Here is a 288358-nt window from a genome sequence, read left to right on the forward strand (position 1 = left end):
GTTATAGGGGCGTCTGTGATTGTATAGTGTTATAGGGGCATCTGTGACTGTATAGTGTTATAGGGGCGTCTGTGATTGTATAGTGTTATAGGGGCGTCTGTGCCTGTATAGTGTTATAGGGGCGTCTGTGATTGTATAGTGTCATAGGGGCGTCTATGACTGTACAGTGTTATAGGGGCGTCTATGACTGTACAGTGCTATAGAGGCATCTGTGACTGTACAGTGTTATAGGGCAGTCTGTTGAAGCGATGGCCGGGGGCCACCCCGGTGCAGGAAGACTACTGTACACAAGATGAGGTGCAAACAACAAAGGGTAGATTTATTGGGAGGCAAGGAATGAAGGGAAATAAACTTTATCTTTTCCGTAAAATAGCACGGTGCTCCCACTAATACAGACTCAAAATATGTCTAACAAGCAAATGTAAACAATAAATGAGTGATGATGCTACTCTACGTATAACCTCCCTGGCCTTTACTAAGCAGGCCACACGGCTCCCGTGTACTGACTATTGAAGCTTACACCAGGCCCTAACAGGTGCACTAAACAGGAACAGACTCACAGTGATGTTGGGGACTCAGGTCCAGTCCCAGGGGGCCCCCAGAAGTCCAATATGGTGGTGCGCACGGCTTTCTGTCAGCTCTGTGAAATGTGGTATTCTCCTTGCTTCTGGATCCTAGGGATGCTCCTGGAAACTGTAAATCCCTTTCTCTGTATCTTCGTGGCTCTCTTGCAGCTATATCAGGACACAGTTCTTCTCTCTTTCAGCTATCAGCACAAAAAGTCCTCTCTCCAGCAGCCTCGGCGCCACGGCAAATTTTAGGCCACACCTCTGGCCACACCCATTTCCCAACTACTCACGCCCCAACCACACACATTTAGCACTACTGATCACAATGTTTCGTAAACAATAATTATAAACAAAAAAAATATGGCCACACAGTGCTCCATGCTGTATAATGGCCACACATGATGCTCCATACTGTATAATGGCCCCACATGATGCTCCGTACTGTATAATGGCCCCAAATGATGCTGCGTACAGTGTACTGGCCCCACGTGATGCTCCATACTGTATAATGGGCCCACATGATGCTGCATACTGTATAATGGCCACACATGATGCTTCATACTGTATAATGGCCACATGATGCTCCATACTGTATAATGGCTACACATGATGCTCCATACTGTATAATGGCTACACATGATGCTCCATACTGTATAATGGCCACATTATGCTCCATACTGTATAATAACCCCACATGATGCTTCGTACTGTATAATGGCCACACATGATGCTCCATACTGTATAATGTGCTGTGAATTCCGCTCTTGGGCTCCCTCCGGTGGTTGTAAGTGGCACTTTTGTGAGTTCTGCTCTTGGGCTCCCTCCGGTGGTTTTAAGTGGTATGGCTGCTCCTTGGATTTAGCTGTCAGCAGCTGCTTCCACTGATTGTCTATTCTGCTCGGCTATTTAGCCTGGCTCTTTCCTTCAGCTTGTGCCACTTGTCAATGGTTCCTGGTTGGATTAACATCTCTTTGGATTTCCCTGTTATCCTAACCAGTTCAGCAAAGCTAAGTCCTTGCTTGCTCTTTTCTGTCCACAGGTTGTGGACTTATCCGTTCTGTGCTTTCTATGTTTGTCCAGCTTGTCAGTATGAATTAATTCAGTGTTGCTGGAAGCTCTGGGAAGCAGATTTACCCTCCACACCTTTAGTCAGGTGTGGAGATTTTTGTAAACTCTGTGTGGATTTTTTGTAGTGTTTTATACTGACCGCACAGTATTCCATCCTGTCCTATCTATCTAGCTAGACTGGCCTCCTGTGCTCATCCTGGTTTCATTCTGTGTATGTCTTTTCCCTCTCCACTCACAGTCATTACTTGTGGGGGACTATCTATCCTTTGGGGATTTTCTCTGAGGCAAGATAGTTTTCCTGTTTCTATCTTTAGGGGTAGTTAGTTCTCAGGCTGTGACGAGGTGCCTAGGGAGTGTTAGGAGCATCCCACGGCTACTTCTAGTGTTGTGTTGAGCTTAGGGACTGCGGTCAGTACAGGTACCACTTCCTTCAGAGCTCGTCCCATGTTGCTCCTAAACCAACAGATCATAACAATAATGGCCACATTATGCTCCATACTGTATAATAGCCCCACATGATGCTTCGTACTGTATAATGGCCACACATGATGCTTCATACTGTATAATGGCCACGCATGATGCTCCTTACTGTATAATGGCTCCACATGATGCTCCATACTGTATAATGGCCACACAGTGCCCCATACTGTATAATGGCCACACATAATGCTCCATACTGTATAATGGCCACATTATGCTCCATACTGTATAATGGCCCCACATGATGCTGCGTACAGTATACTTGCCCCACGTGATGGTCCATACAGTATAATGGCCCCACATGATGCTTTGTACAGTATAATGGCCCTACACGATGCTGGGTACAATATAATGGCCACACATAATGCTGGGTACAGTATAATAGCTCCACACGATGCTCCATACAGTATAATGGCCCCACACAATGCTGGGTACAGCATAATGGCCACACATGGTTACCCCACCCCCATCATTACCTTCTCCATCACTACACACACACACCTTTCCCCGAGCACCCTCGCAGCAGCTGGCAGCTTCCAATCCCACGGTGCTGATTGGTGTCATCCAGCTGCACCGCTGACTGCTCACGTTGCTGCAGCTGTCATACGCCACTGATAAAGACCTCTCCATGTCTCCTGTCCAAGTCAGTGTCTGAGCAAGGAGCAATATCTGCTCCGATCCGACACAGCCAGCGTCCGCTCCGTACACCTCGTACACATGCGACTCTGCTCCATACACCTTGTACACACATGACTCCGCTCCATACACCTTGCACATGCGGCTCCGCTCCGTACACCTCGTACACACACGGCTCTGCTCCATACACCTCATACACACACAGCTCCACTCTGTACACCTCGTACACACACCGCTCCGATACATACACCATTGCACACGCTGCTCTGCTCCGTATACCTTGCACACACACGGCTCTGCTCTGTACACCTCATACACACACAGCTCCTCTCCATACATCTCGTACACACATGGCTCCGCTCCTTACACACTGCACACGCTGCTCCACTCTGTACACCTTGTACACACACGGCTCCGCTACATACACCATTGCACACGCTGCTCCGCCCCGTATACCTTGCACACACACGGCTCTGCTCTGTACACCTCATACACACACGGCTCCTCTCCATACATCTCGTACACACACGGCTCCGCTCCTTACACACTGCACACGCTGCTCCGCTCCATATACCTTGTACACACATGGCTCTGCTCCGCACACCTCGTACACACGTGGCTCTGCTCTGTACACCTCGTACATATGTGGCTCCGCTCCGTACACCTCGTACACACACGACTCTGCTACATACACCTTTCACACTCTGCTCCGATCCGCACACCTCTTACACACATGGCTCCGCTCCGTGCACGTCTTACACACATGACTCCGCTCCATACACTTTTCACACGCTGCTCCGATCCATACACCTCGTACACACAAGGCTCTGCTACATCCACACTGTAAACACCTCCTGACCTCACACATACGCTTACCCTCCTCCAGCGCCATGACAACCAGCAGAGTCCTGTACACCGAGGTCCTCCCGATCATGTGACCCCTGACTCTTCCCATCCTGTGACTTCATCACAGGTCCTGTGCGCACAGAGCAGCCAATATGCGGTGTGCTGCTCTGCGGGTGCAGGGACTCAGGGAGCTGACCAGGTGATATTACACACCTCCCAACCAGTGCGGGACAACTAATGTCCCGCCCAAGATCGTGAGGCTGTCAAAATCGGGACAGTCCCGCTGGATCGGGACGGTTGGGAGGTATGTATAGTGTTATAGAGGCGTCTGTAACTGTACAGTGTTATAGGGGCGTCTGGGACTATATAATATTATGTGCAAATGTGACTGTACAGTGTTATAGGGGTGTCTGTGACTGTACAATGTTATAGGGATGTCTGTATCTGTACAGTGTTATAGAGGTGTCTGTGACTGTACATTGTTATAGGGGCATCTGTGACTTTACAGTGTTATAGGGGCATCTGTGACTTTACAGTGTTATGGGGTCGTCTGTGACTGCACAGTGTTATGGGGGCGTCTGTGAATTTACAGTGTTATAGGGGCATCTGTGACTGTACAGTGTTATAGAGGCGTCTGTGACTGTACAGTGTTATGGGGTCGTCTGTGACTGTACAGTGTTATGGGGTCGTCTGTGACTGTACAGTGTTATGGGGGCATCTGTGACTGTACATTGTTATAGGGGCTTCTGTGACTGTACAGTGTTATAGGGGCATCTGTGACTTTACAGTGTTATGGGGTCGTCTGTGACTGTACATTGTTATAGGGTCGTCTGTGACTGTACAGTGTTATAGGGGCGTCTGTGACTGTACACTGTTATAGGGGCGTCTGTGACTTTACAGTGTTATGGGGTCGTTCGTGACTGTACAGTGTTATGGGGCGTCTGTGAATTTACAGTGTTATGGGGGCGTCTGTGACTGTACATAGTTATAGGGTCTTCTGTGACTGTACAGTGTTATAGGGGCATCTGTGACTGTACAGTGTTATACAGGCATCTGTGACTTTACAGTGTTATGGAGTCGTCTGTGAATTTACAGTGTTATAGGGGCATCTGTGACTGTACAGTGTTATAGGGGCATCTGTGACTGTACAGTGTTATACAGGCATCTGTGACTGTACAGTGTTATGGGGGCATCTGTGACTGTACAGTGTTATGGGGCGTCTGTGAATTTACAGTGTTATAGGGGCATCTGTGACTGTACAGTGTTATAGAGGCGTCTGTGACTGTACAGTGTTATGGGGTCGTCTGTGACTGCACAGTGTTATGGGGGCGTCTGTGACTGTACAGTGTTATGGGGGCGTCTGTGAATTTACAGTGTTATGGGGGCGTCTGTGACTGTACATTGTTATAGGGGTGACTGTACAGTGTTATAGGGGCATCTGTGACTGTACAGTGTTATAGAGGCGTCTGTGACTGTACAGTGTTATGGGGTCGTCTGTGACTGCACAGTGTTATGGGGGCGTCTGTGACTGTACAGTGTTATGGGGGTATCTGTGACTGTACATTGTTATAGGGGTGTCTGTGACTGAACAGTGTTATAGGGGCATCTGTGACTTTACAGTGTTATGAGGTCGTCTGTGACTGTACATTGTTATAGGGTCGTCTGTGACTGTACAGTGTTATAGTGGCGTCTGACTGTGCACTGTTATAGGGGCGTCTGTGACTGTACAGTGTTATGGGGTCGTCTGTGACTGCACAGTGTTATGGGGGCGTCTGTGACTGTACAGTGTTATGGGGGCATCTGTGACTGTACAGTGTTATAGGGGCATCTGTGACTGCACAGTGTTATAGGGGCATCTGTGACTGTCCAGTGTTATGGTGGCGTCTGTGACTGTACAGTGTTATAGGGGCATCTGTGACTTTACAGTGTTATGGGGGTGTCTGACTGTACAGTGTTATGGGGGCGTCTGTGACTGTACAGTGTTATAGGGGCGTCTGTGAATTTACAGTGTTATGGGGGCGTCTGTGATTGTACATTGTTATAGGGTCGTCTGTGACTGTACAGTGTTATAGGGGCATCTGTGACTGTACAGTGTTATATGGGCGTCTGTGACTTTACAGTGTTATGGGGGCATCTGTGAATTTACAGTGTTATGGGGTCATCTGTGACTGTACATTGTTATAGGGTCGTCTGTGACTGTACAGTGTTATAGGGGCGTCTGTGACTGTACACTGTTATAGGGGCGTCTGTGACTTTACAGTGTTATGGGGTCGTCCGTGACTGTACAGTGTTATGGGGCGTCTGTGAATTTACAGTGTTATGGGGGCGTCTGTGACTGTACATAGTTATAGGGTCTTCTGTGACTGTACAGTGTTATAGGGGCATCTGTGACTGTACAGTGTTATACAGGCATCTGTGACTTTACAGTGTTATGGGGGCATCTGTGACTTTACAGTGTTATGGGGTTGTCTGTGACTGTACAGTGTTATGGGGGCGTCTGTGAATTTACAATGTTATAGGGGCATCTGTGACTGTACAGTGTTATAGAGGCGTCTGTGACTGTACAGTGTTATGGGGTCGTCTGTGACTGCACAGTGTTATGGGGGCGTCTGTGACTGTACAGTGTTATGGGGGCGTCTGTGAATTTACAGTGTTATGGGGGCGTCTGTGACTGTACATTGTTATAGGGGTGACTGTACAGTGTTATAGGGGCATCTGTGACTGTACAGTGTTATAGAGGCGTCTGTGACTGTACAGTGTTATGGGGGCGTCTGTGACTGTACAGTGTTATGGGGGCGTCTGTGAATTTACAGTGTTATGGGGGCGTCTGTGACTGTACATTGTTATAGGGGTGACTGTACAGTGTTATAGGGGCATCTGTGACTGTACAGTGTTATAGAGGCGTCTGTGACTGTACAGTGTTATGGGGTCGTCTGTGACTGCACAGTGTTATGGGGGCGTCTGTGACTGTACAGTGTTATGGGGGCATCTGTGACTGTACAGTGTTACAGGGGCATCTGTGACTGCACAGTGTTATAGGGGCATCTGTGACTGTCCAGTGTTATGGTGGCGTCTGTGACTGTACAGTGTTATAGGGGCGTCTGTGACTGTACAGTGTTATAGAGGCGTCTGTGACTGTATATTGTTATAGGGGCGTCTGTGACTGTACAGTGTTATAGAGGCGTCTGTAACTGTATAGTGTTATAGAGGCGTCTGTGACTGTACAGTGTTATAGGGGCGTCTGTGACTGTATATTGTTATAGGGGCGTCTGTGACCGTACAGTGTTATAGGGGCGTCTGTGACTGTACAGTGTTATAGGGCCATGTGTGACTGTATATTGTTATAGGGGCGTCTGTGACCGTACAGTGTTATAGGGGCGTCTGTGACTGTACAGTGTTATAGGGCCATGTGTGACTGTATATTGTTATAGGGGCGTCTGTGACCGTACAGTGTTATGGGGGCGTCTGTGACTGTACAGTGTTATGGGGGCGTTTGTGACTGTACAGTGTTATAGGGGCATCTGTGACTTTACAGTGTTATGGGGGTGTCTGACTGTACAGTGTTATGGGGGCGTCTGTGACTGTACAGTGTTATAGGGGCATCTGTGACTGTATATTGTTATAGGGGCGTCTGTGACCGTACAGTGTTATAGGGGCGTCTGTGACTGTACAGTGTTATGGGGGCGTCTGTGACTGTACAGTGTTATGGGGGCGTCTGTGACTGTACAGTGTTATAGGGGCATCTGTGACTTTACAGTGTTATGGGGGCGTCTGTGACTGTACAGTGTTATAGGGGCATCTGTGACTGTATATTGTTATAGGGGCGTCTGTGACCGTACAGTGTTATAGGGGCGTCTGTGACTGTACAGTGTTATGGGGGCGTCTGTGACTGTACAGTGTTATGGGGGCGTCTGTGACTGTACAGTGTTATAGGGGCATCTGTGACTTTACAGTGTTATGGGGGCGTCTGTGACTGTACAGTGTTTTAGGGGCGTCTGTGACTGTACAGTGTTATGGGGGCGTCTATGCTCGGGGGCGTCTGTCCCAGGCTCACTATTATGGGTGGCCCCTGCATATGACATTCAGGTCAGTGACGTGTACCCTCAGGTTATGGCCTATGTCTCCTTTTGCCCTTTGCCTCCCTTTCTTCCTCCTTATGGCATCTGCACCCTCCTTCTCCTCCTCTGTGCCTCCTGCGCCCCTTCCCTCCATGCAGCAGTCACACTAATAATAACACACAATTTGTCAGGTTCAGCTACTTCAGTGCATTTCAATGAGGGCTAGGGGGCACAGCGAGGCCCGCACCTGCCTGCAGGTGGTACAGCTGCGGTGTCCTGCCCTCCTCCCACCCTGACCCGATTGAGTGTGGAGGACAGCTCAGATGGCATGCCCTGCCGCCTGCTGAGAGGCTGAGAGGGAGGGTATCATTTACTCCTCTTCGCTCTCCCCCCTATTTGACGGTGCAGAGTGGTTTAACCCGATGCTCTGTTGTAAGAGCAGCTCTCAATCTGGTACCCAGAGCCTCAGCATCCCCATCCCTCCTGTGTCCTCCCACAGAGGCACTGGCACCCACACCCACCGCCACAGCCTGGCACGCTGGACACAAGGTAAAGACAACTGTGCATTTTAACCGTATATTTAAACCCTTGCCATTGGTGGTGCCATTTTGCCCTTGCCCCCCTCCCACTCATCTAAATATGTACATCTATGTAACGGCATTTGGTGGTCGGCATAGTGGGCAGCACATATGCCTTTGGCATGGCCCAGGGTGCAGGGGCTGGCATCGTCCTGGTGCATTAGCTCCTCCGCTATACACAACACTATGACCTTGGAACGTAAAGCTGCCAACATCTAATATAACCCCGACCGAACCCCAGGAATGGAGGATGGTGGGGGGCGAATTGCTCCAAAGGGAGGATGAAGGGGGGCTGCCCTGAAGGGAGGATGGGGGAAGCTGCCCTAAAGAGAGGGTGTCGGGGGTGAAGCTGCCCAGAAAGGAGGATGGGGGGAAGCTACCCTAATGGGGAGGTGAGCTACCATAAATGGAGGATGGGAGCTACCCCAAAAGGAGGATGGTGGGGGTGAGCTACTACAAATGGAGGATGGTGGGGGAAAGCTGCCCTGAAGGGATGATGGTGGTGTAATCTGCCCCCAACAGAGGATGAAAGGAGGACGGTGGTGGTGGTGGTGGGGGGCAGCGTGAGCTACTTCAAAGGGAGGATGGTGGTGGATAGTTGGTCCGAATTGAGGGAAATCTGCCCCAAGGGAGGATGGGGGAGAAGCTGCCCCAAATGGAGGATGGGATAAAGTTGCCACAGAGCGAAGATGGGGGGAAATCTGCCCCGAAGGGAGGATGAGATAAGGTTGCCTCAGAGTGAGGATGGAGGATGGGGAGAAAGCTGCCAGGGGGCACAACTGAGTAATACTGGAGGGCACGAGGCTGACCGTCCTGATGACATTCACTGTCCATGTATAGGGTGGACTGAGGTGGTCACGTAACCTTGGGTGAATGGCTGCTGAATAATCTACATCACTGATGTGTAGCGGTAGCAGGATAGGAAAGGGTTAACTCAGTGTGAATAGTCATTATCTATCCTCTAATCCTGGGAGCACATATTATTACTGATGTGTAATATCTATGATGTGTGTGTTTGTGTATATATACTGTATATATTTATTTATCATCTATGTAGAAAGAAACAAAAAGAGGCAGTGATTCCTTATATTGGGAGTAGAAGAATTGGTTTTTAATCGGCCCATGTGCCATTTGTGCTAAGAAAAAATATCTATCCCACATCTCTCTGTCACTCTTGTCAGCCCTGTATAATCCAGGATGACCTTGGCTTTGTCGGACCCAGTAGTGCAGGTACACCGCGGCTGTTAATGGCTTGTCTTGTAGCAACGAGCCGCCTCCGTCGCTGGCTTTGGGAATTTCCTTCCCCTTGATGCTCGGGGTGAGGACGCCGCAGCATGCTGTAATGCTCTGTGTTTCCACTGCCCGGGGTGTGATATAAGTTACTGTAAGATCTTTATAAATAAAACCGCGACAGATGTGAGAATCTAATCAGCCTCCTGTCGCGCCATTGACAGAAACATCATTCGCATGATTGAGAAAAACACCCATGTGATATATAGTGCATGCGTATGGCCAGCATTTATAGGGTCTGACCCGGCACATCCTGTGAGGCAGGTGTATAGACCCACCATTTATGGGATGTCATCTGTGCTGGGAGGTTTTCTTGCAATGTTCTGTCTTGTCAGCCACGTATAACAATTTGTGATTTTAATTTCCTTCCTAAAATAAATCCCACCCGGGGTCATGGCTTCATATATGTACAATAGTTGGCTCTGAAGGCTGCAGACATATCTGTGCCCCATAGCACTGGTTTGTCAGCAAGGTCTGCATTCCCTAATATCCAGTCAGAAGCCTATTATGCCGTCGGGGGCCCCAGATGCCGTCATACACTTGGTCTCCAGTCAGAGCCCGAGATGCCTTCATACGTTGTCTCTGGTCAGAGCCCAAGATGCCGTCATACGTTGTCTCCAGTCAGAGCCCAAGATGCCTTCATACGTTGTCTCTGATCAGAGCCCAAGATGCCATCATACACACTGTCTCCGGTCAGAGCCCGAGATGCCGTCATACATTGTCTCTGGTCAGAGCCCGAGATGCCATCATACGTTGTCTCTGGTCAGAGCCTGAGATGCCATCATACGTTGTCTCCAGTTAGAGCCCAAGATGCCTTCATAAGTTGTCTCTGATCAGAGCCCAAGATGCCATCATACACACTGTCTCCGGTCAGAGCCCGAGATGCCGTCATATGTTCGCTCTCCAGTCAGAGCCCGAGATGATGTCACATGCACTGTCTCCGGTCAGAGCCCGAGATGCCATCATACGTTGTCTCTGGTCAGAGCCCGAGATGCCGTCATACGCTCGGTCTCCAGTCAGAGCCCGAGATGCCTTCATATGTTGTCTCTGGTCAGAGCCCAAGATGCCGTCATACGTTGTCTCCAGTCAGAGCCCAAGATGCCTTCATACGTTGTCTCTGATCAGAGCCCAAGATGCCATCATACACACTGTCTCCGGTCAGAGCCCGAGATGCCGTCATACATTGTCTCTGGTCAGAGCCCGAGATGCCATCATACGTTGTCTCTGGTCAGAGCCTGAGATGCCATCATACGTTGTCTCCAGTTAGAGCCCAAGATGCCTTCATAAGTTGTCTCTGATCAGAGCCCAAGATGCCATCATACACACTGTCTCCGGTCAGAGCCCGAGATGCCGTCATACGTTCGCTCTCCAGTCAGAGCCCGAGATGATGTCACATGCACTGTCTCCGGTCAGAGCCCGAGATGCCATCATACGTTGTCTCTGGTCAGAGCCCGAGATGCCGTCATACGCTCGGTCTACGGTCAGGGCCCGAGATGCCGTCATACACACTGTCTCCGGTCAGAGCCCGAGATGCCGTCATACACACTGTCTCCGGGCAGAGCCCGAGATGGCGTCATACACACTGTCTCCAGTCAGAGCCCGAGATGCCATCATACACACTGTCTCCGGTCAGAGCCCGAGATGCCGTCATACGTTCGCTCTCCAGTCAGAGCCCGAGATGATGTCACATGCACTGTCTCCGGTCAGAGCCCGAGATGCCATCATACGTTGTCTCTGGTCAGAGCCCGAGATGCCGTCATACGCTCGGTCTACGGTCAGGGCCCGAGATGCCGTCATACACACTGTCTCCGGTCAGAGCCCGAGATGCCGTCATACACACTGTCTCCGGGCAGAGCCCGAGATGGCGTCATACACACTGTCTCCAGTCAGAGCCCGAGATGCCATCATACACACTGTCTCCGGTCAGAGCCCGAGATGCCGTCATACACACTGTCTCCGGGCAGAGCCCGAGATGGCGTCATACACACTGTCTCCGGTCAGAGCCCGAGATGCCGTCATACACACTGTCTCCGGGCAGAGCCCAAGATGACGTCATACGCTCTGTCTCCGGTCAGAGCCTGAGTTGCCATCATACGTAATCAGCAAATAATACAAAACCCGGCACTCAACTTTGTGGTGTGAAGAAACGAAAGATTTATTATTCCAAATCCACCGCTGAACAGCGGTGGACGCTGCGATGACAGCACCTATATAGGCTGTAACTTCTATTTCTGGGTATCCAATACTATATTGGTAGTAACCTCCGGGCAGGCCATATGGCCACTTGAATCTATGCATTGTCCCAGTAAACGTTACTGATGAAGGTCCAGCTGTGGGACCGAAACGTTTTCTGATTTGGGATAATAAATCTTTCGTTTCTTCATATCCAGTCAGAGTCCTGGTCACCTGTCACAGGCCCAGGCTAAATAGGCTTGTACTCCTTCCCAAGAACTTACACTCATGGCACCTTTCCCCTTAAAGTCCGCCATCTCACCCTGCTTTTTACCCTTCATTATATCATAGTGATTTCAATGTTGTCGTATTTTCGCCATATTTGTTTCTCAGAGTCGTCGCTCTTCCTCAGATGTTTCTGCACCCTTATGCAAAGCCTGTATCAGGCCCCTCACCCGCCATGGTGTCACTATAGGTATCAGATGGGCATACAGTCCTCAGAGACTGTGTTTGGGTATGCCGCTGTAAACAACCTATGCGCCGTATGTAGTTGGTGATGGGGTGTTAGTAAGACTGATCCGCCGCCCATTACATATGGCGTAAGTCACGTGGGCAATCCAGAAATAACGGTGCCTGTAAACTATGCTAAACACGCTAATCCCTACCCCCTCCTCAGTAGTCATATGCATATATTAGTGAGCATCTCACCTGCTGCCGGAGTGAGAAATACATCGGGAGCGCTTGTCAGGGTGTAAAGATGTTTGATATAACATTATTGGCACAGTCAGATGTATGGAGCTTCCAGTACTACTGCCAGTAGTGCAACTGTGGGCCTCTCTCTGTCAACAGTGAACCGAACCCCCAATAGACAAGAGGGATACACTAGGAAATCCAACCGGCCTAGCAGTAGCATTTGGGAATTGTATGGTAGCAGTGTTCGGGAGCCATTTGGTAGCATTATGTATGCACTGAATGACCGTATTCTTTGGCCGCTGTACAGTTTTGGGAATGGTAGTAACATTTGCAAACTATGTGGCAGTATAATATAGTCACTGTATGACAATATTGTCTAGAATTTGTGTCACTGTATTATTTTGGGCTTGTATGGCACATTATATTACAGTATTATTTAGGAACTCTAAGGCAGCAATATGTGGGCAATGTATAGCAGTATTATTTGCAATTTGTATGGTGGTACTATTTGAGGACTGTACAACAGCATTATTTGGGTACTGTGTTACAATGCTATTTGTGAGCTGGAGGGATATATTATATGGGCACTATGTCAGTATTTTTTGTGATCTCTATTATGTGGTCACTTTATGGCAGAATTTTGAGCTGCATGGCTGTATCATGTGGTCACTGTATGGCAGTACTATTTGGGAGCTGAAGGGCTTTATTATATGGGCACTGTATGGCAGTATTATTTGTGAGCTGTAGGGCTTTATTATGCGGCTACTGTATGGCAGTATTATTTGTGAGCTGTAGGGGTGTATCATGTGGTCACTGTACAGCAGAATTATTTGTGAGCTGTAGGGATATATTATATGGTCACTGTATGGCAGAATTATTTGTGAGCTGTAGGGATTTATTATATGGTCATTGTATGGCAGTATTATTTGTGAGCTGTAGGGCTGTACTACCTGGGCACTGCATGAAAGTATTATTTGTGAGCTGTAGGGTTGCATTAAGTGGTCACTGTATCTGGCAAAAATATTTGTGAGCTGAAGGGCTGTATCATGTGGGCACTGTATGGCAGTATAATTTGGGAGCTGTGGGGCTGTATCATGTAATCACTGTGTGGTAGCATTATTTTTGTGCTGTATGGCTCTATTATGGCTTTATTATGTAGGCACTATTTGTGAGCTGTAGGGCGTATCATGTGGGAGCCGTAGAACTGTATTATATGAGCACTGTATGGCAGTATTATTTGGAAGCTATGGGTCTGCATTATGTGGGCATTGTATAGCAGTATTATTTGGAAGCTGTAGGCATTGTATAGCAGTATTATTTGGAAGCTTTAGGGTTGTATAATGTGGGCACTGTACAGCAGTACTATTTGGAAGCTGTAGGTCTGTATTATGTGGGCACTATATGGAAGTATTATTTGGAAGCTGCAGATCTATATTATGTGGGCACTCTATGGTAATATTATTTGGGAACTGTATTATGTGGGGACTGTATGGCAGTATTATTTGGGAGCTGTAGGGCTTTATTATGTGGGCACTGTGTGGCAGTATTATTTGAGAGTGCTAGGGCTGTATTATTTTGTCACTGTATGGCAGTATTATTTAGGAGCTGTAGGTATGTTTCATGTAATTACTGTACGGCAGCATTAATTATGTGCTGTATGGCAGTATTATGTGAACACTATATGGCAGCATTATTTTGTGCTGTATGGCTTTATTATCTAGGTACTATCATTTGAGAGCTGTAGGGCAGTTTTATTTGGGCACTACAGGTCTGTATTATGTGGGCACTGTATGGCAATATTTAAAAGTTCTAGGGCTGTACTTTTTGGGAGCTGTAGAGCTGTATTATATGGGCACTGTATGGCAATATTTAGAAGCTCTAGGGCTGTACTTTTTGGGAGCTGTATTATATAGGCACTGTATGGTAGTAATGCTTGTTAGCTATAGGGCTGTATTATGTTGGCACTATATGACAGTATTGTTTTTGAGCTGTAGAGCTATTTTATGTGGGCACTGTATGGCAGTATTATTTGGGAACTGTAGGTCTGTACTATATGGACGCTGTATGGCAGTATTTGGAGGCTGCATGTTTATATTATGTGGGCACAGTATGGCAGTATTATTTGGGAGCTATAGGTTTGTATTATGTAGGAACTGTATGGCAGTAATTGTAATCTGTAGGGCTGTGTCAAATAAGCACTTGCAGTATTATTTGGGAGCTATTGGACTATGTTAATCAGGCACTGTATGGAAGTATTTGTGAGTTATAGAGCTCTATCAAGTGGGCACACTATAGCAGTATTATTTTGGAGGGAGCTGCAGGTCTGTATTATGTGGGCACTATATGGCAATCTTATTTGGAAGCTGTTGGGCTCTATTATTTGGGAGCTGTAGGGCTGTATTTATTATTATTATTTATTTATTTGTATATTATTTGTATAGCACCATTGATTCCATGGTGCTGTACATGAAAAGAGGTTACATACAAATTACAGATATCACTTATGTGATTATGAGTGTATTATGTGATCACTGTATGTAGTATTATTTGGAACTGTAGGGCAGTATCTTGTGGGCACCGTGTGGCAGTATTATTTGGGAGCTGTAGGGCTGTATTACCTAGGGCAGTGTTATATGTGAGCTGCAGGGCATTTTATATGGGCACTGTTTGACAGTATTTGGGATCTGTATGGCAGTATTATTTGGGTGCTATAGGGCCACATTATGTGTATGGCAGTATTATTTGGGAGCTGTAGGGCTGTACTATTTGGGCACTCTACGGCAGTATTATTTGGGAGCTGTAGAGCTGTATTGTTTGGAAGCTACAGGGCTGTATCATTTAGGAACTGTATGACAGTATTTGGGAGTTGTAGGTCTGTATTAGGTGGGCATTGTTTGTCACTATTATGTGGAAGCTGTAGGGCTGTATTATTTGGGCTCTATATGGCAGTATTAGGAAGGTATTGTATGGCAGCATTTGTGTTTATTCTATGGTAATATTATTTGGAAGCTGCATGCATGTACACCTACAGTATATACCGTAAGTATGTATCATATGTACTATTTGTACTATGTGGTTCTGTAATGGGGGAACGGCAGGATGGCAGAACAACCAGTGCCCTTTGTGTCTGTGCTTTATGTACTGTTTATATAATACAAATATTCCTCTTCTCGTTTTTCTGATCACATCATGCTATGCGCTCATGTATTTTTGTAACGCACAATATGTGTTGTGTTAGCAAGATACACAAGTGTTATCGCAGGGCAGGCCGCATGCTGTTCCTCCTTGAATCATTTTGCTGTCAGGATTGTGCTAGTGATCTATTCTTAGAGGCACAGCAGCGAGTGAGGCGAGAGGTCTGCGTGTAACAGTGCGTACGACGCACGGGAATCAGATATTTATAGAGACTGCTGCGCCAAAGCCTAACCATTATGGTACCCGATGGATGGACATTTATCTGAGTCCAATTGCAGAGTTGTCCCACAAAAATAACATTTCTGGGGATTAGCTGCTGGGGAATAGAGCAGTAGTGAGCATGTGCGACCATCATTCTTGTAGAAAGTGAATGCAGCAGTGGTCGCACATGCTCACTACCGCACCATTCACGCTGGGGATTTTTTTATTGCTTCCATTCACTTAGAGCAAGCAGAGCTCTTGTAAAGTATATTCATATTGTGCCTAATAGGCTTTATTTCTTTAAAACCGCAGCTTCCCGCTGTTGGTCACTTTCTCTATAACAAGCGTTTTCTGTCAAGGGTCCTTTGAATATTTATTCCATTCTTCAGGGCCCGCACAAATAGTGTGCTAACTCCACCCACAAAGTACATCCTGACTCTGGCACTGGCGTTGGGACGTAATCTTTCATTGCATGCTCTTCAGTATTCAGTAGTGAGCACTGCGTGCGTGTGCAAACAGAGCAAGAAGAGATAAAGGGTCGGCGGCTGGCAAAACACAGCTGCCGGCCCAAGCACTGCGGTCCCGGCAATCTGCTCGGGGGCCAGAGAAAAGGTAATTGAGGGCTGTGAATGGTCCACGTGCCTGAGCTTCCCCACAATATAATGCCGCTCCGGGCGGATGACGTAAGATCGGCTGCGCGGCATTTATACAGCGGGCCGGCGCGGGGACGTGACATGCATCTTAATGGTAGAGCGCCTCTTGTCTTGCAGTCATGCCTGGGTCACCATGATGGGGGACATTAATCAGGGAGCCGCACCTTCAGGACAAGCCCGCGATGTTCCCGCTACCATTGTATATCAGAGCTGGGCTGCTGTAACCTTGCGAGGCCATTACAGCGTCTTCAGGGAGCGGTGGGAGAAGTGAAGCGTTCGCTCCTTCCTTATACTGACGCATTTTGGAAGACTTTGGATGTCATGTGCCATTTAATATCAGCCTGGGAGATGAAGTCAGCAAATTGCACCGCTCCGGGCTTCTGAATGTGGCTTATATTCTTCTTGACAGTACAAGGATGCTAACAGGGTTTTCAAGAAGACTTGATAAAATCACTGGTACAGACAAGTAACTAAATTATCATGTTGTCCTGGACTTCAGAATGATGAGTTCTCCATTCATGTTTCTTTTTCCACTTATGAGACACTTCGCCTCTTCCCTACCTCCTAAGCTCACCATTCACTCTGAAAAATGACTAAAATCCATTTTGGTCAAAGCAAGACAGATGGACAGTTTGCTGAGGGATCAGATTACAGCTACTTATTGAAGTCTATGGAGAAGGGAGGGGGAGCAGAGTGAGAAAGAGACACAGACACACACACACAGTCTGTGCTGCTGCCTTCTGATAAGTGCTTTTATCTCATCCAGAGCTGGTTGAACAGCTACACTGCTTAGTACTGCTGTATAATGTCGTCCTGCTTCTGAACATGTACTAAATAGAGACAGGAGAGCAAGAATCCCTCATGTCTGTGTGCACCTTATAGCAGCTCTTCTCCACCCACTACCTCAGAGACAATTGAAAAAAAAAATCGTTCCTGCAGAGGAGAAAACTGCTGACATTGCAGGAGACAAGTCATAATGACCAGAAATAGCGTTATTCGGAAAGTCACCTGAAATTACACTACCATTTAAACCTACAGAATTTTTATTAGAATTTAATTAATGTGTATATTTATATTTATTTTCCTTTGTATATATTTTGATCACACTTTAATGTATATTTTATTTTCATATTTAAATTAAAAATTAAGAGACCACCACATCAAAACCCTGTCATGGGCAGCCCAATCTCCAGACCTGAACCCCACTGAAAACCTCTGGAATGTAATCAAGAGGATGAAGGATAGTCACAAGTCATCAAACAATGAAGAACTGCTTACATTTGTGCCCCACAAGCAGTGTGAAAGACTGGTGGTAACCATGCCAAGACGCATGAAAGCTGTGATTTAAAATCATGGTTATTCCACAAAATATTGATTTCTGAACTCTTCCTGAGTTAAAACATTAGTATTGTTGTTTCTAAATGATTATAAACTTGTTTTATCTCCATTACTTGGGGTCTGAAAGCACTGGGGGGGGGGGGGGTGCGGTTAATTTTGACCATTTTTCTTTGTCAGAAAAAAAATACCGTATATACTCGAGCATAAGTCGCGAATTTCAGCCCATTTTTTTTAGGCTGAAATTGCCCCTCTCGGCTTATACTCGAGTCATTCCCAGGGGTCGGCAGGGGAGGGGGAGCGGAGCTGTCTAATAATACTCACCTGCTCCTGGCGCGGTCCCTGCACGTCCCTGGTTCTCCGGGCATCAGTAGCTTCTTCCTCTGTTGAGCGGTCACATGGTACCGCTCATTACAGTAATGAATATAGACCCGACTCCACTCCCATAGGGGTGGAGCTGCATATTCATTACTGTAATGAGCGGTAACGGTGACCGCTCAATACAGGAAGAAGCAGTCAGCGCCCGGAGAACCAGGGACGTCCAGGGACCGCGCCAGGAGCAGGTGAGTATGACGGGGGCAGTGCGCGATATTCACCTGTCCCCTGTTCCACCGTCGGCGCCGCTGTGTCTTCAGCGTCCTCTGCAGTGACGCTCAGGTCAGAGGGCGCGATGACGCGATTAGTGAGCGGAAGATCTAGCGGCGCTCGGTGGTGGAACGGAGGACAGGTGAATATAGCAAGTGCCGGGGGCCTGAGTGACAAGAGGTGAGTATGTCATTTTTTTATTTTTATTTTAATCGCAGCAACAGCATATGGGGCAAATATCTCTATTTAGCATCTTATGGGGCCGTGTGCAGCATTATATGGGGCAAATATCTGTATGGAACATCTTATGGGGCCATGTGCAGCATTATATGGGGCAAATATCTGTATGGAACATCTTATGGCGCCATGTGCAGCGTTAAATGGGGCAAATATCTCTATGGAACATCTTATGGGGCCATGTGCAACGTTAGCAACGTTATATGGGGCAAATATTTCTATGGAGCTTCTTATGGGGCCATGTTCAGCATTATATGGGGCAAATATCTGTATGGAGCATCTTATGGGGCCATGTGCAGCATTATATGGGGCAAATATCTCTATGGAGCATCTTATGGGGCCATGTTCAGCATTATATGGGGCAAATATCTCTATGGAGCATCTTTTGGGGCCATGTTCAGCATTATATGGGGCAAATATCTCTATGGAGCATCTTGTGGGGCCATGTGCAGCATTATATGGGGAAAATATTTCTATGGAGCATCTTATGGGGTCATGTGCAGCATTTTATGGGGGGCAAATATCTCTATGGAGCTTCTTATGGGGCCATAATCAGCATTTGTGCAGCATTATATGGGGCAAATGTCTGTATGGAGCATCTTATGGGGCCCATCATAAACTGTATGGAGCATTATATGGGGCTCCTGATTCAATATGGATATTCAAAAACACTTAAACTACTGATGTCTCAATTAATTTTACTTTTATTGGTATCTATTTTTAATTTTGACATTTACCGGTAGCTGCTGCATTTACCACCCTTATATTCGAGTCAATAAGATTTCCCAGTTTTTTTGTGGCAAAATTAGGGGGGTTGGCTTACACTCAAGTATATACGGTACAAAATGTATTGCTTGGAAATTCTGAAACATGTCAGTAGTTTATAGAATAAAAGAACAATTTACATTTTACTAAAAAAAATATGCCTATAAAGAGAAAAATCAGACAAACTGAAAATTTTGCAGTGGTCTCTTATTTTCAGCCAGAGCTATATATACATACACACAAAGGTGGTTCTCACAAAATTAGAATATCATCAAAATGTTAATTTATTTCAGTTCTTCAATTCAAAAAGTGAAACTCCTATATTATATAGAGTCATTACAAACAGAGTGATGTATTTCAAGTGTTTCTTTCTGTTAATGTTGATGATTATGGCTTACAGCCGATGAAAACCCAAAAGTCATTATCTCAGTAAATTAGAATACTTTGTAACACCAGCTTGAAAAGGGATTTTAAAATCCAAAATGTTGGCCAGCGGAAATGTACAGTATGTTCAGTAAATGCACTCAATACTTGGTCGGGGCTTCTTTTCCATCAGTTACTGAATCAATGCGGTGTGACATGGAGGCGATCAGCTTGTGGCACTCCTGAGGTGTTATGGAAGCCCAGGTTGCTTTGATAGCAGCCTTCAGCTCGTCTGCATTGTTGGGTCTGGTGTCTCTCATCTTCTTCTTGACAATACCCCATAGATTCTTTATGGGGTTAAGGTCAGGCGAGTTTGCTGGCCAATCAAGCACAGTGATACTGTTGTTTATAAACCAGGTATTGGTACTTTTGGCAGTGTGGACAGGTGCCAAGTCCTGCTGGAGAATGAAATTTCCATTCCCAAAAAGCTTGTCGGCAGAGGGAAGCATGAAGTGCTCTAAAATTTCCTAGTACACGGCTGCACTGACTTTGGTCTTGATAAAACACAGTGGACCTACACCAGCAGATGACATGGCTCCACAAACCATCACTGATTGTGGAAACTTCACACAGACCTCAAGCAGCTTGGATTGTGGCCTCTCCACTCTTCCTCCAGACTCTGGGACCTTCATTTCCAAATGAAGTGCAAAATTTACTTTCATCTGAAAACAACACCTTGACCACTGATCAACAGTCCAGTTCTTTTTCTCCTTGGCCCAGGTAAGACGCTTCTGGCATTGTCTATTGGTCGTGAGTGGCCTTACACAAGGAATGCGACACTTGTAACCCATGTCCTGGATACATCTGTGTGTGGTGGCTCTTGAAGCAGTGACTCCAGGAGCAGTTCACTCCTTGTGAATCTCCCCCACATTTTTGAATGGCCTTTTCTTAACAATCCTTTCAAGGCGGTGGTTATCCCGTTTGCTTGTGCACCTTTTTCTACCACATTTTTTCCTTCCACTCAACTTTCCATTAATATTCTTGGATACAGCACTCAGAGAACAGCCATCTTCTTTAGCAATGACCTTTTGTGGCTTACCTTCCTTGTGGAATGTGTCAATGACTGCCTTCTGGACATCTGTCAAGTAAGCAGTCTTCCCCATGATTGTGGAGCTACTGACACAGACTAAGGGACCTTTTTAAAGGCTTAGGAAGCCTTTGCAGGTGGTTTTTGTTAAATATTCTAATCTACTGAGATAATGACTTTTGGGTTTTCATTGATTGTAAGCCATAATAATCAACATTAACATAAATAAACACGTGATATTCTAGTTTTGTGAGAACCACCTGTATATATATCACACTTATTCATATATATTTTCATTTGTATATTAAACGTTTTATTTATATTTTTATATATCTTTGTTATACTTTTATTAATTTACATTATTTTACTTATTTTCTTTTTATATACATTTATATTAAACTTTAATTTATATTTAAATTTTTTTTTACCAATTCTATGTTTTGTTAATATATATTTTCCTTTATATATTGAGCTTTAAGTTAGATTATTTATTTCTTTTAGTTTATATTTATTATATATCTTTGTCATACTTTAATTTATGTCATTTTAATTATTTTCTTTTTTATATATATTTATACTAGCTGTTTCCAGCCAGCTAACGCTCGGCACGCTCATTGCTATCTAATTAACGCTGCTGGTGATTAAACTAAAGTAAATAATGACAACATTCAATAGCGCTTATGCAGGTGGTAAATTAACTGAAAATGAAGTTAATAACAATAATAATCAATAAAAATCTGAATAATACTAATAATACATTTTATTTACAGTGTAAAATAAAAAACAAACTGGATTCAGTAAGATGTGCATTTTTTTATTCATTCCAGCATCTAAACAAATTTCATAACGAAACATAAATTAAGTTAAAATTTATCTGTAAACACAATTAAATGTAAAGTCATTTTCGTCATTTTCAAAGATCTTTCCTTGACTTCTACCAGGTACAATTTAATATGTGGGGACGGGATTATGTGTGGTAATGTGGTGGGGAGGTGGGATTATGTGTGGTAATGTGGTGGGGGGCAGGATTATGTGTGGTAATGTGGTGGGGGCGGGATTATGTGTGGTAATGTGGTGGGGATGGGATTATGTGTGGTAATGTGGTGGGGGGCAGGATTATGTGTGGTGATGTGGTGGGGGGCGGGATTATGTGTGGTAATGTGGTGGGGGGGCGGGATTATGTTTGGTAATGTGGTGGGGGGCGGGATTCTGTGTGGTAATGTGGTGGGGGGCGGGATTATGTGTGGTAATGTGGTGGGGGGCGAGATTATGTGTGGTAATGTGGTGGGGATGGGATTATGTGTGGTAATGTGGTGGGGGCGGGATTATGTGTGGTAATGTGGTGGGGATGGGATTATGTGTGGTAATGTGGTGGGGGGCAGGATTATGTGTGGTGATGTGGTGGGGGGCGGGATTATGTGTGGTAATGTGGTGGGGGGGCGGGATTATGTTTGGTAATGTGGTGGGGGGCGGGATTCTGTGTGGTAATGTGGTGGGGGGCGGGATTATGTGTGGTAATGTGGTGGGGGGCGGGATTATGTGTGGTAATGTGGTGGGGGGCGAGATTATGTGTGGTGATGTGGGGGGGCGGGATTGTGTGTGGTGATGTGGGGGGCGGAGCTATGGTGCAGGGGGTGGGATTAGCGAGTAATCACGATGCCTCATATATATAGATTAAACTTTAATTTACAATATTTTCCTGTTTAGTCAATTTTACATATTTTTATATATTTTTTAAATTATATTATGTTTTCTACATGTATTTATTTGATGCTTTTTTATACTTTATATTATTATGTACTCTGGGTTGTTCAGGGCAGTCTCCGTACTATATATCTGAGCTTAAGGAAATTCGAGTCCCCTGCAGTTTTTAGATACAACTCCCCAGCTACATCTATATTCCCAGCAGTTACGGTTCGGTGGCTGACTGCTCACATGAGGATGGATAACGCTATGGATCATAGCCAGGATCATTTCACAGGAAGGAAAGATGTAGTGGTCCATAACCAGGAACAGATTGAGAGATTATGGAGCTCAGACTCCTTATTTATTATTTTATTATTATACATTTTTATAGCGCCATTTATTCCATGGCGCTTTACATGTGAAAAGGGGGGCAAATATAGACAAATACAATAAACATAAGCAAAAAACAAGGCACACAGGTACATAAGGAGGGAGGACCCTGGCCGCGAGGGCTCACAGTCTGCAGGGGATGGGTGACAATACACTAGGAGAGGGTAGGTATTATGGTTACTTGGTCTGTTGGTGACGGCAGGGTTATAAACTGTGGTCATTATGGGCTGGGGTTCACTTATTTGCACTGCAGACTTATTACACAAATGTTTTGAAGATACATTTGTGGAGTATATATACCTAGGTCATCCCATTTCTTCTATCTTCTGCTGAAATACTCTGTGCTGCCTTATGGACTTCCACCATCTACACAATGCTGGCACTGAAACACACTAGCGCTAAATTTGATTGATGATGCTGGGGTATACAGTGGGGGAAATAAGTATTTGATCCCTTGCTGATTTTGTAAGTTTGCCCACTGACAAAGACATGAACAGTCTATAATTTTAAGGGTAGGTTCATTTTAACATTGAGACATAGAATATCAAAAATAAAATCCAGAAAATCACATTGTATTTCCCCCACTGTACATTATATATAAACTGGGGGCAAAAAAATCCAGTATTTCACATGGTGCAGATCTCGTCAGAGGTCATCACTGGGATGTGTTCAGGCTTGAGGTCCCTCAAAAACCACTATGTCGGCTTTCCACATGATCACACAGCGCTAAATGGTGCTGAATAATACACCCATGTATTAAAACACTGCCATAAAGTGCTCTTATAATATTGCTATATGGTTTAGTAATACTAATGTCATAGAGTGAATATGTTATAGTGCCGAAATAATATAGCACTATCGTGCTCATACAATACTGTCTTATAATAATGCTGCCAGATAGTGAATGAAAAAAAAATGCCATACAGTGCTTAAATAATATTATCACAGAGTACCGCCATATGGTGGTGTACTCATACAGTGTTTATATACTACTGCTATAGTATATGGTGTTCTAATAATAATGGTGATTAAATGGTGTGTGGTGATTAAATAAATTCATCATACAGTGCCCATATAATACCGCAATAGGGTGCTTTTTATTCATCCATATAGAATACAAGGATAATATCCCCATACACAGTGAATATAAACTACTGGTGTATGGTGCTGTAAGACTGATGCCATATAGTTACTGAATAACACTGACATACAGTGCATAAATATTATCACCATACAGTGCTCATATTATATAGCTATACAGTATGTTGTTGCAATACTAATGCTATATAGGTATAAAATAACACAATACTTAAATAATATCATGACACAGTGCCCATATAATAATAATACTGCTATAAGGCGCAATAATTATATCGCCATACAGTGTTTTAATATAACCATAAACTAGACATATAATGCTGCCATATGATGATGCAATATTAAAAAAATAAATCAGAGCGTATAAGTAACATTGCCATATAGTGCTTGAATGATATCACCATAGGCTGCCCATATAATACCGCTATATGGTGTTGCCATCATACAGCCAAGTAGTATAAAAGAAAAATATCACCATACAGTTCCAGCTGGATGATGCCACTATATGTGCACGCAGTGGTTGATCAGATTGTCATTTCTGACAGCTTTTTTTTCTATGTCCCAAAGCTACGTTTGAAGCGGGTGACTAGTGGCAGATAAGACCGCTCAGTCCACGTAGTACTAGTCATCTACCGTATACTGACTATGCAGGAAAACCACGGACCACTTTAAATAAAATATTAATGAGCACCGGCGAGGCTCCGAGACTTTATCCATTGCTTCGATTTCCCTAACACGAGCGTCTGAGACAGATGAAACAGATATCCCACAATGTAGTTTAACCCCGCACAAATCCTCGAAGCAAATGGAAATCCTATAATTAAGCCTAAAATGTCATTACTATTGTTTGTTGAGTGGCTACGTCTTCTGGAGTTCAAGTTCCTTTTGGAGACGAAATCATACAGAAATAGAGCATGGCACACCATCTATTTTCCCATCACTCCTTTGGCTGCAGGAGGAAGTTCGTTAAAGGGGTTTTCTCAATGTAAACTCCCTTGAAGAAAAGTAGGAAACGTGATATGTTTTGACTGTAAAGGCAGGCAGCTATTCAAATGAATAGGCAGTAATGTCGCACGTGACAGGTCATGTCTTAAAGAGCAGAAGCTCTCCACTATGACTAACAAAGTGAGATCTCAAGTGGACAGCGCCCTTACCTCTTGGCAATGATTTAAAAAAAATTAAGTAGCCAGGAGAAGTTGGGCAGCCGCAGAAAAATGCATGAGCCAAAGATAGCTAGCAAGTGGGGGTGAGTAGAGCTCACCCAGATGAAGCAATTTCCCAGTGTAGTCTCACCTCACACAAAATCCTATAGCATCAATCTAAGCAGAAGGGACTCAAACGCTTCTAAACGAAAGGTTGGATGCTGCAACAAGCCATACTGTTGGAACTTGTGACAGGAAGATCCGGGCATTCATTTTGTACACAAACAGGCAATGTCCTCCAGTCTCACAGCAGGAGCCACTGCTTTCAGCAGTTTTGCACTCTGGCTAATAGAGTGAGCTCTAGAGCGAACGACTGCTCCTCTTGTTCATGTTTTTAAGAAAATCAAGACAGAAGAAGAGCTGACTGGTGAGTGGGGGGGAGTAGAACTCACCCAGATGCAGCAGATTTCCCTCAATGTACTTTCACCTTGCAAAAATAAAAAATGCAGATGGAAATCCAAAAATTAAGACTAAAAAGTCACCAGTATTTCTTGAGGAGCGGTTACTTTTTTTTTAGCTTAAGTTCCTTTTATTGCCGTGATAGTACACTTTGATTACACAGTTCTCTACCTATTTTCACATCACTGGTAGAGGAGGCAATCAATTAAAGAGGTTTTCTGAAAACCAGCACCTTTTAATGGAAGGAAGAAAATTGTGGCTAGACATACTTTATCCATGCAACTCCCTCTGGTAGCAGAAATACTTGGATAGCCATGTTACACATTACCAGGCCATTACCTCCAGAACAGGACCCAATGTTCAGAAGCTTTCCATAATGGCTAGTAGAGTGAGATCCCAAGCAGAAACCTTCCCCTATCGCTTATGTTCATATACACTACACCTTAAGAAAATGAAGTCAGGAGAAGCTGGATGGCAGTGCAAAAAAAACACCTGTGGTACAGCGAGCTAGATAGCAAGTGGGGGTGAGTAGAACTCACAATAAAGTCAAGTTACCTGTCACGATAATGTAAAATATCACAGCTGAGGGATTATTGCGCAGGTGATCATGGTCCTGAAAAACACTGCAGCTTTGAACCCCTCTCTCTCTCTCCTGTTGTGAATTCCACTCTTGGGCTCCCTCCGGTGGTTGTAAGTGGCACTTTTGTGAGTTCTGCTCTTGGGCTCCCTCCGGTGGTTTTAAGTGGAATGGCTGCTCCTTGGATTTAGCAGTCAGCAGCTGCTTCCACTGATTGTCTATTCTGCTCGGCTATTTAGCCTGGCTCTTTCCTTCAGCTTGTGCCACTTGTCAATGGTTCCTGGTTGGATTCACATCTCTTTGGATTTCCCTGTTATCCTGACCAGTTCAGCAAAGCTAAGTCCTTGCTTGCTCTTTTCTGTCCACAGGTTGTGGACTTATCCGTTCTGTGCTTTCTATGTTTGTCCAGTTTGTCAGTATGAATTAATTCTGTGTAGCTGGAAGCTCAGTGAAGCAGATTTACCCTCCACACCTTTAGTCAGGTGTGGAGATTTTTGTAAACTCTGTGTGGATTTTTTGTAGTGTTTTATACTGACCGCACAGTATTCCATCCTGTCCTACCTATCTAGCTAGACTGGCCTCCTGTGCTCATCCTGGTTTCATTCTGTGTATGTCTTTTCCCTCTCCACTCACAGTCATTACTTGTGGGGGGCTATCTATCCTTTGGGGATTTTCTCTGAGGCAAGATAGTTTTCCTGCTTCTATCTTTAGGGGTAGTTAGTTCTCAGGCTGTGACGAGGTGCCTAGGGAGTGTCAGGAGCATCCCACGGCTACTTCTAGTGTTGTGTTGAGCTTAGGGACTGCGGTCAGTACAGGTACCACTTCCTTCAGAGCTCGTCCCATGTTGCTCCTAAACCACCAGATCATAACAGCACAAGTGGCCAAAAATGAATTAAATGCATCTCAAAAGAAGGAAAAAATTCTGAGCCTTTTTTTTCTGTGCTCTGTTCTGTCTTTTTTTTTCCTCTTGATCTCTGGGTGGTTCAGGATTTATGCTCTGGCATGGATGTTCAGGGTTTGTTTTCTCGGGTGGATCAACTTGCTGCAAGAGTACAGAGTATCCAAGATTATGTTGTTCAGACTCCGGCTTTGGAGCCTAGAATTCCTACTCCTGATTTGTTTTTTGGGGACAGATACAAGTTTTTGAACTTTAAAAATAACTGCAAATTGTTTTTTGCTTTGAAACCCCGTTCTTCTGGTGATCCCATTCAGCAAGTTAAAATCATCATATCCTTGCTGCGTGGTGACCCTCAGGACTGGGCATTCTCCCTTGAATCAGGGATCCGGCATTGCTGAATGTAGACGCATTTTTTCAAGCGCTCGGATTATTGTATGACGAACCTAATTCTGTGGATCATGCAGAAAAAACCCTGTTGGCCTTGTGTCATGGTCAGGAAGCGGCAGAATTATACTGCCAGAAATTTAGGAAATGGTCTGTGCTCACTAAATGGAATGAGGATGCTCTGGCTGCTATTTTCAGAAAAGGTCTTTCTGAAGCCCTTAAAGATGTTATGGTGGGCTTCCCTACGCCTACTGGATTGAGCGAATCTATGTCTCTAGCCATTCAGATTGATCGGCGTCTGCGCGAGCGCAAAGCTATGCACCATATGGCAGTGTCCTCTGAGCAGAGTCCTGAACCTATGCAATGTGATAGGATTTTGACTAGAACAGAAGAACGGCAGGAATTCAGACGTCAGAATAGGCTGTGTTTTTACTGTGGTGATTCTGCTCATGTTATTTCTGATTGCCCTAAACGTACTAGGAGGGTCGCTAGGTGTGTTACCATTAGTACTGTACAGCCTAAATTTCTTTTATCTGTGACCCTGATTTGCTCATTGTCGTCCTTTTCTGTCATGGCATTTGTGGATTCAGGCGCTGCCCTGAACTTAATGGACTTAGAATTCGCCCGGCGCTGTGGTTTTTCCTTGCAGCCTTTGCAGAGCCCTATTCCTTTGAGGTGCATTGATGCTACACCATTGGCCAAGGATAAACCTCAGTACTGGACGCAGATGACCATGTACATGGCTCCTGCACATCAGGAAAATTGCCGTTTTCTGGTGTTGCATAACCTGCATGATGTTGTTGTACTGGGTTTTCCATGGTTACAGGAACATAATCCGGTGCTGGATTGGAAAACTATGTCTGTGACTAGTTGGGGTTGTCAAGGGGTACATAGTGACGTTCCTTTGATGTCAATTTCCTCTTCCCCCTCTTCTGAGGTCCCTGAGTTTTTGTCGGATTTCCAGGATGTATTTGATGAGCCCAAGTCCAGTTCTCTTCCTCCACATAGGGACTGTGATTGTGCTATTAACTTGATTCCTGGTTGTAAGTTCCCTAAGGGCCGACTTTTCAATCTGTCTGTGCCAGAGCATGCCGCCATGCGGAGCTATGTTAAGGAATCTTTGGAGAAAGGGCATATTCGGCCGTCTTCGTCACCATTGGGAGCGGGTTTCTTTTTTGTTGCTAAGAAGATGGCTCCTTGAGACCCTGTATAGATTATCGTCTTCTTAATAAGATCACGGTCAAATTCCAATACCCCTTGCCTTTGCTTTCTGATTTGTTTGCTCAGATTAAGGGGGTTAGTTGGTTTACTAAGATTGACCTCCGAGGGGCATATAATCTTGTTCGTATTAAACAGGGTGACGAATGGAAAACTGCATTTAATACGCCCGAAGGCCATTTTGAATACCTTGTGATGCCATTCGGGCTCTCTAATGCTCCATCTGTGTTCCAATCCTTCATGCATGATATTTTCTGCAATTATCTTGATAAATTCATGGTTGTATATTTGGATGATATTTTGATTTTTTCCAATGATTGGGAGTCTCATGTGAAGCAGGTCAGGATGGTGTTCCAGATCCTTCGTGATAATGCTTTATTTGTGAAGGGGTCTAAGTGCCTATTCGGAGTTCAGAAGGTCTCTTTTTTGGGTTTTATTTTTCCTCCCTCGTCTATGGAAATGGATCCTGTTAAGGTCCAAGCTATTCATGACTGGATTCAACCCACATCTGTGAAGAGCCTTCAAAAAATTTTGGGCTTTGCTAATTTCTATCGCCGTTTCATTGCCAACTTTTCCAGTGTGGTTAAGCCCCGTACTGATTTGACAAAGAAAAGCGCTGATGTGACGAATTGGTCCTCTGCGGCTGTTGAGGCCTTTCGGGAGCTTAAACGCCGATTTACTTCTGCCCCTGTGTTGCGTCAGCCGGATGTTTCTCTTCCTTTTCAGGTTGAGGTTGATGCTTCTGAGATTGGGGCAGGGGCCGTTTTGTCTCAGAGGGATTCTGATGGTTCTTTGATGAAACCGTGTGCTTTTTTTTCCAGAAAGTTTTCGCCTGCAGAACGCAATTATGATGTCGGCAATCGGTAGTTGTTGGCTATGAAGTGGGCGTTTGAGGAGTGGCGTCATTGGCTTGAGGGAGCTAAGCACCGCGTTGTGGTCTTGACTGATCATAAGAATCTGATTTACCTCGAGTTGGCCAAGCAGCTGAATCCTAGACAGGCTCGATGGTCCCTGTTTTTCTCCCGTTTTGATTTTGTGGTCTCGTATCTTCCGGGATCTAAGAATGTTAAGGCTGATGCCCTCTCTAGGAGTTTTTCGCCTGATTCTCCTGGAGTCCTTGAGCCGGTTGGCATTCTTAAGGAAGGGGTGATTCTTTCTGCCATCTCCCCTGATTTGCGGCGGGTGCTTCGGGAATTTCAGGCTGATAGGCCTGACCGCTGTCCAGTGGGGAAGCTGTTTGTTCCTGATGGATGGACAAGTAAGGTGATTTCTGAGGTTCATTGTTCAGTGATGGCTGGTCATCCTGGGATTTTTGGTACCAGAGATTTGGTTGCTAGGTCCTTTTGGTGGCCTTCCTTGTCGCGCGATGTGCGTACTTTTGTGCAGTCCTGTGGGACTTGCGCCCGGGCCAAGCCTTGCTGTTCCCGCGCTAGTGGGTTGCTTTTGCCTTTGCCGGTCCCTGAGAGGCCCTGGACGCATATTTCCATGGATTTTATTTCGGATCTTCCTGTTTCCCAGAAGATGTCTGTTATCTGGGTTGTTTGGGACCGGTTCTCTAAAATGGTCCATCTGGTACCTTTGCCTAAGTTGCCTTCCTCCTCAGATTTGGTTCCATTATTTTTTCAGCATGTGGTTCGTTTGCATTGCATTCCGGAGAATATTGTGTCTGCAAGAGGTTTTCAGTTTGTCTCTAGGTTTTGGCGGGCCTTTTGTGCTAGGATGGGCATTGATTTGTCTTTTTCTTCGGCGTTTCATCCTCAGACTAATGGCCAAACTGAGCGAACTAATCAGACCTTGGAGACCTATTTGAGATGCTTTGTGTCTGCTGATCAGGATGATTGGGTGGCTTTCTTGCCGTTGGCCGAGTTTGCCCTTAATAATCGGGCTAGTTCGGCTACTTTGGTTTCACCTTTCTTTTGTAATTATAGTTTTCATCCTCGTTTTTCTTCTGGGCAGGTTGAGCCTTCTGATTGTCCTGGTGTGGATTCTGTGGTGGACAGGCTGCAGCAGATTTGGACTCATGTGGTGGACAATTTGACGTTGTCTCAGGAAAGGGCTCAACGTTTTGCTAACCGCCGTCGGTGTGTTGGTCCCTGGCTTCGTGTGGGGGATTTGGTTTGGTTGTCTTCTCGTCATGTTTCTATGAAGGTTTCTTCCTCTAAGTTTAAGCCTCGGTTTATTGGTCCTTATAAGATTTCTGAAATTATCAATCCGGTGTCTTTTCGTTTGGCTCTTCCAGCCTCTTTTGCCATTCATAATGTTTTCCATAGATCTTTGTTGTGGAGATATGTGGTGCCCGTTGTTCCCTCAGTTGATCCTCCTGCCCCGGTGTTGGTTGAGGGAGAGTTGGAATATGAGGTTGAGAAAATTTTGGATTCTCGTTTTTCGAGGCGGAGGCTTCAGTACCTTGTCAAGTGGAAGGGTTATGGCCAGGAGGATAATTCTTGGGTTGTTGCCTCCGATGTCCATGCCACCGATTTGGTTTGTGCTTTTCACTTGGCTCGTCCTGATCGGCCTGGGGGCTCTGGTGAGGGTTCGGTGACCTCTCCTCAAGGGGGGGGGTACTGTTGTGAATTCCGCTCTTGGGCTCCCTCCGGTGGTTGTAAGTGGCACTTTTGTGAGTTCTGCTCTTGGGCTCCCTCCGGTGGTTTTAAGTGGAATGGCTGCTCCTTGGATTTAGTAGTCAGCAGCTGCTTCCACTGATTGTCTATTCTGCTCGGCTATTTAGCCTGGCTCTTTCCTTCAGCTTGTGCCACTTGTCAATGGTTCCTGGTTGGATTCACATCTCTTTGGATTTCCCTGTTATCCTGACCAGTTCAGCAAAGCTAAGTCCTTGCTTGCTCTTTTCTGTCCACAGGTTGTGGACTTATCCGTTCTGTGCTTTCTATGTTTGTCCAGTTTGTCAGTATGAATTAATTCTGTGTAGCTGGAAGCTCTGGGAAGCAGATTTACCCTCCACACCTTTAGTCAGGTGTGGAGATTTTTGTAAACTCTGTGTGGATTTTTTGTAGTGTTTTATACTGACCGCACAGTATTCCATCCTGTCCTACCTATCTAGCTAGACTGGCCTCCTGTGATCATCCTGGTTTCATTCTGTGTATGTCTTTTCCCTCTCCACTCACAGTCATTACTTGTGGGGGGCTATCTATCCTTTGAGGATTTTCTCTGAGGCAAGATAGTTTTCCTGTTTCTATCTTTAGGGGTAGTTAGTTCTCAGGCTGTGACGAGGTGCCTAGGGAGTGTCAGGAGCATCCCACGGCTACTTCTAGTGTTGTGTTGAGCTTAGGGACTGTGGTCAGTACAGGTACCACTTCCTTCAGAGCTCATCCCATGTTGCTCCTAAACCACCAGATCATAACACTCTCCCCTCTGAATTCAACAAACAAGCCCTATGGCCCAGACACTGGGTAACTTGAAGCTAGTGTGTAAGCAGGGTGTGGCTTTAAACTGCAGGTGACCAATCCTGTAAAGCCACCCGTTGTACCTCCCTTCTCACTCAGGAATTCTTTTGTCTGAGACCTTGGAATAATGTAAAGAACTATCCGATCAGTGCATATAATTAACCAGCCCTTTAGTGATGTCACAAGCTCAGAGGTATAGGTTCCTGCACTTAGCCAGGCTTTCATTCTTGCCCTTTAAAGCATGAAGACCCTTTGTCATGCATTGCGATGTCTGGATTCTCAACCAGTATGGTTAGCCCGGAATGATTTAAGCAAAATGTGAGTGTAATCTTCTATTTTAATCCTTATTTTATTTAGTAATCTGTAATGTATATCCGAATCGTTTCCTTTCCAATATCTTTTTATACTTTGTAACACTGCCTACTTTTTAACGGAGTAAAATATTTAATTGCTAGCTTGTCTCTTCTGCTCTATACGAACTTTGTCCTCTGAAGTGAATTGCACTACTGATTTGGGTTGGCTTCGGACCCGTTTTATCGGAGCTGGTGGCAGCATACTTGTTCTGTGCAATTGGGAATCTTTGTAGCGACGGCAGCGTTGATAATTATTGTTCCTGCCTGAGTGGGAGTAGTTATATCGCCCTCGCTGCATCGTGCCCAATAGCCAGTACATAGCAGGCAGCCTTTCTGGTGACTAATTATCCTAGGTGCAGTACCTAATCTGACCTGAGGGTAAGGGGGGGGGGGGTGCCAGAGAGCTGTAAGTTCCGAACTGTAACTGGGAAGTGGGACATAGATAAATCCCCTTCAGAAGAAACCAGGGGCAACCAAACAACCTGGTTCATGACAAATTGGTGTGAGTAGTTTGGACGATAAAGATATCCTCCCCGGGATCCCTGACATACTGTTGGGATCCACGTGAAAAGAAAACACCGTGTGCACAGCTCACAGACTGGTGCTAAGACTTAGGTTCCCAAACCGTCAATATATGTAATGTAAAAGTCTAGCACTCAACTTCAGTAACCGTAGAAACAATGGTAACCGTGAAAACGATTTATTAGTAGCACCAGAAACGTTTCAGTCCCTTGGGACTTTCATCAGTCGCTACAACATAAAAAAGAGTGAAATAACAAAAAGGGAGTACAACCTGTACAAAAATAACTAAAGTATATACAAAAACCACAAATAAATGAACAGACAAGGTTAACATGAAGTATAGGTCAAAAATAACATGTAACATCGCTAATAGGTATAACCTGGGAAATAGTCGCAAATATCCAGGCCAAGTGTCACTCGAGAAAGGGGCGTGGTGGAGCCAGTGGACGGGACCAAGATACGAAGAGGGTGGAGCCAACGGACATGCAAATCATGCTAATGGAAGCCTGTTGTACTCCCTTTTTGTTATTTCACTCTTTTTTATGTTGTAGCGACTGATGAAAGTCCCAAGGGACTGAAACGTTTCTGGTGCTACTAATAAATCGTTTTCACGGTTACCATTGTTTCTACGGTTACTGAAGTTGAGTGCTAGACTTTTACATTACATATACTGTTGGGATCCGTGACATAGTGTGGGCAGCATGGTGTGAATCGTGACATTACCCCAGGGTTTAGAGAGGGCCACAGGGGAGCATACAAGAAGATGACCAACACATCTGCAGCAGAATACCACCATTAGAAGAGAGCGAGGCTTTTTTAGGACGGACATAGTAGACCCCAATATAAGGTAATTGGGTCTATCGCAGTGCAATTGTCCCTAGTGTGGCGGATCTGACAGAGGGCTGTGTACGGTAAGTATAATCTCAGTATGTAAAGTGCCATGGATGCGCAATGCTTAAATCTCACTGTAAAGTGACATTGGCTGGCTTCTTCTCTAACACAATTACCATGTCCAGCAAAATGCGCACTCCCGCAGAAACCTTGCACACCTAGACACCCACACACTCTCTGACTCTATCCTACTACTGGCATCCATATCCTCACTCCACGACACAGATAGTGCCACTGCTTTCTACAATGCCACTCTTGCATCAGCTATTGACACAGTTGCCCCTCTCGTCCATGGCAGAGTGCGACATGTCAATAGACAACCCTGGCACAATAACACCACTAAAAAGCTCTGGCAAGTGTCTAGGGTTGTGGAGCAGCATTGGAAGAAAACACACTTGCAAGATGACTTCACTGCATTCAAACATGCAACACTCGCTTTTAAATCTGCTCTCACCTCTGCTAAACAGGCCTACTTCACAATCCTCGTATCTTCCCTATCCTACAACCCCAAACAGTTATTCAAAACCTTTAACTCCCTCCTCCACCCCCCACTGCCCTCTCCAACCTCCCTCATCTCTGCTGAGGACTTTGCCACACACTTTAAAAATAAGATCGACCAGACAAGGCAAGTCTTCATTGTTCAACCACCACAACCCCTTTGTATACCAGACCAATGCCCAAACCCCATAACCTCCCTATCCAACATCACTGAAGGGGGGATTAATTGTCTCCTCTCCAAATCGCACCTCACCACCTGTGCGGTCGACCCCATCCCACCTCCTCCCCAACCTCACCACCACACTTATCCCATCCCTAACCCACCTCTTCAACCTATCACTATCTTCTGGCACCTTCCCTTCTGCTTTCAAACATGCCACAATCATGCCTATCCTTAAAAAGCCAACCCTCGATCCAACTGCTATGTCCAGCTATCGCCCAATATCACTGCTCCCATTCGCTTCCAAACTCCTGGAGCAGCACGTCCACTCTGAACTTTCCTCCCACCTCTCATCTAACTTGGTCTTTGACTATCTACAATCTGGCTTCCACCCCCATCACTCAACTGAGACCGCCCTGACCAAAATCACTAATGACCTACTTACCACCAAAGCTAATGGACAATACTCTGTACTCCTCCTTCTAGACCTGTCCTCTGCTTTTGACACAGTTGACCACTGCCTCCTACTACAGATCCTCTCCTCCTTTTGGCATCAAAGACCTCGTCCTATCCTGGATCTCCTCGTACCTTTCCACTCCCACACTACCTCCTCATCCCACCCACTCTCTGTTGGAGTCCCCCAAGGCTCTGTTCTAGGACCCCTACTCTTCTCAATCTATACACTTGGCTTGGGACAACTCATAAATTCCCATGGATTCCAGTACCACCTTTATGCTGATGACACTCAGATCTAACTCTCTGGCCCAGACGTCACCGCTCTGCTGTCCAGAATCCCAGAGTGCCTATCAGCCATATCCTCCTTCTTCTCCTCTCGCTTCCTCAAACTCAATGTGGACAAATCTGAACTCATCTTCTTTCCTCCATCCCATAGATCTTCCTTACCTGACCTATCTATCGCAATCAATGACATCATGCTTTCCCCAGTATCGGAAGTCCGCTGCCTCGGAGTAACCTTTGACTCTGCCCTGTCCTTCAAACCGCACATCCAAGCTGTCTCCACCTCCTGTCGCCTCCAGTTCAAAAATATCTCCAGAATCCGTCCTTTCCTCAACCATCAATCTACTAAAATGCTTGTGCATGCCCTCATCATCTCCCGCCTTGACTACTGCAACATCCTTTTCTGTGGCCTCCTTGCTAACACCCTTGCACCTCTCTAGTCCATCCTTAACTCTGCTGCTCAACTAATTCATCTCTCTCCTCGCTACTCCTCTGCTTCCCCCCTCTGCAAATCTCCTCACTGGCTCCCATTCCAAATTGGAGAGGTTTGCTGCCATTAATAATGATATTGAGTGGCAGTAATATGTTATAATCACCAGTCTCGTTTTCTAGGATGAGGATTGATGTGTTGTAAGCTGTAAGGTTTGTTGATCCTGGTGGTGATTAGCGGATAGAGGATCACGTAGACTGAATGAGCATCAGCCTCACATTTTACGTACATGTGGAGAGGAGGAGGGGAGGTGTGGGGAGCAGTCTCTGCGTAGTCTGGAGGTGGTTGTGTACTTGGGCTGATGAATACTGATTGATTTCTATTGTGTAGTACCACCTGGCTGCAAGTGCTAGACGCCATCAGTAACAGGACCTATGAGATCCATCACCAGACTGGGGTCATAAATATATATAAAAAGCCACAATGATTACACTCTTACAAACGTAGAAATGCATTTTTCATCACATTCAATCTATCGCATAAATCATATTGATACGTAAGGCTGTATAGCATAGGGTAATTACCCCTCAGAGCACGTTCAATGAGATGCCCCAAACCCAGCTATGCAATGTACCCTGTAAGGGCAGGACATTTTGTGGCATTAGCAAGATAATTTTCTGTATTTCTTGGAGAGAGCTAATTTGTATACCTTTTCTCCCAGGAAGACTCCATACACAGCTGGTCTTCTTAAAGGGATTGCCTGGCCCAATCCCCGGACCTTAATCTGATAGAGCACTTGTGGGGTGACATCAAAAATGCAGTTTCTGAGGCAAAGCCATCAAGTGCCCAAGAATTGTGTGATGTAGTCCCAGCATCCTGGGCTGGAATAACAGGTGACAGGTGCCAGAAGTTGGGTGACTCTATGCAACATAGATGTAAAGCAGTTCTAAAAACTGTGGGAATATAACTATTAGGTTACTGATTCACAGGAATGCTAAATCCTCAAAAAAAAATACATATTGCGAGCTTGTAAAGACAAATGCAGGCACTGCTATTTTTTAGATCATCCCAATGTTCATTTTTTGTTACTTTCTGTTAAGTGGTTAAATATTGTCTACATTTCTCTTCATGTTTTGAGTTAGAAAAGATTGTGCAATGCTCCCAATGCATGGAAATTAAAAACTAGTGTAAACATTGTGATTAACTCATGTTTTTGAACACACTGCTATTATTTTGAACACTACTGTAGGTCAACAATATTGAATTGATGGGGGTCCAACACCAGGCACTACCACCGATCAGCTGTTGATAAGCTCCAAGATGGTCAGATGGAAAGACATTGACAGTGCTGTAGTGAGTGCCTCCATTCAATGTGTAGCATCAGCTGCCAAGTACTGCAGAACAGCTCCTACTTTCTTGACACAATCGCTCAGTCCATGAAATAATCTATTATATTTGGACTTTTAATAAAACATATGTGTGTATATGGTCAACTTCATGGCCACTCACTAAGGCAAGAATGTAAAGTTCCCAGAGAAACCTTCTATGGAGAAACATTGATTGAGGCATGGAAAGAGAGGAAGAGGTGTTAGGGGTGAAAAAAATGAATAAAGGGGAGCAGAAGTAGTGTAGCAGGGGGCATAGAAGCAACATAAAGGATAATCAAATAACCACTAGTAGTGGGCGATGAGAGGCATAAAGTGTGAGCAGATGTAGTGTAGCAGGGGGCATGGAAGAGGCATAAAGAGTATCGAAATAAGGCCTAGTAGGGTGCAAGGAGAGACATGAAGAGGGAACAGAAGTAGTGTAGCAGGGGGCATGAAGAGACATAAAGAGTATCAAAATAAGGCCTAGTAGGGTGCAAGGAGAGACATGAAGAGGGAACAGAAGTAGTGTAGCAGGGGGCATGAAGAGACATAAAGAGTATCAAAATAAGGCCTAGTAGGGTGCAAGGAGAGACATGAAGAGGGAACAGAAGTAGTGTAGCAGGGGGCATGAAGAGACATAAAGAGTATCAAAATAAGGCCTAGTAGGGTGCAAGGAGAGACATGAAGAGGGATCAAGTCGTGTAGCGGGGGCATGAAGAGGCATAAAGAATATCGAAATGAGGCCTAGTAGGGTGCGAGGAGAGACACGAAGAGGGAACAGAAGTAGTGTAGCACGGGGCATAGAAGAGGCATAAAGAGTATCAAAATAAGTCCTTGTAGAGGGTGTTGGAGAGGCATAAAAGGGAGCGGAAGAGGTGTGGAAAGACATAAAGGGGAGCAAAAGTGGTGTGGTATGGGGTAAAAAGTGTAGCAGAGGAGGCATGAAAGGGAGAATTGAAGAGCCATGGTAGGGGGTGAGGAAAGACACAAAATGAGGAGTGGAACAGCCATGAAAAGTGAAGAGTAACTGGCAAGGTAGGGGTCTTGAAAAGGCATGACAGAGGAGAATAAGTGGTGAGACAGGAGAAATGGAAGCAAAGGAGGTATGGGAGAGGCATGAAGCAATGCACTCTAAAACAGTCCATTGGCACAGGGAAATAACTTTTGACTACATCCTTAGTAAGCCACATGGACTATAACCTTTTAAGGGCCTAAAAGTTGTAAAGTATGCCTTTTTTTTTAGGGACCCAGCTTCTGCACTCCTACTGACATTATCATCTTCCATATCTCAATGAGGCTTTTTTTTCATAGTAGAGTTCCCCATCAAATAAAATGGCTACTCATGTTGGAGATATGAACTCGATGGGCTGCACAGGTTGTCTAGAATTGTCCTTTAATCCACTCATGACAAGATCCCACAGAGCTGTGTGGAAACTCCATCCCTCTTATAGGAGCCATTGCTAAAAGATGGTAGTCAGGTGCAGTCACTTAACACTTATTCGGGAGGTCCCTGGAAGAAAATGAAATATTTTATGGCTGCTCTGGGGTAGACAGTGCCTCATGAATTTGATTAGAGATGTGCAGCAATGTATTACTCACTAAGGACGTCTGGCCAGGGACAATCCCAGTGACTTACTGAATTAGCGGTCATAGTTTTGGCTGCTTGGTAGGGCGCCTCATACTGAATTGATTGTTGTGTGTCTTTGGGTATACCTGACATATGTTAATTGGAAATAATAGATTGCTTGTGCTAGATTAGAAAATATAGCTACTAAGGATCCCTTTAAGGCTTAAAGGGCTATTCTTTCAGCAAGCATTCTTCTTAGATTGGTTCTGTATCACATTCTGTGTCTGCTGGAATAGCTATGCCTATGGCCCATTCTATCTGTGTCAAGTCTGCATCATCAGCTCTGACATCCAAGATACAGTCAGAGGGCACTCATCCAAAATTGACCCTTTTTCAGGACCTTCCAAACAGTATGCTGATCACAGGCTATACCTGTGCTGAGAGCCCCAGAAATCAGCTATAATCTGTGGGAAGAATGATGGCAAGTGTTCAGTTTCCCTACAGCACCAGCACAGGGGAAATGAGGCATTACACAGCACCCGTTAGAAAACAACAGTCTGTCCATGTATTATATGGACATGCTGGGACCTTTAAAGTCAGAGACCCTCTTTATGACCGACCTCAACCCTGCTGATCTTCAACGGATGACTCTGATAGAATTTCCTAATATGATATTTGAAAATGTGTTTGTTGTTTTTCCTTTACAGCCATAGTCTATGCAATTGTCATGCATTATTAATAAATTACTCCATAATTATAGTTTTCATTTAAGTAGAACATGTGCCATGCTGTAAATGCAATGGGTTCTCTTTGGAGATCGTTTAATTATGCCTTGTAGATTGGCATCATCTTGGCATGTAACACAGGTACGGAGCGGAGGATTAAATTGGTATTTTTCTTTCTAAGGAGCCCAGAGAGAGTTAATAAAACCACGCTCGGCCAAGAATCATGACTGTGGAGTCTGCAGTAACGGCAAGGAGATACAAGGGCAGAGTATATAGACTTGGCAGTAAGCGTGGGGAATGGCGGGCTATGACTCATTACAATTGCGGGTCTCTTGCCGATGGGCTCATTGACCCATTGACTGTCAGACTGCAAAGCATTGTGGGTCGCTTGTGATGACAAAAGCTGTGGCAGCTGGAGGCGTACGATTAAAATCCCACTGGGAAAAGGGTCGGGGTTTTCTATTACTGCAGTACGGAAAGGAAAACATGTACCATATATTGGCAATGCCATCTACGGTGCCCACTCATAATGCAGCCATTACTCTATTATTATCATCTATCTGTCTATCTATCTATCTATCTATCTATCTGTCTATTACCTATCTACCTATTATCTATCAACCTATTATCTATCTACCGTATCTATTATCTATCTATCATCTATCTACATATTATCTATCTACAGTATCTATCTATCTATCTATCTACCTATTATCTATCTATCTATCTATCTATCATCTATCTACCTATTATCTATTTATCTATCATCTATCTATTATCTATATCTATCTATTATCTCTCTATCCATCTACTATCTATTATCTATATCTATTATCTATATATCTATTATCTATCTATTTATCTATGTAATTATCTCTATCTATCATCTATTATCACTCTATCCATTATCTATCTATTATCTATATCTATTATCTATCTATATATCTATTTATTATCTATCTATCAATCAATCATATATTATCTATTATCTCTCTATCATCTATTTATTATCTATCTATTATCTATCACCTATTATCTCTCTATCTATAATCTATATATTAGCTATCTATTATCTATCTAGTTATCCTTCTATCATCTATTATCTATATTATCTATCATTTATATTATATATCTATTATCTATCTATTTATTATCTATCAGCTATCTATCATCTATCTATTATCTCTATCCATCTATTTATCTATTATCTAAATCTAGTATCTATCTATTATCTATCTATTATCTCTATCTCTCTATCATCTATCTATTATCTATCATCTATCTATTTATTATCTATCTATTATCTAACTATTATCTATATATCTATTTTCTATCTATGTTTTATCTATTATCTATCAATTATCTGTCTCTCTATCAATCATCTATCTATTATCTATCTATGTATTATCTATCTATCATCTATTATCCATCTATTATCTATGTATGTGTGTATATATATATATATATACATATATTATCTATTTATTATCTATCTATCTATTATCTATCTACCTATTATCTATCTATCTATCATCTATCTATCTATTTATCTATTATCTATCTACCTATTATCTATCTACCGTATCTATTATCTATCTATTATCTATCTACATATTATCTATCTACAGTATCTATCTATCTATTATCTATCTATTTATCTATCATCTATCTATTATCTATATCTATCTATCATCTATCTATTATCTCTCTATCCATCTACTATCTATTATCTATATCTATTATCTATCTATATATCAATTCAATTCAATTTCAATTCAAATGAGCTTTATTGGCAGGACTAAGTACATGTTAGCATTGCCAAAGCATATGGTAAAAATACGGGGGTGGGGGAGGGGGGGATATAGAGGTCCAAGGAATATCAAATTCCTTTTAGAGGATAGGGGATGTTTCCAGGGTGGGGTATAGGAGTCCATGACATATCAGGCTCTTTAGTGGGGGGATAGGGACATGTCCAGGGTGGGGTATAGGAGTCCATGACATATCAGGCTCTTTAGTCGGGGGATAGGGACGTGTCCAGTGTTGGGATACAGGAGTCCATGACATATCAGGCTCCTCTTAGTCTGTGGCAGGCACTGACATATTCCGCTGCTACGGCCACTGCACTTTCCTCTTCCCCCAGTATTATCGGCAGTTTCTCTTCCTCCTCCTTGGAGGTGAAGTCTGGGAGGAGATCAGACAGTCTCTTGAAGTGAGTGTCCCTCACTGCGGAGTATTTGGGGCACCTCAGCAGGAAGTGGGCCTCATCTTCCACGGCCTCCTGGGGGCACTGCTGGCAGAGTCTGTTCTCTCGAGGCTTGTAGTTCTGTCGGTGCCGCCCGGATTCGATGAGTAGGCTGTGGGCGCTCAGTCTGTACCGGCTCAGGATCTGTCGATCTTTGGGGTTTTCTAGTTTCTCTACATATGGGGCCAGTTTGTACTCCCTCTGTAGATTCCGGTATATTGTCAGTTTCTGGGATTTGTTTATGTCGTTCCTCCAGATGCTGAGATATTCCTCTTTGACTTTGTGTACCATTTTCTGGATTTCACCCTTTGTCAGGCCATGGAGGTTGATGGCTTGGTCAGACTGGCTTTGGGTATTTTTTCTTGGGAGGCTTCCTGAGGCTTCCTGGTGTAGGAAGGCTTTGTGATGGTAGGAGCTGGGACTGCTACTTTGTAGATGAGCCTTGAATGACAGCGCCTTCTTCTTTATTGCGATGTGTAGTGGGTATCTGCCCAGCTCTGCTCGGCAGGCGCTATTTGATGTGCTCCGATGGACTTGGAGAAGATGCTTGCAGAACTCTAGGTGGAATATTTCTGTCGGCCCAGCGTCCCACTTTGACCAGTTTGGGTATGGGCCCCAGACCTCACTACCGTATAGAAGAATTGGGGCAATGATGGAGTCAAAAATTTTTAGCCATACGGTTACTGGTGCCTTGAGGTGGTACAGACGCCTTCTGATGGCATAGAAGGCTTTGGATGCCTTGTCTTTTAGTGACTCTATGGCTTGCTTGAAGCTCCCTGACTGGCTGAGTTCTAGGCCCAGGTAGGTATACCTGTTGGTTTCAGTAAGTGGACGGTTGTCTATCATAAAGGTAGGATTGCCAGTGGGTTTCTGCTTTCTTTTCTGGAACACCATGATATTAGTTTTTTTCTCGTTGATTGGCAGTGCCCATGTGCTATTATATCTATTTATCTATCTATCATCTATTATCGCTCTATCTATCTATTATCTATCTTTTATCTATCTATTATCTATATCTATTATCTATTATCTCTCTATCTATAATCTATCTATTAGCTATCTATTATCTATCTATTATCTATCACCTATTATCTCTTTATCTATAATCTATCTATTAGCTATCTATATATTAGCTATCTATTATCTATCTAGTTATTATCTATCTATCATCTATCTATTATCTCTATCCATCTATTATCTATTATCTATCTATCTATCTATTATCTAAATCTAGTATCTATCTATCTATCTATCTATCTATTATCTCTATCTCTCTATCATCTATCTATTATCTATCTATTATCTATCATCTATCTATTTATTATCCATCTATTATCTCTCTATTATATATCTATTTTCTATCTATGTATTATCTATTATCTATCAATCTGTCTCTCTATCAATCATCTATCTATTTATTATCTATCAGCTATCTAGCATCTATTATCCATCTATTATCTATCTATGTATGTATGTATACATATATTATCTATTTATTATCTATCTATGTATATAAATTCAGGATAGAAAGGTGGATGGGTCAAATATGCTTGGGAAATGCATAATGCAGTGACAGATTACTTAGCATATAGAGTGAATTCATTTGAGTAATTGTTACTAAAGGCTGAAAAAAAAATCAAAGTTTAATGAATTAGTGTCACATAGACAAAGAAAAGCAGTAAAAAACGCAGTCTAGAGGCTCACTAGGGCTAGTGGGGAAAATGCCACTAAATGCTGTCATAACTTCAGTGTTCACTCATCTATAACTTTATGCAAAATACAAACAGTGGGTGGAATAAGTATTGAACACGTCAAGAATTTTCTAAGTAAATCTATTTCTAAAGGTGCTGTTCACATTAAATTCTCACCAGATGTCAATAAAAACCCATTCAATCCACAAAGGAAAATAAATGAAACCATAGATTGCTCAAGCAATCTAGAAAATATCACAAAATACTGGTAGAATATAGTCTGGTCTGATGAGACTAAAATTGAACTCTTGCTATGCCTCAATGCACACAATGTTTGGAGGCCAAAAGGCACTGCATATCACTCCAAAACACCATACCAACAGTGTAGTTTGGTGGTGGGAACATCAGTGTGTGGTGCTGTTCTTAAGCACATGGCATTGACAAACTTCATTTAATTAAACTGAAAAAAATCGTCTGCCATCTGCCAAGATGATGAACATGAAACGAGGGTGGACATTTTAGAAAAACAATGATCCCAAACACAGAACCAAGAAAACTTTAAACTGGTTTCAGAGAGATAGAATAAAGCTGCTAGAAAGGCCAAGTCGATCACTGGACCTAAACCTAAATCCTATAGAAAATTTCTTTGCCTGTGTGGACTGGATGGATTGTTACTGACATCTGGTGAGAATTTTGTAACATCCCTGCCGGCATCACTGCATGGATTCCCATCTCCCATCTTACTCACCACTTCGGGCCATGCTGCGAGTTCTGTCTTCTGCCGGCTCCTTGCTCTGGGTCTCATGTCCTTGCTTGCTGCATACTTCCTGGCTGTATGCTTAGGTCGGTGGCCCTGGCACTTCCTGATCCTTAAAGATCCTGTGTGCACCTTCCTAAGGTGTCCCCAGCCAATTGCCAAGAGGCATCAGGTACTTAAGGCATCTGCACCCCTAGGGGGAGGCCTGAGCAACGAACTTTTTCAGTTTGTGTCTTGCTGCTGATTTGCCAAGTCCTGTCTTGCTGTATCTCTCATTTCCGCTTCCCAGGTGGCTGCGTACCCTGGTCCGTACCTGTATCTTGTGTCTCTCGTTTCCGTCTCCCAGGGGGCTGCATACCCTGGTCTGAATCCTTGTTCCTGTACCTAATCCCTTATCTGACCCTGTCCTATACCTGTGTCCATTTGGATCCCTGTCTGTAGCCTTCCCTATCCCGCTGTGTGTTTCCTTATGTTCACTCCTGCTCTTTTGCTCCGCATCCTGCAACTCTGCTCTTTGCTCCGCAACCTACAGCTGGTCTTTGCTCTGCAACCTGCGGCTTTGTTCTTTGCTCCGCAACCTGCGGCTCTGCTCTTTGCTCCGCAACCTGCGGCTCTGCTCTTTGCTCCGCATCCTGCGGCTCTGCTCTTTGCTCTACATCCTGCGGCTCTGCTCTTTGCAACCCGCAGTGCTGGTCCTTGCTCCGCAAACTGTGGTTCTGCTCTGCTGTGCACTTTGCGGTTCTGCTCTGCTCCGCAACCTGTGGTTCTGCTCTGTACCTTGCGGTTCTGCTCTGCTGCGCACCTTGCGGTTCTGCTCTGCACCTTGCGGTTCTGCTCTGCTCCGCATCCCGTGGTTCTGCTTCTTTAGTCTGTACTGGCTCCTACTGGTTCCTGTCCCTCCAGTCTGAACTGGTTCCTACCTGTTTTCTTTTCCCACTCGTACCTGCCTATGTTCCTGTCTTATCCGAACAAGTTCCAGTCCCGCTATCCATGCCCACCTGCCTGCCAAGACTGCCAGCCGTGCCTGCCAGAGTGCCAGCCGTGGCTGCCTGCCAGAGTGCCAGCCATGCCCGCCTGCCTGCCAGAGTGCCAGCTGTGCCTGCCTGCGAGAGTGCCAGCCGTGCCCGCATGCATGCGAGAGTGCCAGCCATGCCCGCCTGCCTGCGAGAGTGCCAGCTGTGCCTGCCTGCCAGAGTGCCAGCCGTGCCCGCCTGCCAGAGTGCCAGCCGTGCCCGCCAGAGTACCAGTCGTGTTCGTCCCTACTTGCCCGCTCCGGTCAATAGACTTCTGTACCCCAGTGGGATCAGCTTCTATGGCCAGACACCGCCCTGGAGTGGTACCTGGCATCTACCTGCCGCACAAAGCCTGACCTCACCACTAGAGGCTCTAGTGAACACCAAGGTAGCTGCTTCGTCACACCCCTTCCAAGGTAGTCTGTTTTGTAGCACAGTGGGGCCACAATCCCACGCTCGCGCCACCCAGACAGGGTGCGAGCGTTTCAAATTTTATGTAAAGAGCACATTTAGAAATATATTTTCTTAGACAATTGATGACATGTTCAATACTTACTTCACCCGCTGTACACATACAAAGTTAAGTCACTGTGTACATACATTACACTATTTATCCTGTACTGATCTTGAGTTACATCTTGTATTATACTCCAAAGCTGCACTCACTATTCTGCTGGTGGAGTCACTGTGTGCATACATTACATTACTGATCCTGTACTGATCCTGAGTTACATCCTGTACTATACCTCAGAGCTGCACTCACTATTCTGCTGGTGCAGTCACTGTGTACATACATTACATTACTGATCCTGTACTGATTCTGAGTTACATCCTGTATTATACTCCAGAGCTGCACTCAGTATTCTGCTGGTGCAGTCACAGTGTAAATACATTACATTACAGATCCTGAGTTACATCCTGTATTATACTCCAGAGCTGCACTCATTATTGTGCTGGTGGAGTCACTGTGTGCATACATTACTGATCCTGTACTGATCCTGAGTTACATCCTGTATTATACTCCAGAGCTGCACTCAGTATTCTGCTGGTGCAGTCACTGTGTAAATACATTACATTACAGATCCTGAGTTACATCCTGTATTATACTCCAGAGCTGCACTCATTATTGTGCTGGTGGAGTCACTGTGTGCATACATTACTGATCCTGTACTGATCCTGAGTTACATCCTGTATTATACTCCAGAGCTGCACTCAGTATTCTGCTGGTGCAGTCACTGTGTAAATACATTACATTACAGATCCTGAGTTACATCCTGTATTATACTCCAGAGCTGCACTCATTAGTCTGCTGGTGCAGTCACTGTGTACATACATTACATTACTGATTCTGTACTGATCCGGAGTTACATCCTGTATTATACTCTAGAGCTGCACTCAGTATTCTGCTGGTGCAGTCACTGTGTAAATACATTACATTACATTACAGATCCTGAGTTACATCCTGTACTATACTCCAGAGCTGCACTCATTAGTCTGCTGGTGCAGTCACTGTGTACATACATTACATTACTGATTCTGTACTGATCCGGAGTTACATCCTGTATTATACTCTAGAGCTGCACTCATTATTCTGCTGGTGCAGTCACTGTGTAAATACATTACATTACAGATCCTGAGTTACATCCTGTAATATACTCCAGAGCTGCACTCATTAGTCTGCTGGTGCTGTCACTGTGTAGATACATTACATTACAGATCCTGTACTGATCCTGAGTTACATCATGTATTATACTCCAGAGCTGCACTCACTATTCTGCTGGTGCAGTCACTGTCTACATACATTACATTACTGATCCTGTATTGATCCTGAGTTACTTCCTGTATTATACTCCAGAGCTGCACTCACTATTCTGCTGGTGCAGTCACTGTGTATGACGCGCCCACAGGGCAGTGGGATACTCGGTACGGGGTCCGGTTGCAAACGGGGATGTCAGGGTGGCTGCGACCTGGTCCGTGGCCCTGAGCATCAACGTTAAAGGGGATTAAATGTTCAAAGTTTGTCGTGACACCACCTGTGGAGTTCGGTCAATAGGGGGACCGACGCTGCATTAGAGGGGTCCCCTGGGGGATGTTGCGGCAGCCCAGATGTTACACTTCCCACAGGTGAAGCAGGGTCCCCAGGGGTCCTATGGTGTGTGGCATAGATGGTAAGGCCGGTGAATAAATGGAGGAGACAGGTTATAAGTCTTTACCTGGTTTACTTGTGGGTGACTGGCCACAGTCCAGGGACAGGTACCTGTATGGGAGGCAGCTTCAGCCGTGCCTACTGGGGTCCTTTCACGGTGACTCTAGGCTCCAATGTGCTGCTGTGCCACAGGTAGATATGGGTAAAGTGCATGTAATTCAATGCCCTCCGGTTCTGTCTTATAGTCCACAACAGCCTCGGGCTCCCGATCGCTGCACGATCAAATATCAAACTTAGTTCAGCGCGATTGTTGTAGGTAAACCTGCTATGAGCAAATAGGAAGATTCCTGGAGCTGCAGTGCTCTCCAACGCGGCATCCACCGCTTGTCTCAATCTTCCTATTTGCTCATAGCAGGTTTACCTACAACAACCACGCTGAACTAAGTTTGATATATGATCGTTCAGCGATTATAATTCCCGTTACCGGCTTTTATTTAATAACCTCCTGTAACTGATGAAGGTCACAATTGACCGAAACGTTTTCCTGTATTTACTACAATAAATTTTTCCTGCTGCATCTTACCTAAAGTTGAGTGCTAAGTCTCTTACTATCAAGGTATATCCTGACCAGGTGTTTGCCACACCAGACGGTTTTATCTTTGGTCTGCTGAAGCAAGTGGGCAAGAACCAGGGTGCATCCTGAGGGTGCCAAACTATTTACAATAAACGTTTTTGGGCAATCACTGTCCATTACCGCAATGTCCATTTTTAACCTGTAATGGAATACATGCAAACATTTTCAACAGGTAACACCCAATTATTGACAGTCCCTATAATGGGCTGGGATTTGACGCTTGGTGCTACGAGTAGACCTATGTACTTCCTGGTTTACCATGTTTGTTGTAGTGTACCCATTAGTGGATGTACTATGTGTAGACCTGCATTGTGTAGGTACACTAGGTAATTGTCTGCGAGTTCTCAGATTCACCATAGGTCTGACAGTTTCACCAATAGCAGAGGGTGGATCTTCTGGTTCCACTGCTGGGGTGACATTGGCTGCTTGAACCTGCTGGTGTAGAGTCTCTTCTGGTTCTTGTATTTCCGGCTGGGGAAAAGTTAAAACAGGTATCACTATGGCCTGATGTATTTGAGTCCAAGATTGGGGAAAATCTCCAAGAACAGTGTGAATTTTCTTTTCTTCTTCTTCCATAGGTGGAGATGTTCCAGGGTCTGTTTCTCTGTTCCTCAATTTATCAGGGCATACTTTGAGATGGTCTCTGGATACTGCAGTTGAAGTTTCTCCTCCATCTTTACTGATAAGGCAGACTTTCATATTCTCTCTTGCTTTTGGCTCGCTTGTGATAGACTTCTGTTATGAACAGGTGATTCAGAACCACAATGGACCTAGTGGTTAAGAGAACACAAAGTGACCTGATAGTTACTAATAACATAGGACGAGCTCTGAGACGTGGAAACTCTGCTGACCGCAATCCCTAATCCTATCATACCACACTAGAGGTAGCCGTGGATTGCGCCTAACGCTCCCTATGCAACTCGGCACAGCCTGAGAAACTAACTAGCCCTGAAGATAGAAAAATAAGCCTACCTTGCCTCAGAGAAATTCCCCAAAGGAAAAGGCAGCCCCCCACATATAATGACTGTGAGTAAGATGAAAATACAAACACAGAGATGAAATAGATTTAGCAAAGTGAGGCCCGACTTACTGAATAGACCGAGGATAGGAAAGATAGCTTTGCGGTCAACACAAAAACCTACAAACAACCACGCAGAGGGGCAAAAAGACCCTCCGCACCGACTAACGGTACGGAGGTGCTCCCTCTGCGTCTCAGAGCTTCCAGCAAGCAAGAAAAACCAATATAGCAAGCTGGACAGAAAATATAGCAAACAAAAGTAACACAAGCAGAACTTAGCTTATGCAGGGCAGACAGGCCACAAGAACGATCCAGGAGAGAGCAAGACCAATACTGGAACATTGACTGGAGGCCAGGAACAAAGAACTAGGTGGAGTTAAATAGAGCAGCACCTAACGACTTAACCTCGTCACCTGAGGAAGGAAACTCAGAAGTCGCAGCCCCACTCACATATACCAGCGGAAGCTCATAGACAGAACCAGCCGAAGTACCACTCATGACCACAGGAGGGAGCTTGACCACAGAATTCACAACAGACTTCTCTCTATGCATTCTTGTACTTGACGGTATTTTTCTTTTCTCTCAGTATCCCAATCTGTATCTGGTGAGGTATTTTCTGGGGTTAGGACTCCCATGTCTAGATCAACTGGTAGTTTACTAGATCTTCTTCTCATCAGGTATGCTGGAGTACAGTCATGGAATTCACTGGAATGTGGTTGTACAAGTCTACCAAGTCTGGTAACATCTCTGGCCATAAGTTCCTTTCATGTAAAGGCAAGGTCTTTAGCAGATCGATTACCACCTGGTTTACACACATTCCGTTGGTGTGCGGGTGGTGCGGTGTGGTTCTAATCTTTTTGCATCCGTACAGGTTGCAGAACTCTTGAAATACTTCCGTTTCAAAGGCTGGTCATTGGTCAGTAAGAACTTTTTCAGGATATCCATGTGGTCTACAGAAATGATGTTGGAAGGCTCTGGCTGCTGTTTTTGCTGTCTGATCCTTGACAGGTACAACTACAAGGAATCTGTAGTGATCCACAATAGTCAAAGCGTAGACATAACCTGACCGGCTTGGAGTTAGCTTCACATGGTTTAAGGCCACCAGTTCAAGTGGCCATTTGGTGACTATGTGCTGTAGGGGAGCCCTCTGGCTCTCACGGTCCTTTCTGCGCAGGTTACATGGGCCACACTCTCGGCACCACGTTTCAATTGCTTTTCTCATGCCAATCCAGTAAAATCTTCAACGTAACACGATCTCCAACTTCTTCCAGCTGAAGTGTCCTGCTCCATCGTGGTATGCTTCCAGAACCATTAGCGCATCTTGTCTTGGGACCACTATTTGCCAGACTAACTTATGAGTGCATGGATCGATGTTTCTTCGGCACAGCTTACCATCATAGATGAATAGTTTGCCTTTCTCCTTCCACAGTTGTTGCTTCTCCTGTGGATCATTTGGACCAAGGTGTGAATCTGCTTGCGTCAGCAGCTCTTTCACGAGACGGACCGCGGGGTCACTGTCCTGAGTTTCTGCCCATCCATGGTGGGGCAACGGGTTCAGCGTGGCTTCTTATTTGTTTTTGTGCCTGTTTCTCATATAATATGAGTACTGAGTCACTCCAGGGCGATGGAAAGCTGGCAGCTCTACTTCCTCAAGTTCCTCTGAATCCTCTCCTACATCTGGTAGGTTGGGCATTTTGGATAACATATCGGCGTTGGCATTTTTGTGCCCTGCACGGTACTTGATAGTGAAGTCGTAATTAGACAACCAGGCCATCCATCGCTGCTCCAAGTCACCTAGCTTAGCCGTCTCCAGGTGAGTCAGCGGATTGTTATCAGTATATTTTGCTAAGGCCAGGTAGTGCTTGAACCTTTCTTTCACTGCCCAGACGATGACGAGGAACTCCATCTTAAAGGAACTATAATTTTCAGGGTTCCTTTCTGTGGGGCGCAGATTCCTGCTGGCGTACGCAATTACCCTCCCTTTGCCTTTCTGTACCTGGGACAGTACTGCTCCCATTCCCACGTTGCTGGCACAAATGGTTGGTCATATTCTGGGTAGGCCAGTACCTCATCTCCTGTGAGCGCCAACTTCAACCAGGTGCAGGATCCTTCCAGCCCATCGTTCCAGTCAAATGGGGCATTCTTACCCTTAGTTTTCTTAGATTGGCCCACTAACAGGTCTTGCAGTGGTGTGGATACCTTGGTGAAGTGTTTTATAAATCTTCTGTAATAGCCGACCAGCCCGAGGAACTGACGGACTTCATGGAGGTTACTGGGTTTCGGCCAGTTTCTGATCACGGTGACCTTGTCAGGGTCTGGGGCCACTCCTTCAGAGCTCACCACATGGCCCAGGTACTGTACTTTGGATTTCAACAGGTGACATTTAGATGGTTTTACCTTCAAGCCAAAGTTGGACAGGGCTTCAAACACTTCGGCCAGGTGCTTCAGGTGGTCCTCATATGTCTTGGAGAAGACAATGACGTTGTCCAGATACAAAAAGACAGTTTCGAAGTTCTTGTGCCCGAGACAGCACTCCATCATTTTTTGAAATGCACCCTGGGGCTTCCACAGTCCAAACGGCATGTAATTAAATTCAGTGAGAGCCATTGGTGTTGTGAAGGCCATCTTCTCCTTGTCCGCCTCTGCTACGGGAACCTGCCAGTACCCACTGGTGAGATTCAAGGTAGAAAAGAAATTAGCAGATTTTAACGCAGCCAATGACTCTTCTATTCTAGGCAACAGGTATGCATCTTTGTGCGTAATGCGGTTTATCTGCCTATAATCTACAGACATTCTCATGGTGCCGTCTTTCTTCCTGACGAGGACTAATGGAGCTGCCCAGGGGCTACAACTATCTCTGATTACCCCAACTTCCTTTATCTCTTGCAACATACTTTTGACACACTGGTAATGATCTGGAGGTACAGGCCAGTACCTCTCCTTGATGGGTGGATGATTTCCCGTGGGGATGTGATATTGTACCCCTTTTACCTGCCCAAAATCTAGTGGGTGTTTACTGAATACCCGTTCATACTCACGGACCACCCGGTAAGCGCCTTGTTTCTGGTGTGAAGGTGTAGAGTCAGTGCCCACATGTAATTTCTGACACCAATCATTTGTCCTGCAGAGCCATTGTCCTCCGCCTGGTTGGACGGGACCAAAAGTTCTGTCGCCTGTATCACATTGTTATCAACAGTAAACAATTTGGCAATAGTGGCATATCTGGTTAAGTGAACCTCCTTCTCCCCACAATTGAGAACACGTACTGGTACCCTCCCCTTGCGAACTTCAACCACCCCTCTGGCTGTCAGGATTGTAGGCCTACTGTCCGAATATTCAGGTTCTACCAGGCCCTGGTAATCTTTACCTCTGATACCTATTGCTGCCTGACACCATATCAACATTTCACTCCTGGGGGGTATTGCAATGGGGATTGGATCACTCACTGTGACTCTGCCAATTTCTCCACCAGATAGTTCTACCTGTTGTCTTTGTAAAAGAGCTCTGATTTCCTTCTACGGGACTCTCTGTTCAGTGGAACCAGCAGTTTCTGCCACCTGTTGTAACAAGACAATAACCTCTGCCAGAAAATTTTCAATAACATTAGTACCAATGGTCATCATAGGGTTACATTCACGTCGATCAATATGAACAATATGAACAATCACCATCCCTTGGGCTTTTAATTCTACCCGCCCCACTTTAATGGTGACCTCCTTGTATCCCCCCTGCGGCAAAGGCTGATCATTACTGGCTACTATCGTTAAGTCACTATCTGGACCACGGGTAATGTCTGTATCGGCCCAATAATGCTTATAAAGGATGTAAGGCATGGTTGTAACCTGTGAACCGGTGTCTAACAAAGCGTTCATCGGGATGCCGTCGATCACAATGGGGAGAACTGGTCGTCCTCCGACATAATTGGCTCACCAGTTGTGTGGGCCTGGTTGTCCTATCCCTGGGGGTTGGCCCTCTGCCCCAGGGGTCGCTCGTTTAAATGACAGTACCTTGCAATGTGTCCTGCCTGGTTGCAGCGGCGGGAGATGGGTTGTCCATCCTGGTGATAGCAATCATTGTCTCTCCCTCTGGTCGGCGGGATCCTCTTCTGTCGTTGCCAAGGGACGTCCTCCAGTCTGGAAGCCAGCTTAATCTTCTCCTTAGGGGATTCCTGTAGAGACTGTATGGTCCGGGCTAATGCAGCAACACTCTTGGTCAGCTCTTGCATCATCTAGGACCTGTACATCAGCTTCAACGGGGACCTGAGGATATGATGTCATCTCTTGGTGGTAAGTGAGGGCTGGAAGCTTAAGAGGCACTGCACAGCTGGGTGGAGGTTCGTGCAACACCCGGATGGCTCTGTCCTTAAATTGCGCAAAGTCCAGGTCAGGGTTTTGCAAGGCCAGGATGCGTAACTGAGTCCTGTGGGTGCTGGACAGGAGCCCCTCAATGAACTGCTCTTTTAAGAGTCTATCTCCATCCTGTACACTGTTAGGATCCATTTGATTAACAGCCCGGAGCGCCTCCTGCAAATTAAGGGCATAGTCCCGTATACTTCCTGTGCTTTTTGCTTACACCTGAAGAACTTCATTTTTATCTCTGCAGTGGTGTGGGTGTGAAAGGTAATTTTTAGCTTAGCAAAGATCTGCCACACAGTCCTTTTATCCACATCTGGCCAGGATTTTACCTCTCTCAGGGCCGCACCAATGAGCTTACCAGTCAAAATGTTAATTTTCCGATGCTCTGTCAAAGGATAAACTTCAAACAGGCTGCAGAGCATTTCTTTAAAGTCATTTAACGTATGTGACTCTTCGGTATACTGTGGGAGCCATGCTGCTCCAGGTATATACTGCATGGAGAGGGGCATGATGGGCGCAATAGCTGTGGCGGTGTCTGGCCGGCTTACTGGAGCTTTGGGCTCTACAGGGCCTGGTAGCGGTATGGGGCCTGCGGCTGCTTCCACCGCCAATCATCCTCCTGAGTCGGACATGGCTCTTCCCCCTCGCTAACCTGGTACAAGCCGGGCCTCTTCTCCGGAGTCTGCAGCGGTTCCTCCGGTGCACCGCTCGGCACTTTGCAGCGTCCTCACTTCTGGCGTCGCTGTATGGCGTGTTTACTTCCGGCGTTCCTCTCAGCACCCGTTTCTCCTCTTCACACTCTTTTCGGCTGGCTCCGCCCATGAAGGTATGTCTCCTCCTTCCCCTCGAGCTCCACGCGGCGCAGCAATGGCGGTTTTGGCGGCAAACCGTCACAGTCACTGGCACACAGTACCTGGCGATGTCAGGGCACGATATCCTGTTTGTGATGCCAAAGTTGACACCCCCACAGGGCAGTGGGATACTTAGTACCGGGTGCGGTCGCAAACGGGGATGTTACAGTGGCTGCGACCCAGTCCGTGGCCCTGAGCATGAACGTTAAAGGGGATTAAATGTTCAAAGTTTGTCGTGACGCCACCTGTAGAGTTCGGTCAATAGGGGGACCGACGCTGCATTAGAGGGGTCCTCTTGGGGATGTTGCGGAAGCCCAGATGTTACACTTCCCACATGTGAAGCGGGGTCCCCAGGGGTCCTATGGTGTGTGGTGTAGATGGTAAGGCAGGTGAATAAATGAGGAGACAGGTTATAAGTCTTTACCTGGTTTACAAGTGAATTAGAAGTCAGGGTAGTCCAGAGACAAGTGGAATCCCCTTGGCAGGTCAAGTAGGAGCCTTCCACTATGCGCTTACTGTCTCTGAGGTCCCTGCTGCACTAAGTGTCCTAAGCAAAGTCCTTATTTCTTCACCTGTCCAGGGACAGGTACCTGTATGGCAGGCAGCTTGAGCTGTGTCTACTGGGGTCCTTTCACGGTGACTCTAGGCTCCAAGGTGCTGCTGTGCCACAGGTAGATATGGGCAATGTCCATGTAATTCAATGCCTTCCGATTCTGCTCTGTGTCTTATAGTCCACAAAAGCCTCGGGCTCCCGGTACCCGGCTACTGCGCTCTGACTCCCTGGAGGCCTTCCTAGTCCCCTCCTGGAGTCCTACATTTCCACTGTGCTCCGTCCCTGTCTGTCCTCACACACAGACTGTCTGCACTAACTGAACTAGTTCCGCCTCCAAACCAGGAGCTTTATCCAGGGAAGCTGCCCTAAAACAGGGTTTTGAGCTCCCCCTCCTGGACTGGATTTGGAAGGTGTTGTGTGTGTGATAACCTACCAAAGGGAATCTCACTTGTCTCCAGACATAGCACTACCCTCCTGGAGAGTAAGGCAGCACTACTGTGGTACCCGAACTCCATGTACATACAGTACATTACTGATTCTGAGTTACATCCTTTGTTATACTCCAGAGCTGCACTTACTATTCTGCTGGTGCAGTCACTGTGTACATACATTACTGATCCTGAGTTACACCCTGTATTATACCCCAGAGCTGCACTCACTATTCTGATGGTGTATTCACTGTATACATACATTACATTACTGATCCTGTACTGATCCTGAGTTACATCCTGTATTATACCCCAGAGCTGCACTCACTATTCTGCTGGTGTATTCACTGTGTACATACATTACTGATCCTGAGTTACACCCTGTATTATACCCCAGAGCTGCACTCACTATTCTGCTGGTGCAGTCACTGTGTACATACATTACATTACTTATCCTGTACTGATCCTGAGTTACATCCTGTATTATACCCCAGAGCTGCACTCACTATTCTGCTGGTGTATTCACTGTGTACATTGTTACAGAACCCCCAGCACCAAGAATATGTTATGCAGTATACAGTTAGGTCCATATATATTTGGACAGAGACAACATTTTTCTAATTTTGGTTATAGACATTGCCACAATGAATTTAAAAAAACAACAATTCAGATGCAGTTGAAGTTCAGACTTTCAGCTTTCTTTTGAGGGTATCTACATTAAAATTGGATGAAGGGTTTAGGAGTTTCATCTCCTTAACATGTGCCACCCTGTTTTTAAAGCGACCAAAAGTAATAGGACAGATTAAATAATTTTAAATAAAATGCTAATTTTTAGTACTTGGTTGAAAACCCTTTGTTGGCAATGCCTGCCTGAAGTCTTGAACTCATGGACATCACCAGATGCTGTGTTTCCTCCTTTTTGATGCTCTGCCAGGCCTTCACTGCGGTGGTTTTCAGTTGCTGTTTGTTTGTGGGCCTTTCTGTCTGAAGTTTAGTCTTTAACAAGTGAAATGCATGCTCAATTGGGTTAAGATCAGGTGACTGACTTGGCCATTCAAGAATATTCCACTTCTTTGCTTTAATAAACTCCTGAGTTGCTTTGGCTTTATGTTTTGGGTCATTGTCCATCTGTAGTATGAAACGGCGACCAATCAGTTTGGCTGCATTTGGCTGGATCTGAGCACACAGTATGGCTCTGAATACCTCAGAATTCATTCGGCTTCTTCTGTCCTGTGTCACATCATCAATAAATACTAGTGACCCAGTGCCACTGGCAGCCATGCATGCCCAAGCCATCACACTGCCTCCGCCATGTTTTACAGATGATGTGGTATGCTTTGGATCATGAGCTGTACCACGCCTTCGCCATACTTTTCTCTGTCCATCATTCTGGTAGAGGTTGATCATGGTTTCATCTGTCCAAAGAATGTTCTGCCAGAACTGTGCTGTCTTTTTTAGATGTTTTTTAGCAAAGTCCAGTCTAGCCTTTTTATTCTTGATGCTTATGAGTGGCTTGCACCGTGCAGTGAACCCTCTGTATTTACTTTCATGCAGTCTTCTCTTTATGGTAGATTTGGATATTGATGCACCTACCTCCTGGAGAGTGTTGTTCACTTGGTTGGCTGTTGTGAAGGGGTTTCTCTTCACCATGGAGATTATTCAGCGATCATCCACCACTGTTGTCTTCCGTGGGCGCCCAGGTCTTTTTGCATTGATGAGTTCACCAGTGCTTTCTTTCTTTCTCAGGATGTACCAAACTGTAGATTTTGCCACTCCTAATATTGTAGCAATTTCTCGGATGGGTTTTTTCTGTTTTCGCAGCTTAAGGATGGCTTGTTTCACCTGCATGGAGAGCTCCTATAACCGCATGTTTACTTAACAGCAAAACCTTCCAAATGCAAGCACCACACCTCAAATCAACTCCAGGCCTTTTATCTGCTTAATTGAGAATGACATGACGAAGGAATTGCTCACACCTGTCCATGAAATAGCCTTGGAATCAATTGTCCAATTACTTTTGGTCCCTTTAAAAACAGGGTGGCATGTGTTAAGGAGCTGAAACTCCTAAGCCCTTCATCCAATTTCAATGTGGATACCCTCAAATGAAAGCTGAAAGTCTGAACTTCAACTGCATCTGAATTGTTTTGTTTAAAATTCTTTGTGGCCATGTCTATAACCAAAATTAGAAAAATGTTGTCTCTGTCCAAATATATAAGGACCTAACTGTATATTATGTATAATAGGTTCCATGTGAAATGCATCAGTCCACAGGCTGCGCCCCTGGACAAGATATTCTCTTTCTGACCTCCCCCCACCTTTGTCATTCCCACAGTAAATAGCGGCAGGCTCCGGCCCCCTGCGGCTATTGTAATGTATGTCTGGCCATCTGTTTTCCTATTGGCCTGTCCTGTGTATCTGTGTTATATATTCTGTGTGCTGAAAATAAAGTGGTTTCTTTTAGACTGGAAATACGTGGGGTAGCAGTCAGCTTTTATATACTCTCACGTAACCAAGGAATTCCAGCCAGCATCCTTCATTCAGAATCCAGCAAAAGCAGCGTGGACCTCCTGAAACACGGGGTGGTACTGAAAGAGGTACCCCAGCTTGATAGACCCCGTTACATACATACAGTACATTACATTACTAAGCCCCTGCACACAATTACATGGTGGACATAAATACTCTGTGCTGCTGTGAACGTTTTAGATAAGCTGTAGATCAGGTCACTTGTATGGCAGGTCAGACGATTTTGCATCCAGTTTGGGACAATCTGATGTATAAACAATTATCAAGCGCAGTGAGATATTTTAATAAATGTGTCATACAGGAAGTTATGGAGGTCTTTTTTGGCAAGGTTTTGTATGGCAAGAAAAATATATACAAAAATTAGTACAAAATTGAAATTTTGTAAAACAGGAAAAATATAGGCTAATCCCAGTGCAGATAATATTAGGCCGGGAGAATGAGAGCTTTACGAAGACATTTAAAGGCTTGTCCTTACCGGTTATTATCACTCACTGTGGTTGCCATGGTGACTGGCCCGTGAATCCATGTTACGCTAACAAACTGATGATTTTGCCCGCTACTCTCCCCTCCCCTCTGCAAGATTTAGTTTTCTCCTGACGAGAGGAAAAAGACTCTGGAAAATTAATATTGTGACAGTGAAAGAGATGGAAAATGCTTTAGATGGTGGGAGGGAATCAGCAGAGGCCCGAGATCGTGAAGGATTTGGATTCAGCATCATGGTTTGTGCAGCATAGTGAGTGTAATATGATATTACCAATGGAATGGCATCAATTTATCATACGTGCCGCCATTATGTCAAGGCGACATTCACTGTCCAATGGGCATTGTGAAGGTGTACTAGAAAAAGGGACAGACCAATGTGCTAACATTCATAGCAATGGGGCAGTAGTTAGTGTATGCGACCACCTGTCCTATATATAGAGCTGGAGAGGTAGTTAGTGTGTGCGACCATCTCTCCTATATGTAGTGACTGGAGAGGTAGTGAGTGTGTGCGACCAACTCTCCTACATACAGTGACTGGGGCGGTTGTCAGTGTGTGTGACCAACTCTCGTATATATTGTGACTGGAGAGGTAGGGAGCGTATGTAACCACCTCTCTTGTATATGGTAACTGAGGCAGTAGTCAGCGTGTGTGACCACCTCTCCTATATATGACTGAAGAGGTAGTGAGCGTGTGCGATCACCTCTCCTATATATAGTGACTGGAGACAGCGTGTGCGACCACCTTTTTAATATAGCGACTGGAAAGGTAGTGAGCGTGTGCAACCACCTTTCCTATATATAGAACTGAAGAGGTAGTGAGTGTGTGTGACCACCTCTTCTATAGATGGTGACTGGAGCAGTCCTGAGCGTGTGTGACCACCTCTCCTATAGACGGTGACTGGGGCGGAAGTAAGCGTGTGTGTGACCACCTCTCCTTTTGACTGTGACTGAGGCAGTAGTGAGTGTGTGTGATCACCTCTCCTGTAGACGGTGAATGGAGCAGTAATGAGTGTGTGTGACCACCTCTCCTATAGACGGTGACTGGGGCGGAAGTAAGCGTGTGTGTGACCACCTCTCCTTTTGACTGTGACTGGGGCAGTAGTGAGTGTGTGTGATCACCTCTCCTATAGACAGTGAATGGAGCAGTAATGAGTGTGTGTGACCACCTCTCCTATAGACAGTGACTGGTGCTGAAGTGAGTGTGTGTGACCACCTCTCGTATAGATGGTGACTGGAGCGGTAGTGAGTGTGTGTGACCACCTCTCCTATAGATGGTGACTGGAGCGGTAGTGAGTGTGTGTAACCACCTTTCCTATAGACGGTGACTGGAGCGGTAGTGAGTGTGTGTGACCTCCTCTCCTAGAGACGGTGACTGGAGCCTTAGGGAGTGTGTGTGAACACTTCTCCGATACACGGTGACTGGAGCAGTAGTGTGTGTGACCACCTCTCATATAGTCGGTGACAGTAGCGGTGGTGTGTGTGACCACCTCACCTATAGACGGTGACTGAAGCAGTAGGGAGTGTGTTTGATCACCTCTCATATAGTTGGTGACAGGAGCGGTAGTGATTGTGTGTGACCACCTCACCTATAGATGGTGAATGGAGCAGTAGTGAGTGTGTGTGACAACTTCTTCTATAGACAGTGACTGGTGTGGAAGTGAGTGTGACCACCTCTCCTATAGACGGTGACTGGAGCGGTAGTGAGCGTGTGTGACCACCTCTCCTATAGACGGTGACTGGGGCAGTAGTGAGCGTGTGTGACCACCTCTCCTATAGACGGTGACTGGAGAGGTAGCGAGTGTGTGTGACCACTTCTCCTATAGACGGTGACTGGAGCGGTAGTGAGTATGTGTGACCACCTCTCATATAGTCGGTGACAGGAGCGGTAGTGAGTGTGTGTAACCTCTTCACCTATAGACGGTGACTGGAGCAGTAGTGAGTGTGTGTGAACACCTCTCCTAAAGACGGTGACTGGAGCTGTACTGAGCATGTGTGACCACCTCTCCTATAGACGGTGACTGGGGCAGTAGAGAGTATGTGTGATCATCTCTCCTATAGACGGTGACTGGAGCAACAGTGAGTGTGTGTGACCACCTCTCCTATAGACAGTGACTGGTGCTGAAGTGAGTGTGTGTGACCACCTCTCGTATAGATGGTGACTGGAGCGGTAGTGAGTGTGTGTGACCACCTCTCCTATAGATGGTGACTGGAGCGGTAGTGAGTGTGTGTAACCACCTTTCCTATAGACGGTGACTGGAGCGGTAGTGAGTGTGTGTGACCTCCTCTCCTAGAGACGGTGACTGGAGCCTTAGGGAGTGTGTGTGAACACCTCTCCTATAGACGGTGACTGGAGCGGTACTGAGAGCGTATAATCACCTCTCCTATAGACGGTGACTGGAGTGGTAGCGAGTGTGTGCGACCACTTCTCCGATACACGGTGACTGGAGCAGAAGTGTGTGTGACCACCTCTCATATAGTCGGTGACAGTAGCGGTGGTGTGTGTGACCACCTCAGCTATAGACGGTGACTGAAGCAGTAGGGAGTGTGTTTGATCACCTCTCATATAGTTGGTGACAGGAGCGGTAGTGATTGTGTGTGACCACCTCACCTATAGATGGTGAATGGAGCAGTAGTGAGTGTGTGTGACAACTTCTCCTATAGACAGTGACTGGTGTGGAAGTGAGTGTGACCACCTCTCATATAGTCGGTGACAGGAGCGGTAGTGAGTGTGTGTAACCTCTTCACCTATAGACGGTGACTGGAGCAGTAGTGAGTGTGTGTGAACACCTCTCCTAAAGACGGTGACTGGAGCTGTACTGAGCATGTGTGACCACCTCTCCTATAGACGGTGACTGGGGCAGTAGAGAGTATGTGTGATCATCTCTCCTATAGACGGTGACTGGAGCAACAGTGAGTGTGTGTGACCACCTCTTCTATAGACGGTGACTGATGCAGTAGAGAGTGTGTGTGATCACCTCTCCTATAGACGGTGACTAGAGCACTAGTGAGTGTGTGTGACCACCTCTCCTAAAGACGATGACTAAAGCAGTAGTGAGTGTGTCACCACCTCTCCTGTAGACGGTGACTGGAGCAGTAGTGAGCGTGTGTGACCACGTCATAGACTGTGACTAGAGCAGTAGTGAGTGTATGTGATCATCTCTCCTTTAGACGGTGACTGGAGCAGTAGTGAGCGTGTGTGACCACCTCTCCTATAGACAGTGACTGGAGCGGTAGTGAGCATGTGTGACCACCTCTCCTATAGACGGTGACTGGAGCAGTAGTGAGTGTGTGGGACCACCTCTCCTATAGACAGTGACTGGAGACTGGAGAGGTAGTGAGCGTGTGTGACCACCTCTCCTATAGACTGTGACTAGAGCAGTAGGGAGTGTATGTGATCATCTCTCCTTTAGACGGTGACTGGAGCAGTAGTGGTCGTGTGTGACCACCTCTCCTATAGACAGTGACTGAAGCGGTAATGGGCGTGTGTGACCACCTCTCCTATAGACAGTGACTGGAGCACTAGTGAGTGTGTGTGACCACCTCTCCTATAGAGGATGACTAGGGTGTTAAAGTGTGTGGTGATCTCCGCTGATTGGCTGCCTTCTCTATTAGGAAGGTAGAACATACCTTATTCTCTGATAATTGAGCTCCCGGGAGCCCCTTTAACATTTCTCTTCTTCCCAATGCCATTAAGCTTGGCCGCAGTTCAGCAATGCAGTAAACAATCTTCCACACGCGTCCGTGATAAAAATCATTTTCGCTTCCTCTAATTTAATGAAGTTATTTTTGGTCTGACGGATTTGTGTGAAATTTCATGAGAGTGATTCCGAGCTTTTCTATTTCCAAAACTAATTAGCATAGACATTAATCCTCCCCTCGTTAGCATGCAAAGTGAATATTCAGCAGTTTTTATGGTGCATTTAAAGGTCAGGGGTCGTTACATAGGGTCTGGAAGGAAGATTTAGGCTGTCATCTTTATCTTGGTCATCATTTAAAGGGGCACTTCAGTTTAGCCAACACTGGACATGTATTTTCTGTTAGATTTTCCAATATGTGATACATCAGTTAGAATTAGTGTACGTCCTCAAATGCAAATTGCCTCTTCAGAGAGAAAGAGGACTTGAACTTTATATAGCGCCACCTGTTGGAAGCAGTGATTCTACAAGTCACAGTCATCCCCTTAACGAGTCTTGTAATGTGACTTAGGATAAAAGCCAAATCAGAATCTCAATTTGCAGACACGGTGTTTCGGGCTATTGGCTCTCATCAGTGCAAAGTATGAGATCTGATTTGGCTATGGGAGAGGCTCTGGAGTGAGGTCTAAAGGGTAATGTTTCTCCTTGAGGAGAGTGACATACCAGCTCTGGCTTGTCAAGGTAAGGAGGCTTATTCGCCGTGCAATGCTCCTCTGGGAAATTTTATATGCAAATTGCCTTTTCAGAGAGAAAGAGGACTTGATATCTATAGCGCCACCTATTGGACGTAGCGATCCTACAAGTCACAATCAACCCTTTAACGAGTCTTGTAATGTGACTTACGATAAAAGCCAAATGGCGCTATATAGAGTTCACGTCCTCTTTCTCTCTGAAGAGGCAATTTGCATAAAAAATTTCCCAGGAGGAGCTTTGGACGGTGTACGTCCTCGTAAATGCCCAATTCTCAGTGTCTTAAAGTGTTTTTTTTTTTCATATTCATCAATGAGTATTGTCAGAAAGATAATACAAATACAGACAATTTTGACATTTACTTCTTAGTTAAATAATCAGCCATTCTTGAGCTATTTACACTTTTCTTTTATTTACAGCTCGTTGCCTAAGAGACCGACCACCGCTGCGAGACTGCAGGACATGCGCAGTTCTTGTAAGCACTGTTTTGAAGTTGTCCAGGACTGCTGGCGCATGCTGTTACCTCCTAAACCTGGAATGCTTACAAGCTAGACAGCAGCGGTGGTCGGTTTCCTAGTCTACAAGATTTACTCAAGTGTTAATATGTCAGGAACGGCTGCAAACTTTAGGAAGCAACAAATTGCAAAAGTGCTTGAATAGAGAAATAGAGTGAATAGTGAAAGCTGTGCATGCACGGGATGCGTATGCAATAATGCTGAAAATGAAAATACCCTTATACATCAAGTTCCACCTGATTTATTAATTAGCCATCGATTTAGATTAGATCTAAAGACATTACCCGTCCAGACCCGTATTTTTTCTTCTAGAAAATAAGACATTTCTCAGCCGTCAAGAGCCTTTCACGAACCTTCTCCTCGATTAGGCGACAATCTGCAGGGATATTTAGGGCTTGAGGTGAAATATTGCGTGTGCGCTTCCCATTGTATCAGATGAGGTCAAGGTGAAAATCAAGTGGCAGCTCCCCGGAGCCTCAATCATAAAGCTGCAACTGTGCGAAACAACACGGACTATCATGGACGACCAAGAAACTTTATACTGGGTTCATTTATTTTTTACAATGTTCTATATATTTATGAAAACAAAACACGAGAAAATGAGACCAGCACCGCTGTCGCACCTGCAGCTAATGTGTTTGACAACCATGGGAAAGCAGAGTGTACCGAGCCCCTGGGATCTCAGTGCTTACTAAGGAAAAAACAAGTCAAGCAACGTCCATTAAAAAGAAAAAGGTGGCACTCACGGTTCTATAAAAACTTCCTTTATTGTTTCACATTAAAACATGGATGCTGACATGTATCCCACAGACTCTCCTGCATCCACGTTTTAATGTGAAACATGTGAGGCAAGGAGGGTTGATATGTATCCCCCAGGATGCGAATGGAGTCCTATTAGACCCGCTGGAGTGCCTTGTGGTCACAGCATGACGCCTGTGAGTCACAGGGCAAAATAAAAGTAAACGTGGACCTGGTCAAGCTATTTGGCCTGGGCATTGTTCAGGAAAAGACAGTATACGGGCTTTTATTTTTTAAACGGACTGCAGGAAGGAAGTGGGGCTGGTCCGTTTCCTCCAGGCCGGGTATTACAGGTGGCCTATAGCCACAGATTCCAGTTTGAGAGAAAAACCCTGTAGGAAGGGTTTGGGTGTGTCAGTTTTGGTCTTGCAAGCAGGCAGAGCAGTAGTCTCTGCAGAGCTCAACGTTGTGCAGCAACACAGAGCCAAGCAGAGCCAAAAGGCCTCACACCCCTTCCTCCGCAGACAGCGGTGCAGTTGCCCACAATAACAAGTCACGCACTGTCTTTGTTTCCCGGCTGCGATATGGAGGATCTGATTTACTTCTTTTGTTTGTGAGTACGCTGTGTTATTAAAAGAGACTTTACTTTGAACTTTTCCTGGGTCACTGCCTCATCCCTGAGTGGACACCGCTGCACTACAAGCAATAAAGGAACTTTTTATGGGACCATTAAATGCCACCTTTTTCTATGGCCATTTCTATATGTTCCGAACCTTCTGCACCCTTTCCCGACATCAGTGGTTCAGTGAGTCAGAATACCAATATCGGGTACTTTCCATGAATAATGTAAGATACTCGCATTTAAGTTCGAGAGTGGAGGGCTGCTTGAATGGCTGTGATGAGCAACCAAAAACTTTGTCCAAGAAGATCATCTTACACGTACACATACTCTTTAGGCTCACAAACACATTAGACTAATGTTGGTCACAGACGCCAATATCGACGGGTTCAGCCGACAAGCTAATGAGTATGGGGCACCAGCCAAGTGATTGCCGATTGGGCATGTTCGATTTCGGACAGCTTTGTTCTCCTGGAGATCAGCCACCAGTTGACGTGTCAGTCGGCGGCTTTCTAATAGAGAACCTGAGAGTTTAGCCGAGTAAGCGTTTCTGAGTATGGGAGTGCCGGCCGAGATGGCTGCTGGAAAAATGATCAGCAGATGGATCGTTCTGCTGCCGACCCATCTAATATGTATGGCCAGAATTACTTCTAATGTTCCCCTATCATTATATGGGGATCATCAAGTAGGTCCAGTTTAGCATTCAAAGGGCATCGATGACAACCATCGAAAATATAGATTAAAAGTTCTTGAACATATGGGTGGGTTTCTATTTTTTTTTAGAAGAATTAACTGCCAAAAATTGAGAAAGGACCCTATTCCATCACAAGCACCATCTTTGGATTACTCTGTTTGATAGCCCCTTGTCCACCTTCATTTTTCAGATCCTTTGTCACTAGTAGCGACACGTTTCTGACTAGTGGCCTCACAACTTTCTTTTAAAGGTGGAATTAGTCCTAGTTGCTATTTCTGGACACACCATAACAGATTCTACTGCCAAAAGCTACGATATTAGAGGGGTTGTCCCAACTTAGCTATCTCAAGCAGTGCCGTAGCTAATTCAATGGATTATTTCAGAACCCTGTTTTTGGGACGTCAGACCCCCATGGATCAGCAAATTTTCCTATAACCTCTGTGATGTTTCGACTCACCATCTTGTGTAGATTGTAGTTCTATATTTGACCAACGGTGTATGACTGGTAACCACTGGTTGTAGGCTGCTAGTATGCATCACTTTAGTATGGTGCAGCCAGTAGTTTCGCCTAAGCACCTCTTTCCTATATGTCCTTCAGGTCGCCCCCAGACACAGCGGTCCGATCACGACTGCGGCTGATGCGGCTCTAGTGCCACAAACGAATTAATTCCCCATGTGCCTAGTATTTGTAGGGTGGACCTGCAGAATCACAGGGGAGCTTCTTGCGCAGGGACCAAGGGCTGGCGGTGCAAGATAAGATTGAAGGAGACAGAGCAGCATTGAGGGCTGCAGGCTGCCTCCCCTCCCCCATCCTCCTGCTCCGCTCTACAATTTTCTGTCTTCATTTCGGAAACATTAACCCTTTTTGGAATGCTGAATTCTAAAAAGTGAACTTCTCGTGGACATACCCTAAAAATAATCTCCCACTGATGTTGTTGCATCACAATCCACAAATTATGTATTGATCTGCAGCAAATTTTGCATCGAATTTCAGAGGATGCCCAATCCGCTGTGTGTTAAAAATACCAGCATTGTCGATAAGGTTTCATGATCATGACCAGGGGGGTGCGTTTGTGGGGGTAGCTATAAGGGGTGCAGAGGTTGCAGCTACACCCAGATTCTGTAGTCTGTGAGGCCGTAGGGATGACTTCAGCCTTACAAATTGCACAAGGGCCCTGTTATAGATGTTATTACTGTGCCATTCATGGAGGGACTACAAGTCTCAACGAGACTAAGAATAGCATGATTAGACTTACAGTCCTACCTCAATCAATAATCCTCGTTTATACAATGTTGTCCGATGCGTTTTTAAAGGTCGCGATTTGCATTTTCCTTCCCTCTGGCACATTTTGGCAGTGCAGCGGTTGGTTTTCATGTACAAGTGGGTAAGGACGCCCGTACATATAATTGCGCTTACTATTACACAAGGCAGTGAATTAATCACCATAAAATGTCTTACTGTCAAAGAGATTTGATAACCGAGCTTCTCTCATTGTACAGGTCAACACAACCTTTTGTTTCCTGTTAGCAGCCATTTCAAGCATGAAGGGGGGTAGAATTGTGCCCGCTTAACCGTGATACAAATGATTCACCCTCACGTGGGGAAATCCCCCTAGAAACATTTCTATACATCAGGGGTATACATAGAAATCAAGGGGCCCCATAGCAGAACATTTAATTAGACCCTACCACCCAACAGCAAAAAATTAATAATTCATATTCAGCGGGGTCACAGAAGAGCATATCTCACAACTGTGTCGTCCTTACAAAGTAATTTGCCTCCTACTGAAGCACTAGAATCCCCTTTCATCGCCCACATAAAGTATGATGCCAAGAAAAGTGTCCATAAACAGAGTAGGTTATCCACCCAGAATGAATTATTCCACAGTACCCTCCACACATATGGCATGATTACTCTACTGTTACCCCCACACAGCCCTCTATTCAGTATAATAGGCCTACTGTATATACAATACAATGGCTTTCACCCTTCACCACACTCTATAATGGTCCCCCTAGTCTTCCAAACAGTATAATGGCTGCCACACAAACCTTCACACTGTATAATTGCTTCCATACAGTATAATGGCCCCCACATAGCCCTCCATAAAGTATAAAGGCACCCACATAGAACTCCTAATATTATAATGGCCTCCACATAGCCCTCCATATAGTATACTGCATTCCATGATCCTTCATATAGTATACTGCACCCCATAGTCCTCCATACAGTATAATGTACTCCTCATTGTCCTCTGTGAAGGAAGGGGGGGATTTAGTTGTAGTTTACAATCCTCCTGCAAGTATTCGTAGCTGTAACAGGTAACCTGGATCAGCACTAGCTAGTATCCAAACTCCTACAGGAAGACCTCCTATGGAGCCCATGCACAGCCAGATCTGATGGCGACAAAACCGCCTCCTTAAAACCGTTAAAGAGTTATGACCCATCTTAGGTATTGGAGTTTTTAGCAGCTAGATGCAAGTTGAGGGGATTTAGGTCCAAACCAGGTGGCAGGAGGGGAATGACCTCAAAAGGTATAATGCTTGTGTAAAGTATGGCTTATTGCTTTTATTTGGGGAGGTCAAGACGACATATCGTGTGGCGAGAAGTCAAGGTAGTGAGGGGACGACCAGCCTCCTGTGTGGCAGCCCCTCCCCCAGCAAATCAGGCTTTTCATCTGACTGGTAACTGACTCTTATCTTTGTACTACCACTATTTATATTCGCATATCTGACCATTGTGTATGTACAGTCATGGCCAAAAGTATTGACCCCCCTGCATTTCTGTCAGATAATACTCAGTTTCTTCCTGAAAATGATTGCAATCACAAATTCTTTGGTATTATTATCTTCATTTAATTTGTCTTAAATGAAAAAACACAAAAGAGAATGAAGCAAAAAGCAAAACATTGATCATTTCACACAAAACTCCAAAAATGGGCCAGACAAAAGTATTGGCACTCTCAGCCTAATACTTGGTTGCACAACCTTTAGCCAAAATAACGGCGACCAACCGCTTCCGGTAACCATCAATGAGTTTCTTACAATGCTCTGCTGGAATTTTAGACCATTCTTCTTTGGCAAACTGCTCCAGGTCCCTGATATTTGAAGGGTGCCTTCTCCAAACTGCCATTTTTAGATCTCTCGACAGGTCTTCTATGAGATTCAGGTCTGGACTCATTGCTGGCCACCTTAGAAGTCTCCAGTGCTTTCTCTCAAACCATTTTCTAGTGCTTTTTGAAGTGTGTTTTGGGTCATTTTCCTGCTGGAAGACCCATGACCTCTGAGGGAGACCCAGCTTTCTCACACTGGGCCCTACATTATGCTGCAAAATTTGTTGGTAGTCTTCAGACTTCATAATGCCATGCACACGGTCAAGCAGTCCAGTGCCAGAGGCAGCAAAGCAACCCCAAAACATCAGGGAACCTCCGCCATGTTTGACTGTAGGGACAGTGTTCTTTTCTTTGAATGCCTCTTTTTTTCTCCTGTAAACTCTATGTTGATGCCTTTGCCCAAAAAGCTCTACTTTTGTCTCATCTGACAAGAGAACATTCTTCCAAAACGTTTTAGGCTTTTTCAGGTAAGTTTTGGCAAACTCCAGCCTGGCTTTTTTATGTCTCGGGGTAAGAAGTGGGGTCTTCCTGGGTCTCCTACCATACAGTCCCTTTTCATTCAGACACCGACGGATAGTACGGGTTGACACTGTTGTACCCTTGGACTGCACGGAAGCTTGATCTTGTATGGATGTTAGTTGAAGTTCTTTATCCAACATCTGCACAATCTTGCGTTGAAATCTCTTGTCAATTTTTCTTTTCCGTCCACATCTAGGGAGGTTAGCCACAGTGCCATGGGCTTTAAACTTCTTGATGACACTGCGCACGGTAGACACAGGAACATTCAGGTCTTTGGAGATGGACTTGTAGCCTTGAGATTGCTCATGCTTCCTCACAATTTGGTTTCTCAAGTCCTCAGACATTTCTTTGGTCTTTCTTTTCTCCATGCTCAATGTGGTACACACAAGGACACAGGACAGAGGTTGAGTCAACTTTAATCCATGTCAACTGGCTGCAAGTGTGATTTACTTATTGCCAACACCTGTTAGGTGCCACAGGTAAATTACAGGTGCTGTTAATTACACAAATTAGAGAAGCATCACATGATTTTTCGAACAGTGCCAATACTTTTGTCCACCCCCTTTTTATGTTTGGTGTGGAATTATATCCAATTTGGCTTTAGGACAATTCTTTTTGTGTTTTTTCATTTAAGACAAATTAAATGAAGATAATAATACCAAATAATTTGTGTTTGCAATAATTTTCAGGAAGAAAATGAGTATTATCTGACAGAATTGCAGGGGTGTCAATACTTTTGGCCATGACTGTATAACTATTGTCCGGCTATGCTAGTATGCTGATGGAAAAATAGAAAAAAAAACTATGGTTCTTGAATATGGTATCAAAACATGTCGTTAAAAATCCGCATCCGTTCCTGCTCGTGGCTGTGCACGATTAGGGGACAGCACGGTTTCATTTTTCACCCTCTCCTAGCTCGCTATAATGAATAGTCCTAGCAAAATGAATTCCACTCAGCTTATTTCCAGCGATTACAAGATTCGGCCTCTGGCGTTCCCAGAGACGGACGTGCTGAGGAGAATCGTTCGCCTCCCTATTCATTTATCGAGCTCCGAAAATTAGGACGAAATTAAATCTTTAGGCTTTTTTTTTTAAATCGTAGGTTAGTTTTCCAACTGGATATATTGTTAGTGTGGGGAGAAGTGTAAGGTTATTATAAAGGTACCTTCACACTGAACAACTTAACAACGATAACGATAGCGATCCGTGATGTTGCAGCGTCCAGGATAGCGATATTGTTGTGTTTGACACGCAGCAGTGATCAGGATCCTGCTGTGACATCGTTGGTCGGAGCTAGAAGGCCAGAACTTTATTTTGTCGCTGGATCACCTGCTGACATCGCTGAATCGGCGTGTGTGATGCCGATTCAGCGATGTCTTCACTGGTAACCAGGGTAAACATCGGGTTACTAAGCGCAGGGCCGCGCTTAGTAACCCGATATTTACCCTGGTTACCATTGTAAATGTAAAAAAAACAAACAGTACATACTTACATTCCGGTGTCTGTCGCGTCCCTCGCCGTCAGCTTCCCGCATTGTGTCAGTGCCGGCCGGCCGTAAAGTAGAGCACAGCAGTGACGTCACCGCTCTGCTTTACGGCCGGCCCTCACAGTCAGTGCGGGAAGCTGACGGCGAGGGACGCGACAGACACCGGAATGTAAGTATGTAGTGTTTGTTTTTTTTACATTTACAATGGTAACCAGGGTAAACATCGGGTTACTAAGCGCGGCCCTGCGCTTAGTAACCCGATGTTTACCCTGGTTACCCGGGGACTTCAGCATCGTTGGTCGCTGGAGAGCTGTCTGTGTGACAGCTCTCCAGCGACCACACAGCGACGAAACAGCGACGCTGCAGCGATCGGCATCGTTGCCTATATCGCTGCAGCGTCGCTTAATGTGACGGTACCTTTACATCATAGATCCAATTTTTTGAGTAGAGATGGGAAGGGAGAAAAACCATAAAAAAAGGATATAGCTAGGTGAAATTTGGAAATTATACCATCACAATTAAAGACTTGACTTGGAACTATTTTGTGTTATTTTGTGTTATATGCAACTTGTTGCATTTTTAGAGAGGTGTGATGATTTACAAAACTGTCTACAGTTTGGGTGGAGATTCGTTGAGGGGTAAAACATGGTTGTGGTTTATAGTCTCATAATGTGAACATCACAGATGGTAAATTCGCACCTGCTGGACTCCTCCGGCGTCGATTCCAAACAAGCCGTCCATTATACAAGGGATTCGAGCTTCTATACCTGTTTTGAAATGATTAGGTAAATATACTGTGGCCAAATGTTTAAACACCAACCAGGAGCCATCTGTACGTGCATCCTGTCCAGCCTTGGTTTCCTTCTCCTATAGTAATTATATATTTTTTATGGAATTTTATGTCTATACTTGTAAAAAAAAAACTACCAAACAACAATAAATTGTCAAAATATGGATATTACATATATTCCCTCTTGGGGAATATACGTTTTATCAATGCTCCCAAGGTAAAAAAATACTAATTAGTTCTCTGCAAAAAGAAATACCGTAAATCTGCCTCTTTAATGATATTGATTGGACTTAGCTTTTGGAGGAAGCTAGTAACCTTAGTTGTGTTGCAATGCGTGATTAAAGGGGCTTTCTGCTCTTTATTAAGTTACTGAGGGAAATGATTTGACATGTTGCATTAGGTCGACTACTCAAAAGAGCTGGGAATGCTGTCAGGTGGTTCCCAGGGCTCTCGTCCAGCACCCGCAATAGCACCATTAATTCGCACTATCTTTAGCAACTACTTCCAATAGGTGGCACTAGAGGCACAGCTTTCTTCTGGAGAAAAACTAAGGCATTGCCACTACTCTCCTCAAGTAGACCTACATCAAAGGCCTCTCGTCCAATCAACTGTACGGTTGAGGAGTACAAACCTTGAAAGAGGTGTCTGCATGTGATATTTTTTCTTTTTTGTGAAGCTTCCCTAAGCCAACTAGGGATCCCCACACGAGGAAAAACAGTACTCCCAAAAGCCTCTCACCCAGCCAACTGGTACACTACACTGCGCTGATGAGGGGTAAGAACCTTTAAACAGATATGTACATGTGGGAACCTTTTTTTATATGGAGGAGAGTAATTAAACCAACTAGGAAAATCAGTACTCCTTAGATCTACATCAAAGGCCTATCTCCCAGCCAGCACTGATTAGGGGTAAGAACCTTGAAACCGATGTCTACATTTGTGTATATTTTGTTTTTGAAGAATTTCTATGCCAACTAGGCATCCTCACAAGGAAAAACAGTACTCCCAAGACCTATATCAAAGACCTCTCACCCAGCCAACAGGTACCCTACTGAAAAAAGGAGAAACCCCGAAACAGCTGTTGGTTGTCTCTTTCTTATGGTTCATATACAGTGGGGCAAAAAAGTATTTAGTCAGTCAGCAATAGTGCAAGTTCCACCACTTAAAAAGATGAGAGGCGTCTGTAATTTACATCATAGGTAGACCTCAACTATGGGAGACAAACTGAGAAAAAAAAATCCAGAAAATCACATTGTCTGTTTTTTTAACATTTTATTTGCATATTATGGTGGAAAATAAGTATTTGGTCAGAAACAAAATTTCATCTGAATACTTTGTAATATATCCTTTGTTGGCAATGACAGAGGTCAAACGTTTTCTGTAAGTCTTCACAAGGTTGCCACACACTGTTGTTGGTATGTTGGCCCATTCCTCCATGCAGATCTCCTCTAGAGCAGTGATGTTTTTGGCTTTTCGCTTGGCAACACGGACTTTCAACTCCCTCCAAAGGTTTTCTATAGGGTTGAGATCTGGAGACTGGCTAGGCCACTCCAGGACCTTGAAATGCTTCTTACGAAGCCACTCCTTCGTTGCCCTGGTGGTGTGCTTTGGATCATTGTCATGTTGAAAGACCCAGCCACGTTTCATCTTCAATGCCCTTGCTGATGGAAGGAGGTTTGCACTCAAAATCTCACGATACATGGCCCCATTCATTCTTTCATGTACCCGGATCAGTCGTCCTGCCCCCTTTGCAGAGAAACAGCCCCAAAGCATGATGTTTCCACCACCATGCTTTACAGTAGGTATGGTGTTTGATGGATGCAACTCAGTATTCTTTTTCCTCCAAACACGACAAGTTGTGTTTCTACCAAACAGTTCCAGTTTGGTTTCATCAGACCATAGGACATTCTCCCAAAACTCCTCTGGATCATCCAAATGCTCTCTAGCAAACTTCAGACAGGCCCGGACATGTACTGGCTTAAGCAGTGGGACACGTCTGGCACTGCAGGATCTGAGTCCATGGTGGCGTAGTGTGTTACTTATGGTAGGCCTTGTTACATTGGTCCCAGCTCTCTGCAGTTCATTCACTAGGTCCCCCCGCGTGGTTCTGTGATTTTTGCTCACCGTTCTTGTGATCATTCTGACCCCACGGGGTGGGATTTTGCGTGGAGCCACAGATCGAGGGAGATTATCAGTGGTCTTGTATGTCTTCCATTTTCTAATTATTGCTCCCACTGTTGATTTCTTCTCTCCAAGCTGGTTGGCTATTGCAGATTCAGTCTTCCCAGCCTGGTGCAGGGCTACAATTTTGTTTCTGGTGTCCTTTGACAGCTCTTTGGTCTTCACCATAGTGGAGTTTGAAGTCAGACTGTTTGAGGGTGTGCACAGGTGTCTTTTTATACTGATAACAAGTTTAAACAGGTGCCATTACTACAGGTAATGAGTGGAGGAAAGAGGAGACTCTTAAAGAAGAAGTTACAGGTCTGTGAGAGCCAGAAATCTTGATTGTTTTTTTCTGACCAAATACTTATTTTCCACCATAATATGCAAATAAAATGTTAAAAAAACAGACAATGTGATTTTCTGGATTTTTTTTTCTCAGTTTGTCTCCCATAGTTGAGGTCTACCTATGATGTAAATTACAGACGCCTCTCATGTTTTTAAGTGGTGGAACTTGCACTATTGCTGACTGACTAAATACTTTTTTGCCCCACTGTATGTATGCATGTGGCATGGCTCCTTGTCTAATAATTGCTTTCTTTCTTCTAGAGGAAAGCCAATTTGAATTCATGTTCCTTATATACTAATATGCTATATATTTATTTTTCAGGAGCTAAGAAATCTCCTTTCCTGGGATGTTACTTTGCGGAGAAGTATAAGGATACATGAGACCCTCAATCTTTGAATATTTACGGCTTTTCCTACTCCTGTGATGCTCATCTCTTCAGCCACAGTCTCTTAAGAGGAGCTGTCCACCCTGCCAAGTGCTGAACCCAATAAGGAGGTTGAAAAATTCTGGAAGAAAAGCATAGATAGTATTCACATTTTCCTAATAGGCTAGAAAGGCTTGTAATCGGTCACCATGGATGAAGCATTCAGAGATCGGACTGCTTTTATACGAGGGGCCAAAGACATTGCTAAGGAAGTTAAAAAACATGCGACCAAGAAGGTTGGAAAAGGTGTTGACAGGATGCAAGATGAGTACACAAAACGCTCCTACACTAGGTTTGAAGAAGACGACGATGACGATTATCAACCACAGGACGGCTACTACCGCGGCGACACAATAAATGATGACGAAGGGGGCTCCAGCGATGCCACTGAAGGCCACGATGAGGACGACGAGATCTACGAAGGGGAGTATCAAGGAATCCCCCGGGCAGACTCCATGAAAGGCGACAACCTCATCGACAACCAGCAGCTTGTAACCGAATTTAAAGATTTTGAAGATCTAGAAGGTCAGAAAAAGAAGGACAAGGAAGAGCTGGCCCAACAGTATGAGATGATCCTTCAAGAATGCGGACATGGAAAATTTCAGTGGACTCTCTATTTTGTTCTTGGACTCGCTCTCATGGCTGACGGGGTAGAAATTTTTGTAGTCGGGTTCGTCCTGCCAAGTGCGGAGAAGGACATGTGTTTGTCAGACTCAAACAAAGGCATGCTAGGTAAGTCACTTCTGCTGCTGCATGGTCCATTATACTACACTAATAATGGGGGAAATGAATCAATACTGTTGTAAGATGCAATAGGAAATATTCTATAACAATTTTGCAAAACATCGGATGTCCCCAAAGGGCCACCGTATATAGGCGTATTAATGGTCATTAAGGAATTTAACTATTTTAGGTGAGGCTGTTTGCAAAGTAGAGCATCTAAAAGTCATTTTTAAAGGTTGACGTAAGTCTTGTTTAATGAAACCCTCAGAATTCCAAAAAATAATAGAAATGGATTTTAGATTGTATTCCATTTTTGTTTTTAAGGGGTCAATCTACTATATAATTGTCTAAGGGTCACTTCCGTCTGTCTGTCTGTCACGGATATTCATCGGTCGCGGCCTCTGTCTGTCATGGAAATCCAAGTCGCTGATTGGTCATGGCAAAACGCCCACGACCATTGCCACGACCAATCAGCGACGGCCATAGTCTGGCAGCGAAATGGCCGCTGCTTTACTGCCCTGCAGTCAGCGCTGAGCGCTCACACAGGGTTAATGCCAGTGTTAACGGACCGCGGTGTAACGCACTCTGTTAACGCAGCTATTAACCCTGTGTGACCAACTTTTTACTATTGATGCTGATTATGCAGCATGAATAGTAAAAAGATCTAATGTTACAAATAATAATAATAAAAAAAAAGGTTATTCTCACCCTCACCCTCCGATGTCGCGCGCTGTCCTCGGCAGTGCAAGCGGCAGGTTCTGGTGCCAAGGATGCTATGCGAGAAGGACTTGTCATGACGTCACGGTCATGCGACCGCGACGTCATCACAGGTCCTGCGCTCATACCAACCCTGGGACCGGAAGCTGCCGCGTGCGGTGCACAGGCGACAGGACTTCAAGGGGCCTTCGGAAGGTGAGGATATGTTTATTTTTTATTTTAAGTCTTTTTTAACCACGCATACAGTGCCCACATTGCTATATACTACGTGGGCTGTGTTACATACTGGGCTCTGTTATATACTACATCTCTGCTGTATACTATGTAGCTGGGCAATATACGTGACTGTGCAATATACAATGTGGCTGTGCAATATACTAAGTGCTCTGTGTTATATACTACGTAGCTGTGCAATATACTATGTGGCTGTGTCGGTTCTGTTATATACTACGTCAACTGTGCAATATACTACGTGGCTCTGTTATATACTACGTGGCTGTGCAATATACTACGTAGCTATGCAATATGCTACGTGCCTCTACAATATACTACGTGGCTATGTTATATTCTACGTGTCTCTGCTATATACTATGTCGCTGACCAATATACTACATAGCTGTGCAATACACTACGTAGCTGTGCAATACACTATGTGACTGTGTTATATACTACGTGGCTGTGTTATATACTACGTAGCTCTGCTATATACTACGTACGCTGTGTTACATACTACGTAGCTCTGTTATATACTACGTAGCTATGTTAGATACTACGTCGGGTGTGTTATATACTACGTCACTGTGCAATATAGTACGCAGCCTGTGCTGTATACTACCTATATATTCTAGAATACCCGATACGTTAGAATCGGGCCACCATCTAGTTAACAATAAGTGTCTCCCTGCTGGATTGCAGTGATAGGCTGTAGTATGTAACAAAACCTGTTTAGGTTCCTTGCAGAGCCATCGCAGGGGAATATTGGTATCACACAGGGTCCATTTATATTAATGGGTTGTCTGGGTAATCCAGGACAGGACATCCACAGCGAAGGACTCTCCTTGTAAATACTTTCCATTGTGGAGAGCAGATGAAAATCCTAAATAAAGATCCCAAAATATTAAAGGGATAATCAATTATTAATGATGTTTAAAATAAAAAATATATATATTTTCCTCCTGTCCCGATGCTGGTCCTACAGTCTGAGCCCAGTGTCCCCCTGTTCGACCTCGAAGGAGAAGAACATTGTTTCTTCCGCTCTAACGGAATTCTGAAGCCGATCAGAGTCTCTTGATTGGCTGCAGCTGTTACGTGACATTGTTTATGTCACAAGGCCAGAAGAGAGAAGAGAAGCAGTGCCAATACACATAAGAATACATTATTTATTTCTTTTATGCAGCACCCTGCAACCACTTTAACTCCCAATTTGAATATACAAATGGGTTCTCTAAACTGAGCAACCCCTTTAAATCACATATAAAACACATTTGTTCTCCACCTCCAGTACGTATTCTGATGGGTATAGAAGCATAAAACATAAATCATCATTGTCGGTAATGAGGCTGAATTCCCCCGGCGCCACTTCTAGCACAGTCTCCTTCAAACGACCTTCAGATCCTTTCTAGGAGATCTACAAATCTGAGCTCCCAAGAGGAGGAAATCCATTGATCCGTTAGAAATCTCTATGACAAACAGCTTTCTTCATCGATCATTTTTTTTTTTTACTGGGGAGGTCGTGATATCCTTTTACAGAATAGAAATTCATAACCCCCTCCCCCATATATTTCCGCAAAGGTTTCAGGTCGTATGCAGTGGCGGCGATGGCAGATACAAGGGAGGTGGTGAGAAGTCATTCTCTTTTCTCGCAGCTCAGTAGGAAAGCGGCTCATTGAATTATTGGTTACGGTGGTGTCGCTCAGCACAATGTACGAGCACGGGCTGAGAATCAAAGGATAGTCGGCTTTGATGTGAGCTCAGCATTAATTGATTTCAAGCATACATAATAAGCATAATAAATATTTTTTAAAGGAGTTTTCTAGTAATAGAGAATCACGGCCGCTTTATTTCAGAAACAGTGCCCCTGTTGTAAATGGGCTGTGTATAGTACTGCACTTCAGCTCAATTAATGGGGATGAGGCTGTGCTGAAGAAAATCACATAGAATATGAAGGGTGGTGCCGTTTTTTGGAATAAATCCTCAAAAGACAACCATGGTCTGGTGACCTGTAAATAAACGTTTAACCTATCCATAGGATAATTGATAAAGATGTTATCACCAGGCATCCGACCATAACAAAACATGAGAAGATCCAAAGTCTCCAGTGTGAATGGAGTAGTAGTGAGCATGTGTGACCACTGCTCCAGTCACCATATATAGGAGAGCTGGTCACACAAACTCTCTAACACTCTGGTCACCGTGTATAGGAGAGGTGGTCACACACACTCTCTAACACTCTGGTCACTGTCTATATGAGTGGAGGTCGTACATGCTTACTACTGCTCCAGTCGCCTTCTGTAGGAGAGGTGGTCACACAAGGCTCGCTACCGCTCCATTCTCCGTGGTCGCACACGCTCACTATCGCCTCACTAACAGTCTACAGGAGAGGTGGTTACCAACGCTCATTACTGCCCAAGTCACTGTCTGCAGGAGAGGTGGTCACCAACGCTCATTACTGCCCAAGTCACTGTCTGTAGGAGAGGTGGTTGTACACACTCACTAACACTCGGGTCACCATCTGTAGAAGAGGTGGTAGCAAATGCTCACCACTGCTCCAGCAACTGTCTAAAGGAGAGGTGGTCGCACATGCTCACTACTGTTCTATTCACTGTTGTAATGCAACTACTTTCACGACTGTGTGGTAAAGAGGCAGTGACCCAGGTTAGTCCAACTTAAAAATCTTCATTTTGGCAACTTACAAACATACCTCAAACTTTGTCCTCCAGTTTGCGGCTGTGTCATCCATAACAGCTGATTATCAAATCTGTTGCCGGGGGCGACTGCTTCGCAGTTATACTAGTTGGTGAGTCAATGGCTTTGCTTTCTCTGGCTCTGGCCTGTGTTTTGTCTCACAGAGCCTCCTGCTCTCATGCTTGCAAATCCAAAACTGACACACCCAAACTTTAACTGAATGTTTAAATGTGAATCGTGGACATGGGCCTATCCCAAGACCCGGAGTGAAAGGAAATATCTGCCCAAACACTATCCTGCGCAGACCTCTCCAAAAATAAAACCCATGTCAGGTTTTCCTAGATCTGAATAGTCAAATAGCTTAACCAAGTCCACACTCTTTTATTTTGCATTGTAACCAGAGCTGTGGCTGTAATTACAGCGCTCTCCAGTGGGTTTAGTATGCTTCTATGCATATCCTGGGGAACACATAACAACCCTCATATATGATTCTCCTCACATTCCCTACCTCTGTTCAAACTTGGGGTTGTTGAACACTTGTCACCATACAGAGTGCCTGTGACAGGGCATCAGAATTTCCTGGCGCTTACCCAGCTCAATGTTCCAACAAGAAACTAAAGTTTTGCAGTGACAGAAACCATCTGGTGCCTCGAGCATCCCTCTACTTGGCATATCTCATCCAGACCAGGGGTGAAAGGTCCGTTACCAAGCTACATTGTCACCGGAGTAAATAATAACATATTGACTCCAAGGCCCAATTAATGGCCAAGAGCTCCTTCTCCACTACGCATAATTTTTTTCTGCTCAAGTAGGTGATAACATGTTCTTCTCCATTCACCTCCTGTGACAGAACCGCTCCTAGGCCTACCTCAGATGCATCCTTTTGCATGATAAAGCCTTCTTGAATTTGGGACTGGTGAGCATGGGCTGTCTGCACGACGCCAACTTCATGGACTGGAATGCTTTCTCTGCCTGAGGGTTCCACTGAACCATGACCATTTTCTTTTCCTTTAAGAGATAGGTCAGGGGTGCAGATCTCCCTGCAAAATTAGGTATAAATCGTCAGTAATACCCAATAATGCTTAGGAAAGCTCTTACGTGTCTTGCGGTAAGAGGCTGGGACCAGTTTTGAATGGCCTCAATTTTGTTTATTTGAGGTTTGATAACCCCCGGCCAATGATGAACATCAAGTACTGGGCTTCCTCAAGATCTACTGCACATTTTTTGGGTTCACTGTCAAGCCCGTTGCTTGGAGAAAATTCACTACCACTTGCACCTGGGACAAGTGGTTATGCCAGTCAGTACTAAAGATGATAATATCATTGCATACTGATGCATTCTTCTGATGGAACTCTAAAACTATGTCCATCATCCTTTGGAACGTGGCCGGAGCACCATGTAACCCAAAAGGCAAGACGACATAGTGATAGCGGCCTTCCGGTGTAATGAAGGCGGTCTTTTCTTTCACCGACTGTCAGTAAACCTTGGCCAGATCGAGCATTGTGAAGTACTGGGCCTGCCTCAGTCTCTCAATCAACTCATCCAAAAGGGGCATTGAATAAAGGTTAAATTTTCACAATTCTTTCAATTTCTGGAAATCGTTACAAAATCGCAATGATCAGTCCAGCTTTGGAATCAATACAATGGGACTAGCCCACCCACTCCTAGACTCCTCAGTAACTCCTAGCTGGAGCATTTGTGTCACCTCAGCCTTCGGTGCATGGTACAGTTTCATTCACACCCTTACCCAAGGCTCAGTGACAATGACATTGTGCATTACAGATGTGCAGCCGGGCAGTTCTGAGAATATAGTTAAAAAAAGGGGGGTCCAAGAAGAGTGAAATGCTAGACACTCAAAACATGATTAAATGCACTCTGATATCTATAGTGCTCTTGTACAGAGATACAAAGTGATTCCAGCAACATTTTATAAAATCAATTGTTTATTAAGGTATATTTAAAATTAAAACATACAAGTAAGAATAATTATAAAAACAGGGTGGGAATAAACCTCCAAAGGGGGGAGATGCACACAAAGCCTGGGTCAGCACTTTGGTCACATATGGGTTATGTGTCCTCGGTCCGGAATCCCAGCACTTTGGACACAGCAGATACCCGGCTCCGACCAAGTGCTTCCCCCTTTTGTACGAGTGGTGATTCAGCCTGTGTTCGTGCGGTGGAATCACCGCATCCTATATGCTAGACATGCTGCAGTCTAGAAAGATGCGCCGCGTGTCCGGTTACGCAAGTCTGCCACCTGCGTGTTTTTACGCATAGTGGAGATGGGATTTCATAAAATCCCCTCCACTATGCTGTAACATCTGGCCACAGCGGATTGGACACTGCGGCTGTACGCAGCAAATACTGAAGGTATATACGCCCCATGGAAACATGCCCTAATAACTATCCAGTGTGAGCTAAATTGTTGCAGATTTGGCATTTCAGAATATACACTGCATTGTAAAGCTGTGTTAATGTCAAAGGTTTCCAAACAAAAAATCCATAAAGTGCTTAGTGCAATAAGGAAACCCAATTAAGGTACAGTGGGTACGGAAAGTATTCAGACCCCTTTACATTTTTCACTCTTTGTTTCGTTGCAGGCATTTGGTAAATTCAGAAAGATTCATTGTTTTTCTCATTAATGTACACTCTGCATCCCATCTTGCCTGAAAAAAATCAGAAATGTAGTAATTTTTGCAAATGTATTAAAAATGAAAAACTGAAATATCACATGGTCATAAGTATTCAGACCCGTTGCTCAGTATTGCGTATAAGCACCATTTTGAGCAAGTACAGCCATGAGCCTTTTTGGGAATGATGCAACAAGTTTTTCACACCGGGATTTGTGGATCCTATGCCACTCTTTCTTGCTGATCCTCTCCAGTTCCGTCAGGTTGGATGGTGAACGTTGGTGGACAGCCATTTTCAGGTCTCTCCAGAGATGCTCAATTGGGTTTAGGTCAGGGCTCTGGCTGGGCCAGTCAAGAATGGTCACAGAGTTGTTCTGAAGCGACTCCTTTGTTATTTTAGCTGTGTGTTCTTAGGGTCATTGTCTTGTTGGAAGGTGAACCTTCGGCCAAGTCTGAGGTTCAGAGCAGTCTGGAAGAGGTTTTCATCCAGGATATCTCTGTACTTGGCCGCATTCATGTTTCCTTCAATGACAACCAGTCGTCCTGTCCCTGCAGCTGAAAAACACTCCCATAGCATGATGCTGCCACCACCATGTTTCACTGTTGGGATTGTATTGGGCAGGTGATGAGCAGTGCCTGGTTTTCTCCACACATACCATTTAGAATTATCACCAAAAAGGTCTATATTCGTCTCATCAGACCGCAGAATCTTATTTCTCATAGTCTGTGAGTCCTTCATATGTTTTTTTTTTTTTAGCAAACTCTATGCGGACTTTCATTTGCCTTACACTGAGGAGAGGCTTTTGAGTCGCCCACCAGGGCAATGGGGATACTCGGTACCGAGTCCGGTCGCTCTTAAAGCTGATGTCACGATAGCTGTGACCCGGTCCGTGGCCCTGGGTGCTCACTTAAAAGGAGAAAAGTCTTTTAAAGGGGATTTGGTAATAAAGAATTTGCTCGTGACGCCACCTGTGGTGTTCGGTCAATAATGACCGACGCTGCTTGAAGGGGTTCTCTGGGGTGATGTTGTTGCAGCAGCAAGATGGTGACGCTTCCCACAGGTAAAGCAGGGTCCCCAGGGCTTCCAAGGTGCATGGCAAGAATGGTGTATGCCAGCAAATAAGTGGAAGACACAGAATGTTAAAGTCTTTACCTGGTTTACTGGCAGTAGCAGTCCACAGTCCAGAGTACCAGGTACAGGTGATGGTATGGCCCGGCCGGCCTGAAGGAAATGGTAGATCCCTCTCCTAGGTGAGGTCCATAAGCCTTTCCTATGTTATGTTTGCTAATGACAGGTGTTATGAAGGCAATCCAGAAACACAGTGTGCTTAGCGATCAGAGCGCACACAGTGATCTGACAAATACCCAAAAATACAAGAACGAGCTCTGAGACGTGGAAACTCTGTAGACTGCACACCTGATCCTATCCTAAACACAACTAAAAGCGGCTGTGGATTGCGCCTAACAACTACCTAGGCAACTCGGCACAGCCTAAGAAACTAGCTAGCCTGAAGATAGAAAAATAGGCCTGACTTGCCCCAGAGAAATTCCCCAAAGGAAAAGGCAGCCCCCCACATATAATGACTGTGAGTAAGATGAAAAGACAAAACGTAGGGATGAAATAGATTCAGCAAAGTGGGGCCCGATATTCTAGGACAGAGCGAGGACAGTAAAGCGAACTTTGCAGTCTACAAAAAACCCTAAAGCAAAACCACGCAAAGGGGGCAAAAAAAACCCACCGTGCCGAACTAACGGCACGGCGGTACACCCTTTGCGTCTCAGAGCTTCCAGCAAAACAAAAGACAAGCTGGACAGAAAAAAAGCAACAAAAAAGCAAAAAGCACTTAGCTATACAGAGCAGCAGGTCACAGGAACAATCAGGAGAAGCTCAGATCCAACACTGAAACATTGACAAGGAGCAAGGATAGCAGCATCAGGCGGAGTTAAGTAATGAAGCAGTTAACGAGCTCACCAGAACACCTGAGGGAGGAAGCTCAGAAGCTGCAGTACCACTTGTGACCACAGGAGTGAATTCAGCCACAGAATTCACAACAGTACCCCCCCCTTGAGGAGGGGTCACCGAACCCTCACCAGAGCCCCCAGGCCGACCAGGATGAGCCGCATGAAAGGCACGAACATGATCGGAAGCATGAACATCAGAGGCAAAAACCCAGGAATTATCTTCCTGAGCATAACCCTTCCATTTAACCAGATACTGGAGTTTCCGTCTAGAAACACGAGAATCCAAAATCTTCTCCACAATATACTCCAATTCCCCCTCCACCAAAACCGGGGCAGGAGGCTCAACAGATGGAACCATAGGTGCCACGTATCTCCGCAACAACGACCTATGGAATACATTATGTATGGAAAAGGAGTCTGGGAGGGTCAAACGAAAAGACACAGGATTGAGAACCTCAGAAATCCTATACGGACCAATAAAACGAGGTTTAAATTTAGGAGAGGAAACCTTCATAGGAATATGACGAGAAGATAACCAAACCAGATCCCCAACACGAAGTCGGGGACCCACACGGCGTCTGCGATTAGCGAAAAGTTGAGCTTTCTCCTGGGACAAGATCAAATTGTCCACTACCTGAGTCCAGATCTGCTGCAACCTATCCACCACAGAATCCACACCAGGACAGTCCGAAGACTCAACCTGTCCTGAAGAGAAACGAGGATGGAACCCAGAATTGCAAAAAAAAGGAGAAACCAAGGTAGCCGAGCTGGCCCGATTATTAAGGGCGAACTCAGCCAACGGCAAAAAGGACACCCAATCATCCTGGTCTGCAGAAACAAAACATCTCAGATATGTTTCCAAGGTCTGATTGGTTCGTTCGGTCTGGCCATTAGTCTGAGGATGGAAAGCCGAGGAAAAGGATAGGTCAATGCCCATCCTACCACAAAAGGCTCGCCAAAACCTTGAAACAAACTGGGAACCTCTGTCAGAAACAATATTCTCAGGAATGCCATGCAACCGAACCACATGCTGAAAGAACAAAGGTACCAAATCAGAGGAGGAAGGCAATTTAGCCAAGGGCACCAGATGGACCATTTTAGAAAAGCGATCACAGACCACCCATATGACTGACATCTTTTGAGAAACGGGAAGGTCAGAAATGAAATCCATCGAAATATGTGTCCAAGGCCTCTTTGGGACCGGCAAGGGCAAAAGCAACCCACTGGCACGAGAACAGCAGGGCTTAGCCCTAGCACAAATCCCACAGGACTGCACAAAAGTACGTACATCCCGTGACAGAGATGGCCACCAGAAGGATCTAGCCACTAACTCTCTGGTACCAAAGATTCCAGGATGACCAGCCAACACCGAACAATGAAGTTCAGAGATAAGTTTATTAGTCCACCTATCAGGGACGAACAGTTTCTCTGCTGGACAACGATCAGGTTTATTCGCCTGAAATTTTTGCAGCACCCGCCGCAAATCAGGGGAGATGGCAGACACAATAACTCCTTCCTTGAGGATACCCGCTGGCTCAGATAAACCCGGAGAGTCGGGCACAAAACTCCTAGACAGAGCATCCGCCTTCACATTTTTAGAGCCCGGAAGGTACGAAATCACAAAGTCGAAGCGGGCAAAAAATAACGACCAACGGGCCTGTCTAGGATTCAAGCGCTTGGCAGACTCGAGATAAGTCAAGTTCTTATGATCAGTCAATACCACCACGCGATGCTTAGCTCCTTCAAGCCAATGACGCCACTCCTCGAATGCCCACTTCATGGCCAACAACTCTAGATTGCCCACATCATAATTACGCTCAGCGGGCGAAAACTTCCTGGAAAAGAAAGCACATGGTTTCATCACTGAGCAATCAGAACCTCTCTGTGACAAAACCGCCCCTGCTCCAATCTCAGAAGCATCAACCTCGACCTGGAACGGAAGAGAAACATCTGGCTGACACAACACAGGGGCAGAACAAAAACGACGCTTCAACTCCTGAAAAGCTTCCACAGCAGCAGAAGACCAATTAACCAAATCAGCACCCTTCTTGGTCAAATCGGTCAATGGTTTGGCAATGCTAGAAAAATTACAGATGAAGCGACGATAAAAATTAGCAAAGCCCAGGAACTTTTGCAGACTTTTCAGAGATGTCGGCTGAATCCAATCCTGGATGGCTTGGACCTTAACTGGATCCATCTCGATAGTAGAAGGGGTAAAGATGAACCCCAAAAATGAAACTTTCTGCACACCGAAGAGACACTTTGATCCCTTCACAAACAAAGAGTTAGCACGCAGGACCTGAAAAACCATTCTGACCTGCTTCACATGAGACTCCCAATCATCTGAGAAGATCAAAATGTCATCCAAGTAAACAATCAGGAATTTATCCAGATACTCACGGAAGATGTCATGCATAAAAGACTGAAACACAGATGGAGCATTGGCAAGTCCGAACGGCATCACTAGATACTCAAAATGACCCTCGGGCGTATTGAATGCAGTTTTCCATTCATCTCCTTGCCTGATTCTCACCAGATTATACGCACCACGAAGATCTATCTTAGTGAACCAACTAGCCCCCTTAATCCGAGCAAACAAGTCAGATAACAATGGCAAGGGATACTGAAATTTAACAGTGATCTTATTAAGAAGGCGGTAATCAATACACGGTCTCAGCGAACCATCCTTCTTGGCTACAAAGAAGAACCCTGCTCCCAGTGGTGATGACGATGGGCGAATATGTCCCTTCTCCAGGGATTCCTTCACATAACTGCGCATAGCGGCGTGTTCGGGCACGGATAAATTAAATAATCGACCTTTAGGGAATTTACTACCAGGAATCAAATTGATAGCACAATCACAATCCCTATGCGGAGGTAGAGCATCGGACTTGGGCTCTTCAAATACATCCTGATAATCAGACAAGAACTCTGGGACCTCAGAAGGGGTGGATGACGAAATCGACAAAAATGGAACATCACCATGTACCCCCTGACAACCCCAGCTGGATACCGACATGGAATTCCAATCCAATACTGGATTATGGGTTTGTAGCCATGGCAACCCCAACACGACCACATCATGCAGATTATGCAACACCAGAAAGCGAATAACTTCCTGATGTGCAGGAGCCATGCACATGGTCAGCTGGGCCCAGTATTGAGGTTTATTCTTGGCCAAAGGTGTAGCATCAATTCCTCTCAATGGAATAGGACACCGCAAAGGCTCCAAGAAAAACCCACAACGTTTAGCATAATCCAAATCCATCAGATTCAGGGCAGCGCCCGAATCCACAAACGCCATGACAGAAAACGACGACAAAGAGCATATCAAGGTAATGGACAGAAGGAATTTGGACTGTACAGTACCAATGACGGCAGACCTAGCGGACCGCTTAGTGCGCTTAGGACAATCAGAAATAGCATGAGTGGAATCACCACAGTAGAAACACAGACCATTCAGACGTCTGTATTCCTGCCGTTCAACTCTAGTCATAGTCCTATCGCACTGCATAGGCTCAGGTTTAACCTCAGGCAGTACCGCCAAATGGTGCACAGATTTACGCTCGCGCAAGCGTCGACCGATCTGAATGGCCAAAGACAAAGACTCATTCAAACCAGCAGGCATAGGAAATCCCACCATGACATCCTTAAGAGCCTCAGAGAGACCCTTTCTGAACAAAGCTGCCAGCGCAGATTCATTCCACTGAGTGAGTACTGACCATTTCCTAAATTTCTGACAATATACTTCTATATCATCCTGACCCTGGCACAAAGCCAGCAAATTTTTCTCAGCCTGATCCACTGAATTAGGCTCATCGTACAGCAATCCGAGCGCCAGGAAAAACGCATCGACACTACTCAATGCAGGGTCTCCTGGCGCAAGAGAAAATGCCCAGTCTTGAGGGTCGCCGCGCAAAAAAGAAATAATAATCAAAACCTGTTGAATAGGATTACCAGAAGAATGAGGTTTCAAGGCCAGAAATAGCTTACAATTATTTTTGAAACTTAGAAACTTAGTTCTATCTCCAAAAAACAAATCAGGAATAGGAATTCTTGGTTCTAACATAGATTTCTGATCAATAGTATCTTGAATTTTTTGTACATTTATAACGAGATTATCCATTGAAGAGCACAGACCCTGAATATCCATGTCCACACCTGTGTCCAGAATCACCCAAATGTCTAGGGGAAAAAAAAAAAGTGAACACAGAGCAGAAAAAAAAAAAAATGATGTCAGAACTTTTTCTTTCCCTCTATTGAGAATCATTAGTTGGGCTCCTTGTACTGTTATGTTTGCTAATGACAGGTGTTATGAAGGCAATCCAGAAACACAGTGTGCTTAGCGATCAGAGCGCACACAGTGATCTGACAAATACCCAAAAATACAAGAACGAGCTCTGAGACGTGGAAACTCTGTAGACTGCACACCTGATCCTATCCTAAACACAACTAAAAGCGGCTGTGGATTGCGCCTAACAACTACCTAGGCAACTCGGCACAGCCTAAGAAACTAGCTAGCCTGAAGATAGAAAAATAGGCCTGACTTGCCCCAGAGAAATTCCCCAAAGGAAAAGGCAGCCCCCCACATATAATGACTGTGAGTAAGATGAAAAGACAAAACGTAGGGATGAAATAGATTCAGCAAAGTGGGGCCCGATATTCTAGGACAGAGCGAGGACAGTAAAGCGAACTTTGCAGTCTACAAAAAACCCTAAAGCAAAACCACGCAAAGGGGGCAAAAAAAAACCACCGTGCCGAACTAACGGCACGGCGGTACACCCTTTGCGTCTCAGAGCTTCCAGCAAAACAAAAGACAAGCTGGACAGAAAAAAAGCAACAAAAAAGCAAAAAGCACTTAGCTATACAGAGCAGCAGGTCACAGGAACAATCAGGAGAAGCTCAGATCCAACACTGAAACATTGACAAGGAGCAAGGATAGCAGCATCAGGCGGAGTTAAGTAATGAAGCAGTTAACGAGCTCACCAGAACACCTGAGGGAGGAAGCTCAGAAGCTGCAGTACCACTTGTGACCACAGGAGTGAATTCAGCCACAGAATTCACAACATTTCCTACTTGTGCTGATGTGCGAGGTCCCTGCTGCCTGAAGCTTGCTGGCAAAGTACCCCTTCCTTCCCCTGTCCTGGGACAGGTACCTGTATGGCGGGCAGCTTGACTTGTTTTACAGGGTCTCTATCACGACCCGGGTTCTTCAAGTGCTAGTTAGTCTTCAGGTGTGGTGTGGGCAAATTACATACAGTTCAATGTCCTACGGTTCTGCTATGTGTCCTAGAGTACAACAAAGCCTCGAGCTCCCGGTGCCCGCTTCCTGCACTTCGACTCTGAGGGTGCCCGGTCACAGTTCCCCTCTGAGCCCCTTGCTTTCTCCACTGTCCTACTTTCCTCAGTAGCTCCACTACATTCAACAACCCCTCGGGTTCTCGTCCTTCCCTGGAGCTGCAGCTCAGTCCTGGCTGCACGGCCCCGTAGTCCGCTCTCTGCTCCAGACTTCCTTTCTCCTCAGTGTCTCTCTCCAACTGAACTCACTCCTCCTCCAGACCAGAATACTTAAAGCTCAGGGAAGCTCCCCTGAATCCGGGTCCTGAGCTCCCCCTTCTGGCCTGGATTCAGAATGTGTTGTGTGTAGGTGCTTACCTGGTAAAGAGAATCCTCCTTGCCTCCAAGCATGACATCGCCCTTCCCGAAAGGAAGGCAACATCACTGTAACAACCGGTTACCTGGGGTGTTACACTTCCGTTGGGCCAATCTGCCATAAAGGCCCGACTGGTGGATGGCTGCAGTGATTGTTGACTTTTTAGAACGTTCTCCCATCTCCCTACTGCATCTCTGGAGCTTAGCCACAGTGATCTTGGGGGTTCTTCTTTACTTCTCTCACCAAGGCTCTCCTCCCACAATTGCTCAGTTTGGCTGCACGACCAGGTCTAGGAAGACTTCTTGTGGTCCCAAACTTCTTCCATTTAAGGATTGGAGGCCACTGTGCTCTTATGAACCTTGAGTACTGCAGAAATTCTGTTGTAACCTTGGCCAGATCTGTGCCTTGCACAATTCTGTATCTGAGCTCCTTGGCCAGTTCCTTTGACCTCATGATTCTCATTTGGTCTGACATGCACTGTAACCTGTGAGGTCTTATATAGACAGGTGTGTGCCTTTCCAAATCAAGTCCTATCCGTTTAATTAAACACAGGTGGACTCCAATAAAGGAGTAGAACCATCTCAAGGAGGATCACAAGGAAATGGACAGCATGGGACTTTACCAAATGGCTGCAATGAAACAAAGAGTGAAAAATATAAAAGGTCTGAATACATTCCGTACCCACTGTAGATCACAGCAACTCACAGTAACTTATATTCAGTGGTATAATATGAGCATAATCAAGAGCATAGCATTTGTGAGGATAAAAGAAACGAATTACATCATCTGGAACTTTAAAGTTTAAGAAGGGATCCAAAGTTTAGACCAGGACAGCCGCACTGCCCGAACCCCTACGCCGTTTCGCCCAACGCTTCTTCCGGGGGTGTCCTTTTATTCCCTTGAAACAAACCCCATGAAACTTCACAAAATAGGGATACCTATATATTTCCATATCCCAAAATGATTAATGAAAAGCCCCAAAGCCAGTGGTCTCATTAAGGCTGCGGGGGGAAATGGTGCCTAGACAGAATATTCATCACCTCTCTAACTGCGCCAAAGCTCTTCCCAAATCTCCTCCTCTTGGACCCATGTCAATCTGATCAATTCCTTTGAGCCTAAAATCCTGAGTACAGCAGTTGTGGTATTGCCTAAAATGACGTGGGATTGTCGTAGGAGTCAAAGGGTCCTCAACATCTTTAGCTTTTTCAATATCCCGAACATGTTGTCAAACTCTTATCTTGAGTATCACCCTTTCCCATTCCCAGGTCAGAATGGGATCCTGCAGATGGGCTGTCCCAATCGTCCCCCGGAATACTTCTAACTCCGGGATCGAAGTGGTCCCCTCGACCTCTCCTACCACCTCTAGGGGAAACCTGTTGGGTTTATACCCTTTCCCTACGAGGGTGACCCTTACAGCAGGTATCCCTGACTCGGGATCTTCGGGTTCCACGACCAGACAGACATTTACCCTAGGAGGGTTCATTTTACTCCCCCACAGGGACAAGAACAGGGGCAAGTCTCTTCCCAAAACAGTCCCATAAGGAAGAGTATTCCCCACTCCTACCACATATATAACCTCCCCACATCACGGTTGGAGACTCGTGGAGTTCGCCATTTTTACAAATTGCCTTGACTTTTCCCCCAGTGGGTTCTAACCCAGAGATCAATGACCCATTGACAAGTGTCATTAGGCTCCTTTAGTACAAGAGAGCCCCTGCCCGAGTCCATTAACGCGCACCTGTATCCTCGATGTAGACGGCCTGGGGATACGTTGATACATCCGCAGTCTATGGGTTCAGCATTCAAAGGGCGGTTAGCAGTTACATGTCCTGGCCCTTGGCACCTGATAGCGGTGGCACAACTAGTCAACAAGACCGGTTTAGGGGAAACTGGTCTCCTGCCACCCTCACTCCGGGGTACCCTCTCAGTATGGGCTCAGTTCTAACTGACCCCAGTACAGGATTGTCCCTTTTTCAGGCTCCTGGGCTTATAGAGGTGAGCGTTATAGCCGCAGAGTCCCATAAGAAGCTCTGAGTGGCCATATAAGACTCGATCTAGTTATCTACATGGTTTAGGTTGCCCGGGTCCCCTTGCCCCACCCAATGCTATATGGCTGCTGGCAGAGCTCTCACAAGTTGGTCGACCACCACCCTCTCTATCATCTGGGTTGGGGTCAACGTCTCAGGCTGCAGCAATTTTTTTTACCAGATCCAATAAGTCAAATGACGGACACCTAAAGGGTTGTGCCTCCACCTGCTGCGCCTTTACATATGTATTGACGCCCATTCAGAGAAGGATCTCATTTTTGAGGCGTCTATAGCCCTGAGCATCCTCTGAGCTGAGATCAAAGTATTCCTTCTGGGTATCTTCCATTAGGAACAGGGCCACCATTTCAGCCCACTGGCAAGTTCACCTGTCCCGTGGTTCTTTCGAAGACCGTGAAGAAGGCTTCCATGTCGTCTTCCGAACTAATTTTCCTCGGCGTTGCCCTGACTTTGTCCCAGGCCTCGGGATGGACCAGGGTCGGTCGTGGGGGAGCTTCTTGCTGTTAGTCTGCTGCTGGTACAGATCCTGCTGCTGTTTCTGAAACTGCAGCAGCTGCTGTTGGGTGAGAACCAACTACTTTATTAGCTCCTCCATATTGTCCACAGGACTGACTTGAAACTTTTCAGGCTTAATTACGGACATGCAGCTTTCTTTAGGGTATGCCTTAGTTCACACTGCCCACATTCTCCACCATATGTAATGCAGCGTCTTTGACGACAGTGTAGTAAAGAGGAAGTGACCCAGGTTAATTCAACTTAAACGTCTTTATTTTGGTAACTTACAAAAATAACTCAAACTTTATCCTCTGGTTTGCAGCTGGATTGTCCATAACAAATAAGTTGCCATAAACCTGGGGGGTGAGTCAATGGCTTTGCTTTGTCCTGCAGAAAGCCTCCTGGTCTCATGCTTACAAATCAAAAATTGACACACCCACACGTTGCGGATTAGCCTCAGCAAATTTTTGTGCGGATTCTGTATCTCTTGGCAGAAAACGCCAGGGCGGGTTTGACGCGTTTTTGTGCGGATTTTGTGCGGATTTGCTGAGGATTTACTGCAGATTTTGTGCGGATTTACTGCGTTTCTTACCCCTGCGGATTTCTATAATGGAATGGGTACAAAAACGCTGCAGATCCGCACAAAAGAAGTGACATGCTACTATCTTTAATCCGCAGCGTTTCCGCATGGAATGTTCCGCACCATTAGCACAGCATTTTTTTTTCCTATTGATTTACATTGTACTGTAAATCACTAGCATTTCTGCAAGGCGAAAAACGCTGCGGATCCGCAGGAAATCTGCAACGTGTGCACATACCCTAACTGAAAGTTTAAATGGGAATTGTGGACATGGGCCACTCCCAAGACCCAGAGTGGAGGGAGAGACCTGCCCCACTACCATTCTACAGATCTCTCCAAAAATAAAAGCCAATGTCGTTTTTTCCTACATCTGACTTGGTGAAATAGCTTAACCAAGTCCACATTCTCTTTTATTTTGCATTGTAACCAGAACTGTGGCTGTAATTCCAATGCACTCTAGCAGGTTTAGTATGCTTTTATGCGCATCCTTGGGGACACATAAGGACCCTCGTATAAGATTCCCCTCACTGCCTCACACTGCCTATTAGGGTATGTTTCCACGGGCAGAAACCTGTAGCGCTTTGGGCACAGCACATGTCCGCTCCGACCAAAGCGCTGCCGGCTTTTGAATGCTGGTGATTCCGCATGTGTTCATTGAACCATGCGGAATCACCGCGTCCTATACATTGGACGGTGATATTGATCTTGCGGAGACGGAGTGTTTCCGCAAGATAAGTAAACAGTCTGCGATCTAGAGAGACGCGCCGCATGTGCGTATACGCAAGGAAGCCGCGGGTGTCCCTGCACGCATAGTGGAGATGGGATTTCTTAAAATCCCATCCACTATGCTGTAACATCTGAACGCTGCAGATGAACGCAGCATCCAATCCGCAGCAAGTACTGACCGTGGAAACATACCCTAAGAGAGTTGGTCGCAAACACTCACTACTACTACTACTACGGTAGGGTTGAGCAGTTCAAAATTGGTAACAGAAGTAAACAGGCGGCACTGGTTTATTCAGTGTAAGAGAACATCAAGGAGCGGCAGACACCGTTAGTAGGGCCAACAAAACAAGTAGGCCAAATGCAGTGTTATATTAAAAACAATTTAACGAGAGCCTGAAGATAGAAGCTAGGGAAAGGCAACCTGGAGAACACCTTGGAGCGGAAGACACCGTTTGTAGAACCCAGACCTAACTTGTAGGCCTAATGTAGTGTTGTTTCAACAACTACTTAACGAGAGCTTCAAAGATAGAAGCTAGGGAGAGGCAACCTGGAGAACACCTTGGAGCGGCAGACACCGTCCCTACAACCCAGACCCAACTTGGAGGCCAAATGCAGTGTTGTTTCAACAACTACTTAACAAGAGCTTGTTGAAGATATAAGCTAGGGAGAGGCACCCTGGAGAACACCTTGGAGCGGCAGACACCGTCTCTACAACCCAGACCCAACTTGTAGGCCTAATGTAGTGTTGTTTCAACAACTACTTAACGAGAGCCTGAAAATGGAATTTCAGGACAGGAAATCTGGAGAACAGCACGGAGCGGCATACACCGTTAGTAGGCCCCAACCAAACTAGTAGCCCCACTGCAGTTGTTCGATTAAAAAACTATTTAACAAGAGCCTGAAGATTGAAGCTCAGGAAAGGCAACCAGGAGAACACCTTGGAGCGGCAGACACTGTTAGTAGGCCCCAACCAAACTAGTAGCCCCACTGCAGTTGTTCGATTAAAAAACTATTTAACAAGAGCCTGAAGATTGAAGCTCAGGAAAGGCACCAGGAGAACACCTTGGAGCGGCAGACACCGTCTCTACAACCCAGACCCAACTTGTAGGCCTAATGCAGTGTTGTTTCAACAACTACTTAACGAGAGCCTGAAAATGGAATTTCAGGACAGGAAACCTGGAGAACAGCACGGAGCAGCATACACCGTTAGTAGGCCCCAACCAAACTAGTAGCCCCACTGCAGTTATTCGATTAAAAAGCTATTTAACAAGAGCCTCAAGATTGAAGCTCAGGAAAGGCAACCAGGAGAACACCTTGGAGCGGCAGACACCGTCTCTACAACCCAGACCCAACTTGTAGGCCTAATGCAGTGTTGTTTCAACAACTACTTAACAAGAGCTTCAAGATAGAAGCGAGAGAGAGGCAACAGAGAGAACACCTTGGAGCGGAAGACTTAGTTTGTAGACCACAACAAAACTTGTGGCCCCAATGCAGTGTTATAAATTTGACAAGCTGAAAATCAGCCTTTTTTTTTTTTTTAGAGGAGGACAGCTGTATTAAGTGGCGCAGACAGACACTGCTAGTAGGCCTTACACCACAAAGTAGGCTCACTGCAGGATGAAAAAAAGTTACATGGGTACACGGTCAGCATTGGTATGCTCAGCGGAGGAAGGAGGGACCACAGACAGACTTAGTAGGCCTAAAATTTTAAAAAATAGGGTCAAAGCAGTTTGAATTATCTTGCAGGGGTACACAGGCAGCATTGGTGTGGTCAGCGGAGTACAATTGGAAGGAGGCACCGCAGACAGACTTAGTAGGCCTAAAATAAAAAAAAATTAGGCTCAATGCAGTTTGAATTATCTTGCAGGGGTACACAGGCAGCATTGGTGTGGTCAGTGGAGGACGATTGGAAGGAGTGTCTGACACAGTTAGTACTCCCAAAAAATAAATAGATGTTAATGTCTCGCAAAACAACAAAACCAAAAAACAAAAGGGTGGCACACTTAGGTACAGGGGTGGGCTCCTCTGCTGAGTTTCAGACATAGTAATTTGGTGCTAAGTATTTACTGGTGTCAATATAGGACACTGACCCTGACTATTTTAACTAGTATCATACATGTCAACAAATTGGTATTGTCAGTGCCAGGCATTGAAGGATGTCAGCGCATAGACTACATTGGTGGAGCTGTGAGAGATAATTTTGCAAGTGTTAGAACAGTGTCTGAGCTGGGGGGGGGAAACTCTCTTGTGGCCGGCGGTACAGGCCCAGGGCCCCTCATGGTGTGTCTGACGTTGGTTGCGCGCCACCACCGCCAGAGACACTTTATTGTACTATGAGGGACCCAGTGGCAGTGCCGTCGACCAAAAACGGGCACACCCACCTCTTCAGACAAACGGCACTCTCACGGGTGCTTGCGCCAAGTGGCGAGACCACGTGGGGGGAGTTAGCCCATTTAGGGAGGTGTAAACATGTCGTATGCTGGACAAACAGCTGCTGCAAATTAAGAGATTGGAACAGTCAGTAAGACCAGTCCACAAGCGAGACCTTTTTATAGGAAAGCTAGGTGTCAGCCGGGAAAGGTGGGGCAAAATAATTCGAAATCCATGAGTGGTTCATTTTAATGAAGGTTAGATCATCAACATTTTGGGTAGCCAGACGAGTCCTTTTTTCGGTCAATATTGAACCAGCAGCACTGAATACTCTTTCTGATAGCACACTAGCTGCTGGGCAAGCAAGCTCCTGCAATGCATATTCTGCCAATTCAGGCCAGGTGTCTATTTTGGATGCCCAGTAATCAAATGGGAATGACGGTTGAGGGAGAACATCGATAAGGGATGAAAAATAGTTAGTAACAATACTGGACAAATGTTGTCTCCTGTCACTTTGAATTGATGCTGCAGTACCTGTCCTGTCTGAGGTCATTGCGAAATCACTCCACAACCTGGTCAGAAAACCCCTTTGTCCAACGCCACTTCTGATTTGTGCAACTCTAACACCTCTGCCCTGTTGCCCCCTGCAGCTCGTGTGAGAACCATCACCGGCGCTGTGTGCTGGGAATGCCTGAATCAAACGGTCTACAAGAGTTGCTTGTTTGGTTGCTAATATTTGTTCGAGGCTCTCATGTGGCATGATATTTTGCAATTTGCCTTTATAGCGAGGATCAAGGAGGCAGGCCAACCAGTAATCGTCATCGGTCATCATTTTAATAATGCGTGGGTCCCTTTTGAGGATACGTAAGGCATAATCCGCCATGTGGGCCAAAGTTCCAGTTGTCAAATCTGCGGTTGTGCTGGGTTGAGGGGCAGTTTCAGGCAAATCTACGTCACTTGTCTCCCTCAAAAAACCTGAACCCGGCCTTGCAACGCCACCAGTTTCTATTGGCCCCGGAGAAGCTTCCTCATTCAAAAAATACTCATCCCCATCATCCTCCTCGTCCTTCTCCTCTTCGCCTGCTACCTCGTCCTGTAGATTGCCTTGACCAGACAATGGCTGACTGTCATCAAGGCTATCCTCTTATGTGCGTCAAACTTTGCATCAGCAGACGCATTAGGGGGATGCTCATGCTTATTATGGCGTTGTCTGCACTAACCAGCCGTGTGCATTCCTCAAAACACTGAAGGACTTGACACAGGTCTTGTACCTTCGACCACTGCACACCTGACAACTCCATGTCTGCCATCCAACTGCCTGCCTGTGTATGTATATCCTCCCACAAATACATAACAGCACGCCTATGTTCGCACAGTCTCTGAAGCATGTGCAGTGTGTAGTTCCACCTTGTTGCAACGTCGATGATAAGGCGATGCTGGGGAAGGTTCAAAGACCGCTGATGGTTCTGCATATGGCTGGAGTGTATGGGCGAACGGCGGATATGCGTGCAAAGTCTGCACTTTGAGGAGCAGGTCGGGTAACCCCGGATAACTTTTCAGGAAGCACTACACCACCAGGTTTAAGGTGTGAGCCAGGCAAGGAATGTGTTTCAGTTGGGAAAGGGCTATGGCAGCCATAAAATTCCTTCCGTTATCACTCACTACCTTGCCTGCCTCAAGATGTACAGTGCCCAGCCATGACTGAGTTTCTTTCTGCAAGAACTCGGACAGAACTTCCGCTGTGTGTCTGTTGTCGCCCAAACACTTCATTGCCAATACAGCCTTCTGACGCTTGCCACTAGCTGTCCCATAATAGGACACCTCGTGTGCAACAGTGGCAGCTGCGGATGGAGTGGTTGTGCGACTGCGGTCTGTGGACGAGCTCTCGCTTCTGCAGGAGGACGAGGAGGAGGAGGAGGGGGGGGCGAACGCCTACAGCCAACTGTTTCCTAGACCGTGGGCTAGGCAGAACTGTCCCAATATTGCTGTCCCCTGTGGACCCTGCATCCACCACATTAACCCAGTGTGCCGTGATGGACACGTAACGTCCCTGGCCATGCCTACTGGTCCATGCATCTGTTGTCAGGTGCACCTTTGTACTCACAGATTGCCTGAGTGCATGGACGATGCGGTCTTTTACATGCTGGTGGAGGGCTGGGATGGCTTTTCTCGAAAAGAAGTGTCGACTGGGTAGCTCGTAGCGTGGTTCAGCGTAGTCCATCAGGGCTTTGAAAGCTTCGCTTTCAACTAACCGGTAGGGCATCATCTCTAATGAGATTAGTCTAGCAATGTGGGCGTTCAAACCCTGTGTACGCGGATGCGAGGATGAGTACTTCCTTTTCCTAACGAGAGTCTCATGTAGGGTGAGCTGGACTGGAGAGCTGCAGATCATGGAACTAGCGGGGGTGCCGGTGGACATGGCAGACTGAGAGAGGGTTGGAGATGGTATTCTTGCTGGTGCCCTACATGCAGTGTTTCCTACTACGAAACTGGTGATTCCCTGACTGCTTTGGCCTGGCGACGAAACCTGCACATTTACTGCAGCTGGTGCAGGAAATGGTGGGCTTACAGTGAGGGAAGGGATGTAGCGTTGCTGACTAGCTTCATTGGCCGAGGGTGCTACAACCTTAAGGGACGCTTGGTAGTTAGTCCAGGCTTGCAAATGCATGGTGGTTAAATGTCTACGCATGCAACTTGTATTTAGACTTTTAAGATTCTGACCTCTGCTTAAGGTAGTTGAACATTTTTGACAGATGACTTTGCGCTGATCATTTGGATGTTGTTTAAAAAAATGCCAGACTGCACTCTTTCTACTATCGGATACCTTTTCAGGCATTGCAGACTGAGCTTCTTTAACCGGATGTCCACGCTGTCCTACTACTGGTTTTGGTTTTGCTACGCGTTTTTGGCCAGATACGGGCCTGGCAGATGGAACCTGTTGCGATGTTGATGCCTGCTGCGGCTCCTCATCCTCCGCTTCAGAGCTACTGCCGCCTGCACCTTGTTCCCCCAATGGCTGCCAATCGGGGTCAACAACTGGGTCATCTATGACCTCTTCTATCTCGTGTGCAACTTCGTCTGTGTCATCGTGTAAGCCGGTGGTATAGCGTTCGTGACAGGGCACCAAAGTCTCATCAGGGTCTGATTCTGGATCAGTACACTGCGAGGGCAATGTTCTGGTCTGAGTCAAAGGAACAGCATAGTAATCTGGCTGTGGCTGTGCATCTGTGCACTCCATGTCCGATTCAACTTGTAATGGGCATGGCCTGTTAACTGTTTCACTTTCTAACCCAGGAACGGTATGTGTAAAGAGCTCCATGGAGTAACCCGTTGTGTCGCCTGACGCATCCTTCTCTGTTCTTCTTGGTGAAGAAGACAAGGAAGCGACTTGTCCCTGACCGTGAACATCCACTAACGATGTGCTGCTTTTACATTTAGCAGTTTCAGAAGAGGAGGCGAAAGAGCTAGAGGCTGAGTTAGCAAGGAAAGCCAAAACTTGTTCTTGCTGCTCCGGCTTTAAAAGCGGTTTTCCTACTCCCAGAAAAGGGAGCGTTCGAGGCCTTGTGTAGCCAGACGACGAACCTGGCTCAACAACTCGAGAGGTGCTATATTGCTTTTCCCACGACCACCTGATGCTCCACCACCGCTACCATTATTACCAGCTGGAAATGACCGCCCATGGCCACGGCCACGAACTCTTCCACCAGACTTCCTCATTGTTTGAAAAACGTAACCAAACTAACGGTATTTGCTACTGTAAAACCAGTTACAAGGTGAACTCAAACTTCTGTTGGATTTATATATCCCTTTATAGGTGGGTGAGACTGCAGGGAAAATCAGGCCCAATGTATAACAGTACACAGCTTCAGTGGCAGACAGATATGCCACTAACAGGACTGAGGCTGATGCAGACACTACCAATAAAAATTTCCCCCTTTTTATTTTTTCTGGGAGAATATTGAAGAAATGTGGCCCACTCTTATACAGTATATGTTCTGTGGCACAAAATTAGAGACAGATGCCACACACAGCACTGGCAATGAGGCAGAATTGCCAATCTTAATCTCCCACTATTTTTTTTTCAGGGAGAATTGAAAAGAAATCTGGCCCAGTATTACACACTAGGTTTAATGTGGCACAAAATTTGAGACAGGTGGCACACACAGGACTGGCACTGAAGCAGAAATGCCAATCTTAATCTCCCACTATTTTTTTTTTCAGGGAGAATTTAAAAGAAATCTGGCCCAGTATTACACACTAGGTTTAATGTGGCACAAAATTTGAGAAAGGTGGCACACACAGGAGTGGCACTGAAGCAGAAATGCCAATCTTAATCTCCCACTATTTTTTTTTTTTCAGGGAGAATTTAAAAGAAATCTGGCCCAGTATTACACACTAGGTTTAATGTGGCACAAAATTTGAGACAGATGCCACACACAGCACTGGCACTGAGGCAAAATTGCCAATCTTAATCTCCCACTATTTTTTTTTATTTATGGGAGAATTGGCAAGAAATCAGGCCCACTGTTAGACTGTATGTTTTCTGTGCCAGAAAATGAGACACAGATGCCACACACAGGACTGCCACTGATACAGATTTGCCAATCTTAATCTGCACCTTTTTTTTTTTTTCTTCAGGGAGACTAGTAAATAAATCTGGGCCACTGTATTAGAGTATATTTTCTGTGGCAGAAAGTGGCTTGAAGAGATATAACGAAACAAAAAAAAAAGGGACTGTCCTACAATTACTATCTCCCTGCAATAATCTCAGCAAAGTATGGCAGGCAGCAATAACAAGGAGTGGACTGCTGCACAAAAAAGTTAAAAGTGTGGACAAACAAACAAGACAGCTGTGCAGAAAGGAAGGAACAACAGGATTTGTGCTTTGAAAAAAGCAGTTGGTTTGCACAGCGGTGTACAAACAGCAATGCAGCTATCAGGGAGCCTTCTAGGGCAGCCCAATGAGCTACAGCGCTGAGGAAAAAAAAATGTAGCCTCCACTGTCCCTGCAAACAAAAGGTGGTGTTGGACAGTGGAAATCGCTACAGCACAAGCGGTTTGGGGGTTAATGGACCCTGCCTAACGCTATCCCTGATTCTGACGAAGCGGCAGCAACCTCTCCCTATGCTCAGATCAGCAGCAGTAAGATGGCGGTCGGCGGGAACGCCCCTTTATAGCCCCTGTGACGCCGCAGACAGCAAGCCAATCACTGCAATGCCCTTCTCTAAGATGGTGGGGACCAGGACCTATGTCATCACGCTGCCCACACTCTGCGTCCACCTTCATTGGCTGAGAAATGGCGCTTTTCGCGTCATTGAAACGCGACTTTGGCGCGAAAGTCGCGTACCGCATGGCCGACCCCACACAAGGATTGGGTCGTGTTTCATGAAACCCGACTTTGCCAAAAGTCGGTGACTTATGAAAATGACCGACCCGTTTCGCTCAACCCTTCTCACTACCACTCCAGTCACTGTCTATAGCTGTCTGGAGAGGTCATCCTGGATAAAATGGTAGCAAATGCTTAGCTTTTCAAGGTCTGTGTTTGTTGTCCGTGAATAGACACAATCTTTTTTACATCTAGAGACTACACAGCTGAAGGTTTGCTAAAATTGCATACAGTGTAGACTCATACTATTTATTTTATTGGGGTAAACTTTCAATACATCAGATAAATTTACTCTGCTGATGTATTCATCTAAGGAGAGGATTTTCTAAACTTTCGCTGTAAAATATGTAATTTCTATGACAACACTGATGGAAACAAGAAGCAGCATATTCACTGAAAGAAAGTAGGGACCTTGAAAATGCTATACCAGGAATCTCATTACATCAGATGGCATTAAACCACATATTTATCTAACGTCAGCCCTACCCTGGCTTTTAACCCCTTTTCGACATGTGCCATAATAATACGCACATGTCAGAATCCCCGCTTGATTAGCGCCAAAGCCGTCACCTTTCCTGGGCACATGACAGCTGATCAATACAGCTGACATGTGTCTGCAACAGCCGCAAGTTGAATCACGATCCACCCGCGGCTGTTAACCAGTTAAATGCAGCGTCACTGGCTACGTCCATTTGTGACTCCGTGACATTAGCATGACAACCAGAGGTCTGCAGCAGACGGCACTCATAGCAAGTGAGCATTTCTGCTCTGTGTGTAGCAGAGGCGATCAAAGTACTGCAGCTTCTAGTCTCCCATGAAGACTATTGAAGCATGCAAAAAGTAAAAAAAAAAGTTTTTAAAAATATGAAAAAATAAAAAATATGTAAAAGCTCAAATCACCCCTCTTTCCCTCATTCAAAATAAATAATTAAAAAAATCAAATATACACATATTTGGTATCGTCAGAATCGCCCAATCAATATAAAAAAAAATTTACTCGATCGCTAAGCGGTGTAATGAGAAAAAAATATGCCAGAATTACAATTTTTTGGTTGCCGCTACATTGCAATAAAATACAATAACGGGAGATCAAAACATTGTATCCGCACCAAAATTGTAAAACGCCAGCTCAGCGCGCAAAAAATAAGCCATCACTGCCCCAGATCACAAAAAATGGAGACGCTACAGGTCTCAGAAAATGACGCCTTTTTTTTTTTTTTAAACAAATTTTGGATTTTTTTTTTTCGCCACTTAAAAATAAAAAAGAACCTAGACGTGTTTGGTGTCTTTGAATTCATAATGACCTGGAGAATCATGATAGCAGGTCAGTTTTAGCATTTAGTGAGCATGGTAAAAAATAAACAAACAAACTGTGGAACGGCACTTTTTTTGCAACTTCACTTGGATTTTTTTTTCCTGTTATCCAGTACACAATATGTTAAAACCAATGGTGTCGTTCGAAAGTAAAACTTGTCCCGCAAAAAAGCAAGCCCTTACATGGCCATATTGACTGAAAAATATAAAAGTTATGGCTCTCAGAAGAAGGGGAGCAAAAAACGAAAACGCAAAAACGAAAAATGCCTCGGGGGTTAAGGAGGTAATGGCTGCTGACAAATAACTTCAATGTTAGTATGCACATCAAATAAATGGTATCTTGTATGCTATGACTACATCACGTTTGGCTGACAGTGGCAGGTGTTCACAGCTGCTGACTGGGTCTCCGAGTGAATACAAGAACCACTTGAACCCAAATACATTGCTTTTTTCAGCTTCTAAAAGACATGCATTTTCCCTGGCAATAGCCATTTCAGAGCCTATTTCCTGCCCGCATGCTTCAAAAGTCAGCTCAGCCGGGAGCATGTCCAACAGCTTGGAAAGTTACCGTCGGCTGTGGGCAAGAACAAATCCATCCACACACCCACACAGAAATCTAAGTGACGAGCAAATGTGAAGGAACCTCTGCAAATCGGATGGACGTGGAGCAGCGAGAGTGGTGATGACTGATCCGGAGAAAGTAGGTCATCATCTATAGGATGCCTCAGCAAAATGCCGCCTGCTCACTAGAGCATCGCCTGTCGCCACCCTCTCCTCAAATGATCAAGTCACAATTTTCTCCTACATTACATTCCATAACATGGCGCAACCAACCGGGGAGAGAGGAGCATGGAGGTTGCGGTGCTCGTTACGTAGAGGTGAACCTGGCTGCTCCCCGGCCTTCATCCATTCTCTCCTGAAATACTCTGTACTGTTGATAAACTTTTATTTAATGGCATCTACACATGCCTACACCCCCTTCCTTCTATAATAATATTACATTGAGTCATAGCTACACTTTCATTCACCCGATGAAAACATTCAGTTCCTTCCCCAAGGGCAAGAAAGAGGCAGGGCCGTATTTAGAGTTTCTGCTGCCCTAGGCACTTTTAGCGCTGCCTCCCCTTTTAGTGAGTATGACACTATCGGCATAGACTTTGGCAAAAATCGCTGATGTGAAAGCATTAAGCTACTTACTGGTAGCGGCATTTTTCGGAGGCCCATGACAGCACTACGAGAGAGGGGATCCGCCCTTCAGGAACAGGAAACCTACAGATACAAAAGGGCGGTACCTCTCCCTATGCATCAGTTGTATTTCAGAGCCTGAGAGGACTACCGCGGTTAGTAGCACACAAATATACATTATATACAGTTTATGTACAAAAATAATCCATCATATTGAACTATATACCACACGTGAGATCTATCTATCTCATTATATATACTATAGGAAGTGCAACCCCCACGTGAATAGGGAGGGAACTATGGGTGCTGTCATGGGCCTCCGAAAAATGCCGCTACCAGTAAGTAGCTTAATGCTTTATTCGGATTCCCATGACAGCACTACGAGAGAATTACAGAGATGTAAACTACCTTAGGGAGGGACTATAGCCTGCAGCACCCTTAACCCGAAGGTGAGATCAGAAGAGAACCCCAAGTCCAACCTATAGTGCTTGAAAAAGGTGGAAGGGGAAGACCATGTAGCTGCCTTACATATCTGGTCGATCGACACTCCAGATCTTTCAGCCCAGGATGTAGCCATGGCCCGGGTGGAATGTGCCCTCAGATTCTGCAGAGCTGGACCTCTACCTGCAGTATAAGCCGGAGAGATAGCCTCCCTAATCCACTTCGCTAGCGTGTACTTTGAAACTCTAAGACCTTTCCTGGGACCTTGGAAGGATAGAAACAATGCATCCTCTCTCTTCCAAGCATTAGTGACTGATATATATTCTAATAGACATCTCCTAACATCTAATGTATGGAGTAACTCCTCTTTGGAATTAGAAGGATTAGGGAGAAATGACGGTAACACTATCTCCTGAGATCTGTGAAATTCTGAGGCCACTTTTGGTAAATAAGCTGGATCTGGTCTGAGGACTACTCTGTCCTGTAGAAATTCTGTATAAGGGGACAGCCTAGAAAGAGCCTGTATGTCTCCTACCCTACGAGCAGATGTAATTGCCACCAAAAATGCTGTTTTGAGGGATAGTAATTTAAGTGAGGCTGAATGTAAAGGCTCAAACGGTTCTTTAGTCAAGGCTGAGAGGACTAGGTTGAGATCCCAAGGCATTGACCTATTCCTGTGTATAGGTCTGGATCTACTAGCTGCTTTGATGAACCTTGATACCCAATAATTACCAGCAATGTTACAAGAAAATAGGGCCCCTAGGGCTGAGACTTGTACTTTTAGTGTACTTGTGGATAGATTTAGCTCTAGCCCCCTCTGCAGGAATTCTAGAATCTGGTTGATTGGTATACCCTCTTCAATATTAAAATTTGAAGAAGCCAGAAACTTCCTCCAAGTTCTAGAGTAGATCTTAGTTGTTATGAGTTTCCTACTCTTCATAAGGGTATCAATGAGGTTTGGAGAAAATCCTCTGTTTTTTAACAGTGACCTCTCAAAGACCATGCCGTCAAATGGAGACCCTTCACTTGTGGATGGTTGATCGGACCTTGATGGAGTAAGTCCGGAATGTCCGGCAGTACCCAGGGGTCTTCCACAGACATGGTCCTGAGCCAGGAGAACCAAGTCCTTCGGGGCCAGAACGGAGCGATCAGTATGATTCTCGCTTGATCCTCCCTTATCTTTCTGACCACCAGAGGTATCAGGCTTAGCGGGGGGAACGCATAAGCCAACCGGAAATCCCATCTGATCAGGAAGGCATCCACTGCCAGCGGATATTCCCTGGGATTCAAGGAACAGAATTTTCTTGTTTTTCTGTTGTCCTTGTTGGCAAATAAGTCCACCTCTGGATGACCCCACCTGCGGACAATCTGGTTGAAGATTTTTGTGTTCAGAGACCATTCTCCTTGTCTTAAGGTGTTTCGACTTAGAAAGTCTGCTCTTATATTTTCCTTCCCTTTTATATGTACTGCGGATAAAGATAGAAAATGGTTTTCCGCTATCTGGAGCAGGCGGTCCGCTATTTCCATCAAGGACTCGGAGCGTGTTCCACCTTGGTGATTCACGTAGGCCACTGCCACCTGATTGTCGGAGAGGATTTTGACATGGTGACCCTGTAGATACACGAGGAGTTTCTTAATTGAGAATTCAATTGCCATCGACTCCTTCTGATTGGAAGAGGCTGACGTTTAGGGGTCCCATAGACCCTGAACTACAACGTCACCCATATGTGCCCCCCACCCCGTGGGGCTGGCGTCCGTTGTGATTACCCGAGTCACCTGTGTCACCCAGGGAACTCCTGCTGACAGATTGTCTTCCTCTAGCCACCATCTAAGAGATGCAAGAACCACTGGACTCAATGTCATCTGACCCTGCAAGGAACCCTGTAAGTCTCTATCATAATGCAGTACGTCAAACTGTAAAGGCCTGGAGTGGAACTGTGCCCAACGGACGGCGGGAATACAGGAAGTTAGGGAACCTAACAAAGACATAGCCTGTCTAAGGGTCATGGATGGTTTATTAATTGCTTTTAACACCTGTTGTTGGATATGAAGTAATTTATCAGGTGGAAGACCGCATTGTTGGGACTCGGAATTTAACAGCAGCCCTAGGAATCTCTGGGTTTTTAGGGGTTGTAATCGGGATTTATCATAATTTATGATCCAGCCCAGATTCTCTAGCCTAGATATAGCTGTTTTAACCTGAGCAAGGCAATGGTCTACTGAGTTCCCAACTATTAGGAAATCATCCAGATAAGGGACAATGAGGATATCGGATTCACGTAAGTGCGCCATGACCTCCGCAACTATTTTAGTAAATACCCGGGGAGATGCTGAGAGGCCGAAGGGAAGGGCTCTAAATTGAAAATGGCGAACAATACCTCCCATAGACACCGCCGCACGAAGAAACCTCTGGAAGTTTCCGTGGATAGGAACATGATAGTATGCATCCTTTAAGTCCACAACTACCATGAAGCAGTGTTTAAACAACATCTTTATTGCAGAGCTGATTGACTCCATTTTAAAGGTAGTATTAACCAGGTATTCATTAAGGGATTTAAGATTAATAATAGTCCTGAATGATTTGTCTGGTTTTTGAATCAGAAAAAGAGGCGAGTAGAATCCTCTCCCTCTCTCTGACTCCGGAACCTCAATCAGTACATTTTTAAGGCATAAAGTCATGACCTCTGACTCTAAGGCCGTCTGCTCAATAGTGGAGGAACGTAAGGGGGTTAGCATAAACTTATCCCGAGGCCAGTGAATAAATTCCAACTTTAGACCTTCTGATATAATACCTCGGACCCAGACACTATTTGTGATGTTAGTCCATGCGGAAGAGAAGGCTGACAATCTCCCTCCCACAGGGATCGCTAGTCATTGGTCTGGTTTCTTACGTTCTTTTGAGGAACGGCGAAACATGTAACCCGTACCTCTCCTGCGTCTATCCTCCCATCTAAAATTCTCTCTAGAGGGTGAGGATGCGCGCTTTCTTCCACGACCAAATCTCCTCCTGATGAATGGACGCCGGTAAGAAGCTGATGACAAATTAGGGAATTTCTTCTTATCATCCCCAGCCTTTTCGAGCAGCTCATCCAAGGTTGGCCCAAAGAGATATTCCCCTTTACATGGGATAGCGCATAACTTGGATCTTGACTGAATATCCCCCGACCAACACTTCAACCATAAGGCTCTACGAGCTGCGTTGGAGAGTCCTGCTGCTCTGGCCGCCATTCTGACCGAGTCCACCGACGCGTCTGACAGGAAAGCCGCAGCATCCTGAATCACTGGAAGCGCACTTAGAATAGAACTTCTGGAAGCGCCTTCTTTAAGCTGGGATTCCAATTGTTCCAGCCAGACCATTAGGGATCTGGCTGTACAAGTCGCAGCCACTGCTGGCCTCAAGGATCCGGCTGCCCTCTCCCACGTACCTTTAAGGAAGATCTCCGCCTTCCTGTCAAGAGGGTCTTTAAGGGACCCCATGTCCTCAAAAGGTAATGCTGCTTTCTTAGATGCCTTTGCCACTGCAGCATCTAATTTAGGGGCCTTGTCCCAGGTGTCCACAGCCGCATCCTCAAAGGGATACCTGCGTTTTAAAGCTGGTGGCAAGGAACCTTTCTTCTCCGTTTTTTTCCATTCCCGGAGGATCAGGTCTTGAATTTTATCATTCACCGGGAAGGATCTGCGTTTCTTGTGTTCCAAGCCGCTGAACATTAGCTCCTGACGGGAAAGCTGAGTCTTAGGCTCTTCCAGGCCCATCGTATTTCTGACCGACTTAACTAGTTTATCCACCCGGTCCAGAGGCAGACAGAATCGGCCAGATTCCTCTTCCGATGACGAGGAAGAGAGAATTGAGCCATAAGAACCTTCGTCCTTATCTTCCTCCGAAGAATCTGAGATCACCGAAGCTCTCTGTTTTGAACTTCCCGCCTGGGACAGAGACCGCAGGGATTCCTTAACTTCCATACGGATCATCTCCTTTAGACTAGCCGTAGAAGCAGATTCTTCCGCTACCTAGGGGAGGACAATAAGGGAGATCCATCTATCTAGCCTGATGTCACTCAACCCCTTCCACTCCTGTAGACCTCACCGTCTGTTGTATACAGGAGGCGCACAATTTTTTAGGGTAAGAATCTGGTAAAGGGACTTCACACAGGGCACACTCCTTATGTTTCGACTTTGCACTTCTTTTCCCCTAGAATGACAAAGTATAAGGGGCCCGCGTCACTGAGTGAACATTCACGTAGATCACTTACCAGTGTACGCCAAAGAAAAAGGTACCGGAACACGAGGGGGCTCCTTGCCAGTCGAAGCTCTAGATCCTTGCCTGGACGAGCTTTTACGGCTGGACTGGTCACTTCTGATCTCCTTCCCCACGGCTTCCTGCCGCACTTTATCCAGAAGCTGAGGCTGCTGCTCACCATCATCTGCCATGATGAAGCTGTGGCCAAAAGCAGGGTTCTATCGCCAACACCTGCTTATATCCCCCTGTATTCCGGTCAGCAGGCCCTCTGGCGTGCTCCCCATTGGCCCCTGATGATCAGGCTGCAGCTGGGAGGTCAGCGGTGGTAATACAGGAAAACCGGCGTCCGGACCATGGACGCCGCCATTTTGGAATGACCGCGCATGCGCAGTCAACCTGTGAACCGGAAGCACCTGCCGGCTCCACCGCCGGCGCCCCAGCGTTCCGGAAACGCTCAGTGAGCGATGCAAGACGCCGGGAATGCCCAGCAGTGCTCCGGACGGCGCTCCACTTCCGACGCCGCAACCACACCACCGCACCCCACCGCCGCCGCCTGACCCAGGGGGGGGAAAGAACTCTTACCAACGCCGGCTTCTGGAGACAAGGAATCCTCCGGACCCTGCTCCCTGCTGCCAACGCCACTGACGTGCAGTCCAGCCTGGACCACCGTGGCGTCTCCAGGACTCTCCGCACCGGTCGAGGTAGGAGACCCCCCCGCTACCAGATTCGACCGGCCGGCCTGGGCTCCTTACGAGATGAAATCTGTAGGATCCTGTCGCTCCAGGAACAGGAAACCAACTGATGCATAGGGAGAGGTACCGCCCTTTTGTATCTGTAGGTTTCCTGTTCCTGAAGGGCGGATCCCCTCTCTCGTAGTGCTGTCATGGGAATCCGAATAAAGTCGCCTTTTGCAGCAGATCCGACAGTTTTTCCGCATCTGCCGCGTATAGGATCACTTATGGCAACACTGCGTTCGGCCTCATTCATTCCCTATGGGACTTACAGACATGTGCGGCACTTGCAGTTTTGCCGCCATCCGGCAAATGCGGTACTTGCAGCAATGAGAAAAAACACTGCTAGCAGTGTTTTATGTATCATCGTAAGTGCAAAACCGCAATTGCCACACATGTTCGCAAGTAGCCATCACTACCTGTCCCTGCACCTTGCTAGCTCATCCCTAAGCATCCCTCTCTGACCTAAAACTACACTATAAAGCTTCAGAAAAGCAATTTATTAACTGACATATTCCTATGATAATGAGGGCTCTAGGCTACGGCGTAGACTGGGACGGGCAGTCTCCGGGTCTCCATCCTCTCTGTGCACACCCTCAGTCCCTGCCTCACTGCCTGTTCACAGACCTCCCTCCACCGGACCCGGTAATCGCCGCTCGCAGTAGGATACCGGCAGAGGTATACCTAGGGTTTCTGGCACCAGGGACAAGAATTCATTTTGGTGCCCCCCCTCCGCCAAGGACATATGTGATTTGCACACTCAGTCATGTGCCCACGAGCTCCTCTCCCTAATGCTCTCAATGTTCAGTGAAAAACTAAGAGAAGCAGAAGAGAAGCTCGTCGCAGGACCATAAGAGTATGTGTCCACGTTCAGGATTGCATCAGGATTTGGTCAGGATTTTTCATCAGTATTTGTAAGCCAAAACCAGGAGTGGAACAGTTAGAGGAAAAGTATAATAGAAACATATGCACCACTTCTGCATTTATCACCCACTCTTGGTTTTGGCTTACAAATACTGATGAAAAATCCTGACCAAATCCTGATGCAATCCTGAACGTGGACACATACTCTAAGTCTGAAAATCGCATATGAGTGACGTGTCCATGTGACGACTACTGGAACTTGCAGCTTCTGAATTCTCACAATGCATGCACTGCACACTACTAGGATTCTCCCTTGCCGCTGGACGGTCATGTCAGCACAAGTATGTGATTTGTATATTTCTGACCACATTCCGACTAGATGTGCCCGGCCTCCCTCAGTTCATTTTCATTGACGGAGGTCACGCATGTCTAGTCAGCACGTGATCGCATTAATGTAAATCCCCAGCATGAGAGAATCCTGACAGCGTGCAGTGTGCACTGTGAGAATTCAGAAGTCTGCAGTCATAAAGAATGACTGCAGACTCATCACAAGCCTGGACATCCCCTTTAAAGGGACTCTGTCACCTGAATTTGGAGGGAACAATTTTCAGCCATAGGGGCGGGGTTTTCGGGTGTTTGATTCACCCTTTCCTTACCCGCTGGCTGCATGCTGGCTGCAATATTGGATTGAAGCTCATTATCTGTCCTCCATAGTACACGCCTGTGCAAGGTAAGATTGCCTTGTGCAGGTATGTACTACGGAGGACAGAGAATGAGCTTCAATCCAATATTGCAGCCAGCATGCAGCCAGCGGGTAAGGAAAGGGTGAATCAAACACCCAAAAACCCCGCCTCCATGGCTGAAAATTGTTCCCTCCAAATTCAGGTGACAGTGTCCCTTTAAATCTCCTAACATATATAAAAACATGAGAGTTAGCATCACAAATAACATTTACATCCAGGTACCTGATAGATGACGTCGCCTCTGGAGCCGTTCTCCTTTTCTTCATCTTGTCCAGATCCCATGATGAGTTTTTTCTCATCCACATCCATCTCTGCAGACTTCCATCTTCGCCGCTCTTTTGCAGAAAGTCTCCACATGACGCCCTTAAAGATACAAGTGTCATTATAATGCTCCCAAATAAAAAATTGCCCCTCACTATATTGTCTGCACAAAATATGACCCCCACACTGTCCCTCTTATGGTACATATTCTTCACCCTGACCTCTCCTTTCTATACCGGTCCCCTCTTCACACTGTCCTCTCACACTGTGTCCCCCTTATAGGGCCCAGTATTTATACTCCATATTTATACTCCATCCTCCCACACTGCGTTCATGCCTCCCCCATCCTCCCACCCTGCGTTCATGGCTCCCCCATCCTTCTCCCCTGCGTGCATGGCTCCCCCATCCTCCCACTCTGCGTTCATGGCTCCCCCATCCTTCTCCCCTGCGTTCATGGCTCCCTCATCCTTCTCCCCTGCGTGCATGGCTCCCCCATCCTTCTCCCCTGCGTGCAAGGCTCCCCCATCCTCCCACCCTGCGTTCATGGCTCCCCCATCCTTCTCCCCTGCGTTCATGGCTCCCCCATCCTTCTCCCCTGCGTGCATGGCTCCCCCATCCTCCCACTCTGTGTTCATGGCTCCCCCATCCTTCTCCCCTGCGTTCATGGCTCCCCCATCCTTCTCCCCTGCGTGCATGGCTCCCCCATCCTCCCACCCTGCGTTCATGGCTCCCCCAACCTTCTCCCCTGTGTGCATGGCTCCCCATCCTTCTCCCCTGTGTGCATGGCACGCCATCCTTCTCCCCTGTGTGCATGGCACCCCATCCTTCTCCCCTGTGTGCACGGCTCCCCATCCTTCTCCCCTGTGTGCACGGCTCCCCATCCTTCTGCCTTGTGTGCATGATTCACCATCCTTCTCCCTTGTGTGCACGGCTCCCCATCCTTCTCCCCTGTGTGCACGGCTCCCCATCCTTCTCCCTTGTGTGCACGGCACCCCATCCTTCTCCCTTGTGTGCACGGCTCCCCATCCTTCTCCCCTGTGTGCACGGCTCCCCATCCTTCTCCCTTGTGTGCACGGCTCCCCATCCTTCTCCCTTGTGTGCACGGCTCCCCATCCTTCTCCCCTGTGTGCATGGCTCCCCATTCTTCTCCCCTGTGTGCACGGCTCCCCATCCTTCTCCCCTGTGTGCACGGCTCCCCATCCTTCTCCCCTGTGTGCACGGCTCCCCACTTTTTTCCCTGTCATACTTACCTCTCACCGCGCAGCACAGAACTTCCTGGCATCTCTGCAGCGTCTTCCTTCCTGTCTTCAGCGGTCACATGGTAGCGCTAATTAAGGTGAGATGAATATGCGCATATTCATCACCCTTAATGATCGGTACCATGTGACCGCTGAAGACAGGACGGCGCTGAGACGCAGTTGCAGCCACCGCTGGAGGAAGGTGAGTATTTCGTCTTCAGGGAGGGAGGGAGGGGGGGCGGGAAGGAGGGAGGGAGGGAGGAGGGGGGGCGGAAACTTGACCCCGGAGTTTTATTAAAAAAAAAAAATATAAGAAAAACCTAGCTCAAGGGCGCCCCCCCGCATCCCGCCGCCCTAGGCACGTGCCCTCAAGTGCCTAGTGGCAAATACGGCCCTGGAAAGAGGGGCTTGTTGTTCCACTTTCCCACATTATCATTGTGAAGATTTGAGGCTGTGATAATCACCTAGGCAGGTTAACAATGCAACTATTTTTTCTTCCTTATGTCCACAGTCTTACAACAATTCTGGGTAGATGGTCACAATGCAATGTCCCCAGTCGAACAGATCCCATCCTGGAGCCAGTAGTTCCACTGGCCCCGTACCAGGCGATACCCACTGTATCCCAACTTTTGGTTGGCCCACAGCTTTGGTATCTCCCACCAGTATAGTCTGTAGTCACAGTCTATGCTTCATACCCTCACCGTACCACATATCTCCCGCCCCAGCTGGCAACAACAGTCCTTAAGATAGTTCCTCACATCCAGAAGATAGATATCATGACTGTAGCAATCTCTAGCTGGCAAACGATCTCCAATCTCCATAGGCCATCCATCCAGGGGCACCAGGACCTCACCAACAGATTCTCACCCCTCAGCATCACTGCAACAACTGCCTCACTAAACATGTGGCTTATTATTCTACCTCTCCTGGGATTGGCCCCCTAGATGGGTAGAAGTGTTCACACCCTCCCCCTTAAACCTTTACTTTTAGCTCAAAGAATAAAGAATATTCCAAAAGCCGAGTTTCCAGCCTGTCTGCAGGGTTGTGTATTAGGGATGCCCCCCCGAAAAGAAGAACAAAGACACACATGCCCCCACCAGATGGAGGACAAAAATGCTAATGTAGGCCTTATGTACACATGAGATTCAGCCCACACGTCTTCCTCTGCTTACTGTCACTGAATGGAAACATTGATTCCGAAAGCTGAAAACTTTCTAGGTGAAATTAGTGCACTTAAACTGACGAGCAAGCAAAACTCTAATAAATACAACAATAAAATCGACATATGAGTGCTCCGTGCTGGAAAAAGTCTGTTGCCAACTCCTCTCAATCATTATTGTTGAGCTGTGACATCCTCTCAATGTCCAGATTCTCTACAAAGCGGCTGCTGCATTTCCCGCCTCCGCTTTTATACAGGCCATGATAGTCCCTCCTGATTGACTACGCTATACCATGTGATGGGATAGCTGCAAGTAATGATAGGGAAGCTCGCTTGGTCATTCCTGAGGTCATGTGAGCCTTCTCTAGCTGATGAAATCTTCTGCTTCGGCATTTTTGAGCGATTCGTGCAAACCACATTGCTCATGGCAAATTTTTGGAATCCGGCAGATTTCATTCGCTCATCTCTAGTATTGATGTTAGTTACTTGGCAGTCAGTATACGAGTTGGCATTTTGTGCCGCACACTTTTTCCCTCCATTTGTCACAATAAAACCTGCGTACCAAGATTAACTGCATATTAATCGTGTCAAGAAGGATGTAAACATGAGCTGCAAAGTAGAGGAGGAAAGTCAGCGTGCAGACAGAGAGCAGTCACGACGCTGGCTACCTGCGCACTTATTAACGCCCTCAGTAATTAGAGCGAGCAGGCAGGAGCTGGGATTGTTTCTAAATCAGCTCCTTCAGACCTGATGACTATGTGCGTCTGTCATCTGCATCCTGTCACTGCCACAGGCTGGGGAGACAGAATGATTACTGTGTTTGCCATGGAGATGAAGTTTGAAAGGGCTGATAAAGAGCTATCCAGGCTGCCTGCACTCTGTTAGGGCTCATTATCTCGGTAAATTGCTAGCTTCAGAAAGGAAACTGATCGATTGATGGGCTGTGAAATTTCTGCATAGCCTAGAAAGCTATATGTACCTGCAGATCTACTGAGGCTGGCTGAAAAGTGTGCGTGTATAGCAGCATATATGACTAGCGATGAGCGAGTATGCTTGTTGCTCGAGTTTCTCCGAGCATGCTCAGGTGGTCTCTGAGTATTTTGGCGTGCTCGGAGATTTACTTTATGTCGACGCAGCTGCATGATTTACGGCTGCTAGTCAGCTTGAATACATGTGGGGGTTGCCTAACAAACAGGCATACTCACTCATCACTATATATGACTGATTCTGTGCTGGTCTGGACATACTACCAGCATTGCACTCAAGAGGTGCGCTCACTATTCTGCTGGTGCAGTCACTGTGTACATACATTACATTACTGATCCTGAGTTACATCCTGTATTATACTCCAGAGCTGCACTCACTATTCTGCTGGTGCAGTCACTGTGTACATACATTACATTACTGATCCTGAGTTACATCCTGTATTATACTCCAGAGCTGCACTCACTATTCTGCTGGTGCAGTCACTGTGTACATACATTACATTACTGATCCTGAGTTACATCCTGTATTATACTCCAGAGCTGCACTCACTATTCTGCTGGTGCAGTCACTGTGTACATACATTACATTACTGATCCTGAGTTACATCCTGTATTATACTCCAGAGATGCACTCACTATTCTGCTGGTGCAGTCACTGTGTACATACATTACATTACTTATCTTGTACTGATCCTGAGTAACATCCAGTATTATACTCCAGAGCTGCACTCACTATTCTGCTGGTACAGTCACTGTGTACATACATTACTGATCCTGTACTTATCCTGAGTTACATCCTGTATTATACCCCAGAGCTGCACTCACTTTTCTGCTTGTGCAGTCACTGTGTACATACATTACTGATCCTGTACTTATCCTGAGTTATATCCTGTATTATACCCCAGAGCTGCACTCACTTTTCTGCTTGTGCAGTCACTGTGTACATACATTACTGATCCTGTACTTATCCTGAGTTACATCCTGTATTATACTCCAGAGCTGCACTCACTATTCTGCTGGTGCAGTCACTGTGTACATACATTACATTACTTATCTTGTACTGATCCTGAGTAACATCCAGTATTATACTCCAGAGCTGCACTCACTATTCTGCTGGTGCAGTCACTGTGTACATACATTACATTACTGATCCTGTACTTATCCTGAGTTACATCCTGTATTATACCCCAGAGCTGCACTCACTATTCTGCTGGTGCAGTCACTGTGTACATACATTACATTACTGATCCTGAGTTACATCCTGTATTATACCCCAGAGCTGCACTCACTATTCTGCTGGTGCAGTCACTGTGTACATGGAGCGCCCCCGTGGTAGGGCAGTGGGGTACTCAGATCCGGGCCCTTCGGTTCTCAAGGGGGATGTCACGGTGGCTGACCCGGTCCGTGGCCATAGGGGACGTCCGTTAATAAATGGGGAAAGGTCTTTAAAGGGATAGTGTTCGTGACGCCATCTGTGGTATTCGGTCAGGGTGACCGACGCTGTTTAGGGGTCCGCTGGGGTGATGTGATGGCAGCTAGATGGTATACCTTCCCACAGGTAAAGTATGTCCCCAGGGCTTCCCAGAGTGTAGATGGTGGATGGTGTGAGGCGCAGTGAAGAATGAGGACACAAGGTTGCAGTCTCTTTACCTTTTTACTGAAGGCTTCAGCATCCACAGTCCAGAGCACCAGACCACAGGGAAGGCAGAGTCCAGCTGGTCTGAAGGCAAATCCAGAGTCCCCTTATCCAGGTGGAAATCAGTAGCCTTCCTCTAGCGCCTGAGTGTTGTAGTCCCTCCCTGCTGAGCTTCTCGGTGAGGTCCTCACAACTGACGTTGGTGTTCTAGATGTTAAGTCTTTCTCTCTGTCCCCCAGATGGATAGGAACAACCCGTATGACTGATGGCCTGAGGCTTTTTACAGGGACCCTATCACGCCACAGCCCCCACAAGTTGCCATCGCCTCCTGGGTGTAGGTGCAGGCAGGTAACGTGGAATTATCTGTCCTGCTGGTCTCTGGAGCAGGCCCCTCCCTCCCCCACCCCCATTAAATCCAGTACTTTGGGACTGGGAAAAGAAAACAACAATACATTAGCAAAAGACGTCCAAATTTTAAAATGCTATCAAACAAGTTAATTTAACTGTGCTTCCCTTTATGGGAGGTGAGGACACTTGAACGTTACAAACAATAACATATTTACATGACTGCTTGGCTCATCTTGTTACAGGTTTACTATATATTATTTACTAAGTGCATATGCGAACATCTTATCTTTATTCAAGTATAAAACAGTTATTCTTCTCTAAGTGTAAACGTTTAACTAAGGGTACCGTCACACTATAACATTTCGATCGCTACGACGGTACGATTCGTGACGTTCCAGCGATATCGTTACGATATCGCTGTGTCTGACACGCAGCAGCGATCAGGGATCCTGCTGAGAATCATATGTCGTAGCAGATCGTTTAGAACTTTCTTTCATCGCTGGATCTCCCGCTGTCATCGCTAGATCGGTGTGTGTGACACCGATCTAGCGATCTAGCGATGTGATCCAGCGATGCGTTCGCTTGTAACCAGGGTAAACATCGGGTAACTAAGCGCAGGACCGCGCTTAGTTACCCGATGTTTACCCTGGTTACAAGCGTTAAACTAAAAAAAAACAAACAGCACATACTTACATTCTGGTGTCCGTCAGGTCCCTTGCCGTCTCTGCTTCCCGCACTGTGACTGCCGGCCGTAAAGTGAAAGCAGAGCACAGCGGCTGTGCTTTCACTTTCACTTTACGGCCGGCAGTCACTGAGTGCGGGAAGCAGACTGCAAGGGACCTGACGGACACCAGAATGTAAGTATGTGCTGTTTGTTTTTTTTTAGTTTAACGCTTGTAACCAGGGTAAACATCGGGTAACTAAGCGCGGTCCTGCGCTTAGTTACCCGATGTTTACCCTGGTTACCCAGGGACCTCGGCATCGTTGGTCGCTGGAGAGCGGTCTGTGTGACAGCTCCCCAGCCGACCACACTACGATTTACCTACGATCACGGCCAGGTCATATCGCTGGTCGTGATCGTAGGTAAATCGTATAGTGTGACGGTACCTTAAGTCAGGGGTGGATTAAGGGTAGCCAGGGCCCCGGGCTGTTCACACACTGTGGGCCCCCCCCGGTCATGTGACGGGGGTCATGTGACGGGGGTCATGTGACGGGGGTCATGTGACGGGGGTCATGTGATACCCGAACCAGATTATTCCAGAAAAAGGGCCGGGCCCTACTCTACTGTAACCTAGGAAATATTTGTTAAAATCTGCAATACAATTTAGGTATATCTTGACCAATAATATCACATACAAGGAACAAATACCACCGCACCATGACCAGACCACAAATTACAACCATAGTGATCGAATAATAGCACATACAAGGGACAAATACCACCGCACCATTTCCAGACCACATATTACCATACCTCCCAACTTTTGAAGTTGGGAAAGAGGGACAAAGTTTGCGTTGCGCGCCGCAGCAAATTTTAGGACACACCTCTGACCACACCCATTCACTAGTCACACCCATATCCATGTCTCAACCACACCCATTTAGCACTGCTGATCACACTGTTCATAAAGAATAATTATAAAAAAAAAATATGGCCACACAGTGCTCGATACTGTATAATGGCCACACAGTGCTCCATACTGTATAACGACCCCACATGACCACATGATGCTCAATACTGTATAATGGCCACACATGATGTTCAATATTGTATAATGACCCCACATGATGCTCAATACTGTATAATGGCCACACATGATGCTCCATACTGTATAATGGCCACACATGATGCTCCATACTGTATAATGGCCACACATGATGCTCCATACTGTATAATGGCCCCACGTGATGCTCAATACTGTATAATGACCCCACGTGATGCTCAATACTGTATAAGTGCCCCACATGATGCTCAATACTGTATAATGACCCCACATGATGCTCAATACTGTATAATGGCCCCACATGATGCTCAATACTGTATAATGACCCCACATGATGCTCAATACTGTATAATGGCCCCACATGATGCTCAATACTGTATAATAACCCCACATGATGCTCAATACTGTATAATGGCCACACATGATGCTCCATACTGTATAGTGACTGCACATGATGCTCCATACTGTATAATGACCGCACATGATGCTCAATACTGTATAATGGCCACACATGATGCTCCATACTGTATAATGGCCACACATGATGCTCCATACTGTATAATGACCGCACATGATGCTCTATACTGTATAATGACCACACATGATGCTCCATATTGTATAATGACCGCACATGATGCTCCATAATGGCCACACATGATGCTCCATACTTTATAATGACCGCATATGATGCTCCATACTGTATAATAGCCGCACATGATGCTCCATACTGTATAATGACTGCACATGATGCTTCATACTGTATGACAGCACATGATGCTCCATACTGTATAATGACTGCACATGATGCTCCATACTGTATAATGACAGCACATGATGCTCCATACTGTATAATGACAGCACATGATGCTCCATACTGTGTAATGGCCACACATGATGCTCCATACTGTATAATGACCGCACATGAGGCTCCATACTGTATAATGGCCACACATGATGCTCCATACTGTATAATAGACGCACATGATGCTCCATACTGTATAATGACCGCACATGATGCTCCATACTGTATAATGGCCACACATGATGCTCCATACTGTATAATGACCGCACATGATGTTCCATACTGAATAATAGCCGCACATGATGCTCGATACTGTATAATGACGGCACATGAGGCTCCATACTTTATAATGACCGCACATGAGGCTCCATACTGTATAATGACCGCACATGATGTTCCATACTGTATAATAGCCGCACATGATGCTCCATACTGTATAATGACTGCACATCATGCTCCATACTGTATAATGACCGCACATGATGCTCCATACTGTATAATGACCGCACATGATGCTCCATACTGTATAATGACCACACATGATGCTCCATAGTGTATAATGACCGCACATGATGCTCCATACTGTATAATGACCGCACATGATGCTCCATAGTGTATAATGACCGCACATGATGCTCCATAGTGTATAATGACCGCACATGATGCTCCATACTGTATAATGGCCACACATGATTCTCCATACTGTATAATGACCGCACATGATGCTCAATAATACTGTATAATGACCGCATATGATGCTCCATACTGTATAATGGCCACACATGATGCTCCTTACTGTATATTGGCTGCACATGATAATGGCCACACATAGCTACTCCTACACACGCGGCTGCGCTCCGTAAACTTTGCATACACGGCTCCGCTCCGTACACACGGCTCCACTCCATACATCTCATACACACACGGCTCCGCTCCGTACACATTCAGCTCCGCTCCATACACCTCATACACGGCTCTGCTCCATACACCTCATACACACACGGCTCTGCTCCATACACCTCATACACGGCTCCGCTCCATACACCTCATACACACACGGCTCCGCTCCATACATCTCGTACACACGGCACTACTCCGTACACCTCATACACACACCGCTCCGCTCCATACACATTGCACACACTGCTCCGCATACCTTGCACACACACAGCTCCGCTCCGTACACCTCATACACATACGGCTCCTCTCCATACATCTCGTACACACACGGCACTACTCCGTACATCTCATACACATGTGGCTGTGCTCCGTACACCTCGTACACACGCGGCTGGGCTCCGTACACCTCGTAGACACGCGGCTGTGCTCCGTACACCTTGTACACACGACTCCGCTCCGTACACCTCATAGACACGCGGCTGTGCTCCGTACACCTTGTACACATGCGGCTGTGCTCCGTACACCTCGTACACACGCGGCTGTGCTCCATACACCTTGTACACACGACTCCGCTCCGTACACCTCATACACACGCGGCTGTGCTCCGTACACCTTGTACACATGCGGCTGTGCTCCGTACACCTCATACACACGCGGCTGTGCTCCATACACCTTGTACACATGCGGCTGTGCTCCGTACACCTCGTACACACGCGGCTGGGCTCCGTACACCTCGTACACACGCGGCTGTGCTCCGTACACCTTGTACACACGACTCCGCTCCGTACACCTCATACACACGCGGCTGTGCTCCGTACACCTTGTACACATGCGGCTGTGCTCCGTACACCTCATACACACGCGGCTGTGCTCCATACACCTTGTACACATGCGGCTGTGCTCCGTACACCTCGTACACACGCGGCTGGGCTCCGTACACCTCGTACACACGCGGCTGTGCTCCGTACACCTTGTACACACGACTCCGCTCCGTACACCTCATACACACGCTGCTCCGCTCCGTACACCTCATACACACGCTGCTCCGCTCCGTACACCTCGTACACACGCGGCTGCGCTCCGTACACCTCATGCACACGGCTCCGTACACATTGTACACACACGACTCCGCTCCATAGACCTTTCACACGCTGCTCTGATCCATACACCTCGTACACACACGGCTCTGCTACATCCACCCTGTAAACATCTCCTGACCTCACACATACGCTGCCTTACCTTCCTGCGGCGCCATGGCAACCAGCAAAGTCCTGTACACGGAGGTCCTCCTCCCGATCATGTGACCCCTGACTCCTCCCATCCTGTGACCTCATCACAGGTGCTGTGCACAGAGCAGCCATTATGTGGTGTGCTGCTGTGCAGGCCTGGTGCAGGGACTCGGAGCTCTCAGCTGACCGGCTGATACACGCACCTCCCAACCAATGCGGGCCCCCTCTCTCTGCCCACCGGGTCTGGGGGCACACAAATGCCGGCGGGCATTCAGACAATTAGTGGAGGGTCAATCTGTGCGGTAGCCCAGGGCCCCCCCAGACCACTGGGCCCTGGGCTACCGCCCATATTGACCCTCTGATAATCCGCCCCTGAACTAAGTACTCACTAAATGACTCACTGATCCCCACGGGTTCACTTTATTGAAACGCAGAACAGATATCACCTCCCTTATGGGCTCGCTGTATCGTCCTTCCAATTTTATTCTCACTACATCATTTTAACTATCTAACTTTAATTCTACCATATTAGCTACATACTATCAACTATGTAAACATTATTACTATCTGACCTAAATTTTTAACTTTATTGCTATATTACTCCATAATATATTAACTCTTTATCAAAGTGCAACAAATGTACTTTCCCTTTAAGGGCAAAGTCAAGTCTTTTCAATTAGGTAGTGCAAAGCATTAATCACATCATCAACATTCAAGTCAATTTAAAGGTGACATGAAGCGAGGGACCCGTGACGAACCCCCAACGTTGGTCTTGGGTGGGCTACAAGACGTGTAATCCTGACCCGGAACTCTGCCACACCAACGGGTTTTTCTTCAGGTCTGTACAGTAAAGAAATTATTACAGCAAGGTTTAAAAGCAGTTTCTGTTAAGAGGCAGTCTCTGTAAAAGCCTCTTTTGTAAAACCTGTAGGAACCACCTTTAAGAAGGTGCAACTTATTTACAAGGACAGTTTGTGATCATGCAACAGTCCATGATTCTGCAGTTTGTTGATAAAAGTAGAAAACTTGTGCAAAACGTAGGATCCCTGTAAGTAGGGAATCCCTTTAAGAGTTAACCCTGGACGGGTTTAAAGGCAGGAAAAAGAAAATGTTTATAACTATTTACAATCTTTTTCAGGGCTTCGAGGTTTATTGTAGTTCTGGAGGTAGCACTGGTGGAGGTAGCCCGGCCGGATACTGGCGGCTACCAGGTGCTACATAAGGGGCTTCCTCACTCCAGATGGGGGTCTGAGTACCCACAGTGTTCCGTTCAGGGGTAACCTTTACATAGGTTACCATTGGGGTTGGAACTGTGGCCACGACAGTTTCAGTAGTAGTAACGGTACATACCGTGGTCCTAGTAAAGGTACAAGTAGGCGTGACAGTTGTAGTGGTAGTAGTGGCGGTAGTCTTGACGCATGGTGGCGCTGTTGCTACAGGAGACAACATAAGGCTACGTTCACATTGGCGTTCCGCCAATGTGCGTCGCTGTTGCGCCGGCGACGCGCCGGCGACGCAGCGGCGACGCAGCGGCGACGCGCCCCTATGTTTAACATAGGGGACGCGTGCGTCGTTTTGGTGGCGTTTTTCGCCACGTGCGTCGTTTCCGACGCTAGCGTCGGACGCAAGAAAACGCTACTTGTAGCATTTTCTGTGCGTCCGATTTTCGTCGGAAAACGACGCACGCGTCGCAAAACGCGCGCGTTTGCGCGCGTTTTAGCGTGCGTCGTGCGTTGCGTCGCCGACGCACGGCGGCGCAACGCTAATGTGAACGTAGCCTAACTGGAGCTTTGGCATGGTGTGTCATAGTGTCTCTTTTCTTGTGCACATTTAGAGCAAACCAGCCTTTTCCACTGAAATGTCTGGTGTAGGTGACAGTGTCTCCCGGGTATAAGTCTCTGTCTGGATGTCCCTCCCAGAGGTGAGATTCTACATCCCTGCGGTTGACGAATATCTCGGCGTATAGTCCTTTTTCTTTAATAAAGCCCCATCCTCCTAGGAGTTTAACCAGGGCCTGGTTTGTGGTGCGGTCCTTGCAGGCCTGGGCTTTGACTTGCAGGTTGCGTTTATCGAAGACTCTACGTTAGGCCTGGTGTCTCTCCTCAGTTTCCTCCCACTTGCGGGCAAGCTGGGCCTGGTAGTCCTCCCAACTCAAAACCTCCACAGCCTCTCCTTTCTGTTTGTCTTCCCCGGGGAACCCCATAAAGTCTGATCCGGGATTCACCCAGCGGTATACAGTCCATTCGGCATATACCTCACCCGGCCGGGTGGTGGGCGCGATTGGGGCCTGCATGAACTGCTCCATACCCGTGGCACGGTCCCAAGGTTCGAGACACTGCAGGTGGTGAGTACCGCGGGGAGGTGGTGCTGCTACGGGGCCTACCAGTAGGTCTTCTGTCACCGGGGCAGGGCCAGCGTTCTTACCTGCCGCAGCAGTGGCCCCGATGTCGGCTGGTTCTGTTGGCGGCGGCGTCCACGATGGTTCTGGCAGCGGCTGCGGGAGTTGTGTCGGTGGATCCTCCGCAGGTATTGTCCGGTATTCGGCCTTAGTATTCACCCGCAGCTGCAGGAGTTGGTCAATCAGCTCTTCCATCCCAATCTGCAGGGGATCAGTGTCAGCGGTGGAGGCCTGGTTGCGGTGTCTCTCTGGGTAGCTGGGGAAGTCCTCCGCTCCGACCACACGCTCTGGCTCTGGGCGGCTGGCCATCGCATCCTCCACGTGGCTCACTTCCTCGTCCTTTTCCAGCTCTCTTCTCCGTGGGCGGTTTCTTGTTCTTTGTCTCCGCCCGCCATTGAGGATCAGGAGGCGGATCTCGGCTGCTGGCGGACACGTCCTCAAGGTGCAAAGATATTTTGACTGGGCGGCCATATTTTTTGCGCCCACAACACCACGCCCTTCTTCTCCTGCGCTCCTTGTGGCGCTGTAATGGCGGCAGTTTTGGTGGGAATTTTGGCGGCAAATGGCAATACACAGTCTTTAAGCACAAACAGTTTAAATACGATTCTGGCACAGTTCTTAGGCGCACATGACCCGATTTTCAGGCTGAAGTAGATCTTGTTCGTAACGCCAAAATTTGGAGCTCCCTGTGGTAGGGCAGTGGGGTACTCGGATCCGGGCCCTTCGGTACTTAAGGGGGATGTCACGGTGGCTGACCCGGTCCGTGGCCCTATGGGACGTCTGTTAATAAATGTGGAAAGGTCTTTAAAGGGATAGTGTTCGTGACGCCACCTGTGGTATTCGGTCATGGTGACCGACGCTGCTTAGGGGTCTGCTGGGGTGATGTTATGGCAGCTAGATGGTATACCTTCCCACAGGTAAAGTATGTCCCCAGGGCTTCCCAGAGTGTAGATGGTGGATGGTGTGAGGCGTATTGAAGAATGAGGACACAAGGTTGCAGTCTCTTTACCTTTTTACTGAAGGCTTCAGCATCCACAGTCCAGAGCACCAGATCACAGGGCAGATAGAGTCCGGCCGGTCTGAAGGCAATTCAAGAGTTCCCTTATCCAGGTGGAAATCAGTAGCCTTCCTCTAGCGCCTGAGTGTTGTAGCCCCTCCCTGCTGAGCTTCTCGGTGAGGTCCTCACAACTGACGTTGGTGTTCTAGATGTTAAGTCTTTCTCTCTGTCCCCCAGATGGATAGGAACAACCCGTATGACTGATGGCCTGAGGCTTTTTACAGGGACCCTATCACTCCCCAGCCCCAACAAGTTGCCACCGTCCCTCCTGGGTATAGGTGCGGGCAGGTAACGTGGAATTATCTGTCCTGCCGGTCTCTGGAGCAAGGCTTGGAGGCGATTGCTTCCTCGGTGTTCCGGCCACCGGATTCTGCGCCTCAGAAGGAGGCAGCCTTTTGCAGGGCAGAACTCTCCTGTGCTATGACTTCATTTCTCACCCGCTACAACACAGTTCTCTTCGAGTCCTTTCTTAGGATGCTGCCACACGTCGAGCAGGCGCAGCTCCATGGCCTTCTAGCTAGGCCTCTGACAGGATCCCACCCCTGTCAGGGACCACTCTCTCTGCAGCTCTTAGATGTTCCTCCTTTCCCCCTGTCTGCCTGACTGGTGCTGCCTGGGTGAATCCCAGTCAGCTTCTGCCTAACTTCCTATCCAGCCCACCAGTTTTACCTAATTGTGAAGAGTGCCCTAATAGATAGGAGCATAGCTCCCCCTGGTGGACTGGAGTGTGAAGTGTGGTGTATGGTTTGTGATACCTGGTAAGAAGATTTCCTTTATTGCCATCAGACGTAACATCACTCCCCCCTACAGGAGAATGATATTACTGCAACGACCAGGACCCTGGGGCGCTGCATACATACATTACATTACTGATCCTGAGTTACATCCTGTATTATACCCCAGAGCTGCACTCACTTTTCTGCTGGTGCAGTCACTGTGTACATACATTACATTACTGATCCTGTACTGATCCTGAGTTACATCCTGTATTATACCCCAGAGCTGCACTCACTATTCTGCTGGTGCAGTCACTGTGTACATACATTACATTACTGATCCTGTACTGATCCTGAGTTACACCATGTATTAAACCCCAGAGCTGCACTCACTATTCGGCTGGTGCAGTCACTGTGTACATACATTATTTTACTGATCCTGTACTGATCCTGAGTTACATCCTGTATTATATTCCAGAGCTGCACTCACTATTCTGCTGGTGTAGTCACTGTGTACATAGATTACATTACTGATCCTGCACTGATCCTGAGTTACATCCTGTATTATACCCCAGAGCTGCACCACTCACTATTCTGCTGGTGCAGTCACTGTGTACATACATTATATTACTGATCCTGTACTGATCCTGAGTTACATCCTGTATTATATTCCAGAGCTGCACTCACTATTCTGCTGGTGCAGTCACTGTGTACATACATTACATTACTGATCCTGTACTGATCCTGAGTTACACCATGTATTATACCCCAGAGCTGCACTCACTATTCTGGTGGTGCAGTCACTGTGTACATACATTATATTACTGATCCTGAGTTACATCCTGTATTATATTCCAGACCTGCACTCACTATTCTGCTGATGCAGTCACTGTGTACATACATTACATTACTGATCCTGAGTTACATCCTGTATTATATTCCAGACCTGCACTCACTATTCTGCTGATGCAGTCACTGTGTACATACATTACATTACTGATCCTGAGTTACATCCTGTATTATATTCCAGACTTGCACTCACTATTCTGCTGATGCAGTCACTGTGTACATACATTACATTACTGATCCTGAGTTACACCATGTATTATACCCCAGAGCTGCACTCACTATTCTGGTGGTGCAGTCACTGTGTACATACATTATATTACTGATCCTGAGTTACATCCTGTATTATATTCCAGACCTGCACTCACTATTCTGCTGATGCAGTCACTGTGTACATACATTACATTACTGATCCTGAGTTACACCATGTATTATACCCCAGAGCTGCACTCACTATTCTGGTGGTGCAGTCACTGTGTACATACATTATATTACTGATCCTGAGTTACATCCTGTATTATATTCCAGACCTGCACTCACTATTCTGCTGGTGCAGTCACTGTGTACATACATTACATTACTGATCCTGCACTGATCCTGAGTTACATCCTGTATTATACCCCAGAGCTGCACTCACTATTCTGCTGGTGCAGTCACTGTGTACATACATTACATTACTGATACTGTACTGATCCTGAGTTACATCCTGTGTTATACTTCAGAGCTGCACTCACTATTCTGCAGGTGCAGTCACTGTGTACATACATTACTGATCCTGTACTGACCCTGAGTTACATCCTGTATTATACTCCAGAGCTGCACTCACTATTCTGCAGGTGCAGTCACTGTGTACATACATTACATTACTGATCGTGAGTTACATCCTGTATTATACTCCAGAGCTGCACTCACTATTCTGCTGGTGCAGTCACTGTGTACATACATTACATTACTGATCCTGTACTGACCCTGAGTTACATCCTGTATTATACTCCAGAGCTGCACTCACTATTCTGCAGGTGCAGTCACTGTGTACATACATTACATTACTGATCCTGTACTGACCCTGAGTTACATCCTGTATTATACTCCAGAGCTGCACTCACTATTCTGCAGGTGCAGTCACTGTGTACATACATTACATTACTGATCGTGAGTTACATCCTGTATTATACCCCAGAGCTGCACTCACTATTCTGCAGGTGCAGTCACTGTGTACATACATTACATTACTGATCATGTACTGACCCTGAGTTACATCCTGTATTATACTCCAGAGCTGCACTCACTATTCTGCTGGTGCAGTCACTGTGTACATACATTACATTACTGATCGTGAGTTACATCCTGTATTATACCCCAGAGCTGCACTCACTATTCTGCAGGTGCAGTCACTGTGTACATACATTACATTACTGATCATGTACTGACCCTGAGTTACATCCTGTATTATACTCCAGAGCTGCACTCACTATTCTGCTGGTGCAGTCACTGTGTACATACATTACATTACTGATCGTGAGTTACATCCTGTATTATACCCCAGAGCTGCACTCACTATTCTGCAGGTGCAGTCACTGTGTACATACATTACATTACTGATCATGTACTGACCCTGAGTTACATCCTGTATTATACTCCAGAGCTGCACTCACTATTCTGCTGGTGCAGTCACTGTGTACATACATTACATTACTGATCGTGAGTTACATCCTGTATTATACTCCAGAGCTGCACTCACTATTCTGCTGGTACAGTCACTGTGTTCATACAGTACTTATCCTGCACTGATCCTGTTTCCAACACAGAACACATTCGGATTTATCTGCGTGGTTAGAACGCAGCGCTTTGGATGCAGCGAAAATACGCTGCATCCAAAGTGCTTCCTGATCTTGGGAACGTAGCGAGTTCACACTGCCCGCAGCAGAATTATTCCCACATCCGCCACTGGTGACTCAGAAGGCCCCAGCTGCTTATTAGAGTCACTGCAAACCCTCCCCTGACAGCAAAGTGGACAGCAATGGAAGTGTAGGAAGCCTCCGTCATGCATTGAGTTAATAGTGCGACATCCCCTCTCCAGCCCTACGAGCATTCATCTTGTGATTTCCCCTCCTGATTACATATTTATGTGGAAATCCTCTAGTGAACTTTAAGTTTGGAAGCAAATATTTGACGTTAAATAATATTTGCATGTTTTATTTATCTGAGATTTTAATTTTAAGGATGTGTGTGAATAAAACATGGCAGTAGATTTACTGCGACTTTGCGAATAGAGTAAAATGGTTGATATGTTATAGTAGTGTGGGCGCTTGTCCGAAAAGCTTCATTATGGTTGCCTGACTAACTCCTAATTACTATCATCAGATCATTGGTGGTCCCATGTGGTCTGTGGTGGAACGTGGCAGCAAGTGTTTAAGCTCCCTACAGCACCTGCACAGGGAAGAGGAAGGATTGCATAGCACTCATCTGAAATCAGTAGCCTGTCTATGTAACGCACACACCTGCTGGGTCCTCCAAAGTGAGAGACACTGTATAGTTGACAAATAGGGGAGGACCTCATAGAGAATTGCCAATACTTAGAAGGGTTAGACAACTCCGTCCACAGTAGCCTATTTTTGCTTTTTAGTAACCCTCAGAGATTCCCTCTCCTCCAAAGGCTGTCACAATTTTATTCTTCCATTGACATAGCTGTACAAGCATTTGTGTTTTTGGTGGGACGAGTCGTAGTTCCTACAGGACACATGTTCCAATATTTTGGATGAGGATCAGTAACATCTATGAATATTTGCTGGCAGGTTAATATGTAACCATATTGGGGTGTGATACAAAAAGTGGGAGTAATGTGACCTCTCCATGATTTCTCTGCAGGTCTCATTGTGTATCTCGGTATGATGGTGGGAGCGTTCTTGTGGGGAGGAATGGCGGACCGGATCGGTAGAAAACAGTGCCTGCTCATCTCCCTCTCTGTGAATAGCGTCTTCGCCTTTTTCTCTTCGTTTGTTCAAGGCTATGGGACCTTCCTGTTCTGCAGACTTCTGTCCGGTGTGGGGTAAGACGATATCATCTATCTATCCAGGGTCGTCTGGGCCCACCAGTAAGATTGATTGGTTGGTGGCCCACTCATCAGCTACATGCACATAAAACTTTAAAAATGATTGTTAATGGTTGTATGGTCTCACAGATAATAAGCAGAGTAACCTGCGTAACCACATGGCCATTTACAGTCAATGTCACATCATGATGATATGTTATAAAAGCGCAGGTCAACTCAGCTTTTGCCAACATCTTAACCACACTGGTGTTACTATGTGCAAGATGACCCTTACTGAGGCCGAATTTACACACTCCCTTATTTCAGAACGGCTGTGGATCTTCACACTCAAACACAACAGTCTCATATATGCTTATGGCAGTTGAGTTCAGGTAGGAGACAGGTGGCTTGTCCAGATATCATGGCGGAGAGGGCATAGTCACATTTCTGTTAGAGAGAACACAGAACCGCACAGCGCTGCTCACTTGCCGCTGGTTCTTGGCTCGCTGTAGTTGCAGATCGCTCTCTCTCCCTCCATGCTTGTGAAACATAGTTGTGTGGATCCAGCCTAAAGTGCGTGCATAAGAAATGAAATCATTGATTAACCTCACTACTCCCGGCAAGATTGAGAGTCTTTGGACAAACTGTGAGCGGACAGTCCTAGTTCCCTTATGGCGGACAATCGTGATTGATTTAGGCTACGTTCACATTTGCGTTGTGCAGCGCTGCGTCGGCGACGCAATGCACAACACAAATATGAACGCATGCACAAACACTGCGTTTTGCGACGCATGCGTTGCTTTTTGTATGGTTTTGGGCGCAGGATAAACTGCATCATGCAGCGTTCCCTGCGCCCTGACTCATGCGTTGCAGTGACGCATGTGTCGCAAAACGCAAATGCAACGCATGTCCATGCACCCCCATGTTAAATATAGGGGCGCATGGCGCGTACGTCGCCGCGGCTGCGCCCGACGCACCCGGGAGCGGCGCAAATGTGAACGTAGCCTTAGAGCGGACAGTCGCAGTCCCCTCCGAGTGGATGATCGCATGCCCATCAGAGTGGACGGTCACGGTTCCGCCAGATAGGATGGTCACAGGTCCATCAGAACCGATGGTCACCATTCTGTCAGTGAGTACAGTTGTGGTACCTCAGAGCAGGCAGATGCATCAAAGCAGATGGTTGAGGGTCCCCACAGAGTGGACGGTTGCGGATCCCTCAGAACAGATGGTTGTGGGTCCCTCGCCGCGGATGGTCACAGTCCCATAAGGGCAGTTGGTCACGGTTTCCTCAGAAAGGACAGTCGGGGTCTCGTAAGGGCAGACGGTCGAGGGTACCCCAGAGCAGATGGTTGCTGTTACAAGAGCGGATGGTCGCGGTCCTGTCAGAGTAGACAGTCGCAATCTCATGAGACTAGACAGTCACGGTCCCCTCAGAGCGGACGGTCTCTGATCCTTCAGAGTGGACAGTCACGGGCCCTTCAGAGCGGACAGTCGTGGTCCCCTTATAGCAGGTGGCCCAGGGCCCCTGAGAGCAGACATCCATCAAGGTGGACGGTCACATGTTGTCAGAGCAGACAGTTGTGGTTCCCTTAGAGCGGACAGTCAGTATTCTGTTAGTGCCTCCAAGTGGACGCCAGCGGTTCCTCAGTGCAGATGGTCCCGATTGCATCAGAGCAGAGGCTTGAGGATCCCCTAGAGTGGATAGTCATTGGTCCCACAGAGAGGACGGACGCATTTGTCTCAGAGCAAGCGGTTGCAGGTTCCTCAGAGCGCTAGGTTATGGTGGTGTCAGAGCACACAGTATGTCAGTGCAGATGGTAGCTTGTCTCTCAGAGCAGTAGGTTGTAGGTGTGTCAGAGCAGCTGGTTATGGGTCCCTCAGAACGTTAGGTTGTGATGATGTCACAGATGCCCATTGCGGTTCCCTCTGTGCAGACGGTCACGTTTTCCTCAGAGCTGACGGTCACAGTTCCCTCAGAACGGACTGTCTCTCACAGAAAACAGTCCTTTTTATGTTTGAGTTGATGGTCATGATCCCCTCAGAGCAGACGTTCTCAGATTCCTCAGAGTGGACAGTGGCACTTCTTTCAAAGCAGACGGCCTCAGAGTAGATGGTCACGGTTCTCACACAGCGGACAATCATGATTCTCTCAGAGCAGATGGTCGCGGGTCTCTCAGAGTGGACAGAGGCAGGTCAATCAGAGCGGATGGTCGTGGTTCTCTCAGAGCAGACGGTCGCAGTTCCCTCAGAGCGAGCGGTCGCGGTTCTCTCAGAGGGGACGTTCTCGGTATTCTCAGAGGGGACTTTCGCGGTTCTCTCAGAGGTGACGTCCTTGGTCCCATCAGAGCAGATGGCCACGGTGTCTCAGAGAGGACGGTCGCGGTCCCCTCAGAGCTGACGTTCACGGTTCTCTCAGAGCGGATGGTCGCAGATCTCTCAGAGAGGATGGTTGCAGTTCTATCAGAGCAGATGGTCACGGTACCCTCAGAGCAGATGGTCACGGTCTCCTCAGAGCAGATGGGCAAGGTTCCCTCAAAGCGAACGGTCACGGTTCTCTCAGAGCGGACAGTCACGGTTCTCTCAGAGTGGATGGACGTGGTCCCCTCAAAGCGGATGGTCGCAGGTCTCTCAGAGCGGACGGACGCGAGTCTCTCAGAGTGGATGGTCACGGGTCTCTCAGAGTGGAAGGTCGCAGGTCTCACAGAGCGGACAGTCGCGGGTCCCTCAGAGCAGACAGTTGCAGGTCCCTCAGAGCGGATGGTCGCAGGTCCATCAGAGCGGAAGGTTGCGGGTCCCTCAGAGTGGACTGTCGCGGGTCCCTCAGAGCAGACGGCTGCGGATCCCTCAGAGAGCGGACGGTTGCCTATTTTCTCAGAGCAGACGGTCATGGGTCCCTCAGAGCAGACGGTTGTGGTTCTCTCAGAGGGGATGGTCACGGTCCCCTCAGAGCAGATGGTCGCGGGTCCCTCAGAGAGGACGATCACATCACTGAGTACAGATAACATCTATAAAGGTGTTTCCAGTCACAGAATCTGTAAGGCAATGTGTGGACTGTCTTTGTGTGAAGAAGAAAAAACCCCTAAGGCCCCTTTCACACATCAGTTTTTGTCCATCAGTCGCAATCCGTCGAATTTTGAAAAAAACGGATTCAGCAACTGATGCCGCCGGATCCGTTTTATTCTCATAGACTTGTAGTAGCGACGGATTGCGATGGATGGCCTCACGTTTCATCCGTCGTTCGCCGGATCCGTCGAAAATTGCCAGTCCGGTGGCTGGAGACGACGGACAAAGTAAAGTTTCTTGTGTCCGTCGAAAAAACGGACAGCGATGGATCCGGCGCCGTCCGGCGTTTGCTAGAATGGAAGCCTATGGTGTCGGATTTATCAAATGACAGATTCCGGCAATGGATTACGTTTTTTTTAAACTGAGCATGCTCCGATTTCTTTAGGATCCAACTAGCCGGATCAGCTAGTTGGATCCGGCAAAAAAACGGATCCGTTGCATCAGTTTTTCACAATCTGCGACAGATCCATTTTTTTCAAAATTCGATGGATTGCGACTGATGGAAAAAACTGATGTGTGAAAGCAGCCTAATACCAGGTTACTGGTTGCCGGCGGTGAGGGGAAACGGGAGCACAGCGCAGGTAACCTGCCGCAGTTCCGGTCTCCCTGCAGCTGCCGCCAGCTCTATCTCTTTCTACCCTTCTCCTGCGCCTTTTCTTTCTTCTGTCGCAGCGTTGAATAGGCTTCTCCCCCACTCTCCTGATTGGCCAATTTCTCTTCCTCCCATTAGTCCTCTACGTTGCCCAGCAGGGGAAGGAGAATGTCTGATTGGTTATCACTAAATGCCCCGCCTCCAGGGAAGCTCCCGATGCCTGTGGTCATGTGCTCTAGCTTCAGTCTTACAGGAGAAGCCCCAGGAGGAGGCGCTGCAGGGAGATAATCTCATTCATCTCTATGGCATACAGTATATGTCCCTTGACTTAAATGGGACTGCTTCAATTGACTGACCGCAAGCATGAATGCTGTACCCAGTGCTATGCATGCAGAGAGCAATATAATGCAGTGTATGTCCACCGACAATGTATAATAACGTATGACAGCTGTGATCTGTAGTGTTGGTGACCGCTCTATATGTCACTAATTCACATCCCTCATTCATTGCAGAATCGGTGGATCGATTCCTATCGTCTTCTCCTACTTTTCTGAATTCCTTGCCCAGGAAAAGCGAGGAGAGCACCTGAGCTGGCTGTCCATGTTCTGGATGATCGGGGGTATCTACGCCTCCGCCATGGCCTGGGCCATCATCCCTCATTATGGTGAGTTGTTTTTCTAAAACTGGACAAACCATTTTAGATCAGAAGGATCAGGCCTGTTGAAATCCAGTCTGCCTGATCCTTCTCTCACCACATTCTGACATGAGGAAAAAGTATAGCAAGGATTAGACTATGGCCTTCAGACCCGCTGACATTGGAGATTATAATAATTACACATTTTTTCCGCAGGGTGGAGCTTCCAGATGGGCTCAGCGTACCAGTTCCATAGTTGGCGGGTGTTCGTCTTGGTTTGTGCATTTCCTTCTGTGTTTGCCATTGGAGCTTTGACCACCATGCCAGAGAGTCCGCGCTTCTATCTCGAGGTACGGATAAGTTTCATCCACTTTTAGAAGTATTTTGAGATGTCTGAAAACACATCATGGTTTAATGTATCAAGAGGAACATCTGCAGGGCCGGTGATGTGTATCGGACTCTCCTGTATGTGCAGAAACATCTGCGGGGCTGCTGATGTGTATAGGACTCTACTATATATACAGTAACATCTGCGGGGCCTGTGATGTGTATAGGACTCTCCTGTATGTGCAGTAACATCTGCGGGGCCAGTGATGTGTATCAGACTCTCCTGTATGTGCAGAAACATCTGCGGGGCCTGTGATGTGTATAGGACTCTACTGTATATATAGTAACATCTGCGGGGCCGGTGATGTGTATAGGACTCTCCTGTATATACAGTAACATCTGCGGGGCCGGTGATGTGTATAGGACTCTCCTGTATGTGCAGTAACATCTGCAGGGCCGGTGATGTGTATATGACTCTACTGTATATATAGTAACATCTGCGGGGCCGGTGATGTGTATATGACTCTCCTGTATGTACAGTAACATCTGCAGGGCCGGTGATGTGTATATGACTCTCCTGTATGTGCAGTAACATCTGCGGGGCCGGTGATGTGTATAGGACTCTCCTGTATGTGCAGTAACATCTGCGGGGCCGGTGATGTGTATAGGACTCTCCTGTATATACAGTAACATCTGCGGGGCCTGTGATGTGTATAGGACTCTCCTGTATGTGCAGTAACATCTGCGGGGCCGGTGATCTGTATAGGACTCTCCTGTATATACAGTAACATCTGCGGGGCCGGTGATGTGTATAGGACTCTCCTGTATGTACAGTAACATCTGCGGGGCCTGTGATGTGTATAGGACTCTCCTGTATGTGCAGTAACATCTGCGGGGCCGGTGATGTGTATAGGACTCTCCTGTATATACAGTAACATCTGCGGGGCCTGTGATGTGTATAGGACTCTCCTGTATGTGCAGTAACATCTGCGGGGCCGGTGATCTGTATAGGACTCTCCTGTATATACAGTAACATCTGCGGGGCCGGTGATGTGTATAGGACTCTCCTGTATGTGCAGTAACATCTGCGGGGCCGGTGATGTGTATAGGACTCTCCTGTATGTGCAGTAACATCTGCGGGGCCGGTGATCTGTATAGGACTCTCCTGTATATACAGTAACATCTGCGGGGCCGGTGATGTGTATAGGACTCTCCTGTATGTGCAGTAACATCTGCGGGGCCGGTGATCTGTATAGGACTCTCCTGTATGTACAGTAACATCTGCTGGGCCTGTGATGTGTATAGGACTCTCCTGTATGTACAGTAACATCTGCGGGGCCGGTGATCTGTATAGGACTCTCCTGTATGTGCAGTAACATCTGCGGGGCCGGTGATGTGTATAGGACTCTCCTGTATGTACAGTAACATCTGCGGGGCCGGTGATGTGTATAGGACTCTCCTGTATATACAGTAACATCTGCGGGGCCGGTGATGTGTATAGGACTCTCCTGTATGTGCAGTAACATCTGCGGGGCCGGTGATCTGTATAGGACTCTCCTGTATGTACAGTAACATCTGCGGGGCCTGTGATGTGTATAGGACTCTCCTGTATGTACAGTAACATCTGTTGGGACGGTGATGTGTATAGGACTCTCCTGTATGTGCAGTAACATCTGCGGGGCCGGTGATCTGTATAGGACTCTCCTGTATGTGCAGTAACATCTGCGGGGCCGGTGATGTGTATAGCGCTCTCCTATATGTACAGTAATATCTGCAGGGCCTGTGATGTGTATAGGACTCTCCTGTATGTGCAGTAACATCTGCGGGGCCGGTGATCTGTATAGGACTCTCCTGTATATACAGTAACATCTGCGGGGCCGGTGATGTGTATAGGACTCTCCTGTATGTGCAGCAACATCTGCGGGGCCGGTGATGTGTATAGGACTCTCCTTCACGTGCAGTAACATCTGCAGGGCCGGTGATCTGTATAAGACTCTCCTGTATGTGCAGCAACATCTGCGGGGCCGGTGATCTGTATAGGACTCTCCTTCACGTGCAGTAACATCTGCGGGGCCGTGATGTGTACAGGACTCTCCTGTATGTACATTAACATCTGCAGGGCCTGTGATGTGTATAGGACTCTCCTGTACGTGCAGAAACATCTGCGGGGCCGGTGATGTGTATACAGTTGTGGCCAAAAGTATGGACACCCCTGCAATTCTGTCAGATAATACTCAGTTTCTTCCTGAAAATGATTGCAAACACAAATTATTTGGTATTATCTTCATTTAATTTGTCTTAAATTAAAAAACACAAAAGAGAATGAATCAAAAAGCAAAACATTGATCATTTCACACAAAACTCCAAAAATGGGCCAAACAAAAGTATTGGCACCCTCAGCCTAATACTTGGTTGCACAACCTTTAGCCAAAATAACTGCGACCAACCGCTTCCGGTAACCATCAATGAGTTTCTTACAATGCTCTGCTGGAATTTTAGACCATTCTTCTTTGGCAAACTGCTCCAGGTCCCTGATATTTGAAGGGTGCCTTCTCCAAAACTGCTATTTTTAGATCTCTCCACAGGTGATCTATGGGATTCAGGTCTGGACCCATTGCTGGCCACCTTAGAAGTCTCCAGTGCTTTCTCTCAAACCATTTTCTAGTGCTTTTTGAAGTGTGGTTTGGGTCATTGTCCTGCTGGAAGACCCATGATCTCTGAGGGAGACCCAGCTTTCTCACACTGGGCCCTACGTTATGCTGCAAAATTTGTTGGTAGTCTTCAGACTTCATAAAGCCATGCACACGGTCAAGCAGTCCAGTGCCAGAGGCAGCAAAGCAACCCCAAAACATCAGGGAACCTCCGCCATGTTTGACTGTAGGGACCGTGTTCTTTTCTTTGAATGCCTCTTTTTTTCTCCTGTAAACTCTATGCTGATGCCTTTGCCCAAAAAGCTCAACTTTTGTCTCATCTGACCAGAGAACATTCTTCCAAAACGTTTTAGGCTTTTTCAGGTAAGTTTTCGCAAACTCCAGCCTGGCTTTTTTATGTCTCGGGGTAAGAACTGGGGTCTTCCTGGGTCTCCTACCATACAGTTTAACTCGTCAAAAAACCTGGTATAGCACAAGGGTGTTTTTACTAATTATAAATCATATAAAACCTCATAAAACTTACTTTATTAGGAAAATATTTAGAATACCAACAACCTGTGGTACTCCCAAAAATCACAAAACACACCGTGAACAAACTGGTTGGAGGATCTAGTGTCCCTAAACTGATACCTGAACTGGTACCTGCCTACCTGTGGGGGTTGGCACCCTAGGGGAAAGCGTTGTGGCGCCCCCACTCCACGGCGGCTGGCCCTGCGGTCCCTATTGAACCCTTATGTATGTCCAGGGTCCCTCTACCCAATTGCACACCTAAAGGAACCCCTAACAAGTAGACATAGACACTCCTACGTCTAAGGATCACTAGACCCCACACCGTGCCATAAAAACAATAAGGAACATGTGGGAGAAAAAATGATGGTTAGATATAAGCAGCCTTGGAGCAATAAACTTTACTCCACTGAGCAAACAATGATGCCATCAATATGCTGCACGCATGCTGTCAGATGATATAAATGAATATGCTGGTAAGCATGCGTGAGTATATACTTATCTGATATCATCGGGACACATGTTTCTTGATCAGGGCCTCCTGATGAGCCGAAGAGGCGAAACGCGTTGAGGCGGTACTGGGGAGAGGTGGACGGCATGCTGAGGCTGGATAAGTATTTAAATAGCCATAGCTAATCCAGAGGCATGCTCACCAGCATATTCATTTATATCATCTGACAGCATGCGTGCAGCATATTGATGGCATCATTGTTTGCTCAGTGGAGTAAAGTTTATTGCTCCAAGGCTGCTTATATCTAACCATCATTTTTTCTCCACATGTTCCTTATTGTTTTTATGGCACGGTGTGGGGTCTAGTGATCCTTAGACGTAGGAGTGTCTATGTCTAGTTGTTAGGGGTTCCTTTAGGTGTGCGATTGGGTAGAGGGACCCTGGACATACATAAGGGTTCAATAGGGACCGCAGGGCCAGCCGCCGTGGAGTGGGGGCACCACAACGCTTTCCCCTAGGGCGCCAACCCCCGCAGGTAGGCAGGTACCAGTTCAGGTATCATAGTAACATAGTAACATAGTTAGTAAGGCCGAAAAAAGACATTTGTCCATCCAGTTCAGCCTATATTCCATCATAATAAATCCCCAGATCTACGTCCTTCTACAGAACCTAATAATTGTATGATACAATATTGTTCTGCTCCAGGAAGACATCCAGGCCTCTCTTGAACCCCTCGACTGAGTTCGCCATCACCACCTCCTCAGGCAAGCAATTCCAGATTCTCACGGCCCTAACAGTAAAGAATCCTCTTCTATGTTGGTGGAAAAACCTTCTCTCCTCCAGACGCAAAGAATGCCCCCTTGTGCCCGTCACCTTCCTTGGTATAAACAGATCCTCAGCGAGATATTTGTATTGTCCCCTTATATACTTATACATGGTTATTAGATCGCCCCTCAGTCGTCTTTTTTCTAGACTAAATAATCCTAATTTCGCTAATCTATCTGGGTATTGTAGTTCTCCCATCCCCTTTATTAATTTTGTTGCCCTCCTTTGTACTCTCTCTAGTTCCATTATATCCTTCCTGAGCACCGGTGCCCAAAACTGGACACAGTACTCCATGTGCGGTCTAACTAGGGATTTGTACAGAGGCAGTGTAATGCTCTCATCATGTGTATCCAGACCTCTTTTAATGCACCCCATGATCCTGTTTGCCTTGGCAGCTGCTGCCTGGCACTGGCTGCTCCAGGTAAGTTTATCATTAACTAGGATCCCCAAGTCCTTCTCCCTGTCAGATTTACCCAGTGGTTTCCCATTCAGTGTGTAATGGTGACATTGATTCCTTCTTCCCATGTGTATAACCTTACATTTATCATTGTTAAACCTCATCTGCCACCTTTCAGCCCAAGTTTCCAACTTATCCAGATCCATCTGTAGCAGAATACTATCTTCTCTTGCATTAACTGCTTTACATAGTTTTGTATCATCTGCAAATATCGATATTTTACTGTGTAAACCTTCTACCAGATCATTAATGAATATGTTGAAGAGAACAGGTCCCAATACTGACCCCTGCGGTACCCCAATGGTCACAGCGACCCAGTTAGAGACTATACCATTTATAACCACCCTCTGCTTTCTATCACTAAGCCAGTTACTAACCCATTTACACACATTTTCCCCCAGACCAAGCATTCTCATTTTGTGTACCAACCTCTTGTGCGGCACGGTATCAAACGCTTTGGAAAAATCGAGATATACCACGTCCAATGACTCACCGTGGTCCAGCCTATAGCTTACCTCTTCATAAAAACTGATTAGATTGGTTTGACAGGAGCGATTTCTCATAAACCCATGCTGATATGGAGTTAAACAGTTATTCTCATTGAGATAATCCAGAATAACTTCCCTCAGAAACCCTTCAAATATTTTACCAACAATAGAGGTTAGACTTACTGGCCTATAATTTCCAGGTTCACTTTTAGAGCCCTTTTTGAATATTGGCACCACATTTGCTATGCGCCAGTCCTGCGGAACAGATCCTGTCGCTATAGAGTCCCTAAAAATAAGAAATAATGGTTTATCTATTACATTACTTAGTTCCCTTAGTACCCGTGGGTGTATGCCATCCGGACCCGGAGATTTATCTATTTTAATCTTATTTAGCCGATTTCGCACCTCTTCTTGGGTTAGATTGGTGACCCTTAATATAGGGTTTTCATTGTTTCTTGGGATTTCACCTAGCATTTCATTTTCCACCGTGAATACCGTGGAGAAGAAGGTGTTTAATATGTTAGCTTTTTCCTCGTCATCTACAACCATTCTTTCCTCACTATTTTTTAAGGGGCCTACATTTTCAGTTTTTATTCTTTTACTATTGATATAGTTGAAGAACAGTTTGGGATTAGTTTTACTCTCCTTAGCAATGTGCTTCTCTGTTTCCTTTTTGGCAGCTTTAATTAGTTTTTTAGATAAAGTATTTTTCTCCCTATAGTTTTTTAGAGCTTCAATGGTGCCATCCTGCTTTAGTAGTGCAAATGCTTTCTTTTTACTGTTAATTGCCTGTCTTACTTCTTTGTTTAGCCACATTGGGTTTTTCCTATTTCTAGTCCTTTTATTCCCACAAGGTATAAACCGCTTACACTGCCTATTTAGGATGTTCTTAAACATTTTCCATTTATTATCTGTATTCTTATTTCTGAGGATATTGTCCCAGTCTACCAGATTAAGGGCATCTCTAAGCTGGTCAAACTTTGCCTTCCTAAAGTTCAGTGTTTTTGTGACTCCCTGACAAGTCCCCCTAGTGAAAGACAGGTGAAACTGTACAATATTGTGGTCGCTATTTCCTAGATGCCCGACCACCTGCAGATTTGTTATTCTGTCAGGTCTATTAGATAGTATTAGGTCTAAAAGTGCTGCTCCTCTGGTTGGATTCTGCACCAATTGTGAAAGATAATTTTTCTTGGTTATTAGCAGAAACCTGTTGCCTTTATGGGTTTCACAGGTTTCTGTTTCCCAGTTAATATCCGGGTAGTTAAAGTCCCCCATAACCAGGACCTCATTATGGGTTGCAGCTTCATCTATCTGCTTTAGAAGTAGACTTTCCATGGTTTCTGTTATATTTGGGGGTTTGTAACAGACCCCAATGAGAATTTTGTTACCATTTTTCCCTCCATGAATTTCGACCCATATGGACTCGACATCCTCATTTCCTTCGCTAATATCCTCCCTTAAAGTGGACTTTAGACAAGACTTTACATAGAGACAAACCCCTCCTCCTCTCCGAGTTTTACGATCCTTTCTAAACAGACTGTAACCCTGTAAGTTAACTGCCCAGTCATAGCTTTCATCTAACCATGTCTCAGTTATTCCCACTATGTCAAAGTTACCTGTAGATATTTCTGCTTCTAGTTCTTCCATCTTGTTTGTCAGGCTTCTGGCGTTTGCGAGCATGCAGTTTAGAGGATTTTGTTTTGTTCCAATCTCCTCGCTGTGGATTGTTTTAGAAATGTTCTTACCTCCCATCTGAGTATGTTTTCCTGGGTCTTCTTTGTTCAAGTCTAATGTTTTTCTTCCCGTCCCCTCTTCTTCTAGTTTAACGCCCTCCTGATGAGTGTAGCGAGTCTTCTGGCGAATGTGTGTTTCCCAGGTTTGTTGAGGTGTAGTCCATCTCTGGCGAGGAGTCCATCGTACCAGTAATTCACACCGTGGTCCAGGAATCCGAATCCTTGTTTTCTGCACCATCGTCTTAGCCAGTTGTTTGCATCAAGGATCCTGTTCCATCTCCTGGTGCCATGCCCGTCTACTGGAAGGATAGAAGAAAAAACTACCTGTGCATCCAGTTCCTTTACTTTCTTCCCCAACTCTTCAAAGTCTTTGCAGATTGTCGGTAGGTCCTTCCTTGCCGTGTCATTGGTGCCAACATGTATCAGAAGAAATGGGTGGACGTCCTTGGAGCTGAAGAGCTTTGGTATCCTATCGGTCACATCCTTGATCATCGCACCTGGAAGGCAGCATACTTCTCTTGCAGTTATGTCCGGTCTGCAGATGGCTGCTTCTGTGCCTCTCAGTAGTGAGTCTCCCACCACCACCACTCTTCGTTGCTTCTTGGCTGTACTTTTTGCTGTCACTTGTTGCTGTGTGCCCTTTTCTTTTTTGCTTGCTGGTATTGCTTCATCCTTAGGTGTGCCATCTTCATCCTCTACAAAGATTTGATATCGGTTCTTCAGTTGTGTGGTTGGTGATTTCTCCATGGTCTTCTTGCTTCTTTTGGTCACATGCTTCCACTCATCTGCTTTTGGAGGTTCTCTGACACTTTTTTCACCTTCTGTGACCAGTAGAGATGCTTCTGTTCTGTCTAGAAAGTCTTCATTCTCTTTGATGAGTTTCAAAGTTGCTATTCTTTCTTCCAGACCCCGCACCTTTTCTTCTAAAAGGGCCACTAGTCTACACTTCTGACAGGTGAAATTTGATTCTTCTTCTGGTCGGTCTGTGAACATGTAGCACATGCTGCAGCTCACCATGTAGGTTGTCACATCTGCCATGTTGCTCCTAGATCCTGCTGACTTGCTGTGTGTTTTCCTTCTTGTGTAATCTACTCAGCCAAGCTCTCTTGCAATAATATCCTACAGGCAAAAATTTGGTGATGCTTTCCAAGCAGCTGGTCCCGGCTGTACCCAACGATCTTCTAGCTTAGGGAGACTTCGCTTTTCCCAGAAGGCACCTGGAATATGCAAATTAGCCTCCTCAAGCTTGAATCCCTGGTTTGGCGATCAGTTTAGGGACACTAGATCCTCCAACCAGTTTGTTCACGGTGTGTTTTTGTGATTTTTGGGAGTACCACAGGTTGGTGGTATTTTAAATATTTTCCTAATAAAGTAAGTTTTATGGGGTTTTATATGATTTATAACTCCTACCATACAGTCCCTTTTCATTCAGACACCAACGGATAGTACAGGTTGACACTGTTGTACCCTCGGACTGCAGGGCAGCTTGAACTTGTTTGGATGTTAGTCGAGGTTCTTTATCTAACATCCGCACAATCTTGCGTTTGATATCTCTTGTCAATTTTTCTTTTCCGTCCACATCTAGGGAGGTTAGCCACAGTGCCATGGGCTTTAAACTACTTGATGACACTGCGCACGGTAGACACAGGAACATTCAGGTCTTTGGAGATGGACTTGTAGCCTTGAGATTGCTCATGCTTCCTCACAATTTGGTTTCTCAAGTCCTCAGACAGTTCTTTGGTCTTCTTTCTTTTCTCCATGCTCAATGTGGTACACACAAGGACACAGGACAGAGGTTGAGTCAACTTTAATCCATGTCAACTGGCTGCAAGTGTGATTTAGTTATTGCCAACACCTGTTAGATGCTACAGGTAAGTTACAGGTGCTGTAAATTACACAAATTAGAGAAGCATCATATGATTTTTCGAACAGTGCCAATACTTTTGTCCAGACCCTTTTTTATGTTTGGTGTGGAATTATATCCAATTTGGCTTTAGGACAATTCTTTTTGTGTTTTTTCATTTAAGACAAATTAAATGAAGATAATAATAACAAAGAATTTGTGTTTGCAATCATTTTCAGGAAAAAACTGAGTATTATCTGACAGGGGTGTCAATACTTTTGGCCACAACTGTAGGACTCTCCTGCATGTACAGTAACATCTGCAGGGCCAGAGATGTGTATAGGATTCTCCTGTATGTGCAGAAACATCTGCGGGGCAGGTGATGTGTATAGGACTCTCCTGTACAGTATGTACAGTAACATCTGCAGGGCAGGTGATGTGTATAGGACTCTCCTGTATGTACAGTAATATCTGCAGGGCCGGTGATCTGTATAGGACTCTCCTGTATGTAAAGTAACATCTGCAGGGCAGGTGATGTGTACAGGACTCTCCTGTATGTAAAGTAACATCTGCAGGGCAGGTGATGTGTACAGGACTCTCCTGTATGTACAGTAACATCTGCAGGGCAGGTGATGTGTACAGGACTCTCCTGTATGTGCAGTAACATCTGCGGGGCCGGTGATGTGTATAGGACTCTCCTGCATGTATAGTAACATCTGTTGGGACGGTGATGTGTTTAGGACTCTCCTGTATGTACAGTAACATCTGCGGGGCCAGTGATGTGTATAGGACTCTCCTGTATGTGCAGTAACATCTGCGGGGTCGGTGATGTGTACAGGACTCTCCTGCATGTACAGTAACATCTGCGGGGCCGGTGATGTGTATAGGACTCTCCTGCATGTATAGTAACATCTGTTGGGACGGTGATGTGTTTAGGACTCTCCTGTATGTACAGTAACATCTGTTGGGACGGTGATGTGTATAGGACTCTCCTGTATGTACAGTAACATCTGCAGGGCAGGTGATGTGTATAGCACTCTCCTGTATGTGCAGTAACATCTGCAGGGCAGGTGATGTGTATAGCACTCTCCTGTATGTGCAGTAACATCTGCGGGGCCGGTGATGTGTATAGGACTCTCCTGCATGTATAGTAACATCTGTTGGGACGGTGATGTGTTTAGGACTCTCCTGTATGTATAGTAACATCTGTTGGGACGGTGATGTGTTTAGGACTCTCCTGTATGTACAGTAACATCTGTTGGGACGGTGATGTGTATAGGACTCTCCTGTATGTACAGTAACATCTGCAGGGCAGGTGATGTGTATAGGACTCTCCTGTATGTGCAGTAACATCTGCGGGGCCGGTGATGTGTATAGGACTCTCCTGTATGTGCAGTAACATCTGCGGGGTCGGTGATGTGTACAGGACTCTCCTGCATGTACAGTAACATCTGCGGGGCCGGTGATGTGTATAGGACTCTCCTGCATGTATAGTAACATCTGTTGGGACGGTGATGTGTTTAGGACTCCCCTGCATGTACAGTAACATCTGCAGGGCAGGTGATGTGTTTAGGACTCTCCTGCATGTACAGTAACATCTGCAGGGCCAGTGATGTGTATAGGACTCTCCTGTATGTGCAGTAACATCTGCGGGGCTGGTGATGTGTGTAGAAATCTCCTGTATGTGCATTAACATCTGCAGGGCCGGTGATGTCTTGAGAACTCTCCTGTATGTGCAGTAACATCTGCGGTGACGGTGATGTGTATAGGACTCTCCTGTATGTACGGTAATATCTGCAGGGCCGGTGATCTGTATAGGACTCTCCTGTATGTGCAGTAACATCTGCGGGGTCGTTGATGTGTATGGGACTCTCCTGTATGTGCAGTAACATCTGCGGGGTCGTTGATGTGTACAGGACTCTCCTGCATGTACAGTAACATCTGCGGGGCCGGTGATGTGTATAGGACTCTCCTGCATGTACAGTAACATCTGTAGAGTAATATCTGCAGGGTCGGTGATGTCTATAGGACTCTCCTGTATGTGAACTAACATACGATTAACCCTTTTCAACATCTTTTCCAGAACGGAAAACATGATGAAGCTTGGATGGTTCTAAAGCAAGTTCACGTGTGTAGAAATCTCCTGTATGTGTATTAACATCTGCAGGGCCGGTGATGTCTTGAGAACTCTCCTGTATGTGCAGTAACATCTGCAGGGCCGGTGATGTGTATAGGATTCTCCTGTATGTACACTAAGATCTGCGGGGTCGGTGATCTGTATAGGACTCTCCTGTATGTACAATAACTTCTGCGGGGCCGGTGATGTGTATAGGATTCTTATGTATGTGCAGAAACATCTACAGGGCTGGTGATGTGTATAGGACTCTCCTGTATGTAGAGTAATATCTGCAGGGTCGGTGATGTCTATAGGACACTCCTGTATGTGAACTAACATACGATTAACCCTTTTCAACATCTTTTCCAGAACGGAAAACATGATGAAGCTTGGATGGTTCTAAAGCAAGTTCACGACACCAACATGCGGGCCAAAGGCCACCCAGAAAGCGTCTTCTCTGTAAGTAGACATGTTACAGGGCACTCACTTAAAGAGGTTTTCTTTAAATAGGTTGAGACTTCCCAATGATCGTAAGAAATGAGGATCACTATATCATCAATCAATCGGTCGAGATCTCATTTCATTTGTAGAGATCTCATTTCATTGATAGAAATTTCATATTTTTAGCGAGGATTTAATTGGTGGAGATCTAATTTCATTGGTGGTGGTCTCATCATCTCATCAGTGGCCTCATCATCTCATCTCTTTGGTGGAGAGTTCATTCGTGGAGATCTCATTTCCTTTGGGGGGGATCTAATCTCTTTGAAGGGGATCTCATCTATTCACAACCCTCGTATCTTCCCTACAACCCCAAACCATTATTCAAAACTTTTAACTCCCTCCTCCGCCCACTACTGCCCCCTCCAACCTCCCTCATCTCTGCTGAGGACTTAGCCACACACTTCAAAAATAAGATCGACCAAACAAGGCAAGTCTTTATTGTTCAGCCACCACAACCCCTTTGTATACCAGACCAATGCTCTTCCCCCATAACCTCCCTCTCCGACATCACTGAAGGGGAGCTTAATTGTCTCCTCTCCAAACCACACCTCACCACCTGTGCGCTTGACCCCATCCCACCTCCTCCCCAACCTCACCACCACACTTATCCCATCCCTAACCCACCTCTTCAACCTATCACTAACTTCTGGTACCTTCCCTTTTGCTTTCAAACATGCCACAATCACGCCTATCCTTAAAAAGCCAACCCTTGACCCAACCGCTATGTCCAGCTAACGTCCAATATCGCTGCTCCCATTTGCTTCCAAACTCCTGGAGCAGCACCTCCATGCTGAACTTTCCTCCCACCTCTCATCTAACTTGCTCTTTGACAATCTACAATCTGGTTTCCATCCCCATCATTCCACTGAGACTGCCCTGACCAAAATTACTAACGACCTACTTACAGCCAAAGCTATCGGACAATACTCTATACTCCTCCTTCTAGACCTGTCCTCTGCTTTCGACACAGTTGACCACTGCCTCTTACTACAGATCCTCTCTTCCTTTGGCATCAAAGACCTCGCCCTATCCTGGATCTCCTCATACCTTTCCAACCGCACATTCAGTGTCTCCCACTCCCACTCTACCTCCTCATCCCACACTCTCTCTGTTGGAGTCCCCAAAGGCTCTGTTCTAGGACCCCTACTCTTCTCAATCTATATACTTGGCCTGGAAGAACTCAAAGTCCCATGAATTTCAGTACCACCTTTATGCTGAAGACACTCTTTCCCCTGTACTGGAAGTCCGCTGCCTCGGAGTAACTCTTGATTCTGCCTTGTCCTTCATTCAAGCTCTTTCCACCTCCTGTCGCCTCCAGCTCAAAAATATTTTCAGAATCTGACCTTTCCTCAACCCTCAATCTGCTAAAATGCTTGTGCCTGCCCTCATCATCTCCCGCCTTGACTACTGCAACATCTTTTTCTGTGGCTTCCCTGCTAACTTTCTCTCACCTCTCCAGGTCATCCTTAACTTTGCGGTCCGACTAATTCATCTCTCTCCTCGCTACTCCTCCGCTTCTCCCCTCTGCAAATCTCTTCACTGGCTCCCATTCCCTCCAGTTCAAATTGCTAATACTGACCTACAAAGCTATCCATAACCTGTCTCCATATATCTCTGAACTAATCTCCCGATATCTTTCCTCACGTAATCTCCGGTCCTCCCAAGACCTCCTTCTCTCCTCCACACTTATTTGCTCCTCATCCAACCGCCTCCAAGACTTCTCCCAAATATCCCCCATCCTCTGGAATTCTGTGCCCCAACACGTCCGACTATCAACCACATTCAGATCCTTCAGACGGAACTTGAAAATCCATCTCTTCAAGAAAGCTTACAGCCTGTAATGACCCCGCAGCCTCCTCACCACTACCGGAGCTACCGCCTCACCAACACCAGAGCTGATGCAACCCCCCAACCTACTGTCACCTTCCCCACCATCCTGTAGAATGTAAGCCTGCAAGGGCAGGGTCCTCCTCATCCCTCTGTATCAGTCTGTAATTGTTAGTTTGCTAAAGGTACCTTCACACTGAACAACTTTCCAACGATCACAACCAGCGATACGACCTGGCCGTGATCGTTGGTAAGTCGTTGTGTGGTCGCTGGGGAGCTGTCACACAGACAGCTCTCTCCAGCGACCAACGATCAGGGGAACGACTTCGGTATCGTTGAAACTGTCTTCAACGATGCCGAAGTCCCCCTGTAGCACCCGGGTAACCAGGGTAAACATCGGGTTACTAAGTGCAGGGCCGTGCTTAGTAACCCGATATTTACCCTGGTTACCATTGAAAAAGTAAAAAAAAAAAACACTACATACTCACATTCTGATGTCTGTCACGTCCCCCGCCATTTTCCCATTAAAAACTTCCGCATACAATGTAAAGGGCATAAAGGGGAACCCTTCACCTCAAAAAGCACCACCCGACAACCCCTTCCTTCAATATCTGTCTTAGAGGACTTCAGGATTATGACCAATCTTTCCTCAAACACATCCACATCTTGCCTCAGCAATCCCCCTTTTTTGAATCTAGAAGGACTGACCAACTCCCCCAGACGAAATGCCCCAAAAAACGCCAATCAAAAAGCCAATTTGAACAACATTACTTCCCATTGGGAGGAACAAATAGTGTTTAATTGCTCTCCTAAGATCAATAGCACCTTGTACGATAGCCCCTGAGCCTTCCGGTGCCCCCATGAAAATACTGCGAACCTTGCCCTGATCTACCCGGAGCCGTTACTCTCATCCATAATGCTATGTCTTTGTGATCCCACCGAATACTAGGTCGAACCGCTTTCCGTTGGCGGAATTGTTCATCGTAATGCAGCCAACCTTGTCCCCCATAAACTCTATATGCCTTACCGATCGTATCCATATAGCAAAACAGGGGAAAACAAGTTTCAGGCGACTTCTCCCCAATGACACTAGCTAGTATCGCAAATGCTTGCAGCCAGTTAGAGAAGGTGCGGGCAATCAACCGAAACCTCCTCTTATCTTCGTCCTCCTTCCTAGACTTGTCCCGACGCCCCCTATCCAAGTTAAAACGTTCCAGAGGGAGTAAGGAAAAAATTTCTACATACTCCCCCTTCCAAATTTTTTCCTTCACTTCCTGCTTCAAATGAGCCCCCAATGGCCCCTTAAAGCAAACGTAAACTTCCCCTTTTGCTGCATCATCCAACCGTACTGCCTCATCTTTTTCCTTTTCCCTGCTATCCCCTACTGAAGATCCCTGACCTGCTACCTCACCGCCAGCTGTCACGGTGTCCCCACTAGCTACAGAACTTCTTGTAACGGTACACGGTGCCGAACTCGATTAATCCATTGCCCTATTTGTATCCACGAGTCCCCTTTCCCGTACATTACCCAACCATGCGGACAAGGGCGATATTCCACCCTGACCACTCCCCAACTCCCACAGTCTAACCAAATATTTGAAACCCTGTAAAACAATGCCCAATCCGTCACTATCCCCCCTCCCCCCGCAAATGAACCCTCCCTCATATTTACATCAGAAGCTAGCAACGGTTGAAAAGAAATTAAAGATCCCCTCTCACCTAGCTGCCTGGGTGCTGTGTTCCCAGCAGCATCCGTGACTTGTTGACTCGCTGTCTCTGAAGCCCCGAACAGCCAATCTCGACCGACCGCTGCGTGATCTGCTTGCGCATCGCCCCATTGGGCTGTATCCTGTATGACCGGCCTCCCAGGTGATGTGGGCCATTGACCCGTACTACTCCCCCTTTCCCCCCAGGGTACTAAGCTGTCCCTCCCAACAGGGGTTAAGTGGATCCCCCGTGCGCCCCTTTCATTCCTCCCCCTCTGCTCCTGTGCCACAAATGCATTACACTGTCGTTTTCCCTAGCAGCAGCAGCTAGCGAGTGGGCGGAGCTATCCCACTGCCACTGAGCAGCCGCTCTGCGCTGTGAGGCCTGTACCGCTGCCTCCCGACGCGACCCCTCAGAATGCTGCGTGGCAGCCCGATCCATAGTGGTTCCCGCCAACCCCACGCTCGGACCTGCTGTCTCTGACACCGCCGGTGAGTGAGTGGATTCCTCGTGTCGGGACCTGGATAAAGGCGCTCGGGCCGCGGGCCCTCGTGCTGGTACCTGCGCTTCCCGCCGCTGCTGAGCTGTGTCCTTTCCAGGTTGGGCACCAGCCGCACCTGTCACCGGATCCCTGTCCGTCATCGCCATTCTGGTCGATGGGGGGCCGACACCTCCCCCAGCTGCAGGCCCCGCCAATTCTCCGGATTCCTCCCGGCTCCGGGTCCACGCGCTCTAGGCCTACGGCCTGTGACCACAGCCGGAGGGTCTCGTGAGGGGCCCCTTACATGGCGCGGGGCCCGATGGGTAACCTTAGGGCTCAGGCGCTCCGGAGGCCTAGTTCTCCGAGGCCGTCTCCCTTCTTGTTGGGCCTGAGGGGGCCCGTTCCCCCCCTCCTTGCAGCAGGCCTTGAATCGATGCCTGTAACCAGCCTGCGCCCCTTGAAGCAGCGGCATCCCTCAGCTGTTGTAAAATCACCTCAACCTCCATCGCGCATGCACCCTATAGCTTGTTTAAACTCTGAAGGGGCACTTAAAATGGTTGCCCCACTAAGATGGCAATTCTCTTTTATAACGGCCCGCACAACTCCACCCCTTACCCCCCTTACCTATTCCACGGACCAATCCTTATCCTGCTATTCAAATCCCCTTAGCCTACACTAACACACCCCTTTATTCCCTGTTCCACTCCCTGTATGTCCTCTCAACCCTGTCTGTTGTGAATTCTGCTTTTGGGATCCCTCCAGTGGTTGTAGGTGGTAATGCAGTTGTCCCTGAGTTGCAGTCCTGGTCAGGTGTTTCTGCTGATTGCAGTTCTGACTGGGGTATTTAGGTGTGCAGGATTCATTAGTCCTTGCCAGTTGTCCATGGTTCTGGGAGGTTTTGGATCTTTGTCTGGTTCCTCCTGCCTTGCTGCCAATTCAGCAAAGATAAGTGTCTGGTTTTTGTTTCTGTGGCACACATGCTGTGTGCTTATAATTCTGTGCTATTCTTTTGTTTTCTCTTGTCCAGTTATACTGTGTCAGTGTTTTCTCAGTCTTGTTGGATTCTCTGGAGTTGCAGATATACGCTCCACATCTTTAGTTAGATGGTGGAGTTTTTTGTATTTTCTGCTGTGGATATTTTTGGAAGGATTTTAATACTGACCGCTTAGTATTCTGTCCTATCCTTTCCTATTTTAGCTAGAGTGGCCTCTTTTGCTAAATCCTGTTTCCTGCCTGCGTGTGTCTTTTCCTCTACTACTCACAGTCAATATTTGTGGGGGGCTGTCTATCCTTTGGGGTTCTGCTCTGAGGCAAGGTAGAATTCCTATTTCCATCTATAGGGGTATTTAGTCCTCCGGCTGTGTCGAGGTGTCTAGGATTTGTTAGGCACACCCCACGGCTACTTCTAGTTGCAGTGTTAAGTTCAGGATTTGCGGTCAGTACAGTTTACACCAACTCCAGAGAAGGTTCCATGCGGCTCCAAGGTCACTGGATCATAACACCTGTCATGATGTCGTCATCCCTTTGAAGGCCTGTGGCCCAGTACGTCCTCCCTCAACTCCTGCCCGTTCTGCAGGCAGTGTGTATTTTGTGCTACAGCAATGAGATCCCAACACAGGGACATGTGACCGCTGCAGACAATACCTGATTTCGGGACATCAGCAGCAGGTAGTAGAGGGCTGGCGAATGAATATACCGTAACTTTTTTTATTTTTTTGCAGACAATTTTGATCCTTTTTTGGTGGCAACACACTATACATTTTGGATAATTTAGGCCATTACCAACCACCATTACTTACTGGACAACTTTGTCCTTGCAGATCACTCAGATAAAGACTATTAAACAAGAGGATGAACTGGTTGAGATCCAGTCTGATACCGGGAATTGGCACCGGCGCTGGATGATTCGGATTTTGAATTTGTCTCAGCAGGTAAGACTTTTTTTTACTACAAAGACAAATATATAGCTATGAATCATTATATAAATTAACTCTATGCTATAGATTTACATTTGATGTGTCTGTACATATTTTCAGTATATACAGTTAGGTCCATATATATTTGGACAGAAACAACATTTTTCTAATTTTGGATATAGACATTACCACAATGAATTTTAAACAAATCAATTCAGATGCAATTGAAGTTCAGAATTTCAGCTTTCGTTTGAGGGTATCCACATTAAAATTGGATGAAGGGTTTAGGAGTTTCAGCTCCTTAACATGTGACACCCTGTTTTTAAAGGGACCAAAAGTAATTGGACAATTGACTCCAAGGCTATTCCATGGACAGGTGAGGGCAATCCCTGCGTTATGTCATTCTCAATTAAGCAGATAAAAGACCTGGAGTTGATTTGAGGTGTGGTACTTGCATTTGGAAGTTTTTGCTGTGAAGTAAACATGCGGTCAAAGGAGCTCTTCATGCAGGTGAAACAAGCCATCCTTAAGCTGCGAAAACAGAAAAAAACCATCCGAGAAATTGCTGCAATATTAGGAGTGGCAAAATCTACAGTTTGGTACATTCTGAGAAAGAAAGCAAGCACTGGTGAACTCATCAATGCAAAAAGACCTGGGCACCCACGGAAGACATCAGTGGTGGATGATCGCAGAATAATCTCCATGGTGAAAAGAAACCCCTTCACAACAGCCAACCAAGTGAACAACACTCTCCAGGAGGTAGGCGTATCAATATCCAAATCTGCCATAAAGAGAAGACTGTATGAAAGTAAATACAGAGGGTTCACTGCACGGTGCAAGCCACTCATAAGCATCAAGAAGAAAAAGGCTAGACTGGACTTTGCTAAAAAACATCTAAAAAAGCCAGCAGAGTTCTGGAAGAACATTCTTTGGACAGATGAAACCAAGATCAACCTCTACCAGAATGATGGAAAGAGAAAAGTATGGTGAAGGCAGGTACAGCTCATGATCCAAAGCATACCACATCATCTGTAAAACACGGCGGAGGCAGTGTGATGGCTTGGGCATGCATGGCAGCCAGTGGCACTGGGTCACTAGTGTTTATTGATGATGTGACACAGGACAGAAGAAGCCGAATGAATTCTGAGGTATTCAGAGACATACTGTGTGCTCAGATCCAGACAAATGCAGCCAAACTGATTGGTCGTCGTTTCATACTACAGATGGACAATGACCCAAAACATAAAGCCAAAGCAACCCAGGAGTTTATTAAAGCAAAGAAGTGGAATATTCTTCAATGGCCAAGTCAGTCACCTGATCTCAACCCAATTGAGCAGCATTTCACTTGTTAAAGACTAAACGTCAGACAGAAAGGTCCACAAACAAACAGCAACTGAAAACTACCGCAGTGTAGGCCTGGCAGAGCATCAAAAAGGAGTAAACACAGTGTCTGGTGATGTCCATGAGTTCAAAACTTCAGGCAGTCATTGCCAACAAAGGGTTTTCAGCCAAGTACTAAAAATTTACATTTTATTTAAAATTATTTAATCTGTCCAATTACTTTTGGTCACTTTAAAAACAGGATGGCACATGTTAAGGAGCTGAAACTCCTAAACCTTTCATCCAATTTTAATGTGGATACCCTCAAATAAAAGCTGAAAGTCTGAACTTCAACTGCATCTGAATTGTTTTGTTAAAAATTCTTTGTGGTAATGTCTATAACCAAAATTAGAAAAATGTTGTCTCTGTCCAAATTTATATGGACCTAACTGTATATGCCAAACATGTGGAGTTTTCTGGAATGGAGAGTATTCGGGCAATTTTGTGCTTGAAGAAAAACATTCAGAGATATGTGACCCTGTAAGGAGAGGATGTGAAGAATCATTCTGATGAATGTGTCAAGGAAAATTTTCCAAAAATAGGTGTTCCAGGATTCTCACAGAACTGGAAGAATTCTCCAAGGAGGAATGGATGAAAATCCCTCAAACAAGAATTGAAAGACCCATGTCTGGCTACAAAAAGTGTTTACAAGCTGTGATACTTGTGAAAGGAGGTGCTACTAGGTACTAACCATGCAGGGTGCGAAAACTTTTGCATCTACCCATTTTCCTTTATCTGATTTTTAAAATGTAAAAGATGACTATATATGTACTAGCTATTGAACCCGTTCTACGCCCGGGTGGCGAGCATTTATATTGGTATATAGTCTCCATCCTGGTATGTGCTGCTCCATCCTGCGTCCCCATCCTGTCATGTGCTGCTCCATCCTGCGTCCCCATCCTGTCATGTGTTCCTCCATCCTGCGTCCCCATCCTGTCATGTGCTGCTCCATCCTGCGTCCTCATCCTGTCATGAGCTGCTCCATCCTGCGTCCCCATCCTGTCATGTGCTGCTCCATCCTGCGTCCCCATCCTGTCATGTGCTGCTCCATCCTGCGTCCCCATCCTGTCATGAGCTGCTCCATCCTGCGTCCCCATCCTGTCATGAGCTGCTCCATCCTGCGCCCCCATCCTGTCATGTGCTGCTCCATCCTGCGCCCCCATCCTGTCATGTGCTGCACCCATCCTGCGCCCCCATTCTGTCATGTGCTGCTCCCATCCTGCGCCCCCATTCTGACATGTGCTGCTCCCATCCTGCACCCCCATTCTGACATGTGCTGCACCCATCCTGCGCCTCCAATCTGACATGTGCTGCACCCAACCTGTGCCTCCATTCTGTCATTTGCTGCTCCCATCCTGTCATTTGCTGCTCCCATCCTGCGCCCCCGTTCTGTCATGTGCTGCTTCCATCCTGCACCCCCGTTCTGTCATGTGCTGCTGTCATCCTGCACCCCGTACTGTCATGTGCTGCCCTATTCTGTCATGTGCTGCTCCCATCCTGCGCTCCCGTTCTGTCATGTGCTGCTGCCATCCTGTGCCACCGTTCTGTAATTTGCTGCTCCCATCCATATGCCCCATACGCTGCTCCATTATGGTTGATGGCCCCCATAAGTTGCTCCATAGTATATACCCAGTATGCTGCTCCATTATGGTTGATGACCCCATAAGATGCTCCATAGTATATGCCTCATATGCTGCTCCATTATGGTTGATGGCCCCCATAAGATGCTCCATAGTATATGCTCCGTATGATGCTGCATTGTGGTTGATGGCCCCCATAAGATGCTCCATAGTATATGCCTCATATGCTGCTCCATTATGGTTGATGGCCCCCATAAGATGCTCCATAGTATATGCCCCGTACACTGCTCCATAAAGGTTTATGGCCCCCACAAGATGCTCCAAAGTATATGACCCATACACTGCTCCATAAAGGTTTATGGCCCCCATAAGATGCTCCATAGTATATGCCCCGTACACTGCTCCATAAAGGTTTATGGCCCCCACAAGATGCCCCATAGTATATGACCCGTACACTGCTCCATTATGGTTTATGGCCCCCATAAGATGCTCCATAGTATATGCCCCGTACACTGCTCCATAAAGGTTTATGGCCCCCACAAGATGCTCCAAAGTATATGACCTGTACACTGCTCCATAAAGGTTTATGGCCCCCATAAGATGCTCCATAGTATATGCCCCGTACACTGCTCCATAAAGGTTTATGGCCCCCATAAGATGCTCCATAGTATATGCCCCGTACACTACTCCATAAAGGTTTATGGCCCCCACAAGATGCCCCATAGTATATGACCCGTACACTGCTCCATTATGGTTTATGGCCCCCATAAGATGCTCCATAGTATATGCCCCGTACACTGCTCCATAAAGGTTTATGGCCCCCATAAGATGCTCCATAGTATATGCCCCGTATACTGCTGCGATATATATATATATATATATATATATAAAAAAAATAACATACTCACCTATCGTCACTGGGCGCCGAGTGCTGGGGGGGCCTAAGCAGGCGGGGACACTGGCGCGCTGTGTGGGTCAGGTGCCGGAGTCGCCGGTAGCTCAGGCCCCCGACACTTGCTATAGTCACCTGGCCCTGATCCAGCGCTGTGTGCCGCTCCGTGTGCCGGGTCCTCTGGCTGTGACTGTTCAGTCAGAGGGCGGCGCGCATTAAGCGCGTCATCGCGCCCACTGAACTGTGAACGTCACAGGCAGAGAACCCGAAAGATGGAGCGACGCGCAGCGCTGGAACGGGACAGGTGAATATAGCTTATACTCACCCTCTTGGCACGTCCCTGCTTCTCCGTTGGAGATTGCGGTGTGCGTTCAGTGCTTACGCATACCGCGATCTCCTGGGCTGCGTCACTCTGTGGGGTCCAGACTGCGCCAGCACTTGCGCTTGCGCAGTCTATAAAGGCTTCGGACAGAGTGACGCTCTCAGCCTTATATTATATATATATATATATACAGTGGGGCAAAAAAGTATTTAGTCAGTCAGCAATAGTGCAAGTTCCACCACTTAAAAAGATGAGAGGCGTCTGTAATTTACATCATAGGTAGACCTCAACTATGGGAGACAAACTGAGAAAAAAAATCCAGAAAATCACATTGTCTGTTTTTTTAACAATTTATTTGCATATTATGGTGGAAAATAAGTATTTGGTCAGAAACAAAATTTCATCTCAATACTTTGTTATATATCCTTTGTTGGCAAAGACAGAGGTCAAACGTTTTCTGTAAGTCTTCACAAGGTTGCCACACACTGTTGTTGGTATGTTGGCCCATTCCTCCATGCAGATCTCCTCTAGAGCAGTGATGTTTTTGGCTTTTCGCTTGGCAACACGGACTTTCAACTCCCTCCAAAGGTTTTCTATAGGGTTGAGATCTGGAGACTGGCTAGGCCACTCCAGGACCTTGAAATGCTTCTTACAAAGCCACTCCTTCGTTGCCCTGGCGGTGTGCTTTGGATCATTGTCATGTTGAAAGACCCAGCCACGTTTCATCTTCAATGCCCTTGCTGATGGAAGGAGGTTTGCACTCAAAATCTCACGATACATGGCCCCATTCATTCTTTCATGTACCCGGATCAGTCGTCCTGGCCCCTTTGCAGAGAAACAGCCCCAAAGCATGATGTTTCCACCACCATGCTTTACAGTAGGTATGGTGTTTGATGGATGCAACTCAGTATTCTTTTTCCTCCAAACACGACAAGTTGTGTTTCTACCAAACAGTTCCAGTTTGGTTTCATCAGACCATAGGACATTCTCCCAAAACTCCTCTGGATCATCCAAATGCTCTCTAGCAAACTTCAGACGGGCCCGGACATGTACTGGCTTAAGCAGTGGGACACGTCTGGCACTGCAGGATCTGAGTCCATGGTGGCGTAGTGTGTTACTTATGGTAGGCCTTGTTACATTGGTCCCAGCTCTCTGCAGTTCATTCACTAGGTCCCCCCGCGTGGTTCTGGGATCTTTGCTCACCGTTCTTGTGATCATTCTGACCCCACTGGGTGGGATTTTGCGTGGAGCCCCAGATCGAGGGAGATTATCAGTGGTCTTGTATGTCTTCCATTTTCTAATTATTGCTCCCACTGTTGATTTCTTCACTCCAAGCTGGTTGGCTATTGCAGATTCAGTCTTCCCAGCCTGGTGCAGGGCTACAATTTTGTTTCTGGTGTCCTTTGACAGCTCTTTGGTCTTCACCATAGTGGAGTTTGGAGTCAAACTGTTTGAGGGTGTGCACAGGTGTCTTTTTATACTGATAACAAGTTTAAACAGGTGCCATTACTACAGGTAATGAGTGGAGGAAAGAGGAGACTCTTAAAGAAGAAGTTACAGGTCTGTGAGAGCCAGAAATCTTGATTGTTTGTTTCTGACCAAATACTTATTTTCCACCATAATATGCAAATAAAATGTTAAAAAAAACAGACAATGTGATTTTCTGGATTTTTTTTTCTCAGTTTGTCTCCCATAGTTGAGGTCTACCTATGATGTAAATTACAGACGCCGCTCATCTTTTTAAGTGGTGGAACTTGCACTATTGCTTACTGACTAAATACTTTTTTGCCCCACTGTATATATATTTCCTAAAATATAAAGGAAATGCGTTATCTTAAACTTTAGGCCTTTTAGAGAACATTTCATCTTCAAGTTGCTTAACTGTTCACAATAACAATAATTTTGACAAAGGGTACCCAAACTTTTACATGCCACTGTAAAAAAATCGATCTGATGAAAAAGATCAATAAATGTGAAGAATTGTTCTAAGGATGTGGAGAATCTTTCTAAGTAAAGAATCAGATGAAGATGTGAAGAATTGTTCTGATAGAAGGATTCAAGGAGGATGTGAAAAACTAATCTGATGGCAGGAGTAGATGAGGGTTTGAAGAATCATTCTGAATAAAGTATCAAGCAAGAAAGTGATGAATCGTTATATTGAAAGGATATGAGGGGGATTTGAAGAATTATTCTGATAAAAGAATAAAGGGGACAATGTAAGGAATCATTCTGATGATTGGATGGGATGGGAATGTGAAGATTAGTTCAGATAAAAGAATCAGAGAATATAAAGAATTCCTCTAATGAAAGCATCAGAGGAAGATGTGAGGAATTGTTTTGATGTAAGCATCAGCGGAGGACTATAATAGCAGATCACTAAATTCAGTGTCATTGCCAGAAAAATTTGACCCTATTGTATAGACAAAATATACTGTATGTTTCAGTTTTATATACTCTTGAATGTTTAATTTGTTTTTATTTTTGCATTTGATTTGTTTTTATTTTGGAGAATTTTCTGACCGCCATGATTTTCTCTTTTGCAGGTTTGGGCTAATTTCCAGCAGTGCTTTGCCCCAGAATACAAGCGCGTCACGCTTATGATGATGGCGGTTTGGTTCACCATGTCTTTCAGGTAGGTTTGTCATGTTGCAGTGGAATTAAGGGGAAGTCTGGGATTTTGGGTTCAGGAATTTTCTGGTGTTTCTGTTGATTTTTACCAATCTGCTTGCATTTACTAATATCAGCTTTGTGAATTTATTATCGTCATGGCAACCGTTGTGGGAACGACTGTCTTCCTTCACTTCTGACGAGACTGGAGATAGTAGCTTCATTAGGGCTAGGAGGGCCTTAGTTGTCAATAATTTATTACACCTGCTTATCGATCAGAAGCAGGGCAGTGCGCACTTTTGGCAAGGGCACAGGCAAAAGTATTGAAAAGTTGCGTTTGCCATCTAGGTGATGACTGTAGGCACCCGAGTAAGGGGTGCAATAATAAAGCATGTCTGATTCATGGCACCGATAACTGAGTGTATAGGGCACCACGAAGGCACGGCCCCATTACAAGATTTTGCTCTGGGTCCCACTGCAATCTAGGTCTGACACTGTAATCTCACTCATTGTCATTGACCAGAATGAAACCAAGCTGCTGTGAACTGCAGTACCAGGTACAGTCACTAGGAAAGGGATTAAGATGCTGTGAACTGCAGTACCAGGTACAGTAACTAGGAGAGTGATTAAGATGCTGCGAACTGCAGTATCAGGTATGGTTACTAGGAAAGGGATTAAGATGCTGTGAACTGCAGTACCAGGTACAGTAACTAGGAAAGGGATTTAAATTCTGTGAACTACAGTATCATGTACAGTCACTAGGAATTTAACCAAGTTGCTGAAGTCATCCTTGATGACTAGTTTAGTGCAGCGGGGTTGGTGCAGTGTGACAGAGGCAGTGACCACAGAAAAGTTCAAAACAAATGTCTTTTAATGTCTAAAGAAACTTACAGCTGGAACACAAAAGGTATCCTCAGGATCGCAGCTGGGAAACAAGACAGTCTGCAAGCGAGACCTGTTGCCGTGGTCGACTACATCGCCGTGTCACGCTGAGGGGTACCAGGCCTCTCGGCTCCGCTAGGCTCCATGTTACTTCACACAGGCTGAAGCTTTGCAGAGCCTCCTGCTCTGCACGTTTGCAAAACCAAGACTGACATACCCAACCTATTGCTGCAGGGTTTTTACAAGGAACCTGTGGCCATAAGTCACGTGTAAGACCTGGCCAGGAGGAAACGGACCACCCCACTGCCATCCTGTTGTCCGCTTCGAAAATAAAAGCCCATGGCGGGTTTTCTTAACCCCTTTCTGTCCTCAGACGGAATAGTACGTCCAAGGTCAGATCCCCTGCTTTGATGTGGGCTCTGGCGGTGACATGTCAGCTGTTTTGTACAGCTGACATGTGCCTGCAATAGTGTCGGGTGGAATCGCGATCCACCCACTGCTAATAACTAGTTAAATGCTGCTGTCAAATGCTGACAGCGGCATTTAACTTGTGCTTCCGGCCATCGGGCCGGAAATGAGCACATCGCTGACCCCATCATGTGATCGGGGGTCAGAGATGTGTGGGCATGACAACCAGAGGTCTTTTGAAGACCTCTAAGGTTGTTGATGCCGGATTGCTGTGAGCGCCACCCTGTGGTCGGCGCTCATAGCAATGCTGCAACTCTACTACATAGAAGCGATCTGATAAGGCTATGCCAGCTTCTAGCGTCCCATGGAGGCTATTGAAGCATGGCAAAAGTAAAAAAAAAATGTTTTAAAAAATAAGAAAAAAAATTAAAAATATATAAGTTTAAATCACCCCCCTTTTGCCCCATTCAAAATAAAACAATAAAAAAAAATCAAATATACACAGTATCGCCGCGTTCAGAATCGCCCGATCTATCAATAAACAAAGGATTAACCTGACCGCTAAACGGCGCAGCAAGAAAAACATTTGAAATGCCAGAATTACGTTTTATTGGTCGCCACGACATTGCATTAAAATGCAATAACGGGCGATCAAAAGAACATATCTGCACCAAAATAGTATCATTAAAAACGTCAGCTCGGCATTAAAAAAATAAGCCCTCACCCAACCCCAGATCACAAAAAGTGGAGACGCTACGGGTATCGGAAAATTGCGCCATATTTTTTTTTTTTTTAGCAAAGTTTAGAATTTTTTTTTTACCACTTAGATAAAAAAATAGCCTAGACATGTTTGGTGTCTATGAACTCGCAATGACCTGGAGAATCATAATGGCAGGTCAGTTTTAGCATTTAGTGAACCTAGCAAAAAAACAAACAAAAAACAAGTGTGGGATTGCACTTCTTTTTGCAATTTCACCGCACTTGGAATTTTTTCCCGTTTTAAAGTACATGACATGCAAAAACAAATGATGTCGTTCAAAATTACAACTTGTCCCGCAAAAAATAAGCCCTCACATGGCCATATTGACAGAAAAATAAAAACGTTATGGTTTTGGGAAGGAGGAGAGCAAAAAATGAAAACGCAAAACCGAAAAAAGCTGGGGTCATGAAGGGGTTAAATCTGTCTTGAGCAAATAGTCTGACCAAGACCAACTCTTACTTTTATTTTGCACTGCAATTACAGCTATGCCTGTGACTGCAATGCACTCCCGCGGCCTCAATACGCTTCTGTGCGCATCCTGGTGGACACATAGCGACCCTAGAATATAACACTGGTCACTGCCTCACACTAATGATATGCTAATTATGCATTGGGTAGCCCAGATAGATTGTTGATTTTTAAAACAGAGGAGGAAAATCTATGCAAATAGATTACATAAGCAAATAAGGTGATTTGGTCGTCACTAGAGATGAGCGAATTTGCTCGGGTTCCCGCTTATTCGGCAAGCTATAGTGCTTGCCGAGTAAGCTGCAGAGGGAACCTGGCTTCCTGGATCGCGCCGGCTGATCAGTTGATCGGCGCCTGCATGTGTCGCAGCTGTGTGACAGGCAAGACACATGTATGGAGAGACTGTTTGTTGGGCTCTCTATAGATGTGTCGTGCCTGTCACACAGCCGCGACACATGCAGCTGCGGCGCTGATCAGCTGATCGGCCGGCGTGATCCAGAAAGCCGGGTTCCCTCTGCAGCATACTCGGCAAGCGCTATAGCTTGCCAAATAAGAGTGAACCCAAGCAAATTCGCTCATCTCTAGTCCTCACCATTCTTCCCTTTATCTGTGATGCTGGACTGAAGGACACTTGTTAAATATAGAAATGGGTTACATGCCTCTGTACAGACAGACTGAGAGACAGGGACACTGCTAGAGATTCTGCCAAGACATCCAAACATCCAGGGGACCCTACAGGATTGCTGCCAATATATCATGGCCCCATCATGAGGGACACGGATCTATTATTCTACAGGAAACAACCTAGGGGCCCTGGCCCCGGTTGGAAGAATACAGATCTGCTCCACTGACCATCGCTGAACCATGGATATGTTTGGTGAAAGCCAGTCGCCTGGTTCCATGGTGATGTTCGGAGAAGCCAGGTTGTGACCCTCAGGTCAACTGGCTTTGTACCTCAATGGACCTTCATCTTCCTAAGCTTGTTGTTACCTCCTCTCTGTGTGTGTGCCACAGGTGGGGTAGTCGACCCTGGGAGCTCTGAAGTGACAGAGTCAGCGGAAGGGTGAGACTCTAATGTGAACCATCTTGGGGTATTTTGTTGGGACTGTTCTATGTGTTATTTTCCTGTTTTGTTATTCAATAAAGTATTGCCACACTGTTTTACCCTCACCCTATGTTGTCTGAGTAGCGTTATGCCCACGCTAAAGGGAGAGTGGGCGTTTAGCGGGACGATCTCTGGTCCCTGCAGTTTCGGCTAGCGGACCTGGGTGACCACCGACCCCCATGTCTCCACACAAGTACAGTCACTAGGAGTGTGATTAAGATACTGTGAACTGCAGTACCAGGTACAGTCACTAGGACAATGATTAAGATGCTATGAACTGTAGTACCAGGAACAGTCACTATGAAAGTCATAAAGATGCCGTCAACTGCAGTAACAGGACAGTCACTAGGAAAGGGATTAAGATGCTATGAACTGCTGTACCAGGTACGGCCCCTAAGAATGTGATTAAGATGCTGTGAACTGCAGTGCCAGGTACGGTCACTAGTAAGTTAAGATGCTATGAACTGGAGTACCAGGTACAGTTACTAGAAGTGTGATTAAGATGTTGCAAACTGCAGTGCCAGGTATGGTCACTAGGAAAGTAATTAAGATTCTGTGAATTGCATGACCAGGTACGAAAAATATTTAGAACAGAGAGTCCTCAGTGGTTGATACCTTTTAATCAACATTAAAAGGTATCAACCACTGAGGACTCTCAATTCTAAATATTTTTGTATCTACTGGCTAACACGGTACCAAGATATATATCTTTCCTGTATCATGACCAGTTTCGGTCACTAAAAAAGTGATTAAGATGCTGTGAACTGCAGTGCCAGGTACAGTAACTAGGAAATTCAGTAAGATGCTGTGAACTGCAGTGCCAGGTACAATCACTACAAAAGTCACTAGGAATTTGATCGAGTTGCTGAAAACTACAGTGCCAGGTAGAGTTGCCAGGAATGCAACCACGTTTCTGTAAACTGCAGTACTAGTCACAATCACAAGGAAGGTAACTGAGTTGGCATGAAATGCAATACCAGGTACAGTCACTAGTAAAATGATTAAGATGCTATGAAGTGCAGTGCTAGGTACATTCATTAGTACGGTGACCTCTTTGTTGTGAACAGCATTACCAGGTACAATCACTACTAAGGTGATCATGTTGTTGTGAACAGCAGTACCAGGTACAATCACTACTAAGGTGACCGCGTTGCCGTGAACAGAAGTACCAGGTACAATCACTAGTAAGGAGATCATGTTGTTGTAAACAGCAGTACTAGGTACAATCCAGATACAATCACTACTAAGATGACCGCGCTTTTGTGAACAGCACTACCAGGTATAATCACTACTATGGTGACCGCGTTGTTGTGAACAGATGTACCAGGTACAATCATTACTAAGGTGACCGTGTTGTTGTGAACAGCAGTACCAGGTACAATCACTAGTAAGGTGATCGTGTTGTTGTGAACACCAGTGCCAGGTACAATCACCAGTAAGGAGATCGTGGTGTTGTGAACAGCAGTACCAGGTACAATATCTACTAAGGTGACTGTATTGTCGTGAACAGCAGTACCATTTACGGTCACTACTAAGGTGATTGTGTTGTTGTGAACAGCAGTACCAGGTACAATCACCAGTAAGGTGATCGTGTTGTTGTGAACAGCAGTACTAGGTACAATCCAGATACAATCACTACTAAGATGACCGCACTGTTGTGAACAGCAGTACCAGGTACAATCACTACTATGGTGACCGCGTTGTTGTGAACAGCCATACCAGGTACAATCATTACTAAGGTGACCGCGTTGTTGTGAACAGCAGTACCAGGTACAATCACTAGTAAGGTGATCGTGTTGTTGTGAACACCAGTACCAGGTACAATCACCAGTAAGGTGATCGTGTTGTTATAAACAGCAGTACTAGGTACAATCCAGATAAATTCACTACTAAGATGACCGCGCTGTTGTGAACAGCAGTACCAGGTACAATCACTTCTATGGTGACCGCGTTGTTGTGAACAGCCGTACCAGGTACAAGCATTGCTAAGGTGACCGTGTTGTTGTGAACAGCAGTACCAGGTACAATCACCAGTAAGGTGACTGTGTTGTCGTGAACAGCAGTACCAGGTACAGTAACTACTAATGTGATTGCGTTATTGTGAACATTAGTAACAGGTACAATCAATACTAAGGTGATTGTGTTATTGTGAACATTAGTAACAGGTACAATCACTAGTAAGGTGACCGCGTTGTTGTGAACTATAGTACCAAATACAATCACTACTAAGGTGATCATGTTGTTGTGAACTGTAGTACCAGGTACAATCACTACTAAGAGGACCGCATTGTTGTGAACAGCAGTACAAGGTACAATGACTAGTAAGGCGATCGTGTTGTTGTGAACAGCAGTACCAGGTACAATCACCAGTAAGGTGATCGTGTTGTTGTGAACAGCAGTACCAGGTACAATCCAGATACAAACATGTTATGAAAGGCAATTCAGAATCACAATGGACATGGAGGTCAGAGCACATCCAGTGAACTGACAATAACCCAAAATAATAGAACGAGCTCTGAGACGTGGGAACTCTGCAGACCGCAATCCCTAAGCCTATCAAACCACACTAAAGGTAGCCATGGAGCGCTCCTGACCAGAACCTAGGCGCCTCGTCACAGCCTGAGAAACTAGCTAATCCTGAAGATAGAAAAATAAGCCTACCTTGCCTCAGAGAAATTCCCCAAAGGAAAAGGCAGCCCCCCACATATAATGACTGTGAGTAAGATGAAAACACAAACATAGAGATGAAACAGATTTAGCAAAGTGAGGCCCGACTAGCTGAACAGAACGAGGATAGGGAAGATAACTTTGCGGTCAGCACAAAAACCTATAAAAAACCACGCAGAGGGGACAAAAAGACCCTCCGCACCGACCAACGGTACGGAGGTGGTCCCTCTGCGTCTCAGAGCTTCCAGCAGGTGAGAAAAACCAATAAAGCAAGCTGGACAGAAAAATAGCAACAAAATAACATAAGCAAAACTTAGCTTTGCAGAGCAGCAGGCCACAGGAATGATCCAGGGAAAAAACAAGTCCCACACTGAAACATTGACAGGAAGCATAGATCAAAGCATCAGGTGGAGTTAAGTAGAGAAGAAGCTAACGAGCTCACCAGATCACCTGAGGGAGGAAACTCAGAAGCTGCAGTACCACTTTCCTCCACAAACGGAAGATCCCAGAGAGAATCAGCCGAAGTACCACTTGTGACCACAGGAGTGAACTCTGCCACAGAATTCACAACACAAACACTACTAAGATGACCGCATTGTTGTGAACAGTAGTACCAGGTACAATCCAGATACAATCACTACTAAGATTACCGCGTTGTTGTGAACAGCAGTACCAGGTACAATCACTACTAAGGTGACCGCATTGTCGTGAACAGCAGTACCAGGTACAATCACTAGTGAGGTGACCATGTTCTTGTGAACAGCAGTACCAGCTACAAACAGTACTAATGTGATTGCTTTATTGTGAACAGCAGTACCAGGTACAATCACTAGTGAGGTAACCGCATTATGAACAGCAGTACCAGGTACAATCACTTGTAAGGTGACCGCGTTGTCGTGAACAACAGTAACAGGTACAATCACTACTAAGGTGACTGCATTGTCGTGAACAACAATACCAGGTACAATCACTAGTAAGGTGACCATGTTGTTGTGAACAGCAGTACCAGGTACATTCAATAGTAAGGTGATCGCGTTGTTGTGAACAGCAGTACCAGATACATTCAACAGTAAGGTGATCGCGTTGTTGTGAACAGCAGTACCAGGTAAAATCACTAAGGTGACTGTGTTATTGTGAACAGCAGTATCAGGTACAATCACAAGTAAGGTGATCGCATTGTTGTAAACAGTAGTACCAGGTACAATCACTGCTAAGGTGACCGTGTTGTTGTGAATAGCAGTGCCAAGTACAATCACTAGTAAGATGACCGTGTTGTTGTGAACAGCAGTACCAGGAACAATCACTAGTAAGGTAACCACGTTGTTGTGAACTGCAGTACCAGGTACATTCACTAGTAATGCGACCACATTGTTGTGAACTGTGGTACCAGGTACATTCACTAGTAAGGTGATCGCTTTGCCGTGCACAGCAGTACCAGGTACAATCACTTGTAAGGTGACCGCATTGTTGTGAACTGTAGTATCAGGTACAATCTCTAGTAAGGTGACCGCGTTGTCGTGAACAACACTAACAGGTACAATCACTACTAAGGTGACTGCATTGTCATGAACAACAATACCAGGTACAATCACTAGTAAAGTGACCATGTTGTTGTGAACAGCAGTACCAGGTACATTCAATAGTAAGGTGATCGCGTTGTTGTGAACAGCAGTACCAGGTAAAATCACTAAGGTGACTGTGTTATCGTGAACAGCAGTATCAGGTACAATCACAAGTAAGGTGACCGCATTTTTGTAAACAGTAGTACCAGGTACAATCACTGCTAAGGTGACCGTGTTGTTGTGAACAGCAGTGCCAAGTACAATCACTAGTAAGATGACCATGTTGTTGTGAATAGCAGTACCAGGTACATTCACTAGTAATGCGACCACATTGTTGTGAACTGCAGTACCAGGTACATTCACTAGTAATGCGACCACATTGTTGTGAACTGTGGTACCAGGCACATTCACTAGTAAGGTGATCGCTTTGCCGTGCACAGCAGTACTAGGTACAAGGAGCTTATATAGCCCTCGATTTTGCTGGGACAATTCTACTTTGAGAGTTAAAAAAAGACAGGGCTTTTGCAAATTCTGCCACAAAAGGGATGTTTTATGGGCATTCCTGGATCCTTAAAAGGGATGCATTGCTCACCACAGTTCCATGGCCCCGTTAATCAGACAATTCATGGAGAGGGTAGGATGTTGGGTTTTCAGATGGTGGCAAGGCATCCTGCCGAAACCTATAGGTCTTTCAACCATCCATACAGGGTACCTACAGGATAAGTCTGCATGAAAACACATCCTCAATAGTTGCATGTTACGCCCTTCCATCTGCCCTTGCTTGCCTGTTTGGGTCTTGCTAACTTACAAAAAATAGGATAGAGTGTGAAACACATGACTATGGGAGACACATGGATCTCCACGGTGCTGTATACACAAAAAGTATTATTTGTGAGAAAGGGCATAACTTAGTGAAAATAATTATTTAGCTTGGCATTGCAGTCTTCTACACAAGGGGCATTATAAAGTATCTTGGTTTATGTCTGGATTTGCAGGACTGAGGCTTCCAGATTGATTCCCCCCGATAACTATTAATCAAAGCTGTTAGGGAGGTAATTAAGACGCCATGTTCCCTGTCACCACTTGCCATTCCTTGGCTGCACATTAAAGGAGGCAGAAATGATTTCCTAATGTAGTTATAGGCCGGTGGATCGACTTCGGGAGAGATAACGAGAGTGGAGAATGTACAATTACGTCTTGTGCAGTTAGTGCTTCCTCTATAAAGACGATATTTGGAAGGACGGAACTGAACGATGAATCAGAAAGTGAGACGCTTATTGATATCAAGGGGACAACACAGAACACATCATTAAAGAGGCTATTTATTGTTATAATGTTATTAAAGGGAGACCTATGGTGACGTATAAGGCTACGAACCCAGCAGCGTTAGAACATGGTCTAAGCCAACACCCACTGCCAGTAGTAGCCTACTAGTAGCCTATATCATCTATAATAGGAACTAACGAAACTCTCCCCTGCTTCTCATTTCGGGTATAGTTACACCTACCACCTGGGAAAGTAGGAATGACTCCACCTTATTTGTAGTCATTTTATTTAATGAGTGGCAGTTTTTGTGAGCATCCTAATTACACCATTTAGTCATCATTTCTGTCCATCCTTGAACTGTCAAAAGTAAGAACTTATGTTACCTAGAATGAGTTCACCCTTGGATATCTCCATACTGTAATAATTCCGACATTGAATAAAACTATTCTTATAAAACTGTGCCCCAATGACTCCATTCTAGAATTAATCCTCCTTGAAGTAGCTCCACCTTTATAATAACTCCAGAATAGAAGAATTCTTCCAGAGAATACCTCCACTGTAGAATAACTCCACTCTAAAATACCTCCACTCTAGAACAACTCCACTCTGATACATCCACTCTAGAATAACTCTGGACAACTTCAACTCCTGTCTTGCATAGCTCTAGCCTAGAACTTCACTCTAGAATAAAGCTATTCTATGACAGCTCCTATGGAGAATTCTCCATGCCTAGAATAACTGCACCCTAGATTAACTCTACCACTATAATAACTCCAGCCTAGAATTACCCATTTCTAAAATAAATCCAACCTAGAAAAATATAAATAAAAACAGAAAAAGTGGGAATTCAGCTCACTACTTATGTGTTAGAGATACAGTTGAAACCAGAAGTTTCCATACACTACGTTTTACGTATGACGTTTTACGTAGACATATGAATGTTTTTCTCAATATCTGACATGAAATCAGAATAAACCTTTCCCATTTTAGGTCAATTAGGATTGCCAGAATTATTAATATTTGCCAAATACCAGAATAATTAGAGAGGGAAAATGTTTTAATCATTTTATTACTTACTGCAAAGTGAAAAGTTTACATACACTAAGATTATTATGCCTTTAAACTATTCTTGACCACCCATATGGTGATGTCATGTGTTTGGAAGCTTCTGAGTTAATTAGAGACACACCTGAGGATGTATTTTAAAAGAAACCGGTCACCCCCAAAATCAAGGGTGAGGTAAGCCCACTGGCATCAGGGGCTTATCTACAGCATTATGTAATGCTGTAGTTAAGTCCCCGATGTATCCGGAAAGATGAGAAAAAGAGGTTAGATTATACTCACCCAGGGGCGGTCCCACTGCAGTCCGGTCCGATCGGCGTCGCGGTCCAGTCCGGGGCCTCCCATCTTCTTATGATGACGTCCTCTTCTTGTCTTCATGCTGCGGCTCTGGTGCAGGCGTACTTTGTCTGCCCTGTTGAGGGCAGAGCAAAGTACGGCAGTGCGCCGGGAAAGGTCAGAGAGGCCCGGCGCCTGCGCACAGCAGTACTTTGCTCTGCCCTCAACAGGGCAGACAAAGTACGCCTGCGCCGGAGCCACAGCATGAAGACAAGAAGAGGACGTCGTCCTAAGAAGATGGGAGGCCCCGGACTGGACCGCGACGCCTATCGGCTCAAACCGCCTGCCCAGGGGAGTATAATCTAACTTCTTTTTCTCATCTTTCAGGATACATCGGGGGCTTACCTACAGCATTACAGAATGCTGTATAAAAGCCCCTGATGCCGGTGGGCTTAGCTCACCTTCGATTTTGGGGGTGACAGGTTCCCTTTAATGCACACCTGAAACACACTGCTTCTTTGTGTAGCTTCATAGGGAAGTCTAAATAAATCAGCCAAGATATCAGGAAAAGAATTGTGGACTTGCACAAGTCTTGCTCATCCTTGGGTACAATTTCAAGATACCTGAAGGCGCCGCTTTCATCTGTACAAACAAATATACGCAAGTACAAACAAGATGGGAATATCCAGCCATCATACTGCTCTGGTTCTCTGTCCCAGAGATGAATGTCCTTTGGTCCAACATGTGCATATCAACCCAAGGACAAAAGCAAAAGAGCTTGCCAAGATAATGGCGGAAGCTGGTATGATTGTGTCAAGAAGAAGCCATTACTCAAAAAAAAAAAAACCCTAAAAAAGCCAGACTAATGTTTGCAAATGCACACAGGAACTAAGACCTTAATTTTTGGAGACATGTCCTGTGGTCTGATGAAACTAAAATTGAACATTTTGGGTATAATGAGCCTAAGAACACCATCCCAACTGTGAAAACATGGGGGTAGCAGCATCATGTTGTGGGGTTGTTTTGCTGCGGGAGGGACTGGTGAATTTCACAAAATAAATGGCATGATGCGAAAAGATGATTATGTGGCAGTACTGAAGCAACATTGCAAGACATCAGCCAGGAAGTTAAAGCTTGGGAGGAAACGGGTGTTCCAAATGGACAATGACCCGAAGCATACTGCCAAAATGGTAACCAAGTGGCTTAAGGATAACAAAGTCAATGTTTTGGAGCGGCCATCACAAAGCCCTGATCTCAATCCTATTGAAAATTTATGAACAAAGCTGAAACAGCAGGTGCGAGCAAGGCGACCTACAAACCTGGATCGGTTACACCAGTTTTGTCAGGATGAATGGGCCCAAATTCCGACCAACTATTGTGAGAGGCTTGTGGAAGGAAATCCAAACGTTTGACCCAAGTCATTCAGTTTAAGGGCAATGGTGGCAAATACTAATGAAATGTATGGAAACTTTTGACTTTGCGGTAAGTAATAAAAATGCCTTAAAACATTCTCTCTCTCATTATTCTGGCATTTGGCAGATATTAATAATTATGGGAATCCTAAATGACCTAAAACGGGAAAGGTTTATTCTGATTTCATGTCAGATATTAAGAAAAACATGCAGATGTGTCTTTTTATATAGTGTATGGAAACTTCTGGTTTCAACTGTAAGTATCCCAGGAAACCTCCATGGTAGACAGTTTGTGGTCTGGGTGTGGTGCACATATGAACATGTCTGGCTTCCAGGTCAAATTGCTCTCAATGGTCCAAAAGGAGATGTCCTCCAAGAAAAGGAAGTATTTTAAACTGAGCCTTTAATCATATAGGATAAAAAACAATTGGAAGAATTTACGCATATTAAAAACACAAACATAATGCTTATGCTGCAGCTATGGTTAAGTGTTTTTCTACCCGAAACATGCAAGGTTGTTTTTTTTTTTTAAATGCACATTCTCCCACTTTCTTTTATCATATATGGTGAAAGGCTAAGTTTTCACTACTTCCCTTTGATGCTGGATAAATTCCCCTTTTGGAGAGCTAGAAAAATTCCATCATGGAATAATTCCACTCTTCTTGTAAGTAGCGCCACCCCATGTCCCATCACTCTAGAATGACGCCAACCTAAAATAACCCCCTCCTTAGAATATCTCCTCTCAGAATAACTCCACCCCAGAAACATGACTCCCAATTTCCATTTGATCCCACAAAAATCCGAAAGCCTTTTTGATAGAAGACGTGGTGATTGTAAATGAAAATCTCTTCTGAAACTTCAGATAGAGGACGTATCCCAGAGCTCCAAACATTGTAAAACTACAGCTGATAGCACGTCGTTCTCATCCCTCACCTATTCATTTCAAACTAAGTTGTTTACGCTTGTCCATATCTCAACCTCAAAAACTCTTGGCTTCTCTCACCAGCACTTGGTACTTGGTGGACATTAGTATGCAACACTTGGACTTCCATGGACTGGTGAGTGAGAATACCAGTCATTCTCGTAGAGGAATCTACTAAAATTAGATCAGGGTTTCTGTACTTCTGGAAGGCAGAGGTGATTATTTTTCTTTTTAACACTTCTCTTTGTTCTTTTCTTCAGCTACTATGGACTGACGGTTTGGTTCCCAGACATGATCAAACACCTTCAGAACATAGACTACGCCTCCCGCACCAAATATTTCTCCAATGAGAGGGTGATCAGCTTCAACTTTAATTTCACTCTCGAAAACCAAGTCCACAAAAATGGCGAATACCAAAACGACAAGTAAGAGAAAGCAATGCTCTCGTTCTTCATGTACTAAGGTGCATAAACATCAAAACACAGAAAAGAGGTGGAACTTTAGTACTTTTGCTACAGGTCACCAAGTGACATCTGCAGAGGTCTGTCCTTCAGCACAAGCTAGGCAATATTATTTTGTTATTCTTGGGAAGGTCAGAACTGGAATGCTTTACTTCTGATATTTCCGACCTTTTCTTGTAGACTTTATACCGAGACCTAAAATAATTACACCTCTTGTTTTTGTCTCAAAAGATTCATCGGACTGAAGCTGAAGTCTGTTATATTTGAAGATTCTTTATTCAAAGACTGTTACTTTGAAGATATCACATCCAGTAACACCTTCTTCAAGAACTGCACATTTATCTCCACTATGTTCTACAACACAGGTGATAAATCTCATTTCTCAAGACGCTTCTGGTGTTTCTTTGCAGTTAAAAAGCTGTACATGTAAATACACAAATATGCATACTCTCGGCAAACAATGTTTAAAAAATATTGTAATAAAAATTAACCAGTGAAAAAGTTCATACAGAACCCTATTTTCTCTCAGAGGAGGCCGTATATCCCAATAACTGCTATAATACTGCCCCCTATGTACAAGAATATACGGTAACTACTATAATACTGCCCCATGTACAAGAATATAACTACTATAATACTGCCCCTATGTACAAGAATATAACTACTATAATACTGCTCCCTATGTAAAAGAATATAACTACTATAATACTGGCCCCTATGTACAAGAATATAGCTACTATAATGCTGCCCCAATGTACAAGAGTATAACTACTATAATAATACCCCCTATGTACAAGAATATAACTACTATAATACTGTTCCTATGTACAAAAATATAACTACTATAATACTGCTCCTTATGTACAAGAATATAACTACTATAATACTGGCCCCTATGTACAAGAATATAACTACTATAATACTGCTCCTATGTACAAGAATATAACTACTATAATATTGCTCCTATGTACAAGAATATAACTACTATAATACTGCTCTGTTATGATCTGGTGGTTTAGGAGCAACACGGGACGAGCTCTGAAGGAAGTGGTACCTGTACTGACCGCAGTCCCTAAGCTCAACACAACACTAGAAGTAGCCGTGGGATGCTCCTGACACTCCCTAGGCACCTCGTCACAGCCTGAGAACTAACTACCCCTAAAGATAGAAACAGGAAAACTATCTTGCCTCAGAAAAAATCCCCAAAGGATAGATAGCCCCCCACAAGTAATGACTGTGAGTGGAGAGGGAAAAGACATACACAGAATGAAACCAGGATGAGCACAGGAGGCCAGTCTAGCTAGATAGATAGGACAGGATGGAATACTGTGCGGTCAGTATAAAACACTACAAAAAATCCACACAGAGTTTACAAAAATCTCCATACCTGACTAAAGGTGTGGAGGGTAAATCTGCTTCCCAGAGCTTCCAGCTACACAGAATTAATTCATACTGACAAGCTGGACAAACATAGAACGCACAGAACGGATATGTCCACAACCTGTGGACAGAAAAGAGCAAACAAGGACTTAGCTTTGCTGAACTGGTCAGGATAACAGGGAAATCCAAAGAGATGTGAATCCAACCAGGAACCATTGACAAGTGGCACTGGCTGAAGAGAGAGCCAGGCATAAATAGCCGAGCAGAAAGACAATCAGTGGAAGCAGCTGCAGACTGCTAAATCCAAGGAGCAGCCATACCACTTAAAACCACCGGAGGGAGCCCAAGAGCAGAACTCACAAAAGTGCCACTTACAACCACCGGAGGGAGCCCAAGAGCGGAATTCACAACACTGCTCCTATGTACAAGAATATAACTACTATAATACTGCTCCCTATGTACAATAATATAACTACTATAATACTGCTTCCTATGTACAATAATATAACTACTATAATACCTGCCTCTATGTACAAGAATATAACTACTATAATGCTGCCCCTATGTACAAGAATATAACTACTATAATAATGCCCCCTATGTACAAGAATATAACTATAATACTGCTCCTATGTACAAGAATATAACTACTATAATATTGCTCCTATGTACAAGAATATAACGACTATAATACTGCTCCTATGTACAAGAATATAACTACTAGAATACTGCTCCTATGTATAAGAATATAACTACTATAATACTGCTCCCTATGTACAAGAATATAACTACTATAATACTGGCCCCTATGTACAAGAATATAGCTACTATAATGCTGCCCTTATGTACAAGAATATAACTACTATAATAATGCCCCCTATGTACAAGAATATAACTACTATAATACTGCTCCTATGTATAAGAATATAACTACTATAATACTGCCCCTATGTACAAGAATATAGCTACTATAATATTGCTCCTATGTACAAGAATATAACTACTATAATACTGCCCCTATGTACAAGAATATAACTACTATAATACTGCTCCTATGTACAAGAATATAACTACTATAATACTGCTCCTATGTATAAGAATATAACTACTATAATACTGCCCTTATGTACAAGAATATAACTACTATAATACTGCTTCTATGTACAAGAATATAGCTACTATAATACTGCTCCCTATGTACAAGAATATAACTACTATAATACTGATCATATGTACAAGAATATAGCTACTATAATACTGCCCCTATGTACAAGAATATAACTACTATAATACTGCCCCTATGTACAAGAATATAACTGCTTTAAAACGCACTCCATCCCTGTAATAATCACTGTTGCTCTTGATTTTCAGACCTGTTTGACTATAAGTTCATCAATAGTCGGATTATTAACAGCACGTTCCTGCACAGCAAGGAGGGATGCCAGCTCGACTTTAGTGATGACATTAATAATGCTTACATGATCTACTTTGTGAGTTTCTTGGGGACTTTGGCGGTTTTACCTGGCAATATTGTCTCCGCCCTACTGATGGACAAGATTGGGCGTCTTCGAATGCTGGGTAAGATGCCAAATGCTCTGACAAAAAGAGTTACCGGTAGTTGTAGATCTTTCTTTTTATTTTTGATAATCATTAACATCATTAACATTTGGGCTTCTTACTTGTATTGAATTGGATGTCCATGTTAGCCAATCTCTTGATGATGGCCGATTTTCCATTCCCCCATAGCGGTGCTACCAGGTGGCAATAAATTAACTTTTTGATGATATTCTAATTTTGTGAGAAGCATCTGTATACAGGCGGTTAACTAAGATGGTGCACTGGCCTTCCTCATGTCCTGTTGGACTTGTCCTGGTACCTCTGGTGCCTCCTCCCTTCCCCCCAAAAAACCTAAATGAACACAAACTAAGAATATATAAGTGGTCGAAACAAGCTCAAACCTTTAAATTAACACTTTCCAATACATCTCACTTTTCAAATAGGATGACACAAAGCAATTTACATAATAAAGTAGTAAAGTGACAAAAAAACGTATGAACTGGTTTCATCGGACATGTATTATAGTGTAAGAGAAATAGTGACATTGCAAATTACAGCTCGGTTCTATTGGAACTCAGCTCCAGTGAAATGAACGGCGATGACCTGCAGTACTACACATCACCTGTGGACAAATGTGGCGCTGTTTTTAGAAGAAAGCATTTTTTTCTATTAATTATGCTTAAATTAATCTTGTGATGGAAGCCTACCTACTGATGAAATACATAACTGACTTCTTTGTCTATGTTCCCAGCTGGTTCCAGTGTCATGTCGTGCATTAGCTGCTTCTTCCTGTTCTTCGGGAACAGTGAATCGGCCATGATTGCGCTCCTCTGCCTCTTCGGTGGAGTCAGTATTGCATCTTGGAATGCTTTGGATGTCCTGACGGTGGAGCTTTACCCTTCAGACAAAAGGTAAATGGCTCTTCTTTCTCCTAAACTGATTATTCATTCTCAATTCACGGGTAAAATATGTCTTCATTGAATACAGATTTTCCTTTTACTAAGATAGGAGAGGGTAGTTGGTGCTCATGAAGTTCTATGGAGAACTAGAACTGTCATATCAGGAGAATTTGCTAGAGCATCCAGCTCATTCCCTTCAGGATATGTGCACACGTTGAGTATTAGCTTGCAGTAATTTCTGCAAGGTTTCTGCATCTCTTGGCGTTTTTGTATGTGTTTTTTGTATGCATTTTGCACGAGTTTTTGTACAACAATGTAGGCTTTTTTCAGCTAAAGATATTAAAAAAAGTTAAGTGATGTATTTTCCTGGTTCAACACCTCCTTTTTCATGCTGATGCCATAGCATCAGAGTAATGGGATTACGGCTTGATGTCAACAACTGTCATTGACAACCAGCTCTAGGCTTAAGGTACCTTCACACTCAGCGACGCTGCAGCGATATAGACAACGATCCGACCTAAACTAGATTGCTGGAGCGTTGCTGTTTAGGTCGCTGTAGAGACGTCAAACACAGCAACTCCAGAACGATGCCGGAGCGATCCAGTGACGTAACGGCGACTCACTTATCATTCTCGCTCCATGTAAAACGTTGCTGGTGTCGTTGCTTTGATGTCAAACATGACGATACACGCCGACCTGACGACGAAATAAAGTTCTGGACTTCTAGCTCCGACCAGCGATGGCACAGCGGGATCCAGATCGCTGCTGCGTGTCAAACACAACGAGATCGCTATCCAGGACGCTGCAATGTCACAGATTGTTGTCGTTCTCGATGCAAAGTTGCTGAGCGTGACGGAACCTTTAGTAATGAAAAGGCGTCAGCCCGACACCCTCATTACTAAGTAGGTAAGTAAACACAAACACACACATTGTCACCAGAACGAACGTACATAGTCTGTAACCATATATCAATTGTTAATTTTAAAGGAAAAAAATGAAAAAAAAAAAATTGTGTGGGCTCCCGCAAAATTTAATAACCAGCAGAGGGAAAGCCGATGGCTGATGATAATATTCTGGGAAGGAGCCAATAGCCATAAAGGTTCCCAGGCTACAGCTCACAGCTGTTTGCTTAGCCTTTGCTGGCTAGTTTACAGGGGACCACAGAAAAAAATTGACATAGGTTTCCCCTATAAAATCTAACCAGCAAAGGCTAGGCAGACAGCTGCGGGCTGATATTAATTGCCTAGGAAGGGGATATTGGCCCCTCCCAGAGTAAAAACATCAGCTCTCAGCCTCCCTAGAAAAGTTGCATCTATATGCGCCAAATTTGGCGCTTAACCTTGCTCTTCGCACTTGCCCTGTAGCGGTGGCAAGTGGAGTTCATATTTGTGGGGATGTGTTATGAACAGGTAATTCAGAACCACAATGGACATTGAAGTTCAGAGCACACCAAGTGACCTGACGTTTACCAAAAACATAGGACGAGCTCTGAGACGTGGAAACTCTGCTGACCGCAATCCCTAATCCTATCACACCACACTAGAGGTAGCCGTGGATTGCGCCTAACGCTCCCTATGCAACTCGGCACAGCCTGAGAAACTAACTAGCCCTGAAGATAGAAAAATAAGCCTACCTTGCCTCAGAGAAATTCCCCAAAGGAAAAGGCAGGCCCCCACATATAATGACTGTGAGTAAAGATGAAATACAAACACAGAGATGAAATAGATTTAGCAAAGTGAGGCCCGACTTACTGAATAGACCGAGGATAGGAAAGATAGCTTTGCGGTCAACACAAAAACCTACAAACAACCACGCAGAGGGGCAAAAAGACCCTCCGCAACGACTAACGGTACGGAGGTGCTCCCTCTGCGTCTCAGAGCTTCCAGCAAGCAAGAAAAACCAATATAGCAAGCTGGACAGAAAAAATAGCAAACAAAAAGTAACACAAGCAGAACTTAGCTTATGCAGGATAGACAGGCCACAGGAACAATCCAGGAGGAAGCAAGACCAATACTAGAACATTGACTGGAGGCCAGGATCAAAGCACCAGGTGGAGTTAAATAGAGCAGCACCTAACGACTTAACCTCATCTCCTGAGGAAGGAAACTCAGAAGCCGCAGTACCACTCTCATCCACTAAAGGAAGCTTGGCCACAGAATTCACAACAGGGATGATGTCACCTTTGTATTGTCAGGTGACATCAAGTCCCAATTTTAGTAATGGAGATGCGTCTATAAGGCTATGTGCACACGTAGGAAAAGAGGTGCAGAATTTTCTGCACAAAATCCGCATGTCCTGGCAGAATCCGCAGCCGCGGATTTGCCACGGTTTTTATGCAGATTTTGTGCGGTTTCTATGCGGAATTGATGCGGATTTTCTGCGGATTTTTAACATGGAGGGGTGCAGAAATGCTGTAGATCCGCACAAAAGAAGTGACATGCACTTCTTTGAAATCCGCAGCAATTCCGCACTAATTTTTCTGCACCATCTGCGCAGCTATTTTTTAATCCCATTGATTAACATTGTACTGTACATCACAGTGCGGATCTACAGCGTTTCTGGTGGAAAAATCCGAAATCCGCTGTGGTTCCGCAGCAAATCCACATCGTGTGCACCTCTCCATTACTAACCCCATAGTGATATTGCATAAAAAACACAGACACCCAGAATAAAGTTCTTTATTTGAAATAATGACACAGACTCCTTCAATGAATCTTAATTAAACCATACTCACCAAACGCCTAATCCACCAAAGATAACGTCTCCTGCAACAAAAATAAAATAATAAACCACAATATTCCTCACCTGTCAGCAGAGAAGATAATCCATAATGTCCTACGATGATACTGATGTGACTGCTATGAAAGACAGCCGGTGATACACTGACAGGAGGTAATCGATCCAACAGGGTATTACTGAGCTGCAATGAGAAAGTTCTCACTCAGCGGTGCCGTACGTGAGAGCAGCAGAGTTGATTAGCTGATGAACTCCAGTGAACTCTCTCACTACAGCTCAGTGACACACTGCGGGATCGATTACCTCCTGTCAGTATATTGCCGGCAGCCAGTAGAGCGGTACTGTTCTACACTTGAGATCGCCGTGGGACACTCGGGATTATGTGGACTACAGTGGATAGTATATGGTGGTTTATTATTTTACATTTTTTTCTAGGAGACGAGGGCGTCGGGGATTTGGTGTTAGGTGTGTATAATGGGTTTTTATTTAAATATGTATGTGATTATTTTACAATTTTTCTTTTTTTTTTTTTAACTGTGAGCACAGGCGCCGACTGATGATACTACATCTTCCATGAGTGGCACCTGATGTCATTGTTATCAGTGACAGCAGACGCAGCCCGATAGGAGCAGTAGTCTCATGCCTGCTGACCTGCGGTAAGCTTTTTGCCGCAGGTCACTGATGCAGGTCGCAGTCACAGTTGCTGGGACACGCTGACATCTGACAGCATGACCCCACATCGCTCTGACCAACAGTACCAGCAGTAGTGTTACTGCAAGTCGCAGTCACAGCTGTGAAGTCACGCTGACATCTGACCCCACAGCGCTCTGACCGACAGTCTGCATTAGCATTACTGTGGGTCGCAGTCACAACATCTGACAGCATGACCCCACAGTGCTCTGACCGCAAGTCTTACCGGCGGTAGCATTACCACGTGTCGCAGTCACAGCTTTGGGATAAAGCGGACATCTGACAACATGACCCTGCAGCTCTCTGTCCAACAGTCTTACCGCCAGTAGTGTTGCCACCGATAAGAACCTCCGCATCGGTATTTCCCATGTTTTCACACAGATGACAGCTTGGGAGTCACCATAGGAAGCCAGTAAAATGCAAACAAAAACTCAGCAAATCCGCTAACATTTTTATACCTGCATTTTTGATGCGGATTTGACTGACTCAGTTGAAGTCAATGGGTGAAAAATGCTGCAGAAACGCACAAAGAATTGACATGCTGCAGAAAAAACACTGCAAATACTCAAGGAAAATTACTGATCATGTGCAAAACACTTAAGGATTGTCATTGAATTAGCTTGCATAAGGATTCCATAGTGTTTTTGGCCCATTTCCGTGCAGAAAAAAATGCATCAAAACGCACTGTGTGCATACAGCCTCAGTCTATCTGCCTCTAGCTCCTCCCCCTCAGTCTGTATCTGCCTCCAGCAACCACCCCTCAGTCTGTATCTGCCTCTAGCTCCTCCCCTCAGTCTGTATCTGCCTCTAGCTCCTCCCCTCAGTCTGTATCTGCCTCCAGCTCCCACCCCTCAGTCTGTATCTGCCTCTAGCTCCTCCCCCTCAGTCTGTATCTGCCTCCAGCAACCACCCCTCAGTCTGTATCTGCCTCTAGCTCCTCCCCTCAGTCTGTATCTGCCTCTAGCTCCTCCCCTCAGTCTGTATCTGCCTCCAGCTCCCCCTCAGTCTGTATCTGCCTCTAGCTCCTCCTCCTCAGTCTGTATGTGCCTCTAGCTCCTCCCCTCAGTATGTATCTGCCTCCAGCTCCTCCCCCTCAGTCGTTATCTGCCTCCTGGTCCTCTTCAGTCTGTATCTGCCTCCAGTTCCTCCCCCTCAGTCTGTATCTGCCTCCAGTTTCTCCCCCTCAGTCTGTATCTGCCTCTAGCTCCTCCCCCTCAGTCTGTATCTGCCTCCAGCAACCACCCCTCAGTCTGTATCTGCCTCTAGCTCCTCCCCCTCAGTCTGTATCTGCCTCCAGCAACCACCCCTCAGTCTGTATCTGCCTCTAGCTCCTCCCCTCAGTCTGTATCTGCCTCTAGCTCCTCCCCTCAGTCTGTATCTGCCTCCAGCTCCCACCCCTCAGTCTGTATCTGCCTCTAGCTCCTCCCCCTCAGTCTGTATCTGCCTCCAGAAACCACCCCTCAGTCTGTATCTGCCTCTAGCTCCTCCCCTCAGTCTGTATCTGCCTCTAGCTCCTCCCCTCAGTCTGTATCTGCCTCCAGCTCCCCCTCAGTCTGTATCTGCCTCCAGCTCCCACCCCTCAGTCTGTATCTGCCTCTAGCTCCTCCCCTAAGTCTGTATCTGCCTCCAGCTCCCACCCCTCAGTCTGTATCTGCCTCTAGCTCCTCCTCCTCAGTCTGTATGTGCCTCTAGCTCCTCCCCTCAGTATGTATCTGCCTCCAGCTCCTCCCCCTCAGTCGTTATCTGCCTCCTGGTCCTCTTCAGTCTGTATCTGCCTCCAGTTCCTCCCCCTCAGTCTGTATCTGCCTCCAGTTTCTCCCCCTCAGTCTGTATCTGCCTCTAGCTCCTCCCCTCAGTCTGTATCTGCCTCCAGCTCCCACCCCTCAGTCTGTATCTGCCTCTAGCTCCTCCTCCTCAGTCTGTATGTGCCTCTAGCTCCTCCCCTCAGTATGTATCTGCCTCCTGGTCCTCTTCAGTCTGTATCTGCCTCCAGTTCCTCCCCCTCAGTCTGTATCTGCCTCCAGTTCCTCCCCATCAGTCTGTATCTGCCTCTAGTTCCTCCCCCTCAGTCTGTATCTGCCTCCAGTTCCTCCCCCTCAGTCTGTATCTGCCTCCAGTTCCTCCCCCTCAGTCTGTATCTGCCTCCAGTTCCTCCCCCTCAGTCTGTATCTGCCTCTAGCTCCTCCTCCTCAGTCTGTATGTGCCTCCAGTTCCTCCCCCTCAGTCTGTATCTGCCTCCTGGTCCTCTTCGGTATGTATCTGCCTCCAGTTCCTCCCCCTCAGTCTGTATCTGCCTCCAGTTCCTCCCCCTCAGTCTGTATCTGCCTCCAGTTCCTCCCCCTCAGTCTGTATCTGCCTCCAGTTCCTCCCCTCAATCTGTATCTGCCTCCAGTTCCTCCCCCTCAGTCTGTATCTGCCTCCAGCTCCTCCCCCTCAGTCTGTATCTGCCTCCAGTTCCTCCCCCTCAGTCTGTATCTGCCTCCAGCTCCTCCCCCTCAGTCTGTATCTGCCTCCTGTTCCTCTTCGGTATGTATCTGCCTCCAGCTCCTCCCCCATCAGTCTGTATCTGCCTCCAGTTCCTCCCCCTCAGTCTGTATTTGCCTCCAGTTCCTCCCCCTCAGTCTGTATCTGCCTCCAGCTCCTCCCCCTCAGTCTGTATCTGCCTCCTGGTCCTCTTCGGTATGTATCTGCCTCCAGTTCCTCCCCCTCAGTCTGTATCTGCCTCCAGTTCCTCCCCCTCAGTCTGTATCTGCCTCCAGTTCCTCCCCCTCAGTCTGTATCTGCCTCTAGCTCCTCCTCCTCAGTCTGTATCTGCCTCCAGCTCCTCCCCCTCAGTCTGTATCTGCCTCCAGCTCCTCCCCCTCAGTCTGTATCTGCCTCTAGCTCCTCCCCCTCAGTCTGTATCTGCCTCTAGCTCCTCCTCCTCAGTCTGTATCTGCCTCCTGGTCCTCTTCAGTCTGTATCTGCCTCCAGTTCCTCCCCCTCAGTCTGTATCTGCCTCCAGTTTCTCCCCCTCAGTCTGTATCTGCCTCTAGCTCCTCCTCCTCAGTCTGTATCTGCCTCTAGCTCCTCCCCTCAGTATGTATCTGCCTCCTGGTCCTCTTCAGTCTGTATCTGCCTCCAGTTCCTCCCCCTCAGTCTGTATCTGCCTCCAGTTCCTCCCCCTCAGTCTGTATCTGCCTCCAGTTCCTCCCCTTCAGTCTGTATCTGCCTCCAGTTCCTCCCCCTCAGTCTGTATCTGCCTCCAGTTCCTCCCCCTCAGTCTGTATCTGCCTCTAGCTCCTCCTCCTCAGTCTGTATCTGCCTCTAGCTCCTCCTCCTCAGTCTGTATGTGCCTCCAGTTCCTCCCCCTCAGTCTGTATCTGCCTCCTGGTCCTCTTCGGTATGTATCTGCCTCCAGTTCCTCCCCCTCAGTCTGTATCTGCCTCCAGCTCCTCCTCCTCAGTCTGTATCTGCCTCCAGTTCCTCCCCACAGTCTGTATCTGCCTCCAGCTCCTCCCCCTCAGTCTGTATCTGCCTCCAGTTCCTCCCCCTCAGTCTGTATCTGCCTCCAGTTCCTCCCACTCAGTCTGTAGCTGCCTCCAGTTCCTCCCCTTCAGTCTGTAGCTGCCTCCTGGTCCTCTTCGGTATGTATCTGCCTCCAGCTCCTCCCCCTCAGTCTGTATCTGCCTCCAGTTCCTCCCCCTCAGTCTGTATCTGCCTCCAGTTCCTCCCCCTCAGTCTGTATCTGCCTCCAGTTCCTCCCCCTCAGTCTGTATCTGCCTCCAGTTCCTCCCCCTCAGTCTGTATCTGCCTCCAGTTCCTCCCCCTCAGTCTGTATCTGCCTCCAGTTCCTCCCCTCAGTCTGTATCTGCCTCCTGGTCCTCTTCGGTATGTATCTGCCTCCAGCTCCTCCCCCTCAGTCTGTATCTGCCTCCAGTTCCTCCCCCTCAGTCTGTATCTGCCTCCAGTTCCTCCCCCTCAGTCTGTATCTGCCTCCAGTTCCTCCCCCTCAGTCTGTATCTGCCTCCAGTTCCTCCCCCTCAGTCTGTATCTGCCTCCAGCTCCTCCCCCTCAGTCTGTATCTGCCTCCTAGTCCTCTTCGGTATGTATCTGCCTCCAGCTCCTCCCCCATCAGTCTGTATCTGCCTCCAGTTCCTCCCCCTCAGTCTGTATCTGCCTCCAGTTCCTCCCCCTCAGTCTGTATCTGCCTCCAGTTCCTCCCCCTCAGTCTGTATCTGCCTACAGTTCCTCCCCCTCAGTCTGTATCTGCCTCTAGCTCCTCCCCCTCAGTCTGTATCTGCCTCCAGCTCCTCCCCCTCAGTCTGTATCTGCCTCCAGCTCCTCCCCCTCAGTCTGTATATGCCTCTAGCTCCTCCCCCTCAGTCTGTATCTGCCTCCAGTTCCTCCCCCTCAGTCTGTATCTGCCTCCAGTTCCTCCCCCTCAGTCTGTATCTGCCTCCTGGTCCTCTTTGGTATGCATCTGCCTCCAGCTCCTCCCCCTCAGTCTTTATCTGCCTCCTGGTCCTCTTCAGTATGTATCTGCCTCCAGCTCCTCCCCCTCAGTCTACATCTGTCTCTAGCTCCTCCCCCTCAGTCTTTATCTGCCTCCTGGTCCTCTTCAGTATGTATCTGCCTCCAGCTCCTCCCCCTCAGTCTGTATCTGCCTCTAGCTCCTCCCCCTCAGTCTTTATCTGCCTCCTGGTCCTTTTCAGTATGTATCTGCCTCCAGCTCCTCCCCCTCAGTCTGTATCTGCCTCTAGCTCCTCCCCCTCAGTCTTTATCTGCCTCCTGGTCCTTTTCAGTATGTATCTGCCTCCAGCTCCTCCCCCTCAGTCTGTATCTGCCTCTAGCTCCTCCCCCTCAGTCTTTATCTGCCTCCTGGTCCTCTTCAGTATGTATCTGCCTCCAGCTCCTCCCCCTCAGTCTGTATCTGCCTCTAGCTCCTCCCCCTCAGTCTTTATCTGCCTCCAGCTCCTCCCCCTCAGTATGTATGTGCCTCCAGCTCCTCTCCCTCAGTCTGTATCTGCCTCTAGCTCCTCCCCCTCAGTCTTTATCTGCCTCCTGGTCCTCTTCAGTATGTATCTGCCTCCAGCTCCTCCCCCTCAGTATGTATCTGCCTCTAGCTCCTCCCCCTCAGTCTTTATCTGCCTCCAGCTCCTTCCCCTCAGTATGTATGTGCCTCCAGCTCCTCCCCCTCAGTCTGTATCTGCCTCCAGCTCCTCCCCCTCAGTCTGTATCTGCCTCCAGCTCCTCCCCCTCAGTCTGTATCTGCCTCCAGCTCCTCCCCCTCAGTCTGGATCTGCCTCCAGCTCCTCCCCCTCAGTCCGTATCTGCCTCCAGCTCCTCCCCCTCAGTCTGTATCTGCCTCCTGGTCATCTTCAGTATGTATCTGCCTCCAGCTCCTCCCCCTCAGTCTGTATCTGCCTCCTGGTCATCTTCAGTATGTATCTGCCTCCAGCTCCTCCCCCTCAGTCTGGATCTGCCTCCAGCTCCTCCCCCTCAGTCCGTATCTGCCTCCAGCTCCTCCCCCTCAGTCTGTATCTGCCTCCTGGTCATCTTCAGTATGTATCTGCCTCCAGCTCCTCCCCCTCAGTCTGTATCTGCCTCCTGGTCATCTTCAGTATGTATCTGCCTCCAGCTCCTCCCCCTCAGTCTGTATCTGCCTCCAGCTCCTCCCCCTCAGTCTGTATCTGCCTCCTGGTCATCTTCAGTATGTATCTGCCTCCAGCTCCTCCCCCTCAGTCCGTATCTGCCTCCAGCTCCTCCCCCTCAGTCTGTATCTGCCTCCTGGTCATCTTCAGTATGTATCTGCCTCCAGTTCCTCCCCCTCAGTCTGGATCTGCCTCCAGCTCCTCCCCCTCAGTCCGTATCTGCCTCCAGCTCCTCCCCCTCAGTCTGTATCTGCCTCCTGGTCATCTTCAGTATGTATCTGCCTCCAGCTCCTCCCCCTCAGTCTGTATCTGCCTCCTGGTCATCTTCAGTATGTATCTGCCTCCAGCTCCTACCCCTCAGTCTGTATCTGCCTCCTGGTCATCTTCAGTATGTATCTGCCTCCAGTTCCTCCCCCTCAGTCTGGATCTGCCTCCAGCTCCTCCCCCTCAGTCCGTATCTGCCTCCAGCTCCTCCCCCTCAGTCTGTATCTGCCTCCTGGTCATCTTCAGTATGTATCTGCCTCCAGTTCCTCCCCCTCAGTCTGGATCTGCCTCCAGCTCCTCCCCCTCAGTCCGTATCTGCCTCCAGCTCCTCCCCCTCAGTCTGTATCTGCCTCCTGGTCATCTTCAGTATGTATGTGCCTCCAGCTCCTCCCCCTCAGTCTGTATCTGCCTCCAGCTCCTCCCCCTCAGTCTGGATCTGCCTCCAGCTCCTCCCCCTCAGTCTGTATCTGCCTCCTGGTCATCTTCAGTATGTATGTGCCTCCAGCTCCTCCCCCTCAGTCTGTATCTGCCTCCAGCTCCTCCCCCTCAGTCTGGATCTGCCTCCAGCTCCTCCCCCTCAGTCCGTATCTGCCTCCAGCTCCTCCCCCTCAGTCTGTATCTGCCTCCTGGTCATCTTCAGTATGTATCTGCCTCCAGCTCCTCCCCCTCAGTCTGTATCTGCCTCCTGGTCATCTTCAGTATGTATCTGCCTCCAGCTCCTCCCCCTCAGTCTGTATCTGCCTCCAGCTCCTCCCCCTCAGTCTGTATCTGCCTCCTGGTCATCTTCAGTATGTATCTGCCTCCAGCTCCTCCCCCTCAGTCCGTATCTGCCTCCAGCTCCTCCCCCTCAGTCTGTATCTGCCTCCTGGTCATCTTCAGTATGTATCTGCCTCCAGTTCCTCCCCCTCAGTCTGGATCTGCCTCCAGCTCCTCCCCCTCAGTCCGTATCTGCCTCCAGCTCCTCCCCCTCAGTCTGTATCTGCCTCCTGGTCATCTTCAGTATGTATCTGCCTCCAGCTCCTCCCCCTCAGTCTGTATCTGCCTCCTGGTCATCTTCAGTATGTATCTGCCTCCAGCTCCTACCCCTCAGTCTGTATCTGCCTCCTGGTCATCTTCAGTATGTATCTGCCTCCAGTTCCTCCCCCTCAGTCTGGATCTGCCTCCAGCTCCTCCCCCTCAGTCCGTATCTGCCTCCAGCTCCTCCCCCTCAGTCTGTATCTGCCTCCTGGTCATCTTCAGTATGTATCTGCCTCCAGTTCCTCCCCCTCAGTCTGGATCTGCCTCCAGCTCCTCCCCCTCAGTCCGTATCTGCCTCCAGCTCCTCCCCCTCAGTCTGTATCTGCCTCCTGGTCATCTTCAGTATGTATGTGCCTCCAGCTCCTCCCCCTCAGTCTGTATCTGCCTCCAGCTCCTCCCCCTCAGTCTGGATCTGCCTCCAGCTCCTCCCCCTCAGTCTGTATCTGCCTCCTGGTCATCTTCAGTATGTATGTGCCTCCAGCTCCTCCCCCTCAGTCTGTATCTGCCTCCAGCTCCTCCCCCTCAGTCTGGATCTGCCTCCAGCTCCTCCCCCTCAGTCCGTATCTGCCTCCAGCTCCTCCCCCTCAGTCTGTATCTGCCTCCTGGTCATCTTCAGTATGTATCTGCCTCCAGCTCCTCCCCCTCAGTCTGTATCTGCCTCCAGCTCCTCCCCCTCAGTCTGGATCTGCCTCCAGCTCCTCCCCCTCAGTCCGTATCTGCCTCCAGCTCCTCCCCCTCAGTCTGTATCTGCCTCCTGGTCATCTTCAGTATGTATCTGCCTCCAGCTCCTCCCCCTCAGTCTGTATCTGCCACTACCTCCTCCTCTTTTTGTATCTGCCTCCATCTCCTCCCTTTTCTGTAGAATTTTAAAAGCACCAACTGTCATCTCCTGTCTCAGCAATGTGAAAATTTGTCTTCACTGAATACAGAATTTACCGCTTATTGAGATTGAAAAATCAATCCAGGAGGAGCAAGAAGCAGATTTTTGCGATAAAATGTATTACAAAGTTGCTTACTTTCATGTGTACTATTGATTTATGAAATAAAAATTAAAACGGCAGTCATAGCCTGCCAAAGCACAGTTGCCATTACTTGCTGACCATGTGCCACTATTTAGGATAGCTTGCATAGTGAAATAGCCTCCAGTTTTTAGATTCTCCAGGGTAATCCCGTGGGATAGTCTCCATTCTGTAAGTTAGATGAACATGGTTGCCTTCTTTTTAAAAAGTGCCACCTCTGTCTAGAGGATGTACCTGCCATTGAAGTGAAAGGTGCAAAGCGGCAATACCATAAACAACCTGTTGACAGAGGTGGCACTGTTTTGGGAAAAAGGCAGCTATATCTCTTTCTAATACTGGACATCCCCTTTAATAATATAACATTTGTATGAAGTCTGCAGCCTTGTGACTCTCTAAAATGCACAACAGGAACAAATATTAATCTGTGACCTGTGAATAGTGTTGGAGGGTCATTTACTTCAGAGATAAGTCAGCACAAGAACATCTACAGTATGTCTCAGTACTTAAAGGGAAATTCATTTTTAAAGGGGGCACTGAAAGCAAAACATGTATGTAAGTCCGCAAGGACAGGGTCCTCTCCCCTCTGTCATTGTAAACTTGTTTACTGTAAACGATATCTATAACTCTGTACGTAACCCCTTTTTCATGTATAGAATTAATGGTGCCATATAAATTAATAATAATAATGTTGTAAAAAGATCCATTGGAGAAATTAAATTTCTCAAGGGAATGTGTCATCTGAAAATTCTTATTCTTATTTTTAATTTAATTTTATTTTTTTAAACTATTTATCCTATCTTGATTTGTCTTAGGAATAAATTAGACATGTTGCAATTTTCACACTGGCCACAAGGGTTATTTTACACTGATACTTCCCGTTGCTTCAGAAAATGTACTTGTATATTAGCAGCATTAGAAAGACTCCACCCCTATCTTTTGGATTGGAGCATATAATGAGCGTGTGCAAAAGTCATTGTGAAGGGGGAACTGTGGTATAGCCTATTGTGATTGGTGGACCTTGTGTTATCTAATGAACATAGTGGTGTTATCAAGCTTTGTACAGGAGTTGAGCTGTGACCACCTATTGTGATTGCTGGCTCCTGTGTTATCTACTGTATTTGGATCAGTTATCAGTGATCGAACAGGAGTGGAGACGGTGAGCTGTGACATTACCTATTGTGAATATTGGATCCTGTGTTATCTACTGTATATACAGGTGTTATCAGTCATTGTACAGGAGGAGGAGGTGAGCTGTGACATCACCTATTGTAACTATTGAATCCTGTGTTATCTACAATGTACAGTGGGAACGGAAAGTATTCAGAACCCTTTAAATTTTTCACTCTGTTTTATTGCAGCCATTTGGTAAATTCAAAAAAGTTAATTTGTTCTCATTAATGTACACTCTGCACTCCATCTTGACTGAAAAAAACAGAAATGTAGAATTTTTTGCACATTTAATAAAAAAGAAAAACTGAAATATCACGTGGTCATAAGTATTGAGACCCTTTGCTCAGTATTGAGTAGAAGCACCCTTTTGCGCTAGTACAGCCATGAGTCTTCTTGGGAATGATGTAACAAGTTTTTCACACCTGGATTTGGGGATCCTCTGCCATTCTTCCTTGCAGATCCTCTCCAGTTCCATCAGGTTGGATGGTGAACGTTGGTGGACAGCCATTTTCAGGTCTCTCCAGAGATGCTCAATTGGGTTTAGGTCAGGGCTCTGGCTGGGCCAGTCAAGAATGGTCACAGAGTTGTTCTGAAGCCACCTCTTTGTTATTTTAGCTGTGTGCTTAGGGTCATTGTCTTGTTAGAAGGTGAACCTTCGGCCAAGTCTGAGGTCCAGAGCACTCTGGAAGACGTTTTCATCCAGGATATCTCTGTTCTTGGTCGCATTCATGTTTCCTTCAATGGCAACCAGTCGTCCTGTCCCTGCAGCTGAAAAACACCCCCATAGCATGATGCTGCCACCACGTTTCACTGTTGGGATTGTATTGGGCAGGTGATAAGCAGTGCCTGGTTTTCTCCACAAATACCGCTTAGAATTATCACCAAAAAGGTCTATCTTCATCTTATCAGACCAGAGAATCTCATTTCTCATAGTCTGAGTCCTTCATGTGTTTTTTTTTTTTTTAACAAACTATATGAGGGCTTTCATATGTCTTGCACTGAGGAGAGGCTTCCATTGGGCCACTCTGCCATAAAGGCCCGACTGGTGGAGGGCTGCAGTGATAGTTGACTTTGTGGAACTTTCTCCCATCTCCCTGCTGCATCTCTGGAGATCGGCCACAGTGATCTTGGGGTTCTTCTTTACCTCTTTCACCAAGGCTCTTGTTCCACAATTGCTCAGTTTGGCTGGACCGGCAGGTCTAGGAAGACTTCTAGTGGTCCCAAACTTCTAAATGGATTACGGATTATGGAGGCCACTGTGCTCTTAGGAACCTTGAGTACTGCAGAAATTCTGTTGTAACCTTGGCCAGATCTGTGCCTTGCCACAATTCTGTCTCTGAGCTCCTTGGCTAGTTCCTTTGACCTCATGATTCTCATTTGGTCTGACATGCACTGTGAGCTGTGAGGTCTCATATAGACAGGTGGGTGCCTTTCCAAATCAAGTCCTATCAGTTTAATTAAACAGAGCTGGACTCCAATGAAGGAGTAGAACCATCTCAAGGAGGATCACAAGGGAATGGACAGCATGTGACTTAAATATGAGTGTCTGAGCAAAGGGTCTGAATACTTATGACCATTTGATATTTCAGTTTTTATTTTTTACTAAAGGTGCAAAAATTTCTGCATTTGTTTTTTTCAGTTAAGATGGGGTGCAGAGTGTACATTAATGTGAAAAAAATAACTTTTTTTTTAATTTACCAAATGGTTGCAATGAAATAAAGAGTGAAAAATGTAAAAGGGTCTGAATACTTTCCGTACCCACTGTATAGAGGTGTTATCAGCCATTGTAAGGGAGGAGGTGAGCTGTGACATTATCTATTGCGAATGGTGGATGCTGTGTAATTTAGTGTATATATAGGTGTTATCAGTCATTGTACGTGAGGAGGAGGAGGTGAGCTGTGACAACCCTCCTCTTGTGAATGGTGGATCCTGTGCTATCTACTGTATACAGAGGTGTTATTAGTCATTGTACAAGAGGAGGTGAGCTGTATTATTGCATATTGTGATTTGTGGATCTTGTGTTGTCTACTGTATACAGAGGTGTTATCAGTCATTGTACAGGAAGAGGTGAACTGTGTCATCACCATTTGAGAATGGTGGGTACTGTGTAATCTACCGTATACAGAGGTGTTATCAGTCATTAATGGTACATGAGTAGGAAGAGGTGAGCTGTGACATCACCTCTTGTGAATGGCGGTTCCTTCATTATATTTGTATAGATTTGTTACTTGTGATTGTAATCCTGCCTCTAATGATAATGAGACTGCTGTGAGGTACAAGAAGTATAACGCTAAGCAAGGCCTATTGGTCACTCTACATCATTACAGCAACTCTGAGGACAATTGGTGGGATGACTCTCGCTTTTGGCAACCCATTTTTAGGGTTTAAGGACCAGCGATGTTCAATGAGAGCACGTTTCTCAGAAGGGCACAAAGGCAAAAAACATTGTGTACAAATAGGCCCCCATACCTATTAGATCAAAGTAGGTCACACCCATTTATTTGTGACTGTTAGGTGCTTACTAAATCTGGCCATGCATTGCGATACACAATATAATAATGTACCATTTTAAATATTCTAAAACCTGTTAATTTGTGTTTCTTCATAGAACCACCGCCTTTGGATTCCTGAATGCTCTCTGCAAGTTGGCTGCTGTCCTGGGGATAAGCATTTTCACCTCCTTCGTGGGGGTAGCAAAAGCAGTACCCATCCTCTTGGCTTCCGCTGCGTTGGCACTGGGTAGCTTTTTAGCTCTAAAACTGCCAGAAACTCGAGGCCAGGTGCTTCAGTGAGATTCGCCATAATGAAAAAAAAATGAGAGTAGATTAGTAGACACTGTGAAATGTCTTTTTTTTTCTTTGCCATGTTAGGGTCCCTTTCCATTTCTCTCTTTCCAGAAATGTGTGGTAAAACAATATGCATATGTGTCAATGAAAATGTACTAACGATCCACCACATTTGCACTAGTCTAAGGTTTGAAGCTTCTTCCATGATCGGGGATTAGGAGCACTAGACTTTGTGTAGATTTTATGTTCTAGATAGCTCTAGCAGAAGACAATACTCAAATGTTGTGTTTCCCACACCTCCAGTCATTGAAAATAACATATTTTCTCTTCAAGACATGTGAGGAGCTTGAATTCATTCTATATACTACTAGAAATTGGTAAAAACAAAACATAGATAAGTGTTCCTCAAACGGTGGCTCATCAGAAAAAATACAACTTGTTCTAGATCACTTCTCTCCAATGTACAACTCTCCTAAAAAGCCTATATAATTTGTTCTTCAAGAGCTTGATATAATTTTAGATACTGCTAGAATCTGGATTAACAAAAAGACTTGTCTAGATAAGTGAGCTTTAACCACTGGCAAGAAAAAAATATAGAACCTTTTCTAGATTTGTGTTTTCCAACTCACGGCTCTACTAGTGTTTGAAAACGAAAACTCTTAATGCGCCATAAAAAGGCTTGTTCATTCTAGAGAACCGCAGGATGGGGAACATTGACCCAGAAAAAATTGGATTTTTTGCAACAGACTGAAGAATACTGTTCTAAATATTACTAGCTTCTAAAAGCAAATGATATTTATTCTGATATGTACATTCTACTGAATGGGGAACCTGATGTTTGTCCTGTATAGAACTATATATGGAAAATGGAAAGGGTACTCAAGGCCCTCTACAATCATGTTGGTTAGTTATGGGTAGAACCCATAGGAAAGAATCCAAAAGTTATTCTGAGTTGTAAGGATCGTAAAATAGTTTGAGGTAGTAATGAATTCTGAAGGATACTTCAATCATCTTGGTTGGTTATGGATACTGAAAAGCTCTTAGAAATACTTGGTACAGATCCTGAGATATCTGAAGTAGTTCCAGAAAAGAATCCTAGAATAGTTTTCTGCCGTAGTAAATTCTGAAGGCCTCTACAGTATATAATATTTTTAAGTGATAGCCATTAATGATCCTACAATAGTTCTAGATTGAAGTGGATCCCACAGAGGTTTTGGTTGTAATAAACTGAAAAATCCTACATTTTGGTTTGTAATAGGCACTGAAAGAATCCCACACTGGTTTTAGATTATCGATTCCTGCGTATACTACAGTAGTTCTAAAATGTAATTTATGCTGGAGAATCCTACAGTAGTTCTGAGTAGTAATCAAGTCTTTGTACAGAAATGATCCCATAGTAGTTTTAGACTAATCAATTCTGGAGAATGTCACAGTAGGTCTACAATGTAGTTGATTCTAATCCTACAGTTGTTTTGGGTTGTGGTTAGGTTTGAAGGATCCTACTAACATTTTGGTTAATAATGGATACTGAAAGGATCCCACAGTAGTTCTAGATATTAATCAGTTCTGGAGGATACTAGAGTAGTTCTACCTGAAGGATCCTACATTTGGCTTAGGTTGCAGTCGAGTCTGAAGAATCCTACTAACAGTAGTTCTAGATTATAATGAATTCGTGACGATCCTATATTATTTCTGGGCTGTAATCTGTCCTAAAGAATTTTACACTAGGTATGGGTTCTAATGAGTACCCTAAATAACTTTGGAGAGCACTGAAGGGATCACACAGTTGCCCAAGGTTGAACTCTATTAACAGGAGCCATTCAGACTAGATCAAGAATGACTAGCCAAAAAAATACTAGAAACGCTAAATGTCCATCTAGACCTTTACAACCTGAATAATCTATGCTATCAATATCTATCCAGGTGTGAGGAACACAAATCTGAATTTAGAGAGTTTAGATTTGAAAATGTCCTTGTTGCAACCAAAGTGCATCGGTGCCTACATAGTCAAGAAGCTTATTTTCACATAGAGCCTCTAGAAATGAAAAAATAATGTTTTTTGGTAGAGGGGGTTAGGAGAAATAGGGATTCCTATAGAAGAACTAGCCTCATCGGAACCATGGGTAATATATTTATTACAATTATTTATTAAATTGTTGACCATGTGTTATGTTTACAAGGACCTCAAAAGATGGCCACCTTCAAGGCCGGTGGTGGGTAACATAATAGTGAGATTTATTCATTGTTTAGATATTTATTAAAATACGTTCTATTCTTTAAAAAAACAACAACAGTTTTTACCCTAAAAAATTTTCAAGAAGAGGCAGAAAAAATATGCACCACTTGTCTTGGGAGTGAGGGGGTGAATCCAATTCACACAATTTATTTGCCCTCCCTTCGAATGGACGTTAAATACATAATGGGCATAAAAAAGTAGCGCTTAATTTTTTTTTGTTTTAAGTCATTTATTAATTTTTAATATTTTTTTAATTTAATTTTAACATTGTTGCCTAATATGACTAAGCAAAGCACAGATTTATGACCAGCTCCGAATAAAAATGAATAAAACATTCCATGAAATGACGGCACATTCCATTGTATGACACGATAAGTAGATTTTGTATTTTCTTTTTTTTTTTTTTACTTTTATTAATACTAAATTTAGGCTATTGGTTATAATATACTGAATTATCCACATAGCAGGATCGATTAGAATGTAATCATGTGATTGGGTAGAGGATAAATTAAGGTTTGGCCAATTATGTCCTAAATTGTAATGTGGTACTATGGGTGTAGATCTAAAAGACCCACAGGAAAGTAAAAAATGGCACCCATTACAGTGTTGGGTTTTGCTGGCCAGGACGGAAGGACTAGATATTTTTCCTCTATTCATCTCGGCACCTTTGGGATAATTTTTCACTCCATTCTTTCCTAATGATGCAAATCATTTAGAGTGGTGGACACATTTTTGCCACTAAGCAGATATCATAAGACCAATCAAAGTGCTGGCACTCCGCAGGCCCCAGTAGCTAAATGGCCTGATTTAATAGTACATACATCCTTAGGGTATGTGCACACGCTGCGGAAAATGCTGCGGATCCGCAGCAGTTTCCCATGAGTTTACAGTTCAATGTAAACCTATGGGAAACAAAAAACGCTGTGCACATACTGCGGAACAAAACGCGCGGAAACGCAGCGGTGTACATTCTGCAGCATGTTCACTTCTTTCTGCGAATTCCGCAGCGGTTTTACAGCTGCTCCAATAGAAAACCGCAGTTGTAAAACCGCAGTGAAATCCGCAGAAAAAAAGCGGTAAGTCCGTGATAAATCCGCAGCGGTTGTGCACTGCGGATTTATCAAATCCGCTGCGGAAAAATCCGCAGTGGACCAGAATACGTGTGCACATAGCCTTATCAAGTTTTTCTTTTTTTTTAATTAAAAAAAAGGAAGAATGTAAATAAGCAATGTATAAATGAAATCTAAAAATGTTAACATTCTAATTGACCATTGTCACTAAATAACCCAAAAACTCAAAAGGTATCTAAAAGTAGAAAATAAAAAATAATAATTTCACTGTATAATTTAATTAATCGTTATGCTAAAAATATAACTGTTTACAAAAGTAGAAAATATAGAAATAATCATTCACCAGATAATCCAAAAACATAAATGTGTCCCCAAAAAAAAAATAGAATTGTGTCCAAAAATTATTCTTACATTATTAAAATTCAACTCGCAAAAAATACCAAACTAATGAGTCCTGAGAATATTCGTCCCTTTTTTTTTTTACTAGATGTAGTGGTGAGACATAACCACCTCGAAAGATGTCAAACTAATATGTGATTTCTTCTTCTGCCTCCCATCGCTCCGTTGCTTTAGTATAAATCTTAGTATATTGTAAAATAGTTTATTTTGTTAAAAAAACCTCTGTTTTTGCAAGTGGACGTCTAGAAGTGAGGCCCCTTTTATGTATGATGTGAGCAGCATCTGTAGGTCGTCATTGTACAGCGTCTCCAAAAAAAAACAAAAAACCACTGCATGCCTGTTTAGTGCCATATCCCGAGCTGGCAGACGTAGTAGTAGACGCATTTTTACATCATAATGAAATTAATGTGACTGTAAGGAAAATAAAATAGTTTATTTATATAATATAAATGGTCATTTTGCCACCATTTGTATAATATTGTAAATATATAGGTATATATGGGAAATTACCGTGAAAAAACCTATTAGCTATTGACTTCATAGAAATACTCACAACATTTGTACAAGGTATGGATTTCCTTGCAGCATATCTATATGTAATATGTGCATATCTTCAAAGACTTCGTATAATGGGACACTGTTTTTAGAAATCAAAAGCGCACTAGAAAAATCCTGACAGGCAGGTGCCCATTGTCCATGACTTTACTACAGATGACTGGTATGAATTCGTAGCTAAATTACTGAAGATCTTCGATAAGCCAGTGATCAACATTTCGATTTACATTCAAAAATTTACCTTGGGAATCGATTTTGATGCCAATCTGTAGGTCAAAATTGAGTTGCGTTTGGACCCGTAGAATACGTTGGTTGACTTTGAGGGGCTGACTTTGGTGCCTCATGGTCCCACCGATCAGTTTCTTTGACTTTATTGCCTCTGTGACTCATAGAAATGTTGGCCCACTTTTAGCAGTTGACTTTTTTGTCTCCTGGATCTATTTTAGTGTCCTGTAGTGGATAAAGTCTTTAGGATAGATCCTCAAAAAAAAAAAAAAAATAGAAGAAAAAAATCTAAAATTTTAAACATAAGTAAAAATCTCAAGGATCAATTGTAAAACGTTTGCCAAGTCTTCTACTATGAATCATCTGCTGCTTTATCAGACCTTGCAGCCTACTCAGGTTAATAGGCTGTGACTTACCTTTGAGCAAATGTGTTTGTGCATCTTCATGACATAAAGGTACTGTCGTACTTGACTACTCTACTATATACAAGTCTAGGAGGATGTAAACAATTTATTTTGTATTCTATGGTGATAACTTTTAAGATAAAAAAAGCATGGGCCATTATCGAGCACAAGCCTTTTTCGTCAATGCAACTAGAGCAGAAAGCACAAATGTTGACCTATTTCTTGTACTCCTCTCAATAGAGGATTAATTTGTGTGTGTCTGTATTGACTGTAACAATTCTAATTATGTGTTCTAAAATTTCCCTGTGTGGGTCCTTCTTAGCAAAACTATGTACTAATCTGTACAGAAATGTAAAACTAAAAAAAAAGCAAAATCAAACTATTTTTCGATGGTTGGTATTAATTGTATATAACGAGGCCGTATCTTGCGTCTTTGTGTTGTGGCCATGCTTATTGTTCACTAGGATTGTTCTATATTGTTTTCATGTTAGTGAATAGGAAAATAAAAAACTTTTTAGATCATAACTACCCTATACAGACACACAAATCACATCAGCAGATGTCACTGGATGTCTAGATACAATTTTCCTTTTTTCAAAACATATGAAGAAAAAAAAATTAAGGGAAAATTGTTTTAAAACATAGAAAATACATCCAAATACATTACTTGTGCTATATATTTGGGATTTATGCTGCGAGACATCAGCTCTGTTCTACTACAAAAGTAAGAGCAAGTAGCACCTTCAATTTGAAAAGGAATGTCGTCGATATAGCGGCACCAAATTAAAGCTAACGAAGAGTTTCAATTAAAGGACTTGGGATCATGACCGAATTCAAAATTGCAGATTATTATTGGATTGGAAGACGAAAAATGCCTATTTCTTTGACTTTCTAACAGGGTATCATATATATGTATAAAATCCAAAGACAAGATTTCCTATGAGAAGCTAAGCTCTGGCTACATTCACTTGCTCTCATGACATCTCTGATGTGAAATCCGTTTATGAAAATTCCAATTAGTGATTGCATCCATTACATAGACATTTTAACTCATTCCTTTTAGAGATTTATCCCACAAAAAGACAAAAACATTTGTGTAAAATTTTGTAGGCAAGGAATATTGCATAGGATTTGCAAGGAATATTGCATATTGCGAAAAGTAATGACTGAATCAACTTCATGAATTTTTGGGAAGAATTGCCACTTTAAACTTTAGAAATTGCATAAAATTCAAAATTCTCGATTATTGTCGGGTTTTGTAAATACAGCAGTGTATAGAGACTTACAAGTACACTGAACATTTGGTTTGGAGAATTTAAAGAAAATCAGCTGGAATTTTTGTTTGTGTCTATGTTGAAAAGTGACTGATGACACAATGTGTTACTTCATGCAAGACATTCTTTTGATGAAAATGTGGAAGCCGGTTACTTAAAATAGACATTAGGTAACTAAAGGACACACAAAAATGAACGAACCACACCGTCGTAATCAGTTTGCCATGAACAACATTGTGACAATCAGTTTGTGTGCGGCGTGTACGTCACCTGTCATTTTTTGCCAAATATTTTTATACTTTTTTTCCAGTTTGTCGTCTCTCTTGCTATACCAATTTGTTCAACAATAACTTATGATGCAATAGTGGTAGATTTGTATTAAGATATGATAATATCACAGAGATGGAAGAAGTACAGTGACTGAGAGGTGGGTCTCGTTAGGAGTTGTCCAAAAATTCTCAATAAGCAATAATGAACTGACTGAGTAAGAGAAATACATTGCAATGAGGGATGGTATGTTCTCAATCCAAGACTATGTTCACTTGAACCTGGTGATTTAATTATCTTAAAGGGTTGGTTATTTTCTAGCCAAATTTCTTCAATGCTCTTAATGGTTTCTACCTGGAATGGAGTTCAGGGGTATGCAGTGGGGACATCTGTCAAATTTTGTCTAGAAAATGGCCAACAACTCTAAAAGATTAAGTGAAAAGATTGTTGAACCAGCAGCCCAAAAAAGTTCTTGGATGTTCAGATTAGGTAGGCTTTCGAAAACTTGACTAATTTCAGACAGCGATATTGTTTCGCACCAATATCGAACATGTGGATCAAACTTGATACAAAAAAAAATAATTTAGAAGTTTGTGAAGGCCTTGGACTTCCCACTAGAAGCGGATATATACTGGCCACTAACCTAGGAAACATTTGGAAGCCAGACTTTGGTTATTCCAGCTTGGAAAAACAGAGATGTTTGCGAAATTGTAAAAGACCAAAGGTCAAGATTTGAGATTTTTTTTTTAGGATGAAGACAATGCCAGATCAACGTAGAGAATTTCACATTTCAGAAAGACAACTCCCGACCAGAACTCATCTCTGGCTCTGTACTCCTCGGTTCTCTCTATGTTTTCTGGTCTTCAATCCATTCTTTGTAGTAGTTGGTCTCCACATACGTAGTACTGTCTGGTTTCAAACTGTACCGTGCCGTAGTTTATAGATGTTTGTAAAGAACAGAGGTATGAAAAAAAATGTACAAATCTGTGTCTTTAAACAAAAAAAAAGATCCATTTTGTCTATAACGAAGTGAACAGTTATATGGGAGGTAATTTATTGTCATGCTGATACGGTGCTGTGGAAGGTGTATGAGAATCCGTACTCCCTGGAATCAAATTCATCTCTCTTGTGCAACAATCCGGTTCCAGAGTGAAATAAAATATCAATAAATACGTGTCCACAAGTGACAAGCGTCGTTAGTCGTGGTTCATGTGTCCATAAATGTCTTGAAGTATTGACCACTGCAAGCTGTCGTAATGTCTTTTTCAGTCTTCCATACATGCGAGAGATTCAAGATTGGTTCAAGTGGACCTCTGACATGCTAAACTCGCGTAACTAGAGTCCAATGGGCACAAGTACAAAATTTGGACCTGGACATCCTTCCTCTTCCCTGCGAATATTGATCAGATGCATGGGCCCTTGTAGCGTTCTAAATCCTGTAAGGACATACGTCTTGCCCCCCATCTCCATTATGTACTAATGTCCCCCATTCTGGTATATATCACCCATCATGAGCCCCTTCCTGGAATAACCATGATTTTTAATCACAGCTTTCATGCGTCTTGGCATGCTTTCCACCAGTCTTTCACACTGCTTCTGGGGCAAAAACTTAAGCAGTTCTTTGTTTGATGGCTTGTGACTATCCATCATCCTCTTGATTACATTCCAGAGGTTTTCAATGGGGTTCAGGTCTGGATATTGGGCTGCCCATGACAGGGTTATGATGTGGTGGTCTCTTCATTTTTGCCAGAGCTGTATATCATGGACCCCTTCCTCTATATAGGTCACCCATCATGGGCCCCTTCCGTGTACATGGTCCCCCATCCTGGTATGTGTCCCCATCATGGACCCCTTCCCTGGTATATATTTCCCAATCATCGTCTCCTTCCTGGTGTATATGTCCCCCTTTCTGGTATATATGTTCCCATCCTGGTACATATGCCCCATCTTGGTATATACAGTTAGGTCCATATATATTTGGACAGAGACAACATTTTTCTAATTTTGGTTATAGACATTACCACAATAAATTTTAAACAAAACAATTCAGATTAGGTTGCAGTTCAGACTTTCAGCTTTCATTTGAGGGTATCCACATTAAAATTGGATGAAGGGTTGAGGAGTTTCAGCTCCTTAACATGTGCCACCCTGTCATTAAAGGGACCAAAAGTAATTGGACAGATTCAATAATTTTAAATAAAATGTTCATTTTTAGTACTTGGTTGAAAACCCTTTGTTGGCAATGACTGCTTGAAGTCTTGAGCTCATGGACATCACCAGACGCTGTTTCCTCTTTTTTGATGCTCCTCCAGGCCTTCACTGTGGTGGTTTTCAGTTGCTGTTTGTTTGTGGGCCGTTCTGTCTGAAGTTTAGTCTTTAGCAAGTGAAATGCTGCTCAATTGGGTTGAGATCAGGTGACTGACTTGGCCATTGAAGAATATTCCACTTCTTTGCTTTAATAAACTCCTGGGTTGCTTTGGCTTTATGTTTTGGGTCATTGTCCATCTGTAGTATGAAGCGACGACCAATCAGTTTGGCTGCATTTGGCTGGATCTGAGCACACAAGTATGGCTCTGAATACCTCAGAATTCATTCGGCTGCTTTTGTCCTGTGTCACATCTTCAATAAATATTAGTGACCCAGTGCCACTGGCAGCCATGCATGCCCAAGCCATCACACTGCCTCCGCCGTGTTTTACAGATGATGTTTTATGCTTTGGATCATGAGCGGTCTCTTTCCATCATTCTGGTAGAGGTTGGTCTTGGTTTCATCTGTCCAAAGAACGTTCTTCCTGAACTGTGCAGGCTTTTTTAGATGTTTTTTTAGCAAAGTCCAGTCTAGCCTTTTTATTCTTGATGCTTATGAGTGGCTTGCACCGTGCAGTGAACCCTCTGTATTTACTTTCATGCAGTCTTCTCTTTATGGTAGATTTGGATATTGATACGCCGACCTCCTGGAGAGTGTTGTTCACTTTGTTGGCTGTTGTGAAGGGGTTTCTCTTCACCATAGAGATTGTTCTGCGATCATCCACCACTGTTGTCTTCCGTGGGCGCCCAGGTCTTTTTGCATTGATGAGTTCACCAGTGCTTTCTTTCTTTCTCAGGATATACCAAACAGTAGATTTTGCCACTCCTAATATTGTAGCAATTTCTCGAAGGGTTTTTTCTGTTTTCGCAGTGTAAGGATGGCTTGTTTCACCTGCATGGAGAGCTCCTTTGGCCACATGTTTACTTCACAGCAAAACCTTCCAAATGCAAGCACCACACCTCAAATCAACTCCAGGCCTTTTATCTGCTTAATTGAGAACGACATAACGAATGGATTGCCCACACCTGTCCATGAAATAGCCTTGGAGTCATTTGTCCAATTACTTTTGGTCCCTTTAAAAACAGGGTGGCACATGTTAAGGAGCAGAAACTCCTAAACCCTTCATCCAATTTTAATGTGGGTACCCTCAAATGAAAGCTGAAAGTCTGAACTTCAACTGCATCTGAATTGTTTTGTTTAAAATTTATTGTGGAAATGTCTATAACAAAAATTATAAAAGTGTTGTCTCTGTCCAAATATATATGGACCTAACTGTATGTCTCTCATCATGGGCCCCTTCCCTGGTATATATGTCCCCATCCTGGTATAAATGTCCCCCATCATGGTACATATGTCCCCCAACATGGTCTCCCTTCCTGGTATAAATGTCCCCCATCATGGTACATATGTCCCCCAACATGGTCTCCCTTCCTGGTATAAATGTCCCCCATCATGGCACCCTTCCTGGTATACTGTATATGTCTCCCATCCTGGTATACATGACTCCCATCCTAGCATAAATGTCCCTCTTCATGTTATATATGTCCGCATCTTGGTATATGTCCACATCATGGCCCCCTTCCCTGGTATACATGTCCCCATCATGGTATATATGACTCCCATCCTGCTGTAAGTATCCCTCTTCATGTTATATATGTCTCCATCTTAGTATATATGTCCCTCATCCCTGGTATAAATGTCCCCCTCATGGGCCACTTCCTGGTATATATAAATATAAATATATATATATATATATATATATATATATATATATATATATCTCCCCCATCATGGTATATATGCCCCATGTCGGTATATGTGTGCCTCATCTTTGGTATGTATGTCCCCCATCCTAGTATATATGCTGCCCGTGCTTCCACTGTTCTTTAACACACAAAAAAACCAGATTACTTACCGGTAATACTCTTTTATAGAGTCCACGACAGCACCCACAGAGAGTGGATCCGCCCCTAGAAACAGGAAAAGGAAAGATAAAGGGGGCGGTCCCCCTCGCTCCCGAAGTTGGATTGCAGAGAATGAGAGGAACTGCCCACCAATTTAAGTAGGCTATCCAAACATTTCTATCTGAATTTAACTACATTTATAAAAACTAAGTAAAAGAACCATTCACCACTACAAGTGAACTATGTGTAACCACCATTAGGGAAGGAAGTGAGTGGGTGCTGTCGTTAACTCTATAAAAGAGTATTACCGGTAAGTAATCATTTTTTTTCTCTTCGCCACGACAGCACCCACTGAGAGATTTCCAGAGACAATCATCTGGGGGGGCGGGGGACCACCGTGTCAAGAATTGATCTACCAAAAACTAAGTCGGTAGAGGAAGAGTCCAGTCTGTAGTGACTGTAAAAGGTGAAGACCAAGTTGCGGCCTTACATATGAGTTTGATGGGGACGTCCGCTCTTTCCGCCCAGGATGATGCTACAGCTCGAGCAGAATGTGCTTTCACGCCTTGAAGTGGGTTCTCCCCTTTCGTTGAGTATGCCAGACTAATTGCGTCTCTAATCCACCGGGATAGTGTACCTTTCATGATTCTAGATCCCTTCTTGTGGCCCTGGAAGGAGACAAAGAGAGCCCTGCTCTTCCTCCAGAGTCTAGTCCCATCTACAAATGGTGTTCAAAAGTCCTGCATAGGAGTGAAGAAAACTATATATTTCATACTTCTGCATCTCTACAGTGAAACTCATGGAACATATATGTTTTTGTAATCCCTCATTGTATGCCATACTCATTTTTGAATGTCCCAAGTGTATAAATTGTTATGGTATGGACATTTTTGATAATTTTTTTTCAGCATAACCATACCTACACCAGTACAGTGTGTAGAATGGTGAACAGGTTTCATTAACTTCCAATGCAAGTTCACACAGACTTAAATTTTACTTTTTAAGATTTATTATTTTTTATTTAATTCAGAGTGTTGAGCAGAAGGCAGCATTTTCTTATGAAGGATGTCTATGTATTTTTTTGCATTAACCATACCCTCCACAATATGAAGCCTTCCAACACCATTGGCTGCCATACAGCCCCAGACCATTACTTTCATCGGATGTTTCACAGAGAAGCTCAAACACTCTGGCTCGTACTCTTCATGTGGGAACCGTCTCACATAAGACTTGCCATCATTTCCTAAAATGCAAAAAGTGCTTTCATCACTAAATAGCACTTTTTCCCACTCTTCCTTTCTCCATTTTAAATATTTCAGTGCCCACAGTTTTCGCCTTTGTATGGCTGTCATCAATGGCTTCTTTCAGGCCTTGCACCCTCTCAATCCTGCTTCCAAACATCTCTTCCTAACAGTTGATGTTGCTACCTCAATATTGCACTTTTCTTGCCATTGTCGCAGAAGCTGAGGAGAGGTGAGCTTTCGATTGGCAAGGGATGTTCTTATCAGTACTCTATCCTTCCTTTTAGTTGACTTTCTGAGCCGACCAGATCTGGGCCTGTCCTGGGTAATTCCAAGCTGCTTATGTTTCTGCAAAATTCTTACGACTGTACTCTGATTACAGCTGACCTTCCTTGCGATCTGGGGGCCAGAATAACCCTCTTCATGTAGCACCACAACTCGCACACGATCCTCCGCTGACAAAAATCTGAAGGCTCACTGTTATAAACTGGTGGTTTAGGAGCAACATGGGACGAGCTCTGAAGGAGGTGGTACCTGTACTGACCGCAGTCCCTAAGCTCAACACAACACTAGAAGTAGCCGTGGGATGCTCCTGTCACTCCCTAGGCACCTCGTCACAGCCTGAGAACTAACTACCCCTAAAGATAGAAACAGGAAAACTATCTTGCCTCAGAGAAAATCCGCAAAGGATAGATAGCCCCCCACAAGTAATGACTGTGAGTGGAGAGGGAAAAGACATACACAGAATGAAACCAGGATGTAGCACAGGAGGCCAGTCTAGCTAGACAGATAGGACAGGATAGAATACTGTGCGGTCAGTATTAAAAACTACAAAAAATCCACACAGAGTTTACAAAAATATCCACACCTGACTAAAGGTTTGGAGGGTAAATATGCTTCCCAGAGCTTCCAGCTTAACTGAATTAATCCATACTGACAAGCTGGACAAAACATAGAAAGCACAGAACGAATAAGTCCACAACCTGTGGACAGAAAAGAGCAAGCAAGGACTTAACTTTGCTGAACTGGTCAGGATAACAGGGAAATCCAAGAGAGATGTGAATCCAACCAGGAACCATTGACAAGTGGCACTGGCTGAAGGGAAGAGCCAGGCATAAATAGCCGAGCAGAAAGACAATCAGTGGAAGCAGCTGCAGACTGCTAAATCCAAGGAGCAGCCATACCACTTAAAACCACCGGAGGGAGCCCAAGAGCAGAACTCACAAAAGTGCCACTTATAACCACCGGAGGGAGCCCAAGAGCGGAATTCACAACAGCTCCCATCATAAAACTCTACAGTATGATTCACTAGATAAACCAACAGATAAAACAAACAAACAAAGCAGCAGATGTGATGCAATGTGATTGGCTGCCATATCCAGGATATGATTGATCACAAGAACCTCATCTGTGATTGGCTAATTTTGGATCTTAAGCTGTACAATATTTAGTTCTGCTTTCAATTCCCATATTGTTGCAATAATTTCAGGCAAAACTGCTTCAAAAGCTAAAAATATTACAGGGAGAGAATGCAAAATTGTATTCTGAACAAAACCATATATAATGTCATATTAGCATCGAAGATATTCGACAGAAAACATTTAAAACTTGAAAAAAATCAATCAATTTATCCTATGCAGGACTTTTGAACACCACTGCAGATATGTTATTATGGCCCTTCTCACATCCAGTATGTGAAATCTTTCTTCCTAATCATTTGTGGGGTTATTATAAAAGAAGGAAAGGAAAATCTCTTGTGACCTATGGAATCTAATGGATACTTTAGGCAGGTAAGAAGGGTCTGTTTTCAGGACTATTCTATCTTGAAATATTGATAGAAAGGGGGATCTATTGACAAGGCCTGAATGTCACTTACCCTTCTTGCTGACACTAGGGCGACCAATAGGGCTGTTTTAAAGGAAACATATTTCATCGGGGCTGAGTGTAGTGGTTCAAATGGGACTCATGTCAAAACATCTAATACTAAGTTGAGATCCCAAGTCGGTATTTGGGGAATATGCACCAGTTCTGCCCTTTGACATGCTGAAACGAAGCGAGCGACCCTGCAATATTGTATCTATATAAAGGCTCCTAGAGCAGATATTTGTACTTTTAAGGTGTTGATCGAAAGACCTGACTCACGCCCCTTCTGCAGGAATTCTAAAATAGCATGAATGGGTACTTCTTTGGAAAGGGCCGCTGAATGGAAACTAAGAAATTTTCTCCAAACCCTTACGTAAATTTTAGTGGTGGCCTCTTTCCTGCTTTGTAAAAGAGTATCAATTAATTTCTCTGAGAAACCTTTTAGTCTTAGTAATTGCCTCTCAAATTCCAGGCTGTCAGCCGCAAGCCCTTCACGTGAGGGTGGTACAAGGGCCCCTGGGACAGCAGATCTCGATCCCCAGGGAGAATCCACGGGTCTAAGATTGACATGGCTCTGAGCCAGGAGAACCATGGTCTCTTGGGCCAAAACGGGGCTATTAAAATCACGTTCATTAAAATCACGTTCGTCCCTTCCTCCCTTATCTTCCTGATGTATACTGGCGAGATTATCATTGGAGGAAATGCATACGCCTGATGAAAGGTCCATGGGGCTTGAAGGGAGTCAAGAATATCTGGGTTGTTCTTCATATATAACGAAGCTAACTTTTCGACTTGTCTGTTTCTTGTCGCAAAAAGGTCTATTTCTGGTATGCCCCGCGTTTTCGTTATTTTGAAAATGCGACGGTTGAGTACCCATTCTCCTTGGTGCACGGTCTGGCGGCTGAGGAAATCTGCTCTGGAGTGTTCTACTCTTCTGACGTGCAGGGCTGACAAGAATAGGAGATGTTTTTCGGCTATTGTTAGGATCTTGTGCACAATAGACATGAGAGCTCCTGATCTTGTTCTTCCTTGATGATTTATATACACCACAGATGTCATGTCTGATGGCACCTTTGTGTGGGTCCATCGCAACTGTGGAAGAAATTTACGTATTTTTAATTTAACTCTCTTACGTTTGATGAGTCGCTTGCTTTGCTAATAGACCATCGCCCCTGAACTATCTGTTCTCCCAGGTGCGCTCCCCATCCACTAGGACTGGCATCTGTGAAAATTATTTTTGAGGGTTTAATTACCTATGGAACCCTTCCTAAGAGATGGTCTGCCTCTAGCCACCAGGTTAGAGATTCAACTACTTCTGCTGATAGGGATATAAAACCCTCTAAATGACCCTGTAGCCTCCCTTCTTTCTGCAGGATGTTTTGCAGCTGTCTAGTATGGAACTGAGCCCATGGGACTGCTGGGATACATGATGTTAAAGAACCAAGAAGGGAAATACCATGTTTATGGGATATCCTGAGGTTGTTGACTACTGACAATACTTTATTAATTATTGTTAGTTGTTTTGCTTCTGGGAGAAGGCACCTCTGACTTACGGAGTCTAGAAGAAGGCCCAGGAATATTTGGCAGGATATCGGGCACAGCCTGGACTTTTCCCAATTGATTAACCATCCCAAATCTTGTAAAAATGAGATTACGTTAACTAGACGTTGCTGACACTGTGAAGCAGAATTTCCTACTACCACTAGGTCGTCTAGGTATGGGATTATAAGAGAGTGTCCTTCAATCTCAAGTACGACATCACCTCAGATATCAATATGGTGAAGACTCTGGGAGCCACGGACAGCACGAAGGGTATTGCTGTGTACTGGAGGTGACAGACTAGACCTTCCAACATGACCGCCACGCGGAGATATTGCTGATGTTCGATACATATTGGTAGATGGTAATACGCATCTTTGAGGTCGAGGACTGACATAAAGCACCTGGGAAATAAAAGATTCATGGTTGATCGGATAGACTCCATCTTGAATGTTTGGATTTCAAAAAAGACATTCAGTTTTCTCAGGTTTATTATGGTCCTATATGAACCATCTGGTTTAGATACCAGAAATAGAGCGGAGTAGAACCCCTTCCCCCTTTGGTGTGCCGGAACTTCTACTAGAACCTGTATGGATAATAGACCTCTCATTTCTAGCTCCAAAACCCCCTGTTGAGATTGGGAGCTTAGAGAAGTCAATAGGAAGGTGTCCGGGGGAACCCGGGCAAATTTTAACTTTAAGCCGGATGTCACAAGGCTAATGGGCCACGAGTTGGATGTTATCCCCCTCCATTGTTGGCAGAAAAAAAGATAGTCTGCCACCCACCTGCAGGTCAGAATTAACGTGGCTTATCTTCAATTCTGAGGAGATGTCTGCTGAACAGGGCACCCTTTTGTTTGTTTTTTTGTGGGGCCAGCAGTCCTGGTTTCTATAGTCCTTCCTCCTGTTAAATGCAGGTTTTCGGAAGGCTCTCCTATAGGATGGAATATAAATATTAGGAAACCCCTTCTTCCTTTCACCCGCTTGGATTTGGTCTTTGCGTCGCCCTTCCATTCCTTTTAATCATAGGGCACGATGTACTGCATTGGTCAGCCCTGCTGACTTGGCCGCTAACTGTATAGAATCGGCTGAGGCGTCTGCTAAGAAGGCTGTCGCGCCTCTGATCAGAAGGATGGAGGACATTAATTTATCTCTGGATAGGCTGCCTTTTATGTCTTTTTAGATCGTTTAACCATACTAGCATGGATCTTGCCGTACATGTAGCCGATATGGCCGGCTTGAATGCTCCCGTACATGATTCCCAAGATCTTTTTAGAAGCTAATCTGCTTTACGATCTAGAGGATCCTGTAGGGTTCCTGAGTCTTCTACTGGTAACGAGGATCGTCTTGGTTTGGAGGCTACGGCTAAATCCACTTTCGGGGCTTTTGCCTATGTAGACAGATCATCATCAAAGGGATAACATCTTTTGGATGTTGAAGGAAGGCCTTTTTGTCCTTGTTTCTCCCAATCCTTTTTAACTAACTCCTTTATTGCTGGAATCACAGGGAATGCTTGTTTCTTTCTCTCAGAAAGTTCTGCGAAAATAATGTCCGGAGGGGTTTTGGGATCTTTAGTGTCTGTAAGACCCATGGTCTTCTGAACTGACCTGACAAGATTGTCCATACTCTCGGTTGGAAAACATATATCTTGTTCTCCTTCCGAAGAAAGGGATTCTCGGGAGGAATCTGAGTCTCTATCATTGATATCTAAGGAACGTTCTGATCTCAGGGAGTCATTTCTTATTGGACCTTATTTCCGTAACACTACCTGAACCCCTTAAGGCCTGCAATTCTTCCCTGATCATCAGTCTGATATCCTCTGTCCTTATAGAGGACTCTTCCTGTAGGGTATGTTTGATGCATATTTGGCACATCCTTTTGGGGTAGCTGTCCGGAAGGGGCTGGGAACACAGGGCGCATTGTTTCTGTTTAAACTTTTCGGCTCTTTTTGCCTAGGTATACAGAAAGAAAGGGGACTATCAGCTTAATAGGTGGGACAATAACACTTACCCAGTGAAGCGTTTGACAACATGGTACCGATTGCGGAGGTGAAGGCACAGGCTGCGATGTGGACCTGCCAGATTTTTTATCTTTCCCACTCTTGGTCGAGGATCCGCTCGGTTTAGAGCTTCCACTGCCACTTCTGCGGCTGCTGTGTGCTGATGCTGCTGTATTCTCTAAAGGGAGTACAGCGGTCTGTTCAGGAGATGCCATATTGCACACTGGTGGCTCTCTAGCCAGTGTTTTTATGCGGCTCTTCCCCTCAAATGCCGGAAATTCAGCTCCATTTTTTTTCCCTCCGGAAGTACTCACCACTTCTGGGTAACGGCCACACTATGCGCGGCTTCGCATCTGGGGACTCTGCACATGCCGGAAAACTCGCAATGGCGGCGCGCCTTTGAGGCCTATTTTTTACTTCCTCCAGCTGAGCTTCATGTGCAGCCCCGGACAGGCACCGGCCCATCCTGCCGCGCTCTCTCCATGAGCCAGGGTGACTTCCCAGATCCTGGTGTCCTGTCAGCTGAGGGGGAGCTGGACACAGGAATCCCCCGATGCTGCTTCTGGTGCTGGAGCCCATGCCGTTCCTACAGCAACCGCACAAGCATCATCACAACCCAGGTATCCTCTCCACAGGTTCCCTAGGAACAGGAAACCAACTGCGGGAGCGAGGGGGACCGTCCCTTTTATCTCTCCGTAGGTTTCCTGTTCCTAGGGGCAGATCCCCTCTCTCAGTAGGTGCTGTCGTGGCGAAGAGAAAAATAAATGATTCTGCTTACTTGCCCCCGCTCTTATGCAGCACAGAGTCCTGTTCTGTAGCTGGCAGCTGACTTCAAAGTGCAAGCGACAGGTAGCACATGACATCACTGTCAAACGCCCCCAGTAACAGGATTGCCAACGTCAGCTGCAAGCCTCTAATTGGCCGGCAGCTTGCATTACAGCGCAGGGACCCAAGTCTCTGGGCCGCAATGCACTTCGGCTGAATGTGCATGCTCAGCAGCACATCCAGCTGAATGACGGCGGGCCCCTGGGTCCACATCTTTGGGTGGCTGCTACACTGGATCCTCTCTGTCCATACTGAGAGTAGGCAAGAGTCTTCTCACACTGTGGCTCCAAGTGGGATAAAAGCCATAGCATGCAGCACCAAGTCTTACCCACAAATATCTCTCATCAGGTTAACCCTTTGTGATCCTACATTTAATAAGGAATTTACAGCCTGTTAATAAACAGACCAAGACCAGCATAAAGTTAATTTCTTGTACCTTTGGGGGAGGGCTTGCTGTTGGCTGGAGATTGATCAGGCTTCCAATTTAGCTTACAAATACTGAGGTAAAAATACTGACCAAATAACATGTGAACGAGGTCTAATACAGGAGCAGATGACACACAGGTATATACTATATACAGGAGGAGATGACACAGGTATGTACTATATACAGGGGAGATGACTTACAGGTATATACTATACTAGATGGTGGCCCGATTCTAACGCATCGGGTATTCTAGAATACGCATGTCCACGTAGTATATTGCACAGCCGTAGTATATTGCCGAGCCACGTAGTATATTGCCCAGTGACGTAGTATATTGCCCAGCCATGTAGAATATTGCCCAGTCACGTAGTATATTGCCCAGACACGTAGTATATTGCCCAGACACGTAGTATATTGCCCAGACACGTAGTATATTGCCCAGTGACGTAGTATATTACCCAGCCACGTAGTATATTGCCCAGTCACGTAGTATATTGACCAGTCACGTAGTATATTGACCAGTCACATAGTATATTGCCCAGTGACGTAGTATATTGCCCAGTGACGTAGTATATTGCCCAGTGACGTAGTATATTGCCGAGCCATGTAGTATATTGCCCAGCCACGTAGTATATTGCCGAGCCACGTATATTGCACAGCCACGTAGTATATTGCACAGCCACGTAGTATACACCACAGAGCCACGTAGTATACACCACAGAGCCACGTAGTATACAGCACAGACGCGTAGTATACTGCCCAGTCACGTAGTATATTGGCCAGTCACGTAGTATATTGCCCAGCCACGTAGTATATTGCCCAGCCATGTAGAATATTGCCCAGCCATGTAGAATATTGCCCAGCCATGTAGAATATTGCCCAGTCACGTAGTATATTGCCCAGACACGTAGTATATTGCCCAGACACGTAGTATATTGCCCAGTGACGTAGTATATTACCCAGCCACGTAGTATATTGCCCAGTCACGTAGTATATTGACCAGTCACATAGTATATTGACCAGTGACGTAGTATATTGCCCAGTGACGTAGTATATTGCCGAGCCATGTAGTATATTGCCCAGCCACGTAGTATATTGCCGAGCCACGTATATTGCACAGCCACGTAGTATACTACGTGGCTGCAATATACTACGTGGCTGCAATATACACCACAGAGCCACGTAGTATACACCACAGAACCACGTAGTATACAGCACAGACACGTAGTATACTGCCCAGTCACGTAGTATATTGGCCAGTCACGTAGTATATTGCCCAGCCACGTAGTATATTGCCCAGCCACGTATGTAAGTTTAAAAAATAAAAAAGAAACATATACTCACCCTACGAGGGCCCCTAGTAGTCCTGTCGCCAGTGTGCGGTGCACGCGGCAGCTTCCGGTCCCAGGATTGGTATGAGCGCAGGACCTGTGATGACGTCGCGGTCAAATGACCGTGACGTCATGGAAGGTCCTTCTCGCATAGCATCTTTGGAACCGAAACCTGCCGCTTGCACGGCCGAGGACAGGACGCACGTCGGAGGGTGAGAATAAACTTTTTTTATTATTATTATTATTTTTAACATTAGATCGTTTTACTATTGATGCTGCATACGCAGAATCAATAGTAAAAAGTTGGTCACACAGGGTTAATAGCTGCGTAACCGGAGTGCGTTACACCGTGCTCTGGTAACGCTGGCATTAACCCTGTGTGAGGGCTGACTGGATGACTGGAGGGGAGTATGGAGCGGGCACTGACTGCGGGGAGGAAAGAGCAGCCATATTGCCACCGGACTTTGGCCGTCGCTGATTGTTCGTGGCAATGGTCGTGGGCGTTTTGCCATGACCAATCAGCAACTTGGATTCCATGACAGACAGATGCCGCGACCAAGGAATATCCGTGACAGACAGAAGGACAGAAAGACAGAAGTGACCCTTAGACAATTATATAGTAGATACAGGAGCAGATGACATACAGGTATATACTATATACAGGAGATGACACAGGTATATACTATATACAGGAGGAGATGACATACAGGTATATACTATATAAAAGAGAAGATGACACATAGGTATATACAGGAGGAGATGACATACAGCAGGTATATACTATATACAGGTGAGATGACATACAGGTATATACTATATACAGGGGAGATGACATACAGGTATATACTATATACAGGTGAGATGACATACAGGTATATACTATATACAGGTGAGATGACATACAGGTATATACTATATACAGGGGAGATGACATACAGGTACAGTGGGGCAAAAAAGTATTTAGTCAGTCAGCAATAGTGCAAGTTCCACCACTTAAAAAGATGAGAGGCGTCTGTAATTTACATCATAGGTAGACCACAACTATGGGAGACAAACTGAGAAAAAAAAAATCCAGAAAATCACATTGTCTGTTTTTTTAACAATTTATTTGCATATTATGGTGGAAAATAAGTATTTGGTCAGAAACAAACAATCAAGATTTCTGGCTCTCACAGACCTGTAACTTCTTCTTTAAAGGGAACCTGTCACCCCGTTTTTTGAGATTGAGCTATAAATACTGTTAAATAGGGCCTGCGCTGTGTGTTCCTATAGTGTATGTAGTGTACCCCGATTCCCTATGTATGCTGAGAAATAACTTACCAAAGTCGCCGTTTTCGCCTGTCAATCAGGCTGGTCAGGTCGGGAAGGCGTGGTGACATCGCTGGTTCTTCCTCAGCTTTACGTTGGTGGCGTAGTGGCGTAGTGGTGAACAAGCAGCGCGCGATCTGCGCTGTCATCCCTTGCATCGGTGGGGGCGGCCATCTTCCTGGGGCCGCGCGTGCGCAGATCGAGTGCTCTGCTGCACGGGGCTTCAGGAAAATGGCCGCGGGATGCCGCGCGTGCGCATTAGAGATCGCGGCGGCCATTTTCCCAAAGCCGAGATGCAAACTCGGCTTTGGGAAAATGGCCGCCGCGATCTCTAATGCGCACGCGCGGCATCCCGCGGCCATTTTCCTGAAGCCCCGTGCAGCAGAGCACTCGATCTGCGCACGCGCGGCCCCAGGAAGATGGCCGCCCCCACCGATGCAAGGGATGACAGCGCAGATCGCGCGCTGCTGGTTCACCACTACGCCACTACGCCACCAACGTAAAGCTGAGGAAGAACCACCGATGTCACCACGCCCTCCCGACCTGACCAGCCTGATTGACAGGCGAAAACGGCGACTTTGGTAAGTTATTTCTCAGCATACATGGGGAATCGGGGTACACTACATACACTATAGGAACACACAGCGCAGGCCCTATTTAACAGTATTTATAGCTCAATCTCAAAAAACGGGGTGACAGGTTCCCTTTAAGAGTCTCCTCTTTCCTCCACTCATTACCTGTAGTAATGGCACCTGTTTAAACTTGTTATCAGTATAAAAAGACACCTGTGCACACCCTCAAACAGTCTGACTCCAAACTCCACTATGGTGAAGACCAAAGAGCTGTCAAAGGACACCAGAAACAAAATTGTAGCCCTGCACCAGGCTGGGAAGACTGAATCTGCAATAGCCAACCAGCTTGGAGTGAAGAAATCAACAGTGGGAGCAATAATTAGAAAATGCAAGACATACAAGACCACTGATAATCTCCCTCGATCTGGGGCTCCACGCAAAATCCCACCCCGTGGCGTCAGAATGATCACAAGAACGGTGAGCAAAAATCCCAGAACTACGCGGGGGGACCTAGTGAATGAACTGCAGAGAGCTGGGACCAATGTAACAAGGCCTACCATAAGTAACACACTACGCCACCATGGACTCAGATCCTGCAGTGCCAGACATGTCCCACTGCTTAAGCCAGTACATGTCCGGGCCCGTCTGAAGTTTGCTAGAGAGCATTTGGATGATCCAGAGGAGTTTGGAGAGAATGTCCTATGGTCTGATGAAACCAAACTGGAACTGTTTGGTAGAAACACAACTTGTCGTGTTTGGAGGAAAAAGAATACTGAGTTGCATCCATCAAACACCATACCTACTGTAAAGCATGATGGTGAAAACATCATGCTTTGGGGCTGTTTCTCTGCAAAGGGGCCAGGACGACTGATCCGGGTACATGAAAGAATGAATGGGGCCATGTATCGTGAGATTTTGAGTGCAAACCTCCTTCCATCAGCAAGGGCATTGAAGATGAAACGTGGCTGGGTCTTTCAACATGACAATGATCCAAAGCACACCGCCAGGGCAACGAAGGAGTGGCTTCGTAAGAAGCATTTCAAGGTCCTGGAGTGGCCTAGCCAGTCTCCAGATCTCAACCCTATAGAAAACCTTTGGAGGGAGTTGAAAGTCCGTGTTGCCAAGCGAAAAGCCAAAAACATCACTGCTCTAGAGGAGATCTGCATGGAGGAATGGGCCAACATACCAACAACAGTGTGTGGCAACCTTGTGAAGACTTACAGAAAACGTTTGACCTCTGTCATTGCCAGCAAAGGATATATTACAAAGTATTGAGATGAAATTTTGTTTCTGACCAAATACTTATTTTCCACCATAATATGCAAATAAATTGTTAAAAAAACAGACAGTGATTTTCTGGATTTTTTTTTCTCAGTTTGTCTCCCATAGTTGAGGTCTACCTATGATGTAAATTACAGACGCCTCTCATCTTTTTAAGTGGTGGAACTTGCACTATTGCTGACTGACTAAATACTTTTTTGCCCCACTGTATATACTATATAAAGAAGAGATGACATACAGTTGTGGCCAAAAGTATTGACACCCCTGCAGTTCTGTCAGATAATACTCAGTTTCTTCTTGAAAATGATTGCAAACACAAATTCTTTGTTATTATTATCTTCATTTGTCTTAAATGAAATAAAACACAAAAAGAATTGTCCTAAAGCCAAATTGGATATAATTCCACACCAAACATAAAAAGGGGGTGGACAAAAGTATTGGCACTGGTCGAAAAATCATGTGATGCTTCTCTAATTTGTGTAATTAACAGCACCTGTAACTTACCTGTGGCACCTAACAGGTGTTGGCAATAACTAAATCACACTTGCAGCCAGTTGACATGGATTAAAGTTGACTCAAAGTCTGTCCTTGTGTGTACCACATTGAGCATGGAGAAAAGAAAGAAGACCAAAGAACTGTCTGAGGACTTGAGAAACCAAATTGTGAGGAAGCATGAGCAATCTCAAGGCTACAAGTCCATCTCCAAAGACCTGAATGTTCCTGTGTCTACCGTGCGCAGTGTCATCAAGAAGTTTAAAGCCCATGGCACTGTGGCTAACCTCCCTAGATGTGGACGGAAAAGGAAAAATGGACAAGAGATTTCAATGCAAGATTGTGCGGATGTTGGATAAAGAACCTCGACTAACATCCAAACAAGTTCAAGCTGCCCTGCAGTTCGAGGGTACAACAGTGTCAACCCGTACTATCCGTCGGCGTCTGAATGGCAAGGGACTGTATGGTAGGAGACCCAGGAAGACCCCACTTCTTACCCCGAGACATAAAAAAGCCAGGCTGGAGTTTGCCAAAACTTACCTGAAAAAGCCTAAAACGTTTTGGAAGAATGTTCTCTGGTCAGATGAGACAAAAGTAGAGCTTTTTGGGCAAAGGCATCAACATAGAGTTTACAGGAGAAAAAAAGAGGCATTCAAAGAAAAGAACACAGTCCCTACAGTCAAACATGGCGGAGGTTCCCTGATTGGGTTTGCTTTGCTGCCTCTGGCACTGGACTGCTTGACCGTGTGCATGGCATTATGAAGTCTGAAGACTACCAACAAATTTTGCAGCATAATGTAGGGCCCAGTGTGAGAAAGCTGGGTCTCCCTCAGAGGTCATGGGTCTTCCAGCAGGACAATGACTCAAAACACACTTCAAAAAGCACTAGAAAATGGTTTGAGAGAAAGCACTGGAGACTTCTAAGGTGGCCAGCAATGAGTCCAGACCTGAATCCCATAGAACACCTGTGGAGAGATCTAAAAATGGCAGATTGGAGAAGGCACCCTTCAAATATCAGGGACCTGGAGCAGTTTGCCAAAGAAGAATGGTCTAAAATTCCAGCAGAGCATTGTAAGAAACTCATTGATGATTACCGGAAGTGGTTGGTCGCAGTTATTTTGGCTAAAGGTTGTGCAACCAAGTATTAGGCTGAGGGTGCCAATACTTTTGTCTGGCCCATTTTTGGAGTTTTGTGTGAAATGATCAATGTTTTGCTTTTTGCTTCATTCTCTTTTGTGTTTTTTCATTTAAGACAAATTAAATGAAGATAATAATACCAAAGAATGTGATTGCAATCCTTTTCAGGAAGAAACTGAGTATTGTATGACAGAATTGCAGGGGTGTCAATACTTTTGGCCACAACTGTACAGGTACATACTATATACAGGAGGAGATGACACATAGGTATATACAATATACAGGAGGAGATGACATACAGCAGGTATATACTATTTACAGAGGAGATGACATACAGGTATATACTATACTAGCTATTGAACCCGTTCTACGCCCGGGTGGCGAGCATTTATATTGATATATGGTCTCCATCCTGGTATGTGCTGCTCCATCCTGCGTCCCCATCCTGTCATGTGCTGCACTCATCCTGCGTCCCCATCCTGTCATGTGCTGCACCCATTCTGCGTCCCCATCCTGTCATGTGCTGCTCCATCCTGCGTCCCCATCCTGTCATGTGCTGCACCCATCCTGCGTCCCCATCCTGTCATGTGCTGCACCCATCCTGCGTCCCCATCCTGTCATGTGCTGCACCCATCCTGCGTCCCCATCCTGTCATGTGCTGCACCCATCCTGCGTCCCCATCCTGTCATGTGCTGCACCCATCTTGCGCCCCCATCCTGTCATGTGCTGCACCCATCCTGCGTCCCCATCCTGTCATGTGCTGCACCCATCCTGCGTCCCCATCCTGTCATGTGCTGTACCCATCCTGCATACCATCCTGCGTCCCCATCCTGTCATGTGCTGCACCCATCCTGGTATGTGCTGCACCCATCCTGCGTCCTCATCCTGTCATGTGCTGCACCCATCCTGCGTCCCCATCCTGTCATGTGCTGCACCCATCCTGCGTCCCCATCCTAGTATGAGCTGCACCCATCCTGCGTCCCCATCCTGGTATGTGCTGCACCCATCCTGCGTCCCCATCCTGGTATGTGCTGCACCCATCCTGCGTCCCCATCCTGTCATGTGCTGCACCCATCCGGGGGCCTGAGCAGGCGGGGACACCGGCGCGCTGTGGGGGTCAGGTGCCGGTATCGCCGCCAGCTCAGGCCCCCCAGCACTTACTATACTCACCTGTCTGTCCCGTTCCACCGCTGGGCGTCGCCATCTTCCCGGTCTCCTGTTGGAGATCGCGGTGTGCGTTCAGTGTGAACGCATACCGCGATCTCCCGGGAGCGTCACTCTGTGAGGCCCAGACTGCGCCGGCGCTTGCGCCTGCACAGTCTATAAAGGCTTCGGACAGAGTGACGCTCCCAGCGTTATATTATAGATACCTTGGAGATGACATACAGGGATATACTATATATAGGAGATGACATACAGGTATATACTATATATAGGAGATGACACAAGTATATACTATATACAGAAGAGATGACATACAGGGATATACTATATACAGGAGGAGATGACATACAGCAGGTATATACTATTTACAGGGGAAATGACATACAGGTATATACTATATACAGGAGATGATATACAGGTATATACTATATATATAGGAGGAGATGACACACATGTATATACTGAGGGGAAATGAGAGGTGTGAGTGCAAAATGAGAGGAGTGAGGGAAAATAGTGGAGTGATCAGAAAATGACAGATGTGAGGTCGAAATGACAAGTGTTAGGGGGGAATGAGAGGAGTGAGGGGGGAATGAGAGAATGAGAGAAGTGAGGTGCTATAACTAACCACAGATATTTACAATGCTCAGGCAACGCCGGGCTCTTCAGCTAGTAACTAATAATATGCTTAAGCACAGGTTTTCTAAGACAATCCCTTCAAATAGTACAAGCATTAAAGAGAATGTTTGAAACCATTTTACTCTCATCATGTTTCACGTTGGCTCACATAGCTATTCCCTTTACCTTTGGAGGGGTTTTATGCTCATTAATGCCCCCTGTATGGTAAGGCTATGTGCACATGTTGCGGATTAGGCTTAGGAATTTCTGGTGCGGATTCTGCCTCTCCTGGCAGAAAACGCACCTGCGGATTTGTCGCATTTTTTGTGTGGTTCCGCAGCGTTTTTTTGTGTTTTTGCTGCGGTTTTTTACCCCTGCGGTTTTCTATAATGGAATGGGTACAAAAACGCTGCAGATTCATAAAAAAGAAGTGACATGCTACTTCTTTTAAACCGCAGCGTTTCCGCAGCGGATTTTCTGCAAAGTGCGCACAGCATTTTTTTTCCCTCATTGATTTACATTGTACTGTACATCAATTGCGGATCTGCAGCGTTTCTGCGCTGCAAAAAACACTGCGGATCCACAGAGAATCCGCAACGTGTGCACATACCCTAACTGTGAGGCATTAGACATAATTATGAAAGCCCCCCAAAATAATTAAGTACAGTCTAAACATCTGATATCAGCTTAATTACGCTTGGTTCCCATTGCGTTAATGGGAAAGCGCTAACGGACAGCGTTGCACGGCGAAATTAACGATAGCGCGCCCATTCACGGCAATGGGAACGCGCAGCACTAGCGCGTGCCACGTTCGGCACGCGCTAGCGCCGCGCCGGGGTTTCCTGGCGCGCCCGCGGTCCGTTCCCGCTCTCGCAGATCGGGGATCTGCGAGAGCGGGGACGTTACCGCGACCCCGGGACGCGGCCCCATTAAAAACATTGCGTTAGCGCAACCCGCTAGCGCTAAACGGATTGCACTAACGCAATGTGACCCTAGCCTTACTATTATACCACCCCCTGCATTTGCCTCCCGCCAAATAATAGTAATAAAAAAATGCAATAATGGAAAAAAATTTTATTCAAGTTTTTAATTTATTAATCTCTGCGACCCATCTACACGTAACACTGAATATTCGGATGTACAATATAATATTTCAAAAAACACAAATATCTGAAAAACACACAAGAGGCTCCTGTGTCTTCAGAGATCATATCTTTCTCCTTTGGATCTACACCTGAGTGCTCAGCTTTTTGCCCACCTGGTGATCATGCTTCGACCCCCCCATACATCCAGGGCTTTTAACAACAGTGGGGTTTTCTGCCCATTGTTGCGGGGTCTTGGCCTGGATGGACAGGGCATGAACGGCTCCGGCTAACTCTTCTTTCAGCAAATCATTGACAAGTCTGTGGCGCTGAATAAGAGACTTCCCGCTGAACACATCGGATACCACCACCACTTTAAAGTGGGTTTCTGACCCGGGGGGCACGGCATGCATAGAACTCTCATTATGCACCTCTAGGTGGCAGGGGTCCAGGTTCTCACTCAGTTTCGCCCTGATTGACGTCTCCACAGGTTTTTCCATGTTTCGGGATCCTGAATACCTTGCGGTCACTGAAGCTGAAGGGAAACGTGTGCAAGACCGGAGAAACCGTGTCGGGAGCATCAGCTGAAACCGAAGAGAGGGGGTTTACACATAGATAAAGGGGGCTCTGATAACAGACATATGGGGCAAATCAAGAGACATATGCGCTATAGGAAAGTCCTACAGCAGAGTACTACTATGGGGCTCCTGCGGCGATCGTGCGGCACGGGGGGCTACTGCGGGGCTCGTGTGGCACGGGGGGCTACCACGGGGCTCGTGCGGCACGGGGGGCTATCACAGGGCTCGTGCGGCACAGGAGGCTGCCGTGGGGCTCGTGCGGCACGGGGGGCTACCGCGGGGCTCGTGCGGCACGGGGGTTACCGCGGGGCTCGTGCGGCACGGGGGGGCTACCGTGGGGCTCGTGCGGCACGGGGGGCTATCACGGGGCTCGTGCGGCACAGGGGGCTGCCGCGGGGCTCGTGCGGCACGGGGGGTTACCGCGGGGCTCGTGCGGCACGGGGGGCTATCACGGGGCTCGTGCGGCACAGGGGGCTGCCGCGGGGCTCGTGCGGCACGGGGGGTTACCGCGGGGCTCGTGCGGCACGGGGGGCTATCACGGGGCTCGTGCGGCACAGGGGGCTGCCGCGGGGCTCGTGCGGCACGGGGGGTTACCGCGGGGCTCGTGCGGCACGGGGGGGCTACCGCGGGGCTCGTGCGGCACGGGGGCTATCACGGGGCTCGTGCGGCACGGGGGGCTACCGCGGGGCTCGTGCGGCACGGGGGGCTACCGCGGGGCTCGTGCGGCACGGGGGGCTACCGCGGGGCTCGTGCGGCACGGGGGGCTACCGCGCGGCACGGGGGGCCACTACAGGGCTCCTGCAGCACAGGGGCGCTATAGGGGCACTTACAGCATTGGGCACCGAGTCCTACAATAGATGATGCTAAAGAGGTCTGCTAATGCAAAAATATTAAAGGGGTCTTCCTCAGCAGATTGCACTAAATCAATGTAATTTAAAGGAGATACTTGATAGAGAAAATAATGGCGGCTCGTACAGCAAATTGCACTACATATGGCTTGTTGGGCAGAATAATTAAAGAGGGCTGCTACTGCAGCAAATGCACCACCTTAGTGTGAGTAATGGCGGCTCCATGATAAAGGGGTCTCTACCAGTACAAACACTACACAAGCAGCTGCAACACATTACACTGTCTACTCCAGCCAACCTGGGGTTAATGCAGCGCCCACCCATGCAGCCCCCACTTACTTTTCACATCACACTGAAGACCCCAGCGTCCTTGCAGCCATGACCAGGAAACCGCGTTGCATGATGGGTAATGTAGTTTAACTGTTGTTTCAAGATCCACAACTCCAATAATGCACCTGGTTACAAGGAGGATGTTTCGAATGTCGCTTTTCCTTTCGTATGCAAGAAAAAAAATCAAACCCAAAATTAAGTAATAGCTCCCCAAACAGTGAAGATGTGATACAATATGATGTAAGGAAGCAACTGTGCTGAATTCGAGAACTGCTTTTCACTGATTCTCTGAAGTTGTAGTTCCCCAGCTTGGCCACCAGATGACAGGCGGTGTTATTCCTCCGTTTGGCCACCAGATGGCAGACAATGCCGTTTCTCAGTTTGACCACCAGATGGCAGGTACTGCAGTTCCTCAATATGGCCACCAAATGGCAGGGGCTGCTGTTCCTCAGTTTGACCACCAGATGGCAGGCGTGCCACACATGGGCAGTGAGTCCCCAGCAGTGACCTGTGTTGAGTACTGCGATCGCTCATCATGGGGAGATCTTCTGCATTTCTCTGCAGGCTTATAAGATTTTTCCTCTCTAGCATTAAAATATAATTATTCCTCTAAGGGGAACCTCGTATCATTTAGAAGAGTGGGAGGAGGCATCACTTATCTATGGACATAGGGGTGTGGAGCCATGTAACTGGATTCTGGATCAAAAATAAGAACAATCAGTCAGAATAACAGTTATTTCCTGGCGTGAGACATCTACAGTTATAGGGAAACTCAAATTAGATAGAAAGAAAGACAATAGCTAGATAAATTACATATATATTAGATAGACAGCTGAAGAGCCCGGCGTTGCCTGGGCATAGTAAATATCTGTGGTTAGTTATAGCATGTCACTTCTCTTATTTTCCCATCACGCCTCTCATTTACCCCCTCACATCTCTCATTTTCTCCCTCACACCTCTCATTTTCTCCCTCACTCCTCTCATTCCCCCCTAACACTTGTCATTTCGACCTCACATCTGTCATTTTCCGATCACTACACTATTTTCCCTCACTCCTCTCATTTTGCACTCACACCTTTTCATTTTCACCTCATACCTCTCATTTCCACCTCAGTATATACATGTTTGTCATCTCCCTTATATATAGTATACACGTGTATGTCATCTCCTGCATATAGTATATACCTGTATGTCATCTCCCCTGTATATAGTATATACCTGCTGTGTGTCATCTCCCCTGTATATAGTATATACCTGTATGTCATCTCCTCCTATATATAGTATATACCTGTATGTCATCTCCTCCTGTATATAGTATATACCTGTGTGTCATCTCCCCTGTATATAGTATATATCTGTGTGTCATCTCCTCCTGTATATAGTATGTACCTGTATGTCATCTCCTCCTGTATATAGTATATACCTGTGTGTTATCTCTCCTGTATATAGTATATATCTGTGTTTCATCTCCCCTGTATATAGTATATACCTGTGTGTCATCTCCCCTGTATATAGTATATATCTGTGTGTCATCTCCTCCTGTATATAGTATGTTCCTGTATGTCATCTCCTCCTGTATATAGTATATACCTGTGTGTTATCTCTCCTGTATATAGTATATATCTGTGTTTCATCTCCCCTGTATATAGTATATATCTGTGTGTCATCTCCTCCTGTATATATATGTACCTATATGTCATCTCCTCCTCTATATAGTATATACCTGTGTGTCATCTCTCCTGTATATAGTATATATCTGTGTGTTATCTCCCCTGTATATAGTATATACCTGTGTGTCATCTCCTCCTGTATTAGACCTCGTTCACACGTTATTTGCTCAGTATTTTTACCTCAGTATTTGTAAGCTAAATTGGAAGCCTGATCAATCTCCAGCCAACAGCAAACCCTCCCCCTGGCAGTATATATTAGCTCACACATACACATAATAGACAGGTCATGTGACTGACAGCTGCTGTATTTCCTATATGGTACATTTGTTGCTCTTGTAGTTTGTCTGCTTATTAATCAGATTTTTATTTTTGAAGGCTAATACCAGACTTGTGTGTGTTTTAGGGCGAGTTTCGTTTGTCAAGTTGTGTGTGTTGAGTTGTGTGTGGCGACATGCATGTAGCGACTTTTGTGAGATGAGTTTTGTGTGGCAACATGCGTGTAGCAACTTTTTGTGTGTCGAGTTGCATGTAACAGGTTAGTGTAGCAAGTTGTGTGCAGCAAGTTTTGCGCATGGCGAGTTTTGCACGTGGTGAGTTTTATGTCTGGTGCCTTTTGAGTATGTGCAAGTTTTGTGTGAGGCAACTTTTGCATGTGTTGCAAATTTTGTGCATGTGGCAATTTTTCCGCGTGTGCAAGTTTTGCGTGTGGCGAGTTTTCCATGAGGTGAGTTTTGCACTTGTGGCGAGTTTTGCGTGAGCCTAGTTTTTGCATGTGGCGAGTTTTGCGCGTGGCGAGTTTTGAGCGACGACTTTTGTGTTTCGACTTTTATGTGGCGAGGTTGGTGTATGTGTGGTGAAATGTGTGCTGAGGGTGGTATATGTGTTCAAGCACGTGGTAGTGTGTGGCGCATTTTGTGTGTGTGTTCATATCCCCATGTGTGGTGAGTATCCCATGTCGGGGCTCCACCTTAGCAACTGTACGGTATATACTCTTTTGCGCCATCGCTCTCATTCTTTAAGTCCCCCCTTGTTCACATCTGGCAGCTGTCAATTTGCCTCCAACACTTTTCCTTTCACTTTTCCCCATTATGTAGATAGGGGAAAAATAGTTTGGTGAATTGGAAAGTGCGGAGTTAAAATTTCACCTCACAACGTAGCCTATGACGCTCTCAGGGTCCAGACGTGTGACTGTGCAAAATTTTGTTGCTGTAGCTGCGACGCTTCCAACACTTTTCCTTTCACTTTTTTCCCATTATGTAGATAGGGGCAAAATTGTTTGGTGAATTGGAACGCGCGGGGTTAAAATTTCGCCTCACAATATAGCCTATGACGCTCTCGGGGTCCAGACGTGTGACTGTGCAAAATTTTGTGGCTGTAGCTGCGACGGTGCAGATGCCAATCCCGGACATACACACACACACACATACACACACACACACATACACACATTCAGCTTTATATAGTAGATATAGATAATAGATATATTATGTATATAGATATAATAGATAATAGATAGGAGATAGATAATAGACAATAGATAGATATGGATAGTAGATTAATAGATAATAGAAAGATAATAGATAACAGACAGATTAATAGATAATAACAAAGATAACACTGGTCTAGAAAAAAAATTCTGGCATGGACTTTAAAGGGAACCTGTCACCTCAATTTTGCGGGATATTAAAATGAGTTGTTATCCGTCATATGGGCGGCGTATCCTCAAAATTTCTCCACCCCGTCCGTCCCTTTTTTCCGCAATAGTTTAGTGCATAAGAGTATGCGTGCGCCATATTTGGCACATGCGCCTGCAGTCTTCGGTGGCGCACGCGCAGTATGCTTTGCCCTACTGCGGGCAAAGCTGAAATGCATTACTGCACATACGCCCGCGCACTATGTTCAGGAAGTATTTCGCTTTGTTCCGGAACATAGTGCGTGGGCACATGCGCAGTAATGCTTTTCGGCTTTGCCCGCAGTAGGGCAAAGCATACTGCGTGTGCGCCACCGAAGACTGCAGGCGCATGTGCCAACTATGGCGCACGCATACTCTTATGCACTAAACTATTGCGGAAAAAAGGGACGGACGGGGTGGAGAAATTATGAGGATATGCCGCCCATATGACCGATAACAACTCATTTTAATATCCCGCAAAATTGAGGTGACAGGTTCCCTTTAAGAACAGTTTTAGACTAATTTGAGGGTGCTGAATTCAAATCTGATCTTATAATTTTTCTATCACATCACGTTTTTGCGCTATAGGTATATAGCCCATTTTCATGAATTCCATGATAAATATAAGTAGTGTATGAAAAGTGCCGGTTTATACGGTTCACTAAGGTAAATTTAGTTTTCATTTAGTCTCCCAATAAATGTGAGAATATCTTTGTTTTCTTTGAACATGCATAATTCCCATTTGTTATGATAACACCCTTGTTTTCTGTGCTACTGGGACAGTAGAGCTACAGCAGAGCATTGGGTGAAAACTGAATGGCCTCAGCGACAGAGTTTGGCATCTGGCGATAAGAATGTCCATGATCCTCTAGTGGATAGGAAGGACATTGTATTTCCTCCCTTACACATAAAACTTGGATTGATGAAGCAGTTCGTCAAAGCTCTCAATCACAGTGGAGAATGCTTTAACTATATATCTTCAACTTTTCCTGGTCTTAGTGAAGAGAAGAAAAAGGCTGGAATATTTGATGGACCTCAAATAAGAACACTTATGAGAGACCCAAATTTTATCACATCAATGAATGAGACAGAAGAAAGAGCTTGGAATGCATTTTGTAATGTGGTGCAGAATTTTCTAGGGAATAAGAAAGCAGACAACTATGAAGAGATTGTGGAAGAGCTACTAATGAGTCTGCGAAATCTTAGATGTAGAGTGAGGATCAAGATTCACTATTTACACAGCCATTTGGACTTTTTTCCAGAGAACCTTGGGGATGTGAGCGAGGAACAAGGGGAGCGTTTTCATCAGGACATTAAAACAATGGAAGAACGGTATCAAGGCCGGTGGGACTCACATATGATGGCTGACTATTGCTGGAGCTTGATGAGAGACAACCCAGAAGCCGCACATCACAGATCAGCCAAGAAAAGAAAGTTCAAATAACTGCCATTTGTCATTCATCTGTGTGCCATATATATGTGTTTTTATATTTTGTAGTTTAATTCTGTAAGTGTATTTGATTTGCTGTACATAGACTTTGTAATCTTTGTTATTCCTTGATTAAAAATATACAAAATATAGTACCGAAAATCATGTGTTTTTATCATAAAACATTAGGAGTAATTTTCATCAAAAATTGAAAATATCTCGAAATCCTGATGTGAAAAAACGGAGTTCATATTCTAATCAGCAGCCAAAATTGACTTAAAATATGTTTTAAAACCTTTTGCCAGAAAAATTGCGCTGACCATTGTAATAGATGATAGATAGATAATATATAGATATATAGAATGTAAGTCCGCAAGGACGGGGTCCTCTCCCCTCGGTACCAGTCTGTCATTGTAATTGCTTACTGTAAACGATATCTATAACTCTGTATGTAACCCCTTTCTCATGTACAGCACCATGGAATTAATGGTGCTATATAAATAAATAATAATAATATAGATAAATAATAGATACATAGATAGATAATAGATAATGTATAGATAACAGATAGACAGATGATAGATATTAGATAGATCGATAACAGTTGGATAGATAATAGATGATAGATAGATAATAGATAATAGATAGATAATAGATAGATAACAGATTGATAGATAATTGATAGATAATAGATGGATATATATACATATATATAGATAATAGATAGATAATAGATAGATAATGGATAGATAATAGATAGATAGATAAGCAATAGATAGATATAAAATATATAATAGATATATAGATAATAGATAGATAATAGATGGATAGCTATATAGATAAAAGATAGATGATAGATAGATGATAGACGGATAGACAATAGATAGATAATAGATAGATAATAGATGATTGATAGATAGATAGACAGATAGTTAATAAATAGATAGATAGATGATAGATAATAGATGATAGATGATGGATAGATGATAGATAATAGATAGATGATAGAGATAATAGATAAATAATAGATAGGTAATAGATAATAGATAGATAATAGATAGATAATAAATAGATAATAGATAATGAAAACATTGAGTCTAAACTGTATTATTATTCAGTAAGATGAACTTACAAAAATGAAGGCTCTTAGCGCATAAATTGGCCAATTCATGTGTTCCCATCAACCACGGTAAGATAGGCCCATCAGAGAAGTGTTACCTTGCTGTGGTTGATGGGCACACATGAATTGGCCAAATGAGCTTTCATTTGTAAATACATCTTGCAGAGTAACAATACAGCTTAGATGTAATGTTTCCAGTGGTTGCCTATATCTTGGCCCTCTTTTTCTATATCCTGCAGTTATTGCAGCTTTTTTACCTAATTTATCTTCAGGTCAGGATCTATGACCAGTAAATGAAATGTTCCCACCTATAATTTCTGGATAACTAACGCTCAAATCACCAACCAAGACAAAAAAATTGAGAATTTTTTGGTTGAATTTGGATTTCCACAAAGTTCAGAACATTCGAGAGCAGAGGACGGAGGGCAGTCCCATCCAAACAAGACCAAAATTAGCATTTGTCATCTTTTAGGAAAACAAAAAAAGATGAAAAAAATTGCTAAAATGTTAGTTTTGGAAAAATTGTGATTTTGTTTTTACATAAAAAAAAGTAATAAAATATGTTTTTATTTTTTTAAACTTTTTGAAATTCTGAATAAACATCCAGATGATTAGAAATAACACGTATCGTCTCAGGTTCTGCTCATTTATGTCCAGTTTTTTACCAGGAGGTCAAAAATGACAAATTTTTCAAGTGGAAACTGTTTCAGGAGACACAGATTTATCCGAGTAGATGCTCTCTACATTGATGAATTTTTTGAAGAGTTTTCGAAACCTTCTGGACTTATTTTCCCTTAGGACGGTGCCTAAGACAGACTGGATTCTGTCAGGATCATGCACTCTCTATTTTTCCACCAGTAGTGTTAAATAAGTGGAAAGAATGCTCCCAAAAAAATCTACATACAACAGTGAAGAGGATTCCCACTGAAATAAAGGGGGAGAGGTTTTCAAAAAAATTTTAAGGCAATTTTTGTTGTGAATGTAGGAGGGTTAGCGGATCTGCTGCAAAAACTACTATGACCTTTACTTATCATAGGATATGCAATTATTATTATGTTTTCTGTACAGAACTTTTGGAAATTTTTTCTTCTTTCCCATAAAACATTTTTTTTGAAGAGTTTTTGAAAACTTTGTGAAAAGTTTATTTTTCTCTCGAAATGGTGTTTGCAGCCTTTATATATGACTGTGCCTTTATGGAGCATTTTCCATCAGGATACTCTTAAAAAAAAGTGACATCCATTTTCTTTTTCCAGTTACTAGTTGTTGTTTTTTTTTTTTTTTTTTTTAAAGTGGCAAAAATGCTCAAAAAATTAGCATAGTGAAAAAACATGAAAATGAATAGAAACATGTTTTTTTATTTGCTTTTAAGCATTTTTTGTGTTAGTTAGCTACAAAATAATCTAAAAAAAACTGTGCATAGCCTTTATTGTCAGACGCATTTTATTATTTTATTATTTATTACTCATTTTACTTAGTTTAATGATGTATTTAATTATTTATTTTATTATTTACTTAACTTTTTAAATTTTATTATTTCATTTATTTAGTTGTTTATTTTAGGATTTATCTTATTTGATTATTTATTTTTATCTATTTTATTATTTATTTTACTATTTGTTATTTATTTTATTGTTTATGTTATTGTTTATTTTATTATTTATTTTATTGTTTTCTTATTTTACTATTTATATGATATTATTATTATTATTTATTTTTATCTATTTTATTATTTCTTTTATTTGGGTTTGATTTTATGATTTATTTTATTATTTATTTGATTTCATTATTTATTTTATTTTTATCTATTTTTTCTATTTTATGATTTATTTTGTTTACTTTATTATTTTTTATTTGATTCTATTATTTTATGTGTATCTATTTGATTATTTTTGCATCTATTTTATTTTTTTATTATTTATTTTATTTTATTATTATTTATTGTATTATTTCATTATTTATTTTATTTTTATCTATTTTATTACTTTTATTATTACTTGATATGCATTTTGTTATTTATTTTCTCATTCTTTATTTTATCTTATCATTTATTTTATTTTATTATTCATTTTTAATATCTATTTTATTATTTGCTTTTTTGTATTATTATTTTTTTTATTAGCTTATTTTGTTATTTAGTTCTATATTATTTTATTTTTCTCTTTGTATAGATATATAATAAACTTTACACCCCAACAAATATTGGGAGCTATTTTCAGTTTGCGAGAAACATGTGTGCCATTGTGTGGTCTTTTTTCATTGCTCTATAAAATTCTATTTCAGGGAGTTGAAAACCTGAAGAGACAGATGGAAACGATTAGTAAGTGTTTTAGATAACAAGCGCCAGATATCGGGTCAGGACTCTACAAACTGTACAGATATTTAATGTGTCAAGCGGGAGAATATTTTCTTATAAAGTGGAGGTAATATTATATTGGATACTCTGATTAGGACACAGTTTTTTATTTAATGTAATACATGATCTTTTTATCACCTTTTTCTGCAATTTATTTATTGATTGTTCTGAAAATTTAAAATATTTTTTTCCCTTTTTGAAATATAAATTGGCAGTTTTTTTTAATATTCATGATTTTTTAGATTTCCTTTTTATGTATCTTTGTCTGTAGTTATATATATTACATTGATTTCTATTTTACAAATTCAATAAACACATATGTTTATGATACGGTATCCATTAGGGCACAAAACTAATTAAAAAAGGTTAAAAAAAATACACAAAAAATGCATAACATAACATAATGAAAAAAAACATTCAAATGAAAAAACAAAGTTTTGAACAAATTCAATTTAATGTAACGTTAAAAAATGTTAAAACGAAAAAGAACCAGTGTAAGGTTAAAAATACATATGTAAAAATGAAAAAAAAAAAAAAGAAAAAATTATATCTACTAGATAATGTTAAAACATACAAGGTAAAATTTAAAAAAATGTAAAATAAAAGAATATAAAAATTTCTATGTAATGTAAAAAATGACCAAAAAGAAGTGATGTAATGTTAAAGAAATATGTAAAAACAAAACAATAAAAATAAAAAATTCCATGTAATGCAAGATAATGTAAAGAAATGCATGTTACTATTAAAAAATATACCGTAACACGTAAATATTTCTATAAAAAATGACAAAAAAAAAAGATATACATTTATTGTAACCTTAAAAAATGCTTATGTAAAAATAAATCAAATGTTGAAATAATATAATTTAATGTAATGGTAAAAATACCGTAACTGTTAAAAAAAAATAAAAAAAATCTAGGTAATTCATTATAATGGTTAAAATATGTGTTAAAATAAGAGACAAGATACAAGGAACAAAAATCAGTGTAAAGTTAAAAAATATACCTATATTAATATCAAATGTGAAAATATTGAGACAATGTAATTGAATGTAATGTTGCAAAAATGATTATGTAAAAGTAAAAAAATAAAAAAATACCAAACAATTAAATGGAATTTAAGGTAATGTTCAACAAATACTTTAAACAAGTAAAAGAAAAATCAATGTAATGATAAAAAAAAGAGCTAAAAGAAAAGTAGAAAAATTAAAGAAGTACAAAAAATAAAATAAAAATAAAAAAGGTACAAAAAATTGCTAGTTAACAGATGGAACAGTTCAAGTTGATTATACTGGGACTAATTGTTACCATGATATTTCAAAATATGCTGCTAATTAATATCTTGGTAATTAAAACAATACATTACCAGGCTGCATTCGCTCCTATAGATGCCTTGTATGTATCGCTTTTATACTTTTATCCATTTGTGCATTTTTCATGACTGCATGATTAATATTTCATGATCAGATTACAGACGGGGAATTTCTAAGATTTTTTTTTATTAGATGACTTAATGAAAAATTGACTCAATATATTTTTCAATTCGTAGTGAAGTATTTTAATTAGTACCCAATTGCATGGTAAAAAGAATTATCACTACCAATATTTAATAAGTGTTTCAAAACCTTAATGAATCAATTATTTGACTGCTTAGAATTATGTAATTTTGCTTTTTGTTGTAACTGATGAGTGAGTGTTCTCGGATAAGATGTTACCATGCTCGGGTTCTGACCGAGTGTCTTCAGAGTGCTTGAGTACTATGTTCGAGTCCCTGCGGCTGCATGTCTCGTGGCTGCTCGATAGCGCAACACATGTTGGTTAGGAAATCCCTGCATGTGTTGCGGCTGACGGACATCCGCGAGACATGCAGCCACGGGTTCTCGAACATATTATTCAAGCACTCTGAAGACACTCGGTCAGAACCCAAGCATGCTCAATAACACCTTATCTGAGCACGCTCGCTCATCACTAATTGTAACTAATCGTTTTATTACCATTATTGAGTAATCCACTAAAAAAATAACAAAAAACATTATTGAGTAATCCACTAAAAAAATAACAAAAAACAGAAATAGTCTAAATTTGTACTTGGAAAAAAATTGTTTAGTTTGAGCAAGAATATGACTAAACTATGCAATGTATGTAAAATAAAGTATCATGCCCCCCAGCAATTTATTTTATATACCGTATTCATTTCTATAAAAAAAAATTTAAAAATTAAGAAAAATAAAAAGATTGGAAAGACAACTCTCTTTTATCTTCTTCCTTCTTTAACATTTCATGGCAGCTTGGATTTTTCCTGTAGGAGGGGGTATTGATCACAAAAGTCTGCTTTCCGTATTCTGCAGGCGTAGCTCCACAGATGGTTTGAAGGACCTTTTCGACTGCTCTCAGCTCACAGCCTTAGTGTGAAATTTTTCATTTATTTTTTTGTTATTTTTTGTGGATTTAAGTATAACAGACGTGATGATCCGAGTCGAGGGCTGAGAATTATTATATATATATTTTTTTAAATGTAAAAAGTCAAATAAATCATTTTAATTTGTCCATATTTTATATGAATCACTGTCTTGTGTAGCCTGAAATAGGAATTGGTAATATTATAGACATCTGCCATTTCTAATATATTAATTGTCATAGTACTGTGTAGGCGGTGTTCCCTGAAAAATTTCAATGAGAATAGATCATTTTTTATTAATTGAATTCTCTTTACATTTTTCACAATTTTTGTGTAACTAAACATTTTTTTTAAATTTATTCATAGAAATTTCATTTGACCTTAATAATAATAATCTTTATTTTTATATAGCGCTAACATATTCCGCAGCGCTTTACAGTTTTGCACACATTATCATCACTGTCCCCGATGGGGCTCACAATCTAAATTCCCTATCAGAATGTCAGAGGAAACCGGAGTGCCCGGAGGAAACCCACGCAAACACGGAGAGAACATACAAACTCTTTGCAGATGTTGTCCTTGGTGGGGTTTGAACCCAGGACTCCAGCGCTGCAAGGCTTCAGTGCTATCCACTGCGCCACCGTGCTGCCCTTAGATACATACAATGTTTGACGACAAGGGGTTCATCTTCTGGGATCTATCAGTAAATTGAAGAGTTGTGGCTGTCATTGCCTATCCACCTAAATATCAGATTATCAGATCAATAATAGTTGTATAACACAGCCGTGATGTATCCAGAACATATATAACTTTTAAAAAGAACCTGTCACCAGGTCTAGTGTGTCCAGTATTTTCACTGCTCAAGAGTTTACTTTTTTTTCCAATTTAGTGCTAATTTTTATACATGTGACTCACAAAATAGTGCAGAGCAGTCTAAAGACACATCCTAGAGGATCCTGTGAGGCATGCCCTATAAAGCAGTAAAGAGAAACATTCATAAATACTTGTCAATAAGACGCCTATCCATTATTAATCCAATAGTAATAAAGGGTTAATAAAACACACATTAGGAAAAAAAGTATTTTAATATTCTTCATTTAACCATACTTACCATACTTCAGCGCCTGCAAAAAACGTAAAATAATAAACCGTATAGTACCTGTGCGCTGTAATCCAATTAATAACAAGTGTCCCACGATGATCTACCCTATAGAACAGTGACATCGGGTGATGTCATTGCTCTATAGGACCCTCAGTGACACACTGACAGGAGACAATGGCTCCTGCAGTGCATAACTGAGGTTACTATAGTTCAAAGTCTCACTTTATGGCAATTGCTGCGTGGGAAAATTTCTCACACAGCAATGCCAAAAGTGAGACTAGGGACTATTTTCTCACAGGGGCATAGGAATACATTGTGGGGAATACATTGTGGAAGGATACCTTCCATCATTGTATTCCTGGAGCCCCTGGAGAGCAGTCTTATCAGCTGATGCTGCTGCTCTCCATGGGAGATCATCGTGGGACACTCGTTTTAATTGGATATCTGCGGATCAGGGAGTATAGTGTTTGTTTATTATTTAAATTTTTTTTACAGGTGACAATGGCTTCGGGGATCAAAGTGACAAATGATGGTGAGTATGTACTCTGTTATATGTACTGTATGTCTATATGTATGTTGTATGTATGCACTGTATGTATACAGTCACATTCGCCAGAAGACTCGCTACACTCATCAGGAGGGCGTTAAACTAGAAGAAGAGGGGACGGGAAGAAAAACATTAGACTTTAACAAAGAAGACCCAGGAAAACATACTCAGATGGGAGGTAAGAACATTTCTAAAACAATCCACAGCGAGGAGATTGGAACAAAACAAAATCCTCTAAACTGCATGCTCGCAAACGCCAGAAGCCTGACAAACAAGATGGAAGAACTAGAAGCAGAAATATCTACAGGTAACTTTGACATAGTGGGAATAACCGAGACATGGTTAGATGTTATGGCTGGCAATCAGGCAACACAGCGTGCAGTAATCAGTGCACATACAGAGATCTGGCAATAACCAAAAACAATAGGACGAGCTCTGAGACGTGGAATCTCTGTAGACTGCAGTACCTGATCTATCCTCACACAACTATAAGCAGCAGTGGATTGCGCCTATCACTACCTATGCAACTCGGCACTGCCTGAGGAGCTGACTAGCCTGAAGATAGAAATACAAGCCTGACTTACCTCAGAGAAATACCCCAAAGGAATAGGCAGCCCCCCACATATAATGACTGTTAGCAAGATGAAAAGACAAACGTAGGAATGAAATAGATTCAGCAAAGTGAGGCCCGATATTCTAGACAGAGCGAGGATAGCAAAGAGAACTATGCAGTCTACAAAAAACCCTAAACAAAAACCACGCAAAGGGGCAAAAAGACCCACTGTGCTGAACTAACAGCACGGCGGTGCACCCCTTTGCTTCTCAGAGCTTCCAGCAAAAGTTAATAGCAAGCTGGACAGAAAAAAACAGAAAACAAACTAGAAGCACTTATCTAGCAGAGCAGCAGGCCCAAGGAAAGATGCAGTAGCTCAGATCCAACACTGGAACATTGACAAGGAGCAAGGAAGACAGACTCAGGTGGAGCTAAATAGCAAGGCAGCCAACGAGCTCACCAAAACACCTGAGGGAGGAAGCCCAGAGACTGCAATACCACCTGTGACCACAGAAGTGAACTCAGCCACAGAACTCACAACAGTACCCCCCCCTTGAGGAGGGGTCACCGAACCCTCACCAGAACCCCCAGGCCGACCAGGATGAGCCACATGAAAGGCACGAACAAGATCTGGGGCATGGACATCAGAGGCAAAAACCCAGGAATTATCTTCCTGAGCATAACCCTTCCATTTGACCAGATACTGGAGTTTCCGTCTAGAGACACAAGAATCCAAAATCTTCTCCACAATATACTCCAATTCCCCCTCCACCAAAACAGGGGCAGGAGGCTCCACAGATGGAACCATAGGTGCCACGTATCTCCTCAACAACGACCTATGGAATACATTATGTATGGAAAAGGAGTCTGGGAGGATCAGACGAAAAGACACCGGATTGAGAATCTCAGAAATCCTATACGGACCAATAAAACGAGGTTTAAATTTAGGAGAGGAAACCTTCATAGGAATATGACGAGAAGATAACCAAACCAGATCCCCAACACGAAGTCGGGGTCCCACACGGCGTCTGCGATTAGCGAAAAGCTGAGCCTTCTCCTGGGACAAGGTCAAATTGTCCACTACCTGAGTCCAGATCTGCTGCAACCTGTCCACCACAGAATCCACACCAGGACAGTCCGAAGACTCAACCTGTCCTGAAGAGAAACGAGGATGGAACCCAGAATTGCAGAAAAATGGAGAGACCAAGGTAGCCGAGCTGGCCCGATTATTAAGGGCGAACTCAGCCAACGGCAAAAATGACACCCAATCATCCTGGTCAGCGGAAACAAAACATCTCAGATATGTTTCCAAGGTCTGATTGGTTCGTTCGGTCTGGCCATTAGTCTGAGGATGGAAGGCCGAGGAGAAAGATAGGTCAATGCCCATCCTACCACAAAAGGCTCGCCAGAACCTCGAGACAAACTGGGAACCTCTGTCAGAAACAATATTCTCAGGAATGCCATGTAAACGAACCACATGCTGGAAGAACAAAGGCACCAAATCAGAGGAGGAAGGCAATTTAACCAAGGGCACCAGATGGACCATTTTAGAAAAGCGATCACAGACCACCCAAATGACCGACATTTTTTGAGAAACGGGAAGGTCAGAAATGAAATCCATCGAAATATGTGTCCAAGGCCTCTTCGGGACCGGCAAGGGCAAAAGCAACCCACTGGCACGTGAACAGCAGGGCTTAGCCCTAGCACAAATTCCACAGGACTGCACAAAAGCACGCACATCCCGTGACAGAGATGGCCACCAGAAGGATCTAGCAACCAACTCCCTGGTACCAAAGATTCCTGGATGACCGGCCAGCACCGAACAATGAAGTTCAGAGATAACTTTACTAGTCCACCTATCAGGGACGAACAGTTTCTCGGCCGGACAACGATCAGGTTTATTAGCCTGAAATTTCTGCAACACTCTCCGCAAATCAGGGGAGATGGCAGACACAATGACTCCTTCCTTGAGGATACTCGCCGGCTCAGATAACCCCGGAGAGTCGGGCACAAAACTCCTAGACAGAGCATCCGCCTTCACATTTTTAGAGCCCGGAAGGTATGAAATCACAAAATCAAAACGAGCAAAAAATAACGACCAACGGGCCTGTCTAGGATTCAAGCGCTTGGCAGACTCAAGATAAGTAAGGTTCTTATGATCAGTCAAAACCACCACGCGATGCTTAGCACCCTCAAGCCAATGACGCCACTCCTCGAATGCCCACTTCATGGCCAGCAACTCTCGGTTGCCCACATCATAATTACGCTCAGTAGCAGAAAATTTCCTGGAAAAGAAAGCACATGGTTTGAACACTGAGCAACCAGAACCTCTCTGTGACAAAACCGCCCCTGCACCAATCTCAGAAGCATCAACCTCGACCTGGAACGGAAGAGAAACATCAGGTTGACACAACACAGGGGCACAGCAAAAACGACGCTTCAACTCCTGAAAAGCTTCCACGGCAGCAGAAGACCAATTAACCAAATCAGCACCCTTCTTGGTCAAATCGGTCAATGGTCTGGCAATGCTAGAAAAATTACAGATGAAGCGACGATAAAAATTAGCAAAGCCCAGGAATTTCTGCAGACTTTTTAGAGATGTCGGCTGAGTCCAATCCTGGATGGCCTGAACCTTAACCGGATCCATCTCGATAGTAGAAGGGGAAAAGATGAACCCCAAAAATGAAACTTTCTGCACACCGAAGAGACACTTTGATCCCTTCACGAACAAGGAATTAGCACGCAGTACCTGGAAAACCATTCTGACTTGCTTCACATGAGACTCCCAATCATCTGAGAAGATCAAAATGTCATCCAAGTAAACAATCAAGAATTTATCCAGATACTCACGGAAAATGTCATGCATAAAAGACTGAAAAACAGATGGAGCATTGGCAAGTCCGAACGGCATCACCAGATACTCAAAATGACCCTCGGGCGTATTAAATGCCGTTTTCCATTCATCTCCCTGCCTGATTCTCACCAGATTATACGCACCACGAAGATCAATCTTAGTAAACCAACTAGCCCCCTTAATCCGAGCAAACAAGTCAGAAATCAATGGCAAGGGATACTGAAACTTAACAGTGATCTTATTAAGAAGGCGGTAATCAATACACGGTCTTAGCGAACCATCCTTCTTGGCTACAAAAAAGAACCCTGCTCCCAATGGTGACGACGATGGGCGAATATGTCCCTTCTCCAGGGACTCCTTCACATAACTGCGCATAGCGGTGTGTTCAGGTACGGACAAATTAAATAAACGACCCTTAGGGAATTTACTACCAGGAATCAAATTGATAGCACAATCACAATTCCTATGCGGAGGTAGGGCATCAGACTTGGACTCTTCAAATACATCCTGAAAGTCCGACAAGAACTCTGGGATGTCAGAAGGAATGGATGACGAAATAGACAAAAATGGAACATCACCATGTACTCCCTGACAACCCCAGCTGGTTACCGACATAGAGTTCCAATCCAATACTGGATTATGGGTTTGTAGCCATGGCAACCCCAACACGACCACATCATGCAAATTATGCAGTACCAGAAAGCGAATAACTTCCTGATGTGCAGGAGCCATGCACATGGTCAGCTGGGCCCAGTACTGAGGCTTATTCTTGGCCAAAGGTGTAGCATCAATTCCTCTCAACGGAATAGGACACCGCAAAGGCTCCAAGAAAAATCCACAACGTTTAGCATAATCCAAATCCATTAGATTCAGGGCAGCGCCTGAATCCACAAACGCCATGACAGAATACGATGACAAAGAGCACATTAAGGTAATGGACAAAAGGAATTTGGACTGTACAGTACCAATAACGGCAGAGCTATCGAACCGCCTAGTGCGTTTAGGACAATTAGAAATAGCATGAGTAGAATCACCACAATAGAAACACAGTCTGTTCAGACGTCTGTGTTCTTGCCTTTCTACTTTAGTCATAGTCCTGTCGCACTGCATAGGCTCAGGTTTACTCTCAGACAATACCGCCAGATGGTGCACAGATTTACGCTCGCGCAAGCGACGACCGATCTGAATGGCCAAGGACATAGACTCATTCAAACCAGCAGGCATAGGAAATCCCACCATTACATCCTTAAGAGCTTCAGAGAGACCCTTTCTGAACAAAGCCGCTAATGCAGATTCATTCCACAGAGTGAGTACTGACCACTTCCTAAATTTCTGACAATATACTTCTACATCATCCTGACCCTGGCATAAAGCCAGCAGATTTTTCTCAGCCTGATCCACTGAATTAGGCTCATCGTAAAGCAATCCCAGCGCCTGGAAAAATGCATCAACATTACTCAATGCAGAATCTCCTGGTGCAAGAGAAAACGCCCAGTCCTGTGGGTCGCCGCGCAAAAAAGAAATAATAATCAAAACCTGTTGAATAGGATTACCAGAAGAATGAGGTTTCAAGGCCAAAAATAGCTTACAATTATTTCTGAAGCTCAGGAACTTAGTTCTGTCACCAAAAAACAAATCAGGAATCGGAATTCTTGGTTCTAGCATCGATTTCTGATCAATAGTATCTTGAATCTTTTGTACATTTACAACGAGATTATCCATTGAGGAGCACAGAGCCTGAATATCCATGTCCACAGCTGTGTCCTGAAGCACTCTAATGTCTAGGGGAAAAAAAAGACTGAAGACAGAGCTAAGAAAAAAAAATGATGTCAGGATTTCTTTTTTCCCTCTATTGGGAATCATTGGTGTGGCTCCTTGTACTGTTATGGCTGGCAATCAGGCAACACAGCGTGCAGTAATCAGCGCACATACAGAGATCTGGCAATAACCAAAAACAATAGGACGAGCTCTGAGACGTGGAATCTCTGTAGACTGCAGTACCTGATCTATCCTCACACAACTATAAGCAGCAGTGGATTGCGCCTATCACTACCTATGCAACTCGGCACTGCCTGAGGAGCTGACTAGCCTGAAGATAGAAATACAAGCCTGACTTACCTCAGAGAAATACCCCAAAGGAATAGGCAGCCCCCCACATATAATGACTGTTAGCAAGATGAAAAGACAAACGTAGGAATGAAATAGATTCAGCAAAGTGAGGCCCGATATTCTAGACAGAGCGAGGATAGCAAAGAGAACTATGCAGTCTACAAAAAACCCTAAACGAAAACCACGCAAAGGGGCAAAAAGACCCACTGTGCCGAACTAACAGCACGGCGGTGCACCCCTTTGCTTCTCAGAGCTTCCAGCAAAAGTTAATAGCAAGCTGGACAGAAAAAACAGAAAACAAACTAGAAGCACTTATCTAGCAGAGCAGCAGGCCCAAGGAAAGATGCAGTAGCTCAGATCCAACACTGGAACATTGACAAGGAGCAAGGAAGACAGACTCAGGTGGAGCTAAATAGCAAGGCAGCCAACGAGCTCACCAAAACACCTGAGGGAGGAAGCCCAGAGACTGCAATACCACTTGTGACCACAGAAGTGAACTCAGCCACAGAATTCACAACAGTTAGATGAAAGCTATGACTGGGCAGTTAACTTACAGGGTTACAGTCTGTTTAGAAAGGATCGTAAAAATCGGAGAGGAGGAGGGGTTTGTCTCTATGTAAAGTCTTGTCTAAAGTCCACTTTAAGGGAGGATATTAGCGAAGGAAATGAGGATGTCGAGTCCATATGGGTCGAAATTCATGGAGGGAAAAATGGTAACAAAATTCTCATTGGGGTCTGTTACAAACCCCCAAATATAACAGAAACCATGGAAAGTCTACTTCTAAAGCAGATAGATGAAGCTACAACCCATAATGAGGTCCTGGTTATGGGGGATTTTAACTACCCGGATATTAACTGGGAAAGTGAAACCTGTGAAACCCATAAAGGCAACAGGTTTCTGCTAATAACCAAGAAAAATTATCTTTCACAATTGGTGCAGAATCCAACCAGAGGAGCAGCACTTTTAGACCTAATACTATCTAATAGACCTGACAGAATAACAAATCTGCAGGTGGTCGGGCATCTAGGAAATAGCGACCACAATATTGTGCAGTTTCACCTGTCTTTCACTAGGGGGACTTGTCAGGGAGTCACAAAAACACTGAACTTTAGGAAGGCAAAGTTTGACCAGCTTAGAGATGCCCTTAATCTGGTAGACTGGGACAATATCCTCAGAAATAAGAATACAGATAATAAATGGGAAATGTTTAAGAACATCCTAAATAGGCAGTGTAAGCGGTTTATACCTTGTGGGAATAAAAGAACTAGAAATAGGAAAAACCCAATGTGGCTAAACAAAGAAGTAAGACAGGCAATTAACAGTAAAAAGAAAGCATTTGCACTACTAAAGCAGGATGGCACCATTGAAGCTCTAAAAAACTATAGGGAGAAAAATACTTTATCTAAAAAACTAATTAAAGCTGCCAAAAAGGAAACAGAGAAGCACATTGCTAAGGAGAGTAAAACTAATCCCAAACTGTTCTTCAACTATATCAATAGTAAAAGAATAAAAACTGAAAATGTAGGCCCCTTAAAAAATAGTGAGGAAAGAATGGTTGTAGATGACGAGGAAAAAGCTAACATATTAAACACCTTCTTCTCCACGGTATTCACGGTGGAAAATGAAATGCTAGGTGAAATCCCAAGAAACAATGAAAACCCTATATTAAGGGTCACCAATCTAACCCAAGAAGAGGTGCGAAATCGGCTAAATAAGATTAAAATAGATAAATCTCCGGGTCCGGATGGCATACACCCACGAGTACTAAGGGAACTAAGTAATGTAATAGATAAACCATTATTTCTTATTTTTAGGGACTCTATAGCGACAGGATCTGTTCCGCAGGACTGGCGCATAGCAAATGTGGTGCCAATATTCAAAAAGGGCTCTAAAAGTGAACCTGGAAATTATAGGCCAGTAAGTCTAACCTCTATTGTTGGTAAAATATTTGAAGGGTTTCTGAGGGATGTTATTCTGGATTATCTCAATGAGAATAACTGTTTAACTCCATATCAGCATGGGTTTATGAGAAATCGCTCCTGTCAAACCAATCTAATCAGTTTTTATGAAGAGGTAAGCTATAGGCTGGACCACGGTGAGTCATTGGACGTGGTATATCTCGATTTTTCCAAAGCGTTTGATACCGTGCCGCACAAGAGGTTGGTACACAAAATGAGAATGCTTGGTCTGGGGGAAAATGTGTGTAAATGGGTTAGTAACTGGCTTAGTGATAGAAAGCAGAGGGTGGTTATAAATGGTATAGTCTCTAACTGGGTCGCTGTGACCAGTGGGGTACCGCAGGGGTCAGTATTGGGACCTGTTCTCTTCAACATATTCATTAATGATCTGGTAGAAGGTTTACACAGTAAAATATCGATATTTGCAGATGATACAAAACTATGTAAAGCAGTTAATACAAGAGAAGATAGTATTCTGCTACAGATGGATCTGGATAAGTTGGCAACTTGGGCTGAAAGGTGGCAGATGAGGTTTAACAATGATAAATGTAAGGTTATACACATGGGAAGAAGGAATCAATATCACCATTACACACTGAATGGGAAACCACTGGGTAAATCTGACAGGGAGAAGGACTTGGGGATCCTAGTTAATGATAAACTTACCTGGAGCAGCCAGTGCCAGGCAGCAGCTGCCAAGGCAAACAGGATCATGGGGTGCATTAAAAGAGGTCTGGATACACATGATGAGAGCATTATACTGCCTCTGTACAAATCCCTAGTTAGACCGCACATGGAGTACTGTGTCCAGTTTTGGGCACCGGTGCTCATGAAGGATATAATGGAACTAGAGAGAGTACAAAGGAGGGCAACAAAATTAATAAAGGGGATGGGAGAACTACAATACCCAGATAGATTAGCGAAATTAGGATTATTTAGTCTAGAAAAAAGACGACTGAGGGGCGATCTAATAACCATGTATAAGTATATAAGGGGACAATACAAATATCTCGCTGAGGATCTGTTTATACCAAGGAAGGTGACGGGCACAAGGGGGCATTCTTTGCGTCTGGAGGAGAGAAGGTTTTTCCACCAACATAGAAGAGGATTCTTTACTGTTAGGGCAGTGAGAATCTGGAATTGCTTGCCTGAGGAGGTGGTGATGGCGAACTCAGTCGAGGGGTTCAAGAGAGGCCTGGATGTCTTCCTGGAGCAGAACAATATTGTATCATACAATTATTAGGTTCTGTAGAAGGACGTAGATCTGGGGATTTATTATGATGGAATATAGGCTGAACTGGATGGACAAATGTCTTTTTTCGGCCTTACTAACTATGTTACTATGTTACTATGTATATACTGTATGTGGCATGTTGCATGTCGTATGGCATCGTATGGTGCATGTCACATGTTGCATGTCGTCGCATGGTGCATATCGCATGTCGTCACATGGTGCATGTCACATGGCGCATGTCGCATGTGCATGTCGCATGGTGCATGTCACGTGGCGCATGTCACATGGTGCATGTCGCATGTGCATGTCGTCACATGGGTGCATGTCGCCACATGTTGCATGTTGTCGCATGGTGCATATCGCATGTGCATGTCATCGCATGGTGCATGTCTCATGGTGCATGTCGCATGTTGTCATATGGTGCATGTCATATGGTGCATGTCACATGGTGCATGTCGCATGGTGCATGTCACATGGTGCATGTCACATGTGCATGTTGTCACATGGTGCATGTCATGGTGCATGTCGCATGTGCATGTCATCACATGGTGCATGTCGCAGTATGTTGCATATTGTCGCATGGTGCATGTCGCATGTTCATGTCGCATGTGCATGTCGCATGGTGCATGTCGCATGTTGTCACATGGTGCATGTCACATGGTGCATGTCGCATGGTGCATGTCACATGTGCATGTCGCATAGTGCATGTCGCATGTTGTCACATGGTGCATGTCATGTTGCATGATGCATGTTGCATGTGCATGTCACATGGTGCATGTCGCATGTTGTCACATAGTGCATGTCATGTCGCATGGTGCATGTCGCATGTGCATGTCACATGGTGCATGTTGCATGTGCATGTCGCATGGTGCATGTCGCATGTTGTCGCATGGTGCATGGCACATGGAGCATGTCACATGTGCATGTCACATGGTGCATGTCGCATGGAGCATGTCATATGGTGCATTTCGCATGTGCATGTCGCATGTTGTCGCATGGTGCATGTCGCATGTTGTCGCATGGTGCATGTTCTGTATGTGTGCAATGTACAGTCATGGACAAAAATTTTGAGAATTAGACAAATATTAATTTTTCCAAAGTCTACTGCTTCATTTTTTCTAATGGCAATTTGCATATACTCCTGAATGTCAGAGTGATCAGCTTAACAGCAATTACTGTACTTGCAAAGTCAATATTTGCCCAGAAAATGAACTTTAACCCCCAAAACACATTTCAACATCATTGCAGTCCTGCCTTAAAAGGAGCAGCTAACATCGTTTTAGTGATTGATCCATTAACACAGGTGTGGATGTTGATGAGGACAGGGCTGGCGATCAATCAGTCATGATTAAGTAAGAATGACATCACTGGACACTTTAAAAGGAGGCTGGTGCTTGGTATCATTGTTTCTCTTCAGTTAACCATGGTTATCTCTAAAGAAACACGTGCAGCCATCATTGCACTGCACAAAATGGCCTAACAGGGAAGAGTATCGCAGCTACAAAGATTGCACCTCAGTCAACAATCTATCGCATCATCAAGAACTTCAAGGAGAGAGCTTCCATTGTTGTCAAAAAGGCTCCAGGGCGCCCAAGAAAGACCAGCAAGCGCCAGGACCGTATCTTAAAACTGTTTCAGCTGCGGGATCGGACTACCAGCAGTGCCGAGCTTGCTCAGGAATGGCAGCAGGCTGGTGTGAGTTCTTCTGCATGCACTGTGAGGTGGAGACTCTTTGAGCAAGGCCTGGTTTCAAGGAGGGCAGCAAAGAAGCCACTTCTCCCCAGAAAAAACATCAGGGACCGACTGATATTCTGCAAAAGGTACAGGGAGTGGACTGCTGAGGACTGGGGCAAAGTGATTTTCTCTGATGAATCCCCTTTTCAATTGTTTGGGACATCTGGAAAACAGCTTATTCGAAGAAGAGGTGAGCGCTACCACCAGTCTTGTCTCATGCCAACTGTAAAACATCCTGAAACCATTCATGTGTGGGGTTGCTTCTCAGCCAAGGGAATCGGCTCACTCACAGTCTTGCCTAAAAACACAGCCATGAATAAAGAATGGTACCAGAATGTCCTCCAAGAGCAACTTCTCCCAACCGTCCAAGAGCAGTTTGGCGCCCAACAATGCCTTTTCCAGCATGATGGAGCACCTTGCCATAAAGCAAAGGTGTTAACTAAATGGCTCATGGAACAAAACATAGAGATTTTGGGTCCATGGCCTGGAAACTCCCCAGATCTTAATCCCATTGAGAACTTGTGGTCAATCATCAAGAGACGGGTGGACAATCAAAAATCAACAAATTCTGGCAAAATGCAAGCATTGATTATGCAACAATGGACTGCTATCAGTCAGGATTTTGTCCAGAAGTTGATTGAGAGCATGCCAGGGAGAATTGCAGAGGTCTTGAAGAAGAAGGGTCAACACTGCAAATATTGACTTGCTGCATTAACTCATTCTAACTGTCAATATAACCTATTGGTACTCATAACATGATTGCAATTATATTTCTGTATGTGATATAAACATCAGACAAACACTAAAAAAACCAGAGGGCAGCAGATCATGTGAAAATATAATTTTGGTGTCGTTCTCAAAACTTTTGGCCATGACTGTATGTTGTATGTACGTATGTACTGTATATGTGTGTATGTGTTTGTGGGACTACTACTGTCCCGTCATTGGCTAATGTGTCAATCGCTGTCACTGTAGCAGGCAGAAGCCCGATGTGTGCCTGCACACAGAGACACACACACCAATGATCCCACTGCACAGCCCTGCAGACCCCCCACCCGCACAATCCAGCACCTTTGGCAGACCCACCGCGCAGACCCCCACCCCCCGCCGCCGCACCGGCTGCTGCCACCACCGCACCAGCCGCCGCCACCACACAGGCCGCACATCTAAGCAAATGAGCGCGGCCGGCCAGCAGACCCCAGCCCCGCCTGCCCGCAGATCCCAGCACAGCCGCACCCACCCCCAGCACAGCCCCGCAGGCAGCCCCCAGCCCCGCCCACAGCCCAGTCACTCTTGAGTGACTGCTGACTGTGAGGGCTGGGTCACGCCTGCTGCTGACGTCACGTCAATTTCCGGAGTCCATAGCGCCGCTCACAGGCGAAAACGGCAACAGAAGGTATTTATAAAATTCATTAGGGGCCCCGGGGGGATACATTGGGGGGTTAACTGAAAGTAGTGGACAACCCCTTTAACCACAAGTCGAGACCATGTTAAAATGTATCTGTGAGGGTCATTTATGATTAAAATACTCTTCCGTTTTGTGTTCAAAGCTTCTTTGCAGAACTATGTGTTTCCATAGTTACAACTACTGATAATCCTTGTGTGTAGTGTGATTCTGCAGTCATATTTTACTACCTTCATTTCCCCTCTACTAATGTTCAATAAAAGAAGCAGATGGAAGTAATACATTACTCCAGTTTTTCAGTGCTGGAGCAACATACAGTACATAGGCATACTAACTGTATAAACGAAAAAAACTATATATGCATAGATAGACGTGAGATACGTAAGATATTTAGATATTATTAACAACATTGGTTGTGAGTAACATGATATTTGGATCAAAAAGTAAGAAGTATTGGAACAACACTAAAAAAAAGAAAAAGGCAAAGTGGACATAATTTCACACAAAAAACCCAGTAGGGTGGGACAAAATTATTGTCATCTTTCCAAAATTGTGGATTAAAAACTGTTTCATTCATGTGATACTCACTCAAACTCACCTGTGGCAAGTAACAGGTATGACCAATATGAAAATCACACCTGAAACCAGATAAAAAGATGAGAAGGTGACCCAATCTTTGCATTGTGTGTTGGCGTGGGCCATACTAAGCATGGAGAACAGAAAGAGAAGAGAACTGTCTGAGAATTTGAGAACCAAAATTTTTGAACAATATCAACAATCTCATGGCTACAAGTCCATCGACAGAGATCTTGATGTTCCTTTGTCCACAGTGCGCAATATAATCAAGAAGTTTACAACCCATGGCACTGTAGCTAATCTCCCTGGATGTGGAAGGTAGAGAAAATTTGATGAAAGTTTGCAACGCATGATAGTCTGGATGGTGGATAAGCAGCTCCATTCAATTTCCCAAAAAATTAAGCTGTCCTGCAGGCTCAGGGTGCATCAGTGCTAGCTCAAATTATCCATCCACATTTGAATGAAATTAAACACTATGGCAGAAGACCCAGGAGGAACCCACTGCTGACACAGATATAAAATAGCTAGACTTCAGTTTGTCAAAATGTACGTAAGTAACCCTAAATCCTTCTGGGAAAACATTATGTGGATAGGTGAACCCAACATAGAGCATTTTGGTAAAGCACATCATTTTACAGTTTACTGTTTACTAAAGAAGAGTGGTCCAAACTTCCAGTTAAAAGGGTGTTAGAAGCTTGTTAATGGCTATAGGAAGTCAAATTCTAAGTTTAGGCTGCCAACAATTTTGTCTGATGAATTTTTGAGGTTTTGTGTGAAATCAAGCCCAATTTGCATTTTTTTTCCCTGTGATTTTTTGTGTTGTTCCAATACACACAAAGGAAATAGAGATGTGTATAACAAAACGTGTGTAATTGCCATAATTTTCTAAGAGAAATACTTCATTTTCTGGAGCAACTTCAATGGTGTCAACACTTTCGGCCGTCACAATATGCATATGGAGACTTGAGCAAATCCTTCTGTCTCATTGAGTATTCCCAGACAGATAAATGATGTTGAGAACAGGACTCTGTGGGGGCTGGGTCATCACTAGAGATGAGCAAACCTTTCATGGTTTGATTCAGTTTGGATTCACCGAACGCACCTCCATTCGCCGAACAGTTCGCCAAACCATTTGACAAATGTATCAGAACCCCATTAGATTCTATGGGAGGCAAAACCAAATGCATAGACACCTTAAGGGGTGACAAAAAGCTTCCCAAACAGCCAAAATTAGGGGCAGACACCATGAAAAGTGGCATCAATTGCCCTACAGTAGAAATGTACTAATGGCCTAGCAGCAGTCAGCCATGGGCCATTCATGGGGTATCAAGGCCTGGCCTAGTATTTATAGCTTGGAATTAAAATTTCAATGAGGACCTGGTGGTTAAGGGAGCAGTGTAAGCCTTCTTAGCTGGGAGACCTCACACCTCATGCAACACCTCCTTTTTTTTATTCTAGCCACACTCAGATGGCACAAACATCAGTTTCATACAGTAATATTGGTAGAAAAATATAAGGAAAGTAACACAGGTATTTGACTGAAGGTAAGTGCAGGCCTGCCTGTCTGGGAGCCCTACCTACACAGGCAACCCACCAGATGAAGAGCGAACTTGGAGTCTCCACATTTCAAAAAAGTAACTGTCAGACCTCACAAAAGTGGCATCAATTTCCACAGAGTAGAAACAGTATAATAGGCCACTGACACACCTTCCACTACAGGCAACCAACCAGATGGAGACACAACGGGAGGCACCACAAAGACAGCACAGACTGCAATAACGTGAGAACAGAGAGTTTGCACCTATTCACACTAGCTTGGATGTGTCAGTCACCTTTTTGCCATTTGTTAGCTTACTGACTGAGCACTCCGCCCTTCAACATGCGGTGGTTTTAACCCTGCTGTTCTGTTCGGTCTGGGGAGACCTATTTTGAACTTTGGTATTTTTTGGGGTGTTCAAGATGCGGTTCTGAAACTTGTGGTTGATTGACTTAAATGAGGATGGGACGGTCGGCCACAGGTTTCAGAGCCGCATCTTGAATATTTTAAAGAATATTGAAGTTCAAAGTCGGTCATTTTTGACCAACAGAACAGCAGGGTTAACATTACTGAGAGAGGTGTCCACATTCACCCAGGAATTCAGACATCAGCCTAAGGCCGGGTTCACATTTGCATTCGGGGGCTTTGCGTAGGGCTGCGTACGTCCTGTTAAGCCCCACCTACTTCTGCATACTTCAGAATGCATCCTGCGTACCATGCCCACAGACTGCAAATACTACTAAACAATGACATGTCCATCAGCAATAGAGATCCGCCTCCTGATTTAGTATGGTGGGAACAGGAAGAAGAAGAAGGCCCGCCCATGAAAGAGGAAGAAGGAACAGCACGTGGTTGTTGCAAACAACCCGGAATCCAAGATGGCGAGCGGTGGAGCACGGGGAAAAGCAGACGACTTCCCTTGCTCACAGGATGAGGATCTGGACCAACCGACAGCCATGGATCCAGCTTCTTGGAGCTCAGGTGGAGAAGCTGAGCCGCCAGCTCCTGGGTATGGAACTGACCGTGGTGAGCAGACGGAAATCAGCCCTGTGGCGGGACGTGGAATCACCTCCTGGAGGGACACCCTGAAAGGGATCTGTACCTAGGGGACCGCGTGTCCTACATCTGTAATTGGGGTGAAAAAGGTGGTATGAACTGAATGTCAGGAAGTGTAAGCACACAGCTTATGGTCCAGTGACTGCCAATCCTGATAAACAGACAGAGCCAACAATGCCAGAAGCCAAACTGGTCCTTGCTGCAACAAGTGCTGCACCAGCCCCTGCAGTTCCAACCAGACCAACAATACGTGATCAGGCTAACCAAACCCTGGTGGTAGGACCTGAACAATTGGTAATAACAAGTGTAATTATGCACAAAGAGCTTTCACGGCCAGGGAATGGCCAGCACCAGGTACTGCCCTGGAAGCAGAGGTAAGCAAGAAGAGATAGCAGTATGTGGCTGTAAATAGTTAATAAAGTGTAATAGTTGATAGTTAGGTTAACCTGGTAAGGTTTAGTTCTTGTTAAAAAAAGAGACAATAGGATCATGGACAGTGAGTGACCAGAACTTTTACTGTACATAGTTAGCACATCTTAATGTGCTTCTTGTTGGTTTTACATCACCCCTTTAAGAGTGCAAGTAGGACACTCTATCCCTTTAATAAAAGACTAAAGAACTAAAACTGTCTGGCGTGGCCAAAAAAGTGATCCAACGAGGTGACCAGCGATGCCCTGTAGCCATGCCCAGAGCCTACGTTGAGGGTTTAAAGGGACACTGTCACCTGGATTTGGAGGGAACAATCTTCAGCCATGGAGGCGGGGTTTTGGGGTTTTTGATTCACCCTTTCCTTACCCGCTGGCTGCATGCTGGCTGCAATATTGGATTGAAGTTCATTCTCTGTCCTCCGCAGTACATGCCTGCACAAAGCAATCATGCCTTGTGCAGGCATGTACTACGGAGGACAGAGAATGAACTTCAATCCAATATTGCAGCCAGCATGCAGCCAGCGGGTAAGGAAAGGGTGAATCAAAAACCCCAAAACCCCGCCTCCATGGCTGAAGATTGTTCCCTCCAAATCCAGGTGACAGTGTCCCTTTAAGACGGGTCCTCCATACTGCACTAAGAACAGTGAGGAGGATGCCCGGCTCGGGACCTCACTGTAATTTGTTGAACTTCACATGAAAAGTGTTATAGTACAGCTTTTTTTTTTTTTTTGGAAGTGCATTTGAACAGCAAGGTGGATTGCTGTTGAGGGGAACTAGAGAAAAAAAAATCTATAAATCTTCAGCATAGCGAGTGTGAGCGAGCTGAGTGTGAGCTGAGCGTAAGTGTGAATGGCGGTAAGTGTGACTTGTGATTCAGTGACTTTGGATTCAGGGAGTTTCCAAGGGAGGAATTACTGTCTGTTTTTTATTAATACTTTGTATTTATTTTTTATTTTTTTATTTAACTTTTCTGTCTGGTGCAATCCCCATTAGGAAATGTGCTCCACTATTGTTAATGCCATCCAGTGCACATCTTGCCACATGTATGCAGTCCTTGATCAGCCGGTCGAGGGTGCATACTGCTGTGCGAGATGTGAGCATGTTGTGCATTTGGAAACCCAGATTCTGAATCTAAATGTGCAGCTGGTAACACTGAGATCCATTGACAACATGGAAAGGAGTCTTCTGTTCACTGAGCAGACGCTCAATGGGATAGATGAGTGGGGGGATGGTAGGATGGAGCTGCAGGACGATGAAGTAGCAAGCTGGGTGACAGTTAGGAAGCAGGGTAGAGGGAAGAGTGCCAGGGAGGCTAGTCCTGATCTGGAACACCCCAATAAGTTTGCTAAGTTGGCAGATGAGGGGGGTGCCAGTACAGGGGTAGCACTGCTGCAGCCAGGCATGTCCTCTGAAAGCCGGGGGAGTGACTGCTCCAGTAAGGAGGGAAATAGGAGAGCAGGGCAGGCCAGACAGGTGCTGGTAGTGGGGGACTCAATTATTAGGGGAACAGATAGGGCAATCTGTCACAAAGACAGGGATCGTCGAATGGTGTGCTGCCTACCTGGCGCTCGAGTCTGACACATCGCTGATCGGGTGGACAGATTACTGGGAGGGGCTGGTGAGGACCCAGCGGTCATGGTGCACATTGGCACAAATGACAAAGTTAGAGGTAAGTGGAAGGTCCTTAAAGATGATTTCAGGGAATTAGGCTGCAAGCTGAAAGCAAGGACCTCCAACGTGGTATTTTCCGAAATATTGCCTGTACCACTTGCCACGCCAGAGAGGCAACGGGAGATTAGGGAGGTTAACAAGTGGCTCAAGAATTGGTGTAGGAAGGAGGGGTTTGGGTTCCTGCAGAACTGGGCCGACTTCTCAGTTGGCTACAGGCTCTACGCTAGGGACGGGCTGCACCTCAATGGGGAAGGTGCAGCTATGCTGGGGGAGAAAATGGCTAGAAGGTTGGAGGAGTGTTTAAACTAGGGATTGGGGGGAGGGTATTCATTTTATAGGAGGGGAAGATAGTGCAGATGGAGACCTGGGCACAAATAAGGAAGATGGGGGTGGCGGTGGCATGGGGGGGTGGGGTTAGAACAGTTAATAATTTAAGAAAGAATAGATGTACAGAAGGGAACATCAAGTGCATGTATACTAATGCCAGGAGCCTCGCCAACAAAAGGACGAATTAGAACTAATGTTGTTGGAGCATAATTATGACATGGTGGGGATATCTGAAACATGGCTGGATGAGAGCCATGACTGGGCTGTTAACTTGCAGGGCTATAGCCTGTTCAGAAATGACCGTACAGATAAACGAGGGGGAGGGGTGTGTCTATATGTAAAATCATCCTTAAAACCCATTCTGCGTGATGATATAGGTGAATTTAATGAAAATGTAGAATCCCTGTGGGTGGAGATAAGGGGAGGGGAAAAAATAGTAAATTACTGATATATGTACTTGTTATAAATCTCCAAAAATAATGGAAGCAATGGAGAATATCCTCGTAAAGCAAATAGATGAAGCTGCGACTCAAGGAGAAGTCATTATTATGGGGGACTTCAACTACCCTGAAATAGATTGGGGAACAGAAACCTGCAGTTCAAGCAAAGGTAATCGTTTTTTGACAACTATGAGAGACAATTACCTTTCACAACTGGTTCAGGACCCAACAAGGAGGGGGGCACTGCTATTAACCAACAGGCCAGACCGCATATCAAATATAAGGGTTGGGGGTGACTTGGGGAATAGTGATCACAAAATAATAAGTTTTCATGTATCCTTTAAAAAGATGTGTAATAGAGGGGTTACAAGGACACTAAACTTCAGGAGGGCAAATTTCCAACGGATGAGAGAGGATCTTGGTGCAATTAACTGGGACGATATCCTGAGACATAAAAATACACAAAGAAAATGGGAGACGTTTATTAGCATCCTGGATAGAACCTGTGCACAGTATGTACCACATGGGAATAAACATACTAGAAATAGGAGGAAACCAATATGGCTAAATAGAGCTGTAAGGGGCGCAATAAGTGACAAAAAGAAAGCATTTAGAGAAAGGAAGTAGGTAGTGAGGAGGCATTAAATAAATACAAAAAATTAAATAAATTCTGTAAAAAGCAAATCAAGGCAGCAAAGATTGATACAGAGAGACTCATTGCCAGAGAGAGTAAAAATAATCCCAAAATATTCTTTAAAGGGAACCTGTCACCCCGAAAATCACGGGTGAGGTAAGCCCACTGTCATCAGGGGCTTATCTACAGCATTCTGTAATGCTGTAGATAAGCCCCCGATGTTACCTGAAAGAGGAGAAAAAGACGTTAGATTATACTCACCCAGGGGCGGTCCCACTGCTGGACCGGTCGGATGGGCGTGTCTGGTCCACTGCGGCGCCTCCCATCTTCATTCCAAGATGTCCTCTTCTGATCTTCAGCCATGGCTCCGGCGCTTGCGTACTTTGTCTGCCCTGTTGAGGGCAGAGCAAAGTACTGCAGTGCGCAGGCGCTAGGCCTCTTTGACCTTTCTGGCGCCTGCGCACTGCAGTACTCCGACCGGACCAGCAGCGGCACCACCCTTGGGTGAGTATAATCTAATGTCTTTTTCTCCTCCCTCAGGTAAAATCGGGGGCTTATCTACAGCATTACAGAATGCTGTAGATAAGCCCCTGATGCCGGTGGGCTTACCTCACCCGCGATTTTCGGGGTGACAGGTTCCCTTTAACTACATAAATAGTAAGAAACTAAAAAATGATAGTGTTGGCCCCCTTAAAAATAGTCTGGGTGAAATGGTGGATGAGGATGAGGAAAAAGCCAATATGCTAAATGACTTTTTTTCATCAGTATTTACAAAAGAAAATCCCATGGCAGACAATATGATCAGTGATAACAAAATTCAACATTAAGTGTCACTTGCTTAACCCAGCAGGAAGTACGTCGGCGTCTAAAAATCGCTAAAATTGGCAAATCTCCGGGCCCGGATGGGATACAACCCCGAGTACTGCAGGAATTAAGTACAGTCATTGATAGACCATTATTTTTAATCTTTAAAGACTCCATAATAACAGGGTCTGTACCACAAGACTGGCGTATAGCAAATGTGGTGCCAATATTCAAAAAGGGGACAAAAACTGAACTCGGAAATTATAGGCCAGTAAGCTTAACCTCTACTGTGGGTAAAATCCTGGAGGGCATTCTAAGGGATGGGTTTACTAGGGGCCGTTCATGTCAGACTAATCTGATCAGCTTCTATGAAGAGGTAAGTTCCGGACTGGACCAAGGGAACCCAGTGGACTTTTCAAAAGCTTTTGATATGGTGCCACACAAAAGGTTGATACATAAAATGAGAATAATGGGGACAGGGGAAAATATGTGTAAGTGGGTTGAGAGCTGGCTCAGGGATAGGAAACAAAGGGTGGTTATTAATGGAGCACACTCGGACTGGGTAGCGGTTAGCAGTGGGGTACCACAGGGGTCGTATTGGGCCCTCTTATTTTTAACATATTTATTAATGACCTTGTAGGGCAAGGGTGTCAAACTGCATTCCTCGAGGGCTGCAAACAGGTCATGTTTTCAGGATTTCCTTGTACTGCACAGGTGATAATTTAATCACCAACTCATTATTTGTGTAGGTGAATAAATTATCACCTGTGCAGCACACGGAAATCCTGAAAACATGACCTGTTTGCAGCCCTCGAGGAATGCAGTTGGACACCCCTGTTGTAGGGGGCATTCAGAGTAGAATTTCAATATTTGCAGATGACACTAAACTCTGCAGGGTAATCAATACAGGGGAGGACAATTTTATATTACAGGATGATTTATGTAAACTAGAAGCTTGGGTTGATAAATGGCAAATGAGCTTTAATGGGGATAAATGTAAGGTCATGCACTTGGGTAGAAGTAATAAGATGTATAATTACGTGCTTAATTCTAAAACTCTGGGCAAAGCCGTCAATGAAAAAGACCTGGGTGTATGGGTGGATGACAAACTCATATTCAGTGGCCAGTGTCAGGCAGCTGCTACAAAGGCAAATAAAATAATGGGATGCATTAAAAGAGGCATAGATGCTCATGAGGAGAACATAATTTTACCTCTATACAAGTCACTAGTTCGACCACACTTAGAATACTGTGCACAGTTCTGGTCTCCGGTGTATAAGAAAGACATAGCTGAACTGGAGCGGGTGCAGAGAAGAGCGACCAAGGTTATTAGAGGACTGGGGGGTCTGCAATACCAAGATAGGTTATTACACTTGGGGCTATTTAGTTTGGAAAAATGAAGACTAAGTGGTGATCTTATTTAAATGTATAAATATATGAGGGGACAGTACAAATACCTTTCTGATGATCTTTTTAATCATACACCTGAAACAGGGACAAGGGGGCATCCTCTGCGTCTGGAGGAAAAAAGGTTTAAGCATAATAACAGATGCGGATTCTTTACTGTAAGAGCTGTGAGACTATGGAACTCTCTGCCGTATGATGTTGTAATGAGTGATTCATTACTTACATTTAACCCCTTCATGACCCAGCCTATTTTGACCTTAATGACCTGGCCGTTTTTTGCAATTCTGACCAGTGTCCCTTTATGAGGTAATAACTCAGGAACGCTTCAACGGATCCTAGCGGTTCTGAGATTGTTTTTTCATGACATATTGGGCTTCATGTTAGTGGTAAATTTAGGTGAATAAATTATGCGTTTATTTGTGATAAAAATGGAAATTTGGCGAAAATTTTGAAAATTTCGCAATTTTCACAATTTGATTTTTTTTTCTGTTAAACCAGAGAGTTATGTGACACAAAATAGTTAATAAATAACATTTCCCACATGTATACTTTACATCAGCACAATTTTGGAAACAAAATTTTTTTTTGCTAGGAAGTTAAAAGGGTTAAAATTTGACCAGCGATTTCTCATTTTTACAACGAAATTTACAAAACCATTTTTTTTAGGGACCACCTCACATTTGAAGTCAGTTTACGGGGTCTATATGGCTGAAAATACCCAAAAGTGACACCATTCTAAAAACTGCACCCCTCAAGGTGCACAAAACCACATTCAAGAAGTTTATTAACCCTTCAGGTGCTTCACAGCAGCAGAAGCAACATGGAAGGAAAAAATGAACATTTAACTTTTTAGTCACAAAAATTATCTTTTAGCAACAATTTTTTTGATTTCACAATGGTAAAAGGAGAAACTGAGCCACGAAAGTTTTTGTCCAATTTGTCCTGAGTACGCTGATACCTCATATGTAAGGGTAAACCACTGTTTGGGCGCACGGCAGGGCTTGGAATGGAAGGAGCGCCATTTGACTTTTGGAATGAAAAATTGGCTCCACTCTTTAGCGGACACCATGTCACGTTTGGAGAGCCCCCGTGTGCCTAAAAATTGGAGCTCCCCCACAAGTGACCCCATTTTGGAAACTAGACACCCCAAGGAACTTATCTAGATGCATAGTGAGCACTTTGAACCCCCAGGTGCTTCACAAATTGATCCGTAAAAATGAAAAAGTACTTGTTTTTCACAAAAAAATTCTTTTAGCCTCATTTTTTTCATTTTCACATGGGCAACAGGATAAAATGGATCCTAAAATTTGTTGGGCAATTTCTCCTGAGTACACCGATACCTCACATGTGGGGGTAAACCACTGTTTGGGCACATGGTAAGGCTCGGAATGGAAGGAGCGCCATTTGACTTTTTGAATGAAAAATTATCTCCATCGTTAGCGGACACCATGTCGCGTTTGGAGAGCCCCTGTGTGCCTAAACATTGGAGCTCCCCCACAAGTGACCACATTTTGGAAACTAGACCCCCAAGGAACTTATCTAGATGCCTAGTGAGCACATTAAACCCTCAGGTGCTTCACAAATTGATTTGTAAAAATGAAAAAGTACTTTTTTTTCACAAAAAATTTCTTTTCGCCTCAATTTTTTCATTTTCACATGGGCAATAGGATAAAATGGATCCTAAAATTTGTTGGGCAATTTCTCCCGAGTACGCCAATACCTCATATGTGGGGGTAAACCACTGTTTGGGCACACGGCAGGGCTCGGAAGGGAAGGCGCGCCATTTGACTTTCTGAATGGAAAATTAGCTCCAATTGTTAGCGGACACTGTTATGACCTGGTGGTTAGGAGCACCCGGAATGACCTGATAGTTAAACCTCATACAGGACGAGCTCTGGGATGTGGGAGCTCTGCTGACCGCAAGCCCTAATCCTATCACACACACTAGAAATAGCCGTGGAGCGCTCCTGACCAGACCTAGGCGCCTCGTCACAGCCTAAGAACTATCTAGCCCTAGAGATAGAAAATAAAGCCTACCTTACCTCAGAGAAATTCCCCAAAGGTAAAGGAAGCCCCCCACATATATTGACTGTGAGTAAAGATGAAAGTCACAAACGCAGAAATGAAACAGGTTTCAGCAAAGGGAGGCCAGACTTACTAAATAGACAGAGGATAGGAAAGGTAACTTTGCGATCAGCACAAAAACCTACAAAAGACCACGCAGAGTGTGCAAAAAGGACCTCCGCACCGACTCACGGTGCGGAGGGGCCACTCTGCATCCCAGAGCTTCCAGCTAGCAAGACAAAATCATGATAACCAGCTGGACAAGAAAACAGTGAACAAATAATGACTATCAGGAACTTAGCTTCTGCAGGAGAAGGCAGGTCACCAGAGAGATCCAGGAGCGAACTGAACCAATGCAAAAATATTGACAGCTGGCATGGAGTAATGATCTGAGAGGAGTTAAATAGAGCAGCCAACCAAAGGATAAATTACGTCACCTGTGTAAGGAACCTCAGAAGCAGCAGCTTCACTCATAGCCACCAGAGGGAGCCCATAGACAGAACTCGCCGAAGTACCATTCACGACCACAGGAGGGAGTTCGACAGCAGAATTCACAACAGTACCCCCCCTTGAGGAGGGGTCACCGATCCCTCACCAGAGCCCCCAGGCCGATCAGGATGAGCCAAATGAAAGGCACGAACGAGATCGGCAGCATGAACATCAGAGGCAAAAACCTAGGAATTATCTTCCTGGCCATAACCCTTCCACTTGACCAGGTACTGGAGTTTCCGTCTCGAAACACGAGAATCCAAAATCTTCTCCACCACATACTCCAACTCCCCCTCGACCAACACCGGGGCAGGAGGATCAACGGAGGGAACCATAGGCGCCACGTATCTCCGCAACAACGACCTATGGAACACATTATGGATGGCAAAAGAAGCTGGAAGGTCCAAACGAAATGACACAGGATTAAGAACTTCAGAAATCTTATATGGCCCAATGAAACGAGGCTTAAACTTAGGAGAGGAAACCTTCATAGGAACGTGACGAGATGACAACCCAAAAAAATCCCCAACACGAAGTCGGGGACCAACACAACGCCGGCGGTTAGCGAAACGTTGAGCCTTCTCCTGGGACAATGTCAAATTGTCCACCACATGAGTCCAAATCTGCTGCAACCTGTCCACCACCGCATCCACACCAGGACAGTCCGAAGGCTCAACCTGCCCTGAAGAAAAACGAGGATGGAAACCAGAATTACAGAAAAAAGGAGAAACTAAAGTAGCCCAGCTGGCCCGATTATTAAGGGCGAACTCAGCCAAAGGCAAGAAGGACACCCAATCATCCTGATCAGCAGAAACAAAGCATCTCAGATATGTCTCCAAAGTCTGATTAGTGCGTTCGGTTTGGCCATTAGTCTGAGGATGGAAAGCCAAAGAAAAAGACAAATCAATGCCCATCTTAGCGCAAAAGGACCGCCAAAACCTCGAAACAAACTGGGAACCTGTGTCCGAGACGATGTTCTCTGGAATGCCATGCAAACGAACCACATGCTGGAAAAACAAAGGCACCAAATCAGAGGAGGAAGGCAATTTAGATAAGGGTACCAAATGGACCATCTTAGAGAAGCGATCACAAACCACCCAAATGACCGACATCTTTTGAGAAACAGGGAGATCAGAAATAAAATCCATGGAAATATGCGTCCAGGGCCTCTTCGGGATCGGCAAGGGCAAAAGCAACCCACTGGCACGAGAACAGCAGGGCTTAGCCCGAGCACAAGTCCCACAGGACTGCACAAAAAAACGCACATCCTGTGACAAAGAAGGCCACCAAAAGGATCTAGCCACCAAATCTCTGGTACCAAAGATTCCAGGATGACCAGCCAACACTGAACAATGAATCTCAGAGATAACTCTACTAGTCCATCTATCAGGGACAAACAGTTTCTCTGTAGGACAACAGTCAGGTCTATCAGCCTGAAACTTTTGCAGCACACGCCGCAAATCAGGGGAAATGGCAGACAAAATTACCCCTTCTTTAAGAATACCCGCCGGCTCCGGAACACCCGGAGAGTCAGGCACAAAACTCCTCGACAGGGCGTCAGCCTTCACATTCTTAGATCCCGGAAGGTATGAAAGCACAAAATCAAAATGGGAGAAAAAGAGCGACCATCGAGCCTGTCTAGGATTCAACCGTTTGGCAGACTCGAGATAAGTCAAATTCTTGTTATCCGTCAAGACCACCACGCGATGTTTAGCTCCTTCAAGCCAATGTCGCCACTCCTCAAATGCCCACTTCATGGCCAACAACTCCCGATTGCCCACATCATAATTGCGCTCAGCAGGCGAGAATTTTCTAGAAAAGAAGGCACAGGGTTTCATCACCGAGCCATCAGAACTTCTTTGCGACAAAACAGCCCCTGCTCCAATTTCAGAAGCATCAACCTCAAACTGAAAAGGGAGCGAAACATCTGGCTGGCACAACACAGGGGCAGAAGCAAAACGACGCTTCAACTCCTCAAAAGCCTCTACAGTCGCAGAGGACCAATTGACCACATCAGCACCTTTCTTGGCCAAATCAGTCAACAGTTTAGCAATACTGGAAAAATTAGCTATGAAGCGACGATAAAAATTAGCAAAGCCCAGGAATTTCTGCAAGCTCTTCACAGATGTCAGCTGAGTCCAATCGTAAATGGCCTGAACTTTAACAGGGTCCATCTCGATAGTAGAAGGGGAAAAAATGAAACCCAAAAATGAAACCTTCTGAACTCCAAAGAGACACTTTGACCCCTTCACAAACAAGGAATTAGCACGAAGGACCTGGAACACCATTCTGACCAGCTTCACATGAGACTCCCAATCATCCGAAAAGACCAAAATGTCATCCAAATATACAATCATGAATCTATCCAGGTACTCTCGGAAGATGTCATGCATAAAGGACTGAAACACAGATGGAGCATTAGAAAGCCCGAATGGCATAACCAGGTACTCAAAATGGCCCTCGGGCGTATTAAATGCCGTTTTCCATTCATCACCCTGTTTAATTCGCACAAGATTATACGCACCACGTAGATCTATCTTGGTGAACCAACTAGCCCCCTTAATCCGTGCAAATAAATCAGACAGCAGCGGCAAAGGATACTGAAATTTGACTGTGATCTTATTAAGAAGGCGGTAATCATTACAAGGTCTCAAAGAACCATCCTTCTTGGCCACAAAAAAGAACCCTGCTCCCAATGGTGACGACGACGGACGAATATGACCCTTCTCCAAGGATTCCTTTATATAACTCCGCATAGCGGCGTGCTCTGGCACAGATAAATTAAACAGACGGCCCTTAGGAAACTTACTACCAGGAATCAAATTAATAGCACAGTCGCAATCCCTATGAGGAGGTAGGGCACCAGATTTGGGCTCTTCAAATACATCCCGGTAATCTGATAAAAACTCAGGGACTTCAGAAGGAGTGGAAGGCGAAATTGACAGCAATGGAACATCACCATGTACCCCCTGACAACCCCAGCTGGACACCGACAAAGATTTCCAATCCAACACTGGATTATGGACCTGTAGCCATGGCAACCCCAAAACGACCACATCATGCAAATTATGCAACACCAAAAAGCGAATATCCTCCTGATGTGCAGGAGCCATGCACATGGTCAATTGAGTCCAGTACTGAGGCTTATTCTTGGCCAAAGGCGTAGCATCAATTCCTCTCAATGGAATAGGATACTGCAAGGGCTCCAAGAAAAAACCACAGCGCCTGGCAAACTCCAAGTCCATCAAATTCAGGGCAGCGCCTGAATCCACAAATGCCATTACAGAATAGGACGACAGAGAGCAAATCAGAGTAACAGACAAAAGAAATTTAGACTGTACCGTACCAATGATGGCAGACCTAGCGAACCGCTTAGTGCGCTTAGGACAATCGGAGATAGCATGAGTGGATTGACCACAGTAAAAACACAGCCCATTCCGACGTCTGTGTTCTTGCCGTTCAGCTCTGGTCAAAGTCCTATCACACTGCATAGGCTCGGGCCTATGCTCAGAGAATACCGCCAGATGGTGCACAGCTTTGCGCTCACGCATGCGCCGATCGATCTGAATGACCAAAGACACAGACTCATTCAGACCAGCAGGCGTGGGAAATCCCACCATGTCATCCTTAAGGGCTTCAGAAAGACCCTTTCTGAAAATTGCCGCCAAGGCACATTCATTCCACTGAGTAAGCACAGACCACTTTCTAAACTTCTGACAGTACACCTCTGCTTCATCCTGACCCTGACACAAAGCCAGCAAGATTTTCTCTGCCTGATCCACTGAATTTGGTTCATCATAAAGCAATCCAAGCGCCAGAAAAAACGCATCAACATCACGCAATGCAGGATTTCCTGGCGCAAGGGAAAATGCCCAGTCTTGAGGGTCACCACGCAACAAAGAAATAATGATTTTTACCTGTTGAACGGGGTCACCAGAGGAGCGGGGTTTCAAAGCTAGAAACAGTTTACAATTATTTTTGAAATTCAAGAACCTAGATCTATCCCCAGAAAATAAGTCAGGAATAGGAATTCTAGGCTCTAACATAGGATTCTGAACCACAAAATCTTGAATATTTTGTACCCTTGCAGTGAGATGATCCACACAAGATTACAGACCTTGAATGTCCATATCTACACCTGTGTCCTGAACCACCCAAAGGTCTAGGGGAAAAGAAAGACAAAACACAGTGCAAAGAAAAAAAAATGGTCTCAGAAGTTCTCTTATACCTCTATTGAGATGCATTAATACTTTGGGCCAGCTGTACTGTTATGACCTGGTGGTTAGGAGCACCCGGAATGACCTGATAGTTAAACCTCATACAGGACGAGCTCTGCGATGTGGGAGCTCTGCTGACCGCAAGCCCTAATCCTATCACACACACTAGAAATAGCCGTGGAGCGCTCCTGACCAGACCTAGGCGCCTCGTCACAGCCTAAGAACTATCTAGATCTAGAGATAGAAAATAAAGCCTACCTTACCTCAGAGAAAATCCCCAAAGGTAAAGGAAGCCCCAGCACATATATTGACTGTGAGTAAAGATGAAAGTCACAAACGCAGAAATGAAACAGGTTTCAGCAAAGGGAGGCCAGACTTACTAAATAGACAGAGGATAGGAAAGGTAACTTTGCGATCAGCACAAAAACCTGCAAAAAACCACGCAGTGTGCAAAAAGGACCTCCGCACCGACTCACGGTGCGGAGGGGCCACTCTGCATCCCAGAGCTTCCAGCTAGCAAGACAAAATCATGATAACCAGCTGGACAAGAAAACAGTGAACAAATAATGACTATCAGGAACTTAGCTTCTGCAGGAGAAGGCAGGTCACCAGAGAGATCCAGGAGCGAACTGAACCAATGCAAAAACATTGACAGCTGGCATGGAGTAACGATCTGAGAGGAGTTAAATAGAGCAGCCAACCAAAGGATAAATTACGTCACCTGTGTAAGGAACCTCAGAAGCAGCAGCTTCACTCATAGCCACCAGAGGGAGCCCATAGACAGAACTCGCCGAAGTACCATTCACGACCACAGGAGGGAGTTCGACAACAGAATTCACAACAGGACACCATGTCGCGTTTGGAGAGCCCCTGTGTGCCTAAACATTGGAGCTCCCCCACAAGTGACCCCATTTTGGAAACTAGACCCCCCAAGGAACTTATCTAGATGCATATTGAGCACTTTAAATCCCCAGGTGTTTCACAGAAGTTTATAACGCAGAGCCATGAAAATAAAAAATAACTTTTCTTTCCTCAAAAATGATTTTTTAGCCTGGAATTTCCTATTTTGCCAAGGGTATTAGGAGAAATTGGACCCCAAATGTTGTTGTCCAGTTTGTCCTGAGTACGCTGATACTCCATATGTGGGGGTAAACCACTGTTTGGGCGCACGGCAGGGCTCGGAAGGGAAGGCACGCCATTTGGCTTTTTAAATGGAAAATTAGCTCCAATCATTAGCGGACACCATGTCACGTTTGGAGAGCCCTTGTGTGCCTAAACATTGGAGATCCCCCACAAATGACCCCATTTTGGAAACTAGACCCCCAAAGGAACTAATCTAGATGTGTGGTGAGGACTTTGAACCCCCAAGTGCTTCACAGAAGTATATAACGCAGAGCCATGAAAATAAAAAAAATATATATTTTCTCAAAAATGATCTTTTAGCCTGCAATTTTTTATTTTCCCAAGGGTAACAGGAGAAATTTTGACCCCAAAAGTTGTTGTCCAGTTTCTCCTGAGTACGGTGATACCCCATATGTGGGGGTAAACTACTGTTTGTGTGGAAGTGAAGTAGTGACGTTTTGAAATGCAGACTTTGATGGAATGCTCTGCTGGCGTCACGTTGCGTTTGCAGAGCCCTTGATGTGGCTAAACAGTAGAAACCCCCCACAAGTGACCCCATTTTGGAAACTAGACCCCGAAAGGAACTTATCTAGATGTGTGGTGAGCACTTTGAACCCCCAAGTGCTTCACAGAAGTTTATAACGCAGAGCCGTGAAAATAATAAATACGTTTTCTTTCCTCAAAAATAATTATTTAGCCCAGAATTTTTTAATTTTCCCAAGGGTAACAAGAGAAATTTGACCACAATATTTGTTGTCCAGTTTCTCCTGAGTACGGTGATACCCCATGTGTGGGGGTAAACTACTGTTTGGGCACATGCCGGGGCTCGGAATTGAAGTAGTGACGTTTTGAAATGCAGACTTTGATGGAATGCTCTGCGGGCGTCACGTTGCGTTTGCAGAGCCCCTGATGTGGCTAAACAGTAGAAACCCCCCACAAGTGACCCCATTTTGGAAACTAGACCCCGAAAGGAACTTATCTAGATGTGTGGTGAGCACTTTGAACCCCCAAGTGCTTCACAGAAGTTTATAACGCAGAGCCGTGAAAATAATATACGTTTTCTTTCCTCAAAAATAATTATTTAGCCCAGAATTTTTTATTTTCCCAAGGGTTACAGGAGAAATTGGACCCCAAAAGTTGTTGTCCAGTTTCTCCTGAGTACGCTGATACCCCATGTGTGGGGGTAAACCACTGTTTGGGCACACGTCGGGGCTCAGAAGGGAAGTAGTGACTTTTGAAATGCAGACTTTGATGGAATGGTCTGCGGGTGTCACGTTGCGTTTGCAGAGCCCCTGGTGTGCCTAAACAGTAGAAACCCCCCACAATTGACCCCATTTTAGAAACTAGACCCCCCAAGGAACTTATCTAGATATGTGGTGAGCACTTTGAACCCCCAAGTGCTTCACAGACGTTTACAACGCAGAGCCGTGAAAATAAAAAATCATTTTTCTTTCCTCAAAAATGATGTTTTAGCAAGCATTTTTTTATTTTCACAAGGGTAACAGGAGAAATTGGACCCCTGTAATTGTTGCGCAGTTTGTCCTGAGTATGCTGGTACCCCATATGTGGGGGTAAACCACTGTTTGGGCACATGTCGGGGCATCGGAGCATGGGGGGGGTAAATCGGAGCAAGGGGGGGTGGATCGGAGCACGGGGGGTGCATTGGAGCATCGGGGGGTGGATCGGACTGCAGGGGGGGTGGATCGGACTGCAGGGGGGGTGGATCGGAGTGCAGGGGGGGTGGTTGGAGCACGGGGGTGGGATTGAAGCACGGGGGTGAGCGGGCAAGAGCATGGGGGGAGCGGACAGGAGGACGGAGGGGAGCGGAGCAGTGTAAAGGACAGATCGGAGGGCTGGGGGGGCGATTGGTGGGGTGGGGGCACATCAGTGTTTCCAGCCATGGCCGATGATATTGCAGCATCGGCCATTTCTGGATTGTAATATTTCACCAGTTATAATAGGTGAAATATTACAAATCGCTCTGATTGGCAGTTTCACTTTCAACAGCCAATCAGAGCGATCGTAGCCACGGGGAGGTGAAGCCACCCCCCCTGGGCTAAACTACCACTCCCCCTGTCCCTGCAGATCGGGTGAAATGGGAGTTAACCCTTTCACCGGATCTGCAGGGACGCGATCATTCTGTGACACAGAATATGCGTCACAGGTCGGATTGGCACCGACTTTCATGACGCATACGCTGTGTCACAGGTCGGGAAGGGGTTTAGAGGGGACTGGATACATTTCTGGAAATGTATAATGTTGCAGGGTATATACACTAGATTCCTTGATAGGGCGTTGATCCAGGGAACTAGTCTGATTGCCGTATATGGAGTCGGGAAGGAATTTTTTTCCCCAAGGTGGAGCTTACTCTTTGCCACATGGTTTTTTTTGCCTTCCTCTGGATCAACATGTTAGGGCATGTTAGGTTAGAGTTCTGATGCATCACAGAAAATGTTTGCATGTCTAAACATATTTATTTACTCTGTTCCAGCCCGAGGATGTGTTGTGTTTAATGGGGGGGTAAGTGGTGCCCCTGATGTCCACTCGCCACAGAGGAACTGCACCTCATCCAGAGGTGTGGGACTCTTCTCTCGGGTAAGGAGGGGACACTACCCAGGACCCTCACACTTGCATTCAACATAACATTACTTTAGCCTGGCCGTCGCGCAGGCAAGATCAGAGGCTGCTGGCTTGGGACACTGTGTGTGAAGGATCAGGGCAGGAGAGGTGGGAGCCAGCGCAGCGAGGGGGTCAGGAAAGAAACATAAGAAGGGGGTCCTGGAAAAGTGCACCCAAGTTACCTGAGAGCTGGCTGCACCACAGACCCGGGGTCCACAGCACCCTGGCTGGGAACTGCATCTAAGAACTGTGAGTAAAGGTGTGAAAACTGCACCCTGCTGAGTGCTTCGAATTATTTCTGCGTCATCTGCCCTGCACCATTCACCTCCACCATCATTGACTTTAACACCTTCACTGCATCACCATCTGCCCCAGAGGAACTGAACTGCAGCGTTGGCCACCATCTCATTGCCGAATACCACAGATGGCGTCACGCAAAAAATTCCCCTTTTCCCTTATAAACTTTATTTCCCCCCTTTAGTTGACTTTTTATTGGACACCTAGGGCCACGGACTGGGTCACTGCTGCCGTGACATTCCCCTTTAAAGTTATCGGACCTGGCCCGAGTACAGGACAGCGATGATAATGTGTGTAAACTGTAAAGTGTTGCAGAATATGTTAGCGCTATATAAAAATAAATATTATTATTATTATTAGATGCATCGTTTTGACGTGCCCGCTGTCCGCACAAAACGCAACTTGTGTTCCCGTGTGGTCGGCGAGAGCATCAAAACAACGCATACGGGTACATCCACATGTCTTGTGTACCCAATGGTAAAGATAGGTATGCAGGACGCATGCAGAAGTATGCAGAAGTAGGCGGGGCTTAACGGAGGATGTACAAAGCCCTTCGCAAAGCCCCTGAAAGCAAATGTGAACGAGAAGTATTCACATTGATAGGGGCCCATCAGTTTTTGAGACCACCTTGTCGTTGGTTGATGGGCAGGCATGATTTTGTCAAATTATGTGCAAAGCGTCTCATTTTTTCTAGTATTCAGAAACCATATAGCTATTCATAGTTCATATATTTCACATTGACATGCTTTAGCACGATAGAGTGCAACTTTTTTGTATTTTTTTGTATGCTAAAAACCTCATAATCGCCTAGTCTGCCCGATCTGCGACTGGGGTGCAAAAGTCATTGGAGATCCATGACTTGTTCATTTTAATGAAGGTGAGGCATTCTACACTTTGAGGGGACAGCCGGATAAGCTTATTCGTCACTAGCAGCGCTGAAGACACGTTCTGAGAGAACACTGGCTGCTGGCCATGACAAAACCTCCAAGGCATGACAGGCCACTCTTCTATTTTTGGAGAACAAAATATAAAAGGTTTCAACCCCCCCTGATGGCATTGATATTGAGTCCAGATACTCCTGCACCATCCTCTCCATTCCATCACAATGTGTCAGACTTGTACTCCGTACTGCTGTCGCACGGGCTGGTCGAAAAAATGTGTGAGGCTATGACCCCATGGTGAGTAATCTGCAGCGCATTGGATGCAGCACACGTCCGCTGCATCCAAAACGCTACCGGCTCTTGAACGCAGGTGATTCTGCATGTGTTCACTGAACCATGCAGAATTACTGCGTCCAAATACATTGGAAGGGTCTCCGCAAGATAAATTGACATGCTGTGGTCTGGAAAGATGTGCCACATGTTCGTCTCTGCGGGTAAATCGCAGGTGTCGGTGCATGCATAGTGGGCATGGGATTTCAAAGACTCATGGAGCAGCTCCTTGACCGCCTGCCCCCCACAGCCACCAGAGTCACCCAGTGCCGAGTCAGCGAGATGTAACGCCCCTGCCCATGTTTGGTTGTCCAGATGTCAGTGACGAAATGCACCTGGACAGACATAGACTTTTTCAGGGAACGAATGATGTTGTCTGCGACATGCTGGTGTAGCCAGGCACAGATTTCTTTGAGAAGTAATGGCAACTGTGCAACTGGTACTGGAGGACTGCGACGGCCATCAACTTTCGGAAAAGCAGCATTTTCGTGCCCAACAGATTGGAGATGGTGGAGTTCAAGCTCTTAGTTTTGTCATGTGTAGTCGGAAACAGTCTTTTGCATGACCACAATTGCAGGACCAAGAGCTAGCAGCTGTTCTGAGAGAGGGCGGAGTACGGAGAACAGGACAAACTGCTGGACTGTGAGTGAAGTGCAGGCAGAGATGTTATAGTGGATTGAGAAAGATGAGTTATGCTAGGTGACACAAAAGCAGTAGTCATGTCTACTTCCGTAACAGCTCTCACTCACCCTGACTGTGGTGGCTAAACGATTGTAGTTCCTGCGGCTGGAGACCTATGTGTGAACACTTGGAATGGAGCAGAAAGAAGCAGTAGATGGAGTTCATGGGATGGTCGGTGGCTGGTGAGGCCCGTTAGTCTGCATTTTATCACACTGAGATTCCCACGCTAAGGCATGTTGATCGCGCATTTGCCGGTTCATGCATGTGTAACACCCCAGGGTCCTGGTTGTTACAGTGGCATTACTTTCCTCACGAGGAGAGTGATGTCATGCTTGGAAGCACTCCAGGCCAGAAGAGGGAGCTTTGAACCCGGATTAAGGGGAACGTCCCTAATGTAGATTCTGACTTGGAGGGAAAGTCAGACAGTTCGTGCCAGACAGCAGACTGGAGCAGTCTGATGCTGAGAAACGTGCTCCAGGATTGAGAGATACCGAAGGAAGAGCAATGTTAGTGAGCAGGCAGGAGAGTGGAGCACAGGAGAGAGACACCAGGAGAGAATAGCAGCATTTGGGCTACCTCCCTGGCCGAGCGCAGATTCCGGTAGCCGGAAGACCGAGGTTGTGTCGGACTCTAAGAGGCACAGCAGAAACCGGCAGGACAGCTGGATTACATATCACCTGTCTGCCCAATACCCAGGAGGCACAGTGGCACATAGAGCCCGGGTCGTGATAGAGAGACCCTATAAAAAGGCTTGAGCCATGTGTCATACAGGTTTGTGTCCTAACCTTCATGGAGAACAGAGAGAACAGAGAGAATTGTGAGGACCTTGCCAGAAGCCAAATGCAGTAAGGGACTACAACATCACTGCGCTAATAGGAAGGCTTCTAACTCCACCTGGTAAAGGGGACTCTGAATTTGCTTCCAAGCTGGCCGGACCCTGCCTGTACCTGTGATCTGGTGCCCTGGACTGCGGTTGCCTGAAGCCTTCAGTAAACCAGGTAAAGAGACTGCAAACCTGTGTCTTCCATTCTTTACTGCACCACTCACCATCCTCACACACCGGGAGCCCTGGGGACCTACTTCACCTGTGAGAAGTTATACCATCTAGCTGCCATAACATCACCCCAGAGGACCCCTTTAAGCAGTGTCGGTCCCCATTGACCGAACACCACAGGTGGCATCACGAACACAAACTTTAATTCCAAATCCCCTTTAAAGACCTTTCTCCCTTTATTTGGGTGCCAAGGGCCACGGACCAGGTTGCAGCGAACGTGACATCCCCTTTAAGTACCGGACCTGGTACAGAGTACCCCACGGCCCTGGCGGGCGACTCACATATAGTTGTCAAATTATTGCAATTTTTGCCTGAACTAAGTTTTTTTTGTAAATCTGCCAGATAACGTGTGTTGGGTCAACCCTTGCTGCCCCTGTGAGCTGCACACTCATGACCAGTGCTGGCCAAAGCCAGAATTTGGGGCTGAGGATGCAGTGTTTGTCTTGATTGCGTCAGTTCATGTCTGTGTGGAAAGCCGCAATGTCACCTCCTCATCTTCTTCCTCTGCTGAGCTACTCAGCTGTGTACCTTTAGGTTCACACCAAGTAGGATCTACAACATCATCATCATTCTCTCTGTTCTCATACTCCTCACCCTGAAAGTCACCCTCCTTATCTTCCTGCCCTGACACCACAGTACAGTCCATGTGCACCTCTGGTATCTGAGTCTCATCAGGATCACCTCCACCCTTGGTGGTTAACTTCTGGTGATGAGGGTTTGGATTGTACTTGGACCCTATTTCATCCGGCCCCGAATTCAACATGAAAAAATTTGGGGCATCGGTGCAGATTCTTTCTGCCTCTGGATTCTGTGATTATTTCTAGCAGACTTCTGATGCCCAAGGAATACAATGTGTGAACTCCTCTTCAGAATGGCCCATCCTAGGTTCCCCACAGTCAGTTGGGTGTTTGGAAATTTTTGACGTAGGGGGAACAAGGGTGACTGGGGTGCCACCTCTGAGGATTGTACTGTGTGTGATGTTAAGGTGGAGGAAGAGGAGTAGAGACCACTTAATGCAGTGCTTGCCATCCACTTGAGCACATGCTCTGAGCCTCATCTACAAGGCGTACTGCTGTGCGGCTGCCAAAGAAAGAGAGTCAAGTAGTCCGGCCACTAAAAGGTGTTGTCAGTGGTCTTTGGATTGGACGAGAAGGTGTTTCTTCAGATGAGATTTAATTCACACTAACACCTAACACATTGAACACCAAACCTATTCCCCCGTTCCACCACAACTTCAGTTTTTCAAACTCATGTTGTAAGTAGCCTTCCTCTCTTGTGCCCTGCTGTCTCACAACCGTAGGCCCATAGCTGTCAGGAGCGACCTCTCTGCACTGTGACACTGAGCAAATGACTCCAGCAAAACAAGATATCTGCTTTTTATATGGCCAGGGACATGTGATTTTGGCAACCAATCACAGAAGACCTTGTGTCATGATGTTGTGGTTGTTTTCTGCACCCTGATTAGTTGCTGGATTCAACAAACATAAAGTTAAGGTAAAAAAAAAGCACTCCTGTAATCTCTTCAGACGCTCTTTTAACCCCTCCATACACCCTCCCCTCATCAAACATGTCCCCCTGTTCCCTGCGCTCATCATTCAGCACCACTATCCTAGCCAAAGTAATACAAAGGCATTATTGGAAATGATTTACAGAACTGTGACCGACTTTGAGTAAAAATGCCTGTAAAAGTGAACATGAATCCGAATGTGGTGCGTATGTGCCGAATTTGAGATCACTTTTAGGAATTTTTGTTCGTAATGACATTGGCTGGATGTTTGAGGTCGTTATTCAGCTGCAGAATACATTTGGAGCCAATCATTCACCTCTCTGATGGTCTTACATGATATTTAAGTATCTACCTGGATTTGTGAGTATTGAGGATACCAAGAAATAGGCAACGATGAGGACCATAGAAATAGTGGTCAGCCAAGGAAACTTAGTGTGTCACGCTGGTGGGCGAGGAGCCATGGGCCAGGCTTACCATGGAGGAGCCTAACTAAATGACTACCCAGTATTCAAAAGAGCCTCTGATGGTGAGGATAGGCTTGGCTGCAGGTAGTCACCTTGCACCACTTCAGGGTAGTCCCCGGGTCTGCAGCATGTGACTGGAGTGTCAGAGATATGGGCACGATGTGCATGAGGATGAAGGCAAAGATTTGTTTTGACAATCCAGGTCAAGGCAAGCAGCACAGTATAAAGCCGAGGTCAGGAGTGGAGGGGTCAGACAGCATGGGTATACAAGCCGAGTCAATAATAAGAGAGAACAAACATGCACCCACAGCACCCAGACACAAACAACTCGGAACCAAATGGTGGGATGGAGCAAAAAATGGTGGGAGGAGCTGCCTAATAAACCCCCTGCTGACTTTGGCTGGGGAACGAAAACCATGCAGGACACAGCAGGGTTAAATTCCTGTAGGATCTAGCCATGCCTCGCTATAGCCAGGTGGAGACTCTCTAGAAAGGAGAGATGATCTGATGTTGGGGAAGCAAAGCGGTGAACGCAGTGATTAGGGCAGTGCTGAGGCGCCAATATGACATAGTGATGCAGACAGTGTCCGACTGGGGCACCGGGACACCGGAGAATCCTCCGGTGGGCCCTGCCCCCTGGCCCTGCCTGCCTCCTTCATTTGTCCCTGCAGTGCCCAGGCTGCCTCATTCACGCATAGTGTGCTCAGTCACTCACGTCACTGTGCTGACTCGTGCTGAGTGCACTGCTGACTGTGCACACAACAAGTTAAACAAAATTGATAGCCGGGGGCCGGCACCGCGCACAGGCTGCTGAACGGAAGAAAATTATGTGATCATCATGTCCTGTGAGAAGTGCAGCCGCGCGGCAGCTCCTTCTCCACATGACATCACATCACCACACTAGTCCACACGATTCATTACCGCGCGCTCAGTGCTGGGCTGGCTGCAGACAGTGCATTGGCTAGTACTCTCTGCAGCTGCTGCAGTGCCGACTGTGCGCTACTGGCTTCCTGGCTGCTAGAGCAGGCAGCCCGTGCGCACCGTGCGGAGCGATTCGCCGCTCAGCAGACCCGGCCACCACCACCCCACCAGCACCAGTCACGAGTCACTCAGTCACATACCATTGCATTTGATTTGCATGATGCTGCATCATTCATGATCTCAACTCCGCCTCCTCTTCTAGTTCTGTGGTCTGGTTGGACTACGGTTTTCTAATGCTGATTGGCTGACAAGCAGCCAATCAGCATTAGCTTTGCTTGTGTGACCTCACAGGTCACAGCACAGAGTGAGCTGTGCTGTGATTGGTCGACTGTCCTCCTCCTGCCCAAGCAGCACAGAGCCTGCACAGGCGCACTACTCCTGCACTATCATTCATAGTCGGAGTCGGAGAGGCTGCTGTAGCTGATGGTTCGGAGTCCGGGCATTTCCTGTCTTAGTTAGTGAGTCGGTATTGTAATAAATCAATCAATGTACTAATGTATGTAGTATGTGAGTAAAATATGCCTGCAGCAGTAGACAGCCACTGAGACAGTTATGGGAGGCCCCCCCCGGCCCCTGCAATCTAAAGCGGTGACACAAGGTGGGGGTCTGGGGGGCCCCCATAGAAAATTTCTAATTTCCTGTGGTCCCCCTTCCCCACTGTCTCCTAAGTTACTGTGGGGCCTGGTCACCTCTCCCACCATTTCACCTCTGAGGAAGGGCCCCAAAGGGGCACACAGGGGGCCCTCAAGAAATTAGGTGACACAGTGGGGAAGGGGTCCTCAGGAAATCAGGTGACGTGACACAGTGAGGAAGGCAATATACTACGTGGCTCTGTGCTGTATACTACGTGGCTGGGCAATATACCACGTCGCTGTGCAATATACTACGTGGCTGGGCAATATACTACGTGGCTGGGCAATGTACTATGTCGCTGTGCAATATACTACGTGGCTGGGCAATATACTACGTCACTGAGCAATATACTACGTGATTGGGCAATATACTACGTGGCTGGGCAATATACTATGTGGCTGGGCAATATATTACGTCGCTGTGCAATATACTACGTGGCTGGGCAATATACTATGTCGCTGTGCAATATACTATGTGGCTCTGTGCTGTATATACTACATCACTGTGCAATATACTACGTCACTGTGCAATATACTACGTCACTGTGCAATATACTTCGTCACTGGGCAATATGCTACGTGGCTGGGCAATATACTACGTCACTGGGCAATATACTACGTGGCTGGGCAATATACTACGGGGCTCTGTGCTGTATACTACGTGACTGGGCAATATACTACATGGCTCTGTGCTGTATACTACGTCACTGGGCAATATACTACGTGGCTGGCCAATATACTATGTCACTGGGCAATATACTACGTGGCTGGCCGGGCAATATACTACATGGCTCTGTGCTGTATACTACGTCAATGGGCAATATACTACATGGCTGGCCAATATACTACGTCACTGGGCAATATACTACATGGCTGGCCGGGCAATATACTACATGGCTCTGTGCTGTATACTACGTCAATGGGCAATATACTATGTGGCTGGCCAATATACTACGTCACTGGGCAATATACTATGTGGCTGGCCAGGCAATATACTACATGGCTCTGTGCTGTATACTACGTCAATGGGCAATATACTACGTGGCTGGCCATATACTACGTCACTGGGCAATATACTATGTGGCTGGCCGGGCAATATACTACATGGCTCTGTGCTGTATACTACGTCAATGGGCAATATACTACGTGGCTGGCCAATATACTACGTCACTGGGCTGCGCAATATAAGTTAAATTGGTTATTTATTGGTTAATAAACACTACGTTTGATATTACATCATTTTGCAACATAATTGGTATTATTTCTATATAACTGCAAGGTGGACCCCAAGAATGATTTTTCTCTGGTGGGCCCAAGGTACTCCAGTCCGACGCTGGATGCAGATGAATGACACCTCATGTTACTTCCCTTTGTAACCGAAAGATGTCCAGCAGTATTTATTTATTGTGCTTTGCTTATATCGTGCTATCTGATTTATATACATCATCAACCCTGTCCCCAATGGGGCTCACAATCTAAATTCCCTATCAGTATGTCTTTAGAGTGTGGGAGGAAACCGGAGTACCCGGAGGAAACCCACGCAAACACGGAGAGAACATATAAACTCCTTGCAGATGTTGTCCATGGTGGCATTTGAACCCAGGACCCCAGGGCTGCAAGGCTGCTGTGCTAACCACTGAGACACCGTGCTGCCACTTCATCACTTCATGACTGGCAACATGTTTGGAAGAACCTCAAAAAGTGTGTTCAAGTGTTCCAAGAAGAATTGATGAAACTAAAGCGCTGTCCCACCAATTTTTTCTTTTTTGTTCATTCACTTAATTGATAAAACTAAACAATTAACACTAAAGTATTCTTACTTTGCAGCATTTTTACCACAACATTTTTTCACAGTACTGCAAATATGTAAAACAGTGATACATACCTTTGACTTTTTTCCAAAGTGGAACGTCACAGTATTATAGGATTTCCATTTTAGATGACCTACATTTAAACTGCAAGTCATCTTGGGACATGATGTATGAATTTATGTGTGACAGGCACTTTAAAGAATCCTACAGATTTCATTTTACAGTTCTGCACTAAACATGCCTGTTACCATAACATGGAGACATCTGCTGAGCATTCTCCTGTTGACCTACAGTATAAGACGTCTTAACCTTGGCATTTTTACACTTAGTCGGGGCAGAGGTAGGCCATTTCCAGCTGTTGTGGCAATAATATCTTTTTTTGCTTTTTGCAAATATGACAAATAATGTGTTTTACATGTATATCTTAGACCTGAAAAGAAAACTCCCACCTCATGAAGGCTAATATGCACCCTTTAGCCCCCTAGACTTCTGCTGCCTATAATATAAAGGGAGGAACAGGGCTGATGATAAACTTTCTCTGTTTAAATAAATAGTCCTTGAGGTCTGGCAGCATGGGTACATGCCCCAAATGGGTCACATATTTTCTATTGATTTTATTTCTAGATATATTTTTGTAAATGGATTTTTTCCCATCCAATCATTTCCCATCAACTCTTGAAAGAGTCCATTAATTATTGGCCTCTGTGTATAAATGGCCCAATCTTCAAAAGGTTGGGGGCAACAATTTGAGTTCTCTCAATTGCACTTTGATCAAAAATTATCACTTCCTTAAAGGAGAACTGTCACCAGGTCAAAACTGAATAGCTTTTGCTCTTATTTTATTCCCACTACTCCTCTGAGTATTATGTTTTTATTTTTTTTTTAATCCGACATATGGTTCCCGAGATATAGGCATTCTATTAAGTGCTAATTTTAAGGTCTTTACAAAGGAGGCGTGGCTTACAGGAGTCTTGGGGGGGGGGGGGGGGGGTGTCCTTAATGACCACAGAAATAAGCACTAAATAAAAAGCCCATATCTCCGAAATCGAATAGCAGAATAAAAAAAATTGAAAAAATAAATATTCAGGGGAGCAGGGAGAATAAAATAAGAACAAAATAATGAACACTTTTGACCTGCTGGCTGATTCACATTAATTTTATACAGACTCTTTTCAATCAAAAATGTCGAATATTTTTAGTTCTGAGGATTCGTAAAGCATAATCTATAGTTTCTTCCCTTTATTACACCCTATGGACTAGACTATAGAGGAAAGCAAAGGACAAATTAAAATTTAAAAATCAAATTATCAAAATTTTGGGAAAAAATTACCCAAAAAGTCTTCTTTTCCCAAAACCTCCCAAATGCAAGAATCAATCATCACTCTGTCAAACATGAAAAAATTGTATGAATCCAAAATGTGATTTTTATTGTAAAAAAAGTTCCGAAATTTACAATGAAGTCACTAAAGTTTCTGATTTATGTGAAAAAAACAAGGAATGTGGCTGTGTGCCTTACAGCAGAGGCTGCAATCATCCTTAATTAAGAGTTGCACAGGTCTCAAAAAAGCTGTCGGCCTGCGGCTGGTTTCACAAGGCCTGACAGGGGTCAGGTCCTGACCTTTGTGCAGGTCGAGGGGGGGGGGTGTTAGGGTAAGTAACATGAACTCAAACCAGGTGTATGCCCTTAGGACTATCTCAGGTCATATGCTTCACTCCTTGATGGTGGATTCATATCCCAGCTCCCTCTATGATGCGTTCCCGACTGTTCTTCCCTTTATTCATTAGTCGTAATTAATTGATTAGGTGGAAACTTAAGTGTGACAGAACAAGTGTAGGGACATATTGGAAAGCAAGACGTGAAATTATTAATGTGCTCAGTGTTTAAGGGAATCCATGAAAATTTATTTTATTACTGTTAAAAAAATTACAGTTGTTTTAAAAAAGTTCAAATTACCGAAAAATTTCATTTTTACTTGAATTCATATAATTTTATTAATTTTTCATATTTTATTCTAAAATAAAAAATAGTTGTAAAATACTAAAAACATGACACACCCCTCTGTAAAAATACAAATACAAAAAATATTAAATGATCACATTATTTTGACCATCGATGACTAAGACCTGAGGTCCGAATTTGAAGTCTCCTGTGGGTCAGGCGGTTCTTTGGCAGGGTATGGAAACCATTGTGGGTTTTTTTCTTCTGGTGGTGACACCAGCTGCTGGCAACAAGGCCACTTTATGAAATAAAGCCTGCATTATGCAGGAGGCATTTCCAAACTCATAAATAACATAGAAATGTGATGTCAGGCGGGCCAGGCCTTTGTTTAGGCCACACTTGTGCTGAGATCCGCTTGGGGTGTGGAATTCACAGCTCCATCTTACCACTAATGAATGTCTCGCCTAAATTCCTCTGATTCCTATTACATTGCTATTGTGCTCATGGGCCACCGGCTCATTCAACATTTTTATTTTCTTTTATATACACAATTATCATACATGAATATGACAGCTGTCAGTTAGAAGTTATTACTTTTCAGAAAAAAATGCAGTTTTTCTTAATTCTGCTCTGTCTATGTACCTTAAGGAGGCGGTCATTGCTCGCTTCCACTAAATCTACATACTGTCACTGAATGAGGCAACTATTGCTCACTTCCTCTGAAGCTATATTCGGTCCCTGACATAGGCCATCATTGCTGGCTTCCATAGAATCTACATACTGTCACTGAATGATGCCACCGTTGTTTGTTTCCACAGAATCTACATACTGTTGCTGACTGAGGCCATCGTTGCTCGCTTCCACAGAATCTATATTCTGCCCCTGAATGAGGCCACCATTGCTCACTTACAGTGAATTTATATTCGGTCCCTGAATGAGATCACCGTTTCTCGCTTCCACTGAATCTACATACTGATACTAAATGTGGCCATCATTGCTCACTTCCACTGGATCTACATACTGTCACTGAAGGAGGCCACCATTGTACGCTTCCACTGAATCTATATACTGTCCTTGAATGAGGCCACCATTGCTCACTTCCACTAAATCTACTTACCTCTCACTGAATGAGGCCATTATTGCTCACTTCCACAGAATCTACATTCTGTATCTGACTGAGGCCACCATTGCTCGCTTCCACTAAATCTACTTACTGTCAGTGAATGAGGCCATCATTGCTCGCTTCAACTAACTCTACATACTGTGACTGAATGAGGCCATTATTTCTCGCTTCCACTGAATCTACATACTCTAACTGATTGAGGCCACCATTGCTCGCTTCTACAGATGAGCAAACTTGTTATGAAAACGTTCACCAATCTCAAATTTGGCAGCTCATTCGGATTTGTGTTCGGATTCCTGAGCATTTTTCCTCAAAGTTGGCAAAATTTGGGCCCAGTTCAGTAAATGATCACATTTCTACTCAGGGCTGTGGAGTCAGAGTCGGAGTCGTGGAGTCGGAGCCCTTTTTGGTGGAGTCGGAGTCAGAGTTGGAGTCGGTATAAAATGGACCGACTCCTAAAATATGTAATAAATTAGGTACTGTAGTTCAATGCAGTTTGTGGGGAATATTTTATAAGAATTTTAAAAGTTATGAAATGTCCTATAATTGTCTGTCCTATTCCTGATCTATTTTAGCTGAGATGAATCTGTACTGCAGTTTATGTTCATGATAAGTAGTGAAGCTCCTCCTCTACAGATAAGGAGAAAAAATAAACACACAGGGAAGGAAAGTCTACATTCATCTCAGAATTTCTGGAGTGAACAGGAAAGCAGGATTAAAGAAGGTAAGTACTTCCTAAAGCATATCTAAACTTTCAATAAACTGTGCATAAATCAATAGTCCAGTATATGTTGTCTCTGTATGCTTGATGTTTTACTTTTTTTTTCCTCTTAGCTCATGTTTGGAGAAATTAGCTGCTCTGATGATTTATATACACTACACACAGAATATAAGGGGAAAAACTGTTTTCTAACATCTCAAATTCATAAATACAGTAACAGGATTGATGAGGACATATATATTTGTGTGTGTGTGTTCTGGAATGTAATTCAGCACAAACATGCTCCCCCCTCACTCCTCCCCTCTTCATAGACTGTGAAGAAATATGATGTGAAGCATTTAGTGAGCTGTACCCTGCTGAGACAAGCCTTGACATTCAAAGTTCAGAGTAAAGCTATTTAACAACACATTTTACAAACTTTATACTTATCATCTGTCCTATTGATTTATGCAAAGATTGTTTTATTTCTATCCCAAATTATACAGTGCATGATTCCCTATTCCTGCAAGAATTACAACATACTTTATTTTTTTTACAGGACAAAATTATTTTGAGAGCAAATTTACATAAATACAATATGTCTAAGAAGCATCTTTGGATGTCAGCTGTATTTGAGCATTTCACAGTGACTCAAGATAATAAATATTTTGTGTGTCAGTGTATAAGTGACCCATATGAAAGCAAATGCTGTAATGCCAAAATCAGTGCATACTCAAGCAGTGATAAAAATTCTCCTTCTAGAGCTTCTAATCTAAAAAGACATTTCCAATGCTGCCACCCAGAAGTTTACAAAGCTGTGACTGAAAAAGATCACAGCAGTACCAAGAAACCAGAGACCAGCACTTCCTGCCAGGCAACGGAGGAGGAAAGAGCATCTCAAACATCAGTTACAAGATATTTTGTAAGTGGCAAAGTTACTGTAACAATGACAGCAAATGTGTTTAAAAGACAGCTCATCTAGCTTGTTGTGAAGGACTGTGTACCATTATCATTTGCACGACCAGCTTTTACAGCTCTTACTGGAGAAATGGCTCACAAACTTGGTGTTTCTCTGGAAAGAGAAAGTATTAGAAAATTAGCGATTGAAGAAGCCCTTAACCAAAAGGAAGATCTTAAAAAGACTCTCAAGAGATGCTTTGTATTTCTTAAAATGGATGTGTGAACATATCACAGGGTGAACTATTTTGCTATCAATGTTCGATATGTTTGTGACAACAAGAAAATTGTTACTAAGATACTGGCAGTAAAAGATAAAGCTCATCACAGCAGCCCGTTTCTCCAGACCTTAGTGGAAAAAGTTCTGCAAGATTATGAACTCAAAAAAAGAGCAGATTTTTGCTATTGTAACTGATAATGCTTCAAACATGATAAGTACAATTAAATTGATGAATGAGAATAATGAAGGTGAACAGCAGCTAAAGGAACATTTCACATTCAGTATGTTGGAGATGGAAGGCCACAGTCCTGTTCCCATAACGGAGGAACAAACAGATATTACTACAGAAGAACAGCAAAATGATTCTTTACAATTAGATGATCTTGTTGAAGCTGCTTCACACCTCTTTCCTATTCATCACATGCAATGTGTTGTGCACAGGCTGCAGCTGGCAATAAGAGATAGTCTGCAAGAGGGACATGCTGGAACTCTGATTAGCAAAGTGAGGAAATTGGCTATTGCTGCCAGAACCCCTAAAATTGATTCCATCTTGAAGACACGTGCTAGAAAAGGGGCAATAGTGGATCAAGCTACTCTGTGGGGCAGCACTTATTTAATGAATGAGCGATTGCTTGAGCTGAAACCCTTCCTTGTAGATATGGCCAACCCTCAGGTAACACTACATGAACCTCAATGGATACAAGAGGCTGAATTTAAGGAAGTGCTTCATCACCCATTTACAGTGACTAAAAAGTTACAAGTTGAGGATTTAACTCCTGGCATTTTTGTAAAAGAGGGGAAGAACTTGTTGTTTTGCCTGTCCCAAAGAGGAAGTTTAATCACAGATGGCATTGCTGCTTCAATGAAATGGTGAGAGACACACTGCTATTAGAAAATAAAATTCTTCTGGCAGCTGTTTATGTGGACCCGAGTCATCATATATTGCAGGATGATCAACAGCTTACTAAAGGAAAAGAAGCTTTGATTGAAGAAGCAGTTAGGATGAGTGGGCTACAGGATGGCCAAGAGCAAGAGGACTCGGGTCCTGCCAGTGCTGCTGCTGCCATTCCTTTATCCTCATCAGATAAGGAGTTTGATTTCAACAAGTATCTGGATGACATGGAGCAGGCAAAGTGTTGCTGCAGGACAAAAGATTCCATTCCCATAGAAAACAGATTGACCATATTTCAGCAAAATTTTTAACTTGCTCTCAAAGTGGTAGAAGAGTTCAATCGTTCATCAAAACTGACTGTGCACGTGGCAGTTCCTTTATACCCTGAAATTGTTAGAGATGTTGCCCATGTGGTTACTGCTTTGCCACCAACCAAAGTTCGTGTAGAGAGGTTGTTCTCTAGCCTTAAAATAATTAGGTCAGATTTAAGGTCATCTACAAAGGAGGATCTGATGGAGGCGATACTATTTCTCAGAACAAATTCACAGACTGCTCAATTGTTATTCTGTACGTTTTTTTAAACTGTTTTTTCCACTTACTGTAGAGTGTATAATAAATTGTAAATATGCAAAGTTTTTTTATCTAAAGTTGTATTCCAATAAATATATTGTATGTTCTATCTAAATGGTTTGATTATTGTAGCATAATAAAGATTAAAAGCCTGATGTTACCATTTTTCTACAGTAAATTTATCACTTACACATGAACCATGTATGAGGGAGTCAGAGTCATGGAGTCGGTGTCATGGGAATTGAGGAGTCGGAGTCGGAGTTTGAGTCGGAGGTTTGGCTTACCGACTGCACAGCCCTGTTTACACTATAGGAAGTGGGGAGAGGTCAGACGATTGACAGACTATTATTTAATTATTGTTTATTATTAACTTAATTTGTGGAAATTCCAGCAGCCAATCAAGGCGCAGAAATGATCCACAACATCAGACACAAGGGCTTCTGTCATTGGTTGCCAAAGTCATATGTTCCTCTACATATAAAAGGCTGACATGTTGTTTTTGGTGATGTAATTTTGTCAATGTAACAATTAGTTAGATAGGTGGTTTATTGTCAGCTACTTCAGCCAGATAGGATCATGTTTGAAATCGACCTTCCAGTATCTAACTCGTTTATACTAATATTGTGGTGCAGGCACCAGGCCACATTTGCTAATCTAAATAGTGTGGGCTAATACTGTGTTGCATGTACTAGACCACATTCCCTAATCTAAATGGTTTGTGCTAATATTGTGGTGCAGGCAGGAGGCCACATTTCCTAATCTAAATTGTTTAGGCTAATACTGTGGTGCAGGCACAAGGCCTCATTTCTAAATCTAAATCATTTGAGCTAAGACTGTGGCGCTGGCAGGAGACCACATTTGCTAATCTAAATCGTTTGGGCTAATACTGTGGTGCAGGCACAACACAAGGCCTCATTTCCTAATCTAAATAATTTGGGCTAATACTGTGGCGCTGACAGGAGACCACATTTGCTAGTCCAAATCGGTTGGGCTAATACTGTGTTGCAGGCAGCAGGCCACATTTCCTAACCTAAATCATTTGTGCTAACATTGTTGTGCTGGCAGGAGGCCACATTTGCTAATCTAAATCGTTTGGACCAATTCTGTGATGCAGGCAGGAGGCCACATTTCCTAATCTAAATCATTTGTGCTAATACTGCATTGCAGGCACCAAACCACATTTCTTAATCTAAATCCTTTGTGCTAATTTTGTGGTGCAGTCAGGAGGAACAATTCCTAATTGAATCTTTTGTGCTAATATTGTGGTGCATGCAGGAGGCCACATTTCCTAATCTAAATAGTTTGTGTTAATATTGTAGTGCAGGCACCAGGCCACATTTCCTAATTTAAATAGTTTGTGTAAATATTGTGCTACTAGCAGGTGTCCACATTTCCTAATCTAAATCATTTGGGCTAATACTGTGTTGCATTCACCAGGCCACATTTCCTAATCTAAATCGTTTGTGCTAATACTGTGTTGCAGGCACCAGGCCACATTTCCTAATTTAAATAATTTGTGCTAATACAGTATTGTGGTCCAGGCAGGAGGAACCATTCATAATCTGAATTTTTTGTGCTAATATTGTGGTGCAGGCAGGAGGCCACATTTCCTAATCTAAATCGTTTGTGCTAATATTGTGGTGTTGGCTGGAGGCCACATTTCCTAATCTAAATCGCATGAGCTAATACTGTGTTGCAGGCACCAGGCCACATTTCCTAATCTAAATAGTTTGTTTTAATATTGTGCAGGTAGGAGGCCACATTTCATAATCTAAATAGTTTGGGTTAATACTGTGTTGCTGGCACCAGGCCACACTTCCTAACTTAAATCGTTTGTGCTATTATTGTGGTGCAGGCAGGAGGAACATTTCCTAATCTGAGCTGTTTGTGCTAATATTGTGGTGTAGGCAAGAGGCCAAATCTCCTAATCTAAATCATTTGGGTTAATACTGTGTTGTAGGCACCAGTCCACATTTTCTAATCTAAATCATCTGGGCTAATACTGCGTTGCAGGCACCAGGCCACATTTCCTAATCTAAATCATCTGGGCTAATACTGTGTTGCAGGCACCAGCAGGGGTGGATTAAGGGTAGCCAGGGCCCCGGGCTGTTCAGACACTGTGGGCCCCTCGGTCATGTGATGGGGTCATGCAACGGGGTCATGCGACAGGGTCATCATATACCTGAACCAGATTATTCCAGAAAAATAGTTGCTGTGTAAAACTATAACCTGTCAAACATCCATTGATCTAGTCAATTTACCCTTCAGTTAGGAAGAAAAAAACCCACAATACTATCACCATAAGTGCCAGTATTCACAGGAGATCTGTACTTAGTATGCAGTGTCTGTGTAGAGGTAATACAGTGATCACCGGTGACATTATACACAGGAGCTCTGTATATAGTATACAGTGCATAATGTCAGTGTATAGGTAGCACACTTACTCACCAGTGACGTCTCTAGGTGAAGTCCTTCATCTTTCATTCAGCAATGACCGCCATCACTTCATCCAGCCAGGACTCGTCTCTGCAGGAAATAACACAGTTATCTCGAGCTCTGCTTGCAGAACACATTACTTAATTTTTCCTAACTTCTACATTACACCACATGAAGAAAAAGAGGCAACATAGTGTCACTCTACACAGTAACAGGACCACCCCCCATTTTAAACAGTGTCCTCAAAAAATAAAATAAATGCATCACTGCAGTAATAATATCCCTTAATTAGCACCTATGGTAATAATAATATCCCCCATCCTGGCCCCGTGTATCTCATTCCTGGCTCCAGCCACATGTTCTCACATCCTGCCCTCATGAGTATGCATTCTGCCCCATATGGTCTCCCCATCCTGCCCCATCAGTCTCCATCGTATCCATCCTGCACGATCTGTCTCCAATTCTGCCCCGTGTCTCCAATCATGCCCCGTATCTACATTCTGCCCATGTCTCCAATCCTGCCCCATCTGTCTCCAGTCCTGCCTCCTGTGTGTCCAGCATCCTGCCCCCAGTGTGTCCAGCATATTGCCCCCAGTGTCTCCAGCATATTGCCCCAGTGTCTCCAGCATATTGCCCCAGTGTCTCCAGCATATTTCCCCCAGTGTCTCCTGCATATTGCCCCCAGTGTGTCCAGCATCCTGCCCCCAGTGTGTCCAGCATCCTGCCTCCAGTGTGTCCAGCATCTCTGCCCCCTGTGTGTCCAGCATCCTGCCCCCAGTGTGTCCAGCATATTGCCCCCAGTGTCTCCAGCATATTGCCCCAGTGTCTCCAGCATATTTCCCCCAGTGTCTTCTGCATATTGCCCCCAGTGTGTCCAGCATCCTGCCCCCAGTGTGTCCAGCATCCTGCCCCCAGTGTGTCCAGCATATTGCCCCCAGTGTGTCCAGAATATTGCCCCCAGTGTGTCCAGCATATTGCCCCCAATGTGTCCAGCATCTCTGCCCCCAGTGTCCAGCATATTGCCCCCAGTGTGTCAAGCATATTGCCCCAGTGTGTCCAGAGTCTCTGCCCCCAGTGTCCAACATATTGCCCCCAGTGTGTCCAGCATTCTGCCCCCAGTGTCTCCAGCATATTTCCCCCAGTGTCTCCTGCATATTGCCCCCAGTGTGTCCAGCATCCTGCCCCCAGTGTGTCCAGCATCGTGCCCCCAGTGTGTCCAGCATCTCTGCCCCCTGTGTGTCCAGCATCCTGCCCCCAGTGTGTCCAGCATCCTGCCCCCAGTGTGTCCAGCATCTCTGCCCCCAGTGTGTCCAGCATCCTGCCCCCAGTGTGTCCAGCATCCTGCCCCCAGTGTGTCCAGCATATTGCCCCCAGTGTTCTCCAGAATATTGCCCCCAGTGTGTCCAGCATATTGCCCCCAATGTGTCCAGCATCTCTGCCCCCAGTGTCCAGCATATTGCCCCCAGTGTGTCAAGCATATTGCCCCAGTGTGTCCAGAGTCTCTGCCCCCAGTGTCCAACATATTGCCCCCAGTGTGTTCAGCATTTCTGCCCCCAGTGTCCAGCATACTGGCCCGGGCCCGCCAGATTGCCGTTCCAGCGGCGAAGCTCCCTCCACGCTGCTGAAGCGCCCACTCGCTGGCGACTGACAATGACATCAGACGCCGGTGACGTGCGCGCTGCGGCTGAGGTCAGCTGCCAGCCTCCGATTGGCTGGCGGCTGTTAACTATTAACATGCGGGCGCATGGCCACACATCAATAGCATTTAACTGCCGCAGTGCCCGGTAGGGGCCCAGTGAGCAGAAGAGACGGGTCCCGATGCGGGCCCCCTCTGCCCACCATACCCATACGCCAGTCAGGGCAGTAATGCCTTGATGGCGGCGGTCAATCTGAGTGGTAGCCCAGGGCCCCCCACACCACTGGGCTACCTCCCAGATTGACCCTATTATAATCCACCCCTGGGCACCAGTCCACATTTCCTAATCTAAATCATTTGTGCTAATATTGTGGTGCAGGGAGGATGCTGAATCCTTTCTGCTAATAGTGTGGTCCAGACAAACTATCTCAGATAATAAATACTGATTGCTGATTTAGTGACAGGTGACTGACAGGTCTGGGCCTAGGGTTGTGAAACAGCTGGTTAACAGTGGGGAAAGAGTACATCCAACATGAGTGGGAAAAAGCAAGTTTGTGGTGGAAAGGGAATATGCTTGGTGTTAGGCTATGTGCACACGTTGCGGATTAGGCTTAGGAATTTCTGGTGCGGATTCTGCATCTCTTGGCAGATAATGCAGGTGAGGATTTGACGCATTTTGTGCGGTTTTGCTGCAGATTTTGTGCGGATTTACTCCGTTTTTTACCCCTGCGGATTTCTATAATGGAATGGGTACAAAAACGCTGCAGATCCGCAAAAAAGAAGTGACATGCTACTTTTTATCTGCAGCGTTTCCGCACGGAATTTTCCGCAGCATTAGCACAGCATTTTTTTTTACCATTGATTTACATTGTACTGTAAATCACTTGCGGATCTGCAGCATTTCGGCACTGCAAAAAATGCTGCAGATCCGCAGGAAATCCACATTGTGTGCACATACCCTTAGACGTGTACATTGGTTAGGTGGTAATGTTGCTGAAATCTCTATTGAGCAAGCACCATCTCGTCCTATCCAAAGACAACTGACAACATATGTTACTGGACATACTACTTGACTCCCTTTCCTTGGCAGTCGCACAGCAGTATGGCTTGTAGAAGAGGGCCAGAAACAGCATGTGCTCCAGTGGATGGCACGTGCTGCATCAAGTGGGCTCTCTTCCTCTTCCTCCTTAACATCACACACAACACAATCCTAACAAGTGGAACCCCAATTACCCTTATTTCCCTCCACATCACAACTCTCCAACCGCCCAACTGACTGGGGAAGCACAGATGAGCCAGTCTGCAAAGCTTTTCACACATTCTATTCCATGGGTATTAGAGGTCTGCTCCAAAGATTCACAGAATCAAGAGAAGGAAAGCATCTGCACCGATGTCCCAAATTTTTTCCTGTTGGATCTGGGGTCAGACGAAGCAGGGTCAGATCATAATCCAGACCCTCGTAACCAGATGTTAACCCCCGGGGGTGGAGGTGATCCTGATGAGAATCAGATACCAAAGGTGCACATGGACTGTAGTGTGCTGTCAGGGCTGGAAAAAGTGAAGGGTAACTCTCAGGGTGAGGAGTGGAAAAATATAGAGGATGACGATAAGCTTGTAGATTGCACTTGATGTCAACCCAGGGACCTCCTATTGAGCCTCCACCTGCGCCCTCAACCTCTCCCATAATGAGAAACGCGTTCCAACAGAGAGTCATGGACAGCTATGCAGGCCAAATTTGAGCAATGGCTGTCTCCACTGAACCTGAACTTGGAGTCAGGGAAAGCAGCATACGACAATGGTGCGCACCTCGTGGAACACATGTTCCTTGCATGGTTCACATCCTCAACCTGGTGGTACAGCAATTTCTCTGCCGCTCTCCCGCCCTCAATGCTCTGCTGAAGAAAGCATGGTCACTGTGTGCTTACTTCCGCTATTCACACCCCACAGATCATTGACTTGCATCATTACAGAGGTCTTTCAGCTTACTGGTTAACAGTTTGATATGCGAATGTGCCGACACAGTAAAATTCCACTCTGCACATGTTGCAGCGACTGAGGCAGCAGTGACGAGCCCTGGAGCAGTATGTCCTGCGCCAACGTAGTTCATGCATGGTGCAAGTCATGCTTGCGGAGTGGGCACAGATGAAGGACCTCTGTATCCATCTGCACAATTTTGAAATGGCTACTAAGATAGTGTTGATTATGTCACCATTAGCATCACTATTCCGGTTATCTACATGCTGGAGCACACTGTGAATAGTCTGCGTGAGGAGGTGCTGGTCTCAGAAGAAGAGGTGGAAGCAGAGGAGGATGCAGAAGGAATAACCATATCTCTAAGTTCCGGATTGCCGTCGCACTGGCGGGTGCCATGGGAGGGTGGATTACAGCAATCGAGGGGGGAACATAATACCAGACAAATTGTTAGTGAAGGTGCAGGAGCCGAAGAATAAATGGAGGAGGACGAGGAGGAAGAGGTGATGGGCACGCAACAGTTAATAGATGAAGAGGATAATGATCTCCTCTCTGTTGTCCGTGGTTGGTGGGAGGAGACAGAGGAAGCTTGAATGTTACCCCACCACCAACACATCATGGACTTGAATTTCATAGAAGGGCCCGACACATGAGCGCCTTCTTGCTGCACTATCTGCAACATGATGATCGTATTGTTAGGATTAGAAATAGTGCTGACTACTGGGTTAACACTCTGTTAGACCAAGAGTGAATTTTGTCAGAAGCTCCCCCCTGGAAGGGGAAGCGTGCATGCTGGATTATCAAAACAGACAATGCAGACAATGTGCATCACAGTTACAGACTTCCAACTATGGGAACGTCGAGTCATCAACGCAAAAATATCAGCAGCAGGGTAAGTGGCAGAAGCAATTTCTGTGAGTTGTTTCACACATTTTTTTAGACCAGCCCCTGCACCAGCATAAAAGAGTACAAGTATGACACGTTGTGAACTACTGGAGAGGATGGTGCAGGTGTATCTCGAACTCAATATTACTGCCATAAGGGTGAATTTGGACCCTTTTGCACTCTGGTCTTCAAAAATGGAAGACTGGCTTGAGTTCGTCTGTCTTGCCTTGGAGGTTTTGTAATGCCCGGCAGCCAGCGTTTTCTCAGAACGTGTTTTCAGCATGGCTGGTGGTGTCCTGATAGATAAGAGCATCCAGCTGTCCCCTAAAAGTGTAGACCACCTAACTTTTATCCAGATGAACAAGTCATAGATCTCCAATAACATTTGCACCACAGTCGCAGACTGGGCAGATTAGGCGATGGTGCACTTTTTAATGTGCTGCATTGATCTCGTGTTATTGCAGTCTTTGACACCTTTGTTATGGCTTCTGTGCCTATTGTTGCTACTGCTGCTGATTAGGGTTGAGCGACCTTGACCTTTTTAGAGTCGAGTCGTGTTTCGCGAAACCCGACTATCTTAGAAGTCGAGTCGAGTGGAATCGGCCGATTATCGCGAAAAGTCGGGTATCGCCCGAAACACGAAACCCAATGCAAGTCAATGGGGGAGCATAGTCGGCAGTGAGTGGAGGCCAGGAAAACACCTACACTGCCCATTTTAATGGCAAAAACATCCATTCTTTTTACTGAAGCTTGTCAATCATAATTTAGCTTATAATAATTGGAAGGCATTTGAAATTGGGGGTCATTTGGCTAAAGTTGTGGGGGGTAGGGCTGGTTCAAGTAATTAGTGGGCCCAGGAAATCTGGAACGCGTCACGGCAGTGGAGCAGGGAGAGGAAAGTATTTCAACTTTGCAAGTGCTGTGATCCTGAGCAAGCAGGGGGGGCCCACTCGTTGGCACTGGCACTGGCACAGGGCCCCTCAAAGTACAGCGGTGTGTTTGCACGGCGGGGGCGCCTCCCACCGGCAGCAACACTTTTGCGTACTATGAGAGGCCCTGTGCCAGTGACGTCGCCAACTAGTATTCCTCCCCCCACCTGATGAAGGAACCTGCACTTTCATCTGCACCTTCCTCTTTGTCCCCGTGTAAGGTGGTATGGTATGCGGGAAGAGGAATCTGACTTTCAGCAGGGTCACAATCTTGCTGTGTAGCGTGCACGGGGAATTTAGCGTTATGGGTCAATGTACCAGCAGACTCATCTATCACTGGCTGGGCAATGGGCAGGATGAGGAGGAAACACAGATATAGGCCCAAAGAATAAAGTGGGCTAAATGCAGTTCAAAATTGGTAACACAGGACTAACCAGGGGGCATTGCAGTGGAGGACAACTGGAATGAGAGGCTGACACAGAGAGTAGGCCCAAATCAGTAAGTAGTCGAAATGCAGTTCAAAATTGGCAACCGTAGTAAACAGGCGGCACAGCTTTGTTCAGTGGAGGAGAACAGCAAGGAGTGGCAGACACCGATAGTAGGCCCCAACCCAACTAGTAGGCCAAATGCAGTCTAACATTAACAACTACTTAACGAGAGCCTGAAAATGGAATTTCATAACAGGAAACCAGGAGAACAGCAAGGAGTGGCAGACACCGATAGTAGGCCCCAACCCAACTAGTACGCCAAATGCAGTTGTTCCATTTAACCACAATTTAATGAGAGCCTGAAGATAGAAGCTCAGGAAAGGCAACCTGGAGAACACCTTGTAGTGTAACACACCATCTCTCTACAACCCATACCCAATTTGTAGGCCTAATGCAGTGTAGTTTCCAACAACTACTAAACGAGAGCAGGAAGATCGAAGCAATGGCGAGGAAACCTGGGGAACACCTTGGAGTGGAACACACCATCTCTCTACACCCCATACCCAATTTGTAGGCCTAATGCACTGTAGTTTCCAACAACTACTAAACAAGAGCATTAAGATCGCAGCAATGGCGAGGAAACCTGGGGAACACCTTGGAGTGGAACACACCATCTCTCTACACCCCATACCCAATTTGTAGGCCTAATGCACTGTAGTTTCCAACAACTACTAAACGAGAGCATTAAGATCGCAGCAATGGCGAGGAAACCTCGGGAACACCTTGGAGTGGAACACACCATCTCTCTACACCCCATACCCAATTTGTAGGCCTAATGCACTGTAGTTTCCAACAACTACTAAACGAGAGCATTAAGATCGCAGCAATGGCGAGGACACCTGGGGAACACCTTGGAGTGGAACACACCATCTCTACACCCCAGACCCAACTTGTAGGCCGAATGCAGTGTTGTTTTCAACAACTACTTAAGAAGAGCCTGAAGATCAAAGCTCAGAAAAGGCAACCCGGGGAACACCTTGGAGCGGCAGACACTGGTAGTAGGCTGTAAACCCCAAATTTTGGTCAATGGAGTTTATGAAATGTTCCAGGGGTACACAGGCAGCATTGGTGTGGTAAGCGGAGGACAATTTATATTTGGGACTTCAGACAGACTTTGTAGGCTGTCCCCTGTGGACCATGCATCCACAACATTAACCCAGTGCGCCGTAAAGGACATCTAACCTTTCGTGGACATGCCTACTGGTCCATGCATCTGTTGTCAGGTGCACCTTTCTACTATTAGATAGCCAGAGAGCATGGACAATGCAGATTTTTACATGATGCTGTAGTGCTGGGATGGCTTTTCTTGCAAAAGAAGTGACGACTGGGTAGCTCTTACCGTGGTACAGCGTAGTCCATCTGGGCTTTATAATTGTAAAATAGAGAAAAAAAATTGGCTGTATGCACTTTAAAATAGGTTACAGGGGTACACGGGCGGCAGTGGTCTGGTCAGTGTAGTTGTAGTAGAAAGAAGGGACCGCAGACAGGCTTCGAAGGCCTAACATAACAAATTGGACAGGCTGTAGGCACTTTTACATTGGTTCCAGGGGTACACGGGCAGCAGTACAATGGTCAGTGGAGGCCAAGTGGAAGGAGGGACCGCAGACAGGCTTCGAAGGCCTAACATAAAAAAATTGGGCTGTTGGCAATTTAAAATTGGTTCCAGGGGTACACGGGCAGCAGTACAATGGTCAGTGGAGGCCTAGTGGAAGGAGGGACCGCAGACAGGCTTCGAAGGCCTAACATAACAAAAATAGGGGTGCAGGCAATTTAACATTGGTTCCAGGGGTACACGGGCAGCAGTGGTCTGGTCAGTGTAGTAGTAGTAGTAGAAAGAAGGGACTGCAGACAGGCTTCGAAGGCCTAACATAACAAAATTGGGCTGTTGGCAATTTAAAATTGGTTCCAGGGGTACACGGGCAGCAGTACAATGGTCAGTGGAGGCCTAGTGGAAGGAGGGACCGCAGACAGGCTTCGAAGGCCTAACATAACAAAAATAGGGGTGCAGGCAATTTAACATTGGTTCCAGGGGTACACGGGCAGCAGTGGTCTGGTCAGTGTAGTAGTAGTAGAAAGAAGGGACTGCAGACAGGCTTCGAAGGCCTAACATAACAAAATTGGGCTGTTGGCAATTTAAAATTGGTTCCAGGGGTACACGGGCAGCAGTACAATGGTCAGTGGAGGCCTAGTGGAAGGAGGGACCGCAGACAGGCTTCGAAGGCCTAACATAACAAAAATAGGGGTGCAGGCAATTTAACATTGGTTCCAGGGGTACACGGGCAGCAGTGGTCTGGTCAGTGTAGTAGTAGTAGAAAGAAGGGACTGCAGACAGGCTTCGAAGGCCTAACATAACAAAATTGGGCTGTTGGCAATTTAAAATTGGTTCCAGGGGTACACGGGCAGCAGTACAATGGTCAGTGGAGGCCTAGTGGAAGGAGGGACCGCAGACAGGCTTCGAAGGCCTAACATAACAAAAATAGGGGTGCAGGCAATTTAACATTGGTTCCAGGGGTACACGGGCAGCAGTGGTCTGGTCAGTGTAGTAGTAGTAGAAAGAAGGGACTGCAGAAAGGCTTCGAAGGCCTAACATAACAAAATTGGGCTGTTGGCAATTTAAAATTGGTTCCAGGGGTACACGGGCAGCAGTACAATGGTCAGTGGAGGCCTAGTGGAAGGAGGGACCTCAGACAGGCTTCGAAGGCCTAACATAACAAAAATAGGGGTGCAGGCAATTTAACATTGGTTCCAGGGGTACATGGGCAGCAGTGGTCTGGTCAGTGTAGTAGTAGTAGAAAGAAGGGACTGCAGACAGGCTTCGAAGGCCTAACATAACAAAATTGGGCTGTTGGCAATTTAAAATTGGTTCCAGGGGTACACGGGCAGCAGTACAATGGTCAGTGGAGGCCTAGTGGAAGGAGGGACCTCAGACAGGCTTCGAAGGCCTAACATAACAAAAATAGGGGTGCAGGCAATTTAACATTGGTTCCAGGGGTACACGGGCAGCAGTGGTCTGGTCAGTGTAGTAGTAGTAG

At 45.1% G+C, this 288358-nt stretch overlaps 2 protein-coding genes across 2 annotated transcripts; one reads left to right on the forward strand and one right to left on the reverse strand.

Moving 5' to 3' along the window:
* Window positions 1-8063: 8063 nt before the first annotated feature.
* Window positions 8064-193637, forward strand: SV2A (synaptic vesicle glycoprotein 2A). The gene is made up of 13 exons (XM_069728698.1): window positions 8064-8206; window positions 73701-74535; window positions 127678-127858; window positions 132008-132159; window positions 132346-132479; window positions 143896-143985; window positions 149863-149973; window positions 156676-156764; window positions 169790-169954; window positions 170222-170355; window positions 172742-172948; window positions 173679-173838; window positions 188964-193637. The coding sequence occupies exons 2-13, from the start codon at window positions 73953-73955 to the stop codon at window positions 189145-189147; spliced, it is 2190 nt and encodes a 729-aa protein (XP_069584799.1). The 5' UTR covers window positions 8064-8206; window positions 73701-73952; the 3' UTR covers window positions 189148-193637.
* Window positions 193638-216634: 22997 nt separating this feature from the next.
* BOLA1 (bolA family member 1) lies at window positions 216635-218558 on the reverse strand. Its single transcript, XM_069728708.1, has 2 exons — window positions 218423-218558; window positions 216635-217241 (listed from the first exon to the last, which is right to left on the reverse strand). Exon 2 carries the CDS (start codon window positions 217236-217238, stop codon window positions 216804-216806), a length of 435 nt encoding a protein of 144 aa, XP_069584809.1. The 5' UTR covers window positions 217239-217241; window positions 218423-218558; the 3' UTR covers window positions 216635-216803.
* Between the last annotated feature and the right edge of the window lie 69800 nt (window positions 218559-288358).

Source organism: Ranitomeya imitator, chromosome 1 (assembly GCF_032444005.1).
Source record: "Ranitomeya imitator isolate aRanImi1 chromosome 1, aRanImi1.pri, whole genome shotgun sequence".
NCBI classification, from domain to species: Eukaryota; Metazoa; Chordata; class Amphibia; order Anura; family Dendrobatidae; genus Ranitomeya; species Ranitomeya imitator.

What these genes read in the sequence shown, in the direction of transcription:
- SV2A (XM_069728698.1), top strand. Translation starts at nt 73,953, where the DNA reads ATGGATGAAGCATTCAGAGATCGGACTGCTTTTATACGAGGGGCCAAA. An exon ending in CTCAAACAAAGGCATGCTAG is followed by an intron (nt 74,536 to 127,677) that starts GTAAGTCACTTC and finishes ATTTCTCTGCAG; the next exon opens with GTCTCATTGTGTATCTCGGT. An exon ending in GTCCGCGCTTCTATCTCGAG is followed by an intron (nt 132,480 to 143,895) that starts GTACGGATAAGT and finishes CATCTTTTCCAG; the next exon opens with AACGGAAAACATGATGAAGC.
- BOLA1 (XM_069728708.1), bottom strand. Translation starts at nt 217,238, where the DNA reads ATGCTCCCGACACGGTTTCTCCGGTCTTGCACACGTTTCCCTTCAGCT.